General features: G+C 50.2%; 1 protein-coding gene across 1 annotated transcript; it reads left to right on the forward strand.

Annotated features, from left to right (window-relative positions):
- Nucleotides 1–7,922: 7,922 nt before the first annotated feature.
- AGBL1 (AGBL carboxypeptidase 1) lies at nucleotides 7,923–238,886 on the forward strand (the record flags this gene model as incomplete). The annotated part of the gene is made up of 23 exons (XM_081114799.1): nucleotides 7,923–7,973; nucleotides 33,239–33,302; nucleotides 35,164–35,310; nucleotides 36,119–36,250; nucleotides 37,912–38,005; nucleotides 54,866–54,903; nucleotides 62,821–63,029; nucleotides 63,796–63,961; nucleotides 64,604–64,671; nucleotides 67,118–67,234; nucleotides 68,682–69,250; nucleotides 69,843–69,926; nucleotides 70,161–70,241; nucleotides 71,380–71,528; nucleotides 72,424–72,511; nucleotides 75,535–75,679; nucleotides 84,042–84,195; nucleotides 115,699–115,879; nucleotides 149,187–149,316; nucleotides 157,640–157,771; nucleotides 158,629–158,805; nucleotides 182,368–182,531; nucleotides 238,646–238,886. The coding sequence occupies 23 exons, from the start codon at nucleotides 7,923–7,925 to the stop codon at nucleotides 238,884–238,886; spliced, it is 3,381 nt and encodes a 1,126-aa protein (XP_080970925.1).
- Nucleotides 238,887–288,358: the final 49,472 nt, after the last annotated feature.

The raw sequence follows: 288,358 nt of genomic DNA on the forward strand, positions 1-288,358 counted from the left end.
ATTCTCTCTCATCATGGATGTTCCTATCTCTCTCTCCCTCTCCCTTCCTCTCTGAAATCAATAAAAATATATTTTAAAAAATAAGAAAGAGAGGGCGTGGAGCCAGGGGTGCGGCCACGACCCAGCCCAGGTTTCCTTTCAAATGTGAGGCTAAGGAAGCACAGAAGGGGCGGCAGGAGAAGGGCCATGAATTATTCATCTCGGAGTCCGCTTGGGGCTCACAGCGCCTCCTCTTTGGTCCTGTACAGGCAGCCAAGGAGAACGGCACCTCATTCAGGGGTTGAATCGGGGCCTCTGAATGGCTCAAGGATTCATTTCAAAGCCTCACTTAAAATCGGCCTATTAAAAAAAAAAAAAAAGGGCAGCCCAATTTGTTTCAGAAGCTACGAAATGAATGAAGGCTCTTCCCTGTCTCTGCTGGCTGTTCCAAAAGCTTCGCGTCCCACAGAGCAACTGTTTTAATTAAATCGGCGATGATGTTTTATTGAAGTCAGGGCTCTTCAGGAACACTCAGCACAGAGCCTCTGACTGACTCTTGACAACAAAATTCAGGCTGAGAGTGGGTGTGGGAGGGGGAGGGGGGGAGGCCGGTGACGGTGGGGGGTGGAGACAATAGGAGAGGGAACTCGATATTTATTTAGTGTTTTTTGTTGTTGTTGTTGTGAGTCCTCACCCAAGGATATTTTCCCATTGATTTATTTTTTCTTTATTGATTAAGGTATTACATATGTGTCCTTATCCCCCCCATTGCCCCCTCTCCCCACCCCCAACTCATGCCCTCACCCCCCTGGTGTCTGTGTCCATTGGTTAGGCTTATATGCTTGCATACAAGTCCTTTGGTTGATCTCTCCCCCTTACCCCCGCCCTCCCCTACCTTCCCGCTGAGGTTTGATGGTCTGATCGATGCTTCTCTGTCTCTGGATCTGTTTTTGTTCACCAGTTTATGTTGATCATTATATCCCACAAATGAGCTCATGTGATATTTATCTTTCTCTGACTGGCTTATTTCACTTAGCACAGTGGTTCTCAACCTTCCTAATGCCGCGACCCTTTAATACAGTTCCTCATGTTGTGATGACCCCCGATTTAACTGTTAGAAATTGAACATAATGAAAGCATAGTGATTCATCACAAAAACAATATGTAATTATAGATGTGTTTTCCGATGGTCTTAGGCGACCCCTGTGAAAGGGTCGTTCGATCCCCAAAGGGGTTGCGACCCACAGGTTGAGAACCGCTGATTTGGCATAATGCTCTCCAGGTCCATCCATGCTGTTGCAAATGGTAAGAGTTCCTTCTTTTTACAGCAGCGTAGTATTCCATTGTGTAGATGTACCACTGTTTTCTAGTCCACTTATCTGCTGATGGGCACTTAGGCTGTTTCCAAATCTTGCTAAGGTGAATTGTGCTGCTATGAACATAGGGGTGCATATATCCCTTCTGATTGGTGTTTCTGGTTTCTTGGGATATATTCCTAGAAGTGGGACCACTGGGTCAAATGGCAGTTCCATTTTTAACTTTTTGAGGAAACTCCATACTGTCTTCCACAGTGGCTGCACCAGTCTGCATTCCCACCAGCAGTGCACAAGGGTTCCTTTTTCTCCGCATCCTGGCCAGCACTTGTCGTTTGTTGATTTGTTGATGATAGCCATTCTGACAGATGTGAGGTGGTACTGCATTGTCATTTTGATTTGCATCTCTCGGATGATTAGTGACTTTGAGCATGTTTTCATATCTCGTGGCCTTCGAAAAAATGAAACTAGACCACCAACATACACCATACACAAAAATAAACTCAATAAGGATAAAGGACTTAAACATACGACGGGAACACATAAAATTATTAGAGGAATCCACAGGCAGCAAATCTCAGACATATACCGAAGCAATATCTTCACCGATACAGCTCCTAGGGCAGTGATGGCGAACCTTTTGAGCTCGGCGTGTCAGCATTTTGAAAAACCCTAACTTACCTCTGGTGCCATGTCACATGTAGAAATTTTTTGATCTTTGCAACCATAGTAAAACAAAGACTTATATTTTTGATATTTATTTTATATATTTAAATGCCATTTAACAAAGAAAAATCAACCAAAAAAAATGAGTTCGCGTGTCACCTCTGACACGCGTGTCATAGGTTCGCCATCACTGTCCTAGGGCAATGGAAACTAAAGAGAAAATAAACAAATGGGACTACATCTCATTGATTTTTAAAGAGAGTGGAAGGAAGGGGGAGAGGAGAGAGAGAGAGAGAGAGAGGGGGGGGGGGGGAGACATCGATGTGAGGGAGACACATCGATTGATTGGTTGCCTCTTGCACACACCTGACCAGGGCAGGGGATCAAGCCTGCACCTGAGGCACATGCCTTTGACTAGAATTGAACCTGGGACCCTTCAGTCCACAGGCCGACGCTCTATCCACTGAACCACATCGGCTAGGGTGCAAGACCATCTCCCTTCCCACCATGATTGAGAGAGGCACCATCGGGGTTAAGGCACGTGCAAGAGGCAACCAATCGATGTCTTTCTCTCACATCGATGTTTCTCTCTGTGTTTCTCCCTCTTCCACTCTCTCTTAAAAAGCAATGGAAACATATCCTCAGGTGAGGATTAACAACAACAACAACACACACACACACACACACACACATACAACCAAAAACAAAATAGCTCCTTTAATTGGCTCTTAACGTCGTTTCTCTGCGATGGACTCATCCCCTCGAGACACGGTGTGCTAGCCCAGCTCATAAAAGCTGTTTTTCCTGATCGCGTTCCAGGGTGCCACTCTCGGTCCTTACATAAAGCCGTCCTGGTAGGTTTTATGGGGCCAGGCGACAGCACATACCCACCCGGGCCTTGGCCCCCACGCCTCCCGGACAGGTGTGGCCTAATCCCACTGGCAGGTTTTCTTTCCATCTTAAAACCCTTCTGCCCCTGGGAACAGACAGACTCCAAAGTGACCATTTGGCAGGTCCCGGCAGGGGTCACAGGCTTATAGGCGTTACGCAAACTCTTGCCCTGGGCTCTGCGGAACTTACCATTAAAATCGCATTTTTAATTTTTTGTAACCATATTTTTATGATTTCAGAGAGGAAGGGAGGAGGAGAGAGATGAAAACATCAAGGATGAGACAGAATCATGGATGGGCTGCCTCCTGCACGCCCCCTACTGGGGATCGAGCCCCCAACCCGGGCATGTGCCCTGACCTGGACTCGGACCGTGACCTCCTGGTTCCTGGGTTGACGCTCAACCACTGAGCCACACCGGCCGGGGCTAAAATCCTACTTCCTATTCCAAGAAGCGTCTGTGTGAGCATGGGCCTTTGCCGCAGCTGTGTCCCTGTTCAGGGAGCGTGCCAAGTGCACCTGTCGCCCCTTCTCCAAAGTGTGTGAATTTGCAGAAATCCATTGGACGTGGCGGGTCTTTTAATTTTTGTGTTAAAGCTTTGTTACTAGGTGGGGGGGGAGGGGGGGCGGTGGGGCACAGGGAGAGAACCACAGAGGCGTGAGCTCCGTGAAGAATTAAGGCTGGCATCAAATGGGAAGGCACGCAGTTCCTCCTGAACATGGAGCGCTATGCAAATCTGAGCTCCCAGGCACGTAAATCACTGTGATGAGCAGCGGTCCTCAACCTGTGGGTCGCGACCCCTTTGGCGGTCGAACGACCCTTTCCCAGGGGTCGCCTAAGACCATCCTGCATATCAGATATTTACATGACGAGTCATCACAGTAGCAACATGACAGTGATGAAGTAGCCACGGAAATAATGTTATGGTTGGGTCACAACATGAGGAACTGTATTTAAAGGGCCAGAAGGTTTGAGAACCACTGGTGATGAGGATTGGTTCCCACCAGGCAGATCCGATGGTGCCGTTTCTCTCTTCTCCGCGCCTCCTTATTTTCCCGGGTGGACGACGTGCAGTCATGTGACGGGCTTCCCTGGGATTCCTACAGGGAAGGAAGAGACGGGGCGCGGATGGGAGGGGAGGGGAAGCCAGGACAGACAGAGACCGGCTGGGCTGGTGGTCTGTGCCTGGCCCTGGCTTTGTCCAGAGGCCTCAGGTTCCCCCTCCTCGGGCCGGAGTCAGGCTTGCAGCCGTGTGACACAGGGCCCTGGCTTCTTGCTGACTGTCCTCTGGGGGCCACCCACAGTTCCTGGCCTTGTGGCTTTTCCAACATGGCCACTTCCCTCATCAAGCCATGAGTTTCTGCAGCGTGGAGCCATCTAACATCATGGAATTGAGAGAGGCACAGCTCATGATTTTTGCCACTTTCTTTCTTTAAAAATATATACATACATATTGATTTCAGAGAGGAAGGGAGAGGGAGAGAGAGATAAAAACATCAGTGATGCCCTGGCCAGTTTGGTTCAGTGGATGGAGCGTCGGCTTGCGGACTGAGGGGTCCCGGGTTTGATTCCGGTCAGGGACACATGCCCGGGTTGCGAACTCAGTCCCCGGTGGGGGCGTGCAGGAGGCAGCCGATTGATCGTTTTCTCTCATCATTGATGTTTCTGACTCTCTCTCCCTCTTCCTTCCTCTCTGAAATCAATAAAAATATATTTAAAAAAAACCAACCCAACATCAGTGATGAGACAGAATCACTGATTGGCTGCCTCCTGCACACCCCCTACTGGGGATCGAGCCTGCAACCCGGGCATGTGCCCTGACCCGGAACTGAACCCTGACCTCCTGGTTCATGGGTTGGTGCTCGACCCCTGAGCCACAGCGGCTGGGGCTGGGCTACACATTTGACACGCATGACTCACTTCAGTGAAAACAACCCGTTGTGTCAGTTACCGTCCGCGTTTCAGTGACGGGGACCCGGGGGCCAGAGAATTTATGTAACTTGTTGAGAAGCCGTGCCGCTAGACTGGGCAGCACGTGCTGGTGAGTGTAAGCTGCTGAGTCCAGAGCCTTTGCTGCTCGCTTCTGTGCGTGGCGTGGCGCCTGCTCCGCCCTGCAGAACCGCGATGAGCCGTGTTCCCGACACGGATGTCCGAATGAATGGGCTACCACCTGGAGCGTGGCCTTGCGCTCAGCGCCCCTCCCCAGTGAAGCCGTGCCCCGGCCGGCCCGGCACCCGCCTCCCGTCCTCCTGGCGTGGGGTCTCCCCAGCCTTCATGGATGCCGGCGGTGTGTCCGGACTGGTGGCCTCGATGGCGGATATTTCCATTTCTCCCCTCCACCGCCCCGTCCTGGGAAGCCTGACCTTAGCAGCCCTCCGCTCCAGTCTGTCTGTGACCTGATACTTCAGCGTTGGGGCCCAGAAGCCGCAGGCCTGACGGACATCCCACACCTGTCAGCACTCCAGGTCAGGCCACGGATGATGGGACCGGGCTCTGAGGGAGGGCGGGGCTGGTCTTGGCTGTCTCTTCAGAACGTTGTCAGGTGTCCATGGCAACAAAGTCCCACGGAGATGCTGAGCGGAGACTTGGCCCTCGTCCTGCGCGGCGCCAAGGATATAGCGACCTTTGAGCTGCCGCTTGCCGACAGGGCTGGGAGGACTGGCGTGTCGCTGGCCCGGGGGTGGGCTCTCCGCTTTCACAGAGGCCACGGGAACCCGGGGTTTTCTGCCAGCTAACTATGTGCCTGGCACTGTGCTGGGTGTTAGGCACATGGCAGGCTCCTCGGGCCCTTGAAAGGCATAGAGCCTGATGGTTACGCTGCTCACAGAACCGCTGACTGCCACGTACGATCATCAGCACGGTGTTACACACGCGTGGGATTTGGAGACACGGGAAAGGCAGTCGGGAGTCCTGCCCGCGGACAGAGTGATGCTTAGGCTGCCAAAGGCAGACGTGGTTCGCTGCGAGATGAAGTCAGTGCCGTGGCCGGCACAGAGTAGGGCAAGCACGGTACCTGGCACACAGTGGGTGCTTATGGGTAATACCTGGTTCGGATCAGGATCAGCAGCAAGAGCAGTAGCACCCTAGGTCACGAAGAAGAGGTGAGTGATATATTTTGGTTAATACGTTCTTACTGATTTCAGAGAGAGGAAGGGAGAGGGAGAGAGAGACAGAAACATCAGTGATAGGAGAGAACCATGGATCGGCTGCCTCCTGCACGCCCCCCTACTGGGGATGGAGCCTGCAACCTGGGCATGTGCCCTGATCGGGAATGGAATCGTGATCTCCTGGTTCATAGGTCGACGCTCAACCACTGAGCCACACCGGCCGGGCAAACATTGCCCTTTTAAAGGAGATGACATCTGATTGAAAGACACTTTGGAAAACGGTGCTGTGTGACACTCATATGGCGCTCACCTCTGCCTGACCCCCAAGACTTGTTCATGGTCAACACCAGTGAGCCGAGACTCCCCCACAGCCCCCTTAGTTATTGGAAGGTGTGGAGGGCCCAGGGGAAGGCGTGTCCACGTGGCTTGGCGACCTCTCCTCTTGTAGGATCTGGTCCGTCACTCAAGGCTGCCGAAATCTTTTTGGATCCCACCTACGTCACCTGACAGATTTCTCTCTTTCTCAAACGGGTGTCGTCAGAAAAAATCGGAGAAGCACGCAGCCTTTCTTTTAAGCCAAGTCATTGATGAAAATGTTGAACAGGAATGAGCCAGGAGGCTGGGCTCTCTGAAGGCTGTGAGAAAACTCCCTCCAGCCCCGGCCGGTGTGGCTCAGTGGATAAAACATCAGCCTACGGCCTGAAGGGTCCCAGGTTTGATTCCTGGTCAAGGGCACCGGCCCGGGGTGCAGGCTGGGTCCCCAGTAGGAGGCGTGCAGGAGGCAGCCAGTCAATGATCTCTCTCTCATCATTGATGTTTCTCTCTCTCTCCCTCTCCCTTCCTCTCTGAAATCAATAAAAATATATTAAAAAAGGAAACTCATATCCACATCAGTGTTAGCTTATTAATCACCTCTCTCTGGGCACTGGCTTTGTCCCAGCTGCAGGGTGAGTCCCCCTAACTGTGCAGGTCTGTGCTTATTTCTTGCAAAAATTCAAATACTGACGGGAAAGGGCACCTGAGCTACTGTCACCCATTTACTTCTTTTTCTATTTTGCTGTTGTTAGTCCTCACCTGAGGATATCTTCCCATTGATCTTTTAGAGCGAGTGGAAGAGAGAGGGAGAGATACAGAGAAACAACGATGTGAGAGAAACACATCAATTGCTGGCCTCCTGCACGTGCCCAGACCAGAGCCTGGGCTGGGGAGGAGCCTGCAACCGAGGTACACATGCCCTTGACCGGGAATCGAACCCTGACCTCCTGGTTCGTTCACAGGTTGACGCTCAACCACGCCGGCCGGGCCAGGCGTCCCATCTCTGCGGCTCGGTTTTCTCCATTGTCACACGGGGGTGGGATGCGGCGGCAATCACCGAACGCCCGCCCTAGGGTGACCGGGAAAGTGAAAAGCTTATGTAAGGGGCCCAGTCGGTAGGAAGTGTCCGGGGCTGTTGTTTTCCTCCTCGGCCAGGGCTCCTGTCCCGAAGCCTGGGACCTCAGGGGGCCCCGGGCCACCGTGCCCAGCCCGCCCCAGTTGTGCAAGCGCCCTTGGTTCTCTTGTTACCCGGGAGCCGGCAACAAACCAAAATAAAGGAAGGGGACAGGCGGGGAGGGCCGGCCTCCGCAGGGAGCCTGAGCCGGTCAGCTGGGAATGCCTGTCAGCCATCCAGGGCGGCTCCCGCATGGGCCTGGAGGTGGGAGAGTGACTCACGCCGGCCGGTGCCCTCTCCACCCCCGCGCCCACATGCTCGGCCCTCCCCAGCCCGGGGCTCACCTAATCCCCACCGTGGGAGTCGGGGGGCATGTGCGCCCGAGCCGAGGTCTAGGGTTGCACACAGGAGCCTGCGAGTGGAAGCCTCCGTGCAGCCAGCGTCCCACGAGGCGGGCAGCGAGGTCAGCCTGGCCGCCGCTGCCTCTCCAGCCCAGACCCGGCCGGCCGCAGGCAGCCGCCGCCCCGCACCCCGAGGGCATGGCCGAACCAGAGGGCAGCGGGCTGCAGGTGCTGCTGCACACGCTTCAGGTAGGAAGGGGCGGGGGGCGGAGGGGGTGCAGGCGGGCCACCTGGCGGGCTGCGTCTCCGGGCCCCTCTGGCCGGCCCCTCTGGTGCCCGGGCTCCGTTGGTTTGCTCACCGGCAGTGACCATAGCCTGGGAGTCAGCCGCGGCTCTCACCTTGAGGCGGACCTGAGGGATGCTCTGGGGGTTAAATATTTAGCACGGACGCTGTTGCTGAGAGCTCTGCTGAAGCCGTTGAACCTGGTGGGATTAGAGGCTTTGCAGGGGAGGAGAAAGTGGGGGGAAAAGGCCCGCCTGGCACATGAGGACGTGTTGAAGCTGCCCCGCAGCCCAGCGAGTGGGGAGGCCCGGCCCAGGAGGCCAGGGGTACGGGAAGCCACTCCTCCGGGCTTCTGCTGAACGTGCTCTGGGTTCCTTAGAGTTGCCCGGGGAGCCTGCTAACGTTTCACCAGCCCAGGTGGGTCGGCCAGAGGGAATCAGGATTGCCTGGGGGCCCAGGGGTTGAGCGCTGACCTATGAACCAGGAGGTCACGGTTCGATTCCCGGTCGGTCGGGGCCCCTGCCCGGTTTGCGGGCTCGATCCCCAGTGTGGGGCGTGCGGGAGGCAGCCGGTCGATGATTCTCTCTCATCATGGATGTTTCTGTCTCTCTCTCCCTCTCTCTTCCTCTCTGAAATCAATAAAAATTAAAAACAAAGCAAAAACAGAATCGCCGTGGGCCAGGATCTGGGTGTCGGCCTCCCCACAGAGTGGTTCTGTTCACTCCTCAGTTTGAGAACTCTTGTCCTGGAGCAATCTTGGTTGCACCCTAGAATCACCTGGGGACTCGCCCCCACTCCCCCTGTGCCCCCCCTCCCCCATCAGATTTAGTTGGTCTGGGAGCAGCTTGGCCATTGATGTTTAGAAGACGCCCAGGTGGTCTCCAGGTGCCGCTAAGGCCAAGAACCACTGCTTTCCAACCGTGGGCAGAGGTGTGCGCTTAACAGATGCAGAGAATGCCTGGGCTGGGAGGGCCCAGGGGTCGTGGAAATCTGAGGCTGTGATCGGGGGTCACGGAGGGTGGGCTGCGGTACCTCCGCCCTGATGTGGACTGTAAGCGTTGTGCACTTCCGCTGTAAAAAACGGTCTTAGAATTCCTCTGATTCTTTTTGTTTTTTATTATTTAAAAATATATATTTTTATTGATTTCAGAGAGGAAGGGGGCGGGAGGAGAGAGCGATAGAAACATCAATGATGAGATGCAATTAAACAGTACATTACCGATCAGCTGCCTCCTGCACGCCTCCTACTGGGGATGGAGCCTGCAACCCGGGCATGTGCCCTGACTGGGAATCAAACTGTGACCTCCTGGTTCATAGGTTGATGCTCAATCACTGAGCCACTCTGGCTGGGCTCCTCCGATTCTTAATGACAGCTGTGACCCTAAAAAGTTAAAGAATGAATAAATCCAACCTTCCATGTAAAGATAAGAAAACCGAGTCTCAGAAACAAAATAGCTTCCCCCCACCCCTCCCAAGGTCAGGTAACCACCTAACTGGGGAACTGGGACCGGCACGAAACAATTCCAAGATCCCGTGACGTCGTGTGCTTTGACTCATGCTATCCGATGCGCAAAAGGCAAGGACGCGTCTGGGCTGGGAGTGTCGGGGGTGGGAGCGAACCTCAGAATAAATTTTCCGCCGGCTCCGAAGTCACTGCTAGTTGAGCACAACCCCCTGAATTCCCACCAGTGGGGGGTTTATAATTGATATTTAGAATGATCGCTCCAGGCCATTGCGGGATTCGCAATCAAAGGAAGATTTAATTATGTTCCATATACCCTACTAAGTCCGCAATTAACCAGAACATTAAAATAACGGGATCGTGCTTTCCCTGTGCGCTCGAGTTGGTCAGAATCCGGGTGTAGAATTATTTGGGTTCCTGGCCTAGCCTTGAGCCAGCCCCACAACTGTCCCCCTGAGTCCCCCTTCTGTCTTGGCGGAACCAACCAGAACTCCGACATACAGTGCAACCTCGGTTCTCCAACGAGCGTCTCCCGTCTCCAACAATTCGCTCCTCCGCCCCGACAACGATTTCATGCCGACACCTGTAGGATCCCTCACGCGGCTCTCAGGCGACAAAGGGGAGAATCCAGAGTATGAGTCAGGTTACCGCTGTTAACATCTCAGGAAACTGGGCTGTGAATATTTTCCTGTGTGTGTGTTTGCTGTTTTTGTGTGTTTGTTTTTGCTTTTGTTGCTTCTTATTATTTGTTATTACATTTTTATTTTTCGCTGTACATTTCCTTTCCTTTTTGGTTAAGTTTTCATTTCCATTTCAGGTCCTTTTTGTTTTTGAAGTGTTTATTTCTAGATTAAATAGTACATTAGACGTGTACCGTTCGTATATAAGAAAGGTTAAAGGAGGGGTCATTTGGGGGTCTGGAACGGATTAATTCCATTGACGTTATTTGTAATGGGAAAAAATGATTCAGTTTTCGAACAGCCTTCTGGAACGAATTAAGTTCGAGAACTGAGCTTCCACTATATTTTATACATTTTTAATTTTAAATATATTTTTATTGATTTCAGAGAGGAAAGGAGAGGGAGAGATAGAAACATCAATGATGAGAGAGAATCATTGAGCGGCTGCCTCCTGCACACCTCCTACTGGGGTGGAGCCCGCAACCCAGGGATGTGCCCTTGACCAGAATCGAACCCCAGACCCTTCAGTCTGCAGGCCGACGCTCTATCCACTGAGCCACACCAGCCAGGGCAGTTCCACTATACTTTAAAAAAAGAGGACCAGCCCGGCCAGCGTGGCTCAGTGGTTGAGTGTCAACCTATGAACCAGGAGGTCACGGTTCGATTCCTGATCAGGGCACATGGCTGCACTACAGGCTCCATCCCCAGTAGGGGGCGTGCAGGAGGCAGCTGATCCATGATTCTCTCTCATCATTGATGTTTCTCTCTCTCTCCCTCTCCCTTCCTCTCTGAAATCAATATGAATATCTTAAAAACATAAAGAAAGAGGACCCAGAGCAGATATTCGACACAACCGTATCTCGTGATGGATTTCAGTCTCTCCCCTAACCCCCGCGGATGAGGAGGGCCCTGGAGTTTCTGAGAAGTTAGCTGAACTGCTTTCAACGGGAGATCCCAAGGGTGTTACTGATTCAAGCCAGACCCTCATTCCTTGTGCACCAAGGAGAGAGAAGGCTTGGTATTGCTTCTCTAGCCTCTGGGGAAGACTGTGGTTGGTGTTAGGGTCGCCCAAGGAGGTACACACGAAGCCGAAAGGGGTAAAGAATTATGACTTTTTTAGGTCATCTGGGAACTAGAAGGGCCTGCCTGTGGACTGAAGGGTCCTGGGTTCAACTCCAGTCAAGGGCACATGGGTTGCAGGCTTGATCCTTACTAAGGAGCGTGCAAGAGGCAGCCGACCCATGATTCTCTCTCATCATTGATATTTCCATCTGTCTCTTCCTCTCTCTCTCCCTCTTTCTCTCTGAAATCAATAAAAATATATATTAAACACAAACAAAACAAAACTTCTTGTGAGCTCTACACGCTGTTCACATGACCGCAGTTTTATGGTTTCCCCGGTCGAGGACACGGTGGCAAGACTGGGGATACTTGCTTACGCTTTTCATCAGCCCACGCTGCTTTTTTCCTGGGCGGACGCCAACGTGCTTGGATGAAAAGGAAGGCATCTCGTTCCGTTGCGTTCTCATCTCTCCCCGTGCCCCACGCTCATGGGGGATGACGCAGGGCAGCCCGGGTAGCAGCACGCGGGCGCCACGCCGGCTCCCACGCCCCGAGCCCTCCCCCAGCGGCATCCCCTGCACGTGAGTGCAGCTCATGAAATGTGGGTGATGGTTCGGTCAGCATTGGCAGCCCCGGAGCTGCAACACGGGCACGTTTTTGCGGTTTGCATGGGTGCTCTGGGGTTTGACGTTAGAGCTGCTCCAACAGAATGCCAGGTCTGTGTGTCTTTGCCAACAGGAGCAGAGCGAGCGCCTTCTCTCGGTCATCTGTGATGGATTGGGAGCGAGGCCGCAGGATGTGGCTTCCTGTCTGGAGGGAGCATTGAGCTGCAGGTCATCGGAAACCTGGTGGGGGGACAAGACTGTTGGGTGGGATGGTATGTCCAGAAGAGCAAGGCCTGCCCAGGCTGGTGTGGCTCAGGTGGTTGAGCATCATCCCGTGCAGTTGAAGGGTCACTGGTTCGATTCCCGGTAGGGCACATACCCAGGTTGTGGGTTCGGTCCCTGGTCGGGGCGCACGCGTGAGGCAATTGATAGATGTTTCTCCCTCTCCCTTCCTCTCTCTAAAATCAATACAATTTATCCCTAGCCTGTTTGGCTCAGTGGATAGAGCGTTGGCGTCCTGGGTTCGATTCCAGTCAAGGGCACATGACTGGGTTGCAGGCTCAATCCCTAGTAGGGGGCGTGCAGGAGGCAGCCAATCCATGATTCTCTCTCATCATTGATGTTTCTTTCTCTCTCTCTCTCTCTCTCTCTCTCTCTCTCTCTCTCTTCCTTCCCCTCTGAAATCACTAAAATATATATTAAAAAAAAGAAATCAGTACAATTTAAAAGATTGTCTAAAGACGTAAAAAGATGAGCAAGGTCTTTGAATTTTGACTCAGCCCCTCACCACGTAGGGGATTCAGGACAGACTCTTGAACTTTTCTTTACTGGGATGTTTTTCATCTTGAAATGAGAATTAGAATACCCGTTCACGGGCTTATTCTGCGTGTATAGAGAAAATGCACGTGGAAAGGTTAGCATCGTGTGTGTGCCTGAAGGCCAGTCGTGATTGTATTGAAACACAGTGCCTGGCGTCATGGAAACACGATGTTAGCGTGACAAGGGAGGAGGATGAAAAGTATTTGTGGAACAAGTCTGCATGTGATGATGGTCAAGGTAAACACGCAAAAAAAATTCGATGGCCTTTGGAAGCCCAAACTCCTCCATGCTGGAGGTCCAGGGAAGGCCTGAGAAAGTGGGTCAGGTGTCAGCAGGGGAAGGCGTGGTTGCCAGAGGCAGGAGGGCGCCCAGTGATCTTGCCCAAGTCGGAAAAGTGTGGGGAGCCCGGCTGGTATGGCTCAGTGGTTGAGCATCGACCTAGGAACCAGGAGGTTGGGGTTGGATTCCCGGTCAGGGCACATGCCCAGGGTTGCGGGCTTGATTCCCAGTAGGGGGCGTGCAGGAGGCAGCCGATCCATGATTCTCTCTCATCATTGATGTTTCTCTCTCTCTCTCTCTTTTCCCCTCTCCTTTCATTTCTGAAATTAAAAAGAATATATACATGTGTGTATATATGTACATATATATTTATTTATTTTTTTAAAAAAGAATATAAGGTCAGACATGGAGGCTTTGAACAAGGTTCTTCTTGCGGCCTGCGGGCCGTTCTGCTTGGGCTCAGAGGCCAGATGGCCATGCGGGTCAGCCTTGGCCTCGGGTTTCAGATGAAAGGCAGGCTCAGGTTTCACACTTGGGGTATCTGATGGAACTTTCCCTGAGGGATTTGGAGAGAAGGCTGCGTCTCCAATAAATGTCCGTAATGAATTCTCTCTCCCCGCCCTTCCCCCTCCAAAGAAGAAAGCCCCAGGGGGTGGTAACATCTCTCTTCTCTGGATCCCACCACCCAGCACAGCTCCGTGCCCTAAATTTCAACCCCCTGGGCTTCTGTACCCCACCTCCCTTAAGACTCGCGTTAACCCAAGCCGCCCCTATAACGATGCACAGTAGCTAAGTTAGGAAGAGGCTCAGAGCAAATCCCATTTTCTCCTGGACTTCCATCATTTAATCATAAAATACACATTGCACATCCTCATATGTGTTGGTCTATATCAGAATATATACGTTAAATGTCCTAAAGGAAAAAAAAAAATTCTCCAAAGGACAGCTCAAATTCTGGGCTGAGCAGGAGGCTAAGATGATGCCGGGCAACATGGCTCAGAGGTTGAGCGTCGACCTATGAACCAGGAGGTCACGGTTCAGTTCCCGGTCGGGGCACATGCCCGGCTTTCGGTCTCGATTCTCAGTGTGGAGCGTGCAGGAGGCAGCCGATCCATGATTCTCTCTCATCATTGATGTTTCTATCTCTCTCTCCCTCTCCCTTCCTCTCTGAAGTCAATTAAAAAAAAATCCTCGGGTGAGGATTAAAAATTAATAATAACGGCCGAAACGGTTTGGCTCAGTGGATTGAGCGTCGGCCTGCAGACTGAAGGGTCCCGGGTTCGATTCCGGTCAAGGGCATGTACCTGGGTTGCAGGCACATCCCCAGTGGGAGATGTGCAGGAGGCAGCTGATCGATGTTTCTCTCTCATCGATGTTTCTAACTCTCTATCTCTCTCCCTTCCTCTCTGTAAAAAATCAATAAAATATATTTGAAAAAATGAATAATAATACATAAAATAAAATAAAAACAGAACTCACTGTGGGAAGCATTCGAGGCTCCGAACCCGCCAGCAAGCGATGTATGCAGCCCAAGATCCAGGCACGCCCCTGCGGGGATGTGGTCACGGGACCCTGTGGTCTCCACGTGCCCGAGAGACAAGGTGGACGTGGGGAATGTGCCCAACAGCGGTGGCCTCCCACGAGGCCTCTCCCGTTCTCGCTGCTTCTGCATCTGGTGGAAGTCTGCGGAGCTTCATTTCGGTCTGTAGCGGCCGCACCTTGCGGTTACTGGCCCCAGAGAGATGAGTTTCTATCCTAGTTCCCACACACGCAGACTAGGTGCTCAGAGGGGGTTGCCTCGCTTCTTCAAGCCTCGGTTTCCCCACCTCTCCTTCGCCGTGTAGTGTCCTGCTCCCCTGGCGCCCTGGCTTGCTCATCCCAGGAGCTCTCTCATGGGAGATGAAAGCTTCGACAACGCCATTGCGCCACTTAATTTTGAGCAGATTTTGAGTTTTTGGTCCTCCTTCGCATTTGCAGCGTAGGCTTAAAAAATGACCCAACTGGCCCTAGCCCAGTGGTCGGCAAACTCATTAGTCAACAGAGCCAAATATCAACAGTGCCACGATTGAAATTTCTTTTGAGAGCCAGATTTTTTTAACTTAAACTATATAGGTAGGTCCATTGTTATTCACTTAAGTAGGGGTACTCCTAAGGCTTAGGAAGAGCCACACTCAAGGGACCAAAGAGCCGCATGTGGCTCGCGAGCCGCAGTTTGCCGACCATTGCTCTAGCCTGTTTGGCTCAGTGGATGGAGCGTCAGCCTGCAGACGGAAGGGTCCCGGGTTCGAATCCGGTCAGGGGCACATGCCTGGGTTGCAGGGTCGATCCCCATTGGGGGGCGGGAGGAGGCATCCGACCAATGATTCTCCCTCATCATTGATGTTTCTCTCTCTCTCTCTCTCTCTCTCTCTCTCTCTCTCTCTCTCTCTCCCCCCCCCCTCCCTCTCTCCCTTCCTCTCTGAAATCAATAAAAAAATATATTAAGAAAAAGAAAATGCCTAGGTAAAAAAAAGTACTAGCTAAAATTAAAAAAAAAGTGACCCATCTTTATAGCACTTCTTCTGCATATCCAGAAAGGAAAGGCTGTTAATATTTGCGCTCGAGGTACCGTCTGTCATATTGATTCTTCGAAAACGCTGAGAATTATCGTAGCGCTCAAAATCAATTAAGGGCATTCTGCACGTGTCACTGAACGACACTTGAAATAAAAAAGTGTGCGTCAGCCACTGACATTTCAAGGGCTCTATTTGCTCGTCACTGAGGCTTGACAAATGGAAATTAGTTACAAACCTGGCCGGAATGGGAATCCAATACCGTCTCCAGTCTTGTTGAACAGTCTTATTCAAGAACTCTCTGTATGTAACACCTATGCCGTTTTTCCATTTGGGATATTGTGACGGGGTTCCATTTGAAATCTGAAGCTGGCTGTTTAACAGTTGGTCCTGTCTCTTCAGCCTGGGGCTCGGTGGGGCAGAGATGGCGGTAGCCGGCTGCTATGTTCCTAGTTTGCTTTGGCGGGGGTTTAGCACCCAGAGGTGCCATATTGGACATGGCATACGGGCAGTCATTGGGTCCGGGCTGCCGGTCACTCCTTGAGCCCATTCAGCAGAGACAGGGTGGAATCCTACATGAGCGTTGATTCCAATCCTGCCGGCAGCGTGGGGGAGCAGCAGGGCACCCACAAACATCTGCTCTGCCCCCACCATAAGCCAGCTGCTGATGGTGGGTGGAAGGACAAAGGTTACATGGGAAGTCGGCAAAAGGGTGATGCCAAATGGGCAGTTTACAGGTGAGCGGGCTGGAGATTTGCAAAGGCCTGTGGGTATGCAAAGGCTGGAGATTTGCAAAGGCCTGTGATTATGCAAAGGCTGGGGGTTTGCAAAGGCCTGTGGGTGTGCAAAGGCTGGGGGTCTGCAAAGGCCTGTGGGTGTGCAAAGGCTGGGGGTTTGGAAAGGCCTGTAGGTGTGCAGAGGCTGGGGGTCCTCAAAGGGCTGGCGGCTCTGGTTTCTGCAGCAAAGCTGTTCGTCCTTCCATGATCACCGGCAGCTCCCAGTGGGGAGGAGGGGCCCCATTTCCAGGGGAGCTCCCAGGGCCCGCGTGCAGCTCCCAGCCAGGTCAGAAGGTGCTTTTTTAATCAGAACAGCACAGCCGCGGTCACAGAGCGTGATTCATATTTCTTTTTTAAAAAAATATATTTTTATTGATTTCAGAGAAGAAAGGAGAGGAAGAGAGAGATAGAAACATCAGTGATGAGAGGGAATCATTGATCGGCTGCCTCCTGCACGTTGGACCGAGCCCGCAACCCAGGCATGTGCCCTTGACCAGAATCGAACCTGGGACCCTTTGGTCTGCAAGCTGACACTCTATCCGCTGAGCCAAACCGGCCAGGGAAATGACTCATATTTCTTACAACTCTAGCCGGTCCCCGATATTCCATTTCTGCCCCTGTCACAACTGCCCTTGTGGGGAGTGGCCTTGGTCCTCTGCGTGGCTCAGTCTGCGGGGACGCTCTCTGGGTGTTCCAGGAACGTAGCCCATCACCGGGACTCGAACACGGTGTTGCGTATTTTCACTTCCGCAACGAGAAGTCTGTTCTGTGACCTTGACTGTTGACATATAGAAGGTGGAGGGGTCCAGGGAGGGCCTGTTCTTTTCACTGAAGTCACGGTCAGCTTCTTGCACCTGCTCACCCTGCAGCCTTGGGGACTCCATGTACCGGGGTGTGGCCGGGAAGATAACTGTGTCCTTGCTGAGCGTGGTGCCCACGCAGTTCATATCTTTTTTAAAAATATATATTTTTATTGATTTCAGAGAGAATGGGAGAGGGAGAGAGAGAGAAGCATCAATGATGAGAGAGAATCATGGATCGCCTGCCTCCTGCACACCCCACACCTGGGATTGAGCCCACAATCCGGGCATGTGCCCTGACCGGGAATCGAACCATGATCCCCTGGTTCAACCATGGAGCCACACTGGCCGGGCTTTTTGACTTTTTAGAGTAAGTTATTTTTAAACTAGAGGCCCAATGCCCGAAAATTCATGCAAGAGTAGGCCTTCCTTCCCCCGGCTGCCAACACCAGCTTCCCTCCAGCACCCGGGACCCGGGCTTCCCTCCTCCGGCCACTGGCAGACGCCCGGGATGCCAGCTGCTTCCCTCCGGCCCCGGCTTCGTCCAGAAGGACGTCCAGAATGATGCCTGGACATCTGGTCTAATTAGCATATTACCCTTTTATTATTGTAGATTATAATTGACTGTGATATGCATTTTACTGCTCATCTCATGGTCCAGGTGAGCCCGGTGAGGTCATGCATGGTGGATTGGAATGGCAAAGATGGAATTTTAGCAGGGACGTCCACTAGGCCGCTAGAGTACAGAGCACTGATACGCACTTCCTGCTAGGTCTTCCCTCTATTGGCTGTGCATTTCATTTTTTTCCTTAAAAAAAAAAAAGAATTCTTCTGCCGTCTGTGGCTTCGAAGGTCACATGAGAAGAGTCGTTGTGATCACTGTCCGTGGAGGTGAAGAACCTCGGAGGGCCTCAGTTGCGGTTCTGTTAGGGCCCGAGGCAGCGATGGCCAGAATGACTTACTCTCAGGCCCAGATGCCACTCCATCACCCCGGCATCCGGTGCCCTGGGGCGAGGACCACGGCTTCTCCTCATTTCCTGCCTGACTTCTCCACATGGGTAGGCTCGAGGCTGTCTTGCTTCCTCTCTCCCCTGTTCTCAGTCTGCTCCCCCCCCCCCCCCCCCCCGCGTGGCTTCCTCTGTCATATGCCAGCCATTTGTCAGGGCTGCCTCCACCCGTGTCTTCTCTAGTCCCCACCTTCCCATGATTAACGTAACCTGTAAAGAATTTCTTTTGTGTGAGTTTATTTGAGCCCAACTGTCGACAACTACCTGGAACCAGAATCTCAACGTATTGAGAGAATGCCCCTGAGAATCGCTTTTTCTTCACCTTGTTTTGGACATTACCATCCAAGGAAGAGATGTACGTGGGGGTACATGAAATCCATGGGGCATAGATGAGGGAGGCGGGACAAAGCAAAGGCAGGAAACGCCTGGGATTGGGTAAAATGTAAAAGGGCAGACACATGCTTGTCTTACTTAGGTGGGTGCAGGACAGGGAGCAGTCAACCATTAGCTCGACCACAATAAGGGGTTGTGGTCTCTCTCTGGTGCACTGGGTGTGCCCGGAGGGGTCCAGAAAAAGGGAAATTGCAAGTTACCCTGACATTCCAAAGGTCTGTTATCTTAGATGCAAACAGACAATATAGGCTCAGTTAAAGATCAGAGTTGGGCCCTAGCCCGCTTGGCTCGGTGGATAGAGCGTCAGCCTGCGGACTGAAGGGTCCCAGGTTCGATTCTGGCCAAGGGCACATGCCTGGGTTGCGGGCTCCATCCCCAGTACGGGGCGTGAAGGAGGCAGCTGAACAATGATTCTCTCTCATCATCGATGTTTCTATCTCTCTCTCTCCTTCTCCCTTCCTCTTTGAAATCAATAAAAAATATATATATATTTTAAAAAAAAAGATCAGAGTTGGTCTTACTCAGGGAAGATACTGGCCTAGGACATGACTACACATAGACTGCTTTTCAATGAAAAAAAAAAAAAAGTTTAATTTCAGACCATCCTTGGTGGTTACTTTAGGTCTCTGAGTTTGCAAGGCCGCCCCGCAGGCCTTCCCTGAGTTCATCAGGTTAGCACGCGGCCCCTTTGCGCCCACACCATGAAGCTCCAGACACTTATATGCAGATGAACAGACACCCCAGTGTTCTGGGACAGCCCCCACTTATACATGTTATCCAGTTATCATCACGAGTAGCACCCCATCTCTCCCTCAAAAGGCACAGTTATGTAACCGACATGTCTCTGGAAATTTGACATCTTCACTTGAATATCTTACAGGCATTCCAATTACTGTGAGCTCTTGATATATATATATTTTTTAAACTAATTCCCATATTTCTTCCCAGTTAATAGCGTCGATACCCACCGGTTGCTTTTCCTTGATCGTTTGATTTCTCGGATCGAGTCAATAAACTCTCCAGGCTGTGCATTCAGAACACATCCCCCGTCTGCTGATGCTGTCTCCTCCCCACAGTCTAGTTCAGCCATAATCATCTCTTGCTTGGACGGATCTTAAAATCCATTCTCTGTATCGTAATCAGGTTGACATTTAAATCAGTTCATGCCATTATTATTATTATTTATTTTTTGGCCTAAAATCCTCTTACAAGAAGGGAAGTAAATAACTGGGAACAATAATAGAATTTACTGTGCCACTAAACTAGGCAGGGCAGAGAGAATTTATTGAGCGTCATTGTGCTAGGTTATTTGCATTTGCTCGGTTATTTAATTTAAGCTTCATCTCATCTCTGTGTCCGTGGGCATCATTCCAGTGCGTTCCAGCTAAAACAAAGCAGAACAAAAGAAGCAAATTGATAAACAAGAAAAATGTGGCTCAGAGCGGTGACATTATCTTGCTCACACAGCTAGCAAGTGTTAACGCCGGATTCGAACCTGAGCTGGTTCTCCCTCGTGCTAAAACCCGAGGGTTGTCTGTTTGGATTTTTCGCAACTTTGTTGGAACCAATCATCTTTACTTTTTTTTTTTTTTTTAACATTTTTTAATTGATTTCAGAGAGGAAGGGAGAGAGAGAGAGCTAGAAACATCAATGATGAGAGAGAATCATGGATCGGCTGCCTCCTGCACGCCCCCTACTGGGGATCGAGCCCTCAACCCGGGCCTGTGCCCTGACCTGGAATCGAGCCGTGACCTCCTGGTCGATGCTCAGCCACGGAGCCACGCCAGCTGGTCCGGTCATCTTTCCTCATCTGTCCTCAGGAATGCTGTCTGAGAGGTTTTTGTGTTCCTCGGGCTGTTTGCCTAATGATTTATCTATCAATTGTCATCATTACAACCTTGCTGAAGACTTTCCCTGGGTGACTGTATTGAGTAAGAACAGATAGGCAATGGATAACAAAAAGCTGACAGTCGCCCTTTTGTCCTTGCTCTCATGAAGAAGTCTGGATGAGCCGGTTTGGCTCAGTGGATAGAGCGTCGACTTGCGAACTGAAAGATCCCAGGTTCCATTCCAGTCAAGGGCATATGCCCGGATTGTGGGCTCGATCCCCAGTGGGGGACTTGCAGGAGGCAGCCGATCCATGATTCTCTCTGATCATGGATGTTTCTATCTCTCTCTACCTCTTCCTTCTTCTCTGAAATCAATAAAAATATATTTTTAAAAAAATCATATGTCTGAAATCCAACCCTAGGGACGTCTGATTCAGTAGGTCTGAAGGGGTTTGAGAATCTGTAGCTTAAAAAGTTGTCATAGCCTGGCTGGTGTTGCTCAGTGGTTGATTATCGACCTATGAACCAGGAGGTCACGGTTCGATTCCCGGTCAGGGCACATGCCGGGGTTGCGGGCTCCATCCCCAGTAGGGGGGTGTGCAGGAGGCAGCCGATCCACGATTCTCTCTCATCATGGATGTTTCGATCCCTCTCTTCCTTTTCCCTTCCTCTCTGAAATCCATAACAACATGTTTAAGAAAAGAAAAAATAGAAGCCATCTCTGACTTCCTTGTCTCACTGACAGTGGGACCCCCATCTAGGGTGTGTCCATATAACCTTTCTTCTCAGATTCACCCTCAGGGACTCTCTTTCAGGAGACGTTCTCACCTTTTCCCGGGCTCAGCCCCACTTCCACAAGTGCATCCTGTCCTGTAGGAGCAGTTCTCCTTCGAGGTGCTAGGGACCCCCAGTTCACCTCGCCTTTCCCCCTTTGCTTCTCTCTGGGCTGAAGACTGGCAGCGGGGGGCTGGGGGTGGGGGTGGAAAATGAGAGACAAGTATAAAGGCTCCGTCTCGCAGCTTGAATTTCAGAGACAACAGAACAAAACACGTGTTCTCAGGGCGTATCTGCCCCATGTTTACGCTGACAGAGGCTGCTGTTGGCCCTCCGCAAATCAAGCGCCTGTGACAACACTGTAATTACGCTCCCGAAACAAAGGCCGCGAGGAGATGCATTTTAAATATCCTTTATTTGCTTGCTCCAGGGGGGCCTGCGCATATCAGGGCTGGAGAGCAGGTGCAGAGGTTAAAAATACACACGACACAATCAAGAGCCGGGGCGGCTTTCTGTGTGTCTGTTGCAAATGCGAGTGTTTCCCTGGGGGCCTGAGCATTTCGGAGGTGATGGGGGTAGATGCGGAGTTTGATGCTTGGATTCTGTCCACAGGGCGGGAAAACAGGGTACAGAGGACGAAGCAGGTCTCTCCTCTTTCGGGCGGAGCTAGAAAGCAAATGTGTACTTGTCACCCGCCATGAGCTGCTCAATCTCTCATGAATTCAGCGTCGATTATTTTTTTAAGATTAGGCAATATGTCAGTATGTAAATCCCAAAGAAGTAGCCACGCCTTGCTCAGCCGGCATGGTTCAGTGGTTGTGTGTGGAGGTTCGATTCCTGGTCAGAGTACACGCCCGGGTTGCAGGCTCCATCCCCAGTAGGGGGCGTGCAGGAGGCAGCCGATCCATGATTCTCTCTCATCATTGATGTTTCTGTCTCTCTCTCTCTCCCTTCCTCTCTGAAAAAACAAAACAAAAGAAATAGCCAAACCTTAACATAAGCTTCTTTTTTTATCCTCACCTGAGGATATTTTTTCAATTTTTTTTTAAAAGAGAGAATGGAAGGGAGGGAGGAGATGGAGAGAGAGAGAAACATGGATGTGAGAGAGACACATCGATTGGTTGCCTCCCACATGTGCCCCAACCAGGGCCGGGGATTGAGCCTGCAACAGAGGTACGTCGTGCCCTTGACCAGAATCAAACCCGGGGCCATTCAGTCTTTGGGCCGACAGTCCAACCACTGAGTCATACCAACCAGGGAGACTTTAAAATTAGAGTTTCAAATGCCTCTTTGGGAGATGATGAGTTCCCTGTCCTGGATGGCTTAAAAAAAAATTATTAGAGACTTCCTTGCTCGCATGCATTTGACAACAGTAGGACTAGAAAACCTCTAAAGTCCGAAAAACTTCGGATCTGTTAGGAGAATTCTCCGGGGTTCCCAGGGGAACCTGTGTTGCTAAAAGTGCCTGCCGTCCGGGGAGCCAAGGGACCCCGTGTTCCCTGGCCCTGTCGTAACCAGTGAGTGCAGAGCTCAAGGCGGCCTCCAGCGGGTCCCCTTTGAACACTCCTCCGCTTCCTTACACTCTGAGCTGACAGATGAGATGATCCTTCCCACCGCGTGTCTACGGATGCCCAAGGCAGTCATGGTGCAATCGGCACTCAATTAGTTATGCAGGAGAGAACGTGGGCTTCTTGGAAAGGGCCAGAGGGACTTTCACACAAGGCCAGACGTGAGGGGGAAGAGAAAGCCAGAGACCATGTCCACCCGAACGGCAGTTTCCTTTGCAAAAGGCGTCTGGCGAGGATAGCCCTCCAGGCCCAGTGATCGCACGAAGCTGCGTCTGAACGGGAGCTCTCCCTCCAAGGATCTGTCCCCGTGCTCCTCCTGCGTCACCTCTCGGCAGCCAGAATCCGCCGCTGAGGGCGATGGTCACCAGAGCAACATGATACTGTCCATTTCCTGCCACGGTCGCGGGAGGCACTGACAGATTGAGTGCTGGAGGAAGTCCTGTTCCAAGCGAAGGAATGGGCCATGTGATCACGGACAGGACGGAAGAGACTGTAGATGCTCCCAGGAAAGATGAATGAGCTGGGTGCACGTCTCCCTCAAGCGTCAAGGATTTAAAGAATATATGTAGCCCGGCCGGCGGGGCTCAATGGTTGAGCATTGAGCTAGGAACCAGGAGGTCACGGTTCCATTCCCGGTCAGGGCACATGCCCGGGTTTTGCAGGCTCCGTCCCCAGTAGGAGGCGTGCAGGAGGCAGCAGATCCATGATTCTCTCTCATCATTGATGTTCCTTTCCTTCTCTCCCTTCCTCTCTGAAATCAATAAAAATATATTTTAAAAAAATAGACATAGAGCCCTAACTGGTTTGGGTCAGTGGATAGAGCATTGGCCCTCGGACTGAAAGGTCGTGGGTTTGATTCCCATCGAGGGCATGTAACTTGGTTGCAGGTTCCATCCCTGACCCAGGTCAGGGAGAATGCTGGAGGCAACCACTTTATATGTCTCTCTCACATCAATGTTTCTCTCTCTGTCTCTCTTCCTCCCTTCCATTCTCTCTAAATATAAAATCAATGGACAAAATATTGTCGGGTGAGGATTAACAACAACAACAAAAGAAAATATGTAGATTCTTCCCCCAAACCCCAAGCTTAATTCCACGCCCTCTGCTCCAGCGTAGGCTAGACATAATCACTTGCTTCCAAAAAAAGTGAGTATGAAAAAGGAGCAATAATAACTTCACATTGGAGCCTGGCCAGCGTGGCTCAGTGGTTGAGCGTCAACCTAGGAACCAGGAGGTCACGGTTTGATTCCTGGTCAGGGCACAGGCCCGGGTTTCGGGCTCAATCCCCAGTGTGGGGCGTGCAGGAGGCAGCTGATCTATGATTCTCTCTCATCATGATGTTTCTCTCTCTCTCCCTCTCCCTTCCTCTCTGAAATCAGTAAAAATATATTTAAAAAAAGATTTACAACCCCAGTCTAATAAGGAGAAAAGAAAAATTAGACAAATCCCACTACAGGATACCTTTACAGTATTCCTGGGGATTGTCCAACCAGACGGCGAAACCGTCACAGATTGGAGGAGGTTGGGAAGGCGTGCCAGCTAAACCCGTTGAGCTGTGCTGGGTAGGAATTGGGAAGAAAACGAGGACAGCAGTGAGAAAACCTGGTGAGACCCGTGGTGGAGTTTCGGTAATAGTAATGTACCAGTGCCACATCAGCGTCTTCGTTTCGAGACATGTGCCGCTCGCTGGCAAGGTGGGAACCATGGGGAGACAGGGTGACAGGTACCCTTGCGACATCTCCGTCAGTCTGCCATGGCTCCGAGTTCAAAGTTCACTGACAAATGTCAAGGTTTTGTTTGTTTTCTTTCTCCTCTGGGAAAACCCCTCTTTCATTTCATTCGGGGATTTGGTCCCTGCCCCATCAGGTTGTCATAAGGGAAGGGTGTGGTCCTTACCAAGGGCGTCTATATTCCCAATCGAATGGCTCCGGCACCAGACTTCTGAGTTGTATTTCTTTTTGTGTTTTTTTTTTAAACATATTTTTATTGATTTCAGAGAGCAAGGGAGAGGGATAGAGAGAGAGAAACATCAATGATGAGAGAGAATCCTGGATCGGCTGTCCCCCTACTGGGGATTGAGCCCCCCACCTGGGCATGCGCCCCTACAGGGAATCCAATCATGACTTCCTGGTTCGCAGGTTGATGCTCACCCACCGAGCCACACTGGCCAGGTGGAATTGTGTTTCTTAAAAGGTTAGCGCCGTCATTCATCATCGGCTGTGTGGCAGCTGACCACGGAGCCTCCAAAAAGAAGAGGTTTATGATGCTAACCTGATTGCGTACGAAGTCACTCACAACAGCCTGTATAATGGCATGGCACGAGGATAATCAGCCCGGGTAAACGGACAGAAGGCGGGCTGATGTCTAAGTGGCGGGCTCTGTTTTGTGGAGGAGTGAATAAAGGAGGTGTTAGAGCTAACGGGATCACCCATCCCTCCACAATGGAATAATGCCGTGGCAGCATTTCTGATGGACCGAGGGCTCCTGCTTCTGCTTCTCCAGGATTTGTCAGTCAAGGCCACTCTGGTGCTCTGTTTACATGGCGGGCTGACCTCCTTCCAGAAGATGGGAGCCAAACCTTGAGACGGAGTCAGGAATAATTCATACTGTTTGTAGAGGAGGTTCCCATCCTAAAATTGCGGCAGCCATGGCAAACCCAAGTAACTTGCATCTGTTTGGAAAGACCTTCTAATTTCCTCGTTGTCCATCTCTATTAACTTTATTTTTTTACAAGAGGCCTGTTGCATGAAGAGGTTCGTGCAATAGGCCTTCCCTTCCCCGGCTGCCGGCACCGGTTTTCCTCCGGCACCTGGGACCCAGGCCTTCGCTCCGGATGGAGCCTTCAGTCTTCGCTCCGCCGCCTCGCCCCTACGCATGCAAATTAACCATCATCTTTGTTGGGTTAATTTGCATACTCTCCTGATCGGCTGGTGAGCATAGCAGAGGGATGGTTAATTTACATGTTTGTCTATTATTAGGTAAGATTTTTTTTAAAAAATATGTTTTTATTGATCTCAGAGAGAGGAAAGGAGAGGGAGGGAGAGATAGAAACATCAGTGATGAGAGAGAATCACTGATTTGCTGGCTCCTGCACGCCCCCTACTGGGGATGGAGCCTGCGACCCAGGCATGTGCCCCCACGGGGAATGGAAAGGCGACTTCCTGGTTTATGGGTCGACGCTCAACCACTGAGCCACACTGACCGGGCTGAACTTTATTTTCTTCATGATGGTTTTCAGGATTATATTTTCCCTCTCCCCGATTTCCCATTAACCATCCTCATATATCAAATTCAGCTTGGACTTGATTGGCGTAACCTGTCACTGTATGACGGTGCGACACAATTATTATCATCATCCTTGGTACATGGGCGTACAACCGGTGTTCTCGTTGGCTTGTTTATCCTGGCCAATGAGGTTGGTTGTGTTATCCTTGGCTTGTTTAGCAGTTGGATTGGGAACATCCAGGCTGGTGGCATCCTTTGGGTCTTCCTTCTTCATGGCTTTGTGTATCGATGAGTCATAAGTAATTTCAATAACTGATGGAATGGATGGCTAAAAGGACAGATAAATGAACATCCGGTCAAGTTGCTGCTTGTAAGGGAAGTCATGACTCCCTTCTCGTTGACGTTCGACCAGTAATTTTCATTTCCTCTCTCGTCACCAAGCAGGGAGGTGCCACCGGATCTCTGAGTATTGGTGTGCCCGCCGTGTCTCTCGGATGCCAGTCAAGAGCCAGGCCCTTCATCATGACATCGCCTCGATCACTCAACATGAACATGCGTCCCAAAGAGGAGAATCAAAACAAATTTGTGTGTCTTAAGTGGGGGCATTGAACGAAGGGCTTATTGAGTATCGCCTTAGCTCTTGGACATTAGCCTTGACAATCAGAAGAGAGTTGCCCGATGTCCTCTTTATGGGGTATGTGAGCTGACACAACTGTGGACACATTTCTGCACTATTAAAACTGTGACTTAACTGGCAAACTGCCAAACCTTCAGGGCTTGGTCGCTGAATCTTGAAATAGGCTATTTTTCACCCCAGGGTCCCCATTATAATCTCTGACCCTCGAAGCCTTGATCCACATTGCTAATGCCACCTCCACTCTCTGAAGCCCTTTTTTTCTATTACCTTTCCCATTTATTTAACCTCTCAACTCTCATCCATTTTATAACCCCGCCTGCTCACATTGATTTTTTCCTCCCCTGGAATCTTCTGGTTTCTTGAGTGTGAACTACACGAAAGATAAAATGTCATGGGTTTAATGTTAAAAATGATCTTCATTGAACCTTCTCTCACCTGCTCCCTCTACTTTATGAAATGGAGTCTGGGAGCTCGAACTGCCTGGTGTGACACGATCAACAACTAGGAGGGATGTACTTCGAGGAGGCGCAGTGTCCCTGGTAGAGTTCTCCGGGGACATCTGTGGGTCCTTAGGGCTCCAGGATGGGGTGTTCACATTTCCAAAGAGGCATCTGGGACGTACAGAAATAGATGGTAGAGCCTGTGTAGTTCACGGGTAGATCCTTCTGAGAAGACAGCAGAGTGGGGCTTTGGAGAGAGACTGGGCAGACGGACATGAATAGACATTTGTTAAGTTGGAAGATAGGGTAGTAGCTTCTTGACCCAGAGGCTATGGCCAACATCTGTGAACTGAAAGGCAAAGAATTACTCCTTCCTGGGAAATGCTCTAGAGTTGTGTTTTTTTTGTGTTTTTTTTTTTTTTTTGTGTGTGTGTGTGTGTGTGTGTGTGTGTTTTAATGGCAGAGCAGCTGTCATTATAATTATTATAATTATTATTAGATTTGAGAGAGGGAGAGGGAAAGGGAGAGAAGAGAAAGAGAAAGAGAGAAACATTGGTTTGTTGTTCCAGTCATTTATGCATTTGGCGCTTGCTTCTTGTATGTGCCCTGATCGGGAATCAAACCCCCAACTTTGGTGCATGGGGATGACTCTCTAATCGACCGAGCTCCCCCACCAGGGCAGCAGAACAGCTGTCTTAAGTTACCACAGGTCAGGAGAGGGCACGTGTTGGGGGAGGGCAGGAATCATCCCACAGAAGTCACCACTGACCCCTCTTATGTGCCCGCTGCCTTCAGGATAGCTTCATGCCTCCTTGTGGTCACCAAGGGCACCCCTATCCTCGGAGACACGTGGGCATGCTTTCAGCAGATGAACCGATGCCGCTGATTTCTCTCCGGTCACTCATTTTCAGAGTCCAACCCACTATGCAGCTGCCTCCGGCCCACAATACCAACGTCAGAAAGTTGACCTCTTAGCCCGGCCGGTGTAGGTCAGTAGTTGAGCATATTGACCTACGAACCAGGAGGTCACAGTTCGATTTCCGGTCAAGATACATGCCCGTGTTGAGGGCTGAATCCCCAATGGGGGGTGTTCAGGAGGCAGCTGATCCATCATTCCCTCTCATCATTGATGTTTCTCCCTCTCCCTTCCTCTCTGAAATAAATAAAAATATTAAGAAAGGAAGGAAAGGAGGGAGGGAGGGAGGGAGGGAGGGAGGGAGGAAGGAAGGAAGAAAGAAAAGAAAGAAAAGAGAAAGAAAAGAAAGAAAGAAAGAAAGAAAGAAAGAAAGAAAGAAAGAAAGAAAGAAAGAAAAAGGTAGTTAAACTCTTAGCATGAGGATCTTCTGATGGCCCGGGTTTCTGAAGCTGGAAGTGGCCAGAGAAATCCTTGCTGTTTATTTCTCTAGTGGAAGCATGAGGAAAGCAAGTAGGGGCCAGAGAGGTTAAATGATTTATCGAAAGTCATAATGAAGAAATTGGGTTAGAACGAGATTTACTGCCTCCAAGTCTGATGTTTTGTCCGCTCTGCATCGTGTTGTCCTCTGCAAAAATCAATAAGGGGGAAACTCAATACAAGCTTTATGATATTTTGCCGTGTAAATCGTTGTTGGTCTAGATCAGGGGTGGGCAAACTTTTTGACTCGAGGGCCACAATGGGTTCTTAAACTGGACCGGAGGGCCGGAACAAAAGCATGGATGGAGTGTTTGTGTGAACTAATATAAAAGTAAACATCATTACATAAAAGGGTACGGTCTTTTTTTTTTTTTTTTAGTTTTATTCATTTCAAACGGGCCGGATCCGGCCCACAGGCCATAGTTTGCCCACGGCTGGTCTAGATCCTCAGTGTTTTTTTGTTTTTCACCGTCATGCATTTCAAATTCAATTTTTGGAAATCTAAGTTCTGATGCTTTGTATCCATCTGCTTTTGAGATTGGTTTGTGTCTCAGTCACCATTGCTGTGTAACAAATGATCCCAAACTCAGTGGCTTACGACAGCTGTTTGACTTTTTCCATGACCTGGAAAGGACTTGGCCGGTGTGTCTCACTTGGCGTCTGTCATGGGGTTGCACTGGAAGTTGGCTGGGGCAGAGGGATCCCAATGGAGTTGAGAGCTTAGGTGGGGCTGAGTGCCCTACGAGTCTTCCCACGTGGTCCATGGCTGCCTTGGGGCCTCAGCATTCTCCTAGTGCTGTGGTCAGCAAACTGCGGCTCGCGAGCCACATACGGCTCTTTGGCCCCTTGAGTGTGGCTCTTCCACAAAATACCACGTGCGGGTGCGCGTATAATGCACTTGAAACTTCATGGCCCATGAGCAGAAGTCGTTTTTCGGTCTGGGCGAGTCTATTTTGAAGAAGTACTGTTGGTATTTGGCTCTGTTGACTAATGAGTTTGCCGACCACTGTAAGTGGCTCTGGTCTCCACATCGGGATGCCAGCTGGTTAGGCAGGAACTGCATAGCTTTTTATGGCCTAACCTTGGGAGTTAAGAAGTGTTACTTCTTTTTAAAAATTTTTATTTATTAAAAAAATTATTTTTTATTGATTTCATAGAGGAAGGGAGAGGAATAGAGAGAGAGAGAGAATATCATGGATCCGCTGCTTCCTGCACACATTCTACTGGGGATGGAGCCTGCAACCTGGGCTTGAGCCCTGACCGGGAATTGAACCGTGACCTCCTGGTTCATAGGTGGATGCTCAACCCCTGAGCCAAGTCGACGGGCCTCAGACCTATTTTTAGATTATTCAGCTTTTCCTAGGCATGGCCCATGGGACCTAGCACACAGTTGGCGCAACGATGGCAGACTTCTTCTTTTATAAGCCGCACTGTCTCCACGTCAACCCCCATCAGATGGAAACAAATCTCATTTTGTTTCATGGGCAGATGTCTCCATCCAACTCCTTAAAACACCTCTTTCTCTTGAATTCATTTCAACCTTGACAGGAAGTTGTTTCTTGTACCGGAACTCAATTTGTAAGGACACCGCTTCTTCCTAGACCCTCTTTTTAAAAATATATATTTTATTGATTTTTTACAGAGAGGAAAGGAGAGGGATAGGGAGTTAGAAACATCGATGAGAGAGAAACATCGATCAGCTGCCTCCTGCACACCCCCTACTGGGAATGTGCCCACAACCAAGGTACATGCCCTTGACCGGAATTGAATCTGGGACCCTTCAGTCTGCAGGCTGACGCTCTATCCACTGAGCCAAACCGGTTAGGGCTCCCTGGACCCTCTTATGTAAACACGGAGAATCGCTGGTCACCCTGCGTGGCGTTGGGACCATTTTTAGTGATGGGAGCTTCTGATCGGTGCTCCCTTCCCTCATTCATTGCCAACTTCAAATTTAATAATGTCCCTTGTTTAACCGGGGACCGTCTCCAGCGAGTGTTCCAGCCGCCTGGCAATGCGGTTTTCTAGGGCTATGAGCCGTGTCCTGTGCTCTTGGCTCATGCATTTGGGAGAGATTCTGACGTACTCTTTAGGGACCAAGAATTAGAATTTCATGCCCAGCTGGCGTGGCTCAGTGGTTGAGCGTTGACCTATGAAGCAGGAGGTCATGGTTCTATTCCCGGTCGGGGCACATGCCCGGGTTGCAGGCTCCATCCCCAGTAGGGGGCGTGCAGGAGGCAGCCCATCCATGATTCTCTCTCATCATGGATGTGTCTATCTCTCTCTCCCTCTCTGAAATCAAGAAAAAATATATATATTAAAAAAAAGAAAAGAAATAGAAGTCTGTTTCATGGGAAGGAAAAGGGAGGTGGAGTCCTACTCCTGCCCTGGTAGCAACATGAGCAAAGCTTTGAAGGCACAGGTACCCATGTTGGGCTTGGGCCACGGTGACGGGTCCTAGGTGGCCGCCGCGCGCAGTGCTGGGGTGTGGGCTGTGGCTGGAGATGAGCCTCCGAAGGCTGCGTGATGGGTAGAGTCTTCCTGACACATGATGCGTCAGGAGGAGGAAGGCCACAGCAGACGAACATTGCCAAGCAAGGGAGCAACAAATTCGAACCAGAATTGGAGCAAATTGCAGTGCAAACTCGCCCCCCCCCCCCCAACACACACACCCTCAGACTGTGAAAGACACTGTTTGTTCTTCCGACTGCCTGCCTCTCTCTGTAAACTTGGCAGAGCCACATTTTTTTTTTTAATGGGGAAGTCTTCATCGGGGGATTTACTCAATGATTCCTTTCACAGGATCGTTAAAGGAACTTCGAGGCCGTCGCATCCTGCCTCCTTGAATCGCTCATTTATTATTACTGCGGGTGAGATAACGGCGCGGTGGGGCGCGTCTAAGTGGCGTAAGATATTTATTGGTGAATTTGGTGGTGCGTAAATTAATGCCAGTGGAGAGTTTGTGGGGCCTTTTTTTTTTTCCCCCCCTCCACGGATAGCCATGATTTCCACTTAAAGAAAAACAATCTTGTGCTGATCCATCCAGGCTCGGAGCTGAGATCATTCTGAACTCAGCATCTATATGACGATGTTGTCTCTTAGTTCCTGTGGGAGGGCAGGGTTCTCTTGGTGGGCTGGTGCTATCGTTTCTGGAATCAATTTCTTTCCTGTTTATTAAAGCCATCGTGCTTGTGCCTGGCTGGCGTGGCTCAGTGGTTGATTGTTGATCTATGAACCATGAGATCACAGTTCAATTCCTGGACAGGGCACATACCTGGGTTGCGGGTTTAGTCCCCAGTAGGGGGCGTGCAGGAGGCAGCTGATTGATGATTTTCTCTCATCATGATGTGTCTGCCTCCCTCTCCCTCTCCCTTCCTCTCTGAAATCAATACAAATATATTTTAAAAAAAACAACAACAACCACTCATAGTGCTTGGGAGGAGGGCATATGGAGGTGTGAAATTTTCTTCTTTCTCCATCACGTCGAAATTCCATAACAAACTATCCAAATAAAAGTAGCTTTCCTACGTGAGGATATGTATTATTTCACTCACCTGGAAGTCCACAGGTTGGTGGCTCCACAGAGCTGGTCATCGGTTGGTTAAGAATGTCACCAGCGCCCAGCCGGCTGGCGTGGCTCAGTGGTTGAGCGTTGACCTATGAGCCAGGAGGTCACCGATTCCCAGGCAATTTGTGTCTTGACGGCCTGGCCTGGCGACTGTAATGGATGGTTTCCACTGAACGTTTGCGAGACGACTGCATGAATAATTAAATGAAAGGAAATGAAATCTGGGTCTTTTTCTTCTTTTTAATCAGTTTCTACTTGCGTCGTTTCCCCCTTTTCTCTTTCTCTCATCTGTCCATTTCCTACCCTATTTTCCCTTTTATGGCTCATATTTCATAATGAACTAATACATTATAGTCATTAGCTAACGAATCTGGCATCTTATGTCACCCAACGTTGCACAGCCTTGCTTTTATCATTTAACCCCTTCCCTCTTCTCAGAAGAAATGCAATTTTTTTTGGGGGGTGGGGAGGGTGCTGGAGGTGGACCCTGAAACATCAGTGTGGATTAGGGACACCATTCCCGGGACTCTCTCTTCTCTTATGAACCATCTTCGGGTCCACTTTCAAAGGGCCAGAGTCCTGCCCTAGCTGTTTGGCTCAGTGGATAGAGCATCGGCCTGCGGACTGAAGGGTCTCAGGTTTGATTCCTGGTCAGGGCACATGCCCGGATTGTGGGCTCGATGCCCATTTTTTAATATATATATTTGTATTGATATCAGAGAGGAAGGGAAAGGGAGAGAGAGATAGAAACATCGATGAGGAGAGAGAATCATGGATCTGGTGCCTCCTGTACACCCACTGCTGGGGATCCAGCCTGCAACGCGGGCATGTGCCCTGACCAGGAATTGAACTGTGACCTCCTGGTTCATAGGTCAAAGACACTCAACCACTGAGCCACACTGGCCGGGTTCAGTGCCTACTCTTTTGTCCGTCTTACTGCTCCAAAACGGGTCCTCCAGGTGGGGTTCCGAAGGGGACATAGGGAGGCAGAGCCCCATGGGAGCCCCCTCATGGTCATGATTTAGGGAGCCCCCCTTTAGGCCTTTTAAAAAGAATATTTTTATTGATTTCAAAGAGGATGGGAGAGGGAGTGAGAAAGAAACATCAACAATGAGAGAGAATCATGGATCAGCTGCCTCCTGCACGCCCCGCACTGGGGATGAGCCTACCACCCGGGCCTGTGCCCTGACCGGGAATCGAACCGTGACCTCCTGGTTCATAGGTTGACGCTCAGCCACTGAGCCACACCGACCGGGCTGGGCGCTGTTTATGGCAGGAAGTCTTTCTGAGGGGAAGGAAGCCCACAGCCCTGCCCTCTCCCACCTCCTGTGTTTGGAGTAAAAGGCGCTTGTGTTCTCGTTGCAGAGCTCCTCCGATCGGGCGTCCATCCTGAGCATCCTCCAGGTCCTCGGGGACCTGCTGTCCGCCGGTGAGTGGGCAGCGTGGCCATCCCTGGCCTGGTGGGCGCGGGGCATCCCTGGTGCCGTGGCGTTCGCCCGGGAATCTGAGGGGCTCGGGGTTTCTCTGTGAGACAGAATCCCTACTGAGGTGCATAGGTCCTGGGGACACCTGGGCTGGGTGGACATGGGGCTCTTCCGTCTTGTCACTCACCCTACGGGGACCCGAACTTTGGAGGATTTAGACGCCCGGTGGTGACGCCAGGGTAGCTCATCGATGAGGCCAAGGACCTCCGGGTGTCTGCAGCTCTTCAGAGAGAGCTGCCCTCAGCTGTCTGACCTCTCTCCTCCCTCTGGTCCCCTCATTGTGGCCCATTTTATTTATTTATTATTATTTTTTATATATATACATTTTATTGATTTTTAGAGAGATCGGAAAGGAGAGGGATAGAGAGAGAAACATCAGTGATGAGACTCATCATCTGTTGGCTGCCTCCTGCACGCCCCCTACTGGGGGTGGAGCCCCCACCCCGGGCATGTGGCCTGACTGGGAATCAAACCTCTGACCCCTTGGTTCCTGGGTCGATGCTCAACCACTGAGCTATCCAGCCAGCTATTTAAAAAATATTTTTATTGATTTGAGAGAGGAAGGGAGAGAGAGAGAAACATCCATGATGAGAGATAATCATGGATTATCTGCCTCCTACATGCTCCCTACTGGGGACTGAGCCCACAACCCTTGCATGTGCCCTGACCAGGGATCGAACCGTGACCTCCTGGTTCACAGGTCGATGTTCAACCGCTGAGCCACGCCGGCCGGGCATGTGGCCCATTTTAGAGCCGGGTCTTGGCAGCTGCCTGACCCAGGTCCCTGGAGACGGGAATCCGAGGCCGGAGCTGGACCTAGCGGCGTGGTAAGCCCTGAGGTGTCCAGAGATAAGGTGACGGCACTGACTGCACTGGCATCAGCCGGGTTCACGGGGCCATGGCTCTGTCAGCTCATCTCCGCGTGGCGAGTCCTGGCACACACAGCTCTTTGGACGGTGCGCCATCCCCTCAGTTCTCATGTGTGTGTGTGCCAGCCGCACTGCGTGAGGAAGAAATGCCAACACCACACAGACCAGACCCAAAGGAGCGCCCCGCCCTGCCCCCGAGACTCAGGCTCCAGTGTCCGGAGGAAAGATCCATTCACCCGGAGGTTTTTTTGCTTTTGTTTTTAAAGATATCTTTATTGATTTCAGAGAGGAAGGGAGAGAGAGAGAGAGAAACATCAGCGATGAGAGAGAATCATAGATCAGCTGCCTCCTGCACACCCCATACCCGGGCATGTGCCCAGACTGGGAATTGAACTGTGGCCTCCTGGTCCATAGGTTGACACTCAACCACTAAGCCACGCCAGCTGGGCTAGGCTCAATTTAAAAAATATATATATTTGTATTGATTTCAGAGAGGAAGGGAGAGGGAGAGGAAGAGAGAGAGAGAAACATCAATGATGAGAGAGAATCATTGATTGGCTGCCTCCTGCACGCCCCTACTGGGGATTGAGCTAGCAACCTGGGCATGTGCCCTTCACCGGAATCAAACCCGGGACCCTTTAGCCTGCAGGCCGATGCTCTATCCACTGAGCCAAACTGGCTAGGGCTAGGCTCAGTTTTTTTACAGCTGCTAAAGGTGATATACCTAGGTACTTATTTCTTCTATTATTTCTACATTTCATACCCCTCCCCCCAGCTCAGCCCCTTACCTAATTGCATAACTTTAACTCAAGGTGATTCAAGAAGTACACAGTTTTGGTTTCTGGGGAAAAATGGACCAGTCCTTGCTCTATCGCTAGCTCCGAGGAAACGAGAGTGATTTTCCCAATGGCTCAGCTGTCCTCTGCTTCTGTCGTAGGCACAGACAGGCGGATCCGCTACATGATCAGCAAGGGGGGCAGCGAAGCCCTCCTGCAGACCCTGGTGGACACGGCAAGGACCGCGTCTCCGGACTACGGCATCCTCCTGCCCCTCTTCCGACTGCTGGCCAAGGTCGGCCTGCGAGGTACCCACAGCCCCTGGCCTGCGGAGGACAAGTTTGTGGTGATGAGAGGAATTGGGGGAGCTCTCATGGGAACGTGCAGGAGGGAGGTCCCAGACACCTGGGTGGTGATGGCAGGATCAGCCCCATCGAGGAGGTCATGAGAAGGAAGCAAAGCAAATGGGTCTAAATTATCCATTCTTTGCTAATTAGGTTAGATTTGGAATCATGGTGGTGTGACTATATGGGGAAAAATGTCTTTCTTCAAAGAAGTGTACTTGAGCCCTAGCTGGTTTGGCTCAGTGGATAGAGCGTCAGCCTGCGGACTGAATGGTCCTGGGTTCAATTCCAGTCAAGGGCACATCCCCGGATTGTGGGCTCAATCCCTAGTAGGGGGCATGTAGGAGGCAGCTGATTCATGATTCTCTCTCATCATTGATCTCTCTCTCTCTCTGTCTCTCTCTCTGTCTGTCTCTCTCTCTCTCTCCCTTCCTCTCTGAAATCAATAAAAATATATATGTTAAAAAATAAAAATCAATGGAAAAATATCCTCGGATGAGGATTACCAAAACAAACAAACAAAAAGACAAAGAAATGTACTTGAAAGTATTTAGGAGCAAAAGGCTGGGTGCAGCCCTGACTTAGCTTTTCTGAGCCATCTGGTTCTAGTGGGGACACACTCAGCCGCATTTTCCCACAGATCTGAGGAGGCTCCCCGGCCAAGGTTAGCTTCCTCCCACCGTCACCTTTTCCTTCCCCGCCCTCACACCCATCGTGCAACCTTCAGAGGGAATGTGCAACCCAACTAAGAGGGATTGACTTGTGTTCGTAGATAAGAAGTTTGGACAGAAGGCCCTGGATTTGGAAGCACTCGATGTCACGTTGATTCTCGCCAGGAAAAACCTGTCCCACAACCTGAACCTCCTCCACTGCCTCTGGGCCCTGCGCGTGTTCGCCTCGAGCGGTGAGCGACTCCCCTGTGGCATTTTGGGGAGTTGTGGGGAGCTTCCAGACCTGGGCTGGGACACCCAGGCACGCACCTGGGTTGCAGGTTCGATCCCGGCCACGGTCGGGGGTTTTTACGGGAGGCAACCAATGGCTGTGTCTCTCCATTGCCCTTGACGGGAATCGAACTGTGACCTCCTGGTTCATAGGTCGATGCTCAACCACTGAGCCATGCTGGCTGGCTGGGCACACTCATATTTGTTGAGCAGAGAATCAGAGATTATTTGGGAAGGGCTGATAGGAACTGTGCAAACCCTTCTATACCAATAAAAGGGTAATATGCTAATTAGACTGAGTCAACCGGACATCTTCCGGCCATCCTTCTGGACAAAGCCACGGTGGTGGGGGCTGAGACAGAGGTGGTTAGGGGCGATCAGGCCAGCAGGGGAGCACATAGGGGCGATCAGGCTGGCAGGGGAGAGCAGTTAGGGGAGATCAGGCAGGCAGAGTGGTTAGGGGCGATCAGGCAGGCAGGCAGGTGAGCAGTTAGGAGCCAGTAGACCCGGATTGCGTGAGGGATCCCAGATTGGAGAGGGTGCAGGCCTGGCAGGCAGCCCTCCCCTCCCCCCATCCTCCTCTCCCTGTCCGCCCCCCCCCCCCCGCATGAATTTCGTGTACTGGGCCTCTAGTTTCTAATAAAGGAAAAGGGAAACAAAGAGATGAAGCTTCGGTTAGAGGAGAGCTCTCACGGAGGAGTAGCCAGAAGGTGTGCCACCCCCATGTGCAGCTTGCCAGCGACCGTTTAATACATCTCATTCTTACATATAAGACTTCCTTCAGCAGGGAGCTCTGAAAACTGCTGGGATTCGCTGGTGGGTGTGGGGAGGTGGCCGCTTGCCTCCTGCTTGAAGACTGCATGCACTGTACCCACGAACGGTTTCCTAAACCACTTTAAAAATGATCTGACCAGGCTCTACGCATTGCCTTCTCCGAAGGCAGGCAAGCAGAGTTCACACGCCTGTGTTTTGCTCTCTCTTTGGTGAATGGTTCGCTGCAGTTGCTTGTTCCCACAGCTTTCTCAACAGCTCCTCCCTGCAGAAGGAATGGGCTGGGACCAGAAGGGCTGGTGGTGGCCAGAGAGCCCTTTGGCAGCGCTGAGCTGGCCGGGGGGGGGGGGGGGGGCGGAGGGGATATTTATAGAGCCGTCAGAGGCCTGACCTTGGGCCAGGCTCCAGCTGGGAAGAAGTCGGTTGAAGATTTCTTACTGTTATCCTCTTCCAAGTCTCCCGTCTTCCATGTTAGAATTTATGCTCTTAGCACCCTCTCCTCCTCAGCTCTACTTAATCCTAGCCTTTTGCGGACTTATATGCCAGGAGATTGCTTTATTTATTTGTATGTGTGTGTGCTTTTCTGTATATATCTTTTTTATTGATTTCAGAGCGGAAGGGAGGGGGAGAGAGAGATAGAAACATCCATGATGAGAGAGAATCATTGATCGGCTGCCTCCTGCAGGCCCCCTACTAGGGATGGAGCCCGCAACCCCGGCATGGGCCCTGGTGGGGAATCGAACCGTGACCTCCTGGTTTATAGGTAGACGCTCAACCACGGACCCACGCCGGCCGGCTGGGCCAATGCTTGGTCCTTATAGTTCAATACCAACTGCACCTTTGTCTTTCTCAGTCACCACGGGAGCCATGCTGGGAATCAATGGAGCCATGGAACTGCTCTTCAAGGTCATCCCCCCATACACCAGGAAGCGCGCCCGGATCATCAGGTACCGAGGGCTTTGGTTAGGACTTGTTTGTCTGGAGTAGAAGCAGGGACGGCGATGGCCTCAGGTACGTTCTCAGGGTGCTTCCGGCTCTGCTGAATGAGGGTTTCCTCCGTTGTGGACACGGTACAATGACTTGACTTTGTCACAAGTTGCCACCCCCCGCCCTCGCCCCCACACACAATATGTCATCTCCTCTAATCCTCACAACAACCCCGAGTGGGTATATTATGATCCTCATTTTCACACGAGGAAATGCAAATGTGCGAAGAGCTGTAGCTGCAATCTCAAGCCTGCGAAAGGCAGAGTTGGGGTTTGTACCCAGATCTCTCCGACTTCAAAGCCGATTTCTTCTGCCCGAAGACTTCCGTTGTTCTTTGTATATTTTATTTCTTTATTGCTTAAATATATTTTTATTGATTTCAGAGAGGAAGGGAGAGGGAGAGAGAGATGGAAACAATCAATGAGGAGAGAGAATCATGGATTAGCTGCCTCCTGCACGCACCACACTGGGGATCGAGCCCGCAGCCCCGGGCATGTGCCCTGACCGGGAATCGAACCATGATTCATAGGTTGACGCTCAACCACTGAGCCACACCAGCCGGGCTTCAGGTCTTCTTTTCACTCCAGGCAACTCTACGGTGGTGAGTATGATCCTTAAAAGACAGTCCGCAAACAACAGGGAAAGGTGCCGTTTCTGGGGCTCTCTGAGGAGTCAGCCAGGTAACTTTCCGATAGGAAATCTGTGCCTCACAGTCGTCCATCATGGCTGTGGACTGGTTTTCAGATTTTTTTTTTTTTACGATCGGAAAATGACACTCTGCCATTCCGTCTGGCCCTGCGTGCCCGAGGGGAGTGAATCACCAGCTTAAAAAGGGAGACGGTCAGACATGAAGGCGTTAGGGATATTTGGAACCATCATGCTCCATCATTCACGGCCGTGACTCAGCGAGGACCTTGAAAGAATATTAGAAAAGGACCAGGCAATTCCCAAGATCCATGGGGTCGTTTGGCAACGCAGCCCTTCCGTGCCCGGCGTCGATCCGCTCTGCATCCCAGCATCCATCTCGGGCCCATGTTCCCACCCAATATTTGTCTCCTGGGGTCACCACAGCGAGACCATTATCATCCATTGTCACCGGCAGCTCTCGACACTGGCATTTCCTGAGTGAAATACAATCATATCTCAGAAAAGAGCACAAAACCCAAGCCCTAGCCGGTGTGGCTCAGTGGATAGAGCGTCGGCCTGTGGACCCAAGGGTCCCAGGTTCGATTCCGGTCAAGGGCACGTACCTCGGTTGCAGGCTCCTCCCTGGCCCGGGCCCTGTTCAGGGCGTGTATAGGAGGCAATCAATCAATGAGTTTCTCTCACATCGATGTTTCTCTCTCTCTTTTTCCCTCTCTCTAAAATAAAATGGAAAAATATGATTGGGTGAGGATTAACAAGAAAACAAAAACACCCAAAAAAACAAATTCCTCATCAAATGTATTGAGAAGTACTGGGTTAAACGAAGGGTGGACGATTTCTTTACCGTGAGAATTCTCAGAGCCTTCGTCAGGCCCACACACATTCAGAATATCCGAGATGGGTACGTGGTATGCCCCGTTCTGACACTGGTTTGGCCGGGGGACTGCTTGTGTCTGGAGACTGTCTTTTGTTGGGAGTCATTGTTCTCTGTACCTCCTTGCAGATCCCTCCCCTCTAAAGTGCAAATGTCTTGCAAAGTGAGTTTCCATGAAATTCTACCAAGTCCTGGTCATTGAGAAAGAACAAAACTTCAGATTCACAAACTTGGTCACATCACAGCATCAACCAGCAGTGGACTTCCGTGACTTTTATTTCCACCTGTGTCCATGTGGATACGTATGATTTGCATATGTCTGGTTTTTAAAAATTTTATGCATTTATTTAGTTTTATTGCTTTCAGAGAGAGGAAGGGAGAAGGAAGAGAGAGATAGAAACATCCACGATCAGAGAGAATCATGGACCGGCTGCCTCCTGCAGCCCCCTAGTGGGGATGGAGCCCACCACCTGGGCATGTGCCCCGACCGGGAATCGAACCGTGACCTCCTGGTTCACAGATTGATGCTCAACCAGTGAGCCATGCCGGCCGGGCAGCACCTATATTTTATGATTCCGTTCATGTGAGATCCCGGAGCTGGCAAAGTCAGTTTACAGTGACAGAGAACGGCTCAGCGGTGGCCTACAGCTGGGGAGCCATATGACAAATGAAAACCAAACCTCCATGGCACGGAGACTTCTCACGGCCCAATACCCTGGAGCCGGCGCGGCTGCGACCTTCCTCCTGTGCCCGGCCCCGTGCTGAGCTCTCAGCAGGCATCCTCTCCTTTGAGTTTCTACCCTGTGGGAGCAGCAGGTGCCGTGACTGTCCCCACATTTCCTGGGAATGAAGAAACGGGAGCGGAAAGAGGTTAAGCTACGCGCTGGGATTTAAGCAGAAAGTGCTGGGGTTTTAAACCCCGTCTGAGACGCTAGCCTTCGCTCTTATACCACCGCCGGGGTGCCTTTCGCAGCCTGTTTCCAGCGTTTAATTCCTAAACCACCATATGGGAGACAGTCAGACGCTGTTAAGTTTGTTTGAATTCGGGGTACCGTCTACATGGCTCGTACTCATGGAACGATGTGCTTAACGATAGGGGAGTCTTTCTGTTCAAGCGAATGGCTATTTCCTCTCAGAGGGTAAATCAATGTGTGCCCTCTGCCTTTTTTTAAAAAAATCTTTATCGTTGTAAGTATTACATATGTCCCCTTATCCCCCTCCCGCCATTGACCCCTTAGAGCCCGTCCTTTCCCTCCCCCCCACCTCAGGCCTTCACCACACTATTGTCTGTGTCCCCAGGTTATGCACATGTGCATACAAGTTCTCTGGTTGATCTCTTCCACCCACCCACCGCCACCTTCCCTCTGAGATTCCTCAGTCTGTCCCATGCATCTACGTCCCTGGATCTGTTTTGATCATCACTTTATTTTGTTCATTAGACTCCACACAGGAGTGAGGTCATGTGAGACTTGTCTGTCTCTGACTGGCTTATTTCGCTCAGCGTGATGCTCTCCAGGTCCCTCCATGTGTCTCAAAGGATAACAGTTCCTTCCTTGCCCTCTGCCTTTGAATTTCCTTGTTTTCAACCCCAAGATAAGAACCGAGGTGTTGAAACCAGAAGACTTGTATGATAGCCCTCTCGCTAGGTGGTCCTCAAAGTATGACTAGCAAGTCCTCACTCCTAGGTTGGTTGCGGGCACTAAGAAATAAGGTGTAAGCCTGGCCATTGCGGCTCAGTGATTGAGCATCAACCTAGGAACCAGGAGGTCACGATTTGATTCCTGGTCAGGGCACATGCCCGGGTTGCATGCTCGATCCCCAGTGTGGGGCGTGCAGGAGGCAGCCGATCCATGATTCTCTCTCATCATTGATGTTTCTTTCTCTCCCTCCCTCTCCCTTCCTTCCTCTCTGAAATCAATACAAATATATTTTTTTAAAAAGAAAGACGGTGTGAGGATGTTGTAAGCGTTGATGTGCGTAAAATACTGTTCATTTATTCATACAAATTCCATTGGCTCCTTGGCCGACTGCTTCCAACAGAGCCAGTGGGGAATGTGGAGATGGGACGTTTTGGCTGGGCCTCACCTTCTCCCATGGACTCATCTCCTGAGGGTCATTAAGATGCACCCAGTGAGTTCTCCGGGGCTCCCCTTGGGTGCCAGGACCTGTGGGTGGGAAGGGGATGAAGTACCATGTCAGGGGACGCGAATAGCCCTCCTGAGCCCCATCCTCCCAGCGCCGGTGGCCAGGGGAGAGCTATTCTGGGACGCTTCGTGGGAACAGATGCCCAGTGGTGTGTCACTGTTTCCTCCCTGCCCTGGAGATTAAGCCTGCCCTACTTCCCTAATCAGACCTAAAATTAGCCGCGCAGCTGTCCCCCGCCGAAGCCCTGTGTCCACATGCTACTCAGGGCGAGATTTATGACAGAGGCCCACACCACGCACATGCACCTTCCAGGGAGAGGGGGCACGCGGAGCAATGTCACTGGGTGAACCCCGGGTGGCCGTGAGCCAGCCCTCGCTCCCAGGGGAGGCAGCTGGCCCAGGCCTCCCTCACACCCCAGACACCCACCGAGCTGGCACGGTGGCGTTACTCTCAGATATTCGTGTTGGCTTGCACCGGCTTCCGCATGATCATCCCCTTTGACTACTGCCCTTCCTTGACTTCAAGGCAATCAAGAATGGGTCCCTGTCTTCATTTCCATCCTTATTGACTTCCTCCTTTCCTCCTCCTCCTCCTCTTCCTCCTCCTCCTCCTTCTTCTTTTTAAATATACTTTTATTGATTTCAGAGAGGAAGGGAGGGGGAGAGAGAGAGAAACATCAATGAGAAAGAAGCATGGATTGGCTGCCTCCTGCACGCCCCCCTTTGGGGATCGAGCCCACAACCTGGGCATGTGCCCTGATTGGGAATTGAACCTCCCGGTTCATAGGTCGACGCTCAACCACGGAGCCACGCCAGCCGGGCACTCAGGCCGGGATTTATGCTGTTGCGACTCAGGGGTTCCAGGGGCCTGGGTTGCTACGGGGCCATGAAGTTGGAGTCTGTGAGCTCCACCCACGGGGTCGAACCACCTTGGCAGCAGGAGGAGGTGGACGGGTTGGGTCTCAGGTATCAGCAAGTTCTTCAGCTTAGTCTCTTGTTGTCTGTCCCAACAGCTCAGAACAGTGTTAGGTGACCTCCTCCTTGCACAGTCGGGTGCCAGGCAGCGCTGGCTCCTGAGCTTTGCCCACGTGCAGCTGTTCATGAGCGACAAGCAATGTCCCGCGCCCGCTCTCCCTCCCCTCTAAATCCTGACGCTCTCCCCAGGCCAGGCCTTCGGGGCTTGCTCCGACCATCCCACCCTCCCTGCTCCCTGCTCTGCTCCTAGTCGCTGAGAGATGAGCAGAGACCCTCAACCAAAGCGAACGCGTTCCCTGCCATCACAGGCGGGCGATGGGAGGACTCAGCTGCGTTGCCACGGAGACAAAGACGCCCATGTTTTCTCAAAGCAGCAACCGAATGTCTCCCTGGGCGTTCATGTTCCCGGCTCACCCCCGTGCTCGGCGCTGTGACTCCACTCCTCTCTGTTCAGTGTAATGGGACTCCATGGGCTCCGGGGCCCGGGCTCACGCCGGGGGGTTCAGATTCCACGCGCCCCGGATCCCTTGGATGCAAACGCCTTGGAGCAGGAACAAAAACATTCCGGCCCAGCCTCCCAAGTGCTGATGTCGGGAGAGTGCAGCGCACGGGCTCAGCTTACTGACAGTGATGAGTGCGTTCGCCACCTGACTCCACGCTTGCGGCCAGCGGTGGAATGAATAGTTTCCTACATGTATTAAACCTTGGCCAGGAGGCCTGGCTGGCTTCAGTCCCATTCATCTGCCTGGGAAGCCAGCGATCTCTCCCGGATGAGAGCCAGGCCGAGATAACTTGAGTCATAGGGTCTGAAGTTGGCAGTTCACGCGGGGATCGGGTGGTCCAGATTCTTCATCCGAAGAGGAGGTCACCGAGGCCCAGAGAGGTCAAACCAAGCCAGAGCCTGTCCTCATTTCAACACGCTGTTTGTGTCCAGCCGGCGTGGCTCAGTGATTGAGCATCGACCCACAAACCAGGAGGTCACGGTTCGATTCCTGCTCAGGGCACATGCCCGGGTTATGCGCTTGATCCCCAGTAGGGGGCGCGCAGGAGGCAGCCGATCCATGATTCTCTCTCATCATGGATGTTTCTATCTCCACCTCTCCCCTTCCTTCTTCCTTCTTCTCTCGCTAAAATCATAAAAACAACACACACACACACACACACACACACACACTAAATAAAGGGAGACCTTCCAGGCAGAGGCAGAAGCAAATACAAAGCAAAGAGGGCATGAAACATGGCGGCGATTCCATGGCTGGTGTGCATGGCAGAGGAGCAAGGGCAGGAGGTCCCACAGGCTGGTCTGGAACATTCTACCTTCACAGACAACAAAGGAACAGGAAGGTATGATTCCCGAATAGGACACAGGGAAAATGATACACTCATAAAAATATTCAATTTGCCCACAGTCAGAGGAACACAATTTAGATCAAGACGCCAGTTTCGCAAATCAGACTTGCAAAGATTTTGAAAAATGGAGATATTTATTGTTGGTGAGGATTCAATAAAATGTGCACTCACATACGCTGCTGAGATTGTAGATGGATAAATCCTTCATGAAAACAATGAGATGATGTACATCAAGATTTTTTTTTTTTTTAAAACTTCTCGTTGCTTAACCCAATTTTGCCACTTCTTGGAATCTGTCTAAAAGAATCGTTGAGAAAAGGTGGATGAAGATTTATGCACAAAAATATTCCAATCGTAGTTTTATTTATAATTGGAAATGTTATAACCGGGGGGAAAATTCGATAACAGGGAGTGTAGAGCAGAAGTGATATATCTATACATTATACTAGTAATATTATGTCGCAACACACAAAAATAGATTAGGGATGATGCTTGCCAGGGGTAATAGCTTACGATAAAATAGTGAATAGAAAAAAGTAAGGTTCAAAATTCAGTGTGATCTCAACTATATAAAAATATACACGCAACTTCTGCTTAGAACGGAGGTCAGATTTATCTTCCCACCTGAAAAAAATTTTTTGAGCTATAGGTAAAAATAACAAAGCATTCAGCTGGGGCGGCTCAGTGGTTGAGCATCGACCTACGAACCAGGAGGTCACGGATTGATGCCCGGTCAGGGCACAGGCCTGGGTTGCAGGCTTGATCCCCACTAGAGGGTGTGCAGGAGGCAGCCGATAAATGATTCTCTCTCATCCTTGATGTTTCTCTCTCTCTCCCTCTCCCTGTCCCTCCCTCTCTGAAATCAATAAAAACATTAAAAAAAAAAAAAGCAAGACCTGGAAGGATGAATCTGTTTCCAAGAAATGTAACTGCCTCCCAGAATTGAGCTTCAGAATATTTATAGGAAGACAAAACTACTGAGCACTCAACAAGGTCGAAAGTCACGCTATCTAAGAACCCAGTACAAAATGGTCAGGCAGGCAGAGGAACAGGAAATGCTGCCCATCGCGAGGAGATAAATCACTGAATCGGAAACAACGCAGAACTGGAGCAGATGTTACAGTGATCAGGCAAGAATATGAAAAAAGTTATCCTAACTATATTCCGTATGGTCAACGCTTAAGAAATGGAAGGTATTAAAAAGGACCCAAATTGGACGTCGGCAGTGTAAAGGCAATGGATTGGATGAAGGCAAATTAGCTGTGGCAGAAGAAAAGATAGGTCAGCTCAAAGACACAGCAATGGAAAGTTTCCAAAATGAAGCACAGAGAAAAAAGGAAATTAAGGAAAAAGAGAGAGAAAGAGGGGGGGGAAAAAAAAGGCAGAAGAAGAGCAGCAGTGAATCATGGGACAAATTCAAGCCGCCTGATGATATTTAAGTAATCGGGGTTCCTGGTGAGAAGAGAGAGGTGGGGACAGAAAACAGAGATGAAGCAATACTGGCTTCAATATCCTAAATATGATGCAAATTGTAAAGGCAGTGATCCAAGGAGCCCAATAAACCACAAGAATCATGAAGACTGTGACTCTAAGACAAATCATCATCCTATTGCTCAAAACCAGGGGTAAAGAACCACATCTTAACAGCAGCCAGGCGCCCTGGCCCAGTGGCTCAGTTGGTTGGAGCATCATCCCTTACGCCCAAAGGCTGTGGGTTCGATTCCCAGTCGGGGCACATACTTGGGTTGCAGGTTCGATACCTGGTGGGACACATGCCCTGGTTTTGGACTCAATCCCCAGTAGGGGGCGTGCAGGAGGCAGCCGATCCTTGATTCTTTCTCATCATTGATGTTTTTTTTCTCTCTCTCTCCCTCACCCTTCCTCTCTCTGAAATCTATAAAAACATATTTTTTAAAAAGTATGGGATTCCAGGTTAGGTAACTGATAACAGAGCTGCAAAATAAAGTAAGGCTGATATAACCGAGGGGCGTGGGAGATATCCCCAGATTGTGGCTGAAGATTTTAATAATCCCCTCTCAATAATTGATAGAATAAGTAGAGAGAAGCCGCAGAATCTACATTCTCTTCAAGTGCGCATGAAATAGTCAGAGAGGCAGACAATATCATAGGCCATGAATCCAGTTAAAGTAAATTTATAAGCATTAAGGTGACGTAAAGTATGTTCTCTGACTACAACGAAATTAAATTAGAGGTTGATAAGAGACGGATCTCGCGGAGATCCCCCACATTTTGGAAATGAAGGAACGCACTTCCAGAGAAGTCATGCGTTGAGGACGAAATCAAAAGAGAAAATAGAAGACAGTTTGGGACGAATGAAAATGAAACACAACGTATTAAAACCTCTGGGGTGCCATAGACTTGGGGGGAAGTTTATAACCTATAGTTGTAAACTAGATGTTAGAAGGAAGGTAGGAAGATAGCTAATGAATGATCTCAAATTTCATCTTTGAAAAAAGAAAATCAAAAACCAAAGTAGCCCTAGCCAGTTTGGCTCAGCGAGTAGAACGTTGGCTTGGGAACTGAAGGGTCCCAGGTTCGATTCCGGTCAAGGGCACATGACCAGATTGCGGGCTCTATCCCCAGTCGGGGGGCGTGCAGGAGGCAGTCAATCAATAGTTCTCTCTCATTATTAATGCTTCTAGCTCTCTCTCCCTTTCCCTTCCTCTCTGAAATCAGTAAAAATATATATATATTTTAAAAAACTCACCAAAATAAGTGAAAGGAAGGAAGGAAGAAAAATTAGAATAGTAATCAGTGAAACACTGAAAGAAAAACAATGGAGAAAAATTAGTTTAATCAAAAGCTGAATCTTTGAGATCAATACAATTGATAAAATCCCTATCCAGGCTGATTAGGAAAAATGACACAAATTATCAGGATGAGAAATGAGAGAGAGAGAATTGCTACAAGCGCCATAGATATGAAAAGGATAATAAGAGAATATTACAAACAACTTCATGCCAATAAGTTTGACAACTTAGATGAAGTGGGAAAAAATTCCTTGACAGACATAAACGACCAAAGCTCATTCAAGAATAAGTTGATGCCGAAACCAGTTTGGCTCAGTGGATAGAGCGTTGGCCTGCGGACTGAAAGGTCCCAGGTTCGATTCCGGTCAAGGGCATGTACCTGGGTTGCGGGCACATCCCCAGTGGGAGATGTGCAGGAGGCAGCTGATCGATGTTTCTCTCTCATCGATGTTTCTAACTATCTCTCTCCTTTCCTCTCTGTAAAAACTCAATAAAATATATTAAAGAAAAAGAATAAATTGATAATCAGAATGGCCCTACATGTATTAATTGAATGCATAGTGGAAATCGTCCCCACAAAGAAAAGTCCAAGTTCAGATGGCTTCCGTGGTGATTTGGACCAAACATTTAAAGAATAAATATTAGTTGCCCGGCCGGCATGGCTCAATGGTTGAGCGTCAACCTATGAACCAGAAGGTCACGGTCTGATTCCCGGTAGGGGGTGTGCAGGAGGCAGCCGATCCATGATTCTCTCTCATCATTGATATTTCTCTCTCCCTCTCCCTTCCTCTCTGAACTCAATAAAAATATATTTTTTAAAAAAGAATAAATATTAACAAGCCCATACGAAGTGTTTCAGAAAATGAAAGAAGAGGAATTACTAACTTCTTACCCTGATAACAGACTTGACAAAAAAGTGAAAACTTCCAGCTAACATCTCTTACGGAGATGCGAATATCTTCAACCCAATTTTAGAAAATTCATATCAAGACCAATTGGGCCCTAACTTGTTTGGCTCAGTGGATAGAACGTCAGCTTGCGGACTCAAGGGTCCCAGGTTCGATTCCGGTCAAGGGCATGTACCTTGGTTGTGGGCACATCTCCAGTGGGGGGTGTGCAGGAGGCAGCTGATCGATGTTTCTCTCTCATCGATGTTTCTAACTCTCTATCCCTCTCCCTTCCTCTCTGTACAAAAACAATAAAATATATTTGAAAAAAAAAAGACCAATTGGGACTTATCGCAGGAACGCAAGATTAGATTAACATGCAGAAATCATTGCATGTAATTTATTATATATATAAAAAACTAAAACAAAAAACAAACACCTCAGCATATGGATTACCTCAGTAGACACAGGAAAAGCCTTTGACAAAAATTCAGCATCATTTCCTGATAAAATTCAACAAATGAGGGCTAGAGACCTCCTCCATAGATCATCCCCGTGAAAACCATCAGGTGATGTCACACTTCATGCTGACAGGCAGAATGCCCGCTCCTGCTACCTCTGTTCAAGCTTGTCTTGGAGACGGCAGTCAGGGCAAACAGGCAAGAAGACAGGAGAAAGCCAGACTTTATTTGCAGCTGATATGATTGTCTATGGAGACGTTCTGATGGAGTCCACACACAGACAAGAGCTACAAGAACTAGGCATTCATTGTATTTACCAAAGTCCCAGGATGCAAAATCGATAGACAAAAATAAGCTTTATTTCTACATCGGGCCACAAACCATCCAAAAATACGTTTTTCAAAATACAATTTATAATGGCATTGACAGTTCTGAAATAGGGATAAATCTGACAAAATATGCAAAAGATCTGTATATGCACATACCTCAAACTACAAATGCTGAAACGTATTTATGAAGACCTGAATAAGTAGAGAGAGAGAGCTCATAGCTCAGAAGATGTGATATTGTTAAGATTTCAGTTTTCCTTAAATTGATTTATCGATTGAATGCATTTTCCAGTCAAAGTTGTGTGGATTTTTTTTTTTTTTTGGTAGAAATCGACAGATTGATTCTAAAATTCATATGGAAATGCAAAAGACCTAGACTAGCAAATGCAGTTTTTTTTGGGGGAAAAAAAATTGGAGGACTAACAATACCATATTTCAAGATTTATGATAAAGCTACAGTAATCAAGACAGTGTGATATTGATGTCAAGACTGACAAATAGATTAATAAAAGAGAAGAGACAGGTGAGAAATAAACTCACCCATGTAGGGACAATGGATTATTGGCACAGGCAAATTCCATGGAGAAAAAAATAGTCTGTTCAAGATATGGCCACTGAAAAACTGGATATCCCAAGATTAATTTCAGCTTCTACTTCACACCATTAACAAAGATGACCATAAAATGGACGATAGATTTACACATGCAATCTACAGCGAAGAGGGAGTCTGGTGCCTGGACAGCGTGGCTCAGTGAGTTGAGCATTGACCTATGAACCAGGAGGTCACAGATTGGCTCCCGGTCAGGGCACACTGCCTGGTTGTGGGCTTGATCCCCAGTTGGCTATTAATATGGGTAAATTTTGAGATGGGTGGTAATGGGATATTCTCATTCCTGGCTCCCAGTTTGGCTATTTTAATAATCCTCCACTACTTTTGAAAGGGTAAAACAATTTTACACTCCGTGAATGGCGGTAGATTTCTTTTTCTTTGTTAGTTTTTGTTGTTGTTAATCCTCACCCGAGGATATTTCTCCATTGATTCTTAGAGAGGGGAAGGATGGGGAAGAGACAGAGAGAGAGGGAGAAACATCGATGTGAGAGAGACACATTGATGGGTTGCCTCCTGCACGTGCCCCAACCAGAGTCAGGGATCCAGCCTGCAGCCGAGGTATGTGCCCTTGACCGGAACCCAACCCAGGACCCTTCGGTCCGAGGGCTGATGCTCTCATCCACCGAACCACACCCGCCAGGGCAGCAGTAATCCTTTTAATTTCCCTAGAATCCTTATCGGAGGCACCCCTTCCGATATGTTGACGTGATAGATGGAGACTTTGAGCCCAAAAGGGGGGATTTCCCGAAATGTGCACAAGCAGCAGGTAGAAGCTGAAGTGAGATTCCGTTCTCCTGTGAGACTGTCCAAGTCCGTTTCCCCACACCACGCTGCCGTACGATGGCCTTTCTCCGCTCAATAGCTAAAAGCAGCAACGATTCAACGACTCGAATAAATAAATAAAACATGTACCGTGGATGGTTTTACTCGAGCCAGGGAGGGCTCGGGAATGGAGAGAGGCAGCCCCCGGCTGCCGTGTTCCTCGAGGCCTGGGTGATCTGTCTCTGGAAATGGCCCACCCTAAGCACAGTCATCACCATCACACCTAACACAGTCCCATTTCAGGGGGCAGCTTCCCGCCAGACGACTCCCTCCCCAGATGCCTTACGGAGTTACCAATAGGCCCTCCAATTACAGGGCGCCATTATGAAGTGCAATAATGCAGCGGCAGAGTTGTAATCGTAAAGGCTAGGAGGGAGCGTGGGCAACGGGCAGGCGACAGCAAGGGGGGAGAGCAGTGTTTCGGAAACAAGATGAAGAATCTGCAAGGCAGGGAAAGGAGAAGGCAGTTCCAGATGGCCACAGCCCACTCACCCTGAGCACAGGTGCAGCCCACCGCCCTCTGTTGGTAGCCTCGGGTATGACAGCTTCCAATGGCCTCACCCACACACTGGCATCCATTTCTTTTTTTATTCTCTCTCTCTCTCTCTCTCATATACAAATATATATACACAAATATATATTTGTATTAATTTCAGAGAGGAAGGGAGATGGAAAGAGAGAAACATTAATGAGAGAGAATCATGGATCGGCTGACTCCTGCACGCTCCACACTGGGGATGGAGCCCGCAACCCGGGCATGTGCCCTGACCAGGAATCGAACCGTGACCTCCTGGTTGATAGGTCGATGCTCAACCACTGAGCCACACCAGCCGGGCTGGCATCCATCTCTTAAGATATTAAGGTATAGCTCTTAAGGCAGCGGTCCTCAACCTGTGGGTTGCGACCCCTTTGGCGGTCGAATGACCCTTTCACAGGGGTCGTCTAAGATCATCCTGCATATCAGATATTTACATGACGATTCATCACAGTGGCAACATGACAGTTATGAAGTAGCAACAAAAATAATTGTATGGTTGGGTCACAACATGAGGAACTGTATTTAAAGGGCCAGAAGGTTGAGAACCACTGTCTTAAGGTATCGTGTTATCATGAGATGTCTGTATAGTTATAGAGGAACACAAAGAAAATAAGCTTTTTAAGAAATTCAATTTATTATCTCCCCCCCCCGCCACCCCCCCCCCGGTGTTTGGAGAACCCAAATGTTGCCTTCCTGAATTGTGTTTGATGGGGCTACATGCTCGCCCACGTAGTATTTAATGAATATTCATTCTGATGAGAGTTGCTGGCAAAGGCTGGAATGAGTTCATCGGATAGTGAGTTGTTGGGTGGATAAGATTTTGTTTTTCATCACGGTCCCCGCTCCGTCAAAATAAGGCGAGAAAGAAAAAAGCCCGCAGGGCCCCAGGCAATAGACGTATATAAAGAACGCTGTCTGTGTTTCTGTAATTTGTCACTTAGGCCTTTCTGCCGAACCTGATACAAATACACTGCCTTTGACATATTCCCTTCCACGTGTACACGTTATTTTACGATGGGAATAAATTTATTCTTTATTACAGTCACTAAGCATGAGTGATTCACTTCCCCGCTTGATCTACGAGCGTCTTTAAATGTCGCTTTCACTGACGGCTTCATTCTTCCATCCCACGTACCCGAGGCTGGGTGCTGAGCCGGCTTTGGGGCTGGGTGGTGATTGGAAGTAGATATGGTTTCTGTCCTGGTGGTTTTATAAAAATATATATATATATTTTTTTATTGATTTCAGGGTGGAAGGGAGAGAGAGATAGAAACATCAAGGATGAGGAAAAAAAACACATCAATGATGAGAGAGAATCATTGACAGGCTGCCTCCTGCACGCCCCACACTGGGATTCCAGCCCACTGGCCTGGCATGTGCCCTGACTGGGAATCCAACCCGTGACCCCCTGGTTCCTAGCTCGAAGCTCAACCACTGAGCCACGCTGGCCGGGCTAACTTGCCATTCTTTAGGGCCGTGGTCGGCAAACTGCAGCTCGCGAGCCACATGCGGCTCTTTGGCCCCTTGAGTGTGGCTCTTCCTAAGCCTTAGGAGAACCCTAATTAAGTCAATAACAATGTACCTACCTATATAGTTTAAGTTTAAAAAATTTGGCTCTCCAAAGAAATTTCAGTCGTTGTACTGTTGATATTTGGCTCTGTTGACTAATGAATTTGCCAACCACTGCTTAGGGGACCAAGCTCATTGTTCTTTCGTGCATGATGCAAGTTATGGAAATTGTGAGGTTACTCAACAGCTAACTTATTTCGTTTTCTCCTCCAACTGATGAATTCAGCACACCTGTCTAATGAATGCAGAGGCGGAAGGTTTGGCCACATAAAAGATTATCGTCTCCCTAGGAAAGTCTTAAACATTTGTCTAATGTTGACCAGGAAAATTATTTCTCATCATTTGTGTTATTTAATTCTAATTTTAAGCCCTGCCAGCATAGCTCAGTGGGTGAGCATCCATCTATGAACCAGGAGGTCATAGGTTCGATTCCCCGTCAAGGGCACATGCCTGGGTTGCAAGCTCCATCCCCAGTAGGGGGCTTGCAGGAGGCAGCCGATCCATGATTCTCTCTCATCATTGATGTTTTTTTTTTTTTCTCTCTCTCCCTTCCTCCCTGAAATCAATAAAAATATAACTAAAAAAACCCAAAAAGATTCTAATTTTGTTTATCAACACTCTATTAAATGTAGGAAGCCCACCTTAGCAAAGTCATCTGACCTTTAAACCATCTAATCCTATCAATGGGGCTGTTAAAATAAACCTGGTGATTCCAGCATCCTTGGGAGTTTGCAGAACAGCTCTCTTGGCAAGAGCCAGGACGTGGTTGTGTTTATCACGGAGCAGAGATGACCTCCCCGGGGGCCTGGCTTCGCTTCCCGAGGAGGGATTATTCTGTAAAACCCATTTCCCATGCAAATGCCTTGCGTCTCCCTTTGTGGACTCGGTGGCTGGAAGGTCTGGACGCAGGTTTTCCGGAGGCTTGTCAAACCATTTTGTTTTTCACGTCTTTATTTTTAAAAGCCTCCCCGGGGCTTGGATTTACTTTAGGCGACGGCATGCATAAGCAAAGGAGAGCCCGTGTCATTACATGGATGGATCGGAGACTTAAGTTTCTTTTTTTTTTAATGAACTCTCTCTCTCGATTTCAAAATATTATAAGAAAGACTATCTTTCCCAGGTCCACTTGGTCTTTAGCACCTCATTTATGTCACCGATGGTGTATTTTTTTTTTTTTTGACAAGAGTGATTTAAAAATTACCCATATTTCAGACCCGGGAAGCTGAGATCATTTTCTTGCTTTGATGTTTAAAGGTGTGTTTTTTTTTATAGCACATTTTAGCTCCATTATATTATTTTCCTAGAGTAATAGCCACCAATTTTCTCATTAACTCCCATATGGTGTTGCCTCACGGAATCATGGATTCTTTAAATTAGGGGGGAAAAAAATAGTCTTCTTAATCAAACTTTTATATTAAAAGTGCATGGCACATAATAATGGTATAATATGTAAAATGATACTACTATAAATAATGAAAAGTAGATTAAAATATATTCTCAATTATGCAGAGCGCGTATGAATACTTACACATGATTAAAACATGCATATCTAATATTACCATCTCGATCTACTTGGCTGGCATCATTTTAATAAGACATTGGCGTAGCCAATTAATAAGACAAAGTCTTAATAGGACTTTGAACTACTGTGGACTTGTCTATGGGTCAACACATATCTCACCTGTGAGATATTGGGGGGCTATGACATTTTTCAAATCGTCTCTCCATCTTTGCATCTCTAGCTAGAGGAAAGTTTTATTTTTTAAAAAATATTTTTATTAATTTTAGAGAGAAGAAGGGAGAGGGAGAGAGAATTAGAAACATCCATGATGAGAGAGAATCATGGATTGGCTGCCTCCTGCACGCCCCACACTGGTGATGGAGCCACAACCGGGCATGTGCCCTGACTGGGAATGGAACCATGGCCTCCTGGTTCTTAGGTCGATGCTCAACCACTGAGCCACACCGGCTGGGCTCATCCAGCCTCTGACCTGCTCTGCAGTCATCAGAATCTGGGGTGAGGGTTGGGGGGTGGAACAGACAGAAAGGTCGCTGAAACACAGACCAGAAGCATTTGTAGTTTACACACCTGTCGTTGCTGCAGAGACTGCGAAAACAGTTTGGAAGGAAAACCACCCCATAACCATCTTCCACCCTAAGGAACCAGCCTCACTTCCCAACCTGTGGGTGTTTCGGAAACAGTGGAGTGTGTCCTGGGGCCAGCCGTGTTTCCAAAAGTTGCCCAGCCGGCATGGCTCAGTGGTTGAGCATCGACCTATGAACCAGCAGGTCAGGGTTCGATTCCCAGTCAGGGCACATGCCTGGGTTTTGGGCTCGATCCCTAGTAGGGGGCGTGCAGGAGGCTGCTGATCAGTGATTTTCTCTCATCATTGATCTCTCTCTCTCTCTCTCTCTCTCTCTCTCTCTCTCTCTCTTCCTCTCTGAAACCAATAACAAAAATTCACTTAGAAGAAAAAAGTGCTCATGGCACTCCATCTGCCTCAGGGGCCCCCTCCCGCCCTCATCCTTCAGAGTCCCCTGGACTCCAGGATAAATGGAGAGTCCTGGTGGGGAAGGAGCCGCAGGAAAAGGAGGCGCTCCATGTGGGGGCCTCCGTGGAAGGGGGGAGGCAAGAGGGGGAGGGGACTCCTGCAACCCGTCGGCGAGATGGACGGGCCACTCCGTGCCATCTCTGCGTTTTCGCCTCTGCGGTGGCTGGTGGTAGCACGGCAGGATGCCCGTCCCCTGGTTCATCGCGAGGCCGGTAGGAGGCAGCCACGCGTGTGGGCTGTGGGATTCCGTGGTCTGGGCACTGACGTCTCCCCCTTTCTCTCTCTCTCCCCAGGGCAGCCACGGAGGTTCTGGCGGCCTTGCTGAAATCCAGTAAGCACCTCCCCTGAAAGGGGGCTCTCCCTTTCCCCCCCTGAGTTCAGAGCAAGGTGCCCTTCTGTCTGCGTGGTGGCTCGTTTCCCCCCTAGAGGGCAACAGGGCCATTCCTGGGGGTCTTCGGGGTGCAATGGAGAATATTAGGGCCCTTCCAAGCTCACGGCTGCGGAGAGAGAGCTGACCTCCCTCCCCCGGGGCGTGCCTGTATGTAATGCCAGTAAGGCGGTTGGTTCTAAAGGGAGAGCATTGTCTGTGGGGACCTGCAGATTTCTTAGCTGCCCGTGAGGACTGTTGGAACAAACTCCAGTCCCAGGGGGATTGTCCTGGAGAAGAAAAGGTTCTGACAGTGGGGGAGAAGCAGGATTCTTTTATCATTATTATTATAATATTTTTACTAGAGGCCCAGTGCACAAAATTTGTGCACTCAGGGAGGGGAGGTTCCCTCAGCCCAGCCTGCGCCCATTCTCCATAGGCCTAAGCCGTCACTAGGACATCCTTAGCGCTGCTGTGGAGGCGGGAGAGGCTCCCACCACCCCCACTGTGCTCGCCAGCCATGATCCCCGCTTCTGGCTGAGCGGCGCTCCCCCCTGTGGGAGCACACTGACCACCAGGGGCCAGCTCCTGCATTGAGTGTCTGCCCCCTGGTGGTCAGTGAGTGTCATAGCGACTGGTTGTTCTGCCGTTTGGTCGATTTGCATATTAGCCTTTTATTATATAGGATTGGTTTCCGAGAGGAAGAGAGAGAGAGAGAGAGAGAGAGAGAGAGAAACATCAGTGATGAGAGAGAACACGTGATCGGCTGCCTCCCGCAGGTCTGCTACTGGGGATGGAGCCCGCAACAGGGACATGTGCCCTGATGGGGAATCGAACCGAGACCTCCTGGTTCATAGGTTGACACTCAACCAGGGAGCCATGCCAGTGGCCAGGCATAAGCAGGATTCTTGTGTTTGGTTCCCAACCCGGGTGTGTATTCTTGGGCAGGTGGGGCGGGGGGTCAGAAATTGCTCGGACAGTGTAGATGCTGAAAACAAATCGATAGGAAGAGCTTGGGTCTGTTCTCAATTACTCGAGTCACCTCAAAGAGTAGCTCGGGGTCGTGGTGGCGTCTGAATAATTTGAGGATCATTTTTCTCGCCGGGGGGCCCGCGTCTAATTGTGCTGGGAGCCGGCTCCACGTGCGCGGTGTGATAGACGGCACCGTGCACTTGGGACCGAAGCCGCCTCGCGGAGCGGTTTTATCTCCCCCTCCTCACCTCTTCATCTATTTTAATTTGGCAGCTTGGAAACCAGCTGCTGCGATTGTAATATTTGTTTCTCTGTAGGGAGCTCAGGGCCTGTGGGTAAGAAGTGAACTTTAATAAAACTTATAAATAAATAAAAATACAAGCACCTCCCCCCTCCCCCAAAACATACATCTCTGTCAGCTCTGAGCCCAGAGAAAGCCACGCAACACACAGCGCTTCTGTAACCGGACAGTCCGTGGGTTCCGGCTGCCGGTCACCCATTGAGCCCATTCAGCAGAGACAGGGTGGAATCCTACATGAGCGTTGGTTTCAATCCTGCCGGTAGCGTGGGGGAGCAGCAGGGCACCCACAAACATCTGCTCTGCCCCCACCATAAGCCAGCTGCTGATGGTGGGTGGAAGGACAAAGGTTACATGGGAAGTCAGGCAAAGGGTGATGCCAAATGGGCAGCTTACGGGTGAGCGGGCTGGGGGTTTGCAAAGGCCTGTGGGTGTGCAAAGGCTGGGGGTCTGCAAAGGCCTATGGGTGTGCAAAGGCTGGGGGTTTGCAAAGGCCTGTGGGTGTGCAAAGGCTGGGGGTCTGCAAAGGCCTGTGGGTGTGCAAAGGCTGGGGGTTTGCAAAGGCCTGTGGGTGTGCAAAGGCTGGGGGTTTGCAAAGGCCTATGGGTGTGCAGAGGCTGGGGGTCTTCAAAGGGCCTGTGCTTTGAGGGGTCTGGAAAAAAAGGGAAAATCCCTTTGACATTCCAAGGGATTTTAGAGGCAAAGAGGTAAGGTTAAGGTAAAGATGGACCTTTGCCAGGAAAGATACCGGCCTGGGACATGGCTACCCACCATACACTGCTCTCAGTTACAGTTTTAATTTCAGACCGTCCTCCGTGGTGACTTTAGGTCTGTGAGTTTGCAAAGGCCGCCGCCCAGGCCTCCCCCGAGCTCGTCAGGTTGGCGCGTGGGTCTTTCCGTCCACGGCAGTTTTAGAGGCGCCTGGAAGTTTGCAGAAGTTGGGGTGTGTGTGTGTGGGTGGGGAGGGGGGTGTGCTGGGAATAGGAAAGTAGGTTAGGCAAGGAAGGGAGACAGGAGAGCGGAGGGAGACAGCGATGCAAGAGAGCTAATGGGAAGCTTGGCAGGCAGACGAGACGCGGTCGACTTTGTGCAAATGTGGAATCGCAGGCTCCATCCATCACGGGGTGGGGTGGGCGTGACAGCGCAGTGTCTGCTGTTTATTGGGCTCCTCGGATGTCAGCCACGGCACCGGCATCCGGTCTGTGACGGAGGCTTGGTGACCACCCCATTTTACAGGTGAGGGGACTGAGGTTTGGGTGGCCGAGGCCGTGCACCCAGCGTGTGGGCCTCAGAGTTTACCCGCGAGGCTCTGGGGTCTGAGCCCTGTGTGTGCCAAGAAGAGATGAATAAGGGTTAGGGTTTTGTTTTGTTTGTTTGCTTTTTAGCTTAAAGACGATAAGACCCAAAGCTGAGAGGAAGCTAAATAAATACTTTCTAAGTATTAGAAGGATTTGGGGGGGCCGGAGCATCTGTCATTTAGTTTTTTCGTTCTCTTTTTTTCTTTTTTACAGAGAGGAAGGGAAAGGGATAGAGAGTTAGAAACATCAATGAGAGAGAAGCATCGATCAGCTGCCTCCTGCACACCCCCTACTAGGGATGTGCCCGCAACCAGGGTACATGCCCTTGACTGGAATCGAACCGGGGACCCTTCAGTCCTCAGGCCGACGCTCTATCCACTGAGCCAAACCGGTTAGGGCTCGTTCTCTCTATTTAAAATATATTTGTATTGATTTCAAAGAGGAAGGGAGAGAGAGATGGAAACATCAGTGATGGGAGAGAATCATGGATCCGCTGCCTCCTGCACGCCCCCTACTGGGGATGGAGCCTACAACCCGGGCATGTGCCCTGACCAGGAATCAAACTGTGACCTCCTGGTTCATAGTTCGATGCTCAACCACTGAGCTACACCGGCCGGGCTGTCATTTAGTTCTTTAGAAAAGAGTGTCCACCCCATGTAAACATCTGAATGGGACCAGGAGGAGGCGCCCCATCGCCAGGTGGCTGTGCCAGGGCCCAGTCTCTGCCATGAGGCTTAGCAGCATCAGATGAGGTTGGCGATGATGGAATGGATGGAGAGAAAGGGAACGGGGGCGGGAAGAATCATAGATCCTATATTACCAGCCCCGCTCAACTTGGAACATGACTTTTTTCCCCTTGGCGTTAAAGTTCTGACTTCCCCACCAAATATTTTTCTTTTGTCTTTTGCGTAAGTACATCAAGTATTTTTTAAAATATGTTTTTATGGATGTCAGAGAGGAAGGGAAAGGGAGAGAGAGAGAAAGAAACATCAGTGATGAGAGAGAATCATGGATTGGCTGCCTCCTGCACGCCCCCTACTGGGGATCGAGCCTGCAACCCGGGCAAGTGCCCTGACCGGGAATGAAACCGTGACCTCCTGGTTCATAGGTGGACGCTCAACCACTGAGCCACGCCGGCTGGGCCATAAAATATTTTTAAAAGTGTAAGCTAAAAGAATACCACCATCCCCCATGCTTCCCCTCTGTCGGACCCTGTGGTTGGGTGGGCTGACTGGTACAGGCCTTGCAGTTCCTCTCACTGCCAGGTGGTGGCGCTGTTCTTTTAGTTATCTGGGCCACGCGAGTCCAATATTTATTGGAGGCGAGTCATTTGTTTATCAGGAGGTTATTTTAATCTAATTTTGCCCGCATTTGCCATTCCACACTATCTGCGCTTCCCAGCGTGAGCAGCTAGCCTGTCTTGAAGGAAATTAGCAGATGACGGTCTCAGAGGCATTGGTTCAGCCATTATTTAAGGGAGTGGGGAGGAGGCGGGTGCCTGGAGCCCGGGGCTGGAGGAGCCTCTGGAATTGGTTGTGCTCCCGGGGAGGTTAGCAGGATTAGGAAGGACTTGGGAAGCTTCCAGCAGCAGCTTTTGGGGGGGGGGGGGGCTGCCTCAGATAAACGGCCCCAAGTCTTGCAGTTACCTTTCCCCAGCTCCCTCGCACCTTTCGGATAACCTGCATCTTCCTGACCTTCACGGCCAAGGTCAAAGGCAGCCCGTCTGCCTTCCCACCGTCCACACGCATCCTCCTCCCCTTCCATAATATGCCTCGTGAACTGTTTCCTGGAGGAAGCGGGCAGGAGGGTGGGAGTGGGAGAGAAAATGTCTGTGTGTTAGGGCACCTTCGGTGACCAGGGAGCGTGATGTTTAATTATAGACCATGGCCCAGCGGGCGGGGCTCAGTGGTTGAGCGTCTACCTATGAACCAGAAGGTCATGGCTCGATCCCTGGTCAGGGCACATGCCCAGTTTGCAGGCTCGATCCCCAGTAGGGGGTATGCAGGAGGCAGCCGATCCATGATTCTCTCTCATCACTGATGATTCTCTCTCTTCCTCTCTGAAAAAAAAAGAAAAAGACGGGCAGACGCATCTTCTAGGCGGTTTGGAAGATGTGTTTGTCTTTCTCTATGTGGCCCTGATGAGGAGTTTGTGAAATGTGACTCAGAAAAAAGGATGCAACGTGTATTCATCCTGGAGCCGCACTCCAATAACTCTGCAGTCCCTTGGGACTCAGATGCCTCATGAAACAGGACCTGATTAGACGAGGACGGTCAGCTTCCAGTGGGGGTTAGAGGGGTTGGCAGGGTGGCCAGGGCATTCAGAGACCCCCAGGCAGAGCCGTGGACACAGAACTTGGCCACGTAAAACATTGCCAGAAGCCCTGCCGGTGTTACTCAGTTCGTTTGCCCATTGTCTCGTGTGCCGAAGGCTTGCCGGTTCGATTCCCAGTCAGGGCCCGTGCCCGGGTTGCAGGCTCCATCCCTAGTGGGAGGCCTGCAGGAGGCAGCCGATCCGCATTTCACTTTCACGTGGTTTCTTTCTTTCTCTCCCTCTCTCTTCCTCTCTCGCTAACCATCCATTTAAAAATTCTTTTAGCCGGAACTGGTTTGGCTCAGTGGATAGAGCGTCGGCCTGCGGACTGAAAGGTCCCAGGTTCGATTCCGGTCAAGGGCATGTACCTTGGTTGCGGGCACATCCCCAGTAGGGGGTGTGCAGGAGGCAGCTGATCGATGTTTCCCTCTCATTGATGTTTCTAACTCTCTATCTTTCTCCCTTCCTCTCTGTAATATACCAATAAAATATATTTTTTAAAAATATTTTTTAAAAAATTGCTACAAGATTGCAGCAACCCTGGTTCTTACACCGAAGCCGCGTGCTGTCATGGTCACCAGCACCAGCTCGCCCAGCTCTATCTGCAAGTCTGGGCTGCGGTGTTGCTTTGACAACAGTGTGACTGTGCTGGGGGAGGCCCGGGGTCACGTATGGAGGTGGCGTGTGTTGGCTAACAGCTCAGACCTCTCGCAGAGTCTCTGGAAGGCTAAGACGCGGTGGAGACCCGTGTTTGCACAGCAGTCACCATGCTGACGCCCGAGAGACCGAGGATCCCAACTGTGGCCACACCGGGCACAGTCCTTCACACTGTGCAGTAAACCGATGTCTTCCAGCGTTAACCAGCAAGACTGACACAGGCGCCCAGGCCAGCGAGACTCAGGGGTTGAGCGTCGACCTAGGAACCAGGAGGTCACAGTTCCATTCCGGGCCACGGCACGTGCCTGGGTTCCAGGCTCGATCCCCAGTAGGGGGCGTGCAGGAGGCAGCCGATCCATGATTCTCTCTCATCACTGATGTTTCTCTCTCTCTCCCTCTGCCTTCCTCTCTGTCATCAATAAAAAAAATATATTAAAAAATATGAAGAAACAGGATTTTTCCCCCTAGAAAGTTTTAGCAGGAAGCTAAACCTTACTAAACCAAAGTACCACTGATCTGTTCTAAAGAGGGTTGGGGTCCTGGAACCCTTGCCCACCCCCAATCTTCCAGCTCACCCCAAACAGTGTCGGTAACCTCCCATTTTCCCTTGCTCTTTGGGCTCCCGCAGAGAAGCCGTGTGTTCCTCCCTAATTTTCTAGAGTCTTCCACGTTGCTGACTCCAGTGACCCTCATTTCATCCACCCTTTGCCTCTTCTCTATTTATATTCGCTCTCCCTCCATGCGATGCAGGTCCTCTTGTCAGGTTTCAGATAAGTATGGGCTTAGCAAAACTCCCCAAGCTATTCTCAGAGAAAGATCGACTGATGTGAGGTGATGGGGAGGTGGGGGGTGGGATGGCTATTTCCGATGTTAGTAAACATGACCGCTTACTGAGGATTAACAGGAAATCATGAATAAAGTCACGGGGATTTGATAAGGGTTTTGTTTGTTTTTTTCCTCTCAGATACTTAAAGATTTTTTCCCCCCATCCTCCCCCTCATCCTTCCAAAAAGTCTGAAGGTCATTAGGATAGAACGTACCCTTACACAGATAAAAACAAAAGTCCTTCATCTCCCACATGGCACCTCCAGGCACTGTTTTAGCCAATCTGGCATCTTCTCAGCGGGCGATTCTTCCCTTTAATACAGTGGTTCTCAACCTTCTGGCCCTTTCAATACAGTTCCTCATGTTGTGACCCAACCATAAAATTATTTTCGTTGCTACTTCATAACTGTAATGTTGCTACTGTGATGAATCGTCATGTAAATATCTGGTACGCAGGATGGTCTTAGGCGACCCCTGTGAAAGGGTCATTTGACCGCCAAAGGGGTCGCGACCCACAGGTTGAGAACCGCTGCTTTAATACTTCCCACTTAATCTTCCGTTTTCTTTTAAACATCAGCTACCGGGCAGGCTGGACCTCATGTAGGCGGCAAAGAGCTCGGAGCGCGTTGTGGCCGGGACTGGCCCAGGAGAGAGAGGTTTCTGATGCAGCAGAATAATTCATTCAAGGAGGAATGAAGGCGATGAAAACCTTCCCCCAACAGACCAGGAGTGAATAAAGCTCATCTCTCTCAGGGCAGGGTCCTGGCTGAATGAAATCTTGAAAAGCATAAAAAAAAAATTAAAAAGGAAAACCAACTGAAGAAATGGGTCAAAAATCTCAGAGGGGCTTCGTCAGGCCTGACCATTTAGAATTTGACAAGCAAGCAGAATAAAGAGAGAGGGAGAGGGGGAGGGGGAGGGGGAGGGAGAGAGAGAGAGGGAGAGAGAGGGAGAGAGAGGGAGAGAGATTCATTAATATGAGAAAACCCTTCTGGAATAAAGCACGGAATTTTCAGGTTATAACCCTTCTGGAATAAAGCACGGAATTTTCAGGTTATGCTTTCACTCCTGTGCACTTATGTGGTCTGAGGGAAGGGTCTGGAGTTTGAGCTGAAATTCATGCGTATCTGATTACAGCTCAGGTGCTCTTTCCTAAACACTCGGCTAGAAGCATGTATTCTCTCTCTCTCTCTCTCTCTCTCTCTCTCTCTCTCTTAATTTAGAGAGAGAGAGAGAAAGAGGGAGGGAGGTGTTGTTCCACTTACTCATACATTCATTGGCTGATCCTTGTATGTGCGCTGACTGGGGATTGAACCCATAACCTTGGTGTATCAGGAAGATGCTCTAACCACTGAGCCACCTGGCCAGGGCTTGGTGATGCACATTCATCGCTCGATTCGGTGGCACCGGCCAGTGTTCTCCACTGGGCAGTTATGACCGTTCCCTTCGTCATTAACAAGTGTCTCCGGTGCCCCCAGGGGAGCCCGTGACCGACATCGCCTTTTCCGTTGGTTTCAGAGTCTAACAGCCGCAGGGCGGTGAACAGGGGCTACGTCGCCAGCTTGCTCCGGCTGCATCAGGACTGGCACAGCCACGACACGGCCAACAGCTACCTGCCGATCCGCCGGGCACTTCTGCTCTGCCTCAAGCACATTGCCACCCTCCAGTCTGGCAGGGAGGCCTTCCTGGCAGCGCAGGGCATGGAGATCCTCTTCAGTAGCACACAGGTAACCAGCGCGGGAGTCCCCTCTGCGTCAGAGATAGTGATGATGCTGATGATGGTGATGATGGTGATGGTGGTGGTGGTTATGATGCTGATGATGGTGATGATGGTGATGGTGGTTATGATGCTGATGATGGTGATGGTGGTTATGATGCTGCTGCTGCTAATGATGGTGATGGTGGTTATGATGGTGATGGTGATGGTGATGGTGGTGGTAGTTATGATGATGATGGTGATGGTGGTGATGATGGTGATGATGATGGTGATGGTGGTGGTAGTTATGGTGATGGTGGTGATGATGGTGATGATGATGGTGATGGTGGTGGTAGTTATGATGATGATGGTGATGGTGGTGATGATGGTGATGATGATGGTGATGGTGGTGGTAGTTATGATGATGATGGTGTTGGTGGTGATGATGGTGATGGTGATGGTGATGGTGGTGATGATGATGGTGAAACTTTGTGGCCCATGCACAGAAGTCGGTATTTTGTGGAAGAGCCTGTATTTTGTGGAAGAGCCACACTCAAGGGGCCAAAGAGCCACATGTGGTTCACGAGCCGCGGTTTGTGGAGCCGCAGTTTGCCGACCACTGCCCTAGACCAAAGCCGCGTCCGTGCCAGACACAGTTCTGTGCCGCGGTGTTCGCAGCAGATGTCTTGCGCTGAGTGTGTTTACTGCCCGTGCCGCCTGCCTGTCACTCATGACCTGGAGTCCTGTCGCGGCAAAGGGACTCCAGGCGAAAATGACGCGATCTTCCCTTTGTGCAGAGCTCCCTGGAGGACAGGAGCCTGGAACCCGTCACGTCCGTCGCTCTTCAGATCCTGAGGCAGTGCTACCCCAAGAGCCCTCTTCCCTTGGTCACAGCCAGCAGTGCCTACGCCTTCCCCGCCCCCGGGCACCTCCCGTCGGAACCCCCACGCCTTCTCGCTGAAGGTAAAGTAAGTGGGTGTCTGTGAGCTTTACAGCGAGTTTTTATTTATTTTTTAAAGATATTTGTATTGATTTCAGTGAAGAAGGGAGAGGGAGAGAAAAGATGGGAACATCCATGATGAGAGAGAATCATGGATCGGCTGCCTCCTGCACGCCCCCTACTGGGGATCAAGCCCGCAACCCGGGCATGTGCCCTGACCCGGAATCGCACTGTGACCTCCTGGTTCAGAGGTCGACGCTCAACCACTGAGCCACGCTGGCCAGGCTGGAATCGATACTTTTCCACTGGCTGTGTCTATGGACTTGTGTTTCAAAGAAGCTCCTTCATATCGAAATGAGGGAGCCGATCACACTGCAACACATTTTGCATGGAGGTGACCTCTAACCTTTGGCAAGGGTGGGGGAAGCCAGAATGGTATGCCGGTGTCATTTTATCCTGCAAAATGAGTGCAGAATAAAATGTGTGGGACAGCAGCGTAGACACTGACACTGCTCACGGTCTCACAGGCCTTGAGTGAGCCCTGGGGTGCGTGGGGGTCGCCTGCCCTCCATCGTGAGCTCCTGATTCGTCAGGGGAAGACATGCTGATCCAAACCCAAGACAAAGGGCGAGCCTCACCCACTTGCCCTCCCTTTCCCCACCCAGAGGACTTCGAAGATGATGGTGACGAAGAAGAGGACAGAGACTCCGATTCTGAAGATGCGAAAGAGGAAGTAGGTACACCAGCCCTTGCTTTTAGCGATCCCCATGTTCACGGCGGACCAGGGAAGATATCACTGCCGGTTGTCAGCTAATACCAGCGTGAATTTTAAGGACTGACTTTTGTCTTCCCGCCCAGTGCCTGGCAGATTGGTTTGCTCAATGACAGCTGCTGTTCTTTTTTAAAAAATATATATATTGTTATTGATTTCAGAGAGGAAGGGAGAGGGAGAGAGAGATAGAAACATCCATGATGAGAGAGAATCATGGATCAGCTGCCTCCTGCACGCCCCCTACTGGGGATCGAGCCTGCAACAGGGGCATGTGCCCTGACGGAATCAAACCGAGACCTCCTGGTTCCTGGGTTGATGCTCAACCACTGAGCCACTTCGGCCAGACTAGGAAAGTGTCTCTAAATTGTGGTGCTATTGGCATGTGACTGGACAGCTCTTTGTTGAGAGGGCTGTTCCTGGGCAGTGTCTGATGTTTAGCAGCATCCCTGGCCTCCACCCACTAGATGGCACCCGCCCCCACCCCCCGTCCTCCTCCCCCATCCCCCCCATCCTGAACCAAAAATGTCTCCAGGAAGGACCCAATGTCCCTCGTGGGGCAAAATCACCCCTGACTAGAGAACCACTGCTCTGTAGTAATGGGAACTTTATCTAGGGTTATTAATTTTGTCTTCGTTTCTGTTGGTAGACTTTAACTTGGACAAGCCTTTCAAGTGATAGTTTCTTAATTTTATCATCCTCAAAATAAGACTGAGAAGTAAATGCTACCTTTTAAGACATTCCTGGATATAAAACCTGGATTTAAAAATTATCTATCTATCTATCTATCTATCTATCTATCTATCTATGCATCTATCTATTTAACCATCCATCTATCTATCGATGCATCTATCTTTCTATCTTTCTTTCTAGCTATCTATCTATGCACCTATCTACCCATCTATCCATCCATCTATGCCTCTATCATCTACCTGCCTATCTATCTATCTATCTATCTATCTATGCATCCATCCATCCATCCATCCACCCATCCATATATCTGTGCATCTGTTTATCTGTCCATCCATCCATCCATCCATCCATCCATCCATACCTCTATCTATCTACCTATCTATGCATCCATCTATCTATCTATCTATCTATCTATCTATCTATCTATCTATCCATCCATCTGTCCATCCATCCCATCCATCTATACTTCTATCTACCTATCTATGCATCTATCTGTCTATCATCTGTCTGTCTGTCTGTCTATCTATCTATCTATCCATCCATCTGTCCATCTATCTATGCATCTGTCCATGCATCTATCCATCCATCCATCCATCCATCCATCCATCCATCCCTCCCTTCTTCCTCCCTTTCTTTTTTCTTACCTATTGGCCTGCCTACCTGTCTCTTTAGAGAGCAGGAGGCTTCCCGAGTTCTCTATATAGCGATCACTCACCTTGCTGATGACAGTAGCTGACCTATAAGGACCCCCTCTTAGCCAGGTCCGCAGGTGAAGGCAGCCATTGACACTCCGGTGTTCTCCGGGTCTCACTGATGAATAGAATCATTTCTGAAGCCATCGGTGGAAAATTGGTTCTTTGCTGTAGCTCGGCAGTGCGGGACTCGGAGTCCGTGCCGCATTATTTGAATAATGCCGGGCTGCCGCAGCCATCCATCAATGCCACCTTCCCCTCCCCTCACGCCCGCTCCCGGAGGACTGGCCATCTAATGAAGAGTGGCAGCCACTCGTGTATCTGACGGGCAAGGACCAGCTGTGGCCCGAGCCTCTCTTCACTCCGACCCCACTTCCCAGCGCTTGCCCGGCTGTGTTGCCGTGGGTGCCAGCCTGGGCCAGATGGTGGAGGCCTGGAGGGCCTGAGAGATAAAGCGGGGAGCCCCACCACCAGGCTGCAGCGTGTGGGCCTGGTGTGTACCCCATCGGAAAATACCATTAAGTCTCCCGCACAGGATCTGTCTTTGTTCTTTTAATTTGAGGTTTGGAGGAAAATTGTGGAAGATAGATGGAATATTGCATTTCTTTTCCTTCCCCGTCCCCGACTCCCCTGGATCAAGAATATAAATATTTAAATTTTTTTTTATTGATTTCTGAGAGGAAAGGAGAGAGAGGTTAGAAACACCCATGATGAGAGAGAATCATGGGTGCCTCCTGCACGCCCCCTACTGGGGCAACGTGGGCGTGTGCCCCTGACCAGGAATCGAACCGTGACCTCCTGGCTCATAGGTCAACGCTCAACCACGTAGCCACCACGCCAACCAGGCTCTTTGTTTTTAAAAAACAACGCGACCCATTAAACTGTCCTTTGCGTGGGCCCGCACTGTAATTCGGAGGCAAGGACACTGTGACCCAGGGCTGTGAAGGGTCCCCGTATACATCCCGTCCCGATGTCCCCGGGTGGCTTTCTCGGTGGTGACACGTGTCTTGAATGTCCCCCTGCAGGATGATGACTTGGAAACAGACGTCAACAAGCTGAGCTCCAAACCTGGACTTGACCGGCCCGAAGAGGAGCTGAGGCAGTACGAGGCCATGTGCCTGGAGCTCTCCTGCAGCTTTGAGGTGGGACTTACGTCGCGGTTCTGCGAGCGCCCCACCCCCTCCCCGCCCCCGCCGGGATACGTGATTCCACGATGGGGCCTCTGCAGATGGAGTGGGCGCATGGCGCACCCCTCCCCATGTGCTTCTGAGGGAGAAACAGGAGGTGACAAGAGAATGTGAGAGAGGCCCGAACGGCGTGTCTCGGGGGCTGAGCGTCGACCCAGGAACCATGAGGTCGCGTTTCGATCTCCTTGTTCCCTTGTCAGAGGGGGAGCAGGCCCCGGGCGGCTTTCCGAAGGAAGGGGCCCAGCCGGATGCCAGGGCTGCTTGTCGGTAGAAGCAAATTGCGAGCCTCATGCCTGGTGATTGAATCCTGGGGCTGCTGCTGCCACCAGTAGTTCAGACCTGCCTTTTGGTCTTTTTTTTTTTTTTAATATGTTTTATTGATTTTTTACAGAGAGGAAGGGAGAGGGATAGAGAGTTAGAAACATCGATGAGAGAGAAACATCATCAATCAGCCGCCTCCTGCACACTCCCTGCCAGGGATGTGCCCGCAACCCAGGCACATGCCCTTGACCGGAATCGAACCTGGGACCCTTCAGTCTGCAGGCTGACGCTCTATCCACTGAGCCAAACCGGTCAGGGCCTGCCTTTTGATCTTGGCTACTTGCTGACGACTCTCCATAAATCATGAACTCAGTTGTATCTAACGGTACAAGCCAGTCCCGTGTCGGAGGGAGTTAGTACCGTCTACTGCACTCCAGAAAGCAGAGACGGGATCCGCAGGAAGGAATTTCAGGGGGACATTGCAGTTCCGTGTTAAGGATTGTTTACACTTTCTGCAAACCATCAGGATGATCCTTAACCAAAAGGCGCTTCCTTGGGGTGCTAGGAAGACCCTAAAAGTGAGGTTCTTCAACCAGACAGACGAACGTATTGGGGGTGTGGCAGATGGCATCCCTGTCCTTCTTAGGGTGATACTAGCCCCACCCAAAGCCCCTGCAAACGAGAGTTTCTTTGATTCTGCCATTTGTTTGAATCTCTCTCTCTCTTTTTAAAATTCTCACCTTTTGGATATTTTCCCTTTGATTTTTAGAGAGAGTGGACGGGAGGGAGGGAGAGACAGAGAGTGAAACATTGATGTGAGAGGGACACATCGGTCGGCTGCCTCCGACAAGAGCGCCAACCAAGGCCGGGGATCGAGCCTGCAACCGAGGTACACGCCCTTGAGGGGAATTGAACTGGGACCCTTCAGCCCGCAAGCCGATGCTCTATCCACTGAGCCAGACCGGCCAGGGCCATGTCTTTGACTCTTGAAGCGTAGTCTTTCTGTGGCAGACCTTGGAGAAAGCTCCTTGATCCACAGGGTTTATGCTGAGCTCTGGCCCAGAGAGTGAGGGCAGGGAAGGGTCGTCTTGTCTCCCTGGGAGGGAACACTGACACGTTCTCGTCTGCTTTACCCCCCAAGGACCTGGAGCCCACACCCGGATATGACGTCCACCCTGACGCCAACCACCTCCACATTCCAACCGCCGCCTCCCTGAAGCAGCGTCCCCTGGATGAGGACCAGAGCTCCCGGGGACAGGAGAGGGAAGCTGCCCCCGAGACGTCCCTCCTGAGCAAGGCCAAGAGGGGGAGGTCCCCTGTGCACCCCGTTTCCAAAAACGGACCTGGAACGAACCCGCACCCACACGCCCAGCCCAACGGGCTTGGGGTGGATCCTTCCGGAAAGGAAGTCCTTGACCTTGAGACTCTCCTCCAAGAGGATGCTTGGGATATGGACATGACCTCCTGTGCAAGGACAGGTGCCTCCCTTCCCAGCTCCACTCCCCCTGGGGGCACTGCGGACGGAATCCATGAGTTTCTCCAGACACACCCCCAGCACGTGCCCTTCCACGACCCCTATGTCTATCTGGCCAAAGCCAGAGGCACCAAGTCTGTGGCTGACTTCAAGATGCCGGCGTTCCCTGACCTCTGGGGCCACTGCCCATCTCACTCCCCGGAACCCCTGCTGGAACGCAAGCGTGGGATCCAAAGGTGAGGGTGGTCCTGACTCAGGAGCTATGTTTTTCTCTTCTGTTTTTGTTTAAAAGATATATTTTTATTGATTTCAGAGAGGAAGGGAGAGAGAGAGAGAGAAACATCAATGGTGAGAGAGAATCATCCATCGGCTGCCTCCTGCACGCCCCCTACTGGGGATGGAGCCTGCAACCTGGGCACGTGCCCTTGACTAGAATCAAACCTGGGACCCTTGAGTCTGCAGGCCAATGCTCTATCCACTGAACCAAACTAGCTAGGGCTGTTTTTATTGATTTTTAGAGAGAGAGAGAGAGAGAGAGAGAGAGAGGAAGGGAGAGGGATAGAGAGATAGAAACATTGATGAGAGAGGAACTTTATAGACCGGCTGCTCCTGCACGCCCCCTACTGGGGATTGAGCCCACAACCTGGGCATGGGCCCTGACCGGGAATCGAACCAGTGACCTTCTGGTTCCTGAGTCGACGCTCAACCACGGAGCCACACCCGCCGGGCAACTTTCCTATGTTTCTGATGACTCCCAAGCGGATCATTGGACGAGTGGGGGAAGGAGTGAGGGTCAGCCTTGAAAGCGTTTCTAATTTTCCTTCGCAGGGTGAAGATATTCGAGGACATCCGGAGGCTCCTTCAGCCCAGCGACGTGATAGACAAAGTCGTCTTCAGTTTGGACGAGCCTTGGTAGGTGGACAGGACCGTCCGTGGAAGGGAGCGAGGTGGGTGCAGCATGGAGAGTTCTGTCAGTGCCGTGAGACAGGAGCGTGCTTCCTGTTTGCGAGGCCTCCCTGCTCCTACCCTCAGCAGGGCGAGCGTGTGGCTTCAAAGCCTAGAAGAGAGAGCTCACCTCTCAGACATGTCACTCCAGACCCAGCCGCGGCAGTAACGCCCGTGCCCACGTCCCCTCCTTCCTTACAGGCAAGGCACGGCTCCCAACTGCCTGTGGTTCTCCTCCCAGTTCGAGTCCGGAAACCTGCGCAAAGCCATCCAAGTGCGTGAGTAAGTAAAGGAAGTGGCAATGGGCCCTGACCGGTGTTCTCAGTGGTTAGAGCGCTGGCCAGAGGACCGAAGGGTCTCCGGTTCGATTCTCAGGCAAGGGCACGCACCTTGGTTGCAGGCTCAATCCCCTGCCCTGGTCGGGACACGTGTGGGAGGCAGCCTATCAATGTGTCTCTTTCACATCAATGCTTCTTTCTCTTTATCTCCTCTCTCCTCCCTTCCATTCTCTCTAAAAACATCAATGGGAAAAAATAAAAATCTTCTGGTGAGGATTAACCAAAAAGGATAAAATAAAATAAAATAAAATAAATAAAAGAAAGCTGCAGCAGGGTGGCCCCAGGCAGCTCAAGAAGAGCAGGCATGACCATCTCTCCCCTCTGCTTTTAGTGACCTCTCATTGATTGGCAGCTTGCCATCAGCCGTGGTGGTGGTGTTTACACCATGCAAATTGGCAACCACCACAAGTGAATTCCAAGAGTCAGTTCTTTTTTAAAAAAAATATTTTTATTGATTTCAGAGAGGAAGGGAGAGGGAGAGAGAGAGAGATAGAAACATCAATGATGAGAGAGAATCATTGACCGGCTGCCTCCTGCACGTCCCCCACTGGGGATCAGGCTTGTGCCCTGACCGGGAATCAAACCGTGACCTCCTGATTGGTTTGTAGGTTAGTGCTTAACCACTGAGCCACCTCAACTGGGCCAAGCACCATATTAATTAATCTTTACGAACAGCACTGGAAGTTGGGACACTATTTTCATTTTCCATGTGAGGAGACTGAGGCTCCCAGGCAATGTCTCGCTTTAAATAGTCACAGGCTCTCCAACCAGCCGGGATTGACATTTCTCCGCGCCCGTAGTGCACTTGCATTCTTCCAGCTCACTAGACACTTGATTGCGGTTTAATCACTGGACGTGTAACAGACGCTTCTGATACCAAGACCCTGTGCCCCACCGGCCGGGCATGTCCACAGCCCATGTCCGATATTGTGAGATGTGGCTGCCAAGTGTCACTCACCCGCCATCCACCCCGGGTCTTAGATCTGCCCGCGGGAACCCGAGATCTGCTGATTCTCAGTGTGGGAGTATGGGAGGTTCCCTTAAAGACCTCTCACCCTCCGCCCTTGCTCCCGCCTCGGCAGGTTTGAGTACGACTTGCTGATCAACACTGACATCAACTGCACCCAGTACCAGCAGTGGTTCAACTTCAAGGTGCGCGGCATGAGGGCCGCCACCCCGTACCGCTTCAACATCATCAACTACGAGAAGCCCAACAGCCAGTTTAACTACGGTAGGAGCTGGTGGGGGCGGCGGCTTTCTGGGTAACACAGGGATGGTGTCATCTTGAGGGCGTTTGGATCCTTACCAGAGTCCCGCTGGCTTCCCGAAGCATTTGAAGTTGAGTTGACACATTTTTTAATCCTCACCCGAGGATATTTTTTCTATTGACTTTTGGAGAGAGTGGAAGGGCGAGGGAGAGGCAGAGGGAAACATCGATGTGAGAGAGACAGGTCCATTGGTGGCCTCCTGCTTACACCCAACCAGGGTTGGGAGCCTGCAACGGAGGTACGTGCCCTTGACCGGAATTGAACCCAGGATCCTTCAGGCCACAGGTCGATGCTCTAGTCACTGAGCCAAACTGGCCAGAGCCGAGTTGACACATTTTGGTTGTCAGGTGTGGCAAGGCAGTGGCCAGTGCATGGCAAACTGCACCTGTGGCAGGGAAAGCCGAAGTCTGCCGTGGGATGTTCATACCACCCATGGTTCTCCTCTACTTCCTGTCTCCCTTGCCCTGCCTTGAACTTTTTTTATTTTTTAAAAAAATATTTTTATTGATTTCAGAGAGGAAGGGAGAGGAAAAGAAAGATAGAAATGTCAATGATGAGAGAGAATCGTGGACCAGCTGCCTCCTGCACGCCCCACACTGGGGATCGAGCCCACAACCTGGGCATGTGCCCTTGACCGGGAATCGAACTGTGACCTCCTGGTCTATAGGTCAACGCTCAACCACTGAGCCACGCCTGCTGGGCTCAAGAGCCTTTAATCGTGTCTGCAAAACCTCTCTTGCGGTGGAAGGTGACATTCACAGGTTGCAGAATTCAGACCTGGGTATCCTTGAGGGCCAGCGTACAGCCGGCTACAGCTCTCTCGGGGCCGGAGACTAACCTGGCCTCTATTCTGTGTAGGAATGCAGCCCACCATGTATTCTGTGAAGGAGGCTCTTCTCGGGAGACCCACCTGGAAGCGGACGGGCTATGAAATCTGCTATTACAAGTGAGTCCGGATATTTGATAGTTTCTTTTCCATGTTGCTCTTACACACCTCAGCCATTGACGCTTGTCTGCCGTACTTGTCCCTGTCCCTGTGGCAATTGACCCGCCCTTCAGAAGCATGTGAAATGGTGCCCGCAGGAGATCTGAAGCAGTAGCTTTTGATTTGCTGAAGATGGTCTGTCTGTTTGCAGGCACATTAGCACCTGGAGACCTGGTTGGCTACTGAAGTTGTACAGACTCAACCTGTGATTAGTGCGTCAAGCTGTCACTCTTTTCCTCTTTCCTGTTGGTTTTTTGTGAGCAAAAAAGCCTGAGAAATTCTGGCCTATTCTTTTGCAAACAAGCAAGCAAGCAAACAAACAAAAAAACCCCTCTATTATTGAAAGAATTACAGGTGTCCCCCTTTCCCCCCCCCATTGAGAGGCAGAGAGAAACGTCAGTGTGGGAGAGATGCCCCCCCCACCCCCGTCCAGGGGTTATGCATATATGCACACACATTCTTTGGCTGACCTCTTCTCACCCACCCACCCCCGCCTTCCCTCTGAGATTCGTCAGCCTGTGTTCCATGCGTCTGTGTCTCTGGATCTGTTTTGTTCATCAGTGTATTTTGTTCTTTAGATTCCACATATGGGTGAGATCGGGTGATACTTGTCTTTCTGGTCTATTCTTGTTCATCCTGTCCTTCAGTTTTGCAAAGTGGATGAGAGCGAATATATGACAAATACACAGAGTCAGATGATTTTTTTTTTAAATAAAAGAGAAAGGGCCTTCAAAATTCATCTTCAGCTCTTGACTACTAACCACTTTCCACTAACCACTTTCAATGATGTATCCTGTTAAATTGTCATGAAACTGATATTATCCATAAGCTCTTGATAAAAGAATCCCAGCCCTGTGAGTTGCTTATGTGTGCATTCGGAGGGGGTGTGGGGTGTGTGGGGGGGAATAAAATACCAATTCACATGGAAAAAAGGGATAGCAGTTGTTGGAACAGGTAGAAAATATATAATTATCAGCTCATTGCTAGTGTTTTTTTGTTTTGTTTGTTTGTTGTTGTTTTTTTTAATAAAAATGGTAGGCTAGTACTTATTTTCTTGGATAAATTAAGTCTTATCTTTTTCTCAGATTACAAGAGGCCCCTTAAAAACTATAGTCAGCTTGACTGGTGTGACTCAGTGGTTGAGCACTGTCCTATGAACTGGTAGGTCATGGTTCGAATCCCAGTCAGGGCACATGCCTGGGTTGCGGGCTTGATTCCCAGTAGGGAGCATGCAGGAGGCAGCCAATCAGTGATTCTCTTTCATCGTTGATCTCTCTCTCTCTCTCTCTCTCTCCCTCTCCTTTCCTCTTTGAAATCAATAAAAATATACTTTTAAAAAAGTCTGCCAACCGGGGAGGGAAGAAGCCACACATCCAAAATTCACCTTGGGCCCTGGCCGGTTTGGCTCAGTGGATAGAGCATCGGCCTGCAGACTGAAGGGTCCCAGGTTCGATCCCAGTGGAGGGCGTGCAGGAGGCAGTCAGTCGATGATTCTCTCTCATCATTGATAGTTATATTTTTAAAAAAATTCACTTTGGCCTAAGCCCCGAGAAAGCCAGCGTTACTGTTAATAGCTTTTAGGCTCATTAACAAGACCATTGTTCTGTGATCAAAGAGGAACAGAGGGCTGACATGGAAACCATCAATGCATCATGTAATCCATTTTTCATTTCCCAGCCGCGAATGCCACGGAGATGAATGGATAAGGTTGCTACTTCATAGAGTCCTTTGTTTTACCTCAATTCACCACCTTATGTTAACATATTCCCAGGAATGCGATCGAAGCCCAGGGTCCATGTGTGTATCGCCATTCAACCACCAGACAGAACAGCTCTCCCTATCAGAGGATGCCTGGGGGTGCACAGTCCATCTCTCCCTTTTTACGCAGCGTCATCTTGGGGTTGATCCACTTGGGATGGCTTCTTTGCTTCACCCCTGCTTCTACTCTACCTGGTGTAGGCCTTGGAAGACGGTCACGTCCTCATGGGCGTCTGGGCGCGTTTTGCGTGACGGTGCAGCCTGTTGTTTGGAGACGTACTTCTGGGGGCCCTGGACTTGGATGCCATTCTCTGAAATCTCCAAATCGCTTCTTCATCCTTGACAGAGGAAACGGTGCGGTCTCGAGCTAGGAGAAGCCGAGCTGCGTTGGGGGTGACAGATGTGTGTCCCTTTGGGAGGAAGGTGGTGTGGAGAGGCGGGAACAGAGTCCTGGCAGACAGGCAGATCTGGGTTCGAGTCCTGCACGGATTGCGGACTGGCTTTTCGGCCTCCGGCAGGTCGAGTGTTCCGAGACTTTGTTTCTGCATCTGCACGATGGGCTGTGGCAGTGATCAGGCGCCTTGTTACGTTTCTTTCGAGTTGGAACTCAGTACAGAGCAGTGATTGCTCATGAGCCCCCTGGGGCAGGTGGGAGGGAGGAGAGGAACTGCATTCTGGGTGATCTGGGGAGAGGGCAGAGGCTGGGAAACCCCAAATTTGGGTAAAAATAATAAAAAGTGGATGTCGGCAGAAGAACCCCAAGTAACCCGAATTACTCACATTTTTTTGTCTCAGGGGCTCTATAGACTCATTTTCAGACACATCAGAAGAAGTCCCATGACATGTACGCCACCATGAGGAGACAGACGGGCCAGCCTAGACTTTCCCCCCCTTCAATATATTTTTATTGATTTCAGAGAGGAAGGGAGAGGGAGAGAGAGAGAGAGAAAAACATCAGTGATGAGAGAGAATCATGGATCGGCTGCCTCCTGGGGATCGAGCCTCCCGGGCATGTGCCCTGACCGGGAATCGAACTCTGACCTCCTGGTTCGTAGGGTGACGCTCAACCACTGAGCCACGCAGGCCCGATGGACCAGCCTAGACATTGCTGATGGCTCACTCGTGCCATCTCTCAGCGTTCGAGTGGCCATATTGGCGGCCTAGGACCCGAATGCCTGTTTCCCTCCCGCCCCCCTCACCCTCCTCTCTTCTCCTTTCTCTTTTAGGAATCACTATCGCGAGAGCATGGCTGTCACAGGGGGCACGTCCAGGAAGTGCTATTACACCCTCACCTTCTCCGTCACCTTCCCGCACCAAGGCGACGTCTGCTACCTGGCCTACCACTATCCCTACACCTACACGGCCCTCATGGTAACGTCCTCTTTATGGCATGACCCCGGGACCGAGGGGGCTCTCTGAGGTGGTCCCCGAAACATTCAGGCGCCCCGAACCCCAGGGAGCCAGCGTCTGTGGTCACTGACTTAGTGGCTTTACTAATATTTGGGTCCCATCTCTTGGACAGAGCCGGAGGCTGAGGGCGTGGCCAGCGACATTCTGACAGCCTGAGTGACATGCCAAGCTGCTCACTGCCAGGTTGCGTGTAGGAGGTGCGGTGTGCCCTAGGGCCGTGGTTGGCAAACCGCGGCTGGCGAGCCACATGCGGCTCTTTGGTTCCTTGAGTGTGGCTCTTCCACAAAATACCACATGCGGGCGCGCACGTATAGTGCGATTGAAACTTTGTGGTCCATGTGCAGAAGTCGGTATTTTGTAGAAGAGCCACACTCAAGGGGCCAAAGAGCCGCATGTGGCTCGCGAACTGCTCTTTGCCGAGCCGCAGTTTGCGGACCACTGTCCTAGGGTCTTAGCTCTCAGAAGCACTCAAGTTAAAATACAAGGTGCTGACCTCATTGGCGTGGCTCAGTGGTTGAGCATCGGCCTATGAACCAGGAGGTCTCGGTTCGATTCCCCATCCGCACACGTGCCCGGGTTGTGGGCTCGGTCCCCAGTGGGGGGCGTGCAGGAGGCAGCCGATCCATGATTCTCTTTCATCATGGATGCTTCTCTTTTCCTCCCTCTTGTTTCCTCTCTGAAATCAATAAAAACATTTTTTTTTTTTGTAAAAATAAAGTGAGGTAGTGAGACAAGTGAGGTGATGGAGTTGAAATGGGGTGGAAGCGTGCGGTGAGCTGAGATGCCTGTGGACTCTGGAGAGGAGGGAAGCAGGAAGATAAAGCTTGGGAACCCCCTGAGTCTCTGACAGCAGCCTCGTAGCTTTCCCGGGGGTTCCCACGGCCGCGGGTGCCGGCGTTAGAAGGATCAGGGTGGAGAATACGAGGAGATGAACGAGATGTCAAATGACTGCAGTGAGGTCTCTGGTGTTTGCGTTTTATAAATATGTCTTTATCGATGTTTTAGAAAGAGGGAGAGACGATAGAAACATCGATGTTAGAGAAAGACAGGTCGGCCGCCTCCTGCACGCCCCCTACTGGGGATGGAGCCTGCAACCCGGGCCTGTGCCCCAACCGGCAATCGAACCAGCGACCTCCATGGTGCATGGGACGAAGTTCAACCCACTGAGCCACACCAGCCGGGCTCTGCTGTGTGTATGAGAGGGGTGCGGTGTGGGCCAGTCCAGACCTGAGCTTAGTTAGCATCCTGCGTCCTCTCAGGCCCTGCAGACGGTCCACCTGACAAACTTGAGCAAACTGCGTACACCCTGCGGTTGCCTGGCATCTGAGAGAGCTGGCACCCCGGCCGTCGCCCCTAGCGATCTCCCGGGCACCCTGAGGATCAATGAGCGAACGCATCTCCGAGAAGCACGTTCATCCTCTGTGTTAATGCAAAACGTTATTAGCATATGTATAATAATATGTGTATTGAGCACAGGTATCGCTTAGCCTGAAGGATGAGTGTGCTCGCGCCACGTCTGCGCCGAGGAGATCGAGAAGATAATAACTGAGAACATCTTTGCCTTCCACTGGCAGAGACGCTCGCGTATCAATGGGGATTTTTTTTTTCTTCTCTCTGCCGAGAAAGGCATAGCTGGAGCCACGCGGCTCTCTGCTTCAGGGAAGCCGGCCCGCCCTTCTCCCCATCTGCCGTGCTGCCTGGAGAGAGATTTTTGCTGTTTCCCAGATTGCGAGATACACAACTAGTATTATCTGTGGATCCCCCGTAGGAGCTCAAGACGCTCATCCAAGACACGCGCGCCCCGAGCGAGGCTGGAACGAGCCGTGTTTGTTTAAAACATGCTTGTTGCCCGCCGGGCCCGGAGAGAGGCAGCAGGCAAACAGCCCCTCCCCAGCCTTTCTTCCCGTCTCACCTGGGACCTGCATGCCCACGTGTCCCCGGGGCCGAGACTCCTTCAGTGCCCGTGTTTGCCTTCGACGCCGTTCTGCTCACTGGTTAGACTGTCTTGGCTGCTGCGGAGATGCTCAGTGGCCGCTGGCATCACGCGTTAGAATGCAAAGGGGTCTGGGGAGTTGTCGCACCCACGCCCGTCATTTATAGATGCAGAAAGGGAGGCCGAGGAATCACATCCAGCGAGTGGCCGAGCAGGGAGCCCAGCCTGGGTCTTTGACGTCTGTCGCTGTGTCCTTACATGTAGAAGTTTAGGATGTGTGGGCTGGGCCAGACCGGTACAGTCCATAGCCACTGTAATGCAGGCCACTTTAAAAAAAATACATATATTTTTATTGATTTCAGAGAGGAAGGGAGAGGGAGAGAGAGAGAGAGAGAGAAAGAAACATCAATGAGGAGAGAGAATCATGGATTGGCTGCCTCCTGCATGTCCCCACACTGGGGATGGAGCCCGCAACCCGGGCATGTGCCCTGACCGGGAATCGAACCGTGACCTCCTGGTTCATAGGTCACGCTCAACCACTGAGCCACACAGGCTGGGCACGCAGTCCACTTTGATAGGTGAGGTAGTCATTGAGTTGTAGGGTTTTATAATCTCTGATGGTTGAGTTTCTGAACCCTGGCTTTTTATTTAATCCTCACCTGAGGATATTTTTCCCATTGATTTTCAGACTGAGTAGAAGGGAGGGAGGAGGGGAGAGAGAGAAAAAATGATGTGAGAGACACAGGGGTTGAGCGTTGGCCTATGAACCAGGAGATCACGGTTCAATTCCCAGTCAGGGCACACGCCCGGGTTGCGGGCTTGATCCCCAGGGGGCGTGCAGGAGGCAGCCGACCCATGATTCTCTCTCCTCACTGATGTTTCTCTCTCTCTCTCGCTCCCTCTCCCTTCCTCTCTGAAATCTTCCAGATGGTTGCCAGGAGCTCTGTTGGATAATTATCCAAATTAGAGTATTAAAGCGAAAAGAAAGAAATACAATATTGTTATAATTATGAAGCAAGCAAAAGGAGTTCTATTGTAGTCATCCATATCAAGCCGTCAATAATTGCAATGATTGTTTAAAGTGTTGTTAGCAAAACTTGTTTAAGTGTTTGGATTATGTTATGGATTACCCCTTGGAAGCCAGAGGTATTATTTGAAAATAAGACCGGCCAGCGTGGCTCAGTGGTTGAGGGTCAACCTAGGAACCAGGAGGTCACGGTTAGATTCCCGGTCAGGACACATGCCAGTTGCAGGCTCGATCCCCAGGAGGGGGCGTGCTGGAGGCAGCCCATCCATGATTCTCTTTCATCATTGATGTTTTTATCTCTCTCTCCCTCTCCCTTCTCCTCTGAAATTATATATATATGTATATGTGTGTATATATATATACCTTTATATCTATCTATCTATCTATCTATCTATCTATCTATCTATATTTACTTATTTAAAGAAAATAGGACCCTGAAAGTTTCTTATGGGCATTTTATTTTATTTTTTTAAAATATATTTTATTGATTTTTTACAGAGAGGAAGGGAGAGAGATAGAGAGTTAGAAACATCGATGAGAGAGAAACATCGATCAGCTGCCTCCTGCACATCTCCCACTGGGGATATGGCCGCAACCCAGGTATATGCCCTTGACCGGAATCGAACCTGGGACCTTTCAGTCCGCAGGCCGACGCTCTATCCACTGAGCCAAACCGGTTTCGGCTGATGGGCATTTTAGAGGATAAGAAAACGCGATCTCACAGGCACTTATAACTGGAGGCGTTGGCAAGAGACAAGAAAAGTGATCCCAAGTGGGATCCACACGTTGGAAGAGCCTCAGGCCCTTAAAGGGTAGAATACATTTTTTTTCACCAGACATACAGCTCTACCATGGTCGAGGCTCCCGCCACTAATTACCCTTAGAGATGAATTGAGCTTACGCTAGTGTAGGCGGGGAAGGAGAGGGAGAGAGGGAGAGGGAAAAGGAGAGAGAAGACGGAATCAGAATGCCCTCCGCACACGCGCTAATAAAGGGCTCAGAGTGAAATAAAGAGTTCAACACGGTGTCAGACGGGAGAGATGGACTTCCGTGTCGTAGAACAAGAGGCGACGAGCAAGTCATCAGTCAGTGCTGTCAGGGGATCAATAGACAGAGACTCGTCCTTGGAGGGGCCAGGACGAAGGACAGGCACCAGCCACGGGTCCGGGCGTTCGGAGGGGAGCGTGAGAGGCCGTTCTGAAGGGGCCCAGAGGTGTGTGAAGGGTGACGTCATTGGCCCCAACGGCCCCCGAATTCCAGGGTCTTGAGCACAAAGAAAGAAGTGGGTTTTTTTGCCGTGCAGCCACGGGCGAGCTGTTTAACCGCTTGGTGCTTCAGTTTTCTCATCTGTAAAATGGGAACTATAAAAGCAGTTACTATGTGGGTTCTTAAGATGATGAAATAACTTGATACATGAAAAGTGTTCGCCAGGGGTAGACCGTGACCATTAGACCACATATCAGTGGTTCTCCACCTTCCTAATGCCGAGACCCTTTAATACAGCTCCTCATGTTGTGGTGACCCCCAGTTTCATTCTTACAAATGGAACATAATGAAAGCACAGTGATTCATCACCAAAACAACATGTAATTATATGTGTTTTCCGATGGTCTTTGGCGACCCCTGTGAAAGGGTCGTTCGACCCCCAAAGGGGTCGCGGCCCACAGGTTGAGAACCGTTGCCATATATTCTCTCTCTCTCTTTTTTTAAATGTGTTTTTTATTGATTTCAGAGAGAGGAGGGGAGAGGAAGAGAGAGCTAGAAACATCCATGATGAGAGGGAATCATGGATCGGCTGCCTCCTGCTGGGGGTCGAGCCCGCAGCCCCGGCATGTGCCCGGGGAATGGAACCGTGACCTCTCGGTTCACAGATGAACGCGCAATCACTGAGCCACGCAGGCCGGGCTATTCTCTTCCTATATGATGGCGTGTGATTACTTTCTACGTTGGCCTGATTGGAAGATACCCATCCCGTAATTTATAATGAAACAAAAATTATGCAAAAAAAAAAAAATCCAACGAAAGCATCCCAAAGAAATAGCTACAACGGCTAGTGACGGTTGCCTTAGGGTGGCTGATGGTCATTCTTTTTTCTTTACGCGCTTTTCCCAATCATCAGCGATATAACTTCATTTATTTTCCATGGTAAAAGCCAGTGAAAATCATCGTTTCTTTCTAACCAGCGGATCTGTGAGCAGACACCCAGAGACTAATAATCTCTCTCGTGTCTGAAAGCGAGTCCCGTTAACGTAGGGCCACGGTCGGCAAACTGCGGCTCGCGAGCCACATGCGGCTCTTTGGCCCCTTGAGTGTGGCTCTTCCTAAGCCTTAGGAGGACCCTAATTAAGTGAATAACAATGTACCTACCTATATAGTTTAAGTTTAAAAAATTTGGCTCTCAAAAGAAATTTCAATCATCGTGCTGTTGATATTTGGCTCTGTTGACTAATGAGTTTGCGACCACTGACATAGGGGAGCGACATTGGCTGGTGGGCAGTTTGAGGACGCTCCTCAGGCAGAACCTGCCCACAGCCTGTTCGGTTGCTTTTGTTTAGTTGAAAGGTGTCCTTTGCTCTTCCTGGATTGACCCCCTGATGGGCGTATTCAAGGGACGGGGAGCACTGGGCAGTCCACAGAATAAAATAGGCCGGCGCCTCCTTAGAGGTGGCTTTCTTCCGAGTCAGGGGGACGGTGAGCGCAGCGGATGGCGGGGAGCACAATAAGAAACGATTTCCCAGTGCGGACTGCTTCTCACTTTACCAGTAGGGTCGCCCGCTGAGGTCAAGTGCAGTCTTTGATGGAAGTTTGCAGGGAGTAGCTGATGAAGGAGGAGGCCAGGGAACTCCTGGGGAGGGGTACCCGTGAGGCTGCCGCGAAGTCCTCGGCCAGATATCTTTCCTTTCTTGGAGAGGTGGACTTTTCTGTGTGTGTGTGTGGGCGGGGGGTCCCATAATTGCCTTGACCTCATTCCCGCTTTTATAAAGAACCCCACCCCTTGCCCTAACTGGTTTGGCTCAGTGGATAGAGCTTCGGCCTGCGGACTGAAGGGTCCCGGGTTCGATTCTGGTCAAAGTCACATGCCCAGGTTGCAGGATTGATCCCCAGTGGGGTCGTGCAGGAGGCAGCCGATCCATGAATCTCTCTCATCATGGATGTTTCTCTCCCTCTCCCTTACTCTCTGAAATCCATAAAATATATATATGTGTGTGTGTGTATATATATATATGTGTGTATATATATATATATATATTTAAAATATATTTTATTGATTTTTTACAGAGAGGAAAGGAGAGGGATAGAGAGAAACATCCATGAGAGAGAAACATTGATCAGCTGCCTCCTGCACGCCCCCACTGGGGATGTGGCCACAACCAGGTGCATGCCCTTGACCAGAATTGAACATGGGACCCTTCAGTCCGCAGGCCAACGCTCTATCCACTGAGCCACACCACTTAGGGCCCTAAAAATATATTAAAATAAAAGAAAAGTTGTTGAATTTTTATAGCCCTGGATATGGTTAAATTTTGTCACAGTTCCATGGATGCTTGAGGAAAAAAATAAAAGGATGTTCTCTGTCAAGAAAAACCTTGACATATATCTATAAAAATAATATTGCTCCAATGCAGTATATCATTATTTTTGTGTATTTGATTTATTTAAGACGGAGGTACCGTCTTGGCGTCCCTCATTCCGGGTGCAATGTTTCTCCTGCCATTTTCACGTTGCATATTTCAATCCGATGTTATTTGATTCTTCAGATTTATGAGTTTTACACGTTCATTGCATATTGTGCCCTTTGTCAAAATAAGACTTTTAAGTCCCATTTAATGGGACTTGTTCTTGAATATGGCTCCGCTGCATATTTCCGCGGCCGTGCCTGCTATAACTTATTGTTTGCTTAGCCTTTGCGTTTCAATATTTCTCTCTCAAAATATTTTAGGAGAGGCAAACAAAATAGATAATGTAGGCATGTTTTCATATACGTCATGGTTTTTTTTTTTTTCTTCTCCCCTCTTCAAAAGCATCTCTTATAGACAACATACAGTGGGACTCATAAAAACGAATCTGAAGAATTTTGTCATTTAATAAGGCTGTTTAACCTATTTAGACTTACAGCAAATTTTGGTGTCACTTCTATCATTTCGATTTTATCCTATTTTCTATGCTTCTTTGCTTTTTTTTTCCATTCCTTCCTTCCTCCCTCTCTCTCTCCCTTTCTTCTTTTAAAAAAAAATATTTTTATTGATTTCAGAGAGGAAGGGAGAGAGAGAGAGAGAAACATCAATGATGAGAGAGAACTATTGATTGACTGCCTCCTACACCCCGCTACTGGGCATCGAGCCTGCATCCTGGGCATGTGCCCAGACCGGGAATTGAACCGGGACCTCCTGGTTCATAGCTCGACACTCAACCACTGAGCCACGCCGGGCGGGCGTGATCTATTTTATAAGTTCTTGCATATCTAAGCATATATGCTCCATTTGCCTATGAGCAGAAACTTGGCTGATTATAAGTTTACTGGATTTTCAGCCTTTCTTCTACTTGCAAGTTCTGGGTAGTTCTTCATTCCCTCTGGCATCTCGTGTTGCAGAAGGAAGTATGACCCAAGAATGAGTTTTTGTGTATACATAGATGTGCATCTATGAATTTACCTTTACACACACACACACACACACACGCACACAATCACTTTTTAAAAATAACCTCCATCACCTGCTTTGTGTGGCTCAAAAGTTGAGTGTTGACCTATGAACCAAGAGGTTACTGGTTTGATCCCCAGTCAGGGCACATGGCCGGTTGCGGGCTCGATCCCCAGCATGAGGCGTGCAGGCGGCGGGCAGTCAGCGATGCCGTGTGCCCCGTCCTCTCGCCTTTCGTGCCGTAGAAATCAGACACTCGGTACCTCAGGGCTGTGCGGGAATGTTGCTCCCCACTCAGCCCCATGGACCATCCCCTGGGCAGCGGGAAGAGCCCCCTCTTCAATCACTTCACACCCAACATTGTGCCGGTCAGGGTCCCACAGTAACGTCTAGACCAGCCGTGGGCAAACTACGGCCCGTGGGCCGGATCCGGCCCGTTTGAAATGAATAAAACTGAAAAAAAAAAAAAGACCGTACCCTTTTATGTAATGATGTTTACTTTGAATTGATATTAGTTCACACAAACGCTCCATCCATGCTTTTGTTCCGGCCCTCCGGTCCAGTTTAAGAACCCATTGTGGCCCTCGAGTCAAAAAGTTTGCCCACCCCTGACCTAGACCGATCAGGACTCACACAAGTGTAAGCTGTGTTGCTGTTTTCTGCGATGGGCATCATGATCCCCAAATCTTAACCGTACACGCTCCTGCTCTGTTTCCGCTCCAGACTCACCTGGACCTCCTGGAAAAAAGTGTGGACCCCAAGACGGTGTACTTCCGGCAGGAGGCGCTCTGTCGGACGCTGGGAGGCAACGCCTGCCCGCTGGTGACCGTCACCGCCATGCCCGCCTCGGCCAGCCCGGCCCACCTGGAGCAGTTCCGTGAGTGACACGGGGGCCCCCTCCTTTGAAGATCGGGGTGGTGGTCGGGGTGAGGGTCTCAGAGTCTCAGCGACGCATCTGTCCCTTGGAGAACCAAAGCTCCATAAACGTTAGGGGACTAGCCCATCTCTATAGAAATACCAGCTCCAGCCCTTCCTGGTACGGCCCAAGAATTGCTGTGAATCCAAGGAGACTGGGTTCGCTTGCTCCCTAAGGCGAGTGACCACAAATACAGGGTGTCTCCAAACAAGCAGACACACTTTGCATGACTATTTATTCCAAGGGGTTCAGTCTGAACCGAAAGAGGCATCCGTTGAGCTGCCAGAAAAAGGTGTGTCTATATTTTGGGGATAAATACTACTGTCGCTCTGTTGTGAAAGGGAGAAAAAATAAATTGCGGAAAAAATAAAGGCAGGCGGGGGTGGGGGGCTGGAATGGCTGGTTGGCATGGAGAGCAGTTTGGTAGGGACATCACTTCCTGTCCTAAGACACAATCGGAACTCTGCATCCTGTTTTCCAGCCTTTATCATTGATTGACTGATTGATTGATTGATTGATTGATTGATAGAGGGATTGTATCTTTATTGTTGAAAGTATTTGCACGGAACAGACTTTTGAACCTCAGAGGGAAGGCAGGGGAGGGTGGCTGGGTGGGAAGAGGGTTGAACTTGCCTGCATAGATCCATCACCCATTTTCCAGCCGGTAATCAGGGACTTCCCTCACTGTGCTGACTGCTGTCTAAGCTCAAGGTCAGCCAGGTTTGGAGAGGAAGGGGGTGGAGTCCCAGAACCCTGGCAAAGCGCACACATGTGCCTTCTCTCTCTCTCTCTCTCTCTCTCTCTCTCTCTCTCTCTCTCTCTCTCACACACACACACACACACACAGTGTACAAGTGGGGTGTACCTGGAGCCAGCCAGCTTGTAAAGTTGATTTGTACAGTTAGTTTCCCACCTTCCATAGGCAAGAAAGACCACGCAGAATGACGAGTGCTTTGCAATGCAGAAGGGTTTGGGAGCCCGGCCGGTGTGGCTCAGTGGTTGAGCGTCGACCTAGGAACCAGGAGGTCAGGGTTCGATTCCCGGTCAGGGGCACATGCCCCGGGTTGTGGGCTCGATCCCCAGTGGGGGGCGTGCAGGAGGCAGCCCGTCCATGATTCTCTGTCATCATGGATGTTTCTATCTCTCTCTCCTTCTCCCTTCCTCTCTCTGAAATAAATTAAAATATATTAAAAAAAATAAAAGGTGTGGGAGACAAAAGAGAAGACTGGGGAGCGAACTGACAGGGGGACCTGGTAGGTGGAAGTTTTCCTGAGGGAGAATGTCATTCTCTTATTAGAAACTCATTCGCCAAGTACCATAGTCACTAAATGACTCACTGGGGAGAAGGCAAGTAATATCCAAGGTGGGTGGCAGGGGGCGGAGCTCCTATTTTGGGATGGGAGGCACCTCCACCCTGCTTTGATCATCCCCTAAGAGAGGAGAACATAACCTTTCTATTCTCAGGAGGGGAGCTAACCTTCTTCCTACCCCCTCCTGCCTGTCTCCGCCCCCCCCCATCTCCTGGGCCCCACACACTGCTCTTCCCAGGGGGCCGAGATGGGGGGAGCTGGAGGCCGCCTTTGCGTTGGTTGAAGAATCCCTTTCTCCTTTTTCGTTTCTTAAAAAAAAATATTCTCACAAAAGCGGTGCTCTGTTCCGCCTGCCATTATGCTAAAAGCTTTTCCTGGGAAGACAATAGCTGCTCTCAGCGAAAAAGATTTTACACGGAGTCCCTGGGGGTGCACAGCGCTACCTCAGGCACCTGCCTGGGGTCGGGAGTTGTCTTGTCGCTCGGAAGTGGTTTTAAAGGAGCGCAGAGTGGAAAACTAAGCAGTTACAGAATCCCCCTTTCGGCTTCTTCGAGTATCGTCTCGCCTCCTTTCGGGCCTGGGTCTCCCTCAGAGACCCCTGAGCAGGTGCGATGAGCAGTGCATCCCCTGGGAGAGAGCTGGGATTGAGAGCAGCGCCCCAAGGACAACAAATGCACGGGAAGAATCCACATTTCTGGTTTTTTTGTGTGGTTTTTTTGTTGTTGTTTTTTAATATTTTTTATTTTTATTTTTTAAATATATTTTTACTGATTTCAGAGAAGAAAGGAGAGGGAGAGAGAGATAGAAACATCACTGATGAGAGAGAATCATTGATCGGCTGCCTCCTGCACGCCCCCCACCAGGGATCGAGCCACCAACCCAGGCATGTGCCCTTGACCGGAATCGAACCCGGGGCCCTTCAGTCCGCAGGCCGACGCTCTATGAGCCAAACCGGCCAGGGCTGTGTGTGTGTGTTTGTTTTTTAATCCTCACCAGAGGATACTTTTCCCATTGATTTTTAGAGAGAGTGGAAGGGAGGGGGAGAGACAGAGAGAGAAACATCGATGTGAGAGAGAGACACATCCATTGATTGCTTCTGCACACACTCAGACCAGGGCCTGGGATGGAGCCTGTAACCGGGGTACATGCCCTTCACCGGACTGGAACCCGGGACCCTTCAGTCCATGGGCTGACACTCTATCCACTGAGCCACAACAGCTGGGGCACATTTCTCTGGGGTTTTTTTGGGTTTTTGTTTTTTTCTGCCCTTTCCCCCCAGGAATGTGGCGCCAAGTATTGCTAAGGTTATCGCTGCATCGTGGAGCTTAAACAGCCATAAAAGCGATCAAGGTCTGGTTTCTCTGTTGCTGCTGAGCCGACCTAAGTCACCTGGCTGGTAGATGACACAGGTGCCTTTGGACCTTATATTTCTTGTCTCCTGGTTCTGTTATGCTCGCTCCCACACCCACCCTTTTTTCCCCTGTAAAGCGCTGCTTCTGACAAATATTGGAACAAAAGAAATGAACTGCAAGGGCATAAAGACTTCTCTCGGCGGAGATTTTTAATAAAAGGAGTTAGAATTACAGAAACTGAACTGCGCCCTTTTTTTGTACCTGGGGAATTCCATCTCTCCAGGCAGCCAGGGGTAGGAAGCACAGCGGGTATTAGGAATACAGAAATAAACACCGAATCTTAGTCACGGAGGCACTCTGAGTCCGCAGGGCATGGGCGTGTGAAGGTCATGCGAACAGGTCATTATAATACAGCACGTTGTACCAGCACAGAACCGGAGGGGGGTGGAGCGGACAGAGGTCATGGGAGTACAGGGACCACAGCGTTCGCCTGTCTGGTAGCATCAGGGGACCCGTACCCTTACGGGTGAGCTGCATAATCCCATAGGTGTGTGGTCCTATAGTGACACCTTGCTCTCAAAGAAACCTCAGTCCCAAATGCAAAAACTATTTGAAGAATGACTTGAATCTTTCTTTTTTTTTTAAAAAAAATATATTTTTATTGATTTCAGAGAGGAAGGGAGACAGGGAGAGAGAGAGATAGAAACATCAGTGATGAGAGAGAATCATGGATCGGCTGCCTCCTGCACGCCCCTACTGGGGATCGAGCCTGCAACCTGGGCATGTGCCCTGGCTGGTTTCATAGGTCGATGCTCAACCACTGAGCCACGCCGGCTGGGCTTGACTCTGTCTTGAGAAGACATAGAAGTGGGGGTATTAAAACGATAAGACACATCCAAACCACCTTAGACTTGATTTTCCCCATCTTTCTTCGTGTGAGCAGCCTTCATCTACATAAGTAGAGGTTTGCAATCATCCTACCTCAACACAAACCCTCAAAACTCAATGACACATAGATTGGCGACTAGCTCCTTTCCGCTTCCCCCTTTGGCACGGTCACTCAAGGGAAAGAAAGATCTAGAATCCTTCCTCCTTCCAGGGTCGGTCGGAGGGGGTGGGGAGGATGTAGAAACCTGTCGTTGAGGAGCTTTGCTTATACCCGATCACGTGCTTTTTTATTTTTACTTAGTTATTTTCAATATGTTTGTATTGATTGCAGAGAGGAAAGGAGAGGGAGAGAGAGATGGAAACATCCATGATGAGATGTTTCATCATTGATTGGCTGCCTCCCGGACGCCCCCTACTGGGGACCGGGCCTGCAACCCGGGCATGTGCCCTGACCGGGAATCGAACCGTGACCTCCTGGGTCATAGATCAACTCTCAACCACTGAGCCACACCGGCTGGGCTTCTCCTAAGTGTTTAAGAAATTAATAGCAACTAAAGGGTGTCCCAAAATTCACGCAAGATTTGAATTTTACATGAGCATTAACAACAGCAACAAAAAATAAAAGCCTAATTTTACTTGGTTTATTGAATCAGATTCTATTATCTGTTGCCCTTTGATTTCAACCCCTTCAATTTGATAAGCATTACCAAGTACCAATGATGGCCCAGGAGCAGGGACCATGAAGACCAGTGAAGACCACGGCTTTGCGTATGTGCCAGCAAAGCCGTGGAGGCCATTGACCCGATGTGCTATTCCATCCATAACCCTATACTGTATACTTTATGAATCAATAAAAACTTACAATTTTTAATTATAAACCTGTGTTTTCTATCAAAATTACTTCTTGCGTGAATTTTGGGACACCCTTTATTAGCCATCTACGTGGATGATGAGGTTCCTGGGAAGACAAGGGTATGGGCATGGGAGGGAAGGGTGCAAATTCAGGAGATCCGTCTACGTTAGAAGTGAGAGGTCCCAGTGGTTGATGGGGAGCAAGGGTCATGGGCAAGGAGCTGAACTAGTTGGACTTTGGGTGATGGGCGCCCATGTTAATGCCGACAAAGGGGTGGGTAGGTGAGAGGGTAAGACTTCTGTGGAGGAAGAACGTGTTCCTTTTTGGAAATGTTCGCTTGCAAAGGCCTGCAAACGATAGGAGGGCTTGGGCTAAACATAATGGTAAAGCCGGTAGGCTATAGGAGAGAGTCTGTTTCAGAGGGAAATAAACACATTTCGCGTTGCCCGAGTAACCTTCTCACTTAGCGGGCATACTGAATGTTGGCTGCGTGTGGTCACGGTCACAGAAAACATGCACGCTGTCTCATCAGAATCACTTCTAGAGTGTTTTCCCCTATAGATGTGTTCATGAGATATAATAATTTATATCTTCTAAGGTAATTAACTGTTCACAGAGTGTTTACGAATGATTAATTGCTCCACACAGCCGCTCTGTGAGGTAAAGAAGTAGAGAACCAGGTTTATCATCTCCATTTTTAGGTGATAAAATCGAGGCCCTGAGGAAGTTCAAAGACTAGGGAGGACTAGAGCTCAGATTTGTCCCCAAACTGTGTGAGTCTTTTAAAAAAAATTATTTTTATTTTTTATTTCTGAGAGGAAGGGAGAGGGAGAGAAACATCAACGATGAGAGAGAAGCATGGATTGGCTGCCTCCTGCACGCCCCCTACTGGGGATCGGGCCTGCAACCCGGGCATGTGCCCCGACGGGGAATCGAACGGTGACCTCCTGGTTTATAGGTCGATGTTCAACCACTGAGCCACGCCGGCTGGGCCATTGGTTGCTGGTGCCCTGGCCAGAGATCGAACCCACAACCTCGGTGTGTCAGGATGATGCTCTAACCAACCAACCGATGGGGAAAAAATGATTCGAACACACTTCCGGAACGAATGAAGTTCCAGAAACGAGTTCCCGCCTTGTGTGAGAACGCGCCTGTCGTCACGCTCCTCGGGGAGGAGTGGAGATAAAGCGTGGTTCCTGCTTTCCCTTTCTGCGCCCCGAGCGTGAAGGCCTTTGGAGTCTCAGCTTTATGCCGGCATCTCCTACCGCACGCCCACCCCTCACTGCCCCGCGTCTCCCGCAGCCTTCAGATCCGAAGCCCAGGGTCTCCAAGGCTTGGCTGAGACCAGACGGGGGTGGCGGGGGGCTGGGGGGAGGTTGCGCTTTGCTGCTTGCTTATCTCCCAAGCCGCCTTCGGGCTCACTTCGTTGTAGGCATCTTGTCTGCGGCCCAAATCACGGTTTCTGAAAAAATGGTTCTTCCCCGCACGCTGGCTGTCGCGTTGGGAGGAGCGCTCGGGCTATTAGTCCATTATTCCGCTAAGAAATGGAAGTTCTGACTCCGCGACCTCCGCACTTCACGCGCCGCGTCTTTCCATTAGGACGGAGGAGAGTCTGTGTTTGTGTGCTTATCGTCGGGGGTAAACATCAGGGATGTGGGTTTGAAAGCCTGTAAACCAGAAGCGGCCTGCCTGGCGTTGTCTGTTTACAATGGACACTCGTGCTGCTGAAAGGACACGCTCACTTTTCTAGTTCCGGGACCACTTCCCCTCTGCCCCCACCAGCAGGAAATAAGAATTTTAGTGCAGAGGTATGCTGGCGTTTCTGCATTGAGAATCCAACTAAGGCCCGGCCGGTGTGGCTCAGTGGTTGAGCGTCAACCTAGGAGCCAGGAGGTCAGGGTTCGATTCCCGGTCAGGGCACATGCCTGGGGTAGTGGGCTTGATCCCCAGTAGAGGGTGTGCAGGAGGCAGCCGATCCATGATTCTCTCTCGTCGTTGATGTTTCTCTCTCTCTCTCCCTCTCCCGTCCTCTCTGAAATCAATACAAATATATTTTAAAAAAGAAGGAAATGTAGCCAGACCATCTGGTGTCGTTTCATACGTTGTTATGAAGAGCCAGAACCCTTATCTTTTATTTTTTCAATCAACAACATTCCTAATACATGAGGAAGTGAGGCCGAAGGGGAACTGTCCTCCTTTGAGGCAAGCTGTGATGTAATGATTGCTGGGCAACTTGCACACTTTAATTAAGCGCTCAGATTAAATCGATGTGCATCCAGCAGCTCCGTGTGGCAATCAGCGTAATCTCATTAGCTGCTGTTCGGGCCCCAATACATTGATTAATAATACATAATTGTTTATGAATTATTGACTTCAAGTTATTATACTTGTGCCTGCTTTGTTCACCAGCACCTGCTGCCACATGTTAATTACACAGCACTCAAGCACTTTTCTTGGAGTAACTTTAGAGATAAAACTGATGTGTTTTTTTTTTGTTTTTTTTTTTAATGAAGGATGATTATCTTTAGTTCAGAGCCCATCAGGATGAGCTAAGCTTTCTCAATCCTGTATTGTTTAATAAAAGGGGGTACGGCCCAGCCGGTGTGGCTCAGCGATTGATTTCGTGTCGACCCATGAACCAGGAGGTCCCTGGTTCGATTCCCGCTCAGGGCACATGCCGGGGTTGTGGGCTGGATGCCCAGCTGGGGGCGTGCAGGAGGCAGCTGATGGATGATTTTTCTCTCCTTGATGTTCATATCTCTCTCTCCCTTCTTCTCCCTCTAAAAATCAATAGACATGTTTGAAACATAAAATAAAAGGGGGTGGGAATGAAAAGGCAGAGTTGGGGGGTATGATGCCTCAGGTTGAGCCTGACTGGATGAGGTGGGTGATATCAGCGTCATGAGCTGGTGGATTCTGCTTATTGAGCAAGACCTGCCCTGACCAGCAGGGAGGAGGGTCTCACTTGAAAGAGATGGGCCCGGCCAGCGTGGCTCAGTGGTTCATCATTGACCTATGAACCAGGAGGTCACAGTTCTATTCCCGGTCAGGGCACAGGCCTGGGTTGCAGGCTTGATCCCCAGTAGGGTGCGTGCAGGAGGCAGCTGATCGATGATTCCTTCTCATCATTGATGTTTCTATCTCTCCCTCTCTGAAATCAATAAAATATACATATATATTTAAAGAGAGAGAGAAAGAGAGAGAGAGAGAGAGAGAGAGAGAGAGATGGGTGCTCTCCCTGTCACTTGTCCAGAGGAAAACCAAATTGGCCATGTGAACGTTGACCCTGGTAGAGGAACAACTCTTTGGAACTTCCTACATCCAGGAAATGTATTAGCCAATCACGAATGGACACTGGGACAACCTTCTCCTTCAGCTGATCTCATGCCAAGAAGTTGTACCAAGAAAAGATACCTGTTAGGTTTCAACCACTCAACTCTGGTGGCATCATAACGCAGAAACAGCGACAGCCAATGCACGCACACAAACCGCCGTGGTCGTGTTCCAATAAAACCTTATTTGTAAAAATTAGAGTCTGGGCCAGATTGGGCCCTAGTGATTCTCAACACGGAGATTTATACAATACTAGAGGCCTGGTGAACAAATTTTGTGCGTAGGCAGGGTCCCTAGTCCTGGCCGGCAATCAGGGCCAATTGGGGCCTTGCAGCTGCAGGCCAGGGCCTCCCTTTCCCAGCTGCTGGCTGCTGGCTGGGCCTTCCTTCTTTCAGCGCCACCCCCTGGTGGTCAGCACACGTCATAGCGAGCGATCGAACTCCGGTTCCCTGGTCGAACTCCCAAGGGGACAATTTGCATATTAGGCTTTTATATATATAGATAAGCACCTCATTTAACTGGAAAGGCCCTTGGTGACATTATTGGCCCCAGCTTTCTTCCTGGGACTTACTGGTTCATGCATTATGGTGTCATGAGTGGCGAAAAAATAAGGTGGTATCACATATGTGGGTCCCAGCTTCTCATTTATTCCAGAAACACTTGTTGTGGATCCGCCTCACGGACTACTCCATTCTGGGCATTGGGAATACAGCAGCGAGCGAGTCTGTCATCCAGAGCTTTATGTTCCAATTATCTGTGCTAGCTTGGGCAGACCACTTAACCAAGAGCAGCCCCCGTCTCCTCATTGGAAAAGCTAGTTTTTAAAAATCATGAGCCGTATTCCATGTACAGTACAATTCATCATGTGCATAAGCAGAGGATGAAAGCATGCAGTAGACACCTGTTTGCCCACCACCCGTTAAAGGAAACGTTGCCAGTACCTACCCCACGCCCTGAGTGTTTTATCCAAGGCTCATTTCTTCTCTTCCCTTTAGAATTTTGTGTTAATTATGTCTCTGCTTTTCTTTCTAGTTTAATCACAAACATATGTTGTTGTTGTTTTTTAAATCTATTTTTTATTGATTTCAGAGAGGAAGGGAGAGGGAGAGAGAGATAGAAACGTCAATGACGAGAGAGAATCATGGATCGGCTGCCTCCTGCACGCGCCCTACTGGGGATCGAGCCCACAACCCGGGTATGTGTCCTTCACCAGAATCGAACCTGGGACCTTTCCACTAAGGCTGATGCTCTAGCCACTGAGCCAAACATACGTTTCATAAAAATAGAAAACTTATCTGCCTCTGTGCCTTTTTTTAATTACTGGAGTTGGGCATCTTTTAAGAGTGACTCATCCACACAGATGCATGCAGCTCTTGGCAAAACCTTGGGGGCCAAAGACCACTAGAGCCAGACCTGTAGGCAAACAACGTGAGATTTATAAACTTGCAGCAACTTCACAAATGGGGAGTCACTGGGCATGTCCAAAGGGGAGTTACGGGAAGGCATTCACAGGGCTTGGAGGCCCGAGTGGGTCAGAGATGGTGTCGGCAGGGGTTGGTCAGAACCCATAAGCCGTGCTGTTGGAATGTGTAGTCAGTGATTGCATCTCGACTGTATATGAGTTCCTGCCGAGACTGTGTTAGGTCGTTTTGTCCGTGCTTTTATCTTGGAATAGATGGGTCTGGATAAACGGGTGTGAAAGGACTTGGAGCTTATATGATTTGCAAGGCCCAGCATGGCTCCGTGGGACACAGTTTATCTTTCTTGTGAGTCAGGGTGCGGTCGGGAGGTGGTGGTGTCTAAATGATCAGTTTCCCCTTTACAGCCTTGCTTTCTGACTGTGGTTTTTCTTTCTTTTTAAAAAAACAAAAATATATTTCTATTGATTATAGAAGGGAAGAGAAAGGGAGAGGGAGAGGGAGAGAGAGATAGAAACATCCATGATGAGAGAGACACATCCATTGGTTGCCTCCTGCACACCCCACACTGGGGATTGAGCCCGAAACCTGGGCACGTGCCCTGACCAGGAATCGAACCGGAGACCTCTTGGTTCATGGGTGGATGCTCAACCATTGAGCACACCAGCTGGGCATCTTTGTGTTGTTGTTGATCTTAAAGAAATGCTTTCAACATTTCACCACTAAGAATGACATTTTCTGAAGGTGCATGCCAAAGTTAAGTAAATTTCCCTCCCTCTCCCCGTGCCATGGGGCACATTGGCATAGGTCAGATTGGCGCTGAAATGGAGAGGGAGAGAGAGAGAAACATTTAATGCATGTGTGTGTGTGTGTTTCATTTCTGAAGTTAAGGAAGTGCCTTTCTATTCCTCAGATGCTAAACACTTTTTAATATGAATGGATGTGGAGTTATATTGGATGCTTCTCTCCCCATCTATTATGATTATCAGATACTTTTCGTCCTTCAGTATGGTATTGAGATAAATCACATTAATTGATTTTTCTAATATTAAACTAAACTCTCAGTCCTGGTGTAAACTCATTTGTCATAATCTATTATCTTTTTTTATACAGTGCTTGACTAAATTTGATTTTACTTTATGTAACATTTGCATATAGGTACCTGGTTATGAGAAGCTTGTAATTTTCTCCTCTTTTGCTGCCTTTGATTTGGGTATCGGCGCTATTTGTCCCTTAAAATAAGTTGAGGACATACTTACTTTTGTTTGTTTATCTCTATTCTCTGGACGAGTTTGTGTAACGTCACAATGACCTCTTTCTTGGGGGAAGTTTGCCTGTAGATGGCTCTGTGTCTGGTGCTTTGTTGTGAGAAGTTTTTAACCTATTGATTCAATTCCTTTATTGGTTCAATGTCTGTCTTTTGGTTTTCCGATTTCTCTTTTAATGCAATGATTTTTTTAAAATTTATCTATTTCATTGAATTTATTGGGGTGACATTGGTTAACACAATTATATAGGTTCCAGGTACATAATTCTATAATACACCATCTGTGTATTGTATCGTATGTTCACCACCCCAGGTAAAGTCTCCTTCCATCACCATTTATCTCCTCTCTACCCTCTTCTACCTCCCCCACCAATTATTATTATTTAAAAAATATTTTTATTGATTTCAGGCAGAGGGAGAGAGAGAGAGAAACATCAATGATGAGAGAGAATCATCGATCAGCTGCCTCCTGCATGCCCTGCACTGGGGATGGAGCCCACAACCTGAGCATGTGCCTTGATTGGGAATCGAACCTTGAATTAGATTAAGACTCATCTCCTGGTCCAGGACTCATCTTCCTGTGGCTGAATAGTTAAGCATCAATCTCTGAACTAGGAGGTCACGGTTTGATTCCATGTCAGGGCACATGCCCGGGTTGCAGGCTCGATCCCCAACAGGGGGCGTGCAGGAGGCAGCCGATGGATGATTCTCGTCACTGATGTTTCTATCTCTCCCTCCCTCTCCCTTCCTCTCTGAAATAAAAAATATATATATTAAAAAAACCCAAACCCCACAGGATAGACTTTCATCCACTGTCTGCAAAGAGAGTCACTTGACAGGCAGGCACTGCTGAGGCTAGCTTGGCTGGAGGGAAGGGCATTGCAACTTAGATCACTGCCCGTGGACCACTCTGCTTGGAACCCTGAGCTAACCATGCCAGAGTCTCAGAGTGTAATAGGGGCGCTCCTCACCCAGGTGTAAAATTAATCTCCAGAAAGCCGGTGCCCCTGCCTGCCTCTTCGTGTGACCCCTGAAACGCTCCCTTCTCCCCGCCCGAGGTCGCGGACCATTGGGGCTCGGCTGTGCGCGGTGTTTTGCAAATGGAATGGATTTGTTCCTGAGCTCTCTGCATGGTGTTTCTTCTCTCCCTGTGCCGTCTGGTGCGTCCTGCCTCTTTGGAAGGGGTGCAGTTTGCTAGGTATTAACCTGCGTGTCGCGCCGGCGCGCCTCGTAGCACCCCAGGTAACGGGTGGTGGCGTGCACCGAGAAGATAGTCTCATCGTTTCTACACGGGGAGGTTTCACGTGTTCCGAGCAGCAACAGAATCGTAGCACGTCTCACTCAGTCCTTCACTTGCTAGTTGAAGAACAGAGATAAGAGCGCCTGTTTGGGCTAGTTGCTCTCTTGTGTGAAGATGGGAAGCACTGCCCTGGCCGGGGTGGCTCAGTGGATAGAGCGTCGGCCTGCGGACTGAAGGGTCCCGGGTTCGATTCCCATCGGGGGCACATGCGGGCTCGATCTCTGGTTGGGGAGCGTGCAGGAGGTAACCGATCGATGATGATTCTCTCTCACCATCTCTCTCTCTCTCTCTCCTTTCCTCTTTCTCTGTAAAATCGAAGGAAGGAAGGAAGGAAGGAAGGAAGGAAGGAAGGAAGGAAGGGAGGGAGGGAGGGAGAGGCCCAGCCCTGGCCAGTTCTGCTCAATGGTTGGAGCATCGGCCCACAGACCGAAGGGTCATGGGTTTCATTCCTGGTCAAGGGTACGTATCTCGGTTGCAGGTTTGATCCCTGGCCCCGATTGGGCGTGTTTGGAAGGTAACCAATCGATGTGTCTCTCTCACATTGATGTTTCTCTCAACTCCTCCTCCTCCTCCTTCTCCTCCTCCTCCTCCTCCTCCTCCTCCTCCTCCTCCTCCTCCATCCCTTGCACTCTCTCTAAACAAACAAAGAAAAAAAATCAATGGAAAAAATATCTTTGGGGGAGGATTGGGAGAAGGAAGGAAGGAAGGAAGGAGCCCAAACCAGCCCGCACCGGCTCTCCAGGGCTCCGCCCAGATGTCCAGAAGCTCAGGCCCCACCAGAAATCGGCGAAGGAGCTGATGGCACACAGCACAGGTACGCCCTGGTCCTCACACCTGAGACTCCTGCTGCGTCTGCTCCAGGCCCGGTCCTCAGCTACATGCTGCCCGGGCAGCGGGGGGGGGGGGGGGGGGGGGGGGCGAGGGGGGGGGCGCGTTTCCCTGTTTCAGAGTCTGTTCTGAGTTGCTGATCATCGCCCTCTGTAAGTCACGAGAGCCGCCCCTGAGGTTTCGCTGATTCAACTAGAACAGCAGGTAACTGTGTTAGGGAGCAGGAAACAGGAGAGAATCAACCTGAAAACCAGTTCAGCAAATAAACTGCATTTGGAGCTAAATGAACGCTCTCCGCCGCCCTGTGGGCCGCCCGGCACCAGGCGCCCGTCAGGAACGACAACTGCTGCCTGTGTGTGTGCTCGGCATCGGACGGTGCGGTCACTCCCCGCGTCCGGCTTCCGCGTGGAAAGAGGTGGCTGGCTTCTCTGGACAGGCTCCAGCTCCAACCCCCGCTTTTGCTTTTTTTAAAAAAATATATTTTTGTTGATTTCAGAGAGGACGGGAGAGGGGGAGAGAGAGAGAGAAACATCAATGATGAGAGAGAGTCATGGACGGGCTGCCTCCTGCACGCCCCGCACTGGGGACCGAGCCTACAACCCGGGCGTGTGGCCTGACGGGGAATTGAACCGAGACCTCCTGGTTCAGAGGTCGACCCCCGTTCGGTACCACGATAGGAGCAGCAGGCCGGACTCTGCCCGTTGTCAGGCTCTGGTCTCTGCAGAAATCCTTTCTTTAAATCCTTAGCCGAGGACACGTTTCCGTTGATTTTTAAGGAGAGTGGAAGAGCGAGGGAAAGACAGAGAGAAACATCGGTGTGAGAGAAACACATCCATTGGCTGCCTCCTGCATGCACCCCGACCAGGGCCCGGGCCGGGGAGGAGCCTACGACCAAGCAAGGTACACAGCCTTGAGCGGAATCGAACCCGGGACCCTTCAGTCCGTGGGCCGATGCTCTATCCACTGAGCCACACCGCTAGGGCCAGAAGTCACTCTTGCTTCTGCCCCTCCTCACGGGTGTGGTAGACAGACCCAGGCCCCATCGAAGTCCTATCTGAGCTCAGAAAAGCGTAGGCTCATGGGGTCCGGATGGATTTAACCGAAGATGACCAGAGGGAGGGAGCATTGCAGAACTCCTTCTCCCAGGAATCCACTGGGGAGATCTGTACGGACCTTCTCCGCGCCCGTGGGGTCTCCCGCTTCTCCCCACTTGGAGAAGCCCGTCTCTTTCTGAGTGTGGCTGGCAGGCCTCGCCATGGCCGAGGCGGCGAGGCTTTCCATCACGATGGGGACACGCGGCTGGGCGGTGACATACAGCCCCCGAGGGCCCCCCGACGGCCTTTTTCCTTCCTCCGCTGGTGACTAATCACGGAACCGCTCCTCCGTGGCTGATGCGAAGTTCCAACAGAGCCGTGAAAAAGCCCGTATTTCACAGGGCAGCCGCGTTTGGGTTCCCGGCTGTAAATCTCCCTCCCTCTCCCCGTGCCGTGGGGCCCATTGGCAAAGGTCGGCTTGGCTCTGTGTAAATTAACCGGAGGACCGTTGGCGTCAAATGAGATCTATGTTAATGTGTGTCGATGGGCATCGTGTGGGGCGGGGGGTGGGGGGGGGCACGGCTCCTGTGCCAGGGAGATGCGGACACAAAAGCAGATGGTATCTCGGCCTGTAGCATCTCTGTTATTGTCACTGGGATAGTGCGGTGAGACAGGTAGGAACACTCTTTTTAAAAATATATTTGTATTGATTTCAGAGAGGGAGAGGGTTAGGGAGAGGGAGAGGGAGAGGGAGAGAAACATCAATGATGAGAATCATGGATCGGCCGGCTGCCTCCTGCACGCCCCGCACTGGGGATGGAGCCTGCAACCCGGGCACGTGCCCCGACTGGGAATCAAACCGTGACCTCCTGGTTCATAGGTTGATATTCAATCACTGAGCCACACCAGCCGGTCCAGGGGCCCTCTGTTCAAAGCCGCCTTTGGGATGCGAGTCCCGAACCTCTGCCGGCATCAAGCTCATAGCTCGGTGCCCGGTGGCCGGACCCGTGTGGCACACGTAAGGACACACGTCATGGTGTGCGTGAATCGAGCCCACTGGTGCTGTGCAGCACGCAGGCTGGACTGTGCATCTTCTGAGATGGCCGTGGGTCATGCCATCCCACGTCCAGTAGGAGGCGGTAGAGTCCAGTGGCCACAAGCGAGGGCTCTGAGTCCAAGGGACCTGGATGGAGGCAGGTGCGCTTGAGACACAACCTCTTTAAGTCAGTTATGGCGACCCCCGCCCCCTCCGTCCACGGGAGACGCTTGTGCAAGCAGCGCTGTTTTGGAAGCTCTGTGCATCGATGCTAATGATGCCACCAGACTCCGCGCCTCGGGGTCCGGGCACGCCGGGGCCGGTTTGTGTTGATCTATCGGCGGCCTCGTGGGAAGGCGGTGAAAAACGACCCCGTGCGGCGTGTGGTTGACACAGCGCGGATCCTGGGGGCGCTCCGAGGGCTTTATTAATAACAGCCGCGGACGGGTTATTGGACATGCGGTGCCCAATTACGGGTGTGACAGGACAAGGCCTGTATTAATGACTTCAGAGGGCGGGCCTGGCTGGTAATTGATCACTAACGAGGCCGACGGGCAGAGTCAGATGGCTGAAGCTCTTTTAACCAGCCCTGCGTGGATGCCGGCGGCGACGCGCTCTGCTGACTGGGGGGTGAATATTTCACGGAGCCCGCTCCCAAGCACCCGTGGGACTGCCCGGTTAGAAGGGGAACCGGGTGGGTGCTGGGAGGTCCCCGCGGGCAGTCGCCTTGGGACTGCAGGATTGGCACCCTGTTGCTTTCAGGATTTATCTCTGGTGAGACACGTACCTGACCGTGGCAGGGGCACACGCCTTCCCCGCTGTCTTTCATCCAGCTCATTTCATAAATGGAGGAGGATCGGAGAAGACTGAGGTTATATCTGAGAACTGGCCTTTCCAGTTACCTCCTTCAAACTCCGTTAAGGCTTAGAGTGGGACAAATCGGTACTTATATACAAACACTCATACGGTGTTGTTGTTTTTTTAATTTTTTTTTATTGATTTCAGAGAGGAAGGGAGAGGGAGAGAGAGAGAGAGAAACATCAATGATGAGAGAGAATCATGGATCGGCTGCCTCCTGCATGCCCCCTACTGGGGATGGAGCCCGCAACCTGGGCATGTGACCAGGAATGGAACCATGACCTCCTGGTTCATAGGTTGATGCTCAACCACTGAGCCACCCTGGCCGGGCTCATATGGCGTTTAACAAGCATTCCTAACAGGACTTCCAGGAGAGAATGGAAAGAGGGGTGGAGAAACAATATTTGAGGAAATAATCACTGAGAATTTTTGCAGAAGAGAAGAAAGACTTGAGTCATTTGAAACTGGGTCCCATACAAATCTGATGGGTTTTTTTTTGTTCTATTTCTTTAATAATGTGCCATTGGAATTTTGATGTGCATTGCATTAAGTCTGGATATTGCTTTGGCCAAAAAAAAAAGTGCATTCTGAATACCAAACAGGAGGAATGAAGGTATACCCACACCTAGAAACAACAATTTATTACCCTCTAAGATAAAGTCTAGACAACCATAACAGAACGGGGAGGGGAGGGGGAGGGAGAGCAGGATTTAATGGGTCCTCGACGTATGCCAAAATTCCTGTCCTGTTTGGGAGGGAGGAATACATCGTGAACAACGTTGCACGGTGTTCAGGAGATTTATAGTATAGAGATCGCCACTAAACACACAGACATAAAAATCTATAATTTTGAAACTAATAGGAGAAGAAAGGAGAGCAGAATAGATTACACCCCATCGATTCAGGCAGAGTCCGCAAAGAACTCGGAAGGCGGCTGTGTCAGCACAGATTCAGGGCCCAGGGAGCTGGGCATCCTATATAATAAAACCCTACTATGCCAATCGACCCAACGGCAGAATGACTGGCCGCTATGACGCTCACTGACCACCAGGGGGCAGACGCTCAATGCAGGAGCTGCCTCCTGGTGGTCAGTGTGCTCCCACAGGTGGAGCGCCGCTCAGCCAGAAGCCGGGCTCATGGCAGCGCTAAGGAGCCTGGCAGGCGGGTGCTAAGGAGCGGAGGATCCCGGACTGTGAGAGGGCCTAAGCCGGCAGGCAGACATCCCCTGGACGGTGAGAGGGCACAGGCCAGGCTGAGGGACCCCTCCAGTGGACGATTTTCGTGCACCGGGCCTCTAGTTTAAGATAACGGTGGTTTTCACAGCCTGATGGACTGGCCTTCTCTCTAGCAGCGTTTTGGTCTCAATGACTGCACCGGGCCCCTGAAGTGAGGGTACAGCTTCTTCCAATCCGTGCTGACGAGCCCCAAATTCCCCGCTTTCTATTTTCATTATTCCTTATCAGGGTCCAAAGGCTTCTCTCATGGCATTCTTTCATATCCTGAGTTACCATTTGCAAGCCTTTTTTATTCAGGTGACATTTTGGTGTAACTGGTTCCCCCTCCACGCCCCCCCCCCCCCTCCTGTTGTTAATCTCATTGATGAGCTGGTGGAATGGGTTAGTACCGCTTCTGTCCAGCAGGGGGCGGCCATGCTCACTGGTTCCAGGGGGCAAGACTCCAGGATTTGGTGGGTGATGGGTGATTTGGCGCCCAACTTTCCGCCCACATCCTCCTTAGATACGCTGGCAGGTGGATGCTTTGTGAGAAAAAAAAATAGATTGTTATTTCTGGATAGAGATTCCAAATTTTCATGTAGTATCCAGGCATTGCATTCCTCATGCCTCATGCTTCACTTTGCCTCAGGGTAGACTTTGCATCTACACGGACTCACACCTCGGTGTGCACATATGTATGTTCAGTATAAATGCATCACACGCTGGCCTGGCCCACGTGGCTCAGTGGTTGAGCATCAACCTAGGAACCAGGAGATCACGGTTTGATTCCCGGTCAGGGCACATGCCTGGGTTGCAGGCTCGATCTCCAGTAGGGGGCGTGCAGGAGGCAGCCGATCCATGATTCTCTCTCCTCACTGATGTTTCTCTCTCTCTCCCTCCCTCTCTGAAATCAATACAAAACATATTTTAAAAAATAGGTAACACTCTGCACAGTGCAGCCGAGACACAGAGGGGCAACTTTCTGAGTTTCAAATACAGCATCTGCATCTTTTCACAGCTACTGCCCATATCCCCCGCGCCCCCTCCACGTGCCGTCTACCTCGCTCAGGCAAACTTTAAAAGAATATCGTATTTCACAAAACCCTATTAAACTGTCACATAAATCCCCCTGATTTCCTTTTCCCGTCAATGCTGATTACCATGACACATATCTCTGTGTCAGGGAAAATGGGTTCCCTTCCCATCAGCCTCCTCCTCCTGCCTCTTTTTTTTGGGGGGGTGGGGGGTGGGGGTGGGCGTTCTGTCTCCTAGAGACTCTTTAGGGCAGAGGAAGTGGCAACCCCGAGGCAGCCCGGTGCTGGGTTTTGCCTGTGTTCCGAGCCCTGTGAGCTTCCCACTGGGGCCTTCGGAAGGTAGTCCGGCTTCGCAGAAGCTGACGAGAGTTATTTCCTGAGCACTTACTATATGTCTGGCTCAGCTCAAGCTCCTGTGTCATCTCCTTTCATTCTCACAACATAATGAGGTGGAATGGTGATTTTTTAAAAAATATATTTTTATTGATTTCAGAGAGGAAGGGAGATGGAGAGAGAGAGAGAGAGAAACCTCCATGATGAGAGAGAATCATGGACTGGCTGCCTCCTGCACGCCTCCTACTGGGGATCGAGCCCACAACCCGGGCATGTGCCCTGACTGAGATTTGAACCGTGATGTCTGGGTTCGTAGGTCGGCGCTCAACCCCTGAGCCACGCCAGTCGGGCTAGATAAGAGCTTTTAAAGTCAAATTTGAATGGTTCTCATTCAAGCTAGATGTGGCCATGCCAATAATTTATTTGTCCATTCATTCAATTTACTATGGCCTGAAGACTAATATAATCCTCCTTAATTAAAAATTATATAACTTAGTTACATGTATTGAGCAATTAATGTGTACCTTATACTTTGCAAAATGTTTTGCATTTGCCCGGCGACTGTGGCTCAGTGGTTGAGCGTCAACCTATGAACCAGGAGGTCACTGTTTGATTCCCGGTCAGGGCACATGCCCGGGTTGCAGGCTCGATCCCCAGTAGGGGGTGTGCGTGAGGCAGCTGACCCATGATTCTCTCTCATCAGTGATGTTTCTATCTCTCACTCCCTCTCCCTTCCTTTCTGAAATCAATAAAAAAATAGTTTAATAAAATGCTTTACATTCATCTTCATGTTTAATTTGGACAGTGGCCCAATGAGAGAAGCACTATTTCTTCCTACCTTTATTGCGATATATCTGACATGTAACATTGTGTGGTTTAAGGTTGGACACGTGATGGTTTTGACACCTGTATAGGCTGCAAAGTGATACCACAATAAGGCAGTGAGCTTCTGTCACCAGGTACTATTTCCCCAGTTTTCCAAGTTAAGGCCCTGACGCTCAGGGCACGTCCGTGACTGACCGCAGAGAGAATGCCGCCCTGGGCTGTGACCCAAGGCTGTGGAGCTGGCGGACCCGGTGTCGGCTCGGAGCACAGGGGGACCCCAGGCCTGCGTGGTGGCCAGTCTTACCCGGGCGGCCCTGTCTTGTCTCGAAAAGTAGCTGCGAGAATTCTAACATTTCAGGGAGAGTGATAGCAGAGTGATAGCCAGCGGCTTCAGAATGGAGAGCTCTCAAAGTCAACTTGCAAGTGATGACTTGATTTTTAAGACACCCATTGACATGCAGGCTGCAAGGCCCGCCTCTGACGCAGTCCCTCGGCCCCGGCTGGGAGGACTGTTTCAAACCCGGCGCTAGCGGGGTGTCGTTTGGCTTGTATGACCTAGCTTTGGGGGGACCTTCCCATGTCGATGCTGCTCGGAAAAACGGGTGACCTGGGATTCTCACGGGTTAGAGTCTGTATGCTGCGGGCACGCAGTCTTGTGCATCTGTCTGTGTCGTTCTCGCTGCTGCTCTGTGGGTTTGTCTGTCTCTAAACCACAAGGGACAAAAATAAGTATTTCATTAATGTCCTCTTTTCAAATCCTTAACTGAGGGCATGCTTATTAATTTTAGAGAGAGGGGACGATTTTAGAGAGAGGGGAGGAGAGAGAGAGAGAGAGAGAGAGAGAGAGAGAGAGAGAGAGAAACACCGATGTGAGAGAAACATCGATTGGTTGCCTTCTGTACATGCCCTGATGGGGGAATCAAACCTGCAACCTCAGTATGTTCCCTGGCCGGGAATTGAACCCGCAACCTTTCCATACACGGGACGAGGCTGCAGTCAACGGAGCCACATTGGCCGGGGCTCATTAATTTCCTCTTAACTTGCAAGGCCATCCCTGCACGTGGGTGGTTTAGAAATCTATGTGATTCACCCCCAACTTTCACACCGTGTGTGTGTGTGTGTGTGTGTGTGTGTGTGTGTGTTTTAAGGCTTCTCATTTCCCATAGTCTACTTGGGAGTCATGTGCCATTGGCTGCACAGGGCAGCTTTTGAAACTCTTGCTTTCCGTGCCTTCTGGATGCTTATGAGCTTTGTTCCTCCAATGAGTATTTTTGTAAGGTGTGTGTGTATACATGTGTGTGTACAGGCATGTGTGGGTACAGGCTTGTGTGTACAGGCATGTGTGTACAGGCATTCGAGCACATGAACATGCATGCTTGTGCACACCAGTCACTGTGCAGATGCCCTGGTTCCAGTGGAAACAAAATTGGATTAAATATACATATTGGGGGCCATTTGAAAACCTTGTGAGGCCTGAGGCACTTCCCCTGTTGGAGGCCCCGTCCGATATCATCTATATATATAAAAGCCCAGCAACCGAACGGCAATACAACCAGAACTACCGGTCGACCAGTCGCTATGACACACACTGACCACCAGGAGGCAGATGCTCAATGCAGGAACTGCCCCCTGGTGGTCAGTGCACTCCCACAACGGGCTGATTCCCGCAGGCCGTGCCCCTCACCAGTGCGCGAATCCGTGCACCGGGGCCTCTAGTATTAAACATAATAAAATACACTCACGTCCCACATTAAGGTTTTTTTTTAACCTAATTTGAAATAATTGTGTGTTTGCTTTTGCAATGATTTGGCTATGGGTGACCCTTCATTTACAATTGGCTGTGACTCCTTAGTCATCATTGTCTGTAATTGGGTATTCCTGCAAAGTGCACAAAAATATAACCTACATATTTCTTTCAAAGGTAATAAAATTTTTATGAATACTAGATTTAACAATTAATGAAGTTGACATTATAGTCCATTTTTTGGAATACATTTATGTCAAGTTAATAGATGCTTTTCGTAGTTCGGAGCCATTGTCTACATGCTTTCAGGTTTCTTTTTAAAAAAATATATTTTTTTATTCATTTCAAGAGAGGAAGGGAGAGGAAGAGAGAGATAGAAACATCAGCAATGAGAGAGAATCATGGATCGGCTGCCTCCTGCATGCCCCCTACTGGGGATTGAGCCCACAACCCTGGCATGTGCCCTGACTGGGAATTGAACCGTGACCTTCTAGTTCATAGGTCGACGCTCAACCACTGAGCCATGCCGGTCAGGCCCGATAAGTCTTAATTTTATCCCAAGAGCAGTGGGGGCGGAGGGAATGAGCAGGGATGGAGAGAATGGAAAACACACAGAAAGGTATTTTGGAGGCAGAAAGGACTCTGTTACCCACGTGGGGTCACCCTGGGATGGGGGTGACCTGGTGAGACCCGCCCATGTCCAGCTCAGGTGGCCGAAAGGACTCCCGGTCACCTCCTCCAGCCACACAGGGCAGTGGCAGGACCTGTTAGGGCCGCCGAAGGGGGAATGCACGAGGCCAGAAGGGATAAAGAATTACTGATGTGCTAGTATTAGGTCATCTGGAGGCCAGATGGGCTGAGCCCCCAAAATAGCGCCAGCACCCAGAGATGGGGAGTCAGAGGTTTTAAAGGACTCCAGGTGGGCCTTTTCTGGGCAGAGAATTCTCCAGGCGCACCCAGATCCTGGGAAGGTCCGGAGGGCAAGGATCATGGTCTTAGCAAGTGGAAGGTGGTGTCGGCGAAAGGGAATGTCGGTCGTGAAGTGGCCCAAAGGACCGTTCCTAGGGGAGGAGGTAGCGATTCAATTCGGTAGATCAGACCTAACAGGATGCAGAGACCAGCTGGGTATGAGGGCCCCTGTGAAGGGCCCTGTCTCAGGGCAGGGGTGCGGGCCACGGGTACCGCCCCGGTCACAGGTCCCCGCGGTGGGTTTCAGGAGGCGGGAGGATGCTCTGAGACCAGAGGGCCAGATGCTGAGTCTTTGATCTCCGTGGCAGCTTGGTGTGGACGCAGCTGCAGGCTCTGTGTGCGGACCTCGTCTTCTCACTTTCAGGCATCAGTGTGTCGCCAGGGCTCTCCATCGGCCTCTCTGGCGGCCAGACCCACTCCCCACACTCTGCGATCCCACGCGTCCTGGGAGCGCTCGGCCTGCCCGGCCGCTTTCTTGCTGCCCAGTCATCTGTGAACCTCCCTCATTCAGAAGGTGAAAACATGTAAATGGCTTCCACAGACAAGGCCGGTTGCCAAGCAACAGGGCATCCGCAGTACCTTGTCGGGTTCGGGAAGTGGAAACCGGCCGGGGTCATTTCTGGGAACAGCCACAATCCTAATCCCATTTCTCTCTCTCTTTCCTTCCCTCCCTCCCTCTCTCTCTCTCTGCCTCTCTCTCTCTCTCTTCCTTCCTTCCTTCCTTCTCTCTTTCTCTCTCTCTCTTTCTTTCTTCCCTCCCTCCCTCCCTCCCTTTCTCTCTCTCTCAATCTCTCTCTCTCTCTCTCTCTCTCTCTCTCTCTCTCTCTCAAGGAAGGAAGGAAGGAAGGAAGGGAAAGAGAGAGAGAGAGAGAGAGAGAGAGAGAGATTGAGATTTGTTGTTCTAGTTATTTGTGCATTCATTGCTTGAGTCTTGTATGTGCCCTGGCCCAGGATGAAACCCACAGCCTTGGTGTTTTGGGACGATGCCCTAACCCAGGGGTCCTCAAACTTTGTAAACAGGGGGCCAGTTCACTGTCCCTCCGACCGTTGGAGGGCCGGACTATAGTTTAAAAAAAAACTATGAACAAATTCCTGTGCACACTGCACATATCTTATTTTGAGGTAAAAAAACAAAACGGGAACAAATACAATATTTGTATTTGCATGTGGCCTGCGGGTCGTAGTTTGAGGACCCCTGGTCTAACCAGCTGAGCCACCAGGAAAGGGCCCCTTTCTTGTTCTTCCTCTCATTTCTCTCCCTTGCTTCCCGCCTACCGTCTCTTACCATCAACCAGCCGCTCAGCCTTAATTTTTTATTTAAATATCTATATTCTCCTTTATGCTTTTTTCTTTTTAATATTTTTATTGATTTCAGAGAGGAAGGGAGAGGGAGCGAGAGATAGAAACATCAGTGATGAGAGAGAATCATGGATCGGCTGCCTCCTGCACGCCCCCTACTGGGAATCGAGCCCGCAACCTGGGCATGTGCCCTGACCGGGAATCGAACCCGGGACCGCCTGATTCATAGGTCGATGCTCAACCACTGGGCCACGCCAACAGCGCTTTAAAGCCGCGTAGTGTGGCTAGGATTTGGAAACAGCCCAAGGGCCGATCAGAAGACAAGCAGTAAAAAGCTGTGGTAGATTTACACCAGGGAATACTACCCAGCTGTGAAAAAAGAAAGAACTCCTACCATTTATTTAAATTAAATTAAATTTTTTTTATTATCAAAACTGGTTTATTTTCAATACAAGATAAATACCATGCTTGTGACTAGTGCAGCTTAAGGCCAACAATGGCCATAGAGCAAACTGTCGAATAATCACCTGAATGCTAAAGAAAGGAAAGACAGCCCTAGCTGGTTTGGCTCAGTGGATAGAGCGTCGGCCTGTGGACTGAAGGGTCCCGGGTTCAATTCCAGTGTGGGGTTTGCCGGAGGCAGCCGATGAATAATTCTCTCTCATCATTGATGTTTCTCTCTCTCTCTTTCTCTCCCTTCCTCTCTGAAATCAATAAAAATGTATTTTAAAAAGAAAGAAAGAAACGACAGAAAGTAAACATTAAACAAAATTGCAGTTGCACACATTTTAATAAAATGGGGTGAGCATTCTAGTAGAAGCAAATATGGAAGCCTGGTTATCACGGTCAAGATATAGGTCATTGGATTACCTGACCTTCTGCACAGAAATCTTATTGGGTGAAGTCACCGTAGACTTTCCTTGGCCTTCTGGTATTAGACAAATTATTTACAAACCATGACTCAGTAACTCATGGATCCTGGAATAGGATACCATATTTTTTTAAAGAATAAATTTTAATTTTTTTTATATATTTTATTGGTTTTTTACAGAGAGGAAGGGGTGCCAGTGCCATCCTGAGGCCTCCAGGAGCTGGAGGAAATGAGCTAAGGCTTCCCAGAATCTGGGGAGCATGAATTCCTCCAGGGAGCTGGGGGGCAAAGGAACCGGTGCCCTGGGTCCCAGAGAGACCCCAGCAGACCCCAGGCAGAGTGGCAAACATCCCTCACTGGGACCCACTAACAGATTCTAGGCCAGGGGGTGGGGGGGTGGGGAGGGGATGGCGTGGAGGGAGCAACAGCATCTGTTGGCAGTTTTCCTGATGCGATTGCCCGCGTCTCCAGAGTGGCTGTCACTTCGGAGTCGCAAGTTTTTCAACCCCGGTCCAAGCACTGCTGGGAGCCGGTCCATCCTTGCTGTTTCAAGGGACTTGGCATATATGGTATACTGTTCTTAATATGTTTGCTCACCTTCTTGGCACTATGTGTTTTAACCAAGGTCGCCTCTCTGAGTAAGGTTGTTTCCCCAGGTAGGGATTTTCCCCTGAAGTTAGGGAGGGAATAAAACCCCTTAACTAAGTGCCAGGCGGGTAATTAATCACTTTAACTACGAACAATCATGCTTAAGCTACATAATCTTTACTCCCTGGAATGGAGATAAGAAACGCCCTAACCTTTGGAATAGAGATTGATAAGATTGGAATCAACTGGTATAAATACAGATGTAACAAGACAACAGGACACAGAACCTAGACACAGAACCTACACAGAACCTAGAGACAGAACCTAGACACAGAAACTGGCCACAGAACCTAGAGACAGAACCTAGCGAAAGAACATGGCAAAAGATCCTAGACAGAAACTGGCCACAGAACCTAGAGACAGAACCTAGCGAGGGAACATGGCTACAGAACCTGGCTGGAGAACCTGGACAGAACCTGGCTGGAGAACCTAGCGAGGGAACATGGCTACAGAACCTGGCTGGAGAACCTAGCAAGAGAACATGGACACAGAAGCTGGCTGGAGATCCTAAACAGAACTTCGCTGGAGATCCTGAACAGAACTTGACTGGAGATCCTGGCTAGAGATCCTGGCTAGGCTGCTGATCAACTGAATGCTGTCTCCGTGTCATTCCTTCTTCGCCAACTCCGTCCACACCTTTGGGGACCCCTGGACCTGCTGGGGTTGGAGCCCAGCAAAGCATGAACTACGTGACCGCGCCGTCGACGTTATGTGTCATGACCGCCCAGATGTGTTCTGCTTTGCTCCCGCCGTCTCTTCCCGTCACAGAACCTCCAGGAAAAGCTCCGTGCCGTTGGGCACTGACAAGGAGATGCAGATGGATGTGCTCGTATTTAGGCCGAGGCTAAAACTGTCGGCTCAGCCTCCGTCGCGCTGCTTCCTCCGGGTGATCTGGAGATGGCCCGGGAATAGATTTCCTGATTTTTCTTTTTCATCTGGGCCTATTATCCGAACCCACTTTCTCACACTGGAGAGAGAGAGGGAGACAGACGGGCGCGTACGGGATAAGAAGGCGAGATTGCTCTTTGCAAAGAGAACAGGAGTTTGTGATTTTTCAAAATTGGATTGCTTCGTGAGAAAGAAGGCAATTAGAATGCTTTGGGTGTGAGGGGTTTTTGTGTGTTTTTGCGGGGGGGAGTGACCTTATTTTTTTCATTCATTTCCTCCGTATCTTAACGATATTCCATTGGATTATAATAAACGTTTACCATGAAGTGTGATAAAGGGTTTGAGTTAGAGAGTTGATAGACAGTTTAGGGCAGTGATGGCGAACCTTTTGAGCTCGGCGTGTCAGCATTTTGAAAAACCCTAACTTAACTCTGGTGCCGTGTCATGTATAGAAATTTTTTGATATTTGCAACCATAGTAAAACAAAGATGTGTATTTTTGATATTTATTTTTTATATATTTAAATGCCATTTGACAGAAAAATCAACCAAAAAAATGAGTTCGCGTGTCAGAGGTGGTTCGCCATTGCTGGTCTAGGGCCAAGGTGTTTAATATACTAGTCAGGAACCACAGGAGGCTATTGAACAGATGAAAGTGATGACTCCAAACTGAGATAAGTCGAAAGTTTAAAATAGCCCCACTGATGTGGCTCAGTGGTTGAGCATCAACCTATGAACCAGGAGATCACGGTTCGATTCCCAGTCAAGGGCACGTGCCCGGGTAGTGAGCTCGATCCCCAGTAGAGGGTGTGCAGGAGGCAGGCGATCCATGCTTCTCTCTCATCATTAATGTTTCTCTCTCTCACTCTCTAAAATCAATAAAAATACATATTTTTTTCTTTAAAGAAAAAGAAAGTGTAAAATACATACAGAACTTCTGATGACTTAACTACAAAATACGTAGCATATCTCATTAGTCATTTTTGGTATTGATTCCATATCGCAACGGGCCTGCTTTCCTCTTTGTCTTCTGCGGTGTACCACTACTTGAAAATATTTGCTGTTATGGAAACTGACATATGGTTATTATTTTCTGAATTGGCAAGCATTCTCCATGGGGAGCAGGAGGCCCTAAATAACCTCCAGGCACAGGTGCATCTCTGTGTTTCCATGTCTTTAAGGAAATGTTATAACTGCACACAAATTGGGATCCTCCCAGCATGCAACTCTCTTGCCCCCCCCCCCACTCACCATTATGTCCCAGCTATCTTCTCATGTCAACAGAAAGAGAACTATGTGCCATTAAAAAAAAAAGTATTTATTGATTTTTTAAAGAGAGAGAAAAGGAGAGGGAGAGAGAGATTGAAACATCCTATATAATAAAAGCCTAATATGCTAAGTGTCCGATCGTCTGGTCAGCTGTTCAATCAAAGTGTAATAAGCTAATGATATGCTAAGGCTGCTCAACTGCTCGCTATGACGTGCACTGATCACCAGAGGGCAGACAGTTGACCGGTTGACCAGTTGCTATGACATCCACTGACCAGGGGGCAGATGCTCTGGCTGGTAGGTTTGCTTGCTGCTGGGGTCCGGCCGATCGGGTCTGTGTCCCTCCCCAGCCCCAATTGTGCATGGGTGGGGTTCCTCAGCCTGGCCTGCACCCTCTCGCAATCCGGGACCCCTGGGGGATGTCAGAGAGCCGGTTTGGGCCTGATCCCACAGGCCAGGCCGAGGGACCCCCCTGGTGCACAAATTCGTGCACCAGGCCTCTAGTTTATGATGAAAGAGCATCAGTCATCGGCTGCCTCCTGCACGCCCCCTACTAGGGATCAAGGCCACAACCTGGGCACGTGTCCTGACTGCGAATCGAACCGTGACCTCCTGGTTCATAGGCCGATGCTCAACCACCAGCTATGTGCCATCTTTAATGACTGCATAGCATCCTCTGTTCTGTATCATTTCCTTAACTAGGTTCCCAGGGATGCACATTGAAGCCGTTGCCAGCTATTGGCATCGTTATCAATAATGGCCTAATGAGCGCTCCACTGTGCTTTGAGGACAGGCCGACAGATGTCCCTGATCTCATTGGGTCATGATTGTCTGTGTGCCTATCTTCTCACCAGCGGGCTGTTAATTCCCCGAGGACGAGCCCATTACTTCTCTTGGAATTCCCAGGCTTTGCCAAGTGCCAGTGGGAGCTAATGATACATATTGTTGAAAGAAAGAAGGAGCAAATGAATGGATGTTTTTATAGTTGGTACACGATTGTGTGTGATCACACCGTGTCTTCAGTTCTTACTCCGTTTCATTGGCCGTGATCCTGAATCTCTCTCTCCCAGGCATTCTGCTGTCCTCCACTCGTTTATAACTGCTTTTAACAGATCTCATTTCCACAAACATACGTCTAATATGAAGCTTTACGGATTAGAATGTTTCAAAAAAAAAAAATATATAGGCCTATCCGGTGTGGCTCAGTGGTGGAGCATCGACCAATAAGCCAAGAGGTCACGGTTCGATTCCCGGTCAGGGCACATGCCCGGGTTGTGGGCTCCATCCCCAGTGTGGGGCGTGCAGGAGGCAGCCGATCCATGATTCTCTCTCATCATGGATGTTTCTGTCTCTCTCTCCCTCTCCCTTCCTCTCTGAAATCAATAAAAATATATACATATTCTTAAAAAGGAATTAGAATATTGCGAAACCATGACTTCTCCATAGATTTTGGCAGCCTTTTGGGACCTGTTTCATCCATGGCGGAGGGAAAATAACGCCAATCCCTGACGCCTCTTTCTCCTACCCTTGCCAGAGATGACTTATGAAAACCGAAACTGGCCATTACACGGAATGAAACACATGTTGTGTGTGTTGCATACTATTTACAGCTGTTGTCTGTTAGGGGTTCTCTGGGGTACCGTTGGCTGCTACAGCCAAATGGTCCCGTAAGTTTAACTCAGCGCTATGCCCGCAAAATCCTCTTAAATCACACAGAGGAGGAGAGGAAAATCGACGAGACGTGGCTCGAATGCCGCTTATATCTTCACGAGAACCCGTGGCTCTCTTCATTCGCACCTTCAGGAGGCTCAGAGCAGCCTGCTGGGTCAGCAGTTCTCAACCTTCTGGCCCTTTCAGTACAGTTCCTCATGTTGTGACCCAACCATAAAATTATTTTCGTGGCTACTTCCTAACTGTCATGTTGCTACTGTGATGAATCGTCATGTAAATATCTGATAGGCAGGATGGTCTTAGGCGACCCCTGTGAAAGGGGCGTTCGACTGCCAAAGGGGTCGCGACCCACAGGTTGAGAACCGCTGTGCTAGGTGGTGGGGCGCATTACAACACAGCAGATGACCCGCCTGACCCTCCAAAGGCAAGTTATGGTTGACGCCGATTTGTAAGGGCAGCCTTGAGCTTATTGACTAACGCACAGGGGGGCGGGGGGGGGGCGGGGCAGGAGGGGGGCGGGCGATGGTCCAAAAAGGAGAGCGGGCTGTGGCGCTGAGAATTTACAGCAGCTTAAGCTATTTTTTTTTTATTTCTCCTTGTTGGGCGGAGAGTACTTCCCAGTGTCACTCAATGGGCTGTAAATGAACCTGGTTCAAAACCCACAGAGCGAGCTGTGGAATTATAGAACTGAAAATAGGCTACTGATCGGCACTGACTCATCAGGCCTCTTTATTCTGCGCAGCCCTTCTGTTGGCGTGCCAATACTGCTCGCTCCGGAAGGCGGAAAAAGGGATTGTGAGCAAACGGGAGAACATGGGGCGGGGGGAGCTGACCTTCCGTTAACGTCCACCGTGCCCTTCTCCCCCGCGCCCTACCCCCGCTATGCCTACTTAGGAAATTCAGTTAGCAAATCACAAGTCTTACGTGAAGAACACCCAACCCAATACTCAGTTTCTTGATAAGGGTGTGTCGCTCATCTCGGGTAGGAAATGGTGGGGCAGGGCCCTGGCTGGTGTGGCTCAGTGGATAGAGCACCGGCCTGTGGACTGTAGGGTCCCAGGTTCGATTCCGACCAAGGGCATAGGCCAGGGTTGTGGGCTCAGTCCCCGGTGGGGGGCGTGCAGGAGGCAGCTGATCAATGATTCTCTCTCCCCACTGATGTTTCTCTCTCTCTCTCTCTCTCCCTCTCTCTCTCTCTCTCCCTCTCTCCCTCTCTCCCTCTCTCCCTCCCTCCCTCCCTCTCCCTTCTTCTCTGAAGTCAATAATTTTTGTTGGTTTGTTTTTAAAAGAAAGAAAATGATGGGCAGGAGCCTGAACTCTGGAGACGTGGCTTGTAAGGTTGTTGTCTATGGCAGCGGGCCCTCCTGCCTCTGATTCAACAAAGGTGTTCTAAGCAAGGATGTCGGGATTATTTCTCAGGAGCATGCTCTTTGGAATGTGTTTTTTCCTGATGAAAAACCATCAAAGACTCTTTTTTTTTTAATTGAAAAAAAAATCTTACTGGCTTTTTTTGTTTGTTTGTTTTTCAAAATTGATTTCAGAGAGAGGGAGACAGAGGTAAAAGCGTCAGTGAGCCCTAGCTGGTTTGGCTCAGTGGACAGAGCGTCAGCCTGCCGACCAAAGGGTCCCGGGTTTGATTCCTGGTCAAGGGCACATGCCCGGGTTGCGGGTTTGGTCCCCAGTTGGGGGCGTGTGCAGGAGGTAGCCAATCAATGATTCTCTCTCATCACTGATGTTTCTATCTCTCTATCTCTCTCCCTTCCTCTCTGGCAAATAGACATCCCCCGAGGGCTCCCGGGCTGCTAGATGGATGTCTGACTGCCAGCTTAGGCCCGATCCCCCGAGGAGCAGGCCTAAGCCAGCAGGTGGACATCCCCCAGGGGTCCCAAACTGTGAAAGGGCACAGGCCAGGCTGAGGGACTCCCCTCCACCCTGAGTGCACAAATTTTTGTGCAACGGGCCTCTAGTATTTTTTTTTTAAAAAAAGCCTCAATGATTCTCTTTGCAAATTGAAGAAACTATTATGAGCCTAAAATTGAGGTGCTTCACTCTCTTGTCAAATCTCTTGAGGACGGGGCTCCGTGTCCAACAGGCAAAAATTCCCAATATACGTTGTGCACATGACTCTTATTTCTACTGAGGAATAACAAGCATCACCTCCCCCACAGACTTTGTAATTGGCAAGGCGGGGAACTGACATGTAGGGAATGGCAAGAATATGCCACTTACACCTTTCTGCTTTCCTTTTTTTTATCCTCACCCGAGGATATTTTTTCCATTGATTTTTATTTTATTTTAGAGAGAGTGGAAGGGAGGAGGGAGAGAGAGAGAGAAACATTGATATGAGAGAGACACAGCAATTGGTTGCCTCCCGCATGGGCACCTACTGGGGCTTGGGATCGAGCCTGCAATTGAGGTACGTGCCCTTGATGGGGATTCGAACCCACAACCTTTCAGTCCGCGGGCTGACACTCTCACCACTGAGTGAAACCAGTCGGGGCCATCCTCCTGTTTTTATAACAACCACAGGAGGTCAGTATGATTGTCCCCATTTTACAGATGCTAACATAGCGACAGAGGAATCAGGTCATTTGTCTGTGTGTCACAGCTGGTAGTGACGAAGAGAAGAATCCTTCCCATATCCATGACATCCACTGTGGAGAGTTTTTTTTTTGGGTGGTCTTTCTAAATCTGCTTCTTAGCTTCTTCTCATGCCTCAAAGTATTTACATTTTTTTTGTGTGTTTTTTTGTTTGTTTTGCTTTGCTTTTAATACATTTTTTATTGATGTCAGAGAGGAAGGGAGAGGGAGAGGGAGATAGAAACATCAATGATGAGAGAGAATCATGGATCCGCTGCCTCCTGCACGCCCCACACTGGGGACTGACCCCACAACCTGGGCATGTGCCCTGAGTGGGAATGGAACCCTGACCTCCTGGTTCATAGGTCGACGCTCAACCCCTGAGCCATATGCTGGACAGGCAAAAATATTTACGTTTTTCGTAACAGCCTTGAGCTTTGACTTACATCCTCTCTCGAGTCTCGCCGGCCCTAGAAGCAGGTGGAAGAGGATAGATGCGGGTCAGATGTGTGTTAGAGACAATGGACCTAGTTCGGATGTCACGATGGTCCGGGGTAACCTCCAGGGGGCCCATGGGGACGTCTGGATGGAAGTGGGAAGCATATCGAGGTTTAGTTTGCCTTCGTCTGTTTTTTTCCGACAGGGCAGCGTCCGTACCAGGTGATCACGGCCCGCGTCCACCCGGGAGAAAGCAACGCCAGTTGGGTGATGAAGGGGGCCTTGGAGTTCCTCGTCAGCAGTGACCCCGGGGCCCGGCTCCTGAGGGAAAACTTCATCTTCAAGGTCATCCCCATGCTCAACCCCGACGGGGTCGTCAATGGCAAGTACGTGGGGCGCTGGCCCCACCGCCCTCGCGCTGATGTTGCCATAGTAACACATGTGTGGGTTCATCCGGTGGGGGGCGTGATCGGAGGAGACCCGGCAGGCATACCTTCTCCTGGGCTTTTGGTGCTTGGAACAAAACACTATTCTTCACTGATGCGGTCTCATCGTTTTTTATTTTTTTAATTTATTTTTAAATATATAGTCCTTGATTTCAGAGAGGAAGGGAAAGAGAAAGATAGACACGTCAATGATGAGAGAGAATCATGGATCGGCTGCCTCCTGCACGCCCCCAACTGGGGATCGAGCCTGCAACCCGGGCACGTGCCCTGACCGGGAATCGAAACGAGACCTCCTGGTTCCTAGGTTGACGCTCAACCACTGAGCCACACCGGCTGGGCCGTCTCAGAGCTTTTTAAATAGAAAGGTCTATTGCTCCATAGGCAGTTCATGCCAAAGGGGTCCTTAGACAGCATTCCGTTCCACGATTTTCTATTAAAAAGGAGAAAGCCGGTGCCCAGGGTAATCCAGTGACTTGCCCAGGTGCATGGTGGGTGAGTGGCAGAGCCCGGGCTCGCGCTGTAGTTTCCACACGGGTCAGCCAGTGCTTTCCTTGACGCCCTTAACCTTTATTGCAGAGGAATCTTGATTCTCAGTTGCATTTGATGGCAGTTTGGATGCAGCTCGAGGAAGGGTGTCGCCTTATCTAAACGGGGTGGCTGAAGGGGTGAACAATGGCCGTGGAGTGGTTGGGAGTGAAGTGACTGAGAAACAGCTGGAGGAGAGACCTGTGTAGCGTTTCTCCTGTCAGGGCGCCACCAGCCTTCAGAGCGGGCGGCGGGGACGATGACCCCAGTGTCTCTGAGGCCTATTGGAAGAGGGTCCACAATTTATTTATTTTTAAATATATTTGTATTGATGTCAGAGAGCTAGGGAGAGGGAGAGCGAGAGAGAAACATCCACGATGAGAGAGAATCGTGGATCGGCTGCCTCCTGCACGCCCCCTACTGGGGATCGAGCTCACAACCCCCGCATGTGCCCTGACCGGGAATCGAACCGTGACCTCCTGGTTCCTATGCCGATGCTCAACCGCTGAGCCACACCGGCCGGGCTGACGGAGGTCTTTGGTTGGAAGGCTGATGTGGCCTCAGTCCCTGAGCTTCCTCCTGGCTCGGCCACATGCCTCAGGCTCCCCCATGCACAGCAGGCCAGCCTCTTCTCAGTGACAATGCCGTTCATCATCACTGCCTGCTGTTAATTATGATTAAAATGACCCTATTTACGTAGAGAGCATCTTTCATCGCAGCGTCCAGGAACCGCGCAGGTCCCTCGGGTCACCCACACCATTTTGGCCGAGAGGGACTTGGAAATCCTAGCGTTCCGTTCAAGAGAGGAGAACCCACAGGGATGGCAACACCATCACCCAGAGGTCTGAGACTCCCGGGAGTGTGTAACATCTCACAACTGAAGGGCTTCAAGTCTCAGCTGCCTGGTTGGTATGGCTCAGTGGTTGAGCATCCACCTATGAATCAGGAGGTCAGGGCACATGCCCAGGTTGCAGGCTCGATCCCCAGTAGGGGGCGTACAGGAGGCAGCCGATCCATGATTCTCTTATCATTGATATGTCTCTCCCTCTCTCCCTTCCTCTCTGAAATCAATAAGTATGTGTGTGTGTGTGTATATATGTGTGTGTGTGTGTGTATATATATATATATATATATATATATATGTATGTATATATTTAAAGGAAATTTATTGGCTCTGGGAACTCATCAGGTCCTGCTGCTAAATCGTTTGCATAGTGTTAAACCATGTCTGGGGCTCGGCCGGGAGTTCTGGGAGCTCGACCCCAAGGGCTCCCTTGCTCTCTGGCCGTTGCTGCCACAACGGCACACACCAAGCGTCGGGTGCGTGCCTGCTCCATTCGCCTCCCTCCGACATCGCCACTCCGCATAAACACGACTATTTATTATTCCTAAATTTAGGGTGATTAATTCCATCAGCATAAACCTAATTTATGCCGTCATAAACAGCGACGAGGATAAATGCTGCCAAACGCTAATCCCAGCTCTTGCCAACTCACTGTGCCTGCAGTGGCTGGGCTCGCCCCTGCCGCCCCCCTGCCCCCCCGCCCCCCACAGACACATCCTTCCCAGAAGCATTAAATTAAAACCGATTCAATGTTGCAGGATCATTGATCAAGTGGAGGCTGAGGCTCTCGGGGGAAATGGCTGTCGTTTGGTTAAATGCTTTGTTCTCTCATTGGCCGCGCGACGTCTGGTATCTGGTCTCTCCATGCCTTCCCCTCCAGGAGGAAGAAATGGGCTGCAGGCGGGAGGAGAGGGAGACGGGTGTCTATTCTTTCTCAGTTTCCCCTTCGACATCTCTTTAAAAAATAGTTTTATTGATTTCGGAGAGGAAGGGAGAGGGAGAGAGAGAGACATCCATGATGAGAAAGGATCACGGATCAGCTGCCTCCTGCACATCCCCTGCTGGGGGATGGAGCCCGCAACCTGGGCATGTGCCCTGACCGGGAATCAAACCGTGACCTCCCGGTTCATGGGATGACGCTCAACCACTGAGCCACACCAGCTGGGCATATTGTTCCATCTATTTATGCATTCATTGGTTGATCCTTTTTAAAATATATATATCTTTATTGATTTCAGAGAGGAAGGGAGAGGGGGAGAGAGAGAGAGAAACATCCATGATGAGAGAGGATCATGGGTCGGCTGCCTCCTGCATGCCCCCTACTGGGGATGGAGCCCGCAACATGGGCTTGTGCCCTGTCCGGGAATCGAACCGTGACCTCCTGGTTCGTAGGATGACGCTCAACCACTGAGCCACACCGGCCGGGCTAGACATCTCTCTTTTCAGTGTCCTCACTCCTAACACTTCCTTTCAATAGACCCTTCCATGCCCTTCTAGATGTGTTTTTTTGTGTTTTCTTTTTGTTTCTGTTGTTGTTATTGGCTCTCCATTTGTGACACAGAGAGAGAGCCCTGCCCGCTGCTATTGGTGCCATGACAAGGCCTGGCTGCCTTTCTCAGGACGCACCGTTCCCTGCTCTGCCCAGCGCTTTTTTCACCTGAGGATCTCGCGCCAGGCGAGCAGAAGTTCCGAGCTTCGGTCCGAATGAGCCTCTTTCTGGCCGTGCGGCTTTGGACAAGTGACTCACCCTCTCCACTTTCGGTTTTGTTTTTGTCTTTTTTTTTTTTTGCAACATATGAAGGGGCTGGTGAGCCCTAACCACTGCCCCTCTGCCAACTAGTCTCCTGACCCAGTACTCTTGTACTTTGAAACCGCTCTGCAGTGTGAGCAAGTCTCAAAGTAGGGGTTCCTCGCAGTGCTTTCTGGGGGAATTCAGTGATTCTTTGTGCAAGCCATGCAGGCCTGACCGTCTCCTTCCTGCTTCTGCTTCTCAGTTTTGCAAAGTAATCCAGGGTAAGGTGTGGCAGCGGGATAGAAATTCTACAGAGGGAGGGACACACTCGAAGGTCAGGAAGGCTCCTTTATTATATAGGATTATATTTGCTATATCCTATATAATAAAAGCCTAATATGCTAAGTGTCCGGTCGTCTGATCGGCCATTTAACCAATCAATGCGTACTATGCTAATGATATGCTAAGGCTGCTCAACCGCTCGCTATGACATGCACTGACCACCAGGGGGCAGACACTCCGACTGGTAGGTTAGCATGCTGCTGGGGTCCGGCTGATGGGGACTGAACGAGACAGGCTGGACATGCCCTGGAGCCCTCCCATGGTCCCTCCCCGGCTGGCCAACCTCCCGCATCCCTCCCTGACTGCGATCATGCACTGTTGGGTCCCTCGGCCTGGCCTGTGCCCTCTCACAATCCGGGCAGAGGACCCCCCACACCCACACCCCAAGCGCATGAATTTCGTGCACTGGGCCTCTAGTATTATCATATAACTGAAATACAGCTTACCTTACATACCACAGGATAGTACTTCTATCTATACCGATCTTACTAAAGCTTTGGTTGCCCTCGGGACTGTGATTTAAAAATTATGGAGTGGGTATAGGATTGAAAAGATTATATAAAATATACAGCAGGAGAGAAAACTTGGAACTGCAGGAGTTCAGTGGATGCCTTTGTCCCTCCTCACTCACATGTACTGTTTAAAAGGATTTCGTCATCCTGTTGGAATGAACAGAAACCTCGCTTCTCGCCTTTTAGAAGCCAGCCTGTAACCAGCTTCAGGGGTCTCCAAGGGCATTTTGGGGACTGCGGGGGGCGGGGGGGGGGCGGGGGGAGAGCCTGTAATGAGCAGTTCCCGTGGTTGGTAGAGATTGTCTTCCTAGCCTAGGGACTGCCTCCCTGGTGTGCCCGGCCTGCATCACCCACAGAAGCTAGGGTTCTTTGGAAAGTGCGCCCCTCCAGGAACCAGAAGGAACTGCGCCTCCAGGCTGGGCCCTGAGGAATTGCCTGGGACTCTTATGTTCTCTATTTCTGGACCCTCCTGCTCAGCAGGGCAGAGTTTAGAAACAGGAAAATCGAAGAAAAGCTCCATAGACACCTTGGTGATGTGGATCCACCTTCCCCATCCCGACTTCCAGGCCGCCTTTTCCTTACTTATTTATCTCTCGGAGTCATCGAGCTCTTTTGAGTTATTAGCCGTATTCCCTCCCTGCCCTGCTTCCTGCTTGCTCCTCTACATCTTCACTCTGCAGGATACACTTTCTCTTCTATTTACAGCTTCTCCCTGCTCCCCACCCCTCCCCGTGGCCCAATAACGGCCAAGGAGATAAATAAGAAACATAACTCTTTTGGGCTATTATTATTTTTTTGTTTGTTTGTTTCTTCCTCGGCACAGCAACATATATAACAACAAGCAAACAAATCTTATTACTGAAGTAATCACAATAAATAAAAAAAATAACTGAGAGTGGAGCTTAAGGAAGGGGGTACGTCAGGGGAGTGATTGCAAGAGGATTTTTAAAATTTAATTTACCGGCGGCAGCCGTGCTGCTCTGTGGATGCCTCGCTGAGGAGATGGTGTCTAATTAGAGAGGGCTGTTATGGCTCTTTGAGCACACCCACCCCTAGGCTGCCTTATGCTTTGGGTCTTTAAAGGGGAAATTTGGCCCACGGACTCCTTTGAGAAATTTCCCTGTCACAGCCCTGAGCATGCTGCGTCGTGCCATCATCAGACTTGGGACTGCAAAGAAGGACTTGGTATCCTTTCCTCTGACGGCAGATAAGCTCCCCCTGAGCCACAGAGCAGATGGGGAGTCACCCCGTCACTTGTGAGTCTCCACGGACAGGTCACAGCTCAATCCTTGGGAAAACAGGCTTGGAGCCACCGAGTCTTAGCGTTCGAGCGTTTTTCCCTGTCGCCGTCTGATTCTGTCTGACATCGGTTTATATCCATTTGCTCTCGTGGGGTCTCTGATGGGAGTGGGGAACAGTTGGCTTTCTTTATTAATGACTAGTAGCCCTGCGCACGAATCCCTGCGCAAGTAGCTCGCTGCTGCTTACCTCCGCTGGCAGCTCTCCCCGGCTCATGTAGCTCTCCACCCACTGCTCCGCCCTCCTGTAGCTCTCCACCGCTAGTAGATTGGTCGTGACGTTACGGTGTAAGGGGTAATTAGCATATTCCTCTCTTATTATATAGGATGACTGTTATTTTGTTTATCATATAGCCTTCTTACCAAGTCCTTTTGCTATTCGAGTCACTTCTCTGAGTTAAATCATGTGTGGTCTGTGTCTAGTCCAGCCGTGGACTAGACATTTGGCCCATTTGAAATGAATAAAACTAAAAAAAACAAAAAAAGACCGTACCCTTTTATGTAATGATGTTTACTTTGAATTTATATTAGTTCACACAAACACTCCATCCATGCTTTTGTTCCAGCCCTCCAGGCCAGTTTAAGAACTCATTGTGGCCCTCGAGTCAAAAAGTTTGCCCACCCCTGGTCTAGTCCCATCATGCGGTATTTTTTTTTGATGTTTTAAATTTTTCAAATATATTTTTATTGATCTCAGAGCAGAGAGGAGAGGGAGAAAGAGAGAAAAGAAACATCAATGATGAAAGAGACTCATCCATCGGCTGTCTCCTGCACGCCCCACTCTGGGGATCGAGCCCACAACCCCGGTCATGGGCCCTTGACCTGGAATAGAATTGTGACCTCCTGGTTCATAGGTCGACGCTCAACCATTGAGCTATACCGGCCGGGGGCGGGTGGCGGGGGTGTCACATTGTTTTCAGGTACAAGCCCAGATAATCCTAACATGATGTCAGGAGATTTGATGCTGGCTAAGCTAAGGTCCTTTCTTTTTAAAAAAAAATATATTTTATTGATTTTTTACAGAGAGGAAGGGAGAGGGATAGAGAGTTAGAAACATCGATGAGAGAGAAACATTGATCAGCTGCCTCCTGCGTACTCCCTACTGGGGATGTGCCCGCAACCAAGGTATATGCCCTTGACCGGAATCGAACCTGGGACCCTGCAGTCAGCAGGCTGACGCTCTATCCACTGAGCCAAACCGCTCACGGCTAAGGTCTTTTTCTAAGTGCTGTGAAAAAGCACTTCCTGTCCAAAGGCCGGGCGGTACTCCTCTATGTCAGGGCGAAGGATTCGGACGTCCCTGTGTCCTAACGCAGCTGGGCCTCCTTCCAGGAGCCAGCAGCTCATTAACGCCCCTCATTTGTAGCTGTAATTCTGGAGATGGGGACAGCAGGACTCTCTTCAACTGTAATCAAGGCCATTGAAATCCATCTGATCTAATGTGGAGACGGCTTTTTTTTTTTCCTTTTTCGGAAAATGTAATTCAACAGTGAGCCATTAATCTGGCCATCCTGACACTGAGTTATTGGAATGTTCTAACTCAGTGGATTTGGCCACTGCCAGGCTGGGCGTCTGAAGCACGCCACGTGATAAATACCCGCTGGAAAACAACTCTATTTTCCGAGGGCAGATCATTGAAACGCATTGCATGGCATTAAATAGATTATGTATCAGGGGGAGGGTGCTCAGAGTGACTTGGTTCAAGGCAGTATTTCATTGCGCAGATGAAGATAGGAGCGTGGAGAGTGGGTGTCACTTGTCCATGGCGTTGCCCAGCTCCCAGCAGAGAGGAGGGGATGAGACGATTGGCTCTCCCAGCTGCTGGGTGCACGTTCTCTTGGACCAACCTTTCCTCCCTCCTGGATGAGCCTGCAGAGGAAGGCCGTGGGCGCTATAGGCTAATGCATTTCTGCGACTTGGCCGTGGGGCCGTGGGATCTGGGGGGAACTCAGCATTTAGTCCAGCTTCCTGTCCTGAGCTCGATATTTCTCGATGGCATCCCAGCCATTGTAGCCAAACGGCCTTGGTTTTAGAGCGGGAGTGGGGAACCTTGTTTCTGCCAAGGGCCATTGGAGATATATATATGTTTTAAATATATTTTTATTGATTTCAGAGAGGAAGGGAGAGGCAGAGAGAGAGAGAGAGAGAGAGAGAGAGAGAGAGAGACCAATGATGAGAGAGAATCATTGATCGGCTGCCTCCTGCACATGCCCCACTGGGAATCGAGCCCGCAACCTGGGCATGTGACCTGATCGGGAATTGAACTGCAACCTCCTGCAACCACTGAGCCATGGGATATTTATAACATCATTCACGGGCCATGCAACATTATCAGCTTAAAATACGTATAGTCTGCTCTATTTGCTCAGACATTTAATTAACTCACCCCTAATGCCTGGGGGGGTGGGGGGTGGGGAGCCTTAACCAAGTATGTGCCCTTGACAGGAATTGAACCCAGGACCCTTTGGTCCACAGGCCAACGCTCTATCCATTGAGCCACACCAGCCAGGGCAGGAATCTTTCACACGGGAAGAGGAAAAAGAGGACCAGCTCGCGGAGTGAACCAATAAAAAAAGGTTTCATTTTATAAGGGCGATGACAAATGCACTAGACCTTTGTGTAATGTCCCTGAGCAAGAAACAGACATCGCCCAGGGATGGATATGAGTGCCTTTCATACGATATTTTGGTACGTACCAGGTGTCATTAATTAGGCAATATTTCTAGGAGTGCAAAGCGAGGACATCTCTAGAGTCCTAAGTGACATTTCCAGCTTTACGCCGCCATTTAGCGTCTTTTTGTATTGTTTTATTTCTTTCCGTCTGAATTAAGTATGCCTAAAAAATGCTCTGCAAATTTTGTGCATGGCCTTTTATATATATATATATTTCAGAGAGGAAGGGAGAGGGAGAGAGAGATAGAAACATCAATGATGAGAGAGAATCATGGACGGGCTGCCTCCTGCACACCCCACACTGGGGATCGAGCCCGCAACCCAGGCATGTACCCCAACTGGGAATCGAACCGTGACCTCCTGGTTCATAGGTCCACGCTCAACCGCCGAGCCACGCTGGTTGGGCTATGCATGGTTTTAAAAACACACCTACTAGCATTTCACAAGAGTGACCATCTATATGATTTTGACAATTTCTACCAGTTTCCATGGTACGATCCCAGCTTCTACCTGGCTTCCCAGAGCCATTATTCAGTAGCAGACACGTTTGTTGTGAAAAGTGTGAGTGATACCATATGCGGCCCCCTAAATGGAATGAACAGAGTCACAGCGATGACCAGTGGTTCTCAACCTTCTGGCCCTTTAAATACAGTTCCTCATGTGGTGACCCAACCATAAAATTATTTTCATTGCTACTTCTTCATTGTCATGTTGCTTCTGTGATGAATCGTCATGTAAATACCTGATATGCAGGATGGTCTTAGGCGACCCCTGTGAAAGGGTCGTTCGACCGCCACAGGGGTTGCGACCCACAGGTTGAGAACCGCTGGATTAGACGTTAACTTTGGTGTTGGCCGTGTCTGCAACTGACCGACTTGCTTCGCAGCTGTGGCTTCCCCCCGTAATCGAAACCCAGGCTCCCACACTCTTCTCGGACCCGAATGTGCCGCGCACCATCATCGCAGTCGGCAAGGCCTACAGACAAAGACCTTCTCGCTCCTCCTCTCTTCTTCTTGACCTTGTCCAGAGACGTCAATGCACAAAAGAGGAGGAATCCTCCAGGGTGCCCCGAGTTCTGTTTGGAGAAGATGAAACTGGGATTCAGGGGGAGTGTGTTGCTAGGAGCCAACCAATGGGGTATTCCCTGGACCAGCCAGCTTTTCAGTTCTACCGACCCCCCCACCCCCCCAAAAAAAGGGTCTTAAATAAGCTCATTGCAAGGGAGGGATCTGAGACTGAGCCAACAGGGAGGTAGAATTTTACGCAAATCCATGGAAAACTCCGGACACCTGGAACGTTGATCAAGGAGAGCGTTGGGTAGGAAGCCGATAAAAGGAAGAGGAGGACAAAGAGGGGACTCCTGGCATTCTTGGGAGCCAGCAACAGGCTCTTGGCCCGGGGAGCCGTGTCTGTCCTAGCACAGTTAGGTGCCCAGAATACGGGGAAATATGTGAGAGAGGAATTCTCCAGGGAACGTCGGAAGCCAAGCAAATCAAAATTCTCTGTTTCCCTTCTTGTCTGTTTTCTGTACACACCAAAATTCTTTAACCGCTGCAGTTAGAAATCATCTAGGTCTTACTGTCCTGTTCAGAGATACAATCCGGTAGTAGATATACCTTGTGTTTTATTTTTTATTGATTTCAGAGAGGAAGGGAGAAGGAGAGAGAGAGATAGAAACATCAGTGATGAGAGGGAATCATTGATGGGCTGCCGTCTGCACGCCCCACACTGGGAATTGAGCCCGCAACCCGGGCATGTGCCCTGACCGGGAATCAAACCCTGACCTCCTGGTTCATAGGTCGATGCTTAACCGCTGAGCCACACTGGCAGGGCAAAGGCCCTTTTCTAAAAGCAAAGGGCTGCATGAAGTCCTTTCTGCCTTGAGATTAAATAATCTGGGCCCATTTGGAGACTCATGTTCTCAGCTCTCACTGAAATAAAATAAAATAATTGAGCCCAGCCGGTGTGGCTCAGTGGTTGAGCATCGACCTATGAACCAGGAGGTCACGGTTCGATTCCTGGTCAGGGCACCTGCTCAGGTTGGGGGCTCAATCCCCAGAGTGGGGTGTGCAGGAGGCAGCCCGTCAATGATTCTCTCTCTCTCTCTGCCTCTCCGTTCCTCTCTGAAATCAATAGAAACAGATTTAAAAAAAATAAAAATATAAAACCCCACCTTTGCAACACAGGTGTGACGAACAGGAAAGAATCAGAAAGCGGTGATTTTTCTTTGAAAGTAGGAGTTTTTTAAAAACGCGTTGAGCATAATAGAGTGTCAGCCGCACTATCACCCTGGAAATTATAGCCCTGGCCCAGCGGACTGGCCGCGTAAATCTGACAGCCAGGACCACAGCCACGCGTTGAGCAAACGCTGCCGGGATCATCACTTCAATTCATCTCCCAGGAATCGACAGAAAAGGTCTCTTGTCCTGGTACTCAGGGCCCTATAATTTCCAGCTCCGTTCTCCCCATCGTGCGTGACGACAACCTTGAACCGTGTCTCTATCTGTCACCGTCTTCCAGGCAGATGAATTCCTCGCCGCATGCGTCGTTTTGTGTAATCAGACATCTCTAGCGTTGCGTGGGCGCGTGGCTGCGTGTTAACACCAAGACATGCAGACCCACACACGGCAGGGAAACGGAGACAGATCCAAGTGGCAGCACACAGCACCGATACGTGGAATTGGATGCGTATTCTTCACCCGACGCCCACGGTGGCCTGGCGTGCCGGCCGCGCCCTGGCCTTCCATAACCCAGGTTGAGGCCGCTCTTCTGGGAGATCGAGACAATGAAATCCCTCTGTTTCAACCTCTTGGAAATAGTGTTTGCTTTGACTTCTCCAGTCTTTGAATTTCCAAGATGCCAGGGCTGACACCAAGTCTCGTGTGCTCCCCAACATCAAGACACTGCAAACCACCCTAACCGGTTTGGCTCAGTGGATAGAGCGTCGGCCTGCAGACTGAAGGGTCCCAGGTTCGATTCCGGTCAAGGGCATGTGCCTTGGTTGTGGGCACATCCCCAGTCGGAGGTGTGCAGGAGGCAGCTGATCGATGTTTCTCTCTCATCATTGATGCTTCTCTCTCATCGATGTTTCTAACTCTCTATCCCTCTCCCTTCTCTCTGTAAAAAATCAATAAAATATATTAAAAAAAAAAGACACTGCAAAGCAAAGCATCATCTCCATGCTATTGTCTGTGGGAGGATATATTCAAGATGCAAGTCATTATTTGAGTTGTGATATGGAGGATTTTCTGAACACGGGGTTTGCTCAGCTCTCCAAGGCAGGACTCGGTGATAGAAGCAATATATATATTTTTGCCAAATGCTTTTTTAAGTCTTAGTGAAGCAGAGATGTAATGTGTCCTAAAAAATCTACAATCCAGGGTGAGAGACAGCCCCAGAGAGCTCATCCATATTTTTTAAAAAAATATATATATTTTTTATTGATTTCAGAGAGGAAGGGAGAGGGAGAGGGCGTGTTGGAGGCAGCTGATCGATGATTCTCTCTCATCATTGATGTTTCTATCTCTTTCTCTCTCTCCCTTCCTCTCTGAAATCAGTAATATATATATTTAAGAAAAGACCTGTCTGCATGCTCAACCTTTTTTTTAATTTATTTTTTTAAAAATCTTTATTGTTGAGCCCTAGTCGGTTTGGCTCAGTGGATGGAGCGTCAGTCTGCGGACCAAAGGGTCCCAGGTTCGATTCCAGTCAAAGGCACGTACCTCGGTGGCAGGTTCCTCCCCGGCCCAGGCCCTGGTTGGGGCTCATGCAGGAGGCATCCAATTGATGTGTCTCTCTCACATTGATGTTTCTCTCTGTCTTTTCCTCTCTCTTCCATTCTCCCTAAAAATCAACGGAAAAATATCCTTGGGTGAGAATTAACAAAAAACCCAAACATTTTTATTATTGAAAAATATTACATATGTCCCCTATTTCCCCCCATTTTCCAGCCCTCCCCCGCCCCCCACCTCAGGCCCTCACCACCCTATTGTCTGTGTCCCTGGGTTATGCATCTATGCCAGCGGTTCTCAACCTGTGGGTCGCGACCCCTTTGGGGGTCAAACGACCCTTTCACAGGGGTCGCCTAAGACCATTGGAAAACACACATATAATTACATATTGTTTTTGTGATGAATCACCATGCTTTAATTATGTCCAATTTGTAACAATGAAATTGGGGGTCACCACAACATGAGGAACTGTATTAAAGGGCCGCGGGATTAGGAAGGTTGAGAACCACTGCTCTACGCGTACAAGGTCTTTGGCTGATCTCTTCCCACTCACCCACCCACCTTCCCCTGCCTCCCCTCTGGGATTCCAGCCTGCTCCATGCTTCTGTGCCTCCGGATCTATTTTGTTCATCAAGCCATCATTTTATTGTTGGCGAAACTCTCGGATCATTAGCTTACCTCGCCATTCCAGCATTTAAACAGAGTGGAATGGAGGTAGTGACTTGACCAAATTAACCTTTCCTGATGACTGTACTAATCACCTGGGTTAAGCACCACCCTGCCACCGGCAGCCGTTCACCTAAGCAGGGTTTTATGAGTCGTATTTCCTTTGACCTTTTGTTCTAAGTGCCCAGTGAGCCGACAGCATGCACCTAACAAGTGAAAAAAAGTCCCCTTGCTTTACGCCGAATTCGATAATATCCAACCTTGCTCTTCTGCTGGGAGAGTATGCTGTTTAGATCAAGAAATTGATGAGGTGAGGAGAGGAGATGTGGAGAGACAAATACCCCAAATGCAGCGGGAGCCCGGGAAAGGCCCCACAGTGCCATTTGCTTTTGGATTTAATTGAACGGGTGCTAATTTATTTACTTATTATATTGATGGGAGGCACCCATTGCCGATTAGCCCCTGGATACATTTTAAAAAGGATCGTAAAAGGAGACGCTGCTTGTCAGGATGGCTCATTAACATTCAAATCGACTAACTAACATTTCAGCGCGAAGAATAAAATCGGTCATGGGCCAGGCAACATTTTCATCAAATGTTCTTAAATAGGATCCATTAGTGGGTCCCCGCTCCACCACCGTTCCACCCGCTGCCAAAGTCGCTGGCACCGGAGAAAGTCAGAATGGATCAGGGGAAGGAGCTATATTGTTTCCGCGGCGACAATTAATACCCGATGTGTTACTGGGGTCCTACAAGGTGGACGCAAAGCTTGATTCAGTGGGCATGGCTTCCTTCAGCTATACTTGATACAGAAGAACCAAACCCATTATATCAGGGTTTATATGTGCTATTGTTTTGTATTTGTTTTGCTCACACAGCTCCGACAATTACTGACGCGTATAAATTAAAGTATATGTCCAATGGTAAATTTAAAAAAACTAGAGGCCCGGTGCACAAAATTCAGACACGGGGGGGGGGGGAGGGTGACCTCCCTCAGCCCAGATTGTGAGAGGGCGCAGGCCAGGCCCGAGGGACTCCACCGGTGCACAATCGGGGCTGGGGAGGGACAAGGAGGTTGGCCAGACAGGGAGGGGCCAAGGAAAGGCTCCAGGGTGTGTCTGGCCCACCTGGCTCAGTCCCAATTGGCGGGACCCCAGCAGCAAGCTAACCTACCGGTCAGAGCGTCTGCCCCCTGGTGGTCAGTGCATGTCATAGCGAGAAGTTGAGTGGCCTTGCATATTATTAGCATATTATGCTTTGATTGGTTGAACGGACGACCGGACACTTGGCGTATTAGGCTTTTATTATATAGGATTCTTTTCCTTTATTGATTTTTACAGAGAGAGGAGGGGAGATGGGGAGATAGTATAGGTCCACAATGAAAGGGAATAATTTATCGGCGGCCTCCTGCACACCCCCCACTGGGGTTCAAGCCTGCAACCCAGGCGTGATGAGAGAGAATCCACTGGGAATTGAACTGTGACCTCCTGGTTCATAGGTCGATGCTCAACCACTGAGCCACACCGGCCGAGCCAAAGTTAATTATTTGTAATGAATCAACCCAGGAAGGAATGTATGAATAGTTTCCAGAGAGAGTACCTGAGTTCCTCCTGCTTCTGGGGAGTAAAGAATAAAGAATCACCCAAGTTAGGACTTCTCATTTTTCTAAAACTTTATGACTCTGCCAAGAGAAAACAAACCTGCTTTGATAAATCTTGAAATAGCAGAGGGGTCTTAACAAGTTTGTTTGTTTTATTATGTATGTGAGATATATATATATATTTTGCATCGAATGACTTCAAACTGAATAGTGATTTTCTATCCAGACCACCCTGAAGCCCTCCCAGGCATGGCTCAGTGGTTGAGCGTTGACCTATGAACCAGGAGGTCATGGTTCGATTCCCGGTCAGGGCACATGCCCGGGGTTGTGGGCTGGATCCCCAGTGTGGAGTGTGCAGGAGGCAGCCGATCCATGATTCTCTTTCATCATGGATGCTTCTATCTTTCTCTCCCTTCCTCTCTGAAATCAATAAAAATATACTTTTAAAAATCCTTCTGAAATGAGCCTTTCCCCACGTACTCTCCGCAGAGCGGGAAAGGGAATGGTTGACAGTGTCGCATTGTTTTATAAATTAGCTCAACTGGAGGACAGTGAGTGTGGGTATTAGCCTATGTTCCGAGAGGGTCAATGAAAAACATTGATCACGACTATCGCGGCCACGTATGGAAGGCGAAGGATCTTGGCGCTTTGACCTACGCTATAAAACAGCTGAGTCGTGAGAAAAAATGTGAGCTAATCGAGGCGACCCGTCTTCCAAAGGATCTGGTACAAAATGCTCCGAATAGCCAAGCTCTGACTTGCATCTCATCTCCCAGGATTCCCCCGTCACACGCGTCGAGCCGATTGTGAACTCCCTGGCTCAGGAACGTGCTGTGTCCTTTCTCTGCCTTTGGATACCGTTCACTTAATCAAGAATGACCTTCTCATGCCTCCCTCCGCCGCCGCTCCCCTAAACCACCCGCGGTTACCCGATTTAGCAAGTGAAAATACAGGGCACCCAGTTAAACGTGAGTTTCAGATAAACAGCAGATAGTTTTCCAAAATATGTCCCATTCGCTTGGCCAGTGTGGCTCAGTGGTTGAGCGTCGACCCAGGAACCAGAAGGTCAGGGTTCGATTCCCGGTCAGGGCACATGCCCGGGTTGCAGGCTCGATCCCCAGTAGGGGGCGTGCAGGAGGCAGCCGACCCATGATTCTCTCTCATCATGGATGTTTCTCTCCCTCTCTCCCTCTCCTTTCCTCTCTGAAATCAATAAAAAATATATATGTATAAAGAATAGTTGGAAATTTAAAAAATCAAGTATGTGGCCCTGGCCAGCCAGCTCGATTGGCTAGAGTATTGTTCCAATACGCCAAGGTTGCGGGTTTGACCTCCGGTCAGAGCACACACAAGAAGCAATCATCGCATGCATAAGTAAGTGGAACAATAAATCCATGTTTCTCTCTCTCTCTTTCTCTAAAATCAGTCAATAAAATATATTTTTTTAAAGAGTAGTTGGAAATTAAAAACATAAAGTATGTGTTATTTACCAATGTTTAAATGTTGGAACTAATTATGTATTTTAATAATTATCCATGGGTCACAAATGTGAAAACTCTGGCCACAATATAATTCCAGTTCTTCCCTTATACACTTTCTCTGGGAGCCCGCACTAGAGTGGCATCTTTTGAGCCGAACTCCATGGGTGGCCCCATTCTGATGGCTTGGTATTTACCACCCTTTATGGCAGATTTTGATTCTTTCTGAGAAGACTGTAAACTCCAAGAATCATCTTTGATTCTTCAGGGCTTAGTATCTACCGCATTATCTGTGGAAAGAATGAATGAATGGGTGAATACATAAGTGAATAAATACATTTCAGTTTAGCCATATTTCACTACCCTTACCTATAGGTCCATGAATCAGGGTAAAAAAAAAAAAAAAAAAAAAAAAAAAGCAATGCTGCGAAAAGTAAAGACATCTATAGCTTTTAAAGCCAGGAGCAGGCAGTGATAAGTTGATACTGTTAAGATATGGCTCTACTTCCTGCATATCTTCTGCGGGCATCATGACATGAGGGAAGTCCTTCTCTTTACAGCATGGCGGAGTGGTTGTATAAACAGGAGCATACTTCCATTACTTAGGGAGGATACTTACGCGAATGCACACAGCCCAGTTAGAACAGCCAATGAGATAGGGAAGGGGCCTCCGGCAGGTGCCCTATCCAGCTTTCTCTCTCACGCGTTTCAGCAGTAAATCCTGCTCTGGGAAGGAATTAATTTTTAGTTCCTTAATATTAATAAAAACATTAAGGACTGGCATAATAAAATTTTATTGACTAATTTTCCGCCATCATTTGCCTGTGATTCCTCTGCCGCCGTACTATATATTTTTATGGGATGGAAACACTGTTTTGCAGGCTGCATAATAATGACTGTAAAAGAGCAAATAATGTTTGGAAAACCATTCCTTGGGATTGGAGGCATTTCGGGTTAGGAAATTTAATGCTCTTTTCAGAAGGGGAGGCATAGAGTGATTTAAAACAAAATAAGAAGGGGCACTGGCCAGTGTGGTTCAGTGGATAGAGCGTCGGCCTGCAGGCCCGAGGGTCCCGGGTTCAATTCCGGTCAAGGGCATGTACCTCGGTTGCAGGCTCCTCCCTGACCCAGGCCCTGGCCAGGGCACGTGCAGGAGGCAACCAATCGATGTGTTTCTCTCACATCGATGTTTCTCTCCATCTTTCTCTCTCTTCTACTGTCTCTGAAATCAATGGCAAAAAAATCCTATATAATAAAAGCCTAATATGGAAATTGTTCCCTCGACCGGGAGTTCATCTGGGAGTTTGACTGGGAGTTCGACCAGGGGGTGGGGCCGGCCGGCTAACCGCCCGAGGCCTCTCCCCCAGCCCGCCCTGCCCCTGCCCGGCTGGTGGTGGCCGCAGGCAGCCAGGGGAAGGGAGGCCCCAGTCGGCAGCTGGCAGCCACTAGGGACCATACCCGTGCACAATTTGTGCACTGGGCCTCTAGTAATAACAATAAAATAAATATCGCTAGCATTTATTGAGCATCAACTATGGGGCTGGCAATACGCCAGATAATTTCATTAATCAAAAAAGAAATAAGGGAATTGTCCAACAGGGTCGGGGGGGAGGGGGATGCTAAAAAGCACGCCATATACTCATGATGGGTCATATATGATTTGGTCGTACTGAAAAGTGGCTATCTTTGTAAACGTCTTCTTTTAAAACCAGAAGAACCATCTACACCAGGAAACTGAGATGCCCCACATTTAACATGTAAGATATTCCTTATCCAGCCCTGGCCGGTGTTGCTCAGTGGATAGAGCGTCGGCCTGCGGTCGGGAGGGCCCCGGGTTCGATTCCCAGTCAGGGCACATGCCTGGGTTGCGTGCTCGATCCCCAGTAGGGGGCGTGCAGGAGGCAGCCAATCCATGATTCTCTCTCATCGTTGATGTTTCTATCTCTCTCCCTTTCCCTTCCTCTCTGAAATAAAATATATATATATGTATATATAAATTTATTTTTAAAAAAAGATATTCCTTATCCAGTGGGATGGGGGTGAGGAAAGAGGACACGTTTCCTTTGCCTGTGCGAGCCGCGACGTGAGCAAGTCTGTGACTGTCCGCGAGTGTTGTTATTCCCGTGGGCCTCAACCTTCCCACGGGAGTGGGCGTGGGTTGACTCCAAAGCCTGGGGGTGCAGGTGGGGGTCGAGGACCGTCACATGGGAGGCCCTGGGTTGAAGCCCATCGCTCTGGGCGCCCTGACCCCCTGGTGAGCGGACGGACGGGGATCTGGACGGACTGAGACCCGTAACGCGCGTGAACGGGTCGCAGCCCTCGGCGCTGACACAGGTGTGACTGGTGGCCCTGGACACGCCTCTGGGAGGAAGGGGTTCTCGCAGGAAAGACCTCACACCCCTTTTGGGTCAGTCGGCCCCCGGCGGGAGCCGCCCTCGGCCGGGCTTGGGCAGAGAAACCTGGGCTGATGCAATGAGCTTCTCCCTCTGCCTCCAGGGATGCTCCAAGCCCATGTGCATGTCTAGGTTTTCCCCCCTGCCCGCGCCCCACTGGCAGGCGTGGTGGATGCTGGCCTGCCAGGGAGAACCAGCGAGCGCCCGCCAGGGAGTGTGGCAATACAGAGCCGCCCGCCTCTCCTGCCACCACGCCGGACCCGCCTCCTCTCCGTCTCCCGACCTGGAGCACGGTTTCCTGGTCCATGGCTCCCTCCGCCTGGCCCCCGACGAGTTCATTCCTTCATTTACCAGTTGAGACAAACCAATAAGGCGGAAAGGAAGGGAGCCTGCCCCCCACCCCAGCCCCTCCGCCCATCCGGGACGCGGGCACCACGGCCCGCTGCCTGGGACCCGTTCTCCTCGATGCGCTGGGCCTGTGCACAGGCCGACAGTGACAGATGGGACGGGGCCCCCGTTGGCGGGATCGGGCCGCGGTGTGACAAATGAACAGTCTGTCAATGAGTATGTATCATCCATCACGCCCGCCTCCTCAGAACACTAGGCGCCAAGGGACAGGGAGACGGAGAGAGGGAGGCCCAGGCCTGGTGGGTCTGAGAGGTGGGGGATGAAGAGGAAGCCGGACCTGCGAGAAGGCAGGAGATTAACCTGCTAACCTCAGGGCGGGCAACGGGATGCAGGGCCCGTGGCTCAGTGGTTGAGCGTTGACCTATGAACCAGGAGGTCGAGGTTCAATTCCCCATCAGGGCACATGCCCGGCTTGCGGGCTCCATCCCCAGTATAGGGCGTGCAGAAGGCAGCCGATCCATGGTTCTCTCTCATCATTGATGTTTCGATCTCTCTCTCCCTCTCCCTTCCTCTCTGAAATCAATAAAAATATTTTTAGAAAAGACCTAGAATTCCCCTTTCCTCTGAGGGCAGGGCAGCGGGTGAACATGCACAGCCTGGATTTGCCCCACTTGCTTGCTCTGGGTAGGGAAAGCCTGGGGCACTGGGGGGGGGGGCGGGTAGGCGGGTGGGAGGCAGGTGTGAGCCACCTGCAAATGCAGCTGACGCAGTGGGAATCGGGGGAGAGACGGCAAGGAACATGGCAAGGATTGCGCTTCTCGATGGGGCTTGACTGACTTGAAATTTATGTCCGCGGACGTGAGGGACATCCACCGGGCTGTTCGAGCCGAAAGGAGTTGGGTTTTAAATCACTCAGAACCCAAATGGCCTGGCCTGACCCAGACTTGCCGACGTTAGGACACCCTGCTCTGCATCCCTTCCAAAGAGGCACAGGATCCAAAATGAGCATCAGCCGAACCCTTGATGCCTGAGCAGGTTGATGGAGTCCCTGCCCCGGCCCAGCTCTGTGTAAGGACCTGCAGGGGAATATCAGGAGCTCTGACATCCATTTCTTTTTTTAAAAAAATACAGTTTTCCTAGAGGCCCAGTGCACGAAATTCGTGCACTCAGGGGGGTTCCTCAGCCCAGCCTGGGCCCCTTTGCAGTCCAGGGGCCCTCGGGGGCTGTCCAACTGCCACTGAAGTGGGAGAGACTCCAGCCACCTTCCCTGTGATCACCAGCCGTGAGCCCGACTTCTGGTTGAGCAGCGCTCCCCATGTGGGAGTGCACTGACTACCAGGGGGCAGCTCCTGCATTGAGCATCTGCCCCCTGGTGGTCAGTGCGCATCATAGCAACTGGTCGTTACATCATTCAGTCTATTTGCATATTAGCCTTTTATTATATAGGATTGATTTCAGAGAGGTAGGGAGAGGGAGGGAGAGGGCGATAGAAACATCAATGATGAGAGAGAATCATGGATCGGCTGCCTCTTGCACGCCCCCCACTGGGGATGGAGCCTGCAACCTGGGCATGTGCCCTGATGGGGAATCAAACCCTGACCTCCTGATTTATAGGTCGACGCTCAACCACGGAACCTTCCACTTCTTCACTATTTCTGTCGCTCCTGGCACCTTCTGACATGACCCGTGTTCACCCATGTGCCTCTCGTGTGTCTCTCCTCTCCGTAGGGTCGTTCGGGGTAGGGAGGGGGGACTTGGTCTTGCCTGCTGCTCTGCCCCCAAGCCTAGGCACTCAGTTGTGATTTGTGAAATGAGTGAGTGTGGGCTGAAGGCCAGGGAAGACGTGAGAGGGAACGGACCACACAGGACGTCCGTGTTCAGCGCTGTTGGTTACCGGGAGCAATTCCCTGTAGCCATCCACACCGCCCTCCTCACAGAAGCAGACAGACACCTCCATTAAATATAGATGCGTGTTCTGCAGCCTCCGAATCTGTGGCAGGCACAGGGGGTATTAATAATACAACACGCTACGCGCCCAGCATCGCCCCGGGAGGAGATGGAGAGGGACGGGGAGGAGGCCTGTGCATTGCCCGCCCCCCTCCCCCCATCCCAGCTAGCCCTCACCTCTCCTAATAATATTTGGGGAGCTTGATAGAAGGCGTTTTATCCCAGAGAGCAGCCGGTGTGACATGTTGCCAGGATGGCCTGGATTTACGGCCGCAATTACCAGCTGAGCGCCGTCCGGTTGACGCGTTTTCTCATCTGTGGGAAGCCGGTCAATTTATTTTATGAGGATCTTTTCCAGCGCCTGACCCTAAAATAACCGATTTCCGTGTTTATGTTCTTAGCAAGTTTATGAAGAGGCCCCGGCAGTTGCAGCCGGGCCCCGGCGCCCGAGCAAAACCCGAAATGGCAGGAGGGAGACCTTCCCAGTGTTACAGGATAGAACGCGGTTTTTTGTCTAGTGTGGTTTCGTTTAAAAAAATATATATTTGTATTGATTTCAGAGAGGAAGGGAGAGGGTGAGAGAGAGAGACATCAGTGATGAGAGAGAATCATGGCTCGGCTGCCTCCTGCACGCCCCACACTGGGGATGGAGCCCGCAACCTGGGCATGTGCCCTGATGGGGAATCGAACCGTGACCTCCTGGTTCATAGGTCGATGCTCAACCACTGAGCCACACCAGCTGGGCTCTAGTATGTTTTTCCTGGACAGAGTATTGGTTTTGTGAATAGACAACTAACTAATTTAATTTTTTTTTTTTCTGGAGCCTCTCTTTTCACCCATGTTGGAAGCTGACAGGTGCAACTTGCCTTTCTTAGAAGAGTTGGCTACTTTTCACTTTCCCGTATTTTTCCTCGGTCCCTCCCACCCACCCGTGTGCCCTTTGCTTGCTTCCTTCACTCCGTGCCAAAGGCCTTTTGCGATTTCTGTGTCTACAGGGGAAACCTTAGCCAAGTCCCCCTATAAGTGCACAGAAAATGGATCCGGGAATCTTTAGAGCCCGGTACCTGTCCACGCGGCGATGCCTTCAGCCTTGTCAGGGAGAATTCTGCCCATTCAAAATAAACCCAAGCCTGATCGGTGTGGCTCAGGGGTGAAGCCTTGACCTATGAACCAGGAGGTCACGGTTCGATTCCCAGTCAGAGCACATACCCGCGTCGCAGGCTCCATCCCCAGTGCGGGGCGTGCAGGAGGCAGCAGAGCCATGATTCTCTCTCATCACTGATGTTTCTCTCTCTCTCCCTTCCTCTCTGAAATCTAGAAATAATAAATAAATAAATCCAAGGCCCTGGCTGGGGAGCTCAGTTGGTTAGAACATCATCCCAATATGCCACAGGGTGCGTACAAGAAGCAACCAATGAATGCATGACTCAGGGGAACAGCAAATTCAAGTTTACAGTCTGTTCTCATCCGAATCCTTCAGCTGCCGCACCCTCTGTCTAAAAGGAACTCTGACCTCTTGTTTTGTGTGTGTGTGTGTGTGTGTGTGTGTGTGTGTGTTTAACAGAAGTTATTTATTATTAAATTGATTGGGGTGACATTGGCCAACATGATCATACAGGTTTCAGGGGTCTGTCTCCACGTTACAAGGTCTGTCTATGGCGCCATGTGCCCAGCACCCAAAGTCACATCTTCTCCCTGTCGCCTTCTCCCCCCATCCCCTCTCCTCTGGCAATCACCACACTGCTGTTTGTGTGTGTGCGAGTTACAGTTTCGTATCTCACATACGAGTGAAATCGTATGGTTCTTAGCTTTTTCTGACTGACTTATTTCACTTAGCATAATATTCTCAATAAATTAAAAGAATTTATTCATTGATAAGAGAGCGAGAGAGAGGAAGGGAGGGGGGAGAGATAGGAGAGAGAGAGAGAGAGAGAGAGAGAGAGAGAGAAACATTGCCCTGGCCAGCTTGGCTCAGTGGATAGAGTATCAGCCTGCAGACTGAAGGGTCCCAGGTTCGATTCCGGCCAAGGGCACATGCCTGGGTTGCGGGCTCGATCCCCAGTAAGGGGTGTGCAAGAGGCAGCCGATCCATGATTCTCTCTCATCATTGATGTTTCTATCTCTCTCTCCTTCTTCCTTCCTATCTGAAATCAATAAAGAAATATATTTTTTAAAAAAGGAAAGAGAGAAACATCAATTTGCTGTTCCACCTACGGATGCATTCATTGCTTGATTTCTTGTATGTGTTCTGACAGGAGATTGAACCCACAACCTTGGCTCCAACTAACAGAGCTACCCGGCCAGGCCTATAGGAAATTCTGCTATAACGGCAGAGACCTCTGAGCCGTTTTTGAAGGAATCCAGCCAAGTAGCATAGGGCTACCCTGACTCTTTTCTAGGAGAGAAGAGTTTGCCTCGAACTCCTTTCATGCCTCTCTGCCATTCTCCCCACCCCCGTCTGAGAAGAACACGCTGTATGTAACGTGTGATATTTATATAACCCTCGTCTCCCCAGAGCACACATACCCTGCTGGTTTGTTTTAAGATCGTATTAATCCTCACGCCTCTTTTATTTAAGGTTTCACGGGACGACCACACCTCTCTATAAATGTCGAAAACACTACCTTAAAAATATATACGTAAGCGCCATGCGATTTCCTGACTTAATATTTACCTCCCGTCACCTTTCACATAACTGTGTGTCTATAGGTCTGGATAAGACACGTAAAATACACATGATGTGTATAAAACACAAAGGTGATTTCATTTCTCAGCCTTTCTTTCTGAAGCCTTCTTTTACTGTCTACGGCCTGTTTTTTTCTTTCTCTTGGCCTTTGTGAGAATTTTCATCTCTCTTGATCACTGACATTCCCATGGGTACCCTTGGGTTCCTTCACTCTCTGTGTTTACTTATTTCTCCTCTGTGCTCACAGGGCAGTGGTCTCCCAGTGAACTTACTGTTGCAGCATCCGTTGCTTGAAATCTCCCCACAAGCTCCTTCCCTGCCTTAATTTGTTGATATAATGGCTCTGCTGTCTGGAATTTCTTTTTCTTTATATAGTATATACTAGAGGCCCAGTGCGTGAAATTCATGCACTCGGGGTGGGGGTGGGGGTGTCCCTCAGCCATGCCTGCGCCCTCTTGCAGTCCGGGAGCCCTTGGGGGATGTCTGACTGATGGCTTAGGCCCGCTCCCCTACTTTGGTCATAATGTATTTATAATCCTGTTGTGCTCCTTGGAGCAAAGACGCAACATGAATATAAAATAATAACAGCGCGAACCTTCTGGCCCTTCCGGAATGCCCAGGGGTGGTTTGAGGCTTAATGAATTTGTGTTTGTAAGAAGACTCTGAGATCCCCGTTAAAGGGCGCACGAGAACACGCGGGGTTATTAATTACTATTATTATTATCGGCTCCTGCCCAGACTCATGGAGATGGATGGGCCGAGCCGTGGTTCGTCCCCAGAGTGCAGCCGGCCACAGGTGCCAGTCCAGTGCACAATGACTGTCTAATCCCTCCGATGGATTAACTCTGCATCGGATAAAAAAAATAATGATTTCCCATAATCTGTTCTGAATGAACTGCTCAGCCACCCCCTCTCCTGTTTCATTGGGTGACTCTTGGTGTGTATAACAAACTCAAACTGCCCAGCCAGCATGGCTCAGTGGTTGAGCGCCGACCTATGAACCAGGAGGTCATGGTTTGATTCCTGGTCAGGGCACATGCCCGGGTTGCAGGCTCGATGCCCAGTAGGGAGCGTGCAGGAGGCAGCAGATCCATGATTCTCTCTCATCATGGATGTTTCTATCTCCCTCTCCCTTCCTCTCTGAAGTCAATAAATATATATTTGTTTAAAAAGAATGCGTATTAAAAGCAAAGTAGCCTGCCCTCTTTGGTCAAACATTTCATTAACTCGCCCCTACTGCGTTGGCAGGGGTAGACCAGATGATTTCTCGGGCCTTATACGACCCGTGGGCCGAACGTTCCCCACCCCTATAGAGGAGGCTCACCCTGCTCCTGTCTGGTATCATTTAGGTTGTTCCTGGGTTCCGGCTGCTGTTTTTGGTGTAGGTCTGGCACTAATGTGACGTTGGTTGAGCGACCACAGGCTCGGAGGTCAGAAAGCTGGGTAGAAACTCTACGTCCTAACTGGGTAGCTCTGGGCAGGTGCATTAAACTTTAATCTGTACCTCCGTTTCCTCAAAGTGAGAATTAAAAAAGGAAATCCATGCAGCCCTGGCTGGGTGGCTCATTTGTTTGGAGAGTCCCGAGCACCAGAAGAGGTTGCGGGTTCGATTCCCAGTCGGAGCACATACCCAGGTTACGGGTTCCGTCTCTCTGGTTGGGGTGCACACGGGAGGATCGATGTCTCTCTCTCACATCAATGTTTCTCTCCCTCTCTCTCAAATCAATAAACATATCCTCCTCTGAGGATTAAAATACAAAATGACATCCGTCTAAGTTGCTAGCAATGGTGCCAGGAACATACGAAGCACTCAGTTATTGTACGCGTAGCTATTACTGTATTTGAACCATTGAAACTCAAAAAATGTGAATACTTCTTAGTCCCATAGTCTACAGTTGCTGAAAAAAAAATCTTATTTTTGACGTCTTAATTTAATATTCAGGGTATTTTTTTCCTGTTCTCTATTATGCTCTGTTACATTTTCCATCCTATATTCTTTACAGAATCATCTATTCTCATGTCATGTCTGTGTAGCTCTTTTACTTGTCTGTTTCGCGTGCCGCTCCTGCACGGCTTTGCCAAAGAAGGTTGATAATTTGCTATTTTGTGGGGAAATGTAACGTTCCATGTCAAATCCAAGCTTAAGAGTTTGTCTTGGGGCAACAATTAGGATGATACGTTCTCCCCTCAGTAACTGTGCTGATGTCAGAGATTTTGCTCTTTAATAATTGACGTTCCTTGTCAGGCAGTGGCTGCGTAAACAGCTCACCAACTTGAGTGTCGTTTTCAAAATCTATGACGATGTGGAGCTAAGAGAAATGTGTTATTATTTTTCACACGGCCAGGTTTCAAACCCGTGCTCCCTAATTTCTTTGGTATCATGGATCTCTTCGAGTATCTCATGGAATCAATGACTTTACCCTAGAAAGATGCATAGCCACACATATTTTTGTAAAAACAAACAAACAAACAAACAAACCCTGCAGGCCATTAACCAACATGGAGGGGCCATGAACCTCACATTAAGAAGCGCCTTGATCGGCCAGTGTGGTGCAGTGGTTGAGCATCAACCCATGAACCAGGAGGTCACGGTTCGATTCCAGATTGGGGCACATGCCCGGGTTGTGGGCTCGGTCCCCAGTGTTTGGTGTGCAGGAGGCAGCCAATCCATGATTCTCTCTTGTCATTGATGTTTCTCTCTCTCTCTCCCTCTCCCTTCCTCTCTGAAATCAATAAAGAAATGTATTGTTAAATATATATATGTGTGTGTGTGTGTGTATATATATATACACACACACACACACATATATATACACACACATATATATATACACACACATATATATAATAAAGAAATATATATTTTTTAAAAAATATAAATATACACTGAGTGGCCAGATTATTATGACCACCCCATCAGTACTTCATTGACACTTCCAAAAATACTGAATATTGGAAACTTCCTAAGCAAATGCTCTCAAGGTTTTATTATTATTATTTGCATAACTAATTCACTTCATTGTACTGATGGGGTGGTCATAATAATCTGGCCACTCCGTGTGTATATTTATTGACTTCAGAGAGGAAGAGAGAGGGAGAGAGAGAGAGAAGCATCAGTGACAAGAGAGAATCATGGATCGGCTGCCTCCTGCACGCCCCCAACTGGGGATGGAGCCCACAACCCAGGCATGTGCCCTCGGCCGCAATCTAACCTGGGACCCTTCAGTCTGCAGGCCTAAGCTCTATCCACTGAGCCACACCGGCTCAGGCAAAATATATTTTTCTTTCAAAAAAGCAAGGGCTCCTGAGCATGTCTGGATGGGTCTCAAGTTCCCCTCCCCTGCTTCCTTCTAATTGAGCAGTTTGCATCTGGCCACGAGCACGAAACAGGGTTAACTAATCCTGAACTGCTGTATTCAGCCCGCAACGTGGTTTCCGGGCCCGTTGGCCCCCGGTTTTGGCTGCGGTGCCTCTGCTTAAACAACAGCTGGGCGCTGACGGTGAGCCAGCTGCCGCCTGCTCCTAAATGTATACAAATGGGGAAATGACTAGACGCACAGGTTCTCAATGGCAGCCAGGAGCCTGCAGCTGGGGCGGCACCCGGAGAGAGACATTCTGTGCTGTGTCATCCAGCAATCAGGCATCCGCTCCCCCGCCCGCCCGCCCCCCAAAAAGCACTCCCCTTTCTCCTCGCCCCGGCACGGCTGCCAAAAGCGGGGAGTCTATTTCCAGCCTGCAAATTGGGCTCACTTCTCAGCAAGGAGCTGACCAGGCAGCAGACGTGTGCATCCCGCCGAGGAGTCAGCCAGGGAGACGCATCCGTTGGCGTTGGAGGAGGACATGCTGATAAGGGGAAACCAGGAACGAATGTGATCTGTGGGGGTCACAGACGCAGCACTCCCCCCCGCCCCCCGATCCAGCACAGCCTGCAGCGCCAAATGCACGGTTCAAAGCCCATCCCCTTGTTTCCTCTCTTCTACTTTTTTAAAAAAAATATATTTTTATTGATTTTAGAGAGGAAGGGAGATGGAGAAAGAGAAACATCCATGATGAGAGAGAATCCTGGATCGGCCACCTCCTGCACGCCCCGCACTGGCGATCAAGCCCACAACCCCGGCATGTGCCCTGACCGGGAATGGAACCGGAACCTCCTGGTTCATAGGTGGATGCTCAGCTGCTGAGTCACACCAGCTGGGCTCCTCTCTTCAACTTTCTGACATGCCCCCCTCCCTCCCCTCCTCCCCCATTATTTTCTCCTTTCTACACACATGCCCCCCTTTTCTGCAAGCAAGTGCTACAACTCATCACCTTCTCTCTTGGGGTCTCCCCGTGATGGGGGAGCATCCATCTTACTTGAGCTTCTCTCCCAAGCGTTGCGCGGAGGGGGCTTCCTGCTTCCTTCGCAGCAGACACGTGCCTCCCGTCAGACATCCATCCTTCCGTCTCTACACGGGCTCTTCCGAGCGCGCGTCCTCCACGTGGGAAAGAACAAAGCCGCCCGGCGTTTAGAGTTGACTTTCTTCTGCTTGGAAGTTGGCCTTCAGGCTGAGCAAGCTCTCTGCGTCTCATTCCTACAGGAGCTCAGCCCCTGTGCTACCAGCCTGTGGTGCTGACTGGTGTTGACAGCAGGGCTGCGGGTCAGGGACAAGAGGAAGAGCGTGCGTGACCAGAAAGGAAAGGACGGCCCGGCCGGTGCGGCTCAGTGGTGAGTGCCCACCCAGGAACCAAGGGGTGGCCGGTGAGATGCCAGGTCAGGGCACACGCCCGAGGTAGGGGCCTGCAGGAGGCAGCCGATCGACAATGTTTCTCTCTCATCGATGGTTCTCTCCCTCTACTTGGCAACGGTATGTCTTTACCAGTGGCATCGCGCTTTCTCTCTTCACGCTTTTTTTTTGATTTTGTACTAAATTACACCCTGTGGTTGTTCTTTCAGCCAGGAGCCTGCAGCTGGGGCGGCACCCGGAGAGAGGCATTCTGTGCTGTGTCATCCAGCAATCAGGCATCCGCTCCCCCGCCCGCCCGCCCCCCAAAAAGCACTCCCCTTTCCTGATTTACGAGAAGCGAGCTCTTTTATCTTCATTTTATGCCTGAAATTTTCTATCTTCATCTGAGTGATACGTCACCTAGATACAAAACTTTAACTTGACCATTGTTTTTCTTCAGCACTTTGAAATTTCTTTTTGGTTGCCCTCAGATATTTTTTTTATTAACAATGCTAAATCTACTGACAATATAGTTGCCATTCCTTTAAAGGAAATTTGTCATTTTTTTAAAAAGGTATTTTTATTGATTTCAGAGAGGAAGGAAGAGGGAGAGAGGGAGGAAGAGAGAGAGAGAGAGAGAGAGAGAGAGAGAGCCATCAATGACGAGAGAGAATCATTGATTGGCTGCCTCTTGCATGCCCCACACTGGGGATCAAGCCCCCAACCCGGGCATGTGCCCTGACCAGGAATCGAACCTGGGACACTTCAGTCTGCAGGCCGACGCTCTATCCACTGAGCCAAACCAGCCAGGGCTGTGTAATAGTTTTCAAAAACGTTTCTTTTTATTTTCACTGTAGTATGTTCTCCTGTCCAGCTATGCCTACTGTCCCTGTGGGTGGGGCTTACATAGGTCATTCATTTGAGAGGGGGAAGGAAGATTGCTCAGCCCAATAACCTGGGGGGTGGGATCTGAGAATCAGATTCCTTTTGCAGCCAATACTGGTTGAAAATTGATGCATGTCTGATAGTCTGGTGCACCCAATTTCTAGTCTTTTCCTCTTGTAAATTGACTTGCTTCCTTCGGCCTATAAATTTGAAGGGCGCTGATGTGTTAAATCCCATACTACTGGGCCATCTGCTTTCAATCTCTCAGTATTTAGATATTCCTTGTCCGTTGTCATCTCCTCTTCTGTTTTCTCTATGTGAAGATTTATACGTGGCCCTGGCCGGTTTGGCTCAGTGGATAGAGCATTGGCCCTCGGACTGAAAGGTCCCGGGTTTGATTCCGGTCAAGGGCACGTACCTCGGTTGCAGATCCCCCAGCTCTGGTCAGGGCGCGTGAAGGAGGCAACCCATCCCTGTGTCTCTCTCACATCCATGTTTCTCTCTGTCCCTCCCTCTCCCTTCCCCTCTCTCTAAAAATCAATGGAAAAAATACGGTTGGGTGCGGATTAACAGAAAAAGGGAAAAGAAGATAGAAGATCTGGAAGTATTTTAAAAAGTCTTTGCCGTCATTTTGCAGGGAGTTTCTGGAGCGATCACAGATGAGCGCCGACATTCAATCTTCTGTGCTTATACCGCAATCCTCCCCATTAAGATCTTACGGGCATTGGAAATTCTATTAGCGGGAGATGGAGTCCTCCATTTCATAATTAGGAAAATCCCAGGGAGACGCAGCGCATTAACTCATCATTATAAATGGCTGTTTTGCCTCCCTCTTCTTAATTGACCCCCGATTCGGAATTAATTGCTTCCGTATCCCTGTTATTATCTCCTTTGCGTGTTTGTGGTGTCTGGTTGGCCGGCCTCAGAGCCGAGCTCTGAAGGCGTTGGGATTCTGTGTTGAGGCGCTTCTGCGTGTGAGCGCCCGACGGCACCCATCACGGTGCTGGGTGCGAAGAGGGGGCCTCGCGCTGGCCGCGTCGGTAACGTGGGCTGACGCACAGTCAGAACCAGCGGGAGGACTTTCGGTTGTGGCAGGACTGTTTCTCACTGGTGGGCGAGCAATCGGAACCAGATGTGCGCCGCGAGCCCAGCCTCTCCTCCAGGTCTGTTCCAGGAGTTGATTGATGATTGGGTTTCTACGCCGGCACTGGGAGCAGATGGAACCTGCGAGCGACGATACAATAACAGTATTACTTTCGGTTCGTATGGTTCTCTCAATGTTGAAGGTGTTTCCTACCCATCTGTATGTTGTTGTTGTTGTTGTTGTTTTTTAAAAAATATGTTTGTATTGATTTTAGAGGGAGAGGAAGGGAGAGGGAGAGAGAGACAGAAACATCCGTGATGAGAGGGAATCATGGATTGGCTGCCTCCTGCACGCCCCACACTGGGGATCAAGCCAGCAACCCAGGCATGTGCCCTGACCAGGAAGCGAACCCTGACCTCCTGGTCCACTGGTTAACACTCAACCTCTGAGAGACGCTAGCCGGGCTTTTTTCATTTTATTTTTAATGATGACTAGTTAGAGCCAATGAGAACACCTATGAAAATCAAAAGGAAGTGGTCCTCCCACGCCCCCCCTCAACCCCCCCCCCCATACCTTTGCAATTTTCAGAGGGGAAAAAAATAGCAATGCTTATCTTTATTATTTTTTTTATAAGCAAAGCAGGACTTCAAACTATTTGAAGGATGACTCCCTTTTCAGAAGTTAGAGGCACTGAGTGTCTTGCCAGCCAGTCAGAGCTGTCCATCTGTTCGTCCCCCCCACGTGGAGGGAGCAGCTGTCGCTTCAGCAGATAATAAGATGGGGCGCGTCTCGCCCTCAGATGCCTGAACAAACCCCGGGGAAGAGGTGCCTTTGGCGGCCTGCGTCTCCGCGTTATTAACACAAAGTGCCAAATGCGTTTGGAGGTTGGACGCACATAAACTCGCTTTACAGGGAAACACTCCAGGTGGGTGCAGCACCTGTTGTCATTATCTGTCGTTGCAGAGACAGAGGAATGGCGGGCGCCATGTGCTCACACCAAGATGCTCCCGTAACCATGGCCATGCGTGGAACCCCAAGTGCCCCAAATCCCACGACCCCTGGGTACCACAGGGCTGCCTCCGCCCCTGCGCAACCAACAAAATTTACCCCAAACTAGCAGCTCCCCTAGGTCTCACAACGGCCCAGTTTCTCTCCAAGTCGTTTTCTCCGATTAAGGGAAGCTCTGGGTGCTATCGCAACCCAGAGGAGCAGAAGGTAATGTACTTAGATAATCTTAGATCCCAGCCTCCCCTTTGCACTGTTTAATAGCCCAGAATCCAATCAGCAATTTGTATTGGTTATTGCTTTTCAATCTTTGGGATGGATGGATGGATGGATGGATGGATAGTTGGGTAGATGGGAGGATAGGTGGATGGATGATGGATGGATGGATGGATAGTTGGGTGGATGGATGGGTAGGTGGATAGATGGGTGGGTAGATGGATGGATGAATAGGTGGATGATAGATGGATGGATAGATGGATGGATGGATAGTTGGGTGGATAAATGGATGGAAGGATAGGTGGATGGATGGATGGATGATGGATGGATGGATGGATGATGGATGGATGGATGGATGATGAATGGATGGATGATAGATGGATGGATGATGGATGGATGGATGGATGGATGATGGATGGATGGATGGAAGGATAGGTGGATGGATGGATGGATGGATGGGTGGATGATGGATGGATGGATGAATAGATGGATGATGGTTGGATGGATGATGGATGGATGGATAATGGATGGATAGATGGATGATGGACAGATGGGTGGGTAGATGGATGGATGAATAGATAGATGATGGATGGATGGATAGATGGATGAATAGATAGATAATAAAAGGATAGGTAGATACATAGATAAACCCATTTAAAATGATTTTATGAGACCTCTGATGAAGGGGATCTCTGGATGCTATTGCAACAAGAGGAGCAGAATATAATGGCCGGGGGATCAGGGGAAGTTTCTCTGCAGAGCTAACCTCCTCAAGGTTGAACAGGTGGGAAGGCATGGAGCTGAGGGGAGTCCTGATACCAGGACCGCAGACACGGCTGCTCAGAGGGAGCTGTGAGCCATGTGATGGGGCTGGGGTATGGAAGGACAAGAGCAGCAGGGGGTGGGGGGGAGGGGGCGGGGAAGGACTAGAAGATGCAGATGGGATCCTGCCTCTTCCAGTAGGGGGCACCTTCCTCACCCGACCTACTGAGCAAATGGCACCTTACTTAGCAGGACCGTCAGGAGCCGCCCCTGAGCGTGGCCTGTACCTGCTGGTGACCATGGGCTGGTAGGGTGTCCTTACCTGCAGCTTAGCATCTCGGTTTCCTTCCTTCTCTGCACTGCAGTCATCGCTGTCCCCAGCCAGGGGGGGTTGCGTTTGTAAAATAACTCACCACTTTCCACCGTGCCCATCTCCATCTCCCAGCAGAGGGGAGCGTACGCTCTCGAGCTCATTTCCGGCGCTAATATTCCGTGACGATGTCTTCGGAAGAGAGACTGTGGCTGTCCCGGTAGCTGTCAAGCTTGCCCCGTCGCCTACAAGGGTGGGGAGGAAGCCACGTGATCGGAGAAAGAGGCCTCGTGGTTTTGCAGAGGCAGACAGGCTGGGTCGGGTGTCATGCTTAGTTCCTGGCGATACCATCTTGGGCCATTTTTATTCAGTCCTTTTTAAGCTTCCGTGTCTTCACGGGGGTGCAGTCATATCCACCCGGCAGAGATCGGGGCCCAGCTGGAAACAGCATTTCTAAGCCGCCCAGCAGAATCGATGGAGCTCGACTTATTTGTAGAACCGAAGCTCTCAGAGTCAAGAGAAATCCTCAAAATGCGTTTGTTCTCTGTGGGTGTACAGGGTGGGGAACTGCGGGTCCTGAGCTTTGTTTTAAATGTTTGATGACCCACCCCGGCCGGTTTGGCTCAGCGGATCGAGCATTGGCCCCCAGACGGAAGGGTCCCGGGTTTGATTCCGGTCAAGGGCATGTGTCTCAATCGCAAACTCCGTCCTTGGCCATGGTTGGGTCATATGCAGGAGGCAACCGATTGGTGTGTCTCTCTCGCATCAATGTTTCTCTCTCTCTCTTCCCCTCCCTTCCAGTCTCTCTAAAAAATCAATGGAAAATTAGCCTCAGGTGAGGATTAACAAAACAAGCAACTTTGATAACCCGGCAACATGGCTCAGTGGTTGAGCCCATGATTCCCGGTCAGGGCACATGCCTGGGTTGTGGGCTCCATCCCCAGTGTGGGGCGTGCGGGAAGCAGCCGATCCATGATTCTCTCTCATCATCGATGTTTCTGTCTGTCTCTCCCTCTCCCTTCCTCTCTGAAATCAATGAAAAATATATTTAAAAATGAAAAACTTTGGCCTTAGCTGCTTTGGCTTAGTGGCTAGAGTATCAGCCTGTGGACTGATGGGTCCGGGTTCGATTCCCGGCCGGGGCACATTCCAGGGTTGCAGGCTCGATCCCCAATAGGGGGCGTGCAGGAGGCAGCCGATCCGTGATTCTCTCTCAAAACGGATGTTTCTCTCTCTCCCTCCCTCCCTCCCCTTCCTCTCTGACATCAATAAAAATATATTTTAAACCGATGTGATGACCCAATACCCAGTTAAACAGGGTGCCCGGGCCTTTTGTGGGCCGTGAGGGTAATCAGGACACTTCCGGAATTTGAAGGACCTTCTGCAATGGATGGCAACTGGGCAGGAGCCCGAGGGAAGCTGGCTTCCTCGGTTTAATTGCGGGCCTTGTTGACGGTAATTTTCTCAAGTGATTTTCTCCTAAATGCGTCTTTGTTTGTCCCCGCAGTCACAGATGCTCCCTGCGGGGGGAGGACTTGAACCGGCAGTGGCTGGCGCCCAGCGCGCAGCTCCAGCCAACCATCTACCACGCCAAGGGCCTGCTCTACTACCTGCACAGCGCCGGCCGCAGCCCCGTGGTGAGTCCTCCGCCTCCCGGGAGGCCCACTGCTTTCTGTGGTGGCAGGGGTGGGGGACGTCCGGCCCGTGGGCCGGATAAGGCCCGAGAAAGCATTTGGTCAGGGGCGAGTTAATTGAATGTGGACCAAACACAGCAGGCTAGTTTTTCGGTTGATAAATGTGTGCGGCCTGTGAATGGTGTTAGAATTACCCAAATGGCCCGGCCGGTGTGGTTCAGTGGTTGAGCATCAGCCTAGAGACCAGGAAGTCCCTGGTTCCATTCAGGTCAGAGCATATGCCCGGGTTATGGGCTCGATTCCCAGTAGGGGGCGTGCAGGAGGCAGCCGATCAGTCATTCTCTCTCATTGATGTTTCTCTCTGTCTTTCTTCCTCTCTCTCTGAAATCAATAGAAACATATATTTAAGTAAATAAATATTCAGATGGCCCTTGGCCGGAAAAAAGGTTCCCCACTCCCTGTGTTAAGGCAAGAAAACCAGACACAAGCCAAAGAAGTGTGCGTGCCATGCTGGAATAGGGGCCGAAGTCACCTCCTAGGGCTGCCATGACAATGCACCCCTTAGAGCAACAGAAATACACTCTCTGGCATTTCCAGAGGCTAGACGTCTGAAATTAAAGGTGTCAGCAGACCACGACCTCGCTGAAGGATCCAGGAAAGAACGTTTTGTTGCTGCTGCTTCCTGTGTCTGTGTACCAATGTTCCTTTTCTTTTCTCACTTTTTAATTTTTTAAAAAATGTATTGATTAATTTGAGAGAGAGAGACATAGACATCAATTTGGTGTCCCACTTCGTTATGCATCATTGGTTGAGTTTTGTGTTGCAAAGAGAGCAAGGCATATCTTTCCCCCTTTGGAATCCTTGTTCAGCCCTGGCCAGGGCTCAGTGGTTAGAGCGTCAGCTGGTGAACCACAGAGTCGTGGGTTCAATTCCCTGCCAAGGGCACGTACCTTGGTTGCAGGTTCCCTTAACCCTGTAGGGACACGTGCAGGAGGCAGCCAATCGATGTCTCTCTCTCTCTCTCTCTCTCTCTCTCTCTCTCCCCTCCTGCCTCCTTTCCACTCTCTCTAGAAATCAATGGGAAAAATATCCTTGGGTGAGGATTAACAAAACAAAGCCAAAAAGAGCCTGACCAGCATGGCTCAGTGGTTGAGCATCGACCTGTGAACCAAGAGGTCATTGTTCGATTCAATTCCCAGTCAGGGCACTTGCCCGGGTTTCGAGCTCAATCCCCAGTAGGGGGCGTGCAGGAGGCAGCCAATCCATGATTCTCTCTCATCATTGATGTTTCTGTAGCTCTCTCCTCCCTTCCTCCCTGAAATCAGTAAAAATATATATATTAAATATACATATACATATACATATACATATACATATACATATATATATATATGTATGAAGAACCCTTGTTCCATTCCATCCTTGTCAAATTGTGCAATATTTCATGTCGCCCTCCCGCTCCCGTCCAAGGAGCCATGTGGTCCAGGCTGTCTCCCCTCCAGAAGCAAGTCCAGGGCCGAGGCCTGGGACAGGTGTGCTCGGGGCTAGGCAGCCTCGGCCGCTGGGACAAGAGAGAGGTTTCCAGGGAAGGAGGCCCCCACCTGACACCCAGTTAGACACACACCCTCCGCTCCTCACAGACAGGGCGCCTCTCTGCTCCGACAGCCTCTCACGGAAGAGCAGAGCGTTTGCTGTACAGCGCGGCAGGCGGAAGTCTCGTTTATAAACATAAAGTACACGTTAATTAACTGTCAACATGACGGCCGCCGGCGGGCTTCCTCCGGGGACCGTCTGAGAGGTGGTGAGACACCGCCGGGCACTCCGTGCTGCTCGCGTTGTTCTCCGCTGGGCTCAGCGGCACCTCCCGGTTACCTGCGAGGCTGTATTTAACTGCTTCCCGATGACGGCTGGCCGCACACCCCCATTTGCTCAATGCCTGGAAGATTCCCACTGTGTCAACGCTGAGCCCTGGCCTGTGTGGCCCAGTGGAAAGAGCGTCGGCCTGCAGACCGAAGGGTCCCAGGTTCGATTCAGGTCAAGGGCACATGCCCTGGTTGCTGCTGGATCCCCAGGAGGGGGCGTGCAGGAGGCAGCCAATCGCTGATTCTCTCTTCTCCTCATTGATGTTTCTATTTCCTCTCTCCCTTTCCCTTCCTCTCTGAAGTCAATAAAAATATATAATAATAAAAAAATATCCTCGGGTGAGAATTAACAAAACAAACAAGCAAAAAAGCTGGCTCTAGGGCTGCCTGGCTGGGGATGAACGGTGCCTCTGACAGATGCAAATATTCCTGAAGCGTTGGGAGGCCACGTCGGGTAGCCTGGGGTTCCACCTGGTCTAGATGGTACTCAGGCATGTCCCCCTTGGCGGGTAATAATATCACAGGAACTCCAAGGACCGATGGGACTGTGAGACAGTGAAAGAGAGCAGGACAAGAAAGTAGGGGGTGTGCAGGAGGCGGCCAATCCATGATTCTCTCTCATCATTGATGTTTCTGTAGCTCTCTCCTCCCTGATGGGGTTGCCAAGGGCCAGACAAGTCATTCAGTTTATGAGCAATATGGCATTTGTCACATTCTTTCATCCAACCATCCACCCACCCACCCATCCATCCATCCATCCATTTATCCATCCATCCACCACGAGAGAGGGAGAGAGAGATAGAAACACCAATGATGAGAGAGAATCATGGAACGGCTGCCTCCTGCACGCCCCCTTACTGGGGACGGAGCCCGAAACCCCAGGCCTGTGCCCTGTCCTAGAATCGAACCCTGACCTCCTGGTTCATAGGTCCACGCTCAACCACTGGGCCACACCAGCCGGCCCTCAGCCTTGTCTGCATGTGGGTGCGCTGGCCGCGTCTGCAGGTGTCTGCAGGACCTTGGGGAGCCTCGCTTGGTTTAATTGGAGGCCTGGCGGGTGCGGCCTGGAGTTCCTAGCACATTCCCCGGAATTCGCCTCGTCCCAGCTCCAGCCTGGCCGCCCTCATTTTCCTGTGGCGGTGGCATAAATAATGCAGATGCTCTCGGCCTGGCAGCAGGAACTAGACCCAGATGTCAGGGGTGGGGATCGCAGCCGCTTCAAGCTGGGGGGTTGAGCGGTGAACGGGCGGGGGAGCCCTGCGGATCGGCACAGCCAGGGGAGGTGTGTGTGGGAAGGAGGGGGGAACCTCTTGAATAAGGGGTCCCGTTAGCTCACAGGGGAATGGGAATGAGACCCAGGAATGGGGGTGGGGAAGAGACGGGCAGGCTTGTGGAGAGCATAGCTATAGGGCTGTGCCCAGCCTGGGCTGAGGGGGAAGGGACGGAGCTCACGTTTGCACGAATGAAATTAACCTTGGATTTGGCTCCGACAAGAATTCACCGGCAAGGGTGGGGGCGGGGGGATGTGTTAGAGCCCGATTTCAGAATGGCAGTCCAGTCCACGCCGTTGTATGCCTTTGCCAAGAAAGACACGGACACAGGGGAAGCAGCGTGACCTGGGGGGGAGGGAGGGGGGGTCAAACCTCACCACGCCAGCTGAAGGACAACAGAAGAGAAACGGAGGTTTTCAATCCGCTGCTTCCTGTGCTCAGTGCCTTGGGGGGAAACCACAATCATATTGTTTATTCGCTTAATCCGGAAATTCCGGTATTGGACCTCACCTGGAGCCCCTGAATCTACTTAGTCTCTGATGCTTATAGAATTAACTTCCTTACTCCCTCAGCAAACATCCTTTTTTTTTTTATAAATACGTTTTTATTGATTTTTAGAGAGAGAGAAGAAGGGAGAGGGAGAGAGAGAGAGGGAGAGAGAGAGAGAGAGAGAGAGAGAGAGAGAGAGAGAGAGAGAGAGAGGGAGCAAAACATCGGTGAGAGAGAAACATCATTGATCGGCTGCCTCCTGCAGGCCCCCCACACAGGGGGATGGAGGCTGCAACCCGGGCATGTGCCCTTGACTGGGAATCGAACCTGCAGCAGTTCTCAACCTTGGCTGCACATTAGAATCACCTGGGAATCTTTTTTTTTAAATCCTGATTTTTGGGCCTCATCCTCTGGAAATTCTGTTTCTCTGTTAGTCATGTTGTGGCCTCACCCCATAACAAAGAAACAGAATTTCCGGAGGATGGGGCCCAGAAATCAGGATTTTTTAAAAAAGATTCCCAGGTGATTCTAACGTGCAGCCGAGGCTGAGAACCGCTGCAAACCTGGGACCCTTCAGTCCGTGGGTGGGTGCTCTACCCACTGAGCAACACCAGCCAGGGCCGTGTTCCTCTCACTTTATTGCCTTGTTCTGCGGGGCTGCAGGTCCTCAGAGCGGTCTCTGCCTCGTTTTCCAGGAGCGTGGCGAGCTCTCATGCGGAAGCACTCGGCTAGGACAGCCCCCCTGGGGAGCGTCAGGGCCCCTACTCCCTCCCTGCACCCCACGCCTTCCAGCTGCCATTCAGGTGGAGTGTGCTGTGAATGAGGCTCTTGGGCCTGGGCGACCTGCTCTCATTTGTTTCCAGAGAACCCATGCTTTTCTCCACCTCCACTCTCCGCTCGCTGCAAAACCGTTATTCCTTGACTTGGGGCACCAATTCCAGCCACACCGCTGGGGGCAGAGGCAATAGAGAAATGACAGACGTTTGAAAACATGGATTCCGGATGCGAGCAAACGGGGGTTCAGATATTCACATACATCCTTAATAGCAGCGCAAACCCCAGCAAATGGTTGATTTGGTCTGAAATTCAGTTTTTTTAAAAATATATTTTATTGATTTTTTTACAGAGAGGAAGGGAGAGGGATAGAGAGTTAGAAACAGCGATGAGAGAGAAACATCGATCAGCTGCCTCCTGCACACTCCCTACTGGGGATGTGCCCGCAACCAAGGTACATGCCCTTGACCAAAATCGAACCTGGGACCCTTGAGTCCGCAGGCCGATGCTCTATCCACTGAGCCAAACCGGTTAGGGCTGAAATTCAGTTTTTCTCAGCTACTCAGTGGGGATGCGAGCAGCACCCACTTCTTAATGAGATCATCTATATTAAGTTTTTAGCACAGTCAAGAAAGTATCATAAATCTTCCATTGAGTACTAGGTGTACCGGTTACTAATGCAGATTTTTTCCAGTGGATGGAGTTACACATATGTTGATATATATGCTGTTTTGTTATATTGACAGCAAGCTTCAAAACTTCATATGCCAAATTGGCTGAAGTTGTGAACATCACAGATATTTTTATGCTTAATACTTCCCAGGCAAGATCTTTTAACGTGTCTTTAACTGGTTCTGAAGTGTGTGATGGTGCGTCATCATGAAGCAAAATTACTTTGTCGTGTCTTCTGGCCCATTCTGGCCGTTTTACGATCAAAGCCTGGTTCAAATTGATCATTTCTTGTCGGTAGCGATCAGTATTGATGCTTTTGCCTGTTTTTAGAAGCTCATGATACACCACACCTTCCTGATCCCACCAAACACAGACCATTGTCTTCTTTCTGAAGAGATTTGGCCTTGCAGGCGATGTTGATGGTTGACCTGGATCAGGGGTGGGCAAACTTTTTGACTGGAGGGCCACAATGGGTTCTTAAACTGGACCGGAGGGCCGGAACAAAAGCATGGATGGAGTGTTTGTGTGAACTCATATAAATTCAAAGTAAACATCATTACATAAAAGGGTACGGTCATTTTTTTTTTTTAGTTTTAATTCATTTCAAACTGGCCGGATCCGGCCCACGGGCCGTAGTTTGCCCACGGCTGACCTGGATCAACCCATGATTTTGTGCGTTTGGGATTCTCAAAATAAGTCCACATTTCATCGCCAGTCACAATTCAATGCAAAAAAGACTTTCTCTCGTGCCGTTGAAGCAACATTTTCTGGGTGACTTTTCGGTTTTCCATTTGTCTTTCGGTCAGTTGATGGGCCACCCATTTTCCTTCCTTTAGAATCTTCCCATTGCTTGTAAACGGTCGGAAATTGTTTGCTGAGCAACGTTTAATCTTTCTGCAAGTTGTTTTTGATTTTGACACGCATCTTCATCCAATAAATGTTTTTAATTTTTGGTCTTCAAACTTTTTCGGTTGACCTGGACGTTCTTTGTATTTCACATCGAAATCCTCACTTTTAAAGCGTTTAAACCCGCGTTCACAAGGATCTTGAGATGGAGCATGTTCACCCTACGCTTCCCGAAGTATACGGTAACTTTTTCTTCAAAATAAAGTAATGAATTAAAACTTCCCGCAAATGCTCTTTTATTTGGTACGAAATTCGACATTTTTAAGCGTAAAAATATCTATGATGTTAACACCTTCAGCAAATTTGACATATGAAGTTTTGAAGCTTATCAATATAACAAAATAGCATACATATCAAATCACATACATATCAGCATATGTGTAACTCCATCTAGTGAAAAAAATCCACATTATTAACCGATATACCTAGTAACTATTGTTGCCAGTAGTATCAAGGGCAGAAATATGTTACATTCCAATTTTAATTTTTTTCTGCCACACACAGGGATACAATAAATATTTGTTGAACTGCCCAGCCAGCATGGCTCCATGAGTGAGCATCAACCTATGAACCAGGAGGTCAAGGTTCAATTCTCCGTCAGGGCACATGCCCGGGTTGTGGGCTTGATCCCCAGTAGGGGGCGTGCAGGAGGCAGCCCATCTATGATTCTCTCTCATCATTGGTGTTTCTCTCTCTCTCTCTCTCTCTCTCTCTCTCTCTCTCTCCCCCTCCCTCCCCTTTCCTCTCTGAAGTCAATAAAAACTATATTTTTAAAAAAATATTTGTTGAACCAGTTGATGAATGAGCCACCTAAGATCACCGGTTCACCTGTGGGTATTAGACTGCTCACGTTCGATGTCCCCGGCACAGAATTTCACAGAAAGGAAATTTGTGTTCCATCTTCCCGTAGGAAAGAAAAAAAACTTTCTCCCCAGAAATAACTTGGTAATTTGTCTTGTAATTGCCCCCTTCCATGCAGAGGAACACGTGTTTGTTATAATTAACAAGCACTTATTTTAGAGAATGTCATCTGATCCGCACGTAGAACGTCTCCCTCTCCAGAGGCGGCTAGACCTGCCAGGGCAGAGCTGCGGTCTCTCCCGCGGGCAAATAGGCCTCTCATTTGTCATTTATCTCGGCTCTCAGCGTCTGTGCGGATGGGGAAAAACACACACAAAAAAACTCTTTTTTTCCGTTTGAGTTCAGCCTTAAAGGAGCACCTGTCAGCATATAGGCATAGCTTCCAGCTTCCTGGAGAAATCTGTTGCTAAGAAACAGTCTTGATTTGTTTGCACACTTGTGCTGTGAATGGTAGGTGTTCAATTCATGGAGAGGAACTTAGGGGTAAGAGAGGAAGGTTGGTGGAGAATTATTCCTCAAACAATGTGTGTGTGTGTGTGTCGGGGGGGGGGTGTGTGGTTTTTTTTATTTTATTGATTTCAGAGAGAGGGAGAGAAACATCAATGACGAGAGAGAATCATGGATTGGCTGCCACCTGCGTGCCCCCTACTGGGGATGGAGCCTGCAACCCGGGCATGTGCCCTGACCGGGAATCGAACCGTGACCTCCTGGTTCATAGGTCGACACTCAACCATTGAGCCCCCCTGGCCGAGCTCTCATAATTTTTAAAAAATTATATTTTATTGATTTTTTCACAGAGAGGAAGGGAGAGGGATAGAGAGTTAGAAACATCGATGAGAGGGAAACATCGATCAGCTGCCTCCTGCACACTCCCCACTGGGGATGTGCCCGCAACCAAGGTACATGCCCTTGACCGGAATCGAACCCGGGACCCTTCAGTCTGCAGGCCGACGCTCTATCCACTGAGCCAAACCGGCCAGGGCTCTCATCGTTTTTTTTAAAAAAGCTTTTGTTCCTGTTCCCTCTTCTCGTTTTAACCCTGTGTCCTCTCCCACCACAGTATATTCTGTCATACCCTCTTCAATGCTAAACCCCTCCCAATCTAACTGTCCCCCCCAGAACTTGACCCATACAACTCTTACGGACGTCGCCGGTGATGTTAATATGCCTGGTTCTGCTACCTAAACAGTATCGACCAGAGAAAAGTTGACACGTTAAACCAGGGGTCCTCAAACTTTTTAAACAGGGGGCCAGTTCACTGTCCCTCAGACCGTTGGAGGGCCGGACTATAGTTTAAAAAAAAACTATGAACAAATTCCTACGCACACTGCACATATCTCATTTTGAAGTAAAAAAACAAAACGGGAACAAATACAATATGTGTATTTGCACGTGGCCCGCGGGCCGTAGTTTGAGGACCCCTGCGTTAAACGTTTAAGACACCAATAGATGTGCCCTGGGTTTACCACTTCCTTCGCTTGGCCGTTGTAGGTCTTCTGTGACTTCCACGGCCACTCCCAGAAGAAGAATGTGTTTGTCTACGGCTGCAGCATCAAGGAGACCCTGTGGCAGGCAGAGTCCGCCGTGGGCACACCCGCTGTCTCGGAAGATGTCAGCTACAGGGTAGGTTTGAAGTGGCCTGTCTTTCCTTTTTAAAAAAATATATTTTTATTGATTTCAGAGAGGAAGGGAGAGAGAGAGAGAGAGAGAGAGAGAGAGAGCTAGAAGCATCAGGGTTGAGAGAATCATGGCTCCGTTGCCTCTTGCACGCAACCCCAATGGGGATGGAGCCTGCAACCCCGGCATGTGCCCTTGACCGGAATCGAACCTGGGACCCTTCCGTCTGCCAGCCGACGCTCTATCCACTGAGCAACACCAGCTAGAGCTGAAGTGGCCTTTCTTGATAGAAAAAAAAAAAGCTCAAATGAAATCTATACAACAAAAATGTACGAACAATAGACAATCAATGCACCCATGTTTGGCTTCTCGAAATAGCAGACGTGACCACCCTTTATTTAGATGAAGAAAAGAAGGAAGAACCTCGAAGCCTCCATCACCTCATCTTTAAAATGACTTTAAAAATGGTGTCCAGCCCTGGCTGGTGTGGCTCCGTGGTTAGAGCATCGGCCTGTGGACTGAAGGGTCCCAGGTTCAATTCCAGTCAAGGGCACATGCCCAGCTTTCGGGCTCCATCCCCAGCAGGGGGCATGCAGAAGGCAGCCGATCCATGATTCTCTCTCATCATGGATGTTTCTCTCTCTCTCCCTCTCCCTTCCTCTCTGACATCAATTTAAAAAAAAATAATGTCCATTTCTCAGGGTTGATACAGGATTCGTAGCAGCGTACATTCTGTGTTTGGCATATTGAGGTGGGAAAGAGATGTTGAGACATCAGGTTTTACGATGCCTACCCCCAATCACCTGCAGCTCATTGCCATTTATTTATTATTATTATTATATATATATTTTTTTTTACTGTAGACTCTTCCCAGAATCCTGGACCAGCTCGCCCCCGCCTTCACCATGAGCAGCTGCAGTTTCCTGGTGGAGAAATCTCGCGCCTCCACCGCCCGGGTGGTGGTGTGGAGAGAGATGGGGGTGGCCAGGAGCTACACCATGGAGAGTAGCTACTGCGGCTGCAACCAGGGCCCCTACCAGGTAGGTGAGGCCACGGGGTGCCCACGCTTTCTGCCCCGCAGCAGTGCACTCTAAGGGGGAACTGGGCGGGGGGTGGGGGGCGGGGAGGGGAGGCTCTCTGGCCCCGCTCCCTGATTTTGCAGAACTAGCTCAGGGACTGCTCTCATGGGCAGCACAGCCTGCATGGATCCTGGAAGCTGTCTGTGCCGATCTCGCTTGTCAGTCCTCTGCCCTGGCCAGCCAGGGGCAGGGAGCCCCCCTGGACACGCACCCCCCAGCTCTTACGGAGCCGCCGCCCCGTCCTGCTACGGGTGTGGGAACATTTTACAACGAGTAGAGTAGAGGGACACGTGCCCTGCGCATCCTCAAGGCGAGGGTGTAGGTCCCTGTGTAGATGTTGCCGATGAAAATATGTGCCGTGTTTCTCTATCAGCCGCGCTCATCTCTGTCAGTGGCTCCGTCTGTCATCTTGCCGTCACCAGGGCACCCGGGGGTGCGGGCACGGCCGTGCGGCTCCCCGAGGCAAGTGGCCGTGAGACTCAGGCGCTAGTGTGGAGGGAAAGCGCTGGTATCCATCACTCCTCCCTGCAGCTCTATCAGTTGCATGAGCAGCTGGAGACGGGCTGTTCCACCGCCCTCCCCACCGCCCCACGAAAGGAGCATAAATAAGGGAATGTCCTGGCAGGATAGACCTTTCTGGAACGTGCTGGGCAAATGGACAGAGGGCTCCTTGCTGACTTCCCTTCTACCCCGAGAAGACCTGGGATTCGCCAGCGTCAAAGCTCACGGCGTTGGCTCCCACTCCCTTCCTGGGACGGCCCCGGAGACGCTTGGCACCTACACACGCCCGTGCTTGTAGAAATCTGTGAGCTCTCCGGGGGGGCGGGGGGGGGGCGGGGAGTGACAGGTGATGAAAATGATCTCGCTCTGCATCTGGCCAACGAGCGTGTTGGACACGGAGCTACAGATCCGCCCGCCTGGAGCCATTCCTTCGGTGCGACGGCCGGTGAGTCTGACCGGTGGCCCGAAAGGCTTTGCTGTTTGATGAATGAATTATCCGGCTGAAGTGGGCCACGGAATGAGCCCGTCCTTACCCACAGCCAGGGGGATGCAGGAGAAGAAGGAGGAGGTCGTTGGAGGGGCGGGGGACTGGGTGTCAAAAGACCTCACCCTTCGGCGTCCTGGCGGGGCCTCAAGCGGCTTGCCTCTGTGCCTCCAGCTGGTTCCCATGTCAAAGGCAGATCTGAGTGTCCTTGGAGGGCACGTGGTCAGGGATCTGTTCACGCTCCTGGTATTTAACACCCACAGGATTAGGGGGGAAATCAGCCTGGAATATTGCGTCTCTAAGACGTTCAGGACATAGACTTGCGTCTCTCTCGCTGTCTGCCTCTTAATGGAAAGGGGCCAGTCACTTGTTTAAAAAACAACGCCATGCCCGGCTGTGGCGTGGTTCAGTGGTTGAGCATCGACCCGTGAACCGGGAGGTCACGGTTCGATTCCTGGTCAGGGCACCTGCCCAGTGAGGGCGTGTGGGAGGCAGCCGACCCATGATTCTCTCTCATCATTTTTAAAAAAATATATTTTTTTGATTTTTTTACAGAGAGGAAGGGAGAGGGATAAAGGTTAGAAAAATCCATCAGCTGCCTCCTGCACACCCCCTACTGGGGATGTGCCCGCAACCAAGGCACATGCCCTTGACCAGAATCGAACCCGGGACCCTTCAGTCTGCAGGCCGACGCTCTATCCAGCCAAACCGGTCAGGGCTCTCTCTCATCACTGATGTTTCTCTCTCTCCCTCCCTCTCCCTTCCTCTCTGACATCAGTAAGACTCTAATTTTAAAAATAAATAAAAGAAAACTCCCCTGTATCCGCCGCAGACTCATCGGATCGGAGAACTTTCACCGACTCTATTTCTCCGCGCACCCACTCAGGCTCCGGCTTCCAGCCCCATAAGTGTGAGTGCCGTTCACCCTAAGGCAGCTGGAAACTCACGTTCCTTTGCCGTCTTGTTTGAGAACGAAATGACTCTTAGGTTCAGGCCCTCACAGACTCTCCGCCTCCCACTCACCCTGCAGGGCGGCTCTTGGGAATGATGGAAAGAGGCTTTTGCCGGAGGGCAAGGCTCAGCCTTGGCCCTGGGCCTTTTTTTCCGGGTGGAGAAGGGACTGGCTCAAGGGAGCCCTCCTGGTTCAAGACCCGGTTTCGCTTTTCACAGATGCCTTCTCCATATTGAACGCCTCCGTGCGGGGTGGCTTTCTCCTTCTCTGTGTCTCTCTGTCCTTCCAAACCTTGAGTAACTGAGCAGAACTGCAGACGGGGAGCAAGGCGATGTTGAGTGGTTGATGTTTGCAGGGGGGAGAAGAGGAGAAGGGAGGGCACCCCCTCTGGGAAGGAAGCCAGCCCAGAGTGGGTGTCAGGGTGATGTTTGCCGGAGGGATGGAGTGGGTCTAGGAGCGCTCACACCCACACTGAGCGGGAATTTCCTTCCTGCCCATATTGGAAACGACTTCCGTACCTGGAGACGCGGGGTCCCGGCCGGGTCCTGTGTTTATTATCCTGAGGTCATCTTTCCCTTCTTTGGTTAGCGTCGCCGCGCGTCCAAAAGCCGGAGGGCACGGAACGGCCCCCGCGAGGTGTAGTTATATTTATATGCTTCCTTCAGACGCATGTACAGATTTTTGCGGTTTCTAGGTTAGCTCGGCTTTCAGGTCGTTCCAGTCCTTTCTCTCCCCGCCAGCGCACGGAAGTGCCTGACCTGTGAGGATGGAAAGGGGATGCCGTTTCGTCCAGCGACGTTTACGTTGGAACGGCATTCAGGCACAGAAGCTGTCACCTTCCAATAATTATTACGCAGAGATTTTCTCTTCCATTTTCCAGTCCCGTGGTCGGCAGACGGCGGCTCGCGAGCCACACGTGGCTCTTTGGCCCCTTGAGTGTGGCTCTTCCACAAAATACCACGTGCGGGCGCGCACGTACAGTGCGATTGAAACTTCGTGGCCCATGTGCAGAAGTCGGTATTTTGTGGAAGAGCCGCACTCAAGGGGCCAAAGAGCCGCGTGTGGCTCGCGAGCCGCGGTTTGCCGACCACCGTTCCAGTCTGTAGTTGGCTAATTTAAGAAGTTATTTTTCCTCCTGCTTTTGCCTTTTGGGGGGATGGTCTCCCTTGCCGGGTTATACATTTAGATCCATCGTTTGTGTTTGCTATGAAGAGAGATTTACTTGAGCTTTTGGGGACGGGCCCAAAGCTACTGATGGCGGAGAACACGGAATGATGTATTCTTTGGGGGCTCACTTTTCAGGGGCGTCCAGTCCGTGCAGACAGCCGTGTGCCTCACTCACGAGCACGTGTGATCCTGGGTCACGTGCGCGGTGTGTTTGCACACACAAAGGTGTGCGTCTGGCCACCCCCCTCCCCCCACCCCCCTCAGGGGCTGCGCGTGGCTTGGAAGGATAATGTGAGTGACCCCCACCCCACAAGGCTGCCGACTCGGTTACGGCAACGCTGCTCACGCGTGGGACGGCAGAGCGGGTCCCTCCCCGAGGGCGACAGGAGGCCGGGACTCAGCGGACGCCCAACCACTGAGCAACACCGGCCGGGCTGCGCCAACATTTCCACGCTGGATGTGTGTGTCTCCCCCTGCCACACACACACACACACTCATATTCTCTACCACCTTCCCTTCCCCGGGGTTTAGAAAGTGGGACGCTCTCACAAAGCTTGTCTTCTCATCGAAATGTCACTCCATTTCTTCGTAGACGCAAAAATGAAATCCAGGTGCTGAGGTGTCCCTGTAGTGTGAGCCACTCTCGTACCCGTCCAGGTCAATCCCCTTTCCTTCCTTGTTGTGGCCTAACAAGTTATTTAATTTAATTTATTTTATTATTTTATTCTATTTTATTTAATTTATTTTATTATTTTATTTTATTTATTTTATTATTTTATTAATTTAATTTATTTTATTATTTTATATTTTATTCTATTTTATTTTATTCTATTCTATTCTATTTATTTTATTTTATTATTTTATTCTATTCTATTCTATTCTATTCTATTCTCTTCTCTTTGTATGATTTCAAAGCACATGATGAGCCCCTGAGTAACTCACTGCGGGCGTAATGGGCTGCTGAAATACGGTCTTCCCTCTGCAGCCCGCAATCCCATAATGTCCGCCAGCATTATGATGGGCTATTAGAAGGAATTACATAGAAACCGGGAGGCAGAGATGTCCTAAGGCTGCCAGCGGGGGCCTTGACGGAGAGGGCTATAGCTCGGGCAGCTGTGAATTTTATTTTATTATTATTATTTTTTAATCCTCACCCGAGGATATTTTTTTTCCATTGATTTTTAGAGAAAGTGGAAGGGAGAGGGAGAGACAGAGAAACACAGATGTGAGAGAGACACATCTATTGGTTGCCTCCTGCGCGTGCCCCCAACCGGGGCCAGGGGCCTGCAACCAAAGGTATGTGCCCTTGACCTGAATCGAACCCAGGACCCTTCAGTCTGCAGGCCGGCGTGCTATCCACTGAGCAACACCAGCTAGGGCTTGTTCTCTCTCTTTGAAATGGAGTGAACCCCACACCACAGACCCCAGTCCCTTCCTTGACAGTGAGGAGTGGGCGATGGTTCCATTCCTCCAGCCAGTGTATTTTTGTAAAAATATATTTTTATTGATTTCAAAGAGGAAGTGAGAGAGAGATAGAAACATCGATGAGGATCATGGATGGGCTGCCTCCTGCACGCCCCCTACTGGGGATCGAGCCCACAACCCGGGCACGTGTCCTGACCGGGAATCGAACCAGTGATCTCCTGGTCCATAAGTTGGTCAACGCTCAACCCCTGAGCTATGCCGGCCGGGCTTCAGTCGGTGTTTTAATATTCTCTGCCATGCCTGCACTCCAATGGAGCAGCCTCCCAGGTTTCTATTTTTAAAACGAAGCAGCAATTCCCTCTCTATGTCCGCGCTCCCTGAATGTAAATGAGAAGAGACTCTTTTCAGAGGACTTTGAACCCTGTGGTTAGGAGGCAGCAGTAGATATGTACCTATAAATGTATAATCATGTTATTAGTTAGATAACCTGTTGATTAGGCGGCTCACCTTTGCTTTAAGCTGAAGTTTGGGACGGGGGCTATTATATCGAAAACTCAAAACACGTAGCAGCCCTGGCCAGCTTGGCTCAGTAGATAGAGTGTCAGCCTGCGGACTGAAGGGTCCCGGGTTCGATTCCAGCCGAGGGCACATGCCTGGGTTGTGGGCTCCATCCCCAGTAGGGGGCGTGCAGGAGGCAGCCGATCCATGATTCTCTCTCATCATTGATGTTTCTATCTCTCTTTCCTTCTCCCTTCCTCTCTGAAATCAATAAAAATATACTAAAAAAACAAACAAACACATAGCAAAGTCCATCTATTGGATCAAATTCGTTCTTCATTCATCCTTTCTTTTTTAAAATAGATTTTTATTGATTTTAGAGAGGAAGAGAGAGAGAAACATCAATGATGGGAGAGAAACATGGATCGGCTGCCTCCTGCACGCCCCCTACTGGGGATCAAGCCCACAACCCGGGCCTGTGCCCTGACCGGGAATCAAACCCGTGACCTCCTGGTTCATGGGTCAGTGCTCAACCACTGAGCCATACCAGCCAGGCAGCCGTTAACATTTCTGTAAGCTAGTTCCGTCATTTATCTACGGTGTTTTGGGTAAGTTATTTATTCTTTTAAAACTTTAGTGTAGTCATCAGAAAGGGGATGGGGATGATGAGTGTACCTTTCTGAGCATATGTCTATATAAAGCACTTAGTATAGTGTCTGACACAAAACACGACTTACTCCTCATCTTCACTGTCATCTCCCTAAGTTATTGTTATACCCAGCCTACTGATGTGAAAAGCAAGATGGGCCCAGGCTGGGGTGGCTCCGTGGTCGAGCATCAGCCTATGAACCAGGAGGTCATGGGTTCGATTCCCGGTCAGGGCACATGCCTGGGTTGTGGGCTCGATTCCCAGCAGGGGGTGTGCAGGAGGCAGCCCATAAATGATTCTCTCTCATCATTGATGTTTCTCTCTCTCTCTTCCTCTCTGAAATCAATAAAAATATATTAATTTTTTTAAAAAAGCAACATGGGAAAAAATGTAAGGGGCATTCCAAATGCTACACAACCGGTCTGCGGTGGGATTAGATTTTAAGCCGTGTTCTAATTAGAATCCGGGCACTAAATCCGTGCTCCGTAATTACATACACCACATGGCCTCCTGTTGATGGAATTTTCAGGTGTCGCGAAGCCGGGACAAGCAGTTATTATGTTACATGGCCAATTTGTGTCTAAAAAAGATCTTAGCAAAATGTAATCCCGGGCAAAATATCAAAAAAGGAACTTAATGCGTATAATTGGCGAGCGCTGCATGTGTTTGGTTGCAAGAAAAAAGAGATCGCTCAAGTACAAGGTGTATGAAGAAATATTTAGGGCTTTTAATTATATACTGGCACAGCCATCGTCCACTGAGCCACACCGGCTGGGCATTTAAAACTCTGGATGGACCGCAACAGACCAGTGTTATTACCAGTGTGACCAGCCAACAATGAATAGCTCCTGTAAGCCCAGCGGTGTGGTTGAGCATCAACCCATGAACCGGGAGGTCTCAGTTTGATTCCCAGTTGGGGCACATGCCCAGGTTATGAGCTTCATCCCCAGTAGGGGGCGTGCAGGAGGCAGCCGATCTGTGATTCGCTGTTGCATTGATGCCTCTCTCTCTCTCTCTCTCTCTCTCTCTCTCCCTCTCTGTCCCTTCCTCTCTCAGAAATCAATAAAATCTTTAAAAAATATATTTCCTATAAGATGTTTGGGCCCTAGCCAGTTTGCCTCAGTGGATAGAGCATCAGCTTGCGGACTGAAGGTTCCCAGGTTCGATTCCGGTCAAGGACACATGCCCGGGTTGCAGGCTCAATCCCCAGTAGGGGACGTGCAGGAGGCAGCCAATCCATGATTCTCTCTCATCATTGATGTTTCTCTCTCTCTCTCTTTCCCTCTCCCTTCCTTTCTGAAATCAATTAAAAAAAAAAAAGATGTTTGTACACAGGAACCTCGATTGCCAAGAATACAAATCCAGAGGCTTGGGGTCAACCCCGTAGGTCTCAGTAGCCTTAACGGAAAGTACAGCCTCTTCTACTTTGCCTGTTTAAACCAAGTACAAAAACAGTGTTAGCAACGACACAGGTGCCACAGTGACTCGCTCACGAGAATTGGAGAGCAGTGTGAGTATGTCACTATTCCCATCCACGAGAGGGGTGACATATATTCCAGCTAGCAGCACAGGTTGTATCCTTAGCGACCTTTGCCTGAGGTAGAGACCTGTCTGTTGTGGTATTTACTTCTATGGACATGCCCCCGCTCTTTGGAACACTGCCCTGACCGTCTCATAAATGAGGGGCCGATGTAAAACACGGCAGCCTCTCTCCCAGGAATATGATTGTGAGATGACGTATGGAGACCCACTCGTCATATCCTATATAATAAAAGCCTAATATGCTAAGTGTCCGGACATCCGTTCAACCAACCAAAGCATAATATGCTAATGATATGCTAAGGCTGCTCAACCACTCGCTATGATGTGCACTGACCACCAGGGGGCAGATGCTCCAACCGGTAGGTTAGCTTGCTGCTGGGGTCCAGCTGATCAGGACTGAGGGAGACAGGCCGGACATGCCCTGGAGCCCTCCCGCAGTCCCTCCCTGGCCCCGATCGTGCACCAGTGGGGTCCACGGCCTGGCCTGCGCCCTCTCGCAATCTGGGACCCCTCGGGGGATGTTGGAGAGCTGGTTTCAGCCCCATTCTGCAGGCCAGACTGAGGGACCCCATTGGTGCATGAATTTGTGCACCGGGCCTCTAGTTTAAATACAAAAATGCTACTTGGATTTCACCACCTGCCTGAGAGGCAGGGAAACGATGACTCCTTGTTGAGTGTCAGGGTGAGGATGAATTTGGGATGAGCCAGAACGATGCAAGTGGAGCAGATGGCCTTGAAAATGTACGAGTGTCTCGCTCTTGAATGCTTTGAAGCGGCGGTTAGCATTGCCGGAATACGTTGGGGCCGGTGGTTAATATTCGCGCTTTGAACGAGAGGTTGAAATAGATGAACTGCAGTGTCTCCTTCAGTGCGAAGAGTCTATGACTCAGAATGATTCTGGAGAGGTGCTGGTGAATGACGAATGGCTGCGGGAAAAAGAAAACGACTTATTTTGGAGTAATCACGGAAAGGAAATGGAGAACGGTTTAAGGCTGAAGTGACTTTTGGCGTCGTCTCTGAGCCGAAGTTACACAGGGCATAACTAGCCTTGTGTTGTCTCATCTGCCGTAGCGTCGTGTGTCCTTCCCCTAATCCCCTGGTGTATTTTCTCTGTAAAGACGACACGGGTCACGTACCCAAAGTTGTTTCCATTTTCATTTGAGCTGGCGTCAAACCCGGGGGCAAGTTTTCCGTGAGGCGTCGTAACAGAGTGGGTTCGGATTTCCTCTGTATTTAGACTTTTCCGTCCTGCTCTCCATCTCCTATTTTAAATGACACTGTGTCGGCTTTTTCTTTTTCTTTGGAATTGACTTATGCATTCTTCTAAGTCCCTCAAATCCTTTAGAAATTGGATGAATAGATGGATAAGTGGTCATATGTATAATGATTTGGCAAATCGGTAATTTCCTTTTGGTAAGTGTGAGTAAGCAGTGATGTCATCATGTTCCCTGATGACCTAGTAAGCGGTCAGTCTCCACCATTGCCAGCCATTTCTTCCGTTATCCAACATCCAGGTGTCTTTCCCCTCCCCCTCAGATCGGTTCCCATTTGATAAGCATCAGCCCTGATCCAGTACTTATTCTGGGGAGTGGTGATAAGCAGTGGGCTCTCATTGGTTCATAGCAAATTGATTGACAGTGTCCTAGGCTCTGATTTGCATATTGTTATTAGGGTTCAGTGGATGCTGGATACGTATGTGAAGGTCCTTCGCACAAGGTAAGTCACAGGTTGAAAGTAAAGCTTGTAAAAATATCAGCTGTTTTCAGATGGCTCTGCTTTGGCCCCGGCTGGCGTGGCTCAGTGGTTGAGCATCGGCCTACGAACCAGGAGGTCACGGTTTGATTCCCGGTCAGCGCACATGCCAGGGTTGTGGGCTCCATCCCCAGTAGGGGGCGTGCAGGAGGCAGCCGGTCCATGATTCTGCTCTCATTGCTGCTGCTGCCAAGTTCCTCTGCGTGTGTCTGTCTTTCTTTCTTTTCTTTTTTCCTCCTTCTTCTCTGGCATTTCCAACTCTTTCCATTTGGAGTCACCCTCGAGCCCCCTTGGCGGGAGGTCCCCTTGGGCGCACTGGGCACGAGTAGACGCGATCCTGTGGCCAAAGGTAACAGCCCGGCTTGCCGGTTGCCGTTGGCCCCGGGGCTCTGCTTTTGACATCGTTCTGTGCCGTTACAACGTGCCAAGCAAGGACGGCCTCCCAGCTGCATAACTTGGGGAAGTCAAGTGGGAGAGAGTGGGATGACTCATCAACGGACCCAGGTTCAATTCCCTGCTCTGCCACTGACCACGCAAGATTTCTGTGTGAGCTAAGTGGGCTGTAAAAGACCACAGGCTGCGTGGCTTAAGACCACAGAGATGTATTCTCTCACAGTTCACGAAACAACCAGAATCAAGGGTTGGCTCCCTCTGGAGCAGCGGTTCTCAACCTGTGGGTCGCCAACCTGTGGGTCACGACTCCTTTGGGGGTCGCACGACCCTTTCACAGGGGTCGCCTAAGACCATCGGAAAACACATAGATAATTACATATTGTTTTTGTGATGAATCACGATGCTTTCATGATGTTTAATTTGTAACAATGAAATTGGGGGTCACCACAGCATGAGGAACTGTATTAAAGGGTCGCGGCATTAGGAAGGTTGAGAACCGCTGCCCTAAGGTTACCAGTTGAATCAGGGCACATACAAGAATCAACCAATGAGTGCATACATAACTGGGACAACAAATCAATGTTTCTCTCTTTCTCTCTCTCCCCCCCCAAAAAAAAAATCAATAAAAATTTTAAAAAAAATGTTTTTATTGATTTCAGAGAGAGGAAGGGAGGGGGAGAGAGAGAGATAGAAACATCATTGATGAGAGAGAATCATGGATCGGCCACCTCCTGCACGGCCCCCTTCTGGGGATCAAGCCCGCAACCCGGGCATGTGCCCTGACCGGGAATCGAACCCTGACCTCCTGGTTCATAGATCGACGCTCAGCCACGTATTTGCTGAACTTAAAGTTGTTGAATAAGACAGCGACCGATTGGAGCTTGAGAAGGTAGCAGAGAGGAGAGCAATGGCTTTACTCTGTGAGATAGCAGGTGATTTCAGAGCCGGCGTGAGTCTCGCACGCCGGTGTGTCTGTCTGTACGAGCAGGACATGACGTGTGAGCTCCCCTCCCCTTCCCCCCCAAAGCGTGCTTCATCACCTCGCTTGTGCCCACTCAACTGTAGCATCTTGACCATGCCGCTCCCTCGGACTCATGCATCCATCCGCAATCCGCCTCCAGTAAAAAATGGAGATGAGGCTGCAGCGAGGTAGCCCTCCGACGAGCCCAGGGGACGAAGGGTTAATTTTTTATGTTTGTGCTCCGTGGTGTTTATCGCCCTGACTTCTCAGCTCCTTTCTGAATCCATCCACCGGGCATTGCAACAAATGCCGGAGAAACAGGGGAAGAAAAACACACACACACAAAACACCCAAGTCTGTATTTATAGGGAGCTGACAGGTGCTGCATTTTCCTCATGTCAGGCCCTAATCAATTCATTGCTAAAAGGGAAATAAAGGGAAGAGAGAGAGGGAACAAAGCAGATAAAGAAGAGCCATTAGCACAGGGCGTCTGGCCATCACGCTCTGTCGTGACTCTCATTAGTCGGACGCGTTGGCCTCGCGTTCATAACGGCAGGAAGAGAGGGCGTAGCAATCAAAGCAAAGCCTGTTGGCAGTTGCAGACACATTATTGTCGTCTGCCAATGACATCCGGCGCCTTTTAACTTTTTAGTTTGGTGCTTTGGAGAGACGAAAAGGTTCCCCTCCTATGGATTCTTCTTCAATGCGGTCAGGATGAGGGTCCCAGGGGAGGGGAGTGTCTGTATGTCTGTCCGGCTACCACCTTCCTAACGCCGCGACCCTTTCAGACAGTTCCTCAGGTTGTCGTGACCCCCAACCATAAAATGATTTTCATTGCTATTTCATCACTGTCATGTTGCTGCTGTGATGAATCATCATGTAAATATCTGATATGCAGGATGTATTTAGGCGACCCCTGTGAAAGGGTCGTTCGACCGCCAATGGGGTTGCGGCCCACAGGTTGAGAACCGCCGGTGTGGAGGGAACATGAACGGGGCTTGCTTGGATGTGTGTGTGCCTTGGGCCTTAGGAAACCGGATCATTGACACCGTTATGCCGTCCTGGTCGGTCCTGGCAGTTGGCGAGACTGCGGGCCAAGCACTGACCGAGAGAACCGGCCTGGCTGGGCCGGCGTGGCTCAATGGTTAGAGCACCGGCCTGCGGACTGAAGGGTCCCGGGTTCTATTCCCATCAAGGGCAGGTACCGAGGTGCTAGGCTCCATCTCAGCTTTGGTCGGGCGCGTACAGGAGGCAGCCAGTCGACGTGTCTCTCTCACATCGATGTTTCTTTCTCTGTGTCTCTCCCCCTTCCTTCCACTCTCTCTAAAAATCAATGGAAAAATAGCCTCGAGTGAGGATTAACAACAAAAAAAAATTTATAAAGCCACCAGTTCTATTCCCAGTCAGGGCACATGCTGGGGTTGTGGGCTTGATCCCCTGTAGGGTATGCAGGAGGCGGCTGATCCATGATGTTTCTCTCTCATCGATGTTTCTATCTCTCTATCCCTTGCCCTTCCTCATTCTGTAAAAAAATCAATAAAAACATATTTTTGAAAACACACACACACACACACACACACACACACACGAGAACCAGAACAATCCACGAATGGAGGGCACTCAGATACCTAACGAAATTAATCTTGAGGTTCACGATGCCACGGCTTCGCGTTATCAGCAGTGCCTGGACCCCAGAACGGTCATCGTTTGAAAAAAGGTGTCGACACAACAAATCTATTCATTTCCGTAGATTCCTTCCAAACTTTCAAAACGAACTGCAAGTGAATAAACACCAACTTTAGCCCTAGCTGGTGTGGCTCAGTAGTTGAGCATCGACCTAGGAACCAGGAGGTCACGGTTCGATTCCCGGTCAGGGCACATCCCTGGGTTGCGTGTTTGATCCCCAGTAGGGGGCGTGCAGGAGGCAGCCGATCCATGATTCTCTCTCATCATTGATGTTTCTCTCTCTCTCTTCCTTTCCCTTCCTCTCTGAATTCAATAAAAAAATATTTTTAAAGAATGAATAAATAAACATAAACACCGACATTAGAGTCATTCAAAGTGTGTATACATTTTTCTGGGACGCCCCCCATGACGCGGAGGGTTCATGAGTTGAATCACCTGCCTCGCCAGCCGCGGGGTGAAATCTCGCGGGAGCTGGGACGCTTCTGCGCGATTCTCGGGCGTCTCCACGCTGCTCACGCCGCCCCGAGGCGTTAGACGCTCGGCCGCCAGCTGCCTGGTCAGCTATGGACTCTCGGTATCGTATCACGGTGGTTTTGGTCGGGGAGCCCTTACTTCCCTTCATAAGGGCCCCGGAGTGCGGGAACGGGGGCGCCGGCGATTCGGATACGCCTGAGAGAGGCCGGGCCTGCTTCCTGGAAATGAAAAGGCGAAAGCGCCCGGTGTGCCGAGGTGGCCGGGACCTCCGGGAGAACCAGCCTTCCCTCCGTGAGCTTGAGAAGAAGGAGGAGAAAGAAATTGGTGCTGTTTTGTGTTTGCTTTGTGTTTTAATCTTCACCCGAGGATATTTTTCCATTGATATTTAAAGAGAGCGGAAGGGAGAGGGCAAGACAGAGAGAAATATCGATGCCCTGCATGTGCCCCGAGCAGGGCCTGGGCCGGGGATGGAGCCTGCAACCGCGGTACCTGCGGCATCGAACCCGGGACCCTCCAGCCCGCAGGCCGACGCTCTGTCCACTGACCCACACCAGCTCGGGCGAAATTCATGCTAGTTTTGCTGGGGCACCTCACGCTGCAAGGGTTTCGGCCATGGAGCGTGAGGAGGACGGATTAAGATGGGAGAGACGTGGAATGCGTGTGGGGGAGACATGGACAGGAAATGTGTCACGTTGGGCTGGGAAGGGTGGACCGTCTGCAGGACGTCGGCCAGGCCCCTGGGAATGTAACTGAGAGACCCCAGGCCGTGTCCGGAATGTAAAGGGCCAGTACCCAGATACGGGGACCAGCCTGGACCGGAGGACACATGTGATGGCTGGAGCTGTGGCGCAGCCCCTTTGCAACCAGGAGGAGAAGCTGAGAAAACTGCTGAGACACCCCCCCCCCACCCCCCACCATCAGGTATGTCAGCTCACGGTGCCAGTGTGTCCATCCCTTATATCAGTGATGGCGAACCTACGACACGCGGGTCAGAGGTGACACGCAAACTCATTTTTTTGGTTGATTTTTCTTTGTGAAATGGCATTTAAATATCTAAAATAAATATCAAAAATATAAGTCTTTGTTTTACGATGGTTGCAAATATCAAAAAATTTCTACATGTGACATGGCACCAGGGTTAAGTTGGGGTTTTTCAAAACGCTGACACTCCGAGCTCAAAAGGTTCGCCATCACTGTCTTCTATCCTCAATGCCTACTTGGGTTTGTTTGGGGTTTTTATGGTTTTACACTTATGAACGATATTGCTTTCAATATTATTATTTTTTTTAATTCTCCCCTGGGGATATTTTCCCATTGGTTTTTAGAGAGAGTGGAAGAGAGAGGGAAAGACAGACAGAAAACACTGAGGTGAGAGAGACACATCGATTGGTTGCCTCGTGCATAGGCCCCAACCAGGGCCGGGAGCCTGCCACCGGGGTGCCTGCCCTTGACCGGACTCGAACCCGGGACCCTTCAGTCCGCAGGCCGACGCTCTATCCACTGAGCCAAACCGGCCAGGGGGCTTGTTTTAACTATTCTTGTTCATGCCTGTCTCCGGGTATATATTGGCAAAAACGTCTCTGAAGAGTATATATGGAGGCATATATACTCAGGTTGTTGTGTTCTAGGGTATGAATATGTCTGGTTTTGCTGAATAAACCCCACACTGTTTCCCAAAATAGTTATCCTAGCTTCCCCCACTCCAGAATTAGGAGAAATGTCAAGCTTCATTTCTCTAACAATACTTAGGATCTCTGATTTCCTACGTTTTACTTGCATGGGGGAGATGAAATCTCTTTCCACGTGATTTTCATTGCAATTTGCTAATTGCTAAATGAGGTCAAGCGCATTTCACAGGGTTAGGGGTTATTGCTGTGTTTGTTTGTGGTTTTCCTGTTTTGTTTTGTGGGTGGTTTTTTTTTCCCCTGAGAAGTGTTCACATCTTGGCTCATTTTTTCTGGGTTTTTAAAAAGTATGAATTTCTAATGGAACCACGGGTGCTCGTTCTATTTTATTCTACTCCTTTGGTCGATGTAAGTAGCGCAAATACGTTCTCCTATCTGAAATCAGAATGTGGCTGGACTTTTCACCCACTCTCTGTGGGATGTACTGTGACTGATAAACCAAGGTTCCTAATTGGACCTAGGCCGGTTGATCAGTCTTTGCCTTTACCATCTGTTCTTGTGGTGTCTTATTTTCTTTCTTTTTTTAAAAAAATATATTTTATTGATTTTTTACAGAGAGGAAGGGAGAGGGATAGAGAGTTAGAAACGTCGATGAGAAACATCGATCAGCTGCCTCCTGCACACCCCCTACTGGGGATGTGCCCGCAACCAAGATACATGTCCTTGACCGGAGTCGAACCCGGGACCCTTGAGTGCGCAGGCCGATGCTCTATCCACTGAGCCAAACTGGTCAGGGCTTGTGGTGTCTTATTTTCAAAAAACCCTCCCTCACCTTTCTGAAAGGAAACACACGGGATCCGTCCCTATCTGACACCAGGTGTGTGGCTTCTCCCCATTTGGACCAATCATCCGACACCAACTGCTTGTTCTACAACTCAGTCCGTGGCCGACACTGACTCCCCGAGTCCGCATCCGATCCACAGACTGCTCCCTGCTTCCGATGTGGCAGCCAGTCACAGTTATTTGCGTATATTTACATACAAGAGGCAAACGAATTCATACTTTAAAAAATGGGTTTATGCCCGGCCGGCGTCGTGGCTCAGTGGTTGAGCGTCGGCCTAGGAACCAGGAGGTCAGGGTTCGATTCCCGGTCAGGGCACATGCCGGGGTTGTGGGCTCCATCCCCAGTAGGGGGCGTGCAGGAGGCAGCCGATCCATGATTCTCTCTCATCAATGATGCTTCTCTCTCTCTCTCTCTTCCTCTCCCTTCCTCTCTGAAATCAATAAAGATATACTTTTTAAAAATTAAAAAGGCAAAGAAAAAAACACCTGAATTTAAAAACTCCAAGGTCAGATACCGGCATGGTTTAGATTTGTCGTGCTCCAGCGCTCCAATAACTGAAGCCGAATCACAGATTGGCCAGCAGTATGGCATCAGCACACTGTCTAGACCAGCGATGGCGAACCTATGACACGTGTGTCAGAGGTGACACGCGAACTCATTTTTTTGGTTGATTTTTCTTTGTCAAATGGCATTTAAATATATAAAATGAATATCAAAAATATACGTCTCTGTTTTACTATGGTTGCAAATATCAAAACATTTCTATACGTGACACAGCACCAGAGTTCATTTAGGGTTTTTTCAAAATGCTGACACGCCGAGCTCGAAAGGTTTGCCATCACTGGGCTAGATTCTTGCTGCCCAAGCACCCTGGTCGCTCAGACCTGCGGATTCTGAATATACATGTGGGTCTTGGATGATTTTCTGTAGCCTGCGGCTAGTCTCACCCCGCTGCTCTCTGCCAGGGCCAGATCCCGGAAAGTCTAATGGGGATTTTATTGGCTTCACAGTTCATTGGCAGAGCAGTGATTCTTGAGAGGGAGAAAAAAAACAAACCAACAGCCTTGCAGTTAGTTTGTAAATGCCCTACCACTCCTGGGTTCAGATCTCCAGATTGGCTTGCTGCTGCGAAGGAGGTTCGAATATTACTCACTCGAGTGTTTTCAGGATTTCGTCTCCTGTATATCCTGTATCCTTCCAACACACAACGCCATTAAGTCAGTCTCAGATTTTAATGGGCGTGAAATCATCGTGCTAAAAAAATGCATCTCATCGGACAGACCTCAGCCTCGGGGTTCCGATTTTGGTGGGTTCGGTGGTGAGGCCCAGGATTCTTTGGGGTCACCGTTGAGAAATTACAGAAGCGCCTTTGTGGGTCCTGGTGGTCTCCAATTCAGCCGTACACGCGATGCTGCGAACAGTGACTTTGCCCGAGATAGTCTTACACATGGAGGAGGCCAGAGCCCAGCCAGTGTGGCTCAGTGGTTGAGCGTCGACCTATGAACCAGGAGGTCAAGGTTCGATTCCCTACTCAGGGCACATGCCCGGGTTGCGGGCTCCATCCCCAGTAGGGGGCATGCAGGAGGCAACCGATCCATGATTCTCTCTCATCATTGATGTTTTTCTCTCTCTCTCTTCCTCTCTGAAATCAATAACAAATATTTAAAAATATTTATATGGCACTTATTTAGAATGCCAACAGTTCTAACTTTTATGACATGGGTAAGTCATTTCATTTAGAAAATTACTGCATGGGCCCAAAAAACAAACACATGGAACCATTTTGTCAGCTGGATCCGGTAGTGGTCTATGGCTCTTGGTACATGGACTTGTATTCAGTGCATCCATCTTGTAAAGAAATAGTTACGGCTGGTGTGCCTCAGTGGTTGAGCGTTGACCTATGGACCATGGGGCCACGGTTCCATTCCCGGTCAGGGCACATGCCCGGGTTGCAGGCTCTATCCCCAGTAGGGGGCGTGCAGGAAGCAGCTGATCCACGATTCTCTCTTAATCTCATCATTGATGTTTCTGTCTCTCTCTCCCTTTCCCTTCCTCTCTGAATTCAATAAAAAAGAAATAGAGATGATATTCATGAGTCCCGGACGCTGAGTAAAGCTATATAGAATGCATCACAGTGGGTTTTTAAAAAACTTTTACATTAGGACTCAACTTGTATTCCTAAGAGATAGCAGATGGCAGGGGCCAAGAAGGCTTGTCAGCACCTCTTGTTATTTCAAGCCCGTCCTCTAGGGGTCGCTGACGTTCTTTTGGAGGAGGGCTGTGGTCATTGACCTCCCAGTGCCCTTCAGGGGAAGGCTGTCCTGATGACCTGTTCCTGCCAGGCCAGCCAGCCAGCCATGGGGAAACAAAAATCAGACACATCCTTCCCTGGACTGAAGACGTCCGTACCCATCAAATCAGATAGGAGCTCCCTATGGCTGCAGGCACCCACAGGTTGCCGCTATGGAATCTCTTCTCAATCTGGTTTTGCTTGATGGGAGTGTAACATCTTCTTTTTTAAAATATATTTTTATTGCTCTCAGAGAGGAAGGGCGAGGGGGAGAGAGAAACATCCATGATGAGAGAGAATCAAGGACCGGCTGCCTTCCGCACGCCCCCTACTGGGGATTGAGCCCACAACCCAGGCATATGCCCTGATGGGGAATCGAACCGTGACCTCCTGGTTCATAGGTTGACGCTCAACCCCTGAGCCATGCCATCCGGGCAACTAAGAGTAGTTTTTATGTCCTAGACTTTCGGTTTCTCCCCTCCCTTCCTTATGCAATCCTATTTGCCTTTGCTTGTTTAAATCTGCCCCCCCAATTCTCTCTCCTACCTCGGCCACATTGGTTCTCTGACCTCTATTACTTTGGACAAGCACCTGGTTCCTTTCACACCAAGGATTGCTTCTCACACCCTCACCCCTCTCATTTATCAGTTTCCTTTCCTTTCCTTTTTAAAAAAACACATTTTTTTATTGATTTCAGAGAGATAGGGAGAGAAATAGAAACATCCATGATGAGAATCATGGATCAGCTGCCTCCTGCACGCCCCCTACTGGATGGGGATTGAGCCTGCAACCCAGGCATGTGCCCTGACCGGGAATCGAACCGTGACCTCCTGGTTCATAGGTCGACGCTCAACCACTGAGCCACGCCGGCTGAGCTATCAGTTTCATTTCTTTGGCTAATATGCTCCTGTCTCCATTACAGTCCTGCAGCCTAAGTAGCCCCCGTCTCTGGTCCCCCAGTCGTATCGGAGAAGGAGACGCTGAGCTAGGATACAGCTGCTTGCACACGCCCCAAAGGCCAACCGAATTGCTTCTGGCTAATTGGTTTTCTGGCCCCAGTAAGCACGGGGTTTCTACTGCTCCCTGACACGGCCTGTCCTCACTTCGCTGGTGCTTCTGGTTAGTATTCGAAAGCGGCGTTCTCTCATGGCCCGAGTGGCAAACCAGGCTGTCGATTTATTTATACCCAGCCTCAGGCAGACGTTGGGGGCGTGTGGAACGCTACAAGATGCAGACACTGCTCTGTGTGTGTGTGTGTCTGTGTGTACACACATATCGATTAGGGGTGACGTTGGGATGGAAATCCATTAGCCCTGGGCTGGGAAAGGGACTAGGAGGAGGACATAAAAAGGCCGGAGAAGGACTTGGTGTCAGTGCTAAATGCAGGTGACTTTTTCAGATCCGTAGGGAATAGTGTCTTGCAGAAATAAATGCTCTGTCCCGGCCCCGTCCGCGGGGCTCAGTGGTTGAGCGTCGACCTATGAACCAGCAGGCCACGGTTCGATTCCCGGTCAAGGGCACGTGCCCGGGTTGCGGGCTCGATCCCCAGTAGGGGGCGTGTGGGTTGCAGCCCATCGATGATTGTCTCTCATCATTGGTCCATAGGTAGATGCTCAACCACTGATTGAGCCTTGCTGGCAGACTCTATTTTTCTTTTTTTTTTTTTTTTTAATATATTTTATTGATTTTTTACAGAGAGGAAGGGAGAGAGATAGAGAGTCAGAAACATCGATGAGAGAGAAACATCGACCAGCCGCCTCCTGCACATCCCCCACTGGGAATGTGCCCGCAACCCAGGTACATGCCCTTGACCGGAATCGAACCTGGGACCTTTCAGTCCGCAGGCCGACGCTCTATCCACTGAGCCAAACCGGTTTTGGCCTATTTTTCTTTTGAGGTTAGCATCCAACACCTTAAGGTCCAGTAAAGACATAGCAACAAGAAATCTGTTCCTTTGGTATCGTCCCCGGAAACATTCTCAGAATCCTTTACGAAGCGCTGGTGTGAGCAGTCATTACAGAAGGGAGTGAGAAGTAAGTCTCAAGAATAACAATTATACACCCCCCACCCCGGAGGGTAACTGCTCCCACCCCTCGAGACTGGGTCTCTCCTCCTCCTGACCTTTGGTTAGGTCTAACCCAGGAGGCCCTCAACATTGCAACATAGGAATTAGAACAAGCATGTCGAACTCGCGGCCCACGGGCCACATGCGGCCCACGATGAATATGTTTGTGGCCCAGCCAATATCATCGTATGTAAGAAATGTTTTAATAAAAATTTTGTGACTTAATTTTGACAATATCCAGTTATACATAATCCTATATAATAAAAGGGTAATATGCAAATTGACCCTAACAGCAGAACAACTGGGAATGACTGGTCATTATGACACACACTGACCACCAGGGGGCAGACGCTCAATGCAGGAGCTGCCCTCTGGTGGTCAGTGCGCTCCCACAGGGGGAGCTCTGCTCAGCCACAAGCCAGGCTGACAGCTGCCAGCACAGCGGTGGTGGCGGGAGCCTCTCCTGCCTCCTCAGCAGCACTAAGGATGTCTGACTGCAGCTTAGGTCTGCTCCCTGCTGGCAAGTGGACATCCCCCGAGGGCTGCCGGGTTGCCAGAGGGATGTCTGATTGCCAGCTTGGGCCCGATCCCCCAGGGAGCAGGCCTAAGCCAGCAGGTGGACATCCTCCAAGGGGTCCCAGACTGCAAGAGGGCACAGGCCCAGCTGAGGGACCCACCCGAGTGCACAGATTTTTGTGCACCAGGCCTCTAGGTATTAATAAGGAACTACAACGTTCGCTAATGATTGATTACTATCATCGTGTTGCATTCATTTCCCTTGCACTCCTTACACACAAGCACACCATTTCTCTCCACTGATACCAGCAGCGAATATTTTAGCAGCTGATGGCCATGTCATTCGTCTTGGACTGACTTGTTTGGTGTGTGCCACAGGAAATATTTCGCTTTCAGAGAACAAGAAACATAGGTTTAATTGTGTGATGCTTATTTATCTGTGTAGTTACTCAGTGTCTGGTATGTTCATCTCTGAGAAAAAATATTAATTTTTATTAAAATGTTTTATTGTTTTATGTTAACTTGGACTCATTTACCTCAGCCGTTGTATTCAGCATGTCTCTATCGACATAAACCTACGTTCCCATGGAAACGGAAGCTTTTTGTTTTCTTGCGGCCCACATACACCTAAACCTTGTTTATTGGGCCCATGTTGGCCTTTGAGTTTGATAACCTGGAGTCAGAAGAAGGGACCACCTCCTACCTCCCTCTCAAAGCCCCAGCCTCATGTGAGTGGCAGCAGGTTCACTACCAACCCTGGGCTAAGGGAAGCCTTGCCTTTGCATGGAGATGAACGTGTCTATTTGCATATCACAGGCTCCTTCTAGTCCGAACTTCTATCGCTGAAGAGCTGGGGTCCTGAGGTCTGCCTGCAGGCTCATTCCAGAGGAGGAGGAGATCTCTGTTCAATGACTAGATCTGGGGGAAGTGGGGTGGGGATGTAGCCCCAGCATCACCCAGGGTCGGCGACGGGTTCTGTGCAAACGGGGCATATACTGGTTGGCTGTTTGGACCTCACAGGAAGCAGATGTGGGCCGGGGGGGGGGGGGGGGAGAGGTCGAAGGGCAGAAGGAAGGCACGGTTTTTAAATGAATTCCCTGCCTCATTTATTTCCAATCTCTTAAGACTAATTTCTGGAATTTGAATGAACTCCAAGTACTTAAAACATTTTTATTTTTATTTTTATTAAAAAATACACATTTTTGCCCCAGCCAGTTTGACTTAGTGGATAGAGCATCAGCCTGCAGACTAAAGGGTCCCGGGTTCAGTTCCAATCAAGGGCATGTACCTCGCTTGCAGGCTCCTCCCCGGCCCGGGCCCTGATCGGGGTGAATGCAGGAGGCAACCAATTGACGCGTTTCTCTCACATCGATGTTTCTCTCTGTCTTTCCCTCTCTCTTCCACTCTCTATGAAAATCAATGGAAACATAGCCTCAGGTGAGGATTAAAAATATATATTTATTTTTATAGATTTCAGAGAGGAAGGGAGAGAGAGAGGGAGAGAAAGAAACATTAATGGGCCCTAACCGGTTTGGCTCAGTGGATAGAGCGTCGGCCTGCGGACTGAAAGGTCCCAGGTTCGATTCCGGTCAAGGGCATGTACCTGGGTTGCGGGCACATCCCCAGGAGGAGATGTGCAGGAGGCAGCTGATCGATGTTTCTCTCTCATCGATGTTTCTAACTCTCTATCCCTCTCCCTTCCTCTCTGTAAAAAATCAATAAAATATATTAGAAAAAAAAAGAAACATTAATGGTGAGAGAGACTCATTGATTGATTGCCTCCTGCACGCCCCCACTTGGGAATTGAACCATGACCTCCTGGTTCATAGGTCGATGCTCAACCACTGAGCCATGCCGGCTGGGCCATTTATTTATTTTTTTTTTACTCTTTATTCTGAGGATATTACTGGATATAGTTGCCATGGGGTCTTTTAAAGTGGAATTCGTTTGCCAAGTCTGAAATTGCCCAGTGGCATTTTGATTTCCTGTGCTTTGATAGACGAACATAAGGAGAATAGATATTACATGGGGCTGGGCTTTGCTTTCTCAGAATTCAGCCCATTTCTTCATTTATTTAAATTTCCCTTGTTATCCGTTGGTAAACTCCAGGGGTTCATCATACAGCCTTTGGGGTATTTACTATTAAATTCCATTCCAGGATACTGCATAGCTGTGCTGCTCCTGCGAATGGAATTTTTATTATCCTTAATAATTTACTTTGCAGGTTTATAGAAAGAAAATTGATTTTGGGGATATTTAATTTGTAACTTGTCTGCTTATTCAGTTCTTGCCTTATATCTAATAGAGTTTCTGTTTCGCCTCATTTCTTTGGTTTTAGTCCATAATCAGCCCTCAAATAATGATCATGTGATTTATTTTCCTAATATTTATGACTCATTTTTTTCTTATTGAATTGTTTGAAACTTGTCAAGTAATGACAAATGACAGTAGTGAGAGCAGGCCATAGTTTTGGCCGTGGTTTTAAGGAGGACTGTGTGTATCAAGTATTATTTTGGCTGTTGCTTTTATATAAGTATTTGCTATTATTGGTGATAATAATGACCACTTGGATGATGTGATAAAGACTTGGATAATGTGCTATGGGCCAAGGAATAATCTGAATTTATTATATATTGTAAACTCCCTGAATGACCTCAGCAGTTCCATGAGATAGGGAGTATTATTATGATTTTCATTATTATTCCCATTATACAGATGGGAACATGGAGGTGCTGATAGGTCATGTAACTTCCCCTCCAAGGCAAGACATTAAGTGGCAGCTCTGGGATTGAAGGATCCTCCTTCATTTTTCTCCCCCGGTTGATAACTGTATGGAAGACTAAAAAAGGGTATTTCTTAGGAAGACTGTTCACAAACTTTGGTTTCAGCAGTGAATCTTTTTCTTTTTTTAAATCCTCACCCAAGGATATGTTTCCATTGGTTTTTAGAGAGAGAGGAAGGGAGGAAGAATAAGTGAGAGCAAGAGTGAGGGCGAGAGAGAGAGAGGTGACAGATATGAGAGAGATACATTGATTGGTTGCTTCCCACATGTCTCTAACCTGGGGACTGGGGATTGAACCTGCAACCCAGGTGCATGCCCTTGACCAGGAATCAAACCTGCGACCCTTTGGCACATGGCCTGATGCTCTACACTGACCTACGCTGGCCAGGGCAGCAGTGAACTCCTCTTTTTTTATTTTTAAATATATTTCTATTGATTTCCGAGAGGAAGAGAGAGGTAGAAACATCAATGATGAGAATCATCGATTGATTGCCTCCTGTATGCCCCCTACTGGATGGGGATTGAGCCTGCAACCTGGGCATGTGCCCTGACTGGGAATCAAACCATGGCCTCCTGGTTCATAGGTTGATGCTCTAACCACTGAGCCATGCCAGCTGGGCAGTGAACTGTTCTTAAACTCTACTGCCTTGACCTCGGTGCGGGGAGATGACTTTTGCGTCCTTACCCACCCTTCTGCCTTTGGGGTATTTTTATGCAACAGCAGGTGTCCTGGCAACACAGCTCAAGATCCATCCATCCTTTCAAAAGCACACGACAAAACCCACGGAACTGTGCCCGAGAAATACCGTTCACTCCCAATCCCCGTGGCGGGCAGGCAGGCGTCCAGGAGACATCCCTCCCCGTCTCCGAGGGTCCTCGCTCAGCCTGCTCACTGTCGGCCTCTCTCTCCCTTGCAGGGCCTGCAGTTTGGGACCCGGGAGCTGGAGGAGATGGGAGCCATGTTCTGCTTGGGCCTCCTCCTGCTGGAACTCAAGTCCGCCAGCTGCAGCCGGCAGCTGCTGACCCGCGCTGCGTCCCTGCTGGACGCCCAGGACGGGGCTCTGGACCAGCAGCTGCGCAGGTAGGATGCTCACAGGGGCCCCGCGGGACGGGTACCTCTGTGTTTCCACGGGGCGGGGGGAGGTCTCAGAAAGCGAAGTCCAGCAGACGTAGGGGTCTTTGACAGAGCACAAATCTGGAGGAGCCGCCAGATGAAGGTAAGGATGCAGGTTCTTCAGCTACCACCCCGGCATCTGCACTTCCTGCCGAAAACACGGGGAGAATGCCGCTTGTGCGCACACATCCGATGCAGATGCATCTGTATTTTATTGGCTATTTGTGTCTGTAAACGTGCATTGTGAGCACATTGTGCTGATGGTGAGAAGATGCGGCTTATGTTTATACTAGAGGCGCAGCGTGTGAAATCGTGTGGTAGCCCACTGCTCCTCACAGCCCCGCCCACCCACCCGCTGCCCGCCTCACTGCGATTGGAGCCTGTGGGCCGCGGGGGAGGGACCGAGAGGTACTCAATGCACCTCATTGGCGACCGGTCGTCCTGATCATCACGGAAACTGGTTTTTTATATATATATAGATATGCCAGTCATGTTTATCTATGTATGGGTATCACTTGGAGTCATTCGTTACTTGGCAAATAACAAATATGGAGAGCCCGAGCTGGTTTGGCTCAGTGGATAGAGCGTTGGCCTGGGGACTGAAGGGTCCCGGGTTCGATTCCGGGCAAGGGCACATGCCCAGGTTGTGGGCTCATTCCCCAGAAGGGGGTGTGCGGCAGGCAGCCGATTTGTGATTCTCTCTCTTCGTTGATGTTTCTAGCTCTCTCTCTCCCTCTCCCTTCCTCTCTGAAATTAAAAAAAAAATGGTAGGGGGACAATATGATTGCCAATATCTAGGCACTTGGGGGCAAGAAATGTTTTCATCTTAAATAGCAACGTCGCTTCTCAGACCATGTAAAGGTGATTAACGCGTTGGCCCGGGGAGCCCAGCTGAGCCGTGGCTGGGAGAGGCGGGTCTCTGAGGGCTGTGGCGATCATGAGCAGGTCAAGAGGGGGAGAGCCATTACCCAAATAAGCCCTTCTGATGGTCTTCAGGTGGACACATATTTCAGACTTGACCGAAGCAGACCCAGGGGGCAGCGGGGATGCTAAAGGCCCACGCGTGGAAAGAAAGGACCAAGAAATGCTGGGGAACACCAGGCTCAGACCTTGGCCACCTTCGGAGAGAGGGAATGATGGATGGAGCCCTGGAGTTGCTGGGGGAGGAAGTGCCTCCTGATGAATGATGGGAAAATCTCGCCGCGTGCTTCGCGTCTGTCTGGTTCCCAGCTCATTTTCACTCATTTTCCTCCTGACGCTGTTCGGATGCTCTTCCCGGCTGCTTCTCACCCCATCGCCGGTCGGTTAAGCCTGGCAGGGTCTGGTGGCATTAATTTGTACTGCTTTGAGGGCGCTGGCTTCCCTGACACTTAATTACCCACGTGCACTCATGAACGCGCCCGTCACGTTATCCTGTAGATCACAGACCACGGCAACTTAAGTAAACGCAGACCTCTCTCTCTGGAGTGGCTGCGGCCGGTTTCTTTGGCTTTGACACCCCAACCACTTCCTCCCGCCGTCCTTGGTCCCTCCCACACCCCCAGCGCCCGGAGTCTTGGGCCTGTTTGACATCTCATGGTGGTGGTTGTTTTTAAATATATTTGTATTGATTTTTTAGAGAGTGAGGAAGGGAGAGGGTTAGAGAAATAGAAACATCAATGAGAGAGATCAATGGGAGGGAATCATTGATCTGCTGCCTCCTGCACGCCCCCTACTGGCCATCGACCTGGGCATGTGCCCTGACTGGGAATCGAACCGGTCAGGCCTCTTGGCTCATAGGTTGATGCTCAACCGCTGAGCTACCCCAGCCTGGCAGCATCTCCTGGTGTGTCGGTCTCTCCCTCTGACAGCGAGATCCTCCGCCTGCCAGGATGTGTCTTTCGACTTGTCTATCTTGACTTTGCTTTGCTGAGCTCTCTTGGGTGCAGGCATGCCCGCATTTTCTCTCTCTCTCTTCCCTCTCCCTCCCCTCCCCTCTCCACGGTGGCTCTCAGAGTGGGAAGATTGAGCAGCCCCAGCGTTGCTCCCTTTTTCTGAATTGATCGTGCCCGCCCGTTGGATCCGATGCGGCGGGGATTAGTTGCCTGTAAACTGGAACAAGAAGACATCCATCAAAGAGGCGCCTTTTCTAGTTTGTGTTGGACGAATTCAGTGTCAGGCGCCCGACCCAGTGGCTGCGGTGGGGGTCATCCTGAGAACATGTGCTCCCTGTCTCGCGTGCCCTCCCCTGCGACCGGCGATTGAGTGTCAGCTGGAGCTGAAACAGGGCACATGGGTCCGAGGCCGCCTGTCACTACTTTCCGTCCCTCTTTTGCCTCTTCCTCCCTCTGTCTTACCCCCTGACAGCACCGCGAAGGGTCTGCCGGGATTCTGCGCTATTTCTTCGGGAGGTGGCGCCTGGTGTCCAGTGAGACAGGCCTTTTGCAAAGTCATTGAAGGGTTTCGCCGAGTCAGCCTTGTCCATCTGGGTTTGTGTCCCTTCGTTGCCTCTTGGCCTTCTCGGCTGAGCTTCCTAATCTCCATGTGTCCCTCCGTGCAGAGCAAGAGAAACCTTGGCGATAGCTCAGTATCTTGCTTTTTCTCCCACATTGGCATCCCCGAGGAACCAGGGCTTTCTTTAGCATCCGGATAAGTGAATTTAGTCCTCTCAAGGCAACAGAAGACAATGGACATCTTTCATAAACTTCAGAAAACATAATTATAATTTCAACAATCGAAAAGATACATGAGCCCGGCTAGTGTGGCTCAGTGGTTGAGCGTTGACCTATGAACCAGGAGGTCACAGTTCGATTCCCTACCAGGGCACATGCCCAGGTTGCTGCTCCATCCTCCGTAGGGTGCGTGCAGGAGGCAGCCAATCAGTAATTCTCTCTCATCATTAATGTTTCTATCTCACTCTCTCACTCTCCCTTCCTCTCTGAAATCAATAAAATATATATATATTATATATAATATATTATATTTAAAATACATATATATGTATTTTAAAAAATACACGATTAAAAAAATATATGGTTTGCCTTGGCCAGTACAGATCAGTTGGTTGGGTGTTGTACTGTGTACCAAAAGGTTGCCCGGGAGGCAGGCTCGATTCCCAGTGGGGGGCGTGCAGGAGGCCGATTGATGTTCACTCGCACATAGGTGTTTCTCTCTCCCTCTCCCTCTAAAAAAAAAGTATATACAATCCCTTTAACCACAATTATAGGCATTCTTTGTCCCTTCCTTCTAAACACCTTTTTTTCCCTCTTAATGGACTTTATTTTTTAGAGCTGTTTTAAGTTCTCAGAAAAATTGTCAAGACGGTATAGAGTTTTCCTATATATACCCAGTTGAATTGGTAGTCATTACAGAAAGGCAAATTTGAGTGTTTTGGGTCTGATTTTATGCTGATTTTTCTCCAATAACTGGATAAAAAATAATGAAAACCCATAGCTAGTGTGTCTGTGAGGAAAGAGTTTAATAATGTCACACAGCTCTCTGTAAATGGGTTTACTTTCCTCTGGAGGGGAATTTGGCAACTTGCAAGAAGGTCCATAAAAAAACTCCCATTTCATCCTGCGCTTCCAGCTGGACTGTCCCTCAAGAACATAAACTGAGCAGAAAAACAATATTTAATATGTAGGTATTTATAGCAATGAGGCATGTATCTCCAAATAAGTTCAAACAACTCAAATTCCTAGCAGTAATAAAAAAGAAAGAACATTGTTGATTAATCTTCTAGACTACCATGAAACCATGGAAATAAAGAACATGTTCATATACAGGTCTATCTATCTATCTATCTGTCTGTCTGTCTATCTATCTATCTATCTATCTATCTAAAAGCCTAATATGCAAATTGTCCCCACGGGAGTTCCACCGGGAGACCGATCGCTTGCTATGTTGTGCTCTGACCACCAGGGGGCAGCGTGGAACAAAGGGAGGCCCCGGCCGGCAGCTGGAAGGCCCCCCGATTGTCCCTGATCACTGGCCAGGCCTAGGGATCCTACCTGTGCACGAATTTCATGCACCAGGCCTCTAGTATATATATAAAAGCCTAAGCGACCAGCTGACCGGCCAATTGGCCAGTAGCTATGAGGCGCACTGACCACTAGGGGGCAGATGCTCAATGCAGGAGCTGCTGAGCTGCGGTGACTTGGCAGCTGTGGTTCTCGGGGTACGCACCAGGAACCAGAGAGGATGGAGCTTGATTCCAGGGTGCATCACCCGAGAACCACTTTCTCGCAATCCGGGGCCCCTCGGGGGATGTTGGAGAGCCGGTTTCAGCCCAAACCCCGCAGGCCAGGCCAAGGGACCCCACCGGTGCACAAACCCGTGCACCGGGCCTCTACTAAGATTATATTAATAGAAACATTCATTAGAGCTTCCCCATACACCATATGCTGTGCTAGGGATTTTATGAGTATTATCTCACTTAATCGTATAAACAATGCTGCTAAGGAGATGCTATATTTAGCATCGCCTTTTACAAACAAGGGAATTAAGTTTTATGGAGGTCAAGAGGTTTGAATCCCATTCTAACTCTGAGGCTCAGGTTCTTATCTTTTATGACATTCAGCCTTTCAGTGAATGAATGAAAACAGAAGCAGAATAATTAATGCCATACACATGCTGATTGGGACTTTAGCAATATGATGGGGGCCGTTCAATGTATAATCCCAAACGAATCTTACTCACTTCTTTCTCTGGAGAATTCCTTGAGGTCGGCATTGGGGTGAAGACATGTCCGAGTGTGTTTGTGTATTCGTTTGAAAATCCAGAAATATCCCTCGATTGTTTTAATACTGTTAAGGGGAGATCCGTGTATAGCATCCTAGGTTGCATGCATATCCCCATGGGTGAATGTATCCAAACCCTTAGAGATGAGAATTCAAAGCCTCTCCCACCTCCGTGGCAATGCTAAGGATGTCCGACTGACGGCTTAGGCCCGTTGGCTCCCGGACTGTGAGAGGGCACAGGCCGGGCTAAGGGACCCCCCGAGTGCAATAATTTCATGCACCGGGCCTCTAGTAATCTATAAGCACCTGGACATAGCATAGGCTCCAGCCCCCGGAAAAGGACTTCGGTCCTCTCCATACTCTCTAGATTCATGGCAGCCTTTTGCAGCCCTGGTGTTGGGTTGTTGTTAATTCTAAAAATGGAAAGGGGGTAAAAACCTTTGAAGCCCTCCCAATCAGGATGTTTTATTTAAGAAGGCTGCCTGGCATGCATGCTTTAAGTTAATGAGTGGCTTTTCATTAATTTTTTTTTTTAAATTACATTTCTTTTTTTTAAATATATTTTATTGATTTTTTACAGAGAGGAAGGGAGAGAGATAGAGAGTTAGAAACATCGATGAGAGAGAAACATCGATCAGCTGCCTCCTGCACATCTCCCACTGGGGATATGCCCGCAACCCAGGTACATGCCCTTGACCGGAATCGAACCTGGGACCCCTCAGTCCGCAGGCCAACGCTCTATCCACTGAGCCAAACCGGTTTTGGCCATTAATTTTTAGAGTAGTACTTTTTTCCCTCTTGATTCTTTTTAAAAAAAAAACTTCTGACACCAGTTATTCATTTATTTACATTTGAATTCTTATCTGATATAATTTTCCCTCCATTTGAAGAGCTTTTTAAAATGCATTTCTTGATTTCCAATCTGCTAGTGATGAAATTGCTCAGGTTTTGTTGGTCTGAATAAGTTTTCCTTTCATTTTGAAAAAGGTAAAAAAAAAAAAAAAAAGCCTGGTTGACATTTTGTGATTGCCCCCCAACAAGTACTTTAAAATTATCACTGTGTTTTCTGTTGACTTGCATACATTTTAACAGGAAGGCTTTGTTGATTAAAAAAATATATTCTTCAACAGGGAAAAAAGGAGACTTATATAATACTTTGAACAATAAAGATTTCAGAGAGGAAGGGAGAGGGAGAGAGAGAGAGAAACATCGATGGTGAGAATCATTGATTGGCTGCCTCCTGCATGCCCCCCTACTGGGGATCGAGTCCAAAACCCGGGCATGTGCCCTGACCGGGATTACACCCTGACCTCCTGGTTCCTAGGTCAACGCTCAACCTCTGAGCCACTCTGGCTGAGCAGATTTCTTAGCTTTAAAAATAGAGACTCTTAGATTCCTTTCAGCTCTAATACCCCATATTTATTCCCAAGGCTACGTCCTCCCATTCCAACATGGGAATTAGGGTTGCAACCCTGAATTCAAGACATTAAAGGCTTGGCAGTTGACTCATGCCAAGTGGCACAAAGCTCCTATTTGATTGAATGAAAATTAAAGGTTTCTCAATGCCTGCTGAGTAGATAATGAGGGAACAGAAGCTTAACTAACAGTGCAGGTAACAGAAAAACGGAGCCCAGCTGGCATGGCTCAGGGGTTGAGCATCGACCTACCAACCAGGAGGTCACGGTTCGATTCCCGGTCAGGGCACGTGCCCGGGTTGTGAGTTCCATCCCCAGTAAGGGGCGTGCAGGAGGCAGCCGGTCCATGATTCTCTCTCGTCATTGATGTTTCGATCTCTCCCTCCCTTCCTCTCTGAAATCAATAAAAAATACTTAAAAATATAAACAACAGACAGAGGAAAGCAAGGGGGATGTGTCCAGAAGTGGATGTTGCCGATTGTAGGGGGAATTACATGGCGGGAAGGAGGTCAAACCAACTACCCCAACGTCGGAAGTACAGTCTGGTACGAGAGGATCCTTTAAGAGGGACCTTGAATACCCTTATTGGGAAATCCCAGTATGTACTGTTTTGCGTTCCTAGAGGCGGATGCCTCAGGGGAAAGGGGCTGTGATTCACTTATCCTTGGTCACTCAGACTCCTTTAGACAAGTCTGTCCAACTCAGACCTCGAGTGGGTCCTAGTAAGAAAAGAAAAATGTCTTCGGACATGGGATAGGTCGTCACAGACGTGCTGATTCTATTATTGGTGAGAGGCGCCTGGATTGGAAACGAGATCATTTAGCAGGCGCCAATATTGTTTCAGTACCGTGAGAACGGAAAGTCTATTAGCGCTAATATGTTTATGATGGCTCTGTATTTGTCACTGTGTTATGTGGCTTTCACGCTCCCCTGTGCTGTGCCACTGGGTGACAAAATAAACAACGAGAAAAGGTAGAGTAATGATAATGGGATGCCATGTGCCCAGAGGTATAGGAGGATTTGACACACATTCTCTTCAATAAAGGGAGCCCCAAGAAGTCATTATTAATTGTTGTGTGAAGGATGAGGCCACGGAGACGTCGCCCGCTGCGGGTTTGATAAAAGCCGCGTGAGTCATTGCTGGATGGCTAATCTGTGATTCAAATACAGGTCACTGAATTCAAAACCATGCTTTAAAAATGTATTGTAAATCAGCCTGAGAAATATGAATCCTGTAGAGCAGCTTCCGATACAAAGGGGGCAACGTAGGCCATGAAATGTGATCTGCTAGTACAGAAATCAGTGCCCTTGCCCCGCCAGCATCACTCAGTGGTTAGATCGCCAAGGGAAATTTATAGGAGAAACTACCGAAGATTGCCCATGAAAAACAAATCTGATGTTATTGTAGTTTTATTAAGGTGTGATTTATGTACAAGAACCAGCCAATACTTAAAATATGGAATTTGACAAATTTTGGCGTATACTGATACACTCATGAAACCGCCGCCACAATCCAAATTGCAATGGTTCCTGTCACCACACCCCCAAATGTCCTCGAATCCCTTAGTGACCCATCGCTCACCTTGGCAATCATTAATTCCCCCTCTTTCCCTACGTATTAGTCTCTGTTTTTTAGAATTTTATATAAATGGGATCGCATAGTATGCATTCCTTTTCTGCCCTCCCTCTGGCTTTTTCTACCTCAGTGTAACGATTCTGAGATTTTCCCGTGATCTCATCTGATTTTATTCTATTTTGTGTGTAGTTACTAGCCAGTAGTTCAAAGAAACATAGAAGAAATTGTTTAGCTGTTCTTCCAGTAGATAGTCTGTTTCTCCAACAGCCTGAAATGCATCAGTCCTAACTTAACTAAACAGCCCACAATGCATCAGTCCTGACTTAACTAAACAGCCCACAATGCATTAGTCCTGACTTGAATAAACAGCCTGAAATTCATCAGTCCTGACTTAAATAAACAGCCCACAATGCATCAGTCCTGACTTGAATAAACAGCCCACAATGCATCAGTCCTGACTTAAATGAACAGCCTGAAATGCATCAGTCCTGACTTAAATAAACAGCCCACAATGCATCAGTCCTAACTTAACAGCCCACAATGCATCAGTCCTCACTTAAATGAACAGCCCACAATGCAACAGTCCTCACTTAACTAAACAGCCCACAATGCATCAGTCCTGACTTAAACAGCCCACAATGCATCAGTCCTCACTTAAACAGCCCACAATGCAACAGTCCTGACTTAACTAAACAGCCCACAATGCAACAGTCCTGACTTAAATAAATAGCCCACAATGCATCAGTCCTGACTTAAATAAACAGCCCAAAATGCATCAGTCATAATTTTAATAAACAGCCCACCATGCATCAGTCATAATTTAAACAAACAGCCCACAATGCATCAGCCCTGACTTAAATAAACAGCCCAAAATGCATCAGTCCTGACTTAAACAGCCTGAAGTACATCAGTCCTAACTTAAATTTTTTTTCGCTATCCTTTCTGCAGTGTCTGCATTTCCTACACATTGTGGCATCGCTGGCTCCTCCTGACATTCGAGTCTCAGCTTAAATGTCAGAATCTCAGCTTCAATTTCACCATTTCAGCAGGACTTTATACGGCCACCTTGCCTAAAGTAGCAATCGTAGTCTTACTACTATGGCACTTTTAATTTAGTATCATCTGTCCCCCCCCCCCCCCAGTTAGAATGTATAATCCATGAGAGAAGGAACTCGATCTGCCTTGTTTAAACCTATGTATATTCCTGGCACCTAGGACAATTCTTGCTGCCACAGGAGGTACGCAAAAAATAAATGAACGCATAAATCTTTGCCAACCCTTTCATTTTATGTTTATGGGAAAATGTGGAGACCCATGAGCTGAATAATAGTATAATTCAATGCAACTGTGATCAGTTGAAGGAATACATTCGAGGTATGCTGAGTGATGGTTATTTTTTCAACCTGAGTGGGAATTAATTTTTTTTTAATTTTTATTTTTTTATTGATTTCAGAGAGAGAGGGAGAGAGAGATGGAAACATCAGTGAGAATCATTGATCGGCTGCCTCCTGCACGCCCCCTACTGGGGATCAAGCCTGCAACCTGGGCATGTTCCCTGATCAGGAATCGAACCATGACCTTCTGGTTCATAGGCCGACGCTCAACCATTGAGCCACACCGGCCTGACCTGAGTAGGGATTTACATTCTTGGCTTTACCTTAAGTCTTGTCCTGCTCCACAGTTTTTATGCATTAAAAAAAATGAAGCACTTGGCTCTAGGTAATGATTATTATTTTTCTGCATGATGTGAAGCTATGACACATAATGATGATAATTAGTATTCTAAACTATATTTACAAATTGAAAGAATGGATGGTACTATAAAATGAAACTAGGGCCCCAACCAGTTCAGTGCAGTGGTTGAGCGTCAACCTGTGGACCAGGAGGTTAGGGTTTGATTCTGGTCAAGGGCACATGCCTGGGTTTCAGGCTTGATCCCCAGTAGGGGGCGTGCAGGAGGCAGCCGATCAATGATTTCTCTCCCTCTCCCTTCCTCTCTGAAATCAATAAAAATACACTTTTCAAAAAGAAATATGAATTTCTCCTTGGATGACAGCATGTTTAGGATCCATAACAACCCTGAGGTATAACTTAAAATGTATCATAATATTAATCAAGAAAACCCTTCGTTTTCATTTCTTTTATTTAGGGGTGGGATTTAGTCCATTCACCTTTTCAAAGAGAAGAAACCCTGAATTCTTTCCTCAATTCTTTACTGATATGTGTCACCCACAGCTGATTGGTTTGAAGGTTGGGTTAAAAAGTGGCTACTTGGCATGGATTTGTTTGAAATTCTATCTTGCACCATTAGGGAACAACGAAGAAAATGTTTTTGTGCTTGGTTTTTTTTTGTTGTTTGTTTTTTTCAAGCCGGAAAAAAGTAGCTAGTGGTAGGATGTAGAGAATCTTTGGGTTATGGAGTTACCACAGAAAATCATTCTTTGTTCCTCAATTTCCATTCAACTGGGTGGTTTTGTGTAGATTTCTTGCTGAGAGGGTGCTGTCCAGGGGCCTGGGTGCTGAATTGTAGGGGCGTTCTCTTAGCAACCTCATTAATAAAATGAAACTGCTGGTAATAGGATCATCTTGCCCAATCTATTTACCTAGGCTTTCTGGTCTGTTTGTTTTTTCTTTTTCAAAATCGTATTATTATTCAGGGAAAATAATTTCATATTGCTGTAGCTTTCTTTCTTTTTAATAGACATTTATTTCACATTGCACAGCGCCCACGACACAGTCATCCATATTCAATTGTAGCCTGCATTTCCACCCTTCCCCCCCCCCCCCCCCGCCCCAGACAGTTCCCTCTATTAACAAGAAGTGGAGACAAAAGGGAGAACAGAGATAGATGGTGCGATATGGGACCAAAACATTTTCTAAATAATGCTGTTGTGTGATGGGTTCCCGGAGGTACCGGCGGCTCCTTACGAGGCAAAATGACTCTTTCAGCTCAAGTTTGCAAGCAAAACAACAAGCCTAATTACACGGGGTGCTGGTGTCCCCCGGCAAGCTGCAGGGGGCAAGAGCGAGCTGGCGTGCGTGCGAAGATTTCCCTGGACGCTCCCCCCTCGCACGTGCGGCCCCCTCTCCCAGCCCGTGATTATTATTTTTCGGCGCCGAATTAGCGCATCCTTTTACACGGAGCCATTATGTAAAATAAAATGACACTCTGTTTCTCTGTGTTGGCCAATTACTCGCCGCAGAAAATGAGACCCTGGAAAGACACATGTGGGCGCCGTCTGGCAGACGACAGCAAAGGCCTTGTCAAATGCGCCCAGATGTTTGATGCCAGGGAGAGGGGCAGGTGCCAGGAGCAAGCAGCAAAGGAAGGTGGTGGCAGACAGCCTGCCATCTACTGAAGTAAAAAAAAAATCTAGGAAAGCCAATTAGATCACAGTCATGAAATCCCTCCGGCAGGGCAATCATCATAGAGTTTTACTATATTAAAACCCATTTGCTCCTTTTCTTCTCCTCCCCGCCCTCCCTTTTGTCTGAGGCGGTTGCAGAAAATATTAAGGAACTTCATTGCTAATCCTCCTATATAGTAAGAAGCTAATATGCAAATCAACCGAACAGGGGACTGACCACCAGGGGGCAGAGGCTCAACGCAGGAGCTGCCCCCTGGTGGTCAGTGCACTCCCACAGGAGAACGCTGCTCAGCCAGAAGCCGGGCTCACAGCTGGCGAGCCTCTCCCACCTCCACGGCAGCGCTAAGGATGTCCGACTGACAGCTTAGGCCGGCCTAAGCCTTCAGTCGGACATCCCCTGAGGGCTCCCGGACTGTGAGAGGGCACAGGCTGAGCTGAGGACCCTGACACCTCCCAGTGCACGAATTTTCATGCACCGAGCCTCTAGTCCTTAATACAGTAGTACCCTGTTATCCAAAGGGAGCTTCGTTCCAAGACCCCCCTAGTGGATGCCTGAAACCACAAATAGCACACAATTCTATATATACTGTGTATTTTTTTCCTATGCATACATAACTATGATAAAGCTTAATTTATAAATTTGGCTCAAAGTTTTTGTTGCTGTTCTCTGTTTTGTTAATCCTCACTTGATATTTTTCCATTGATTTTTAGAGAGAGAGAGAAAGACAGAGAAACATCGATGTGAGAGAAACACATCGATTGGTTGCCTCCTGCACATGCCCTGACCAGGGCCTGGGCCAGGGAGGAGCCTGCAACCCAGGTATTTGCCCTTGACCGGAATCAAACCAGAGACCCTTTGGTCCACAGACTGATGCTCCATCCACTGAGCCAAATCAGTTAGGGTGGCACCAAGTTTATACATTTGGCACAATAAGAAGTGAGCACTATAACTAATAGTAATATGGAACAATTATAACAATATACTCTGATAAAAATTATATGAATGTGGTCCAAAAACGCTGCAAAAATATTTATATGCTTTCATTGTGACTCCTCAACTGTTAATATTTTGACACCATTTGCTCTCTCTCTCTCTCTCCCTTTCATACACACACGCATACCCCCCACGCCCTATTTTTTTTCTGAGTTATCAGAGGATAAGTTGCAGAAATAATGCAACCTTATCCTTAATATCTCCGCATCCATTTCCTAAAAAATAAGGCTGTTCCTGTATAAAAAAAACCACAGTGTAATTACAAAAAATCAATGGCCACTGACACGGTAAAAATAATACACGGATCTAATTTTAAAATGCTGAACGGTGTCAGCCACGTCCTTTAGAGCAAATGGGAACAGGAAATATATTGAGTAAGGGATCCAGTTCGGAATACTAAGCTCCTTTAGTTGTCAAGCCCCTGGAGTGTCCTTTCCTCTAGAATAGTTCATCGATCTGCGTTTACGGCCCGTGACCTTCCGATTGTTGTAAAGATCTCCGCGAGACAGCTATTTTGGGGGCTGTTTTCTCAAACCGGGCTTTGCTGCACTCAAAATAAAGACCTGCTCAAAGAATGATGGGGGCATTTCAAAGGGATATGCGAGCCAGTACAAAGGAGCGTCCACTATCCAAATTTGAGACAATCTGAGCATCGAAATAAACAATGATAGTAATGTATGATAACTCACTAAAAAACACAATAATCAATGAATCCATAGAAATGTAAGTTAAGTCATTAATTAAGAAGGAACACCTCTTCCTTAGGAGGTGATGCCACTCATGACTGTCGAAGGAATAATGGAATTGGGAAAATTGGGAAAACGACCATTCCTTCTACCATAACAAGGAATATTTCAGGCAAAAAAAAAAAATCCTCTATAGATGCTAAACCTGATGGGTGAAAACAACACAGAGTCTCAGGGCAGCTTCCCACAAGACGTGAATTAAAGAAGGGGAGGGGTCCCTTTATACTGGAGACGTGTGTCTGACGCTGCTCTAACCGAGGGATCCAAGTGCAACATCGCCCACAGTGGGACGATTGGTTGTCACGTGAGTCCCCCATACAAAGCACAGAGAAAGACGCATCGCTTGCGTGTTTTCGCCAAGAGCACACGCCCCACCGTTAATCACGAGGAGACGTCTGGCAATCAATACATTATCAGTTTGTTTTGTTCTTTTCCTGATTCATATAGATATAGATATACATATAGATATAGATATATAGATATTGATTTCAGAAAGGAAGGGAGAGGGAAAGAGAGAGAAACATCAACGATGAGAGAGAATCATGGATTGGCTGCCTCCTGCATACCCCTTACTGGGGATCAAACCTGCAATCTGGGCATGTGTATGGGCTGGGAGCACCTCCTGTGTTGAGCATCTGCCCCCTGGTGGTCAGTGCGCATCAAAGCGACCGGTCTTTCCACTGGTCATTCTGCTGTTTGGTCAATTTGCATATTAGGCTTTCATATATAGGATAGGATAAGCTAGGACAGGTACAAAGCTAGTAGGATAAAAGAAGGAATAGGCCGTATGTCTTACACACATGATTATCCCTCATCGAGTAATAAAAGCATTTACATTTATCACACCCACTGGAAGGGAGCTCTCGGGAGATGGGGTTTACCCTTTTGCTTTGTTCAGTACGGTTCACGCAGTCCCTTGAACAGGTCTAGGCATGGGTGCTCACTATATACTCAGTGGATAGATGCACGAACATGTTCATACACCTTTCAGCACCATTTATGTCCCTCTCCTCCCTTTGCAAAACGATGGTGAACTGCACTTCCTCCTTTACCATAAGTCCCTTAACTCACTCCACCACCCTCTGTGGAAGCTGCTTTCTTTATTTTTTTAATTTTTAAAATTTATTTTTCAATTACAGTCGCCATACGATCGTATATTAGTTTTCTGCGTATGCCACGGCGATTAGACTTTTATATACCGCAGGATGCAATCACCCTGGTCCCTCTAGTGCCCACCTGGCACCCTATGTGCCTATTACCATATTATTGACTATAGTCCCTGTGCTGTGCTTTACATCCCCTGGCTGTTTTTATCACTGGCAATTTGGACTTGTTAATCTCTTCCCCTTTCTCCCCCCTCCTGCACCCCCTCCCATCGGGCCACCATCATTTGTTCACATCATCTGAGTCTGTGTCTGTTTTGTGACAGAGAGGACACACTGTGAGGAGTAATTATGTGTGTGAGACATACGGCCGATTCCTTCTTTTATCCTACTAGCTTTGTATCTGTGCTAGCTTTTCCTATCCTATATAATAAAAGCCTAATATGCAAATTGACTGAACAGCAGAACCACACATCTTCTCCTTTTACATCCTCCCTGCCTCAGGTGTAGTGGTCCATCTCCCCCTTGACGTTTAAACTCTCTTCTGCCTTTATTGTCTTTCTTTTTTAAAATGTGTTTTTATTGATTTCAAGAGAGGAAGCGAGAGGGAGAGAGAGAGTGATGGAAACCTCAACAGTGAGAGAGAATCATGGATCGGCTGCCTCCTGCACGCCCCCTACTGGGGACCCAGCCTACAACCCGGGCATGTGCCATGACCAGGAATCGAACCTTGACCTCCCGGTTCAGAGGTCAATGCGCAACCACTGGGCCACCCAGGCCAGGCTAAGTCTCAGCTTTCTCATCCATGGCAGGGGCACAGTAATAGTACCTCTTTCATAAGGTGGTTCTCAGGAATCAAGGAGAAGATATATTTAAAGATCTTAGAGCAGTAAGCACTCAATGGCTAGTACTCGACGAGCTTATGTTCCCTGACTTGTTGACTGGGCATAACAGATGGTTCCAAACTCATAGAGTTATTATGGAAATCAAACTAGATTATCCATGTGAGAGTGTTCTGTGCCTTCCAAGCTTCCCTTAATGTCGACAGCGTGACTATTAAACATGCTTATCGCCCTAATATATCCAGTGTGGCTCAATGGATAGAGCGTCAGCCTGCGGACTGAAGGGTCCCGGGTTTGATTCTGTTCAAGGGCTCCATCCCCAGTAGGGGGTGTGCAGGAGGCAGCTGATCAATGATTCTCTCTCATAATTGATGTTTCTATCTCTCTCTACCTCTCCCTTCCTCTCTAAAATAAAATGTATCTATAATAATAAAAGTATAATATGCTAATTAGACCGGACAGCCGAACAATCTTCCGGATGTCCTTCCGGACGACCTTCTGGACGAAATTGCAGCTGCGAGGGCTGAGCCCCTTGCACGAATTTCTTGCATTGGGCCTCTAGCATATATACATACATATATACACATATATATACAGTTTATATGCATACATACATATATATACATTTCAAAAAGATAAAAAATAAACAAACATGCTCATCACTGGGCGTGAATTCAGTGCCCCAGCCCCTCCGTTGAGCCCTGCTTGTGGCTGTGGGCCTGTAAGCATTGCACAGCTGTAAATCGTTGTGTCTAAGTCACAGGTTGTTTCATTTATGCTCATACCGCGTGCGCTGAGCAGGGTAAGGACAGGAAGTGCGAGGAGCCCTCATGTGCCCATTCTTACCGGCCCGTGAAGAGGCACTCATCTGATCGGAAGTCTCATAGAACACAGGGAGGTGTCTCTAGTGCTTTGAAAACCAGCGTGAAAGAGAGAAAATTTAGGGGCAAGTGTATCCACTGTGATTTCCTTGCGGGGGGAATGAACTGCACCCTCAGGAGAGATGCGCTACGTGTGTGGGAGGGCTTGCAAAGGGAACGCAGAAACCACCCCTCTTACCTCCTCTTTGGGAAACAAACTGAAAAATAAACACACTGTTTCCTAAGCGTGAAATGCAGTAATTCCCCACACACGCCAGATCTGAGGAGCCGTGTTTAATTTCATGGTTTCGTTTCAACCCGAAATTAAATATTAAATATTAACTCGTGCCAGTTAATACATGGAAGAAGTAAGCTGTGTCTATACGGTTTATGAATATTCATGGAGGCTCTGATAAGTTAATTTCGTGTAATTATATAGCGTCCATCACGGATCAAGTGCAAAATACTGTTTTTACCTAAACCCACTTTTTATTGTCATGCTAATATTAAATGGCAAAATATTTTGAAAAAAATATTGAGATATTTTTTACAAAATTGCATAGGATTATGAAATGAATCCATGGGGGAAAATATAGCTGGGGAAAAAAACCCTCTACTTATCCAATAATCTTAGAGGCAGCATTCAAGTTCTTAGACCTGGGTTGCTAATTTTGGGGGTGGGAGTAGAATATACACATTTTGAGTTTGATTATAGTACTCACCTGAGGATTTATTTTCCCACTGATTTTTTTTTTTTTTAGATAGAATGGAAGGGAGGGGGAGAGACAGAGAGAGAGAGAGAGAAACATCGATGTGAGAGAGACACGTAGATTGGTTGCCTCCCGCACGCCCCCTGACCTGGGCCGAGGGCCGAGTGAGCCTGCAACTGAGGTACGTGCCCAAGACCGGAATCGAACCCAGGACCCTTCAGTCTGTTGGCAGACGCTCTAACCTCTGAGCACACGTTGAGATAATCACCGATAACCCTTTCCCTACCCCATGCTCATCTCCTAGATAGCATGCTGTTTAGGAAAGCCTTAAGTGTGTTCCGTAAAATCTTACTGTAACACACTATTAATCACAGTTACTTAAAGCTCATCATTTATTCTGCAGTAAAGGGCCTGACAGCGTTAACATGCAGTCCCCACAGGCAGTTCCCACACTGGCTGCCTCCCTACCTGGCGTCCCAACACAGCTCGCGGTTTGTTCCAGAACGTTCTGGAATACTTCATCATAACCTGTCCTTGAGGGTTCCGCAAAACGAGCAAATTCCGTGGAATGTGCATTTCAACGCGCCCTGATGAAACCCAGGTACTGGGCACTAATTTGTGAGGAAACATTAGAGATATGGACTTAACTTACTCGACTTTTCTTTTTGCTAATTTATCTTTATCGTTGTAAGGAGTACAGATGTCCCCTTCCTCCCCCCGCCCCCCATTGACCCCGTCCACATCACTCCTCAGACCTTCCCCACACTATTGTCTGTGTGCATGGGTGATGCCTGTGTGCATATAAATTAGTTCCTTAATCTATATTGATCCCCTGCTTGGAGCTCTTCCAGCTTGTACGTGAGTGTGTGTGTGCATGTGTGTATGTGTTTTGCAATACGTGCTACTGTTTTACTATTTGGTTGTGTATTCTTCCATAGCATCCTGTGTTTATGAGGAGTTTCTAATGCATGGTTTAAATATCTAACCAAGCAACAAACAAACCTACTTAGATTCGTACTTACTCACCCGATCGGCATGGCTCAGTGGTTGAGCGTCGACCTATGAACCAGTAGGTTTACGGTTTGATTCCCAGTCAGGGCACTTGCCCAGGTGGCGGACTCCATCCCCAGTGTGGGGCGTGCAGGAGGCAGCCGACCAATGATCCTCTCTCATCATTGATGTTTCTCTCTCTCCTTTTCCCTTCCTCTCTGAAATCACGAAAATATATATTTTTTTAAAAAGAAGGCACTGGGGGTGTGGGCTTTGAGTTTGTTGTTCTGCCTATGAAGGGTGCACTTAAAAAAAAAAAAAGTAGTTACTGATTACTTACTATGACCTAGGCTTTGTAAAGCTTGGACTGGCATTGAGTAGGAACACCGTCTTCCTCTTTAGTGTGTCTATAGCCGCGTCCAGTGCTCCAAAGACACTCAGATGGCGGATCAATGTATTGAGTGCATAATGGTGTCACTTCTGGGCGCTCAAAATAACTGAAATAGATCCAATAGAGTCTCATCTTTGCTCACCACTAAAGCTGATAGAGAGTCCTGAGTGAAGTCGACTTTTAACTCGTAGGAAGACAGCATGGCGGGGTGAAAGCCATAGGCCTGTGGACAGAGCTGAGCTTGAGTCTCTTCTCCATCTACTTCCCCTCATTATATCCCCCTTGTTCTTCCTTCACACAATAGAATGAATTATGTCTATTGCTGCCCCAGCTTCGCTCTGCTTCAAAGATGAGCAGTCTTGCCCGGCCGGCATGGCTCAGTGGTTGAGTGTTGACCTATGAGCCAGGAGGTCACGGTTCGGTTCTCAGTCAGAGCACATGCCTGGGTTGCAGGCTCGATCCCCTGTGTGGGGTGTGCAGGAGGCAACCGATCAGTGATTCTCTCTCATTGATATCTCTCTCTCTCTCTCTCTCTCTCTCTCTCTCTCTCTCTCTCTCTCCCCTTCTCTTCCACTTTGAAATCAATAAATATATATTTTTTAAAAAGAAAAAGATGAGCAGTATGAACAACTATTCTAAAACACAGCCAGATCCCTAGCCTGGCTTTGGGGGCAAAGAGGAAAAAAAAAAAACCATTGGGGGAGATGTACTCTAGCAAAGGTGTGAGTGAATAGAAATGTTGCCTCATCATTTTCCATCCAACTCGTCTTCCCTGCAGGAAGCAATGTATTTGCTCCACTTACAGAGAACATGGGAGACAGCCAAGCCCATGTTGATGAAGCTTTGCAAAGGGTCCAGGTAGGCAACACACCTGGGTGATGTCTGTTGGGACGCAAAGCTCCCACCTAGAGAACCCTTCCTTTCGCTTCGTAACACCGAGGTCAACCATTTTTAGGAGTGAATCAAAAGACATAACGAGTGATCATAAAACAGAAAATAACATCCCGTTATTATTATTATTATTATTATTATTATTATTATTATTTTGAAATAAAGAATTGGATGGCTGTGGTCCAGGGTAGTTCTTTCATTTCCGCCAGGAAGGATAATTTGAGCCGATACCTTTAAACTCCGCTCAGCGTTGCAGCCGGAAGAGGGGAGAGTAATTGCTGTGACACGGCGTAGATTTGCCAAAACAACTCCTGTCAAACACCTTTGATGGCTTTTAAAGTTGAATTGCTATTGGCTTACGTAGAAGGGGAAATGGGTAAATTCAATCTGACGGGCGGTGGTCAGGTTCCTTACCAGGGTGAGCCTACGGATCAGTTTCAGGTCGGTCTGTGAGTAAATCATCAGGTGGCCCGTAGACAGTGGGTGCTGGGGTGAGGATCTAGAAAGACATAGCAGCTGTAGGACCAGCAGGGAGAGCTCAGAACGCCAGAAGTGGGGGTGCTGTCGAGGCAGGCAGATTTGGGGATTGAGCATGGGCACTGCCCATTACCAGCTTTCAGACCAGTCACAGCCTTTATAAACGTCTCTTTTCTCATCTATAACATAAAGACCATCGTCTTTCCCTTTCAAGGCCGTTGAGAAGAGCAAATTAGGTGTTTGTTTGTTTTTTTAAATATATATTTTATTGATTTCAGAGAAGAAGGGAGAGGGAGAGAGAGAGAGAGACATCAGTGATGAGAGAGAATCATGGATCGGCTGCCTCCTGCACGCCCCACACTGGGGATTGAGCCCACAACCCGGGCACATGCCCTGACCGGGAATCGAACCGGGACCTCCCGGTTCCTAGGTCGACACTCAACCACTGAGCCTCGCCGGCTGTTTTTATAGAGTGCCGCTCAGGACTTGACATATAGCAGCTTCCATGCGATATTTCCCACCTAATTCTAAACCCCAGGTGACAGCCTGACTCCCCTCCATCACACCGGACTCCGGGAAGATCGGGGAGGGGATGGTTTTCAAGATCCATGGAGACTCAGGGCAGCATGAGGTCCGAGTTCTGCTCCGTCCGTCCTCCAGCCCTTGGTACCTTACAGATGTACCGCATCTCTCCCTCTCTGTAAACACCTGTTCGAGAGATCACAGCAAAACCCAGCTTAGTTCTTTGGAAAACAAGAAACTCGAGAAACTTGACATCTTTGCAAAAATCTAAAGATGAAAGCTCCCGCAAGATCAATGAAAGCCTTTTAGGAAATGACTTCAGCAGCAGTAGCACTCGGCTGGAGTGGCCTGGGAGGTGGGGGGAGAAGCTGCTTGCCCGCCTGGCGCGCTCTCTCTCTCTCTCTCTCTCTCTCTCTCTCTCTCTCTCTCTCTCGTTAGCAGTTCTCTGTGCAGAGCTTCGAGGCCCTTCTCCTTTACTCCCCTTGTGTGCCTGCTTACCCACTGGCTCTTCCCCCGGGAACCCAGGCAGGTCCTAGGAGAATCAGGTTTGTGTGTAGCTTGCTCATGGCTGTTTCAAGCCCTGAAAGTCACTAGTCCAGTCACAGTTGCTAGTTCATCGTAGGCACCCAAATAACTTCCTTTTTCTAAAAAAAAAATAAATATATATTTTTTATTGACTTAGGAGAGGGAGTAAGAGGGAGAGAGAGAGCTAGAAACACCAATGATGAGAGAGGATCATGGATTGGATGCCTCCTGCACGACCCGTACTGGGGATTGAGCCGGCAACCTGGGCGTGTTGAGGACTGGGGTCTTTCTCTTATTTATTTATTCATCCATCCATCTATCCATCTATCCATCCATCCATGCATCCATCCATCCATTCATTCATTCATTTATTTATTATGCTCACCCGATTCTTATTTATTCATCCATCCATCTATTCATTCATTCATTTATTATGCTCACCCGATATTTTTTTCCATTGATTTTCAGAGAGAGTGGAAGGGTTAGGGGAGAGGGGACGAGAGAGGGGAGAGGCAGACAGGGGGAGAGAAAGAGAGAGAGTTAGAGACAGAGAAAGATCGATGTGGGAGAGACACCCCTATCGGTTGCCTCCCACAAGTGCCCTGACTGGGGCCGGGGTCAAACCTTTAAACCGGCAACCTAAGTATGTGCCCTTGACCGGAATCGAACCCGGGGACCCTTCGGTGTGCCGGCGGACGCTCTAACCACTGAGCCACGCCAGGCAGGGCTTTTTCCTTCTTTACACGTGTAGGACTAGACCCCACACTTCCCTCTCTTCTCCACAGAATCTTCTCTGTGCCCTTTGATGTCTCCTTTCCTCCCTCTTAGGGAGGGAGGGGGAGGGAGGCTAAGTATAGCTGCATCATTAATTATGAAAGAGCTCGCGGAAGGACAATGGAGAAAATTCAGGCGGGCGCGTGGGTAGGGTTTCTCTTGAGGAATGTTGGGGGCGAGTGGGAGGGACTGTGGGAAGGAGAGGAAAGGGTGCGTTAGGTAGCACTGCGGCGGCGGCTTAGGCACGGGGCCTCCTCGTCTGTAAAGTATAGGGTGTCCCAAAATGCACGCAAGACTTGAATTTTGCGTGAGCATTAACAACAACAACCACAACAAAAATAAAAGCCTAATTTTACTTGGTTTATTGAATCAGATTCTAATATCTGTTGCCCTTTGATTTCAATCCCTTCAATTTGATAAGCATCACCAAGTACCAATGATGGCCCAGGAGCAGGGTCAGATCGCTTGCTCTAACCATCAGGGGGCGGGGCGGAATGAAGGAAGGCCCCGGCCGGCAGCCGGAAGGCCCTGATTGGCCCTGATCGCAGGCCAGTCCCAGGGATCCTACCCATGCATGAATTTCGTGCACCAGGCCTCTAGTATACATGTTGATTTCAGAGAGGAAGGGAGAGGGAGAGAGAAACATCCATTGATTAGCTGCCTCCTATATGCCCCCTTCTGTGAATCAAGCCCGTAACCCTGGCATGTGCCCTGACCAGGAATCGAACTGCGACCTCCTGGTTCATACGTTGGTGCTCAACCACTGAGCCACACCGGCCGGGCAATCCATCTTTTGAACAGAAAAACAAGTGAAGCAAGTGTAGATGGTGGGGAGGGAGGAAAGAATCAATAAGCAAACAAAGATAAATCCACCAAAATAGTAATGACCCCAACTGTCCAAGCGTTTCTGAGTAAATATAACGAGTGTCCCTGCGTCTGATACCCTTAAAAGCGTTGGCTTCCAGGCTAACTACCTAATGAAATAAACCATAAACAATAATAGAAATAGGCGGCCGTTTCCCCGTGGTCTCCAAAGAAGGGAGAGAGAAATAAGTTAATGGGAATGAGCTGCCGGGAAAGCTAACATCAATAGTTGGTACGTGATGGGACACATACAACGAGAGAAATATCTGTAAGCATTTGAGAATAGAGGAGCAGTAACCCGCCAGCCAGACTGCCAGGCCTGTGAGGGAGAAATTATGCCCCAAGTCGCATGATCCCGCTTTTTCTTCCCCCAGTCAGATAAGACGGCAGCCGCATGATCCCGCTTTTTCTTCCCCCAGTCAGATAAGACGGCAGCCGTGCCGGGAAGGGAGGCAGGGCAGTTAGATAGGAAACAACGCTATTTTCACATCTGTGTGTCGCTCTCTACTACGCTCCACTCCAAATGCTTCATATACATGTAGATAATACGCATTGCCCGGCGGGCGTGGCTCACTGGTTGAGCATCGACCTGTGAACCAGGAGGACACGGTTCGATTCCGGTCACGGGCACATGCCCGGGTTGCAGGCTCGATCCCCAGTAGGGGGCGTGCAGGAGGCAGCCGATCCATGATTCTCTCTCATCATGGATGTTTCTCTCTCTCTCTCCCTCTCCCTTCCTCTCTGAAATCAATTAAAATACATTTAAATAAAAGAAAAGAAAAGACAATTTGTCAAATAATAATAATGGGATTTCCCCCCCCGCCCCCCCCCACTGGGGCAGAGAGGGCTGGGTGTTCCAAAGGTTCAGTGACATTAAATTTATAAAGATCCCCCTTCCCCTGCCCCCAGCAGGGAGGCCTGTTGAATAACGGAGCCCACCTCTGAAGGAAAAGGTTTACGGGTTCCTGGTCCTGCCCGTGTTTGCAGCTGGCCAGTTCTGATAGCACTCTTAAATAAACCCTTTCACCTTTAAAGCCTCACATATCCACTTCTGTTTGCTGCTGCGGGAGGTTTATAGCTCTAAAAATAGCCTCGTTCTAAAAAGGTACTTGCTGTTTGTTTGCTTGTTGTATTTTTTTTTTTTTTAGAGAATAAAAGTGCCCCAGCCAGATCCTTAGTCACTTAGAAAAGAGAAGGCCCCTTGGTGTGTTTCACTATAGCCTAGCCCAGCGATGGCGAACCTTTTGAGCTCGGCGTGCCAGCATTTTGAAAAACCCTAACTTAACTCTGGTGCCGTGTCACATATAGAAATTTTTTGATCTTTGCAACCATCGTAAAACAAAGACTTATATTTTTGATATTTATTTTATATAGTTAAATGCCATTTAACAAAGAAAAATCAACCAAAAAAATGAGTTCGCGTGTCACCTCGGACACGCGTGTCATAGGTTCGCCATCACTGGCCTAGCCCGTCGTCTGTTGGTGAAAAAAGATGGGTCGTGTTGCCTCTTTCATTATCCTATATAATAAAGAGATAATATGCAAATTAACCCTCACGCCGCAAGATGGCTGCCTATGACCAGGCTGGCAGGGGGGTTAGTGAGGGATGACCAAACGGCTGATCAGCAGGCTGCGTTGGGCGACCAGGACGGCAGGGGGGGCGGCAGTTGGGGGCGATCAGGCCAGCACGCAGAGGCAGTGAGGGGCGATCAGGTCGGTAGGCAGATGAGCGATTAGGAGCCAGTGGTCTAGGATTGTGAGAGGGATGTCCGACTGCCGATTTAGGCCCGGTCCTGGATTGGAGAGGGTGCAGGCTGGGCTGTGTCGACCCCCGCCCCTGTGCACGAATTTCGTGCACCGGGCCTCTAGTAAAGTATAAAGATGAAAATGGTCTGGGTTTTCCATACTTGGATGACCTGAGACCTTCCAGATGTGAGAGCTCAGAGCTCAGGACTAACTTCGTTAGCGGAGTGACCGGGGACGATCGGAGCTTCTGCAGTGTAAACTGAATTGGTCAGTATGCTCATCACCACAGCCTGTCCACCCACCCAGCTAGGCCTGTGTGTAAACGTGTGGCTGGTGTCATGCACTCTGTTGCTTTCTTTGATTCTGTCGATCCCATGCACGGAATGAGACTGGGGATTCTATCATTCAGGTAGGCTCAAGTTGACCCGAAATCGTCTTAGGTTTTTGTTTTTATTAAAATACTAGAGGCCCGATGCATGAAAATTCGTGCAAGAGTAGGCCTTCCTTCCCCTAGCTGCCTCACTGGCTTCCCTCCTGGACCCGGGACCCGGGACCTGGGACCCAGAACCCGGGCTGCTTCCCTCCTCCAGCTGCCTGCAGGTACCTGGACCTGGACTGGCTTCCCCCAGGCTGCCCGCAGGTGTCCGGGACCCTGGCTTCATCAGGAAGGATTTCCGGAATGATGTCTGGTCTAATTAGCATATTACCCTTTTATTATTATAGATTTTTTGTTGACTTCAGAGAGGAAGGGAGAGGGAGAGAGAGAGACAGAGACATCAATGATGAAAGAGAATCATGGATCGGCTGCCTCCTGCACGACCCCTACTGGGGATGGAGCTTGTAACCCGGACATGTACTCTTTTTTTTTTTTTTTTTTAATATATTTTATTGATTTTTTTACACAGAGGAAGGGAGAGGCATAGTTAGAAACATCGATTCAGCTGCCTCCTGCACATCTCCTACTGGGGATGTGCCCACAACCCAGGTACATGCCCTTGGCCAGAATCAAACCTGGGACCCTTTAGTCCGCAGGCTGACGTTCTATCCACTGAGCCAAACCAGCTAGGGCTGGACATGTGCTCTTGACTGGACTCAAACCTGAGACCCTGCCGTCTGCAGCCCGACGCTCTAACCACTGAGCAGAACTGGCTAGGGCTAATGATATTTTCTTGGGTTGTTGTTTGTGGGCTTGGAGTGTCATGAGATCCAATTATGGGGCACAGGGAAGGGCGAGGAAGCCCCGACCTCTCATCTCCTGCCTGTCCTGCCAGTGGCCCCGGCCTGCCCAGTCCTGTCCCTGCGGGTCATACTTCATGCTCTTCTTCCCTAGGGATGGGCCCCGATGGTCCCAGATTGGGAGCGGGACCCTGCCTTGGGTGCCCTGAGCGATGAATAATCCCTTCTCTGCACTCCCTCCCCTAGTCCCTCTGACAGATAGGATCCCGGTAAATACCAGTCTCCTGATGCACACGCCCAGGTTGCAGGCTCCATCCCCAGTAGGGGGCATGCAGAAAGCAGCCGATCCATGATTCTCTCTCATCATTGATATTTCTCTCTCTCCCTCCCTCCTTCCCTCCCTCCCTCCCTCTCCCTCTCCTTCTCTCTCCCTGTCCTCTCTGAAATCAATAAAAATATATTTTAAAAAATGTTAGCTGAGCCGTAACCGGTTTGGCTCAGTGGATAGAGCGTCGGCCTGTGGACTGAAAGGTCCCAGGTTCGATTCCGGTCAAGGGCATTTACCTTGGTTGCGGGCACATCCCCAGTAGGAGATGTGCAGGAGGCAGCTGATCGATGTTTCTCTCTCATCGATGTTTCTAGCTCTCTATCCCTCTTCCTTCCTCTCAGTAAAAAATCAGTAAAATATATTTTTTAAAAAAAGAAAATGTTAGCTGAGCCTGGATCCCTGCTGGGAAATGAGTAGAATGGGAAACTCAAGCCTGGGTTTAAACACACAGATATTCCCGGTGACTCCTGGTCTCCAGCCAGACACCTTAGTGAAGGCAGCACTTCTATGGACAGGAATCATTCGCTTTGGAACTAAAAGTGGAAACGGACGCCGAGGGAGGGTGCTGGCTGATGACCCCGCTTTGCATAGTTATATCTATATATTCCGCCAGGTCCTAGACCTCTGCTCCCTGCTCAGGAATAAACTCGCCTGTCCTGTTCTCCTCGGCCTCCCCCGTTCTCCCAGGGCTCCTGCCGCGCCAAGAGAGAGATGAAAAAAAGAAAGAAAGAAAAAAGGCCCACTGATCCGCTGTCGAAGCTGGAAGACATAGCTCGCTTCCCATGACCTTCCTAGATAATGAGCAGATACGGTTTTCTGATAAAAAGGGAATAAATCAAGAGGCCGTTCAGGGAGCCGGGCAGTAACAGAGGAGAACAAGACCACCAATCGCAGAAGCAGAGGATGCAGGCACCTCTCCTTACAGACCAACCTTCCCACAGAGGCAGGATGGGAGACAGTCACCCCCACAGGGGGAGGGGTTAGAATAGATCCTTGCCTCCCTCCCACCCCCACCCCCACCCCCAGCTTTCTCTGAGTCCCAGATCTAATCTGAGATGAAAGTCAGACCTCTGACGGCCAGCGTGGCTCAGTGGTTGAGCGTCAACCTCGGAACCAGGAGGTCACGGTTCGATTCCCGGTCAGGGCACAGGCCGGGGTTGCGGGCTCCATCCCCAGTAGGGGGCGTGCAGGAGGCAGCCCGTCCATGATTCTCTCTCGTGATGGATGTTGCGATCTCTCTCTCCCTTCATCTCTGAAACCAATAAAAAAAGTATTTAAAAGATAATATACAACATAAAGAGTAAAATAAATGAACAAAGCAGAATTGAAACAGACTCGCGGACGCAGAGCACAGACTGATGGTTGCCAGAGGGGCCTGGGTGAGTGGGGACGGGATGAAGACTGATAAATTGTTAGTTATGAAATAGTGCCTCTGTCGTTTGGTCCAGGGTGAGTGGACCAAATTGGAATCCAATTAGCACTTCTTCTTTTTCCCCCCTCTCCCTCCTCCACTCATTCTGCCTTAATTATCGATGCCACAGCAGCCACTCAGAGAATGTCCTATCTTGGGGTGTCAAAACTACATTATGCAGAGAATTTAGCGAACCCGGGACCCTTCGGTCTGCAGGCCGGCGCCCTATCCACTGAGCCGCACCCGCTAGGGCTGCCCTGCATTTATAAATTCACATCGTTTCCAGATGTCTAGGCAAGTTCATTCGTGACTGACCTTAGATGCTGGCTTCTGCAACTGCAGAGAGAAAGCTCGCCCCCCCCCCCACCCTCGCCCTGCGGGCATATTTCTCTTGTAAGCCTACGCCGCTGTCCTCGCCGAACCTAGGCCGTCCCTCCACCTTCTCTCACTTTAACCCCGCCGTAGGCTGGGAAAATGGACCGCTTCCTCGGCTATCAGCTCGAAGGCCCTGCCACGAGCTGAAAGAGTGGCTTGATTTTCCCTGAGCCACGGCTCCACGGGCAGGTACTTGCTTTCCTCGGCCGTTGCTTTTGACACCTTCCCTGGCCCTGTTGGGCGGGATTTATTAACTCTGACCACACGGCGGAGAGAGCCGAGGCCCCGTGGAGCTCAGTGCCTTGTCCAGTGTTCGCACGGCTCCCGATACTCGTGGAAAACAGAAACGAAAAATGGACAGGTTCGGTCTAAGTGACAAATGGTCTTGTCTCACCACACCATTTTTTTTTTTTTTGGTTGGTTTTCTTCATTCCTGAAAGTTGTCTTTCTTGGCTGTGTCCTCTGCGTCCTGCAGGCTTTTTTTTTTCTCCCTGTGGTCCTTGTATCTGACCCATGATGCCTCTCTGATTTGTGGTTTCTACTTTGTGTGTGTGTGTGTGTGTGTGTTATTAATCCTCACCTGAATATATTTTTCCCATGATATTTAGAGAGAGTGGAAGGGAGAGGGAGATACAGAGAGAAACATCCATGTGAGAGAGACACATTGATGGGTTGCCCCCTGCACACACACCCCGACCAGGGTTAGGGAGCCCGCAATCAAGGTACATGCCCTTTCCCGGAATCAAACCTGGGACCCTTCAGTCCGCAGGCCAACGCTCTATCCACTGAGCCCAATGGCCAGGGCTGTAGTTTCTATTTAAAAAAATGTTTTTATTGGTTTTTAGAGAGAGAAGAAAGAAGAGGGAGAGAGGGATAGAAACATTGATGAGAGAGAAGCATCAACATTGACCGGCTGCCTCCCACACGCCCCCTGCTGGGGATCGAGCACCCCCTGCTGGCACCCTGGGCACGTGCCCCGACCGGGAATCCAACCAGTGGTCATCCTTATCTGCATTTAGTGTGATTGCTTCTCTCTCTCACTCATGATGGAGGCCAAGCCTGCTTCGGGGCACCCTTGTCATCTCCTGGCACATGAGCGGGTGCTCCGGGGGCACCCGCGGAAAGTTTGAGTGGGAGCTCTGGATTTTACAATGGTCTCTCCCTTTGCCCCGCATGGACCCCCTCCAGCTCACACCGCCTGCCCCCCGCCCAAGGCCCCCACCGCCGCCCCATTGTCTGTGGCCAGGGGCTGTGCATATATGCATACAAGGACTTTGATTCATTCCTTCCCACCCACCCAACCCTCCCCGGCCTTCCCTGCGAGATTCAGTGCGGTTATTTTCAGACGGACTCGAACAGTAGCAGTTTATAGGGACGGTGGGAACCTGCTGTGTCTGGGACGAGAGAGAACTTGACTTGCGTGGAGTAATGACCTTTGCCCTCGTCCGCTTCACCCCGCTGACGCCCCCTGCCTCGGCAGTGGTCTCTGTGCTGTGCCCTTCTGTCGTTTGACTCTTAAGAGAAGGAGGGCCCGGGTGGTTCTTCCCATTGTTGTCATTTCTTTGTTCTGGGACTTGGAAGCACATGAGAAGCAGGGCTGACTGGCCTCTCTTGGCGGGAGCGGCACGTGAGCCTGTGTCTTCCATTCATCAGCCGCGGGGAACGGGAGGTGCTGAGCGGTGGGGGAGCGGGATCTTGTCATCGTAGGAAATCATGAGCTCGCCGCGCACCCTCACTCCGTTCCCCGATCACTGGACTTCCCCGGAGCGTTAGTCTTTCTCCGTGACTTGCTAAACGCAGAGAGAACCCGCGGGTCAGGGGGGAAGGATGGGGGGACGTTCTGCTGCTTCCCCCCCCCCACACCCCCTCTCGTGAATGTAAATAGACCCACCTAATGCCCTGGCCCAGTGGTCAGCAAACTCATTAGTCAACAGAGCCAAATATCAACAGTACTTCTTCAAAACAGACTCGCCCAGGCCGAAAACCGACTTCTGCGCATAGGCCACGAAGTTTCAATCTCACTGTACGCGCACCCGCACATGGTATTTTGTGGAAGAGCCACACTCAAGGGGCCAAAAAGCTGCATGTGGCTCGCGAGCCACAGTTTGCCGACTATGGGCCTAGCTGGTTTGGCTCAGTGGATAGAGCGTCAGCCTGCAGACTGAAGGGTCCCAGGTTCGATTCTGATCAAGGGCACATGCTGGTTTGTGGGCTCGATCCCCAATAGGGGGCGTGCGGGAGGCAGCCGATCCATGATTCTCTCATCATTGATGTTTCTCTCTCTGTCTCTTCCTTCCTCTCTGACATCAATAAAAACATATTTTAATGAAACAACACCACCACAGTGCTAAAAACAGGGCTAGTATATATTCACGTCAATTCCAGGGTTGCATGATCGCGTGTAAGTGAAGAGCTAGGCTGAGCAGCAGAAATGGCGGCCAGGGCAGATCACGTCATGTGGGAATTTGTGCGAGCGTGGCGCATTTCTGTCTTGCATCACCCTCCCTTGCCTGTGTCTCGTTGACGATAACAACAGCAATGATGATAACTACGGATGTTTATTGACCGTGAGATTTGTCTGTTTTATGTCTACGGACACGTAGGGTGTGGCTCACTTGGGCAACCTCCCAAATATTTTTCCAAAAGGAAAAAAAGTTCTGGATTCCCGGCAGATTGTCAGGATACATCACTGAAGAGCTGTTTGACTCACAGAGTGGCTGGGCTTGTCTGATTCTCAATATATAACAGCAGAACGTGTTGGTGATGCTGATCATTTGTGCCGCAATAATGAGAAAAATAACAAGGACATAAATCTTGCTCATTTTAATGAAAACAATAAGCGTGTATATATATATATGTTCAGAGGATTGGAACATAGGCTGGAATTCACAGACCATTTCTAGGAGGTCTATAGAGGCTTTAGAGATTGTGGTCCCTGGCTCTCTATCGGTGTTTTGCTTCTAAGTCTGTGATGTTCCATGTGTTGTTGATGGAGATGAGTGCCTAACACAAATCTCACCTTTGTTGGCCAGGATTATTGTCACGTGTCCGAGGTGGGTCAATAAAGAAATGAACTGAGGACAGGTATTTTTCCATGGGTAAGAAGTGAGTGGATAGTCCGGCTGGCGTTGCTCAGTGGTTGAAAGTTGACCTATGAACTGGGAGGTCACGGTTCGAATCCCAGTCAGGGCACATGCTCAGGTTGTGGGCTGGATCCCCAGAGTAGGGTGTGCAGGAGGCAGCTGATCCATGATTCTCTCTCATCATTGATGTTTCTCTCTCTCTCTCTCTCCCTCTCCCTTCCTCTCTGAAATCAATAAAAAAAATATTAAAAAAATAAAAGAATCTCTCCTCCACTGCTTATCTTCATGGGGGTTTCTTTTTAAAAATATATATTTTTTAATTAATTTTAGAGAGAGAGGAAAAGAGAGGGGCAGAGAGATAGAAACATCAATGAGAGAAACACATTGATGGGCTGCCTTCTGCACGCCTCCCACTGGGGATCGAGCCTGCAACCCGGGCATGTGCCCTGCCTGGGAATCGAACCAGGGACCTCTTGGCTCATAGGTCGGTGCTCAACCACTGAGCCACGCTGGCCGGGCTCCATGGGGGTTTCAGAATAAAATGTACCAGCTCCCCCACGGAGCCTCTGACAGATGGGGGCCTATTGAACAAGCCAGGGAAAAGGAATAGTTTGCCTCTGAGAGGGAGGGACACACCATCCCTGAAACCTATTCTCGGGGAGATGTGGGTGTTGGCGGGACCCAATGACCCTCATTCAGAAATATTTGTCTCTTCCTGGGAACAGGTGGTTCCATCCCAGAAGGCTTTGCCTAGCAACCGTAACCAAGGGCAGATGTGTGTGCAGTAGCCAGAGAAGATGCTGGGCTTCTGCCCAGGGCTCCGTCTGCATCTCTGCTTCCCTCACCTAAGATGATGAATGCTGACAGCCCGACAGGGTCCCCAGACCAGATTCACTCTCCTCCCACGAACTCGAACTCTGTCTGACCTCTTCATCCGGCAGGGGGAGACCCGTGAGGGATGGTTTCAATAGGATATGGAAGCAACGTTGGAGGGTCACGACAGGGTGGTTGGGACATAAAGCAGGTACAGTGCAGGAAAATGGTCCAAGCTCTTCATTTTTCTTTTTTTAAAAAATACATATTTTTATTGATTTCAGAGAGGAAGGGAGAGGGAAAGATAGAAACATCAGTGATGAGAGAGAAGCATGGATCAGCTGCCTCCTGCACGCCCCCTACTGGGGATCGAGCCCGCAACCCGGGCATGTGCCCGTGACCAGAATCGAACCTGGGACCCTTCAGTCTGCAGGCCGATGCTCTATCCACTGAGCTAAACCATCTAGGGCCATTTTTTATGTTTCATTAGACATTTTAGTGTCCTCATTAATGAAGAGGCTACTCAACTTTTTGTTTATGGTTCTATTGAGTTAGTTGTGTTTTTCTGATTGATTTGGGGAAGTGTGTTTTGGGGGATAGCCCTCACACTCCACTTCTCACTCGCTCACCAGTTATATTTTGATGAATCTTCACTATTCTGTATTTTTTTATATTTCTATATTGATTTCAGAGAGGAAGGGAGAGGGGGAGAGAGAGAAACATCAATGATAAGAGAATCATTGATCGGCTGCCTCCTGCACGCCCCCTACTGGGAATGGAGCCCACAGCCCAGGCATGTGCCCTTGGCTGGAATTGAACCTGGGACCCTTCAGTCCACAGGCTGACGCTCTATCCACTGAGCCAAGCCGGCTAGGGCTTCACTATTCTTAATCTTATGGAACATGGCCTGTCGTTTTTTTTCCTTTATGGCTAGAGCTACTTGCGTCCTTTGAAAGAAATCTTCACCTACTCCAAGGTCACGAAGCTATTATGTATTCTTCATAAAACTTTATCATCTCGTCTTTGACATTGAGGTCTGTGACCCACGTCTAGTGATGTCCTGTCTATAGTCTGATATAGGGCCAAGGTTCATGTTCCCATTCGGGTATTTAATTGACATGGTACCATTTCTTGAAGAGCCCGCCCTTGTCCTTACGACACTGGAGTGTCACCTTGGCCGTAGATAAGATGACCATGTATGTTCAAAACCAGTTCTGGACACTTCCCCCCGCCCCCTCATCTATCTTTCTTTCATTAGATCAATATCACACTTCCTCATTACAGCTTTCTAATAGGCCTTGCAGTCTTGTTGAGTCTGTCCTTCAGTTCTCTTTCTCCTCTTCAAGATAACCTTGCCGACACTGGGACATTGGCATCTGTATATACAGTGGGGCCTTGACTTACGAGTTTAATTCGTTCCGTGACGGAGCTCGTAACTCAAATTACTCGTATGTCAAATCAAAAAGTGAACGAGTGAGACACGTGATGCTGGGCTGATGTGGCGTTCACTGTGACGTTTGCTGCGCCAACTAGCGGTGGGGGATCTGAAGCTGGCTCATAACCTGAATTTTAGCTCGCAACTCAAAGCAAAAAATCGGCCGAGAGACGGCTCGTATCTTGAAAAACTCATTAGTTGGGACACTCATAAGTCAAGGCCCCACTGTATAAAAGCTTAAGCGATCGGCCAATTGTCCGGTAGCTATGACGCACACTGACCACCAGGGAGCAGATGCTCAACACAGGAGCGGAAACCACAGGCATGGACACATAGAACAGAGTGATGAATCTCAGAGGGGAGGGGGGAGGGGGGAGGGCGGGAAGAGATTAACCAAAGACCTTATATGTATACTAGAGGCCCGGTGCACGGATTCCTGCACTGGAGGGGTCCCTCCGCCTGGCCTGCGGGGATTGGGCTGAAACCGGCTCTTCGTCATCCCCCGAGGGGTCCCGGATTGCGAGAGGGTGTTTTCATATAAAAATGTGGAATTAGCTTGAAAAGTTACACAAAATGTACATTCTGGAGGGAGAATTTGCAATGTCACAGGATAAAATCTTCCATCCTACGAACAGAGAACACCGTTCTAATTGTTTCTTTTTTAAACTCCTCTCACTAATTTTAAAAATTCCTCATTTCAGCCCGGCCAGTGTGGTTCAGAGGTTGAGTGTCGACCTATGAACCAGGAGGTCACTGTTCGATTCCCGGTCAGGGCACATGCCCGGGTTGTGGGCTCAATATCCACTAGGGGGGCGTGCAGGAGGCAGCCGATCCATGATTCTCTCTCATCATGGATGTTTCTGTCTCTCTCCCCCTCTCCCTTCCTCTCTGAAATCAATAAAAATATATTTTAAAAAAAGACAATGGAGATAACTTGGCTAAATTTGCTAACAGCCCCCAAAGCTAAGTACTTTCCGTGTCAGCTTTTGATGGAAGGGAAATTAGTTTCAGCTCACTGTATCCACACACAGGCCACTTGGTGCTTGTTTGTCGCTGGTGAGCGATGCTCGCTCTCTCTCCCATGACACGCCTAATTAGTTCAAAGGCCGAGCAAACAGCTGGATCTCCGGGGAATCCGTACCCATGAAATTGCTTCACTCGTTCCAAAGTGCTGTGCTTTCCCGTTTTTAAAGGAAGTTCTTCCACCAAATGAAGTTGTTATTTTAATTGTATCCCCGTGCCCCCATCGTGTCCCCACTCCTACCTCCTTCTTGTTAATCCATTCGGGTGCACATGCACCCTTTCCTGCAGGTTCTAACACAGAGCTCTCTTCTGTTTTCTTCAGCTTTTTTTTTTTTTTATAAAAATATATGTTTTCATTGATTTTTTTAGAGACAGAGGAAGGGAGAGGGATAGAGAGATAGAAACATCATTGATCGGCTACTTTTGCCTCCCCCCCGCCCCCAATAGGATATCAAGCCTGCAACCTGGGCATGTGTTCTGACCAGGAATCGAACCGTGACCTCCTGGTTCATAGGTCGATGCTCAATCACTGAGCCACTCCGGCTGGGCCCATTCTCTTCTCTTTATATCGGGATAGCCTGTACAAACCCCCTCTTTCCACCAACAGTGGCTTTTTAATACCCTCCGTTGTTTTAGAATAGCTGATCCATCTTTTTAAAGGCTTCTGATGTCCTGATCGAGTGAGCTAAGTTCTAGGGTTCTTGCAAGAGAGGGTCTTGGTCCAGGCAGATGGGGAAATGGAATAAGCACTTTGACCTTCACTTCTTTTCTTTTTTTTCTGACTTTGGACTATAAAATTAATCCTATATAATAAAACCCTAATATGCAAATCAACCCAATAGAGGAATGATGGGTTGCTATGATGTGCACTGACCACCAGGGGGCAGACACTCAACGCAGGAGTTGCCCCCAGTTGGTCCGTGCGCTCCCACAGGGGGAGTGTGGCTCAGCCAGAAGCGGGGCTCAAGGCTGGTGAGTGCAGCAGCAGAGGCTGGAGCCTCTTCTGCCTCCCTGGCAGCGCTAAGGACCCCTCGGGGGATGTCTGCCTGCCGGCTTAGGCCCTCTTAAGGAAGACTGGGGAGGAGGAGTGGGTGGAAAGAGTTCAACCAAAGAACTCGTGTGCATATATGCTTAACCCATGGACACAGACAATAGGGTGGTGAAGGCCTGGGGCGGGGGGTGGGGGACGCTACAATGGGTCAATGGGGGAAAAAGGGTGACATCTGTAATACTTTCAACAATAAAGATTAAAAAAAACCCCAGCCAAATAAAAAAAAGTGAGACATAATTTAGAAATAGAATTTGGCAAGCTGTGCCAGGTTTAAGCAAGAGCCATATGTTAGCAACTACCACCTGGCAAGTTTGTTTCAAAATATTTTGGGCATGCCGTCTACCCCACTTGAAAATATTTGCTCTACAGTTAACGTGGCCGATTGCAAAAAAAAAAAAAAAAAAAAAAGAAAGGTCTCTCACAAAGGGACACGTGGATGTAAGGGAAAGAGGAGAGAGAGACTGGCCAGAGAGAAAGAACGGAATTATCTGATGGAAGGCAATAACGTTTTTTTCAGAAGCAGCAGATTCTGAGTTAGGTTATAGAAGGTGGTATTTTAAGGGGTGAGACACGGGAAATGCCAGCTGAAGATTAGTGTTGGGGAACTTTTCTAAAGCAGATTTCTCCAGCGGAGGGCCATTTAGTGTGAAATGGATGTCTCTTCTTGGTTCACGCTTATCTTCAGACCCCCCCAAAACTCCCAAATCTAGAACTTTCCCGTGTAATGCCCCTTAGAGGCCCATCCGGAACGGGGCCCTGACCTTCACCATGCTTTAGGCATGTCTCGTGTTCATTGTTATTTAAAAAAACAACTTCAGACCCAGCCATGGTGGCTCAGTGGTTGAGCGTCTACCTATGAACCAGGAGGTCACGGTTTGATTCCCAGTCAGGGCACGTGCCCTGGTTGTAGGCTCCATCCCCAGTAGGGGGCGTGTAGGAGGCAGCTGATCAATGATTCCTCTCTCTCTCTCTCTCTCCCCCCCCGCCCCCTCTCTCCCTCCCTCCCTCCCTCCCTCCCTCCCTCTCTCCCTCTCTCTCTGCTCCGTGTCATACAGCTCTGCTCTTGCAGTCTTTCCTTAAGCGCTACTCCTCAGCCCCTCGGAAAGGCCTCGTTACGGAGAAAATTTAAAGAGTGACAGGATGATGCACTGGGAAAGATGCTGTGCGGAATATTACAGTCCTGGCCGGGCCAGGTGACCCCGGGTCCCCCCGGCCGCCCGTGCCGCTGTGATTAATGAGCCCCATTTCTCAGAATCCTGAAGAGTCCCCATTTCTCTCCGCACCGAAGCCGGGGAGGAGCCAGGGAGGAGGGGAAGCGTCTTAGAAGAGTGTCCTTACTCTTCAGCTCCAGCTCTTGGCCCTACAGTAGGGACAGGGAATAGCCCTGGTTGGTGTGGGTCAGTGGATAGAGCATTAGCTTGCGGACTGAAGGGTCCCAGGTTCGATTCCCGGTCAGGGCACATGCCGGGATTGCGGGCAGGATCCCCAGTAGGGAGTGTGTAGGAAGCAGCCGATCGATGATTCTCTCTCATCATTGATGTTTCTCTCTCTCTCTCTCTCTCTCTCTCCCTCTCCCCCTTCCTCCCTTAAATCAATAAAAATATATTTTTAAAAATAAGAAATAGACGGCTGCCCGGCCGGTGTAGCTTTTATTATAGGCTCCTCCCAAAGTTTCCTTAGCTACCAGAAGAAAATGTCATTTAGTACAAAAACAAACAAACACACAGACAGGCAAAACAAAACAACCAACCCCCATGGGCCTTCAGAAATGAAGGCAGTTACGGCATGCTGGCCACTTATTTCATTTCTTAGCTTGCCTTACGGGTTATCTTCATTCCTACTGTGCACAGAGAGCAAGGCTCAGCAAAGGGCAGGCTCGAGGCTAAGTCCGATTCATCACCGGCTTTGGTAAGGAGAGCTGCACTGGGCCACAGGCACACCCATCGGCTTCTCTGTTTCCTGTGGCTGCTTTTGGGGGGATATAGCAGCAGAGAGTGGACATCATGTGACCTCCCTCACCCTGCCAAAGCCCACATTCTTTTAAAAATTTATTTTTATTGATTCCAGAGAGGAAGGGAGAGGGAGAGAGAAAGAGAGAGAGAGAGAGAGAGAGAGAGAGAGAGAGAGAGAGAGAAACATCAATGAGGAGAGAGAATCGTGGATCGGCTGCCTCCCGCACGCTCCCTACTGGGGATCAAACCCACAACCCGGGCATGTGCCCTGACCGGGAATCGAACCCTGACCCCCTGGTTCATAGGTCGATGCTCAACCACTGAGCCACGCCGGCTGGGCAAGCCAAAGATTTTTACTATCTGTTCCTTATTGAAGAAAAAAAAAATTGACTCTTGATACAAAGCAATATGTGTTCAGAGATAGAAACAGCCTGAGAACAAGACCTGCAAAGCATCAGGGGAGGGCTGAGCGCCTCAGCTCCTGTTTGCTTCGGGGGAAATCCAGGCCATGTGACAGCGATCCAGCGAGAAGCAGAGCCTCCCCGTGGGCTTGGCTCGGAGCGTGAGAGAGAAACCCACGTCCCGGGTGCTGGGCCAGGAGTCGGAAGGTTCCTGGCCGGAGCCCAAGCTCTGCTTTGGGGCTGGCTTCGCATCCTCTTAGTAAGAGCGTTGACCCGGAAACCAAGAGGCCACGGTTCGATTCCCGGTCGGGGCACAGGCTGGGATTACGGGGGCGTGCAGGAGGCAGCCGATGGATGATGCTGCTCTCTCATGGATGTTTCTCTCTCTTTCTCTCTAAAAATCAATGAAAACATTGAAAAAGAGGGCGAGAAAGAGAGAGAGAGACCCGTGGTTCTCCCAGTCACATCAGCCGGCTCCTCCCTTCGCCAGCGTCTCCTCCCTCTGCAGTCTGCCTTGTAGGGCACGCTGCCACCCCCAGGATGAATGGTTTCCTCCATCGAGCTGCAATTACAGGTTTTAATCAGTTCCTTATTTCACCTCATTTTGGGGTCCTGACAGTTTATGCTGCAGAAACTAATTGAATTGGCTTTATCTCACGGCATTTCCACACCATCTTACCTTGCCCCGTGGGATTTTTTTTCTCTTTTTTTTTTTGCTGATGAACCAGCGAGGCCCCAAGTTCCCTGTTCTCCTTAAAAAAAAAAGGGAAGAATTCTTACCGTTATATTTCCCCCTCTGGAACACGTTACATTCTTTTCCTACTTGGAACAAGGTAGGCTTTGTATAAAAAGACAAATCACAACCTCTAGCATGGTATGGCATACACCGAACTTCTCACATCAAAGGCGACAGAGAGGTTGCAAGGTAAAAGCCTTATTCTTCTCCGTAGCTTCTCTGTAGATGGATTTCTTTTAAAAAAAATTTTAAAAAAGTAAAAGAGCTGAATTACACCAGATCTTCTCAACCCATTCATCTTCCCACCGCTGCAGTTTTAGGCTAAGAGAGAGGTCTTTCCCAGTGAGCATGTCCGCGGCTGGCTGTCCGTGGCAGTACCGGTATTAGCCTAGAGCTCACTGAGGTCCGTGGTGGGAACTCAGGGGTTCGGGGGTGCCTCCCACAGGGCCGACGGACCCCACATTCCCAAGGTTTTAGCTCCTAAAGGAGTCAGGATGTCAGCTCATCAGAGCAGTACGAGAGCCATAACAGCCAAGGAGACCAGAACGAATTTCTCTCTGGGGTCAGCACACTGTCTTCCTGTAGGGGGAGCTACGTGAGAACCCACACCACGATAAGAAGGCTGGTGGGTGTTGGATCAAGCCGAGGGAGGGCACGTGTGGGTTAGAAGGTAACATCGTTGGCAGAGGATGTCCGGCTGCCGTTCAGAGCAGGGGTGGGGAACGGCTGGCCCATCGGCCACACGAAGCCCGAGAAGTCATCTGGGCTGGCCCCGCCAAGGCATTAGGGGTGAGTGAACTAAACGTTTGACCAAATAGAGCAGGCTGATTGTAAAAAATATATATTTTTATTGATTTCAGAGAGGAAGGGAGAGGGGAGAGAGAAACATCAATGATGAGAGAGAATTGTGGATCGGCCGCCTCCTGTGCGCCCCCTACTGGGGATCGAGCCGGCAATCCAGGCATGTGTCCTGGCCGGGACTCCTGGTTCATAGGTCGACGCTCAACCACTGAGCCACACTGGTCGGTCGAAAATATTTTCAAGGATGTGCTGCTGTGATGTGAGTCTCTTCAAGGGCCTATAAATGATTCTTTTACATTTTAATTTATTATTTTAACATTTACTTTAGTCCAGCAGTCTCTGACACTTGGTATTTTCAGCATATGTGTCAGGATTTGGGCTCTAGGGGGAGACAAATGAGGTTTAAGTACCAGCTCCACCGATTACTAGCTATGGGACTTGAACAAGTTCTTAAATTATTGAGAGACTCCATTTTCTCGTCTATAAAGTAAAACAGATCAATGGACAGAGCCTGGCTCCTGTTAGACTCTCAGTAAAGACGAGAAGCATGGCTGTGCCCAGGTTGCAGGCTCAATCCCCATAGGGGGTGTGCAGGAGGCAGCCGATCCATGATTCTCTCTCATCATGATGTCTCCCTCTCTCTCTCTCTCCCTCTCCCTTCCTCTCTGAAGTCAATTATATCTATATATCTCTATCTCTGTATATCTATATCTATAAAAGGCTAAGTGACTGACTGTACATCTATCCGACCGACCAACCAGCCAGTAGATATGATTCGCGCTGGTTGGCAATTTAAAAATAAACGTTGACTCGCGCATGCATGATACATATAAAGCTCTCGCTGACGCTAATTGCCCGCATGTGTTTTGCTCTGTCATCATCTGTTGTTGTTATATCATGTTGTTATTGTTTATTTATTAATTGATTTATATATTATTTTCATTTACATTTTACTAATTGCGTTTCATCTCTGACACCTCTATTAGAGAGAAAGGGCGAATAGCGATATCAAAATGTTTCTTCTAATTAATGTCCTTTCAATGTGCATGAATTCATGCACTGGGCCTCTAGTACTATATAATAAAGAGCTAATATGCAAATGGTCATCACGCCATCATGCTGTAATGGCTCAGATACTCAACACTGGGGAGGGAGGAATGGGGACCAGACAGGCACAGATGAGCTCACGAGAGAGGGTACAGGCAGGGCTGAGGGACTCACCCCATGCTCGAATCCGTGCACCGGGCCTCTAGTATATATATAAAGAAGGATGGTTGGGTAGAAGGAGGGTTTGTGGAAGAATCTGAGACTGGATACATCAGAAGAAAATAAAAAACATAGCCTGCCTGTTCTATAAAGGCCACCGCATTGTTGGCTGGCTCGCTCTCACCGATGGTGCAGGAATACCAGGGTCTGTTCAGCACGGGCCGGGGACCTCGGCCGTCAATAGTGAAGGCGGTGTGACCTCGCCTGCCCCCCATGTTCCCGCTCGTTGGGGTGGGTGGAAGGCTTTGACTGACGTGGCGGTGCAGGAATCACCTCAGAACCCCACTCTGGACTCCGGATGCCCCCTGAAACATCGCTTGCTCTCTAACGAATCGAACCTTTGAAACCTGCGCTGTGATATTGCAGACACCTCAGCCCGAGCTCTGGGGCCAGCAGATCCCGGCCTCGTCAGGGGCTGGTCTTCCCCTTGCCATCATTTCCATGCGATGAGGAGGCTTGATCTTTCAGAATCAGGAACCGGCGGGCGGAGATGGTATGGGAACACCCCACGGGGTGCAGGGGGAAGCAGGCAGCCTCGCAGCTGGTGGAGGGCCGGGGAGGCGCATTTTGAGGGAAATGTTCGAAGGCGGCGGGTAGCTAAGGTGTTGGGCTTCATGCTGGTGAGCAAGTTATCTGGCTCCTTCCGGTCCATACTGGGTCCAAACGCACTAATGTGTTCTTTCCTTAATTCTCCTGATTCTGCAAGTGTCCTACGGGAACGTGCGTTTCTTCTCCCAGCAGGCGGCACAGAATTCCCTCTGCTGGGAGGCCTACGGATCGGTGCAGCCGGCATTTATTTATTTTTAAATCTTTATTGTTGAAAGCACTACATATGTCCCTGTTTTTCCCCCATGGACCGACCCCCTCTAGCACCCCACCCCAGGCCCTCATCACCCCACTATCTGCATCCAGGGTTATGCATATATGCATACAAGGTGCTTGGTTGATCTCTTGACTCCCACCCACCCTTGCCCCCTGCCCTCCCTCTGAGATGCCTCGGATCCCCTCCGCTCATCAGTTTATTTTGTTACTGAGGTGCCACGTATGCATGAGATCATGGGACACTTGTCTTTCCCTGAATGGCTTATTTCACGTAGCGTGACACTCCCTGGGTCCCGCCACGCTGTCTCCAAGGATAAGAGTTTCTCCTTTTTTACTGCTGCATAGTATTCCATGGTGTAGACGTACCACAGCTCTTTTATCCGCTCGTCTGCTGATGGGCACTGGGGCTGTGTCCGGATCTTAGCTATGGTGAATTGCGCTGCTGGGATCATAGGGGCGCACGCATTCTTTTTGACGGGTGTTTCAGGGTTCTTAGGATCTGTTCCTAGAAGTGGGATCGCTGGGTCAGGTGGCAGCCCCAGATTTAACGTTTTGAGGACACTCGGTCCTGGTTCCATAATGGCTGGTGCTGCCAGCACTTCGGTCGGAGGGCCGGCCTTCGCCAGCGGGCAGGTCCCCCTCGGCTTCTATGATTCGAGAGGGGGTGCACTCCCCCTCCTTGCTTCTGAACAGCCTCACTGGGCAGCTAGTCCCATCCGCAACACACTTGCAAGTCCCCCGGTTTGTTTAATGCCCCCGAGACCGGATTCGGGGCTACGCACTCAGGTCCAACGCCACACCGTGGGGCAGGCCTGGAGGGCACCGGGATTGATCGGAAGGGACGTAGGGACTGAACGTGGGGCCAGATTCCCAAGCCAAGAGCAGGCAGCACTGGCTCAGTCTGAGCCTCTGACTGAGAGCTATGCGTGAGGAACCAGTAATGGGTCCTCCATGGGCAGCAGGGAGAAGTGCAGGTTGTCTGAGGGGCATGCCCCCGTGTGCACACAGCCCCAGGGTCCCTCAGGGATCTCCAGGGAGGAGCCCATCGGATCCACCAAACTTCACGCAGCCCTGACTGCCTGGGGGCCCTGCTGGAGAGAGATGCAGATGTCGCAACAGCAGGAGCTGTGGGGTTTAAGTGCAGGCAACACAGGGCTGGTCCCTCCTCCCCCCGCCTCCTCCCCCCTCCTCCTCTTCCACTTCCTCCTCCTCCACTTCCTCCTCCTCCTCCTCCTCCTCCTCCTTCTTCTCTCTCCCTCCCTCCCTCCCTCCCTCCCTCCCTCCCTCCCTCCCTCCCTCCCTGATGTCATGCCTTGAGGCAAACAGTGCTAAATATCTCAGTCATGTCAAGTTAGTGGACAATACTGTTTGAGTCTTCTATAGTCTTGCTTATTTATTTTTTAAAAGATTTCTTATTGATTTTGAGAGAGAGAGGGAGAGAGAGACATTGATGTGAAAGCAAAACATCGATGGGCTGCCTCCTGCATGCCCCTTACTAGGGACTGAGCACAAAACCCGGTCATCTGCCCTGACCGGGAATCGAACCGGCAACCTTTCGGTGCCTGGGGACGACCCTCGGCCAACTGAGCCACACCGGCCGGGGCTCCTGCTTAGCTTCTGGTTCGTGTTCCTGTCCACCATTGAGAATAAAGTGCTTATATCTTCAGATATTACTGTTGAAAAGTCCCCTGGCCTTTTTTGTCTTATTTAACCTCGGTCAGTTTTTTCTTCCCTTGTTTCAGACCTTTGTGGTTCAGTGCGTATACATTTGTAATAATTATTGTACCTTCCCAGGGTGTTGATCATTTCTTCTTTTTTTAAAAAATATATTTTATTGATTTTTTTACAGAGAGGAAGGGAGAGGGACAGAGAGTTAGAAACATCGATGAGAAAGAAGCATCGATCAGCTGCCTCTTGCACATCTCCCACTGGGGATGTGCCCGCAACCAAGGTCCATGCCCTTGACCGGAATCGAACCCGGGACCCTTCAGTCCGAAGGCCGGCGCTCTATCCACTGAGCCAGACCAGTCAGGGCAGTCATTTCCTCATTACTTAATAGCCCTCACGGTTTCTCGTAACGTATCTTTTCTTAAACACGGCCTTTGCTGGGAATGCAGTCGCTCCAGCTCCCTGGTGGAAATGTTTGCCTGGTACCTCTCCTTTGTCTCGTCAGCGTCGCCTCCTTTGTCTCTCTGAATCTGCGGTGTGGCTCCTGTGGAGAGAATACAGCTGCGTTGTGGTGTTTAAATCCGGTCTGACAACCGCTGCTGTTTGCTGGGCTGCGTAGCTCCCTCGCATTTAACGTTCTCACTGTCAGGCTGGAATTACAGCCACCGTGTGTCTCTCTGTGTCACGTCCCGGGATTCTCGGCTGAATGATCGGCTCTTCAGACACTTGTTTGCTGAGCCCAACCGGGGGGCCGGGGGCCGCGGCGGTCTCGTCCCTCCTGTCCCCTGAACTCCTGCTGCACCCCTGGGACCGGGCACCCCCGCGAGAGAAACGGGGCTCCCCCCTCCCCAGCACCCCTTGGATCTGAGGATTCACGTGTCCCAGTCACGGAGAGGAGCAGGAAGAGAGACAGCTGCACGGGGATGGCCGGGCTGGTATAAATACACGTTTAATTGCACGGCAATTACTTACCAGGCTGGAGTTATTTAAATGCCGTGTCATTAGAGCAACAAACCTTGATTGAATCCTAACCTTGTCAAACACAGGCCCCGCCGTCTTCCCATCTTGGCACAGTCTGTGGCCCCCTCTGTGCCGGCTGCCGAGGGGAGGGGAGGTGGTGCACCTTTAGGGCAGGCATCCCCCCTCCCTTGGGACCCCCCTCAGAAGCTGCAGAGCCATCCATTGCATCTCTCCCTCCGCAGCTCATGGCGGAAGGGTCTGATGAACTAGAGGGACTTATCCTATACTAGAGGCCCAGTGCATAAAATTCATGCACGGGGTGGGGGTGGGGAGGTCCCTCAGCCTGGCCTGCACCCTCTCACAATCCAGGACCGCTGGCTCCTAACCGCTCATCTGCCTGCCTTCCTGATTGCCCCTAACCACTCTGCCTGCTTGCCTGATGCCCTTAACTACTTACCTGCCTGCCTAATCTCCCCTAACTGCCCTCCCCTGTTGGCCTGATCCCCCTAACTGCTCTCCCCTGCCTGCCTGATTGCCTCTAACCACCTCTTCCTCGGCCCCGCCACCATGGCTTTGTCCAGAAGGATGTCTGGAAGATGTCCAGTCTAATTAGCATGTTACCCTTTTATTAGTATAGATAATAAAAGGCTAATATGCAAATCAACCGAACAGCAGAACAACCGGTCGCTATGACATGCACTGACCACCAGGGGTCAGATGCTCAGCACAGGAGCTTCTCCCTGGTGGTCAGTGCACTCCCACGGGGGAGCGCCGCTCAGCCAGAAGCCAGGCCCATGGCTGGCAAGCGCAGCAGCGGTGGCGGGAGCCTCTCCTGCCTCCGCTGAAGCGCTAAGGACCCCTCGGGGAATGTCCGACTGCCAGCCTAGTGGGCCTAAGCTGGCAGTTGGACATCCCCCAAGGGGTCCCAGACTGCGAAAGGGTGCAGGCTGGCCTGAGGGACACCCCCACCCCCCACCCCCCAGTGCACCGGGCCTCTAGTTGCAAATAGAACTCGACCCTCCTGGCCGACTCCATAACCCAGGATGAGGGAGGGTGTGACCCAGGTCCTGCCTCCGTGGATCAATGGCTCCTTGAAATGGACCCTCTCCCAGACCCCAGGTCTGTTTTCTCATCAACAGCAATGGGCTTCCGACCTGGCACAGCCACAGAGGGGTGGACCTTGGGCAGGCCGACCGCCTTCCCTAGGCAGCTCGGGGTCAGGGCCTTGTCCACCTCTCTCTCTCTCTCTCTCTCCCTCTCTCTCTCCTTTTCTGGCCCTGGCTCCCTGCGGTATGAGGTGCCCTGTCTGAGTTTTCTGAGGGAAGACGCATGTTTAGAAGCTGTGATCTGCTCTCTCCCTCACAGCACAGGCAACTCCAGGTTTCTGGGTTCTCTTCTTCAATGACCCCCTGACTACAGGGAGATAAAGCAGAAACCAACGTTATCTCCATGTGCGGAAGAGAAAGGAGAGGTCTGGTTTGATTCCGGTCAAGGGCACATACCTCATACCTCGGTGGCAGGCTGGATCCCCGGCCCCGGTCCCAGCACGTACAGGAGGCAACCAATCAAGGTGTCTCTCTCACACCGATGTTTCTCTCTCGCCGTCTCTCTCTCCCTCTCCTTTCCACTGTGTAAACATCAAAGGAAAAACCCATTGAGCCACGCCGGCCGGAATCACAGATGTGAATCCTGGGCCGGTTACAAATCCGTCACCGTGTGACCAGCACGCCTTGTGAACTGGGTTTTCAGTAGTCCCTCTGCCGTTGAACCGGCAGACCTGGCTGTAGGCACACACACGCAAGGGATGCGAAGGTGCTCATTCTCAAACTTGCAAACATCATTCATCTCCGCTCACTTCCCCTCTACCTGCCGTCTGGCTGTAGCCACAGGGTCTACCAGACGGCCCGCTTGCTTCCTAATTGGGAAGGGATCTGGTGTTTGTCTTTGTGACTCTATTTTATACGCTCCCTTTTCCTGCCAGACCCCAGGTCCCTGCAGCTGGGAACAGAAGAAGAAGAAGAAAAAAAACACACACAGGATTTTGCACCGGCTTTTTATTCAAACATAAACTTTTCATCTTTGCAGGAGCAATTAATTTTCCCTGTTGAAGATGACAGAGAAGAACCCTTATCTTTTGCTCTTCGTCCCGAGCGCAGGGTGGGTGCAGTGGGGGGCAGAGGCCCCCCCTCCCCCGCTGAGCCAAGATGAGTCGATTTCTGAACAAAATTCTCATAAAACCTAAAAAGGAGCTAGTTGTCTGGTTCGTTAGCATGGAGCATCAGAAGCTATTCATCAGGAGAATAAAAATTTTAAGAATCTACTTTTTTCCGGGGCTTTTAAAAGATGCGTGAAAAAGCTCCGATAGTTTTAAAAATGTCCCGTTTTTCTTTCTCTGGGTCCTGTTATTTTTTTTTTTTTATTTTGCCTCCGGCATGATCAGAACTGTAAAATGGCCCTGGCTGGTTTGGCTCAATGGATGGAGCGTTGGCCTATGGACTGAAGGGTCCTGGGTTTGATTCTGGTCAAGGGCACATGCCCGGGTTGGGGGCTTGGTTCTCAGTGGGTGGCGTGCAGAAGGCAGCCAATCGATGCTTCTCTCTCATCATTGATGTTTCTCTCTCTCTCCCTCTTCCTTCCTCTCTGAAATCAATATAAATATCCTCCTATATAATAAAAGCCTACTCTGCTAAGTGTCTGGTCGGCTGGTCGGCTGGTCGGCTGGTCGACCATTCAACCAATCAAAGTGCAATATGCTAATGATATGCTAAGGCCGCTCAACCGCTCGCTATGACGTGCACTGACCACCAGGGAGCAGACAGTCGACTGGTTGAACAGTCGCTATGACTTGCACTGACCACCAGGGGGAAGACACTCCAACCGGTAGGTGAGCTTGCTGCTGGGGTCTGGCCCATCGGGACTGAGTGAGACGGGCCAGACATGCCCTGGAGCCCTCCCATGGTCCCTCCCCAGCTGGCCAACCTCCCACATCCAATCCAGAACCCCTCCAGGGATGTTGGAGAGCCAGTTTCGGCCCAATCCCGCAGGCCAGGCCAAGGGACCCCACTGGTGCATGAATTTGTGCACCGGGCCTCTAGTATTAAATAATTTTTTAAGAGATGTAGGTCTTACAAACGTTCCTGCTACTTGGGACAAACGCAGGGCCAAACCCCATCCCTGTGCCCAGAGAGTGGTTGGTAAATGTAGCAACTTCCCTCAGTCAGACACACAGCCTGGTCTTTGCCACAACTTCACTGGCATTTTTTTGTTTTTGTTTTTTGGGGGTTTTTTTGGTGCTTTGGTGGTGGTTTTTAATTTGTTAACATTGAAGATGCCAGAAGAATAGGGCATGCGTTTGTGGCTGGGATTAGCACAGAGCCTCGCAGCGTTGCTTCAGCGTCTGCCTTGCATCTGTTCGGGGAGCTTGCTGTATTGACGCTTACTGGCCTGGGGCTCCCTCCGTGATGTTAAAGATGCAATGTTGGCACAGCGCTGACACTCCGATTTGTTTTCTCTGAGAAAGAAATTGAAGATCGCCTAGGACCGTGGTCGGCAAACTGCAGCTCGCGAGCCACATGCAGCTCTTTGGTCCCTTGAGTGTGGCTCTTCCTAAGCCTTAGGAGTACCCTACTTAAGTTAATAACAATGTACCTACCTATATCGTTTAAGTTTAAAAAATCTGGCTCTCAAAAGAAATTTCAATCGTTGTACTGTTGGTATTTGGCTCTGTTGACTAATGAGTTTGCTGACCACTGCCCTAGGATATTGAGCCCTGGCTTTCCTTCCACTTCCCGGCATCTGTGTGCAGAGGCTGGACTGAAGGTAGAGGTCAGGATGGGACTCAGGGGGAGGGGGTGGCGTTGGAGAAGAGGGTGGGGATAAGGGAGTCCTGGGCTGCAGGATCGAGGCTGAGATCCATGATAACTTCTCGTCACTCCTCCTCCTCCTCCACCAGCAGTTCACATGGACCATCTGTCGGGCGAGTGGCCGAGAAAGAAGCCGCGTGGCCCCTTCGCTCCTGAAACACCCCAGCCGCTCTGTCGTGGGGTTTTATTTGCCGTAAACACTGGGGCTCCTGTAACAATGGTCTGACCTGGGCCAGCATTTGCACTCGGCATGTTGAGAGGTGGGCCCGGCTGGCGTGGCTTCGCGGTCACACGTCGACCTATGAACCAGGAGGTCACGGTTCGATTCCCGGTCAGGGCACTGGGATCTGGTGAATATGTGGTCCCCGCCATAAACCACCCATTTCCGTTGGCTCTGGGTTCCAGAAAACGCTTCTCTGAGGAGGCCTCAGAGAAAGGGTGTTGCTCGGTCGGCCAGGGACCCTCTCGAAGCTGCTGTTCCTGTGGCTCTGGCTGTGTGGTTTCTGGCTGTGTCAGAGGCAGCTGTGGGTGCAGTGAGGGGACTTGGGCAGCGGCCACACCCCCTTTTGTCACGTTGGGTGGTTATTTATTGATGGGGAATCCTCTGTGTCCCCCCAACCTGTTACTGCTGGACATGGGATTCTTGGGATGCTGTGGGAGGAGGAAGTATCATGGGGAGCTTTATTTTATTTATGTACTAGAGGCTCAGTGCACAAAATTCATGCACAGTAGGGTCCCTAGGCCTGGTCGGCGATCAGAGACAATCAGGGCCTTCCAGCTGCTAGCCGGGGCCCTCCTTCATTCCGCACCGCCCCCTATGGTCAGCGCATGTCATAGCAAGCAATAGAACTCCCGGTCTCCCGTTCGAACTCCTGCAGGGACACTTTGCATATTGGCCTTTTATATATATATGTGTGTGTGTGTGTGTGTGTACTAGAGGCCCGGTGCACAAAATTCGTGAACTCGGGGAGCGGGGGGGATCTCTCAGCCCGGCCTACACCCTCTTGCAGACATCTCAGGGGATGTCTGACTGAGAACTTAGGCCCGATACCCCTGGGGAGTGTGCCTAAGCCAACAGTCGGACATCCTTAGTGCTGCTGCAGAGACGGGAGAGGCTCCCGCCACTGCCACTGCACTTGCCAGCCGAGAGCCTGGCCTCTGGCACACTGACCACCAAGGGGAAGCTCTTGTGTTGAGCGTCTGCCCCCTGGTGGTCAGTGCGCGTCATAGTGACCTGTTGTTCTGCTGTTCAGCCAATTTGCATATTAGCCTTTTATTACATAGGATAGATGTATGCATTTATTTATTTTAATTTTTTTATATTGATTTCAGAGAGGAAGGGAGCGGGAGAGAGAGAGAAACATCAACGATGAGGGAGAATCATTGATTAGCTGCCTCCTGCACACCCCTTACTGGGGATGGAGCCTGCAACCTGGGCATGTGCCCTGACTAGGAATCAAACCGTGACCTCCTGGTTCCTAGGGTGAAGCTCAACCACTGAGCCACCCAGCCAGGCTATGAGAAAATCATGAATAGATTTTTTTTCAATTGGAGGGATTAGCACCAGGCATGTACATTCCAGAACGGATGCAGGCAAGTCGCTCTGTAGTTAATAACTTTTGCTTCATTTTGTGAGAAAATATTGGTATTGCACTAATTTTTTAAATAGCACGGATAATTATACCCCCATTAATGATGTCAAATATTATTACCCAATACATCGCTCCAATTATCTCTTCTAAATTAAACAGCGGATCTCCAACAAGTTAATTTTAAATAATTATGCCGAATGATAATGGGACGGAGGGCGCGCCGGCGTCCTCCTGATGAACACGGAATAAAATACAGCCTGGTTTCCTGTCCCTGGTCCCTCAGCTTCTGCCTGCCCCCAGCTTCCCGTCCATCAATCACTGACCACACACATTATGCCCCGGACGCCCCGGAAGACTCAGTCACTCGCTGTCCACACCACCCTCTTCCTTGATGCTGGGATATTGCATCTGTTACTCTTTATATTTTTTTAAATATATTTTTATTGATTTCAGAGAGGGAGAGAGAGATCGAGACATCCAGGGTGAAAGAGAATCACAGATCGGCTGCCTCTGCACTCCCCCTACTGGGGATCGAACCCGCAACCAGGGCACGTGCCCTGACCGGGAATCGAACCCGGGACCCTTCAGTCCGCAGGCCGACGCTCTATCCACTGAGCCACACCAGTTAGGGCTGCACATGTCACTCTTCATCCTGGTGTGTTCTTGCCTCACCTACTTGCCTGCATAAAAGCTCCTATGTCCCTCCTCTGGGGACACCTTCCCCGCCTCCCTTTGCACAAGTTACTTATTCCGTTGTCCGAGTTTCCCCAACATGCACTGCTTGCCCCGCATCTAGAACATTCAGTGAGCAAGCGGTTTTGGTTTTGGGTGTCGGGCAAGTCTGTCCCCCGCTCTTGTCCCAGGACCCCTTCCCCAGCGAGAGTCCACAGCCTCCAAAGGCGGGCGGAAGGCCGTTTCTTTCCCTCTTTCTTTCTGCGTGAATGACTCGAGAAATGAGCAAGAGGCGATCGATGCACGTTTATTGAACGAGTGGATGGGTTCGATGAATGCGTAATTCTCAGAGCTGTAGTGAGCCTGGGATTTAGGCCGCCTCGGTGAATGGGGAAGCGGAGCCGAGAGAGGCCAGTTCCGTTTTAAAATCAAAAGTTAAGAACAAAGTGTGAAGGTGAGCCATTGAGTTAAGGGAGGTGGTTTATTTAAGGTATCTTGGGGAGTGCTTGTCAGTAAGTCTTTAGATCTCGTAGATACATTGCATTGTGATCACTGTAGGTTACTGTGATTAGTAAATGGTTAGAACTTCCTACTTCCTAAGAGCCCGGCTGGCGTGGCTCAGTGGTTGAGCGTCGATTTATGAACCAGGAGGTCACGGTTCGATTCCCGGTCAGGGCACATGCCCTGGTTGCAGGCTCGATCCCCAGTGTGGGGCGTGCAGAAGGCAGCCGGTCCATGATTCTCTCTCATCATGGGTGTTTCTGTCTCTCTCTCTCCTCTTCCTCTCTGAAAAAAAAAAAAAATATATATATATATATATATGTATATAAATATAAATATATATGTATATATATATTTCCTAATAGATGCTACCAGATGGTGCTAACACATGTATTGCAATGCTGCTTTCATGTACATTAAAGCTTTTTAAAGATACGCTAATAATTGCAAACATAACTTAATGTATGTAATTTGTCAATTCACCTTACTTAGATAATCTGAGCTCCGTGATAATTCTTGCAAGTACAGTATCGAGGTTTTGCTGTTGATATTTATTTGCTCTTGCTTTTGGCCAAATTAGGTGGTGTATTATACATCATTTTAAAGTTTAGTATAATTTACAGGAGGCCCAGTGCACGAAATTCGTGCACGGGTAGGGTCCCTAGGTCTGGCCGGCGATCAGGGCCGATCTGTGGGGCAACCGGCAGGGCGATTGGGGCCGCCCGCTCGCACCTGCCTTGGCCTGGCACCGCCTGCTCACCAGCCTCCCCCCCTACACACACTGTTGTCTTTGGGGCAACTGGCAGGGCGATCAAAGGCCCCCAATTGCCTTGCCTTGGCACCGCCCACTCACCTGCTCCACCATCCTGCCACGGTCCCACTATCATCAGGGTCCACTGGGGCCAGCAGTGCCTCCACTGCCGCCCGCTGCTGACCCCTACCATGTACCGTGCCGCCCCCTGGTGGTCAGCGCACGTCTAACTCCCGCCCGGGGGGACGATTTGCATGCTAGCCTTTTATTAGATAGGATTGCATGCTATGCTTTATGATAATGCCTGTGAGACGTTATCACAGCGCCTCCTAGAGTATGACTCCTTGTGACGAACTTTCTGACCCGTTTCTGACAGGTTCTTCGCAGTCTCGTGTCCCGTCACAGTCGGTGATGAGCCTCAGAGCCTGTCTTCTCTTGAGTTACTATTTTCACATTTAACAGCAAACACTGTTGTGCCCTTAAACTTACAACTTGTTTTCACTCATTCAGGCTGTGCCCAGTTAACGGCTCAAATCACAGTACTTCCCGGAAGGTCAGTAGTCACATGTATAACATTGATCCTATCCACTAATACCCGGTTAATTGAATTCCCGTGGAATGGAATGTGGAAATAAATTAAAATCGGCATCTTTGGGGTTCGGCTCACCTCCCTTAGGAGGTCCCACCAGCTTCTTCTCTCTCTCTCTCTCTCTCTCACACACACACACACACACACACACACACACACAAAGCCTTGGTTTTACCCTGCCCGGTTTGGCTCAGTGGATAGAGCGCCAGCCTGCAGATCGAAGGGTCCCAGGTTCGATTTCCATCAAGGGCATGTACCTCATCTGCAGGCTCCTCCCCAGCCCGGGCCCTGTCCCTGGTTGGGGCGCCTGCAGGAGGCAACCAATCAATATGTTTCTCTCACATCGATGTTTCTCTCCGTCTTTCCCTCTCTCTTCCATTCTCTCTAAAAATCAGTGGAAAAATATCCTTGGGTGAGGATTAACAACAACAACAAAAAGATGTGTTTATTCAGGGGTTGGCCGGTCTGACCTGGGAGTCCCCCCTGTACATCTCCTCCCTCTTCAAACTTCATGGGTAGGTCATTTATCTACTTGGCAAAAAAGGATTGCAACATCCTATCAAATCTGAGAAACCTGTCTGCTCCCTTCTCTTTCCATTGATCCAGCGATTCCTCCCAGTGATGTTTATGGTCCTCGCATTACCAGTGGCCACGCTGCCCGACTCTCATGGCACTTCATTGTCCGGAAAAATGCGTGCGACCACAGCGATGACCTAGAGAGATCCATACATGCGTTCCTTTTAGCCCAAATGGACCAGGACATCTACAAAACCGCATTTTCTACCCCAGATGCAGTGGTCGGTGCCGGGGTATATGGCGCTGTGTTCCCATCCTGTTCTCTCCCTGAAGCTGAAATGAAAATTCATTGCTCTGAAAACTGGGTATTTAATTTTTAAAAAATTCTTTTAATACATTTTTATTGATTTCAGAGAGGAAGGGAGAGGGAGAGAGAGAGAGAGATAGAAACATCAATGATGAGAGAAACACAGATCGGCTGCCTCCTGCACGCCCCACACTGGGGATCGAGCCCGCAACCCGGGCATGTGCCCTGACCGGGAATCGAACCGTGACCTCCTGGTTCCTAGGTCGACGTTCAACCACTGAGCCACACTGGCTGGGCTAACGCTGCATTTTAATCGGCACTGACGACAAGGTATGCCGCAGGCTGGGTTTTGTTCAGCCTGTTAGCAGGCAGAATTATTTTACACTGTAGGACGCCCTCGTTCCCCAACCAAGAAAACAAACAAAACAAAAAAAGCAGAACTAATTGAGATCGTCATATCTCAATAAATATGCAAATGAAAAAAAAATCAACACAAAGAAATTGTATTTATCACATCATAAAGCTGCAAATCGCTGTACCGGCTGGCTTGGAGGCATTGCCAGGGATGGAGGCTCCTTAAGGGCTTTGCTGAGAAACTGTTAGAGAGCCGAGCCTAGGGGTTTGTCTCTGAGGAGGAGGAGGAGGATGAACTGGCCAGGATCACAGTGTTTTCAAGCCTCGTTCCCAACGCTGTGGGGAGGCCAGGGGGGTAGAAATTCATGTGTGTTCATTTGCCTCGTTATGTGCAATGACATCAGTTCTCCTTCACGTCGTTTCAAGAACAAAGCTAGTAACGTGCCCATTTCACAGAGGAAACTCAGGGAAGGCGACCTCTGAATGTGTGTCTACAGGATCTCAGAGCAGTCAGGTGAACAGGGAGAAACGAAACCAATTTTCAGTGTTTTCCCCATGCCTTTCCCACAGCTGAGTATCAGGAGTCACCCTGTTGATGGAAGCATAGTTTGATTTCTGCATAGTATTACTTATTTTTTTTAAACATTTTTATTGATTTCAAAGAGGAAAGGAGAGGGAGAGAGAGAGAGAGAAACATCAAGGATGAGAGAGAATCATGGATCGGCTGCCTCCTGCACGCCCCCTACTGGCGATGAAGCCCCCAACCCGGACATGTGCCCTGACTGGGAATCGAACTGCGACCTCCTGGTTGATAGGGCGATGCTCAACCACTGAGCCACACCACCGGGCAGAGTAAGGTTCTTTATGAGGATGCGGATTCCCTGGGATGAATAAGCTGGTAATAAGATGACTACCTGTCAGAGAGTCCTCACTGCTCTGGGCATAAGGGCAGTGCCGCTATCCGTCTTCAAACCAGTAGAGGCCAACACGCATAGAATTGCTATTACCTCGGGCATTGCTGTTCGACAAAAATACGTAACCTGTCGAAGGACGTCGCTGGAGCAAAGGACGGAAAGGCGAGGAGCCTGCTGCCGCTCTCGAAAGATTCTAAAGAGGAGGACGCACACTTTTCCGTCCAGACGGGCAGGGTGGGCAGGAGCGATAGGGCCGTTTTGTTTGCGTGTTGCTAGACTTGCGCGCAATTTTGCTCAAAGGAAATAAGATAATGGGCTGAGTGGTGGCAGGATCCTCGGCAACCCGACCCCTCGCAGGAGACACTCGCTACCAGATGTTTGTTATTATTATTTTTGTACATCCATCCCCTTTTCTCCCACCCCTCCACCCCCCTTTTTTTTTTTTTAGTAGTTTCTATCCTAATTCTTGTTGCTTACCTGTGATTATGGTTTCCATAATTTTTAATCGCCTTGCTGAGCTTTAAAGATGTGCTCTTCTTATTTTTTTATCTTGGATCTTAGGTGCTGACTAACTAGTTGATAACTAAATAATTTGAATGAATAATGAAGGAATGGGTGAATGAATGGATGAATGAATGAATGGATGAGAATGGGCCGAATACCAACGAACGAGTCTTGTTTGCTTGGCAATGTAGTATTTATCTTCTCCGCGCTGCTGTGCTGGCTGATAGAAGGCTGGGGAATCGCGATTTGTTTGCTTTCTTCCATCCTCCTTCACATGAAGACATTTCATGTGAACAAGCTGTTGGCGCCCTGGAAACCGAACCTGCGGTCCTACTGTGCTCACGTGATACCTGTTGCCCTGATGAGTATGTTTGTCCCCTCTCTTCACCTCCCCCCCAACTTCCCTAGCGGTTGCGTTGTTTCCATACTTTTGTCACAAAACCAGTTGGTTTTGCTCGCGTGAATCTGTTTCTGGGTCCTCTGTTTCGTGTTATCAATCTACCTGTCTACACCCGGGCCAGCTCCGTGCCGTTTTGCTGATTGTAGCAATATAATCCGTCTTGAAATGGACTAGAGTGAGTCCTCCCACTCTGTCCTCATTCCCAAAACTATTTTGGGTATTGTTAGTTCTTCCGCCATTTCCATAGGCATCGTAGGGTCATCTTGTCTGAATCCACAGAAATCTGTTTGGAACTTCAATGAGAACTGTGTAAAATGTGTATAGCCATTTGGGGGGAACTGACATCTTTACAGTGTTGAGTCCTCTAGGCCAGTGATGTTTCTCCACTTATTTAAATCTTCTTTGATTCTTATCCACAGATTTTATATGTATTTTTTAGCATACAAGTGCGGTACATGTTTTGTTCTATTGACACCTAAGTATCTCTCTTTTTTTAAAAACTGATTATAAATGTTTACTGATTTTAACATGCTCAATGTTATGAGTACAATTGATGTTCCTACATTAATCTTGTAACCTGTGACCTCACTGATCTCTCTTATAGTTCTAGAGTTATTTTTTTAAAACTTTTTATTGTTGTTCTTGTACGTTCTTCAATAGAGATCATTTTATCTTTTGCTTTCCTATCTACATGTCTTTTATATTCTCTCCCTGCTTCGTTATGCTGGCTAGAACTTCCAGTACTGTGTTGAAAAGTAGCAATGGGGAGAGTAGACATTTTTTTAAAAAAATATATTTTCATTGATTTCAGAGAGGAAAGGAGAGACAGAAACATCAATGATGAGAGAGAATCATGGATCGGCTGCCTCCTGCACGCCTCTTATTGGGGATCGAGCTCGCAACACGAGCGTGTGCCCTGACTGGGAATTGAACTGTGACCTCCTGGTTCATAGGTCGGCGCTCTGTTCAGGCACAAGCATCCCCCAGGACCGACAGTTTAGGGCACCAGGTGCCCGGGCAGCATGCAGGCAGCTCCGGCCCATCAGTAGGTAGTGAAGTCACGGCCCCTGGTTCATTTTCCGAGCGGATGTGCGACCACGCTGTGGATTACCCGTTTTCGTTGTTTATGGCGCAGCAGGTGTCTGAGCAGCTCTGTCTGGTTGATGAAGCGCTTGCCCTCTACACATCACGGCATGGAGCCCAGCACGCGGTGAACCCTCATTGGTTAAGTCCTAAATAGGGAGGGACGAGAAAGTCCTCGGGAAAGAAGGTGCCTCGTGCAAATGAAGGCGATAACAGCAGGTCCTGGGAGGAAATTCCCTTCGTCCACATTGTACGGTCAATATTTGTTTTCTGTTTCTGTCACCCCCTTAGCTCTCTCGCTGGGTGTCCCATCTATGTATATAAAAGCCTAACATGCAAATTATCCCTGCGGGAGTTCGACTGGGAGAACAATCGCTCGCTATGACGTGCGCTGACCACCAGGGGTTTGTGCGGAACGAAGGAAGGTCCCGGCTGGCAGCCAGCAGCTAGGGAAGGGAGGCCCCGATCGGCCCTCATCACCAGTCAGGCCTACGGGCCCTACAAGTGCATGAATTTCATGCACCGGGCCTCTAGGTTGTGAATAAACTGCCGGTTGACAGGAGAGATGCGGGGGCAGGGAGACACAAACACAGTCCAGATGCTATTTCTCTACTTGCTCTCTGGTTTATGCATTTCAACCTGGACTCATGTTCTCATCCCAATAAGCCGTTCATCGTGAGGAAGGGGAGCTATGCCATATGACTCATGCGGTTGGAATGCGAGATGGGCGGGTTTTGAGTCCTGCCTATCCCCGGTCCAGTCCCTCCGTGTCCTGGGAGTGAAAAAACGCCAATCCCGGACGAGCCATTGCATCCACCTCTGGTCGCTCACGTGGAGCCCAGAGGACCCTGAAGATCGTGTCCACGTCCTGAGCCTGGGAACCTCGTGACCGCAGAGTCCGCCGGCTCAGGAAGGAGGCGGCTTCGGTTCTGTGTGGTTTCCTCCCTCTGTCCCCAGGGAGCGGGCGACACCCGGGTGCTCTGAGAGCCGCCCGTTCCAGCACGGGGATGCTGGGGTTTCACGCCCAGAGGAGACAAGGCCCACTCTTCGCTTCTGTCTGACTTCTTTTTACGTGTTCCTTCCTCTGGGTAACTTCTCTTTCCTCTTCCTCTCTCCCTTTACCCGTCTCTGTGCATCCTCCCCTCTGTACGTCTCCTTCCTTTTTCCTTCCCTTCCTTCTCCTCCTTCCTTTCTCGTCCACGTGGCCCGGGGACCCGCGCAGATGCAGCGGCGGCGGCGGCACCGTGGAACTGGATGACGAGCCCCCGTGCTTGGAGGAGATCGACTACGGTCCCGACAGCTGCTCCGACTGGGAGGGGAGCTGCTCTGAGCTGGACCGGCAGATCCAGGAGTGGGCCTCCCTGCAGGACCAAGATGAGGGGGAGGAGGAGGAGGAGGAGCAGGAGCAGGAGCAGGAGGAGGAGGAAGAAGGGCTGGAACTGGGAAGAAGAGACAGCCCATAGCCCCCAGGTTCATGGCGAGCTCTGTGACTGCAACCATTGGACGAGCAGCTGTGTTATTTCTTCGCCGTCGGACGCGCACACAATGTGGGTGCCAAAGCCAGCCCGTGTGAGCCCCGCAGCCCTGTTTCTAGATTTAGTCCTGTTGCATGAAGCGCCGAGGCCAGTGGTACTCTGTCATGACGCCCTTCTGCATGTCCTCATGCGGACATGCGACCCAGGAGCCCGGTGTGTGTGCAGTCATCATGCCTGCTGTCCCTCTTGACAGCACCTTCTGTGTCCAGCGCTTTCCCACATGGCTCTGCTCTGGTCCGGAAATCCCACATCCGTCCTCCGTAGGACGGCATTCAGACTTCCCCCGCGACACACACACAGCTGTGAGGGGAGTGACGGGACCCGGTTCCAGTCCACGCTGACGGCATCCCGTCGCATGTCCCGCCTGCAGGGTTTCTGCTCTCACAGCGCAGAGAGCGCACCTCGGCCGGCGTTTCACCAGTCACGAGGTCGAGAAGGTAATTTGGTGGAAACGTGCGTTCTGGGAGGGAGAGAAGCCGTGCGGACTCGAGGTCGCCAGCGTGCGTCTCCGCTCCCAGCCGTCTGTGGTGTCGCCTTCTCGTCATGGAGTGTGTTTCTGAGAGGAAGTGACCCGGGTGGGTGGCTGTCCGGGGGGGCGTGTCCGGGAGCAGCAGGAACGCGGACTGTTTCCTGATTCGTCGACGTAACACATTGATGTGATGCACCTGCACCTGCCAGGCCCTTCCCTACGCTCCCCAGTCGCAGAGAGAAGAGACCCACTCTGTCCTCAAGTAGCTCACAGTTCAGACAGAGAGACGAACAAAAAACCCCCCTGTTTTATTGTAATTTAGCCGCACCTGCCATGATGGAGCTAGATAGAGGAGAAAATGGGGTTGCCTAATGTAATGGGGAGGGCAGGGGAAGCCGACCAATAGGAGATGATAAGGTGATTCTTGAAGGACACTGAGGAGATTTCTGGTAAAAAGAAAAGCAAGCCCGGCCAGTGTGGCTCAGTGGTTGAGCATCAACCTATGAACCAGGGGGTCACAGTTCGATTCCCGGTCAGGGCACATGCTCAGGTTGCGGGTTCGATTCCCATAAGGGGGCGTGCAGGAGGCAGCCGATCGCTGATTCTCTCGCATCATTGATGTTTCTCTCTCTCCCTCTCCCTTCCTCTCTAACATCAATAAAAACATATTTTAAAAAAACAAACCATGCTAAGAACTAGGAAGAGTTTCTGCAAAGGTCCTGAGGTGGGGTTAGAGCTTGGAATAAAACATTTTGTGGATGGGTTTAAAAGATGTGTTTGCATGTGGAGAAAGGAGTATGGCAGGAGTTGAAATGGAAAGATCAACATCGATCGGATGATGCAACACACGTGTGCACATACATGTGTACACACATGGGTGCACACACATACATGTGTGTGCACACGCACACCATTCCTGAGCCACACAGCTACCTCAGTGGCCTCTTTGATTTTTCAAGCCTCCCATGTTTTCCTGTCTCCGATAGGGTCTCCCATAGCATCACCTGGGCATCCCAAGACACAGTTCACATATCACCTTGCTTCGGTCAAACCTTCCCTAGTCGCCCAGCCTGGTCACCTCACCTCTCCTCTGTGCCCTGTTGCACGGCCGGTACCTCCCCTCCGTGGCATGCTTCATGTGTGTGTACAGCCCCATCCCGCCGGCCCACGAACGCAGAGCTCTCGGGTGCACGGGCCTGCTCTTACCTTGCTCCCTGTCTCTGCACCTTGACACGTGCAAAGAGCTCCAAAGCGCATCTTCTTCCCAGCCTCCAACCTGGGCACCCAGGGTGTGACTGCAAGCCCACACAGTTCCCTTAAATCCCTCCCTTTCCCACCGGCCGTGGGCGGGAGGTGCAGAAGGGAAGTTGGTTTCGGTGAGAGCACATCCGCCTCGCGAGCTGGGGGGCTGCCACGAGAGAATCTCCCCGCGGGAGACCAGCCCGCCTGGGAGCAGGGTGGCCCAGTCCTTGCCTGCTCTGTGCAGGTGTTTACATAAAACTCTGAGAGGAGAGGGACTGAGCATGCAAGAGCCTCTCCTGGGGGCAGCCTGCATCGAGGCGCTCTGGACCGAGGGCTCACGTCTGCATGGGCACTGGGCCAGCCTGGCGTTCAGAGCCCGGGAATGCCAGCCTGCGCCGCGGTTTCCTCTGGCGCTCTCGTAAAAGGCTCCGAGCCGCGAGAACATTGGCCAAGAGCCTGACGCTTGGGTCTCAGGCTCACGCGGAGATTGTTGCCAAGGCAAGCCAGGTGCCATTGCCGCTCTTTTGCTCCCTTGCCTCCACCGCTGTGCCTCCTTCCGTGCTCGTTGTGAGGAAAGGCGGGCTCCTCCAGGCAGTCTTCCGGGATTTGACCCCGAGTTGCCACAGCATCTTGTAGAAAACCCTGCCGGAGGTTAGGTTTTGTTGCATGGCATTGCCTGGGGACATTGTCCCTGTCCCCACACCCCATCTCCCACCCGCCACCCCCCTGCCACCATCAGACTGTCCGTTCTTGGACAACAATACGTTTTTGTTCACTCTGTGTCCCGAGGGCACAGCCCTGTGCCCAGAACACGGTGGGGTTTTACGCGCTACGTGCTGCAGGATGGAGATCTTCATTTCCGCTCCGAAGGCCTCCTGAGGATGACCTCCCGCCCGTTGCCGCAGTAACCTATTAAACATGGATGGTGGAGTGGCGGGAAAGTAGGGCACACCCGTGCCCGCACACTCGGAGCAGCAAGCGGGCATCCGGGAAGCATCCCTCTCCCTCAGCCCCCTGTCTGCGCTGCCGTGCCCCCCTGCTCTGTAATTTTCCAGAAGCGCCTTCTTTTTTTTCTTTTCTTTTTTTTCCTCCAAACGGCCTGTAGAGGTCAGACAAGGGCCTTGGTTCCAGGCCCCGGACTGCCCCGTCCCCATTAGCATGCACCCCAGGCCTCTATCATTAGGCAGCCCTCCCTGCTGCCCAGAGGAGCGGAAATGCATTGACGCGGATCCAGCAGAGTGGAGCACAACTGGGGATGGACTCGGGCCTTGTTTGTTCTCTGCACACTTGCGATGCTGGCTCGGCGATTCCCAGTCAAAGGGACCATTGTCCTGGGCCCTGAAGCGCGCCCCTTCTGCTACGCTGGCCGGCCAGTCCGCGGAGGCACCAGCTCACCAGCTCGTTGAGCTCGCCTCTCTGCAAAAAAGAAATTTTAAAAAAATCTTGTATTTCTTTCTTTTTGAAAAAAAAACCCAAATTATTTCAGAGAGGAAGGGAGAGAGAGAGATAGACACATCAGTGATTAGAAAGAATCATGGATCGGCTGCCTCCTGCACGCTCCGCACTGGGGATCGAGCCCACAACCGGGGCATGTGCCCTTGAACTGAATCGAACCCGGGACCCTTCAGTCCGCAGGCTGACGCTCTGTCCACGGAGCCACACCGGCCAGGGCTGTTCTTGTATTTCTCACAGAAAACACAGGGTGCGTGGGGACCGAGAGAGGAGCTCTGTGATGTTCAAAGCTTTTGTGTGTGTTTCTCGTGCGTAAGTGCAATTCAGAACCAGGAAAAAAACGCGTACAGACGGCCACGGGGCCGGGGACCCCGCTTGACATGTAGGAGATGATGCATGTGTTCCCTGAGCCGCTTCCCGTCCACAGGAGAGGGCATCCGCCGAGGAATTACGGGTCCCTCTGGTCCTGGGACGTTCGTGGATGACTTTGGGGACGGCCTTCATTTCTCCGAGCCGGATGAAATGTGAGGTTGCTGCTATTTCTGATCTTCGTGGGCGCCGTGCGTGCTGGCCAGCCCGTGAGGAACGCCGCCAGGCCCAGGGCCGGCCGGCCGGCCGGCGTGAGGCGGCTCACACTGGCGCTCTGTCCCCCGAGGGCTGGGGGCCAGGCCTGCACAGTCAGCTTCTCAGAGCCCGGACTGATCCAGTGGGTACTGTGCCAGTGCCCCTCGGAACGAAAGCTTCCGAAATCGGGGCTGAAAATACAGAGTAAGAAAGAGAGGCACCCTGAGCAGCAAGACACAAACGTTTGGGGGTTGGGGTGGAGGGTAAATTGAGCCAGAAAACTTGGGGGACACGGTGAGGAAGAACCTTCATCCATTTTATCTGCAATTAGGGGCTGCGGTTGGCTGGGCTCTAGGGTTGAAAATGACCTTGCAAAGGGGCGTGGGGTGCAGCCAGGAGAGGACCAATGAGAGGCAGCAGGGGCGGGGCCTTCCCAGGCTCATCTCCTCTGCCCATGGCTGACCCGCCCACTGGTCTCTGTGTCTTTGTTGGTTGTTCAAAGAGGGCGTTCTCCCACAGTCTCCCTCCTGTCCCTGGGCCACAGGCCAGCTGCCCTCATCCACCTCGTCGCTTAGCTTGGAGCCGGCGACCTCTTTCCACACACCCGGGATTTCAATCAACACAACTTTTAAAAATATATATTTTTATTGATTTCCGAGAGCATTGGCCCCTACACAGAAGGCTGTGGGTTCGATTTCCAGTCAAGGATGCGTACCTGGGTTGCAGGTTTGAACCCCGGCCCTGGACGGGGCCTGTGCTGGAGGCAACCAATCTGTGTGTGTCTCTCACATCAATGTTTCTCTCTCACTCTCTCCCTCCTTTCCACTCTCTCTAAGAAAGTCAATGGAGCCCTGGCCATTTTGGCTCAGTGGATAGAGTGTTGGCCTGTGGACAGAAGGGTCCCAGGTTCGGTTCCCGTCAAAGGCACCTGCCCGAGTTGCTGTGGGCTTGATCCCCAGTAGGAGGCGTGCAGGAGGCAGCCCATCCACGATTCTCTCTCATCATTGATGTTTCTCTCTCTCTCTCCCTCTCTCTTCCTCTCTGAAATCAATAAAAAATATATATATGTATTTAAATGTATTTTTTAAAAATCAATGGAAAAGTATCTTAGAGTGAGGATTAAAACAATAATAATGATGGTGCTGTGAAGTACTCAGGCCTATACAGAAAAGTGACTTCATAAACCAGTAATTACTGCCTCTGAGCTTATTCGAAAATGCTCACTCACAAAGGGAAAGCTGAGATAATGTCATAATCTTTTAATTTTTCTATCTTCCATTGGCTGAAAATGGGACATTATCTTGTCCGAGGTGGGAGATGAGAATACATCCACAGCAAGGCAGCTAGTTCAGAATCAGAAATCAGCCAAAAAAAAAAAAAAAAAAAGAGGCTAATAAGCATGATTTTAACTCTCTTATTTTATTTTGGAGTGCCTCTAAATGCACGAAGTAATAGACTTAACCTGGGCGTTCACCCATTAAAATCACAGTGAAAGAATATCGTTCGGGTAACACAAGGCATAACAGGAAAACAAAACTCAGGGATTTTCATGAAAACGAAACACTCAACCGAAGGCAAAAGACTGACAGCATTTAATAGCTGCCATTTTACATGTCAACACTCCGAGTCCTGCCTCTAAGTGACACGGAATATCAACCGTCGTCAAGTAGGAAATCTAAATCTATTTCCATTCATTACGCCAAACGAAATAAAAAGATTCACAGCGAAAACCTCCAGAGTGAGAAGCGGGCTCGGAGTAGAAACTTCAATAGCGCCATTAGCCACGCGAAGGATTTCAAAGGCGGACGCTGAAATGGAGAGGAAAGAGTTGAGGGACTTGGGAGGAATATTAATCCTTTTATTATCAGAGCTGTGGGAGAAGAGCTGGATGACAAGAAAGAGATGCCGTCGATTTCACGGGGGCGGCTCGGCCTACACACGTGAAAAATCAAACGGCAGAAAATGGCCCCGGCCGATGTGGCGCAGTGGGTAGCATGTCGGCCCGAGGACTGAAGGGTCCCGGGTTCGATTCCGGTCAAGGGCATGTACCTTGTTTGCAGGTTCCCCGGCCCTGGTTGGGGTGCATGCAGGAGGCAACCCATCCATGTGTCTCTCTCCCTCTCCCTTCTACTCTCTCTAAAAATCAATGGGAAAGTATCCTCAGGTGAGGATTAAAAACACACACACACAAAAGGGCAGAGAATGAACAGGCATTGCCACCCAGGGTACCACAGCCGGGCGGAGCCATGGCGACAGGCCTGCAGGACGGTGGCCAGAGCAATGCGTCCGTGGGAGCCCAGCGTCCGTGATGAGGCGACGCGGTGAGGTGGCCATCGCTCATCTTTCACCCCTCCCCCTGTCTCCCTCTTACAGCAGGAACCTCTGCAAACATGATGAATAGGGACAGGGGGTACGAGATCTGCAGGACGATGCGGGTTTGGGAGCGGTGCACGTGGATGGGCCAGTCTCCTGCAGTTGTCCACATGATGCATGAGGTTGACATTCACAGGCCGCCGTGAGTTAGCCCAGCCCAGCCGCCTCTCTGGGCTCATCTCCCCACACAGCCGGCCCCACGGCCAGCTGTCCAGGACGGGAGGCCGGTTTATCATCTGCTAAGTCTGTCTGGCATGGTGTCACCTGCTCACCTATCCTTCTCTCCATCCCTCCCTTCAGAGCCCCGTTCAGATCGCCCCAGATCCAAACAGATCTTCTCCGGTAATGCCCCGTCTCTCTGTTCTCCCATCTGCAACCCCTGCGGGCATTGACTGCGCAGTGGACCGTGTCCATTCACGATCTCCTAATTGCCGTGATGTCCTCAGTGGGGGTTGGATGCCTCACTTGTATCCGTCATTTCTCTGCCAGGGCCGTGTCTTCTTATCACACCATTCATATCGAGCACCAACAATTCCTGCTTCTTTGTCCACATTATCTTCTCTTATATCTGTATAAAAGGCTAATATGCAAAGTGTCCCCTTGGGAGTTCGACCAGGAGACCGGAGTTTGCTTGCTCGCTATGATGTGTGCTGACCACCAGGGGGCAGCACAGAACAAAGGAAGGCCCCGGTTGGTAGCCAGGTCAGCCCTGATCACTGGCCAGGCCTAGGGACTCTACCCGTGCACAGATTTCGTGCGCCGGGCCTCTAGTTATCTCATACAAGGTTTTACTGTAGCCCGGCCGTGGCGGCTCAGTGGTTGGGCGTCAACCTATGAACCAGGAGGTCATGGTTCGATTCCCGGTCAGGGCACATGCCTGGGTTGCAGGCTCGATCCTCAGTGTGGGGCGTGCAGGAGGCAGCCGATCCATGATTCTCTCTCATCATTGATGTTTCTCTCTCTCTCTCTCCCCCTCTTCCTTCATCTCTGAAATCAATATATTCAAAAATAAAAGAATAAGGGGTTAGCCCGAGAAGGGCGGGGGCAGGAGGGCTGGACATGGCCAGTGACAGAAAGAGGACATTGTGTGGGGGCACTGTTTTAGGAGATTGTTTTAATTTTATAATTATCGGATAGCAACAGCGTGTTGCATTCTTTCACTGAAGAAAAGAAAAGCACCATGAATAGTGCTTTGCTTTAATGTTGTAGGTTTGTTGTAGTCTCTCCATGCTAACTTGGTTTTTTTCATTTTACACATTTTTTGAAACTTCCAAATATGTGTGTGTGGTCGGTGGTGGGGAGGGTTGGGGGGGAAGACGTTGGGTGGAAACACTTTGAATTCCATCAGGACACATTTTCCCGGCATTATCTGCTTCTTAAAAAACAAGCCAATATCGTCATTTATAACCATAACCCTGAAGGCATCTCAGTTGCCTAAATAGATAAACAAAATGAAATGTACAATTTGCGGGATCTTTAGCCGAGCGCTTTAAACACCGGGAATGGTTCGGGGAAAGACATACAAGCAGTAAAAAAAAAATCATATGCGATGCTATCTAACGATGTTTATTAAATGCCTAGTTACGGTTGTGGTTGGTATTCTGAAGGACAAAATGAAAGTAATTGTGAAATTATAGGACGATAGAGCCAGGAGGGAGTTCGCATGCGTCTCATCCAGCCGGTACACTCGACGGCGGGAGGCGGTGAGGCTGAAAGAGGCTGAGTTCTGGGCCGGCGTGGCTCAGTGGTTGGGCGTCGACCTAGGAACCAGGAGGTCAGGGTTCGATTCCTGGTCGGGGCACAGGCCCGGGTTGCGGGCTCCATCCCCACTACGGGGTGTGCAGGAGGCAGCTGATCAGTGATTCTCTCTCATTGATGTTTCTCTCTCTCTCTCTCTCTCTCTCTCTCTCTCTCTCTCTCTCTCCCTCTCCCTCTCCCTCTCCCTCTCCCTCTCCCTCCCTCCCTCCCCCTCTCTGTCCCTCATTCTTCCCTTCTTTTCCCCACCTCCGCCCATTCATCTCTGTCCTTATTTGCTCTCTCGTCCTCTCACCAGCCTTACTGTCTCCTTCCCGAGGCTACATAAGGAGGCACAATATTCTTACTTGGGCCTCTCCTCCCTTCTCTATTCCCAGCGCGCAGTCAGCCTGGCCAGTGGCCCTGGGTTTTCTGTTCACGCAGCCACGCTGGCTCTTTGGCACCCCTTTCATTTGTCTAATTCGGGGGACGGGAGTGGGGGGGTGGGGGGTAGGAAGGTGGGGGAGGGGAGGGAGGCAGGGGATTCGTGCTGCTTTTCATTGTGTCATCTTGAAAGATAGGTCAGAACTTCAAGTTTCAGAAACATACATAGCAGACTACGTATCAGAAAGTTTAAATAATTAAATAGGAGGCCGCCTCGTTCTTGGCGCTTTCTATGTTGCACTGAAAACGAAAGACAACGAGCGAAACGAAATTAAAAACACAGGGTACTGGTTCGTCTTGCTCTCCTTCGCGTCCGACTCAAGAGATCTTCTTCGTCATTAAACACAGAGACACGGGACTCAGGTTGATGTCTCTGGTTTGAGAGTTTTCTGTTGTTTTTTTTCCTATTCAGGTGCCGCTTGTAAATTGCGCACCCACAGCCCGTGTCCCTCTTAGCATCACCGTTTCTCTGGCCTTTTGTTAGCCAATCCGATCTGCAAACTGTCGGTTGTCTCCTATTATTGACAGCTATGAGTCATCTTTCTTATTTTTTTAATCCTCCCCGAGGTTATGTCTCCATTGCGATTTGTTTCACTGCTTCCTAGTGTTCTGCTCTGTGACCAGCGCTGATGGACATGTAGCTTGTTTGCTCTCTTGGCCGCAGGGGTGGGGAACGTCCGGCCCGCGGGCCGCGGGAGGCCCACGGAATCATTTGGCCTGGCCCTGCCGGGGCCTCGGGGTGTGTCCGTGACATGTTCGGCCACAGGGAGCAGGCTGGTTTTTAACTTGATACATTTGTGTGGCCTGGGGGTGATGCCATAAACATGCAGACGGCCGTTGGCAGCAAAAAAGGTCCCCCCACCCTTCGCCTTTCCGCTTTCGGCTGTTGGGGACATTGCTGATGGGAACATGCATACGTAGCCTAGGGCAGTGGTCGGCAAACTCATTAGTCAACAGAGCCAAATACCAACAGTACAGCAATTGAAATCTCTTTTGAGAGCCACATTTTTTAAACTTAAACTATATAGGTAGGTACATTGTTAGTAACATAATTAGGGTCCTCCTAAGCTGGCCTTTGCTAAAAACGTCCGCAATCCGATGGAGGTGCGTTCGCTGAGGTCGACTCCTTCCAACTCTCCCATCCACACTCACTTGTACACTTGTTTCTCTGTCTCCTTTCGTCCATCCTCTCTATATGTCCAAACCATCTCCACGCACCTTTCTCCATCCTCGACACTACATCTTCTTTCACTCCACAACGTTCCCTAAAATTAACTTAATAAACTTTAAAGTTTTTTTTCCTAAAGTTCACGCTTTTTTTTTTAAAATATATATATTTTATTGATTTTTTACAGAGAGGAAGGGAGAGAGATAGAGAGTTAGAAACATCGATGAGAGAGAAACATCGATCAGCCGCCTCCTGCATATCTCCCACTGGGGATGTGCCCACAACCCAGGCACATGCCCTTGACCGGAATCGAACCTGGAACCTTTCAGTCCTCAGGCCGACGCTCTATCCACTGAGCCAAACCGGTTTTGGCGTAAACTTTAAAGTTTTAAGTCAACTTCGCACTGTATGTGCGCCCACACATGGTATTTTGTGGGAGAGCCACACTCAAGGGGCCAAAGAGCCGCATGTGGCTCTCGAGCCGCAGTTTGCCGACCACTGGCCTGGCGCACCTGCGAGTCTGTCTCCACAGCAGACTGCGCCCCTTCCCCGCCCGGCTTGCAGGTTGCTCTTCAGTTTAGATTCGTCTTCCTCGTCAGGAGGGAGTCTGATGAGATAAGGGATCGCGGGCTGTGGTCACGGGGCCTCACCGTGGTTTCCACTTGCATTTCCGTGGCCGTGAGCGCGTGGGGCTCCCTTTTGGATGCACATTGGCGTTCACCGTCCCTCCCGAATGCGTTGCCCACTCATACCTCTCGCCCGATTGCCTGCTGGGTTCTCTCTCCTCACTGACATGTGGGAATTTATAGTCGGTGTGTTCATACCTGTCAGCTGTACGTGGAACCACGGTCCTCTCCCAGGCCATGGCTAAGGAACCTGGGTTGTTTTTTTTAAATTTATTTACGAAGTATTTCATCCATGCCAGGAAGAGAGAAGAGGTACATACACAGGCTAAAAATATCACACATAGGAGCCCTTGCACTGCACTCACACCGTGTCCCCGGGTCGTAAAAACACCGCCAAGGTTAACCACACGTGGGAATTTTTTGAACTTGACATAAGCCAGAATGAGGGGACTTTGAGTGTAATATTATTTTTAAAAAAATATATTTTATTGATTTTTTGCAGAGAGGAAGGGAGAGGTATAGAGAGTTAGAAACATCGATCAGCTGCCTCCTGTACACCCCTCACTGGGGATGTGCCCGCAACCAAGGTACATGCCCTTGACCGGAATCGAACCCGGGACCCTTGAGTCCGCAGGCTGACGCTCTAACCACTGAGCCAAACCGGCCAGGGCAATGTTTTTTTAAAAACCCCAGAACATGTAAACACTGAATATTTCTATTATTCCCTCTCAATACTGTGGTGTATATTCATTCACGTTTGAACTTTACTTTAGAAAGTCAAGTACCGCCTTGGCTGGTGTGGGTCAGTGGGTAGAGCATCGGCCCACGGACTGAAGGGTCACGGGTTCAATTCCGGTCGAGGGCGCGTGCCTGGGTTGCAGGCTCCCGGGCCCTGGTCGGGGCGCGGGCAGGAGGCAACCCATCGGCGTGTCTCTCTCACATCGATGCTTCTCTCTCTCTCTCCCTCTCCCTTCGGCTCTCTCTGAAAATCAATGGAAGACTATCCTCGGATGAGGATTAACCATAAAAAAGAAAAAAAAATGTCCAGTACAGAAAATACCCTTACGAAGCATGGTTTTCTATAAAATCCTGATTTTCCGTCTCTGTGAAGCTGCCGTTGAGAACAAACCTTAAAAGAAAGGGAGAAAGGTGGAATCTCATCGCCGGTTACGTCCGGCCGGCCGTTTTTAATTTGCTACCTGTTCAATGACGGGTCTTCAAGGAACCCAGTCCCTGATCCGCTCCAGCCGTGGGCAAACTACGGCCCGCGGGCCGGATCCGGCCCGTTTGAAATGAATAAAACTAAAAAAAAAAAGACCGTGCCCTTTTATGTAACGATGTTTACTTTGAATTTATATTAGTTCACACAAACACTCCATCCATGCTTCTGTTCCGGCCCTCCGGTCCAGTTTAAGAACCCATTGTGGCCCTCAAGTCAAAAAGTTTGCCCACCCCTGGGGTAGCCTCTTCCGAACGCGCGTGACTTGTATGGGGCCTCATCGCACTGCCAGCTCCCCCGGCGCCCTGCGGTCTGTGGGTTTTTAATTCTCTCTCCCCCGTCTCCTTCCCTCTCCCCTGCCCCCGAGGAGGCGGCTGCAGCATTTGTTGCTGTGGAACAATCGCTGAAGGGTAAATTAATTCTCCGTCTCCGTGGACAGAGCGTGGATTCCCTCCTGACTCTGGACCTTGACTTTCAGAACGGCAGGCGCACCATCGGGGTGGATGGATCGGTTGATCGACTCCCTCCTCCGGGCCTGGAGTCTATGATTTTATGATTGATCGACTGGCTCGATTTTTCTCCTCTTCTCCGGGGGTCCCCGGACTCGGTTATTAAATGACACAGAGAAAGCCACTCACCCTATGTGTGAGGAGCCAGACCCCTGATACCCGTGATTCTTGTTTTAAAAGCGGCTTCAGCCCTGACCGGTGTGGGTCAGTGGAGAGAGTGCCAGCCTGCGGACTAAAGAGTCCCGGGTTCAATTCTGGTCAAGGGCACGTACCTGGGTTGCGGGCACATCCCCAGAAGGGGGCGTGCAAGAGGCAGCTGAATCAATGTTTCTATCTCTCTATTCCTCTCCCTTTCCATCTCCCTAAAATCAATAAAAAATCATATTAAAAAATGATAATGCTCTAGGGAAGGTAGAAAGCTAGTTTAAACTCTTTAGTATTGGTTAAGAAATCAGTTGATAAATACAATTACTAAGAGGAATTCAGAGTAGAGCCATGGATATGTGGAAGGTAATCAACAAAATAAACTGATGAACAAAATAGATCCAGAGACATGGACGCATGCAACGGACTGAAGAATCTCAGAGGGGAGGGGGCGGGCAGGTAAGAAAGAGACCAACCAAAGAACCTGTATGCGTATATGCATCACCCATGGACACAGACAATTGGGGGCGTGAAGGCCTGGGGAGGGGGTAGAGGGGGGCCAATGGAGGGAAAAAGCGGGAGACATGCGTAATACTTTCAACAATAAAGATAAATGAATAATAATAATAATCCTATATAATAAAAGCCTAATATGCTAAGTGTCTGGTTGTCCGGTCGACCATTCAACCAATCAAAGCGTAATATGCTAATGAGATGCTAAGGCAGCTCAACCGCTCGCTGTGACATGCACTGACCACCAGGGGGCAGACGTTCTGACCAGTAGGTGAGCTTGCTGCTGGAGTCCGTCCAATCGGGACTGAGTGCGACGGGCCAGACATGCCCTGGAGCCCTCCCTCGGTCCCTCCCCGGCTGGCCAACCTCCCGTGTCCCTCCCCGACCCCAATCGTGCACCAATGGGGTCCCTCGGCCTGACCTGTGCCCTCTCGCAACCCAGGGCCCCTTGGGGGATGTTGGAGAGCCGGTTTTGGCCTGATCCCACAGGCCAGGCCGAGGGACCCCACTGGTGCATGAATTTGTGCATCGGGCCTCTAGTAATAATAATAATAATAATAATAATAGAGCCACGGAGACACTGTCCATTAAAACACAAATAAATAAATAAAAGTGCAGGGAACGTTTTGGGTAGACATGTGTGATGTGCAGCGAATCTTTCCAGGGAAGCGATTGCTACGGTAACGCAGCTGGAACGCTACACGCTCACAGTGAAAGGCACAGAAGCGGAGCAGGTCCGACCCGGCCAGCAGCAGGAACCCCACTGAGGCAGGAAGATAGACGGCGAACCCGGGTGGTTTCCTCCAGAACGTCGGTTTCCCCGGGAAAGGTCTGGGCTCCAGGGAGAGCTTTCAGAATCGGTAACTCCACCTTTACCCTGCTTCCGATTTCTTTACAAATCAGCGTACAGACTTCCCGTGGCACAGACGTACCGACAGCCCCTCCCCTCTTCACAGCGCGACACGGAGAGGGGTGAGTGGTACTTTGTTTCCAGAGAGTTAGGTCAAGAGTTGGAAGGTGGAGTTAAAAAAAAAAAAAAAAAAAGGAATTAAGAAAATCACTGGGCTCCAAAAAATTACGTAAAATGATTTCTGGCAAAAGCATCGGCGAGGTTCGATGTGTACGTTTAACTCGTCACAGGAGCCAACAGGAACGCTGACTCAGCAAATTGCTCCTCCTGGATGCTGAGTCACACCCTGGCCCTCCCCTCCCTCCTCTTCAGCTTGGACTGGAACGTGTGTTTCTGTATTAAACGGCCTCGTGTGGGTGGCAGTGTCTTCGCGTCACGCTCTGCACGACGTCTGTGGAATCTGAGACCACATCTGTGTTGCCTTCATCGGAGAATAGAATGGGAGGGACGAGAAGAATGTCTGGTTATCAGCTGCCCATGACAGATTTCTTTTTTCTATATAATATATTTGTATTGATTTCAGAGAGCAGGGAGAGAGAGAGATGGAAACAGCAGTGATGAGAGAGAATCCTGGACCGGATGCCTCCTGCACGCCCCCTACTGGGGATGGAGCCCGCAACCCCAGCATGTGCCCTTGACCGGGAATCGAACCGTGACCTCGTGGTTCATAGGTCGACGCTCTACCACTGAGCCACACCGGCTGGACTCAAGAGTGTATTTTCGGAGATAGCTGCGTAGGAGCTCAGAATTTAAACTTGCAACCCGGGCTTAGCCACTCGTGTCGGGCGATAAAACATGCTTCCGTTGGAGAGATGGTAGTCGGGACACCCATTGTGTCTATTTTTTCCAATTAATTGGATTTTAATTACTTTGCAGGAAAATCTATAAAAGAGTCATCCAAGTTGTCCAGATGAGGACACGGCGGCACATATTCCATTTACTTTCCATAGCGCTATCTCAACATGAAGCTGAAAAAAATAAAACAAAATAAAAGGGAAACACGCCCAAAACAATAGCGGATTTAATTGTCTTCTAGGGAGGTTTATAAAAGGCCCAACCGAGGCGACGCTCTCTAATTTTTAATAGAGATCGTTCTGTGGAGGGCAACCAAGGCCGAGGAGGAGAATGGACTCAGGGATGCTGCTTTAGATCAAGGGGACCTTTATCACGCTAGTTTCTGCTTGTGCCTGTGTGTGTGTGTGTGTGTACCTGTGGCAGCATCAGTATCCAGCTCGAGCAAGGAAAAAAATATATCCAGTGAGAATGTGGTAACGTAAAGCTAAGTTCTTGGTTTTCCTCATTTCCATATCGACGATTTCTCTGGGGTGCGTTCTTCCCACTGGAGGACGGATTAAATAGCCCTACCTGTGAACTGTGTTTAGTCGTGTGTATTTAACCTCGGTGACTGTAAGTAGACGGTCAGTGGGTTAGAGGGTAGAGACACCACTTGAGTAAGACAGTGGCTGGCCTCATAGGAAATCGTTTGCCTGCACCTGGGAGAAGGAGGTGGGTGCCAGTGATGCACGGGGGGGTGAGGGTCGGGGGGCAGGAGGGGCATGGAGAAGCGAGGGAACCATTAGATTCCACGTGAGTGAGATCATGTCGTATTTATCTTTCTCCGACTGGCTTATTTCGCTCAGCATAATGCTCTCCAGGTCCCTCCGTGCTGTTGCAAATGGTAAGAGTCCCTTCTTTTTCACGGCTGCGTAGTATTCCATTGTGTAGATGTACCACAGTTTTCTAATCCATTCATCAACTGATGGCACTTGGGCTGTTTCCAGATCTTAGCTATGGTGAATTGTGCTGCTATGAACATAGGGGTGCATATATCCCTTCTGATCGGTGTTTCTGGTTTCTTGGGATATATTCCTAGAAGTGGGATCACAGGGTCAAATGGGAGTTCCATTTTTAGTTTTTGAGGAAACTCCATCCTGTTTCCCACAGTGGCTGCCCCAGTCTGCATTCCCGCCAGCAGTGAACGAGGGTTCCCTTTTCCCCACACCCTCGCCAGCACTTGTCGTTGGTTGATTTGTTGATGATAGCCGTTCTGACAGGTGTGAGGTGGTACCTCATTGTCGTTTTGATCTGCATCTCTCGGATGACTAGTGACTTTGAGCATGTTTTCATAAACCTCTTGGCCTTCTGTATGTCTTCTTTGGAGAAGCATCTATTTAGGTCTTTTGCCCATTTTTTTTTTTTAAATTGGGTTTTTTGTCTTCCTTTTGTTAAGTTGTATGAGTTCCCTCTATAAACTGATGAACAAAACAGATCCAGAGACATAGAAGCATGGAACAGTCCAACCTCAGAGGGAAGGTGGGGGAGGGGAGAGATCAGCGAAAGAGCTTGTACGCATCTGTGCATAACCCAGGGACATGGACAACAGGGTGGTGAGGGCCTAGGTGGGGAGTTTGGGGCTAGAAGAGGTCATTGGGGGAAAAAGGGGGCTCATATGTAATTCTTTCAACAATAAAGATTTAATTTTTTAAAAAAAGAGAGAGAAGCTAGGGACTGTGTGCTGACTCTGAGCTGAGGCCCTATTCCCCCTGCAATGTTGGTGGTAGAGTAGGAAGGAGCCCCTTTTCGATACCGTCCTGACATGCTCAGTGTGGCTGGTCAATGAAAAGAAAATCACTGTTAGCATTGGGAGGAGGGAGCAAGCCAGATGGAGAGTGAGAAGCTACATAGAAAGTGAAGCCTGAAATCAAAACACATCGGACTCCGCCAGCTCAGTGTGGCTGAAATAGTCCGACCTTTGGGGAGCCCCGGGCCCTGGAGGGCCTCTCACATCTCCCTCCAGCCCAGCACTTTAAAAAAATATATATATATATATATATGTATGTATATATATATGTATGTATGTATGTATTTCTATTGATTTGAGAGAGGAAGAGGGAGAGAAACATTCATGATGAGAGAGAATCATCGATCGCCTGCCTCCTGTGCACCCCCCACTGGGGATCAAGCCCGCAACCCCGGCACGTGCCCTTGACTGGAATCGAACCCGGGACCCTTCGGTCTGCAGGCCGACGCTCTACCCACTGAGCCACACCAACCAGGGCAGCCCAGCACCTTGATGCTGGGAGAGTCTGACCTGGGAGGGAATGGCTGGACATTTTCCTTGGATTGGAAATGTTTAGTCTTCAGCCGCAGACCCTACAGGGCTTCCTTTCTGAGCAGGACTCCCTCCTCCTCCACCATCCTGTCGGGGACCCTCCGGTAGCTCAGCCTGGATGAGTTTACTGTTCCTGACAACGAATCTCCAAGCATTTGCAGTGGCTTCCCTCCACGCGACGTCTCTCGGGAAACTCTTGGAAATTGAACGTGACTTTTCCGCAGTTGTTTGCTTACATCATCCCCATTTTATTCAATAATCATTTTTAAAAAAGGCCTTTCTGATGTAAATACACAGGCTGTGTCATCTGAGAGGTTCGGCTGGACGGGCGGCCGGAGGAGACTGAGCAAGCTGCCTCCATCTTGGCCCCTGCCCCATGGACTTTCCGTGGGTGTGAGTCACGGCCTGGGTCTTGGGTGGGCATGGCGCCCTCCGCCCACTTGGTTCTGCTTTATTTGCAACCATATCAGGAAGTGCTGCTGTTCAGAGGTGGCTTGAACCTTTTCACCACATTAAAAAGGTTTCCAGCCTGGCTGGCGCGGCTCAGTGGTTGGGCATCGACCTATGAACCAGGAGGCTCACAGTTCGATTCCCGGTCAGGGCACATGCCCTGGTTGTGGGCTCGATCCCCAGTAGGGGGCGTACAGGAGGCAACCGATCCATGATTCTCTCTCATCATTGATGCTTCTATCTCCCTCTCCCTTCCTCTCTGAAATCAAAAAATACATATATATTTTTTAAAAAAAGAAAAAGAAAATCTATCCCATAGAGTTTGTTGTCTGTCATATATATAAATGCCTCTACTCTGTCCAAACCATAATAAGCAATAATAAATACCAAACACTCATCTTATCATCTCTCTCGTGATCATGTTTAACAAGCTGCCTGGCTGGCGGCCGTCACTTGCAATAGGAGTCATGATTAGCCCGGGATTCTGTGGAGAAAACCCTGTTTTAGTCACTTTACTTGAAATCTGCTTGACCGCGGGCGTGATCGAGTCTTGCTCATCTCCACGCACCGTGCCCAGATCGTGTGCTCTCCGGAAGGCAGGCCACGGGTGTGAGCTCACGGGAAAGGGAGACCGAGTCTTCTGGGCCCCGTCCCCCGTCTGATTCCATGGCGGGATTCAGGGGGGCACCTCCTTCCGGCCCTTCGGAGGCAGGAGGTGTGTCTGCAGGATCAGGGCCGGATCTCGGTGACTGGCTTCCCGGAGGCGGGCGGGAGTAACCGCAGTCCCATCCCCGAGAGCTTGGCCGTCCTCGGAAGGAAACAGGGTGTAATTGGGCCTAAATCACTCGCCTGACACTGTGTCCCGGGGCCGTCAGAGGTTTCTCCGCAGCGTTAGAGCCGGGCGTGTCGTTGCGATGGCCTCTGAGGAAGTGTTCGGGTTGGCGGGTATGTGGTTCTAGAGCCCGTGACAGAGGCTGGGCCAGTGGGGTGCAGAGGAGCACCCCGATATCGCTGTGCCTCTCCGGGACGTTTCAGGCAGACGAGGTAGGGTCCCGGTGGTATTGCCAAGCTCGGGGTGTTGCGGGGAGCGGCTGAACAAGGACTCCCGTCCCCTGTACCACGTCCTCTTTCCTACGTGCCCTGTGTCCATATTAGAAGCTCGAAGGGTCTGGCGTTGCACAGGCGAGAGCAGTGATGTGGGGGCGAGTTCTCGCGTCGTCCAGTTCAGCCCCCACGCGCTGTGGCTCATACAGCCTCCCTCCTGCACACCGAGCATCTTCCGTGCCCAGGCACGTGGATGCAGAAATAAATAACTACAGCTCTTGCTAGTTTTATTTATTTTTTAAAAAAATATTTTTATTGATTTCAGAGAGGAAGAGAGAGAGAGAAACATCAATGATGAGAGCGATCAGCTGCCTCCTGCACGCCCCCTCCTGGGGATGGAGCCCCCAACCTGGGCCTGTGCCCTTGACCGGGATTCGAACTCGGGACCCTTGAGCCTGCAGGCTGATGCTCTATCCACTGAGCCAAGCCAGCGAGGGCCAGTTCTTTGTTCTATTTCCTCTCCCCTCCTCCCTCCGTTCTGTTTGTCCTGGGGAAATTCAGTAACTGTTTCCATTAACAGGGCATGTACCTGCGTTGCAGGCTTGATCCCTGGCCCTGGTGATGGTGCATGCGGGAGGCAACCAATCCCTGTGCCTCGCTCACATCGACGTTTCTCTCTCTCTCCCTCCCTCCCTCCCTTCTGCTCTCTCTAAAAATCAATGGAAAAAATACCCTCAGGTGAGGATTAACAAACCAAAGAAAAGGAAAATAAAGCATGAGGCACAATAGCAGCTGGTAGGCGAGAAACATCTCCGAGATTTCCCTGACGATTCCCTGAGCCGGGTGGCTGCAGGCCTGGGAACCCGGGGCTTGGGGTCAGACAGAGACGAGAAATATTATCTTGTAGCCAAGTCCCTTCTTATCACACTCTGATTTGGTCGGGGACAAAGAGACTCTCCATCAAATAGTGTGTATAAATGTAAGTCAGTGTTATTAACCTTCACAAAAGGAAAAATAAAAACCTGGCGGGTCAGAGGCCCCAAGGATTCCTCCGGCGGAGAGCGCGTCCCTTTGCAGACGGCGTAGGCGGGCGGCCCAGCCCTTCAGGGCTTTAGCCCCAGCAGGGACCCAGGTGGCTCCAAATCCACCGGCCCAGCACGTCTGTGTGCACGTGGGGCTGAAGGCCCCTGAGCTGACAAGCACAGCCCAGGCATGTTACTGTACCCAGCGTGTTATAGTGACCAGGCATGTTATGGCGCACATGTATGTCCCATGCCCAGGTGTGTTACGGTGCTCAGGCAGTACCCAAGCATGTTATGGTGCACATGTGTTCCATGCCCAGGCATGCTACAGTGCCCAGGCATGCTGCAGTACCCAGGCATGTTACGGTGCACATGTATGTTCCATGCCCAGGCGTGCTACGGTGCCCAGGCATCCTGCAGTACCCAGGCATGTTACGGTGCACAGGTGTGTTCCGTGCCCAGGTGTGTTACGGTGCCCATGTGTGTCCCATGCCCAGGCGTGCTACAGTGCCCAGACATGCTGCAGTACCCAGGCATGTTACGGTGAGCATCTGTGTTCCATGCCCTGGTGTGTTACAGTGCCCATGTGTGTCCCATGCCCAGCTGTGCTACGGTGCCCAGACATGCTGCAGTACCCAGGCATGTTATGGTGAGCATCTGTGTTTCATGCCCAGGTGTGTTACGGTGCCCATGTGTGTCCCATGCCCAGGCATGCTACGGTGCCCAGACATGCTGCAGTACCCAGGCATGTTACGGTGAGCATCTGTGTCCCATGCCCAGGTGTGTTACGGTGCCCAGGCGTGCTGCAGTACCCAGGCGTTGGGGACTCACGTCTCTGCCTTGATCATATGCCTGGGCTGGGAGTGAGTGTTGTGCAAATTACAGGACCCAGGGAGTCTGAGCAGTAAGTGAATGCAAATGAGTGTGGCCTCCCCGGAAATCAAAATACGGGCTCATTATTTTGCTTTTTCAGTCCCGGAAGAAATGCACTTTGCAGTAGAGGAGCTGGCGGGACTAAAAGGACCTGACAATAATGATAGCCCTGCCCCAAGTCAACTTCCTCCAAGTGGCACCGCCTGAGGGGCCGCCGCGCAGGGACCCCCGGCCGCGCTTCAGCACGGAGACCGGGGGCCGGGGGGGATGGTGCCTCACCTGCAGCATTTACCCAGTCCGTTCACCCCAGGCAGGGCCCGTCCCCGTGGGACACCCCGGAACCCCACGTACACACCCAGGCTTCACACAGTGCACCCTGGGGGGGTGGGGACGGTGGGAGCTGGTGTGGAAATGTCCCATTGTAAGCCCTTCCAAATCGGCCGGTTTCCCTGCTCTTTGCGGGGCGCCGCGGAGACGGAACCGTGCTCCGCTCTCTGTAACACCCACGGGCCGGTGCCCTCTGGAGGGGCCGTGCCGTTAGGGTATCTTGTGGATGTCGCTCCTGCGGGATCCCGACGCTGGGGGGCACTTCACACGCGGCGCCAGGGATGGTGGCTGGGCTCGCTCTGCTGTTTCGGGGCCCCCGGGCTCCCCGCTGTGGGAGGTCTCGATCCTGGAAGACCCTGAGGAGCTAGGCCTCCTATGAGGTCTCTGGTCCTTTCGCTCTTTCTTCAAGAGTCCCCTTTCTCGCCGGCCGGCCGGCGTGGCTCGGGGGGTGAGCGTCGACCTATGAACCAGGAGGTCACAGTTCGATTCGGGTCAGGGCACAGGCCTGGGTTGCAGGCTCCATCCCCAGCAGGGGGCGTGCAGGAGGCAGCTGACCCATGATTCTCTCTCATCATTGATGTTTCTATCTCTCCCTCTCCCTTCCTCTCTGAAGTCAATAAAAATATGTTTAAAATAAAAACCACTGAAATAAAAAACAAAGTAAAACATAGAGCAAGTAACAGATACCAGAAGAAGCGTACGTACAGAACAAATAGAGTCACGTAAGTGACAGAACTCGGAACCACAAACGCTACGGCCACAAATGCCAGTGGGATAAACTCGCCCATTAAAAGAAAGGGACTCGGATTATGTGGAAGAATAAAACCTAACTGCGTGCGGTAGAGATGAGACAGATCGGAAACGCACACAGAGGGACGGAGAGTGAAAGGACAGACTGCGATCCCACCAGGAAAACTGCAAAATAAAACATAAATCCGGAAGCACAGTATTCATACCGGAGTTCAATGGAAGACAAAAATAAACGGCACAGGAGCGTTAGAAAAATAGAGGGCACGGACCCTTCCCAGATCAGATGCTCGGTGCTCCCCGTACAAGAACTGGCAAAATAAAACGTGCAGCAAGGATTGCAGGCAGTAAGCAGAAGGATCGTTCAGAAAGATGTGAGCTCGGCCTGGGTGGCTCAGGGGTTAAGCACCGACCTATGAACCGGGAGGTCACGGTTCGATTCCCAACCAGGGTCATACGCCCGGGTTGCAGGCTCGATCCCCAGTAGGGGGCGTGCAGGAGGCAGCCGATGGATCCATGATTCTCTCTCATCATGGATGTTTTTCTCTCTCTCTCTCCCTCCCCCTTCCTCTCTGAAATCAATAAAAAAAATTTTTTTAAAGAAAAACATTAATAGCAGAGATGAGCTTCTCTGCCATCCCATGGCCAATACAATAGATACATTTAAAAAATTGTACGGAGCCCTAGCCAGTGAGGTTTGGTTGGTTAGAGCATCATCCTGCATCCCAAAGGGTTGCGGGCTGGATCCCAAGTCAGGGCACATACAAGAAGCAACCAAGGAATATATAAATAAGTAGAACAATAAACCTCCCTCCCTCCCCCTCCCACCTTCTGTCCCTCTCTTCCTCTCTCTAAAGAGCAATTTTTAAAAAAATTCTTTATTGATTAAAGTATTACATATGTCTGTCTCCTTTCCCCCCATTGGCCTCTCCCTGGCCACTCCCACCCCCCAGCACATGCCCTCACCCCCCTAGTGTCTGTGTCCATTGGTAATAATTTTTAAAAAATATAAAAACATTTTGCTCTGTTGTCATTCGAAGCAAGAAAAATAGGTGTATAATTTGGAAATAAGTAAGTGAAAAAAATTTTTTTAATGAGGAAACAGGCATAGATTTGAGGTCTGAGGGATTTCATGCCCCAATCACACCCTTCAGTGAGATTAGGAGACACCCTGAGAGGAAGGGGGAGAGGGAGAGGGAGAGAGAAACATCCATGAGGAGAGGGAATCACGGATCGGCTGCCTCCTGCACGCCCCCCACTGGGGATGGAGTCAGCAATCGGGCCTGTGCCCTGACCGGGAACCGAACTCGGACCTCCAGGTTCACAGGTCGACGCTCAGCCACGGAGCCACGCCGGCGGGGCGGGCCATTCCTTTTTACGGCGCGTCTTCATCCCAGCTCGTTGATTTTTAAGCTCCGGGCTCTTCTTGGTTGAAAACAGACTCCGAAGGCGCCTTTGCTGGGTTGTGGCGGCAGAGACCAGAAAATAAAAGTCGGTTCTAGGCTTTTGAGTTTGAAGATGGACGTTGAAAGGGGATGCTTTGGGAGTTGGAAGATAGAAGCTTTTTATCTTCAGAGTCCTAAGCCACAAAGCACTGGGGGGCGTCACCCTCGGGCTGTCAGCACAGGGTTGTGCAGAAATAAAAACAGGAGCCAACTAGCTCCCCCATCTGCGGTGGAAAGTCCATGGCTCTGTGGGGAAGAGAGTCGGGGGGCAAAGGGGCGCACCCGCCGGAGAGGCCTGCATCTGCGCCCTGCAGCCCGCCCGCGGCCTGAGGCTCAGCACCCACAGGTTTCTGAGAGCAAGACCGGGCTTGGCCTCCGGTTTCTAAGGGCCCGGCCCGCGTGGCTCAGTGGCTGAGCGTCGACCTAGGAACCAGGAGGTCGAGGTTCGGTTCCCGGTCAGGGCACATGCCCGGGTTTCGGGCTCGATCCCCAGTAGGGGGCGTGCAGGAGGCAGCCGATCCATGATTCTCTCTCATCATGGATGTTTCTATATCTCTCTCCCTCTCCCTTCCTCTCTGAAATCAATAAAAAATACATATTAAAAACTTTTTTTCTTAATAGCACTGCACGCTGAAAAGCGAGGGCTAGGTTCTTCTTTAAATTGTCAGAGGCGGTGAGAGCGGGATTAGAACAGGACCCGGTGTGCATGGAAGACGCCCGGGAGCTGTCGTTTTCCTTCTAAATAACAGAGAGCCTGGCCCATCTTTTAAAGCAGTCGCGGCACATACAGCTGTACCGTATCAATAATGGAAGGAAAGTAAAAAGGGAAAAATCCACCGCTTCTCCGTCCCATAACAGCTTAATTATTCATTTTCCGCGTCTTCTCCCCATAAATATTTCACACGTGTGAGCGCGAGCAGACGCGGCGTGATGCCCCGCCTCCCTCCTACCCCGCCCGCCGGGGTCCTTACTGCTCCGCCGTCTTAATTATCGCTCCGAGTGGCTTCGTGACGACGCAGGTAAATGGATGTTCCTGGCCTGAAGGAGCTCGTTGGACATGCAGGCTGTTTGAAACGTCTCCACTATTTTGAGTGATGCTGGAATGAATGTCTCGATGAAAATAGCACCTTCCGTCGTCAGGGCCGATTTCCATAGTGAATGAGCAAGTAAGCCCGGCTGGCGTGGCTCAGGGGTTGAGCGTGGATCTGTGGACCAGGAGGTCACAGGTTTGAATCCCGGTCGGAGCCCATGCCCGGGTTGTGGGCTGGACCCCCAGTAGGGGGCGTGCAGGAGGCAGCCTATCGATGATTCTCATCATGGGTGTTTCTCTCTCCCTCTCCCTTCTTTTCTGAAAGCAATAAAAAAAAAAATATATATATATATATATATATATATATATATATATATATATATTTTAAAAATGGAGCATTGTTATAATTTAAAAGCACGCCCAGCTTTAAAAGACGTTGCCAGTTTACGTTGCTGTGAGTAAATGCATCGCTTTCATTTCATTCTCATCGGAAATAGGGGTTACCACTATTTTCCATTTTTTTGCAGCTCTTTCTATCAAAGCGGGGAAACCTCTGGGATTGGATAGGAATTAAAATGACAGACACACACTCTTTTAAAAAACTTGGGCGGGTGCAGGAGCATTCACAGTCAACAGTTACCGTGATAACAACAAGGAGGGGATTGTGGTCTCTGTCCTGGCGTGGGCGCATTTGGTTGTGCCCCGAGGGGTCCGGAAAAAGGGATGTTACAGGTTACCCGGACATTTCACAGGTGTGTTAATTCACAGGTGTGTTACCATAGATGCACAAAGACGATATAGGCTCAGTTCGGGTCAAGACTGACCTTGGTCAGGGAAAAGACACCGGCCTAGGATGTGCCTACCCGCCATAAACTGCTTTTAGTTCAAGTTTTAATTCTGTATTTTTACTTCAAAATAAGATATGTGCAGTGTGCATAGGAATTTGTTCATAGTTGTGTTTTTTTTAAACTATAGTCCGGCCCTCCAACGGTCTGAGGGACAGTGAACTGGCCCCCTGTTTAAAAAGTTTGAGGACTCCTGCCTAAGACTATCCTTTGGGGTGACTTCCGGTCTCTGAGTTTGCAACACCGCCAGCAGGCCTCCCCTGAGCGTGCGGGGTTGGCACGTGGCCCCTTTTCCGTCCACGCTCCCGGGACTTGCAGGAGCTGTCGTTCATCACCTCCCCTAGACAGCACTCACGCAGCTTCGTTCCGACACACGTATCAAATCGGTGGGTTTTGGCAGCAAGAAAGAAAGTGTCTGCGCTCACCACATGCCCTCCCGCTCAGCCCCCGAGCGATTGTTGCCTTCACACTGTGGATGGGAAGCCTGAGATAAGGACTAATTTGGATTAATAGGATAATGATAGGGTGACGGATGAATGCCAGATGCCACGAGGAACTGCTCCGTGAGGGGGGTTCGTGGTTGACAGGATTGTTTCCGGAGATGCCCCTGAATCTGAGCTTCAGAAACATCTCCCAGGCTCCGACGGAATTTATTTTTATTATTCTTTTTAAAATATATTTTTACTAGAGGCCCGGTGCACAGAATTCATGCACTCGGGGCAGCGGGGGGGGGGGGGGTCCTTCAGCCCAGCCTGGTCCTCGCAGTCCGGGAGCCCCCAGGGGATGTCGGACATCCTTAGTGCTGCTGTGGAGGGGGATAGGCTCCCGCCACCACCGCCACCGCCACTGGGCTCGCCAGCCATGAGCCCGGCTCAGGGCTTCTGGCTGGGCGGCACTCCCCCCCCCCCCCCCCCCCCCCCGTGAGAGCACTGACCACCAGGGGAAGCTCCTGCATTGAGCGTCTGCCCCCTGGTGGTCAGTGCGCGTCATAGCGACCAGTCGGTCTGTTGTTCGGTTGATTTGCATATTAGCCTTTTATGATGTAGGATTGATTTCACAGAGGAGGAGAGAGAGAAACATCAATGATGAGAACCATTAATCAACTGCCTCCTGCACGCCCTGTACTGAGGATCGAGCCCACAACCCGGGCATGTGCCCTGACCGGGAATCGAACCCAGGACCCTTCAGTCCGCAGGCTGATGCTCTATCCACTGAGCCACACCAGCCAGGGCCAGAATTTGTTTACCCAGATGGCACTGCCTTCGAGAGTCAGAGCTGAGTTCCCCCATGCAATCCTCCCATCATGCCTTGGGCTGTGTGAAGGCCTCCACCTGGTGGCCTCAACCTTGGCAGTGACCCCCCCCAGGGTAGCTTCCTGGAAACGAGGAGGCGGAGTCTCAGGTCTGCAGGTGGGAGGTTTGCACACCTGCAGCCCCTGAGGCTGACACCCGTGTCCCCCAGGCACCTGCCCTGCTCGCTCCCCGGCTGTGCTTGTTAGGGGCCGTGTTTCTCATCCCCTTGAACGGGGAGCCCGTCCGCTGGGAGGGCTGTGCATTCACGCGTGGCTAGTAGTGACCTGACACCATCTCCAGCGCGGTCCCTGAGCCGTTATCGAGCCGCAGACACGAGAACGACACGTGTGTGAGATGCGTTTCAGAATCAGAAACACGTGGTGGAAGGACGTAAAGAACCCAGCTGGGCCAGGGCTGTTGGCTTTTTTGAGGCTGATGTTGTAGCAGCTGCTCCTCATACACTCCCCCCTCCCCGCCCCGGGGGCCTTGGGGCACAGGAGAGCGAGAGGGTACCCCCAGGATCTGGCTGTGTAGACACGCCTGCAGGAAGCCCGGACACGTCCTTAAAGGTGGAGGGTGTGACGTGCGGGTTACGCTCCCTTTCTCGCATCATTGCGAACATTCGCCGTCTCGCGTTTCTGTGCTTTGCTCTGATGTAAACAAGGGATGTGGCCCTGGCTGGTGTGGCTCTGTGGATAGAGCATCGGCCTGCGGACTGAAAGGTCCCGGGTTCGATTCCGGTCAAGGGCACAGGCCCGGGTTGCGGGCTCGATCCCCAGTAGGGGTCATGCAGGAGGCAGCCGATCCATGATTCTCTCTCATCATTGATGTTTCTCTCTCTCTCTCTCTCTCTCTCTCTCTCTCTCTCTCTCCCTCTCCCTCTCCCTTCCTCTCTGAAACCAATTAAGAAAATATTTGTCATTTTGGCAAACCACTGTTTGCTCATCTCACTTGAAAGCGCCAACGTTCTAGCCCCAAAGATAGGCAGCTCCGGGCAACGCGGACACGCCGGGGAACAGCCCTACGACGCAGGCTGTCCAGGGCCCCCCTCGAACCCGTCATTGCCTGAGTTGAGTCCCGTGGGCTGCCTCGGGCGCTGGATTTTTTTGTCGTTTCCATATGCTCCCTCCGCCCCTCGCCTGCTCTGTTCCTTCGATGGCTTTGATGGTCTTAGCACGGAGCCCCATAGCTTAGCATCACAGTCCGTGCTCAGCGTCTCAAGACCTCGTACAGATTAAATATGTACAGAAGTATCAATATTTGAAACGCCCTGGGGCTCGTGTATGTACCATCTTCAAACAGATCTTTTTTGATCTACTATCTTTTCTTTGCTGGCTTTGGCGACGCCTCCCCCCCCTCCCCCCCCCCCCCCCCCCGCCTTCCCGTCCCAGCATCAGAACCAGGGCAGGCTTTGAGAATGGCCCAAGAGTCTGGCCCGTGTGATAATTGTTTAAATATATTTTTTATTGATTTCAGAGAGGAAGGGAGAGGGAGGGAGAGAAACATCAATGAGGAGAGAGGATCATGGATCGGCTGCCTCCTGCACGCCCCCTACTGGGGATGGAGCCCGCAACCCGGGCATGCGCCCTTGATGGGGATTCGAACCCTGACCTCCTGGTTCCTAGGCTGATGCTCAACCACTGAGCCACACCGGCCGGCACAGCCCCATGACTGACCTTCTAACTGGAAGTTTGTACCTCTCCTTCCCCCCTTCACCATCTTCACCCCCTGGCAGCCCTCTGAGTGTCCACTGTGCCTACGAGACTGTTTCCCTGTTGTCGGTTCATTTGTGTTGCTTTTCTGGGTTAGACACATAAGTGAGGCCCGGGGACAAGGCCTACCTCGTCTGACTGTGCTTCGCTTTGTTGTTGTTACAGATGCTGTGGGTTTGTTTGTTTTTAACAAATTGAAGGCAGGACGGCCCACCAGCAACAGGACTGCGACTCACTTCCCTGGGACCCTCACGCTGTGGCCGTGACTTGGAACCCAAGCCCAGCATCCCCGAGGTGTGTCTGCATGTCTCTGACGGACTGGTTTCCCCGAGCGCCAGAGCCGCTCGGTCCACCACGTTGCCACCGATGGTAAGATTTCATTCCGCTTTTACGGCCAGGTCACGTTCCTCTGTGTGTGTGTCCATCTTTATCCGGCTGTCTCCGAGGGACAGCGAGGTGGCTGTCGTATGCTGGTGATGGTTTCCTGCGCTCTGCAAATGCTGCTGCGTTTGATGGAGTCCCATCTGCTGATGTTCTGCCGTCTGCCGGGGGAGACGTATCCAGAGAAAATCCTGCAAAGACTCACGTCACAGAATTTGCTGCTTACGTTGTCTCCTGGGAGCTTCATGGTTTCAGGTCTTACGTTGAAGCCCAGAGCCTGATTTGTGATGAGTTTATAGAGGTATATGCTCGTCCAGAGTCCACACTCAACCACGGAGCCGCGCCGGCCGGGCAGCTTTCTAAAAATCTCTTAGACACACACAGTCTGGCCCTGGTGTGTTTTTAGCCCTCGTCGAATAAGCCATGTTTCTCGTGGCTTGTTTTTCTGAGCAGTTGTCTCTATAGAGTCAAAAGGAGGCTCCGCTGAGCCACGCCGGCCAGGCCTGGATGTAACAGGGTGGGTGTTGCAGGAGAGGAACGCGGAGGTTTACCTATCGTGCGGTTTGGAAACTCAGCCCTCGGTCCTTTGCCATCTCTGTCGCCAAAAGCATCAAGTGCCCTTATCCTTCCGAGTTTTTCCCCGAAGGTGCACCATCATCGCCCATCATCAGGACCGAAGTGGTTTCCATGGCAACCTCCTCCTCCGATCCATCATGCTTCCTGACAGTACCATTCCATTCCGTCCCTGGGATCACACGGGCGCTTTCAAAAAGTAATCCTAATAATAAAACTCTTGAAAATGAAGCCAGGAAAGTATCAGCAGGCAACAGGAAGGTAAATGTAATCCCCACAGACACCCTGAGACCGTAAGACTGAGAGAGAAGCCATTCCCAGGTCGGGGTGGGTTGAGGGTGTTAATGAGTATTTCACATACAGGGTAACAGTATCACCCTCGCCGGTCTGGCTCAGTGGCTAGAGCGTCGGCCCACAGACTGAAGGGTCCCGGGTTCGATTCCAGTCAAGAGCATGTACCTCGGTTGCAGGCTCCATCCCCAGCCCCCGTCACGTGAGGGAGGCAACTAATCGATGTGTCTCTCCCACATCAGTGTCTCTCTCTCTGTCTCTCCCCATCCCTTCCACGCTCTCTAAAAACCAATGGAAAAATAAAGAGTAGCATTATCAAAGAGGATAAGGGGACAGAGGCAGCAGAGAACCAGCCACAAAGAGCGAGACGGCACGGTGGTTGGGGGACAGCCCGCGTCTTCCCCTTGTCCCCCATCTTCTCTGACAGGTGCAGGGGGCCAGCGTGGAAATGGAACTGAACTAGAGCTGCAGGGGAGGTTCCCACCGGGAAAGCTGTCACTTGCAGCGTTCAGAGCGGAGCTGAAAGCAGCCACAGGTGCTCACGTGGTTCTGGGAGGTGAAGGCAGGCACCCCACCTTCCGCTCACTCACCCTTAAGGCAGCTGGCAGCTTCGGGGACCAGGCTCTTCCCATGAAAGTCAGGACTTGAAGTGGCTTGGGCAGTCTCCTTCTGCCTTGTTCCACAGTTATATTTCTTTATACACCCGCACACACACACATACACGCACACACACACATACATATACACACACACACACACATATATATATATATATATAATTGATTTCAGAGAGGGAGAGAAACAGAAACATCAACAATGGGAATCATTGATCGGACACTTCCCCTCCAGGGGGTCACAGTGGGCACGGGGGGCAGGTAGGTGAGCCCTCACTGCATGTTCTGTCCAGTTCCCCGGTTCCCATGGCTGTGGCTGTGCTGTCCACACACAAGTCCCTCGTGTCCAGCACGGTGCCTGGTAACAGGCTGTCTGTCTCCATCTCTGTCTGGTACACATATGCATAGTGTAAATACATACGTAGTTGATATATATTACATGTGTGTGGGGGTGGATGGATGGATGAAAGAAGAGACAGGCAATCTATGTGTCTATTTAGTACAATTTATGCATAATATATATATACATACTTGATATGTTTATATATTCAATGTATGTGTGGATAGATGGGTGGATAAAGGATAGGCAAGCTATCTCTAGTACATATATGTATTATTGTGTATATCAGTGATGACGAACCTATGACACGCGTGTCAGAGGTGGCACGCGTGTCAGAGGTGACACGCGAACTCATTTTTTTGGTTGATTTTTCTTTGTTAAATGGCATTTAAATATATAAAATAAATATCAAATATATAAGTCTTTGTTTTACTATGCTTGCAAATATCAAAATATTTCTTTATGTGACACAGCACCAGAGTTAAGTTAGGGTTTTTCAAAATGCTGACACGCCGAGCTCAAAAGGTTCGCCATCACTGGTGTATATACACATTTAATATATGTATATATTAAACGTGTGGATGGATGATGGATGGATGAAGGAAGAGATAGGCAATCTATGTGTCTATTTAGTACAATTTATGCATAGTGTATATATATATATGCATGATATATTTATATATTCAATGTATGTGTGGGTAGATGGGTGGATGAAAGAGATAAGCAAGCTCTCTATATCTCTAGTACATGTATGTATATATCATATATATACACATGCTTAGTATTTATATATTAAATGTATGTGTGGATGGATGAGTGAAAGACGAGATCGGCAAGCTGTCTATATCTCTGTTTAGCACATATATGTATGTATATTGTATAGATTTAATGTATAGATTTTATGTATAGATTGTAAACATTTAATCTGTTTATATATGAAATACCTGGGTGGATGGATGAGTGAATGAACGGGTAAACTCAGCAGGCATGATGGGAACGTTGCTGTACAGTGTTCCGCCTTCTTCCCCATCTTTGTCTTACGCTCACGTAAGTACCAACATGGGGGTGTTCGCCCTAAGCCACTTGTCCAGGGGAGAGCACCTCCGCTCGCGTCCCCCACATTTATTAGCTCACAGGGGGCTTTGTGGAGCCCCTTGGGCGGCAAAGAGGCTCCTGTGTATCCGGCAGGACTTGACCCTGCTGGGGAGACCCAGCTGACCTGGCTGCTGGGTGGGCCCTGCCTGTGGGAAGGGCCCCAGGCCCAGCCCTGAGTTATGCTAATTGCCTCCCGGAGCCCATTAGGAAAAACACAGATAGTTAAGCTGCGGCTTTGAGAGGAAACAATGAATGTGTCTTTGCCTCCTTCTCTCTTCTTGCTGCAACTAATTGGGTCCATTTCTCTGCTCAGGTCCCTGGGAAGATGGATGCCCCTCCAGTTTGTAAAATAAACAGAAATCTTTCTTTTTGTGTCCATTACAGTCGCCTCCCGATCGTGCCGGTAGGTGAGTGATCCTTCACATCTTCTACGGGAACGTTTTTCCCTCTCCTCACAGTGTTTCCGGAGGACTTCCTTCTCCCCTGCCCTGCCCTGCCCTGCCCCGCCCCTGAGGACAGGGAGGCATGCCCGGAAGCCCGCCTGTTCCCGGAACCGCCTTTCAGCACGAAGGGACAGCACACTTCACCCCCCGGGTCTCAGGTCCCATGGGCTCCAGTCACAGGAGCAGTGAACGCGCAGCCACCATCGGGGAGACCATCCTCCCGGCGTCCGAGGACGCCCCCAGATTTCTGGGGCAGATGCGACGGGTAAGGCCTGAGGGGGACGGGGGAAGGTGCCGGGCATCGTCCCCAGGGCACACGGATGAGCAGGTGACCTGTGACTGTGAGTCTCTATCACCGTGATCCTGTGTGTGGAGAGATCCTGTGTGTGGATTTTGTGTTAACTGTTACTGCAGCAGCTTAGAACTTTATTTCTCCCAAAATGAGTGACATTCACCCCGACTTCAGGGGAGCCTGGGTAATGTGGACCCCGCAAATGTAACCAGAGGGGAGGAAGCTGGCCTAGGACACTTTTGCAAGCCCTCCTGCGTCCCCTCCCCCCGCCCTTCCTCCGTTAAGGTAAGACGCTGGATGCACCCTCATATTAAATCTCACGCCCACAGCATAGCGTTCTCTCACTGTATTTTATTTCAGCAGCAGACAAGAGCCACCGCCCGGGTGGACGGATGGGTTAGCCCCGACAAGGGAGCAGTTCATTTACGTGGCTTCTCCCACTGCAGGCCACCGCAGACTGCGGACGTGGAGTGGGGCGCGTGGCCGAGGACCCAGGCAGGTCAAGGGCAGGGACGCCCTGTGCAGGCCTCACTCAGCCGGGCGGCCCCGTGGAGTCTGACACGGCTCGGCCACACCATCCGTGTCAGCACCGCAGTCCCGGGAGAGGAGCGTCCCAGGCGGTGTCTCCGTGAACGCCCTTTCCTCCTCTCTCCACCGTGAGCTTGGCTCTCAGGTACTTCGGCACCTGCATTTGGCAGCAGGACACCAAAGAGGACCTCCTTCCAGGCGGAGCACATGGGTCTTCGGTCGCCGCAGACGCTTCCTTTCGGGGGACGATCCCAGGTGGTCACAACCTCGGAGGAGGAGCCGCTCCAGGGCCTGCGAGAAACACAGCGAACGCTGAGATGCTGCTCAGGTAGGAAACTCCTGTGACCTCTCACACCCTCTCACCTGACAACACAGCACCCACCAGACATCCACAGGCACATTCTCCTCTCCCCGACACAGCAGAGGTGGGAGGGTGGGAGGTCAGCGATGAGGAGAGCCACCTCAGAGACAGATGAGAGGGATGTTAGAGAGAAGAGGGAGGTCAGAGGGAGAGGAGAGCGAGATATAGGTGAGTGGGTGGTCAGGGTAAAAGGCAGGGTTAAAGTGGAGCGAGAGAGAGAGAAGAGTGGGGTTTGGAGGAGGATGAGAGAGATTGAGGTCAGAGGGAGAGGACGAGAGGGGTGTATGTCAGAGAAGAACGAGGTCCTGGATAGAGGAGAGAGATAGAGGTCAGAGGGAGGAGAGGAGTGAGAGGGTTATCAGGAATAGTGGAGAGAGAAATAAGGGAGATCAGAGCATGGAGATAGAGGGGGGAAGTCAGAGTTTAGCGGAGAGAGCAGGAGGTTAGGGATGAAGGACACAGAGAAGAGAGAAGTGCGAGTTCAGAGATAAGGGGAGATAGTGAAGTTAGAGGCAGAGGATAGAAATAAAGAGCAGAGAGACTGAGGTCAGAGATCAAGGAAAAAGAAGACGGGGAGAGAGCGATCGGTGGACAGGGAGTAGAGGGAAGTCAGGAATAGAGGAGGTCAGAGTGGAGAGAGAGAATGAGCGAAGAGGTAGAGGCGAGAGAGCAGAGGGAGGTGTGAGTTTGAGGAGAGAGAAATAGGTGAGAGGGTGGTCAGAGTAAAAGACAGAGTTAAAGAGGAAGAAGAGGAGGGTGTTCAGCACTAGAGGAGTCAGAGAGGGAGGAGAGCTAGCTCAGAGGCAGGAGAGAGAGAGAAGTAGACAGGAGAGAAATAGGCGAGTGAGGTTATAGATACAGGAGAGCTAACTCAGAGGAAAGGAGGTCAGAGAGGGAATTCCGAGAAAGTGAGGATAGAATGGAGAGGATAGAGAGAGATATAGAAGTGGTAAGGGGCTCGGAGAAAGGGGTGAGTGATGGAAAGAGGGGTGATAGGAATAGGAGATTTGTGGGGGTCAGAGATAGAGGATAGAGAGGGAGGTAAAGGAGAGAGAGAGAGGGTGGTCAGCAATAAAGAAGACAGGGAATTCAGAGAAAGTGTAGAGAGAGAGGAGTGAGAGGGTTATCAGGAATAGGGGAGAGAAATAAGGTAGAGGAAAGAGGAGGGAGATCAGTGTAAGAGGAGAGGGAGTTCAGAGAAAGTAGAGAAAGATACAGAGAAGAGTGGGGGTTGGAGGAAGTTGAGAGGGAGAAGAGTGTCTGAGATCGAAGAGAGTGGAGGTTGGTCAGAGGAAGAGGAGAGAGTTCAGGGCAAGTGTAGAGAGAAGATGGATGAGAGGGAGGGAAGAGGCAGAGGAAAGAGAAATCAGTGCAAGAAGAGAGAGAAGGGGGGGTCAGCGTAGAGGACAGAGTGTAGAGGAAGAGACGAGAGGGTGATCAGCAGTGGAGGAACGAGAGGTGTTCACAGAGAGGAGAGAGGAGGGAGAGCGTGGGGGAGACTTCAGAGGGGGGAGATGGAGAGAGGCCAGTTAGAGGAGATGAGGCAGGAGAGATGAGGGAGGGAGGGACAGGAGGGAGCTGAGGAAGATGGAGGTCAGAGGTGTGGAGAGAGTTTGAAGGAAGAGGGAGAGGGGGCTTAGACTGCAAGAATAATGAGGGAGGGAGGGAGAGAGAGGAGGAGTTCAGAGGAAGTGGATAGTAAGAGACAGGTGAGCGGGGTTCGAGTACGATGAGCGAGAAAGAGGTCAGCAACACAGCAGACATAGGAAGTTCAAAGAAAGTGTGGGAGGGAGGGGGGTCGGAGCCAGAGGAGAAACAAATAAGGAGAGAGAGAGAGGAGAGAGGAAAGAGGTCGGTCATTGTAGAGGATAAAGTGGTAGGGGAGGGAGGTTAGAGATCAAGGAGAGAGAGAGAGAAGAGAGTGGAGGTGAGAAATAGGGAGGTCAAGGGAGAGTGAGTTCTTAGATAATGAGGATAGGGCAAGGTCAGGAGGGGGGAGAGAGAGCGGTCACAGAGGAGAGAGAGCAATGTCAGTGGAAAATGTGAGAGAGATCAAAGTCAGAGGTGATGGAGAGAAAGGGGTGAGGAGACAGTGGGAGTGGGGAAAAGGGAGGTCAGAGAGGCATATTCTTGGTAGAGGAGAGAGGGAGTGGGGGAGACTTCAGAAGCAGGAGATGAAATGCAGAGGAGAAAGGGAGAGGAGAGAGAGATGCATAAGGAGAGGGAGGAGAGGCAGAATGTGAGGTCAATGGGAGAGGAGAGGGGATCAGAGATGGAGGTCAGAGGAAAGGAGAGGGAGGTCAATGGAATTGGAGAGGGAGTGAAGTTAGGGATCCAGGAGAGAGGGACAGAGGTCTGTGGAAGAGGAGAGAGAGATTGAGAAGTGAGACCGATGTCAGAGACAGATGATAAATAGGGAGATGTCCGTGGAAGAGGGGAGTGAGGGAGGTTAGAGATCAAGCAGAGAGAGAGATGGAAGTCACAGATAGCGCAGTGGTGGGCTGAGGAGAGAGACAGAGGTCAAAAGGGTGAGAAGAGAGGAGAGGTGGGTCAGAGAGAAAGGGGAGAGACAGAGGAAAAGGAGATTTTATAGAACGAGGGGAGAGAGGTCAGTGACAGAGGTAGGTGAGAGGGTGGTCAGCAATACAGACAGAGAGGGAATCTCAGAAAGTGGAGGGAGAGAGATGTCAGAGAAAAAGGAGGGAGTGAGGTCAGTGGGGGAGGAGAGGAAGGGAGGTGAGAGAAATAGAGGAATGGGAGGTCAGAGACAGGGTTGGAGAGAGACAGACAGATTGAGTGAGGTCCAAGATAGAGGAGAGGGTGAGAGAGAGGGCAGTCAGGGAGAGGAGAGGTAACTCAGAGACTGAGGAAATGGAGGTTAGTGGGAGGAGAAGGAGGCCAGAGAGAGACGGAGTTTAGGGAAAGGGGAGAGTAGGGGCGGGGAGGAAGATTAGAGATAAAGGAGGCGGGAGATTTAGAGTAGAGAGGTATGGGAGAGGGAGGGGCAAGAGATGGAAGGAAGGGGCTGAGGAGAGAAAGTGAGGTCAGAGATAAAGGACAGAAAGAGAGAAGACAGATGGAAGTCAGATAGAGGTAAGGAGTGAGGGGGGTAGAGGGAGAGAGAGGAAGAGGCTCTAGGGGAGAGATCAAGGAGGAGAGGGCGGTCGGAGAGAGAGCAATGTCAGTGGAAGACGTGAGAGATCAGAGACAGGAAATGGGAGGTCAGAGATGATGGAGAGAAAAAGAGAGAGGAGAGGAGAGGGGACGTCAACGGGACAGGAGGGGAGATAGAGTGAGGGAGGTCAGAGAGAGGAGGGGGAGTTGTTTGGGTGAACAGGGGGACATGGAAAGGGCTGTGCGAGAGCGATTACAGCCGGGAGCTCAGAGAGCTGAGGAGGGAGAGGAGACAGAGTGTGAGTGGGGGAAAGGGAGGTCAGACGGAGAACAGAGATTAAAAAGAGAGAGAGTGGGGAAGACTTGAGAGGTAGAGATGGAGAGAGAAGATAGGGAGGGGAGTGGGAGAAGAGAGGCAGGTTAGAGGAGATGAGTGGCAGGGTGGTTGAAATGTAGAGGAGAAAGGGAGAAGATAGAGGCAGATGCATACGGAGAGCGAGGAGGGGCAGAGAGATACCTCAGAGTAAGAGGAGACACAGAAGTTGGGGAGAGAGAAGAGGGAGAAGTCAATGGGAGAGGGGATCAGAGATGGAGGTCAGAGGAGAAGGAAAGAAGCGAGGGGTAGTTCAGAGAGGGAGGTCGCAGGAAGAGGAGAGAGAGAGAGAGAGAGAGAGTTTAGCGGAAGAGGGGAGTGAGGGAGGTGAGAGATCAAGGTGAGAGAGGGAAGAGAGACTGGGTTCAGAGATAGAAAAAAGCCAGTAAAGGAGAGAGATCTCACTGCAGAGAAGAGAGGGTGGTTAGAGATAGAGGATGGAGGAGAGGGAGATCAGAGAGAAAGGGGACAGAGGGAAGTCAGAGAGAGGAGTGAGAGAATGTGGAGAGAGAGAGAGAGAGAACTAGAGGAGAACTTGCTCTGAGACAGAGGAAAGGGGGTTAGAGGGGAGAGAGAGGAGAGGGAGATCAGGAATAGAGGATAGAGAGACAGAGCCGGAGAGAATTAGAGGAGAGCTGATCAGAGACAGAGGAGATGGAGGTCGGAGAGAGAGGTACGTCTTAGGAGAGTGAGAGAGAAATAGGTTAGAGCGTGGTCAGAGTAAAAGAGAGAGATTTAAAGAAGAAGATGATAAAGAGGGTGGTCAGCAACAGAGGAGACAGAGAATGAGTTCCAGAAAATTGAGGGAGAGAAAGAGAGGGCAGTGGAAGAGGAAAAAGAGAGAGAGATGTTAGAGATCAAGGAGAGAGAGGTGTGTGGAAGAGGAGAGAGACAGAAATCAGAGGACAGAGAAATAGAGGAGGGGGAGGAGACGAAGATCAGAGATAGAGGGAAATCAGACATGGGGGAGGGAGGTAGATTAGAGAATAGAGAGAATTGGTGATCAGGAAATATGAGAGAGGTCAGAGGTAGAGAAGTAGGTAGGAGGTAGAAATAGAGGAGAAGGTGGAGAGGGACAGAGAAGAGAGACAGATCAGAGATAGAGACGTGCGAGGCAGAGAGAGAAATAGACGAGAGGGAGGTCAGAACATGAGGAGAGTAGAGAGGTGGACATTACAAAGAGGAAGAGGAGAGAGAAAGGGTTGGAGAGAGAGGTAAAATGAGGGTAGAGGAGAGGGGGTTCAGAAACAGTGGGAGATAGAGAGAGTGGTCACAGAGAAAGAGATGTCAGTGTAAGATGTGAGGAGGAAAGAGGAGGAGGTTATAGATGGAGGAGAAGGAGAAAGAGGTACTGGGAGAAATGTCAATGGAAGGGGCGATAGAGGGACATTAGAGATCAAGTAGAGAGAGACAGAGACGCGGGGGAGGTCAATGGAATAGGAGGGAGATGAGGTAGAGGAAAGAGTTATTTGAGTGAAAAGAGGGATGGGGAAAGGGCTGTGAGAGAGTGATCCGAGGGGGAGATGAGACAGTGTAAGAGTGGGAGTGGGGAACGGAGGGAGAACAGAGTGTAAGAAGGGAGAGAGTGGGGAGACTTCAGAAGCAGGAGATGAAGAGAGGAGGAAGGGGCGTGGTAGAGGAGAAAGGGAGAGGGGCACAAGCAGAGGGAGCTGAGGAAGATGGGGTTCAGGGGAGGAGGAGATGTTTGAAGAAGGAGGACAGGGAGTTCAGAGTTTGAAAAGAGAGGAGAGAGAGCCCAGAGTGCGAGGATAATGGACTAGCAGGGAGGAACACTGGGAGGAGAATGAGGGCGGGAGAGGGGAAGGGAGAGAGAGCGGAGAGAGAAGTGTGTGCAGGATGTGCTGGGACTCACTGTGCTTCCTGCCTAGTTGGGCCTCCAGGTGTCCCGCGTGGGACTGGCTGGGACACCTACCTGCAGTGCTGCCAGTCACGAGGGCTTTGTACCTGCACTTTTTTATTTTATTGATTTATTGGGAGAGAGTGGTTAGTACGAGCAGCCGGGGCTGCGAATTTTATCCGCTCCGAGGCTTGAGGGTCTGCACGCAGGACGGAGTGGAAAGGAGGGTGTGGGGTTCCAGTGGTGGAACTGGGAACAGGGCATTTTTCTGAGCTAGTTTAAGGTCGCTATCCCCAAGGCCACTAGTGTGGAGACTGTGATTTAGGTTCCGTTCCCTTTGGTCCCTTGCCCATGTGTCTACACCTCCCGCACTCCATCCCCTGCCAGCGCCCCTCCCCCAAGAACCCAGCCACACTGCCTGGCGCCCAGTAGGTGCCCAGTCATCACAAGGTGAGTGCGGGTGATGGGGCACCCGGGCCGCCCCAGGTGAAGGTGAGGTAGAGTCTCCTTGGGCAGAAAGCAGCTGTGCTGGGTGGTGCTGGGGAGAAGCGCCCTGTGATTGGTTGTGGTTGGCTGAGTGACACAGCGAGAGGCGGGCCCAGCAGAGTCCCCACCACCCTGAGGAGAGATACAGTGCTCCCGACACTTGTCCTTGGTGACTGGGTGGCCTCCTCTGAGTCCCGCCTGAGGACAGTGCCTCCCTGTGTGTTTCCCTGAAGCCTGTGTGACCAGATGATGGAGAAGCTGATAAAACACTGGGAGCCTTGCCTTCCTTATGTATGATCCCCCCCCCGGAAATTCAATAAACATTTGCATTATTTACATTAACCACATGACGACTGAGTCTTGCATTCGATTTCCAGGGTTTGGTGACCCAATGAGTACAAGGGGCGCAGACAGGGGAGGGAGGGTGCCCATGAGGTGCTTTGTCACAAACCTTACTGTCACAGACCTGGGAGCAGACCCTGCTGTGACAGGGAACCTTTGAAATGGAAGGTTCCAACCTCCCAAGGTGCTGGGAAGGTGCCAGCAGCAGAGAGGGGCGGGGGGGGGGGGGGTCTCAGAGCTGCCGAGGCCTGGCAGCCCGGGGTGGGCACCAAGACGGAGGCGAGCTTACGTCACACGAGTTAGCTGCGTCCCGGCAGACACAGCGCGTCCCGGCGTCGCGCATCATGTCCAAGTGCCACGAAGACGTGAGGCACCGCCGCTGTGTGTTCAGTTCTGATGGGAGCCCTGCTGCTCTACGCCCAGAGTCCCCGTTCAGACCTCCATCTCCCTGAGGAAGGAAAGGAGGCTCCGAGCAAATAAACAGCCCCCAGCCACAGAGCGGCAGCCGGAACCCGGGTCTGGGTCCAGGCCGCGCATTCCTCAGCAGTGGGAGAGGGCACGCACACCGTTAGGAGTGACCGCGCACGTTCACACCGCGCCCAGGCCCGTGCCCGCCTTCTGCAACCCCAGGAGGCCGTCATCGGGGAGCGCGTACAGGCCCTTCTGAGAGGTTCGCAACATCCTCAGGCTCCAGTGGTGAATGAAGTGCCAATAAAAAGTGAGAAAATGACCAGACATTGACACACACGAGAGGAAGACCACCGCTCGCTTGTGCACCTGTGTGAGCTATGAATGCGAAGGTAGTGAGCACAGGCGACTTCTGAGGCAGAGAGAAAAACGCTACTTGATGCACAGAGGACGCGGACCGCCTTACTCACTGAGGCTCCTGGTTTGCTGGCGACCAAGTACAGCGATGGCTGGGTGACCGCCTCCTTCACCAGACCCCTAACCAGACCCCTAACCCCCCCCTCCGCCACAAAAGGACCTGCCAGCACATAACTGCTCCCCTCGGAGAAACGAGGCCAGCTCCCCCATAGTCCTGCGGAGACGTGGGCCACCCCCACATTGTTTTTGGAAGGACCTGCTCCCCCAGGGGGTTGTGGAGAGACCAGGATGAGCTTAGAGCCCTCGGTTTGTTAAACATCCGTCACTGTGCGTTACAGACTCACCTAGTCCTCTGCCCAACCAAATGCAAGGGGGAGAGCGTTAAAGAGCAAGTGGAAGCACCCCCAGATCAAACCTGAAAACTGGCAACCTCCCTTCTCTAGGTCCCCAGGGCGCTTGGCTGGTCCCGGTCCCAGCCTCCTGCGGGGGGGGGGGGGGGGCATCAGCACCTCCTTTCTCCAGGTCTGGAGGCGTTTATACTTAATCGCCCTGCAGGTGACATCAGCTAACCACACATCCTTCGGTCCCGTCTCTGAGGCAGCGCTAGACCCCTCCCCCAGCCTGGACCGCCCCGATGGCCTGCTCCCTGCGTGGTACCTGCGTGTGGGTCACTAACACATACTTGAAACTTTGTCCAGAACCCAATTCCTGCTCTTCCCTCCGACCCGATGGTGCTGCATTTCCCTCTTCCCCTTTAAGGGCAGCCCCGTCTTTCTATCTTCAGGCTCAGAACTCTGGGGTCTGTCTCAACCACACACACCCAATCCACCAGCAAACCCTTTAAAGTACAACCAGAGCCCAGCCCCTGTGGCTCAGAGGTTGAGCGCCCCCTACTGGGGATCAAGCCCGCAACCCGGACACATGCCCTGACTGGGAATCGAACCGTGACCTCCTGGTTCACAAGTCAACGCTCAACCACTGAGCCACACCGGGCCGGGCACCACCGAGGTTTTAAATAGCAAGTCTACAGCCCTGAGCGCAGGTGCCGAAGCCTCACACCACGTGGCATCACACACACACACACACACACACACACACACACACACACACAGGAGGACGTGAGGGTGAAGGGTGCTGAAAGAACAAGCAGCGGAATTGCCAGCGACCTGTCAGGACGGCTTCTCGGTCTGGCTCTCTGTTCTCCTGTGCAGCTGGTCCCTGGGAGTGTCTGAGATTTCACTCAGTGCCGCGTGGAAGGGAAGGCATCCCAGCCTCTGAAACAAGAGCTGTAACGAAGGACCACATGCGGGCTGGGTTCCCCCCACACGGCCCCTTTAGGAAATCTGTCCAAGTCATTGAAGGGGTGTGTGTGATCAGGTTACACACACACACACACACACACTTTCCACACACCGTCCTCAGGGGCATCTGAGGTTTGCGTCCCACACCCTCCATGATGCCCATCCCTGATGGCAGCCCTTCCTCTCGTGCCCCTCCCTTTCTCTCTGCCCCAGCTCAGTCCCAGCCCCTATTCCACCTCCAGCCCACAGCCCGCAGCCCCCCCCCCCCCCCCCCCCCGGGCAGCGACCAGGCCCTCTGCTCCTTTGTATGCAGCGGGCCCCCTGGGAGCGCTGACATGATTTGCACATGGGCTGCGGGGAACATGGGCCTTTCGCCCCCCGGTGCCCTTGCTGTCAGCCCAGCCTTCCCTGCTGTTCCGTGGGAGGTTCCCGCCAGAACCCGCCGACCGAGTTCACCATGTCACTATATAAACTGCCAAGATCGCAAGGAACAACCTTGTCAACAAAGGCGACGCTGAGGCGGGTGCGTGTAAGCCCGTAACTGGCCTTGTAAAAGGTAAATGCCGGCTCCCGCCCGCTGTTTCCCCTCCATATCGATTTTATGCCTGGAGGCAAAATAGAATCCGTCTGCAAACTCCGTCTTTTCTCTTCCTCCACGTATTTCCAGGGAGAGGGGAAGTAGCCGACGAGGACGCAAGCGTACATGGCACAGTGAAGAGGCAGAGGGAAGCTAGGCGGTCAGAGAGCGGGACCACCAGGGGCGGGAATAAAACCCGAAAACCCCGCAGCCGGCGTGGCTCAGGGGCTGAGCATCGACTATGAACCAGGAGGTCATATTCGATTCCCGGTCGGGGCACAGGCCTGGGCTGCAGACTCGATCCCCAGTAGGGGGCGTGCAGGAGGCTGATCCAAGATTCTCTCTCATCGATGTTTCTCTCCCTCTCCCTTCCTCTCTAAAGATCAGTAAAAATATATTAAAAACAAACAAAAAACTGAAAACCCAGCTGAGCAGTTACTAGCACAGCCTAACTGGGCGGAGAAGGAACAAACTTAATGGCTGTTGCTAAGACGGGCAGCTTGCAGATAACCAATCACATGGGAGCAAGGTATGTCAACCAATCCCAAGGATGTTGCTAAGGCAAAATACTTTTGAAAGGACCAATCAGGAACTAATAAGCATCAATAAAAAGATTTTTTTTAAAGTTGCCTCGTCTAGAAGAGCGAAGGGAGGGCACTCATTAACACAGCCAAAGCCTTCCAAAAGAAATGAGTTCCCTTAACTCACCACACTTCTCTCCTTTTCTTCTGAGTGGTAAAGTCTCTTGCCTTATTTCTAATCCGACATCTCGATGATTGGATTGTATGATGTACAACAATATCTTTTTTATGGAATTTAGGACAGAAAATAGTACATGACTGAGACAGTATCACTAAGTGGTTCTCAACCTGTGGGTCACGAACAATGAAAATACATCCTGCATATCAGATATTTACATTACGATTCATAACAGCAGCAAAACTACAGTTATGAAGTAGCAACAAAAATAATTTTATGGTTGGGGGTCACCACAACATGAGGAACTGCATTAAAGGGTCGCAGCGTTAGGAAGGTTGAGAACCACTGCATCTGTAGATATAGGTATAGCGGATTAGATGTATAGATATAGGTGTACATGTAGGTGTAGAATAGACACATAAAATAGATATACACATATAAAGACAGACACACAGACACAGACACACATACACAGAGAGAGACAGAGAGACATATACATAGAGACACAGAAACAGAGGGAGGTACAGAGACATATAGAGACAAACACAGAGCTACAGACGTGTAGTCATGCAGACCCACGGATATGTATGTAATTACAGACATAGCTATGTAGGCCTAGAAGCAGAGGAGGACAGGTCTGTAACTGAGCAGACAGCACACAGGCAAATCGCAGACTTACTCCTCACAGAAGTGCTTTCCTTCCCCTCCGATTCCGCGTGTGAAGCCATTCCTGTACCACCTGGTTCCTATGAGCCCTAACTCCATCCTATTCTGAGCTTAGAGATAAGGGAGGCGATAGGGCGTTTAGGAATCCCTCCTTTTCCAATTACAGAAGACGGATGAAAGCACTGGAGCGAGCGTATCCCTTTAAGATCAATGACCCCGGTCAGGCCAATTACCCCAGCCCTCTGGCTGTAAATTAAAGGCGACCTCGCTAACTGCAAGGTCCGGGAGATTAACTGGCCGGGAAGATCAGCTGCGATAAGGGGCCCAGGCTCCGGGTTCCCTGTGGGGTGCATGTGTCCCTCGCAGAAGGTCCTCCCCGCGCCCCCGATAGCTAGCGCTGTGCGAGGTGGGGAGGGGTGGTCCAGCTCCCTGTGCTTCAGGGGGCACTGGGTATGAGTGGGGCCCTGGGACTCCCCCGCCACAGGCAAGACCCAGGGGAACTGTCCTGTTTCTTCCCTTTTTTCTGGTTAATCCTCATCCAAGGACATTGTCTCATCGATTTTTATTTTACTATTTAAAAAATATATTGTTATTGATTTCAGAGAGGAAGGGAGAGGGAGAGAGAGAAACATCAATGAGAGAACCATGGATCAGTGGCTGCCTCCTGCACACCCCACACTGGGGATCGAGCCAGCAACCCGGGCATGTGCCCCGACCAGAATTGAACTGTGACCTCCTGGTTCCTAGATCGACGCTCAACCACTGAGCCACACCGGCTGGGCTCTCCACTGATTTTTAGAGAGAGTGGAAGGGAAGGAGAGAAACATCGATGTGACATCGACAGCTTGCCTCCCATACAAGCCCTGACCAGGGCCGGGAATCGAGCCTGCAACCCAGGTAGGTGCCCTTGACTGGAATCAAACCTGGGACCCTTAGGTCTGTGGGCCAGCAGTCTATCCACTGTGCCAAACCGGCTAAGGAGAAGTGAAAGGGCGAGGGCTGCACCCTCCATCTTACCCTGGGTCCTCCATTTTTGGGCAGAGCCATGTGCTCGGCAAGGCTTCTTCCCGGAAGCCCAAGCCTCTGCTAGCCACACCCAGGATTTCTCTGGACTAACCAATGACAATCAAGGGAAGTGCACGCCATCAATATGACCACATCCTGTGTAACGAGACACCGACTTGCACCTGGCCAATTGGCAGGGCCCACAGTCCCCTCTCCTCCCCTTACTCCACCCCCCTATAAAACTCCTCTTCACACTGGGCGAGGTCTCTCTCTGCCACCTGCTGCTGTGTCAGTAAGGAGGGTAGGGGAGCCAGACCCGGGTTTGAATAAAACACTCTTTGCTTTTGCATCGGACGCGGCTGGCTCCCTGGTGGTCTTTTGGGGATCTTGAAATCTGGGCATAACAGAAGCTGTCCCATTTCTGTTCAAGCTCCAACTCACCCAGATTTCCTGGGGACGACGGGGCCGCCTTTGGTGTCTAGACGCCAATCCCACTTAAGACTCTCTCGTTACAGAAATAAGAGTTAATGTTGACTTATCACTTGGGCTGGGAAAACAAACACGGCGCACACGCCGGAGCCTAATTAGCGTGCTTGCTGAAGTTACGTGATGTTTACCAGCCGTGCTCCCGCCCGTGCGCACAGAAACTGGCACAGCTCCTCGGACCCTCACCGCTGCTTACGCTTGGACTCAGGAATGGCATTCCTGGGACGTTTCCCTAAGAAATAACGTCGCAGATGTGAAAACACACACCGTGCTGATAACGTATTCACTGTGAATTATTTAAAAGCTACACAAAGCAACCCAAGTACCCAATTATATGGGAACAGCTACGGGGATGCCACCCTCTTGAATTGGGATCGTTAGGGGGACATTAAAAATAGGATGGCCAAGAAAACAGAGGAAACCAAAATAGCGTATCATGTGGTGTTAATTGAAAAGCAGGAGAAAAAAATAGGCTATTTTTAATCACTGTGATTACAGAACTACTCAGACAGGCGTATAGGGTCATAGGCAAAAATGGAAATAGTTGGTATTGGAAATGAGGGAACTGTTCGTGAAATTTTTTTCTTCAGAAGCCTTTATAATGTTGCCGTCACCTCATTTTTCTGTTTGTTTGACTTTAATGTGACTGATATTCTTAATGAATAAAATGTGTTCATTTTCATGTGCCAAATCTATTCTTCCTTCGGTGCTTCTAGCTAACATTGGTGAATGTTGACAGAAGTAAACGTTATAATGAAAAGCGTATTAAATTCACACAACTAGTATGCGTAAATATAAGGAGTTAACTGTTCAAATATGTGTTTCCAAGTGTGTAGCATTGATAGTCCTGAAAGTTATTAAGGCTTAAGTCTGCACTGAGACTTTTGGTTTGCACCCTGGCTGGGTAGCTCAGTTGGTTAGAGCATTGTCCCCATATGTCAAGGTTATGAGTTCGATTCCTGGTCAGGGCACATAGGAATCAACCGAAGTATGCATCAATAAGTGGAGCAATAAATTGTTATTTCTCTTTCTCTCTCTCCCCCCGCCACTCCCTCTCTCTCTTAACCCAGTAAATATAAAAATCTTTTAGACATATTTTTATTGATTTTAGAGAGGGAGTGAAGGAGAGAGGGAGAGAGAAACATCAATGATGAGAATCACTGATCGGGTGCCTCCTGCACGCCCCCTACTGGGGATGGAGCCCACAACCCAAGCACGTGCCCTGACAAAATTCACCAAGGAGTCCTATGCTGAGAGGAGTCCTGGATGCCACAGAGAATAGAGAGAAAACCCAAAGATCTCGCGTTTTACAGACGACGTGGTGTTGGCATCGCACCCACAATAACCCCTGCTTCTGCAGACACCTCTCCGCAACGTGATCCTATTTGATGCACTTATTTGCAACATTTCAAAGCAGATCCCTACAAGCTGTCCTTGAGGACACAGGGGCCTGGCAGCCCTTTAGGAAAGAGAATCCCTTCAATCCGTAAGCACCAGTGCTGGCTCCGGCCTAGGTCTCTTTCTCCCATTTATATAAAGCACGTTTGCCCACCAAAGAAAGTGCCTGCTCACCCTCACACGTCCACATGTGTGATCCATAGTCTGGCTACTTCCAACCTTTCCAGCTATGATTTCTCTTTTTAAAAATGTATTTTTATTGATTTCTGAGAGGAAGGGAGAGGGAGAGAGAGAGAGAGAAACATCAATGATGAGAGAGAATCACGGATCGGCTGCTTCCTGCACGCTCCCCCACTGGGGATCAAGTCCACAAGCATGTGCCCTTGACAGGAATCGAACCCGGGACCCTTCAGTCTGCAAGCTGACGCTCTATCCACTGAGCCACACCAGCTAGGGCAATATGAAGTCTTTGCTCTCCGGGGTCTCACCCTCCCAAGGGCCAGCCCTGGCAAGATGTCACAACACGAGCGGCGGTGGGGATGGAGAGAAACAGGCAGGCTGGAGAGACCCGGCAGGAATAAAATCAAGGGATCTGGTACTAAAATTCACAGAAAAAGGGGAACCACGCCTCTCTAAGGGTATCCAGCTTTCAGGGCAGAGATACGTCCACACGATTGAGGGGCACAGAAGTTTTCAGAAAATGAGCCCAGAGGTACATCAGTTCACCCACGCGGGTGTTGTGTTTATGACTCGGGATAAACAAGTGACACGATGCTGTGTGAAAAGCAACGCCAAGCATGGCCAGCGTGGCTCCGTGGCTGAGCATCGACCTGTAAACCAGGAGGTCACGGATCAATTCCCAGTCAGGCACAGGCCCGGGTTTTGGGGTTGATCCCTAGAAGGGGACCTGCAGCTGATCCATGATGTTTCTCTCTCTCTCTCTCTCCCTCCATCCCTCCCTCTCTGAAATCAAGAAAAATATGTATTGCTTAAAATCATCACTCTGTACACGTTGAATATATTACAATGTTATGTGTCGATTCTACCTCAATGAAGCTGGAAAGGAAATAAAATAAAATCTGACCTCGGGTGATTTCTCCCTGTGTTCTCCATTCCATGCTTCCTCCATTTTCACAGAACTAAGTAAAGTCCCCTACCGGTTTCCTGACAGGTCTTTTCCCCTCCCCGCGCGCTGGTAACAGCCCGTTATCTGTGTATCGCTGGCCGGTATTGTGCGCGCTCAATAGGCAATCAAGAAATAGCTGCTGAATTGAATGCATTTCCCTAATCAGACTGGAGTGCTTTGGAAACAGACTCTTCTGCACAAGAGAAAAACGTGCAGGCACTTAGTAGGAGCTTAATGAATATGCACGGGCGGTCTGAGCTGGCTGCCGGGTTTCATTCTCCGGTGAAGTGAAATGAACGTGGGGCGGGGGGGGGGGGGACAGCGTCTCCCCTGCTCGGAGTGGAGAGGAATGATCCCCTTGAGCTGTGAGATGCGTATCGGGCCTGGCACCCAGAGAGAAGGGAAAATTAGGTTTTTCAAAGAGTTTCAGGGTGAACAATGCAAGATGTTATTAGTGACACAAGTAACGACTCTTTATTAATGCAGCCTACGACCTTTATCTGCATGTACGGGAATAAGAGATTTTTACATCTGAATGGGGCGAATTGTTCATTTTCATCCAGGATCAGAAACAAAGGGCAGACACTCAAATTGGGAACCTTTAGGTCTAACTGAGGCCCGAGGGGAAGAGCGCGGCCACGTCCCGAGGCCTGTGCTAGGACTCCCCAACGGAGGCTGTCCCGGGGGAGAGGGTGTAGGCACAAGAAAGCGACTTGTCACATAAAAATATGCAAGTAGAATCCAACCATCATTTAAAAGAAAAACCCAAAACCCACATGTGTCAACTGAATGAGATTTCTGAGGAGGCAACATAAGATATTCTTTTAAAGTTTGCTTCACCCTGGCTGGTGTGTCTCGGTTGGAGCATCAACCAAAAGGTTGTGGGTTCAATTCCGGTCAGAGTGCACACCCAGGTGGTGGGTTCGATCCCCAGTCAGGGAGGGTGCCGGAGGCAACAGCCTGTAGCAGTTTCTCTCTCAGGTAGATGCTTCTCTCCTCCCACCCCCACCCCTCTTTCTAAAAACCAATACAATCAGCCCTGGCTGGCGTGGCTCAGTGGACAGAACGTCAGCCCATGGACTGAAGGGTCCCTGGTTTGATTCCAGTCAAGGGCAGGCACCTCCTACCTGGGTTGTGGTGCAAGAGGCAACCCATTAATGTGTCTCTTTCACATGGATGTTTCTATCTCCCTCTCCCTTCTTCTCTCTAAAAATCAATGGAAAAATACCAAGTGAGGAATAACAAAAATAAAAAATAAAGTAATAAAGGAAGAAAGAAAATCAATACAGTTTTTAAAAAATTAAAGTTTGTTTCCATACAACAAGGCCTGTTTAACATATTCCTCCTTGGATTTAATAGAGGTTAAAGAGATTTAACCAATCTTAGCTGGGATTAAGTATTACGCATGTTTTTATAAACGCAGGAAGAGAGTCAGTACTCGTCCTTGTGAAATGAGTGAATCTTCCCTCATGCCTGTTAGTGCTCTTGGTAATTTAACAAGTGGCTGGGTGGAACCAATGTGAAGATTTAATATTTAGCTTTTCATTGAGGGGGGAAATAAAACAACTTAAAAGATTTATGCAACATGCCTAACACTTAACAAATATCGTCTCCACTCAGGGAAGTAAATATGGGATGAAAATAGCCCTAATTGCTTGCTCCCAGGCAAGTGCTCAATTTGCCAATTTAAAAAAAATGTATTTAATAAACAGGTTATTAAATCAAGTGCGATGCTCATTAGAGATCGTATCAATCTCAGGCATTCATCTCGGCTGTGGCTCCCGCAGGCGGAGGCCCCACCGATGATGGTGCTTTAGGTCTGGATGGTCCACTTCAGGGTGAACAGGAATCAGGCCGAGGTGGAGGCGCTAGGCAGAGGGGAGAGGCCCTGGGCGTGGCGGGGAGGGGCCACACGCTCGCGCGGTGCTGCGGGGGCCTCCTCACTGGGAGTGAGGCTGGGAAGTGGTGCCCTCAAAGCATTTCAGCCCCGGCCAGTCCGGCTCAGTGGTTACAATGTCAGCCTGGGGACCGAAGGGCCACGGGTTTGATTCCCCATCAAGGGCACATACCTGGGTTCTGGGTTCCAGGCTCCATCCCTAGCACAAGGTCAGGGTGTGTGTGGGAGACAAGCAATCGATGTGTGTGTCTCTCTCATATCGACGTTTCCCTCTATTTCTCACTGACATCGATGTTTCCCTCTATTTCTCTCACATCGATGTTTCCCTCTCCCTATTTCTCTCTCACATCGATGTTTCCCACTCTCTATCTCTCTCATATCGACGTTTCCCTCTATTTCTCACTGACATCGATGTTTCCCTCTCCCTATTTCTCTCTCACATCGATGTTTCCCTCTCCCTATTTCTCTCTCACATCGATGTTTCCCTCTCCCTATTTCTCTCTCACATCGATGTTTCCCTCTCCCTATTTCTCTCTCACATCGATGTTTCCCTCTCCCTATTTCTCTCTCACATCGATGTTTCCCTCTCCCTATTTCTCTCTCACATCGATGTTTCTCTCTCCCCACTCTTTCTCTCTCATGTCAATGTTTCTCTCTCTCTCACATCGATGTTTCTCTCTCTCTCTCTCATATTGATGTTTTCTTTCTCTCTCCCTTCCTCCCTCCTCTCCACTCTCTCTAAAAAACAAATGGAAAAATATCCTTGGGCGAGGATTTAAAAAAAACAAAACACCAGCTTAAAGATAAAGCATTTCAGAGGGAAAATACCACAACTCTAAGCATCTCAACTGTCCCCAGGTGGGACAGGTGAGAGCAAAGGATGTAACCTGGGAGAGGGGGTCAGGCTGGGCAAGTTCTGGGGGGTGACTTTCTGGGGAACCTGCTTAACTGGCTGGGGTTTCTTCCCTGGGAGTCATGTGACTTAGGGTCCTAACCAGATCTCGGGGGTCCTCGTGATGTGTTTCACTCTTCTATGCGTGATGTTCCCGGGACGTCTACAAAG

The sequence above is a fragment of the Myotis nattereri genome, assembly GCF_964212035.1.
Source record: "Myotis nattereri genome assembly, chromosome: 21".
Classification (NCBI taxonomy): domain Eukaryota; kingdom Metazoa; phylum Chordata; class Mammalia; order Chiroptera; family Vespertilionidae; genus Myotis; species Myotis nattereri.